Source organism: Aythya marila (assembly GCF_965140915.1).
Source record: "Aythya marila genome assembly, chromosome: 14".
Classification (NCBI taxonomy): Eukaryota; Metazoa; Chordata; class Aves; order Anseriformes; family Anatidae; genus Aythya; species Aythya marila.
In genome coordinates, this window is record NC_139055.1 from 14,671,874 (window position 1) to 14,960,231 (window position 288,358).

General features: G+C 42.1%; 3 protein-coding genes across 7 annotated transcripts; 2 read left to right on the plus strand and 1 right to left on the minus strand.

The window, feature by feature from the left end:
- The first annotated feature begins 45,354 nt into the window (after positions 1-45,354).
- On the plus strand, positions 45,355-222,881 carry ADAMTS2 (ADAM metallopeptidase with thrombospondin type 1 motif 2). Its single transcript, XM_082771292.1, has 22 exons — positions 45,355-45,836; positions 46,523-46,884; positions 108,972-109,131; positions 162,797-162,999; positions 173,551-173,634; positions 184,074-184,230; positions 185,094-185,199; positions 186,823-186,966; positions 188,860-188,992; positions 190,430-190,543; positions 197,525-197,670; positions 199,198-199,373; positions 203,006-203,139; positions 203,950-204,073; positions 204,718-204,798; positions 206,226-206,389; positions 207,552-207,711; positions 208,385-208,517; positions 211,493-211,700; positions 212,967-213,096; positions 213,228-213,317; positions 217,595-222,881. Exons 1-22 carry the CDS (start codon positions 45,746-45,748, stop codon positions 218,056-218,058), a joined length of 3,564 nt encoding a protein of 1,187 aa, XP_082627418.1. The 5' UTR covers positions 45,355-45,745; the 3' UTR covers positions 218,059-222,881.
- Positions 222,882-229,237: 6,356 nt separating this feature from the next.
- LOC309883703 (uncharacterized protein) lies at positions 229,238-233,955 on the plus strand. The gene is made up of 2 exons (XM_082771990.1): positions 229,238-229,394; positions 231,050-233,955. Exon 2 carries the CDS (start codon positions 231,052-231,054, stop codon positions 232,039-232,041), a length of 990 nt encoding a protein of 329 aa, XP_082628116.1. The 5' UTR covers positions 229,238-229,394; positions 231,050-231,051; the 3' UTR covers positions 232,042-233,955.
- A 10,695-nt stretch (positions 233,956-244,650) lies between these two features.
- CNOT6 (CCR4-NOT transcription complex subunit 6) lies at positions 244,651-275,211 on the minus strand. Of its 5 annotated transcripts, XM_082771554.1 has the most exons (13): positions 275,052-275,211; positions 273,005-273,385; positions 260,445-260,558; positions 259,006-259,192; positions 254,921-255,006; positions 253,845-253,949; positions 253,684-253,752; positions 252,051-252,208; positions 251,386-251,540; positions 250,301-250,455; positions 249,138-249,368; positions 247,607-247,809; positions 244,651-246,915 (listed from the first exon to the last, which is right to left on the minus strand). In XM_082771554.1, exons 3-13 carry the CDS (start codon positions 260,554-260,556, stop codon positions 246,703-246,705), a joined length of 1,674 nt encoding a protein of 557 aa, XP_082627680.1. In that variant the 5' UTR covers positions 260,557-260,558; positions 273,005-273,385; positions 275,052-275,211; the 3' UTR covers positions 244,651-246,702. The 5 variants fall into 5 exon arrangements, with proteins under 5 accessions (XP_082627680.1, XP_082627682.1, XP_082627679.1 ...); XM_082771556.1 differs by lacking the exon at positions 273,005-273,385 and having other exon boundaries at positions 253,860-253,949; XM_082771553.1 differs by lacking the exon at positions 273,005-273,385.
- Positions 275,212-288,358: the final 13,147 nt, after the last annotated feature.

The following is a 288,358-nucleotide window of genomic DNA, read 5'->3' on the forward strand; positions in this document are numbered from 1 at the left end:
TTATTTTCTAATTAAGTACATGTTTGTTTATTTGCAGTTTCCAGCTTTTCAAAAATTGACTTTTTGGAATGATCCTACAGGCCTTACACAGGTAAAGCTCTATGGCAATACATTCTGATTCATTAGGAATCACGCTCAGTCATTTTTCATTTGATTTCATATGCCGCATGCTAGGTGTATTGGTACGCTGTTTTTAGCTTTCTAAACACCTGAAAGATGTTAACGTGATTTGGCTCACAGTGCATGTGAGTTCTCCAGAAGTACTAGGCAGAGCTGCTTTTTGGCCTATTGGAGAGTGGGTTGTCTTCAGATGTGACTTTCCTTTGACTTTGTACAGGCAGAGGATAGCAATGCCTGAAAAGTTTAACTGTCAGACAGACCAGGTAGAAGTACAGCGTGATTTGGTGCTCCCTGAAGTCAAATACAGGGAACAATTCGTTAACTAGGTGGCGTTCAAAAGAATTTACTAATCTTGTTACTTCTCCTTACAATTTGTGTCACAACACTTCTAGTAATAAACTGTAGTCGGCCACAGCTTTGCTTCCTTCAGCCTGTTACTGAATGAACGGACATCCTTGCAGGTAGCCCTGAAGGAAATTTGTGGTACTCTGGAAGAACACACCATGTCTGCACCCTAGCTTTCCAACACTAATGTTCTGTGTGTACTTTTTCTCATCATAGAGACTCTGATAAACACAGAATGTGCCCAGAAGGTGCTTGAAAACTGTATTGGTATTGAGTAGAATCCTGATGGTCCTCAGAATCAGAACCGGGGTTCAGGAAGGAGATGTCTTGCTGTTCAGCTTGTCTTGAACAGAGGATAGGGCTTTATACATCTTACTGTTTCTCCTTCCTAAATCTGGAATGCTCAAATCAAAACCTACCCAATCAAAAAGATTAAATACAACCCACAATTCAGAGAAAATAAGATGATAGATTACTGAACACCAGACAAAGCTGGTAGTATTGAATAATTATGTATATTGTTGCAGGAAATGTTGTATGAGATTTAATTCTAAGTTTCATGCAGGTTTTAAAGCTCTGAGCAGGTTTTATTTTCAAATAGAAATGATTAAATATAATTTTTCAATACTTTTACATGATTAATGTAACAGGCTGATCTTTCTTTGAGTACATCATAAATACCATCCACATTGGTATGCTATATATGGAGAGTTTTATTGCTGTAGCACTTTATGAAATTATTCTTTGGGAAATTATAGATAGTCAATGAATAATTCAAGGGAAAGAATAAAACAAAATCTAATAAACTCTGCGTATGATTGAACTTTGACATTATTACAGTGATGTCTATATACAAACCTTACTGCTAGTCTGGAAAAAGGATTCAAGTAGAGCTTGATTTTTATAAGAAGAGATGTTTTCACTCTTAGCTTGTCTGAGAAGAAAAGTGACAATTGTTTTCTAATTGGTAACCTGAACACCAATCATACTTGCTTCTGTTTCCAAAGAAGTAAAGAGCAAAAGATAGAAAAAATAAACTATTGAGGAAATACTGGATTTTTGCCACAGGTTCTAATCATTACAACAGTTTCTGGGAGTCTGAAAATACTCCTGTAAATCAGAAAATGAAAACCCTTGAAGAAAGGCATGTCTTACAGGACTATAAAAATTGTGCCAGGCACAAAAAAAAAAATCAGAGCAACAGTCATGGTAGCAAGTGGAGAATGGCCCAGCTGGAATGAGAAAAAGGGGTGGTAGAAGTTGCTAAAAGCAACTTCTCTGCCTTTGCCACTTTGGAAGAAGTGCAAGACTGAAGCAGAGGTGGCTGACAGGTGGGTGATGGGGTAATGGGGTAATGGGAAGAATGGTTTGGCTTTGACTGAGCTGGGAGGACCTGTGTCAGGTAGTGAGAGACTGAGGAAGTACCACATTTGTGTTTTCTTTAATGTACAGCTGCATCAGGTATGTCCATGCTAAATTACTGGGCTATGAAAACTAAATAAAAACCCTCCATGGCTTTTGTTCACTTTTACAGTCTAACAGCCATAAAGGGAAAGGGAGCAGGGCAAGAGATGGCCATCTCCTCCTCCTGCGGGTTAAAGGCTAGTTAGCACCAGACTCCTGGCCAGAACTACCATCGGGATTTTGCTCTCTCTCCCTCCTGTACACCTGCACAGGTGTCCTGAAAAGACTAACCTAGCTTCGTACAAAGGAGATACGAATGCCTGCAGTATGTTCTTGTTATGCAAGCACTGACTCTGGACACAGAGCTAGGCAAAAGCCTCATCATTGCAATGATCCTTGAGCCTGGGAAAGGGCCAGTGTCAAAATCAACCCTCCCCTTTGTATTCTCACTTGCCTGGAAAAATCTTGAGTGCTTTTTTGGAATTGCCTCCTGGTTCGTTACAAAACTCGAGGTTGTTTAATTTTCGTTTATTTTCATGACTAATCACAGCTTTGCAAATCTGGAAATATGTAGGTGCCTGGAAATTTGTAAGTGTATGGGAATTGACTTCCACTAAATTCTGTTCTTTCTCTTGTTCCGTTTGAGTTTCTTTTGAATTAATGTTTATTTCACAAAGCTGAGGGAATTGTTACAATTATTATACAAGGACCTGATCTATATGGAAATGAAATGCAGCGAAATAGGAAAAAGGAACTAATTTGCTATTAGAGGCCAAGAATAAGTTACTTTGGCTAAAGCTTCTATGTAAATAGTATTTCATATATCAGACCTACTTCTCTCCTGTCGTAATGAATTCTTAGGTTGTAAATTTATGTAATGCAAGATGATTAGGAACACCATTTTTTTAAGCATGGTCACCTTGTATGTTACCAGAATGCTTCCAGTTACGAGAAGTCTAACACGAGTCTGCCTTACTTTTAAGGAATCTAGGGAAACAGTTGTTGTCCTTGTGGTCAATGGATGATGGCTGGATGTTTTGAGACTCCTCTCTGCAACAAAAAAAAAAAGGGATTATTGTCTAGTCTAGACCTTCCTTTGTCTGCAGAGAAGCACATAGTCCTTCTTAAAGAATCTTTAACAGTTTTTCTGTTGTATTGGGGTAAGTAGCAAGAAACTGAACAGAGCGTATTCAAGAGGCAACACCGCAGTTGGATTTGTGTCAATTTAAAAGAGGAAAGCTTCCTGGGATCATATCAAATTCTATCATATCTGGGATCATATCAAAACCTGCATTGCTAGCAGGCTTGAGTAAAGGTATTAAATGTATTTTTAATATAAAAATGAGGTGTGCATGGATCAAGGTCTTGACTAATTGAGAATACCATGCATAATTAATTTGTTTCCATTCTGTTTTTTCCCAGTTCATAGGAGGGAAACTTAGGCAGAGAAATGACAGGAATTAGTTTGTGGTGTATCTACCAGGAAACAATGAATATATTTTTTTTTTGTCCGATTGTTTAGTGTGTCATTTCTCAGTGTAAAAGTTACTTGTATAGTGAGAGAAAGATGCAAGTACTTGCTAGGCATCTCTCTTAAAATGTTTAAATGTGCTCTTCAAATGATGTTGGCTGTTCTCTCTAAATGCTAGTGAGCTACGATCAGTCAGATAAAAGTTACTGTCATCAGATGAAGATATGGGTTTTAAAGTGCAACTATTTTTTATTTCACTTTATTTTGCTTGCAAGGGTTTAACTTTGATAAACTGCTGATAAACTTGGTGTTATAGAGACTCGTTTGGTTGTACTACAAGGAACCTGCGGCTTTTTTGTTAAAAGAAAATCTGTTTTAATGTGACTTCCTTTGATACTTGCAGTATGTACAACACACAGTGGGATCAGTTATCAAAAAGGTGACTCTAATGCAAGCTAAAGGCTGAAATGATGAATTCCACATCTGTTAAATAGACTTAATTTCTGGTGACATTATAAACTGAAAAGGGCAACAAGCTCCTTTTTCATCACATGCAGATCTCTCCGAAACAGATTGAAATTTAGAATGTGTTCAGAATTGAAGGTAAAACATCCTTCAGTCCCTGCTGAGTGATCAGAAGAATGCAAGTTACCCTGTTAGGGTACTACTTGCTGACTTTTCAGGACACATTTCCGCTCAGAGGATTTTGCGAGATCTTGCTGGTTTGGGTTTTACAATGATAAATGAAGCACATGCTTGGTATCAGTAACTTCGTGTGGTACCATGAATTATATGTTATCTGACAAAAGTCTCATGTTTTGGTATGCTAATCCACTGCCTGTCCAAGGAATATGAACATGAAAAACAACTATTAATTGCAAGTTGTTATTAAAGGACGTAGTCAGAATCTGATTCCCCCATCTTATGACCTGCTTTGGAATTACTGCTGGTGTAAAATTTAAGGGAAACATCGGCAAGTCATAATTGACCTCATTAACTTTTTATACATCTGTGTCTAGGGTATAAGAAAAATTTGCAGAATCAAGTTTGAAATGCATTCTTTTTTTTTTTTTTTAAGGATGCTGCACAATGAAATATCTGCAAGTTTGATACGTTCTGTAATAATTGCTTTGAAACAACACTTTTTAGTTTCTGTTCATGGAAATCTGACACATCTGTTTCACAGATACTTTTTAAAATCCATTTCCCTCTCAAACCCTTTTCTATCCAAGGAAGTGACGTTGGATTTGGGGTTTCTTTATTTCTACTTTTCTGATGAATCTGTTACAGAACACGTAATCTTTTTCTGTTCTTTTTATTGTGTATGAAAAAGATATATATAATTTTTTCCAATTACATATAATGTATGTAATATATTCCACCTCTGCAGCTAAAATGAATTGGGAGAATAGCTTTTTCTAGCTGATTGTTATTATATGAATTTCTAAACTGTAACCCACGTGCTATTGGTTAAAATACTTTGCCATGGATAGACTTCCAAGCCTTCGGTTTAGTGATATATTCAAAGAGATCATGATTGCTCAAAAGCTTTCTAGCAAAAAATATAGTTATGGTATAGTCTTAGGCCCTTTGTTTATCTTGTGGTTTATATAATCTGCACCAACTCTGTTTGAAATTTTCAGAGGAGTTTTTTCTTATCCAAAAAGAAACTGTTTGTTTTTCCTAAGAGCCAGGTCTAGACGCTGAACTGCTGGAAATTAACAATAACAAGGTAGCATCTATGGAAAAAACCTCACATCTTCTTCAGTGCATTCATCTCAGCTGCTAGTGTTTCTCTGAACTTGAGGGCCACAGGTCAGGAAAACACGGTCATAAAGGCACCACACAATTATCTTTCAAGAATTACGTAACTGAGAACCATAACAAGAATCTGCAGAATAAATATTCTTTTTAACACACTTCTACCACATAAATGTACACTGCAAAGTCATGGCCAAGAAAAGGATAGAAAAAAAAGGCCTCTACTTCTAGCAAAGAGTAATATTTTCCAGCATTGTTATATTTTAGTTTCTCCCACTTCCTCTCAAAATTTTTCTTCTGAATTACAAGAGAGCTCTACGTCCTCACAATTCTTTTTGTAAATAAAATCACTGATTAGCATTCAGTGAGGTACAATTTACCCTTGATATATGTACCGAAGGGCTCAGCCATGGGCCCGGTATTGCTCTTAAATAAAGACGACCTCACACAGCCTTGAAGACTGCAGCAATCATATTCCAAAATTGAAAACAAAGATTCAGCAAAATTCTGATGTAACTTAGAGGAGTGTGTTGGGATCTTTGTGCCTCTTGAAAGTGGAAATATAGTAAAGACAAAAATGGGGAAATTTGAGGGGTCAGATCCTCACCGTGGTGCTACTTTGATTCTGCATTTTCCATAGAATGTTTTTTCTTCTGATGTTTTGTTTTTACTCTAAAGGATATTACTTCTGCCTTTTACCTTATACTTGTGCCTTACAGATTTTAATTAAAAACCCTTTTCCCAGAATGGAAGAGAAATTATGAGTATGCATTTTTAATGAAATGCTTATTTTTATGAAATATTTAAACTTTTAAACTTTTTCATTCTAGTCTACTTTTTTTTTTTTTTTTTTTTTTCCATATCATTTTGGGACAGCAGGTTCTTAAAGGGCGTTTATTTTGTATTTTCAGTGAAAGTTTGATGTTATTTGATGTAAATAGCTTCTGACAACCTAAGGATTTAAGTTTAAGGATTTGTCTCTGTGGAACCAAAGCAAAGGTAAGGCATGTGTTGTCTGAGAAACTTTCTCCTCTGAGAACATCAGGCTTCCTCCAGTTCAGGAGAAACTGCAGAGGCCTGGGTTCTTATTCAGTCCTCACGTTGGCCAATATTCATCCAACTCAGTGCCAGAACTAAAGTCCTCAGCTGGGAGATCGCTCTCAGATTCTCATAAAATGCACTGCTTTCTTTTCTCATGGTATCACATCAGGGCAGTGCAAACATCAATGCCATTTAATGAACTGTGATGCTAGCTCATTGGTTCCAGGCAATAACTTTTTACTTAGCTCTACTATACAAAGATTAATATTAGCATGATCACTTCATCTGATTATTATTTTTTAAGCTGTCCCAATTTTATGGACGCTGTATGAATAAATTGTATTTGTTCTTCTTCTTTCCCTTGCAAGCACAGTTCCCTAATATTAAATCTTCCAACATCCTGCGTCCTTTCTATCAGGGTGTGCTGTTGCTGGGCAACACCAGATTTGCTCTTTAAAATTATCCAGGTTTCTTTAGCCAGCTTTGTGAGTTGGTGCAACAGGGAAGCAGTAATGTCTTAATGCTTTAAAAATATACATCTTTTTAATTCAAATTAATTATTAATATTTCTTGTATTCAGGCCACTGTACATGGGTATGTGGCTGTATGTTTAAAAGCAATAGTTTCACATAATTTGTTTAATTCTGTTATGTGGATGTTTGTAATTATGTAACTGTCCTTGTATAACATGCATTAACTCCTTGTACATAGGTGCAACAAGAGAAAAATTATAACATGCATGTATGTAGGAAAATTTTATTAGGTTTTAAATTGGTTTTTCTTCCTGAAGTATCTACAGTGCTGCTCTGTGAATGCTATTTGAGTGCAGATTCTTTGTATTGGAGCTTCAGGAGGATTCACCCTTCTCCTTAACCTTGCTCATCCTCAACTTCCAGATATCATAAAAATTGACAAAATATTTCTTCCGACCTTAAGACTGAGTACCAGAGGAATTATTTTCCTGTAGATTAAGTGCTATTACCTATTTCAGCATGGGTTGCAATTTTAAGCCTAGGCCATAGAACTGTGTAAATCCCAAATGTTTTATTCTTCAGTGTCATTTTTTAATGACAATAGAAAAACTTTCACTTGCTGTATTTCCTTTGTTGAACGGATCCTGTGAATAATGTGGTCATACTCTGGCCAGGTAAAAAAATGTATGTATAAGATTAGCACATAAATTCAATGGGACTCCATTGACCCTTTGATTCAATAAGGTATATTTGAACTTTGACACTCTAAGCTCACAATGTGGAGGTATCTTTATCATCCCTGGACTTCAGGATTTCTATAGAATGAAACATATGCAAAAAAGGAAACTCTTCTTAACTGGATCTAAGTTTTTACAGAACTCTTCGCACTGCAGACTTGTTGCTGCACCACCGTAGCAGAGAGAGCGTTAAAGGAAGTGTTTACCTTGATTGTAGCTGGAGCAGGGTCAAAGGCATCTTAATGGTAATATTTGCTAATTTTAGTAGAACAAATGATTGTGTCACTTTGAAAATGACTTTTAGTCAGCACGAGATTATGGGTTATCCTTTGCTATTGAATCCTGCACTCTGATTCTGTTGAAAGCAGGATTCTATTGATTTTAAAGGAGCAAGCAAAGGATTCCTCTGGCTATTAGAAGGATATTTCTGTTGCTCACTGCTGTTTACAGTAGCCAGGTTTGTTGATGATGGCTCACAGCTGATTGACCACTGGCAGTTTCTCGTTTATCTGATTGGGAAAGAGGTGCATGTGTTGCAACCACAGCCCGTGGTTTCTGCCCTGTTTCTTTTCTAGGCCATCAAAATATCAAAGCACGTGCTATAATGTCATTGGAATTGAATAACCTCGTCAGTGTATTTTCTTATGGATCAGCTTTTTGTCAGTTGCTCAGGCCATGTAGTTAGCAATGGCTCCATTTTGCTGGAAAAAAAGCTAGGAATGCTCACAGGTAAGAAAATGGGAAGTTAATACAAATGTCTTTCTCAACTAGCCATCTGTTGAGACTGTGCCACACCTGTCAAGCCTCACCTGCCCTGAGCCTCGTGCACCATAAGGCCCATGGCTTGGCTCTGTCCCTGTCCCTTTGGGCAGCCAGTTTTGTACCGCCACCAACACCGGGGCCTCTCTGGTTGTGTATGGCAGGTCGGGTCTGCTTGACCTGACGCAGGGCTTGCATCTGCCTTGTGGGGTTGCAGGACAGGAGAGAGGCTGGAGTTTTGCTTGCATAGTGGAAGCTCACACTCCATAAATCCCCAGTGAAAACTGCAAACCTCAACTACTGTGTAGGGTTGGGAGTGCTCTCCTCCTCCTGTTGCAAGACTTGGGAGATGCTTTCAGAGAGATGAGTCTTGAACAGTCTGCTGTGTTTGCACTTTGGTGGAGAGCAGGAGTCGAGTCTGTTTGAAGAATGTTCTTCCCTGTCTTCTGCAAAAAGTGGTGATAGCACGAGTTCAAACTGTTAGTACAAGGAGCCAAGAGAAGGAACTAGTGGCAGTAAGCTTGTTCATGGAGCTGCAGTTTCAGGGACAGAAAGGGAAGGACTGGGCTGCAGTTTCATATTTGCTTTCAGCTGATTTCCAGCTCCTTGCTACTCAGTGGAGCGATATCTTCAGCCCCAGCACTTCATCTTCAGCTGGATATACCCGCTCTTCTCCAGTGGTAGTGTTTCTAGAGCTAGTCAGTGGGTTGGTTCAGGGCGCTAATTTGACTAAAAATGATTATTCTTTTTTTTTTCTTTCTGCTGGGTTAGTTTACAGTTGTACCAGTTCCCTTTTCAGACTCCCTGTGCAACCCTTGGAGAGCTACAGCCAGCGTTAGAGAGGCAATGAAAAGGAGCAGTTTCATAGAGAGGGGAGTTTCGAAGTACCCCATTTCACTGGCAGACTGGATTTATGCTGGATTAAAGCAGCTGTGTAACCATGGCCACAGATCTCGTAGGATAGCTAAAGGGTTTTACAGTTGCTCTCTGTGCTTCTCTGCAAAGCTTGTAAATACTTGCTTTGCAAAGGAACAGTGCCGCAAGAACCTGGTGTGTGCACTTCTGGAGGTTTATGGGACTTTTGCATTGATTGTATGATAAAAGGGGGAGTTCTGGGGAAATATCTTCCTACAAACCAACAGCATAGGCACCAGCTGAATGCGGAAGAATCTTGCCTATTCTCCATCACAGCTTCCTTCTTAGAGACTTTCTTCTTGTGTGCTCAAGTCAAACTAAAGATTAGAGATCAGTTTTAAATTAAAAGGAGAAAATATTCAACCCCCAGATGATTGAAAGAAGGAACTGGAATACACAGTGCTTGAATGCACCTGCAGAACACAGAGCACTAGAAGAAATGCCTTGGCAGTCATTGCAGAGGAGACAAGGAAGAAGAGCACAGCAAATAATGATCAGAAAATGTTGATTACCACATTTTTAGAGTTGTGAGAGCCCCTTGAAAATGTTGACCCAAGCAATGATTACACCTATGAGAAACAAAAGGTAATTACTTAGGAGTTAATAAATCCAAGCAGGAAGACAAAAAGTGTATCAGGGGAAGGTGTTAAAATGATGTGCAAAGGATGAAAGGATATTTAAAATCCAGATGTTCCTTTATGAATTTATGGAAAATGAGCCTGCTTTTGAATAGCACTTTGAAAGCTCCCCAAGGAGAAAAAAATGCATTTTTAAATTCTGTTTTTCTAATATAGTTGGGAGAAGTCTTATTAATCAGGTCTCAGAAGGATCCCCTCTCAACACATCTTTGTATTTCTCTTTAAGAATCTAATTTCCAGTGATGCTTGCAAAAAAAAAATTTGGCTGCAATTAGGTTGCTGGTGTACTTACACTACAATTTATGGTATTAACAGGTCGTATCTGTATCTGCTTGCTTGCTTCACTCCAGTCTGCTTGTGGTTACTTGTATTTACCTGTCTCCTGATCTGTTTGCACGGGTGGTAACCACTCTCTGAACAGAGATAATTTCTTGACTCTGTGTTGCTACACACATGGTGTGCCTGGGTCCTAGCCCTTGGCTGAGAATCCTGCTTAGTGTCACAACAAGGATAATGCCATTCAAATACCAGTAAACTTTGCAGTGCTTCAAAGCCTTCTGATCTCTAACCTGTGCCCATTATTGTGAATTTCTGCTGCCATTTCTGGGCTAAGCTTGTCTCCTTTGGACTCCTGACCCTCACTGACTGAACTTATTAAACTGAGTGACAGTAGTTCCAGTAAGCTGAACAGCCAGCTGGAGAGGAGAAATGGACTAAAAAGTGCCATAAAGACTAAAAAAGCAACAATCAGATGAAAAGAACTCAATGTATATTACTGAAAAAAGACAAATGATTTTTAAGTCAATCTTGTTATAAGATATTAAACATAAACAAATGTTACATGCTTTGCTAAATCATGGCAGGGTGAAAGGAAAAAATAAGGAGCCTAAGTCCATGTAGTGGACCTAAGAAGTGAGATTGGCCATCCTCTTTAAGATGAAGGACAAACTTTAGTATACCCTCTAATTTGTAGAAAAGTATTTACAAGCCAACTTGTATTTAGTTTCATTCTTACTAAAGCACTGAAGGCACTTGCATATGGCCAAAATCTCAGTGAGCACCTTTCGAAAGCTGACAGTTTTCTTGGTGTCAGTTGTTTACATTTTCACTTTATCACCCTACAGAGTCTTAAAGAAAGACCACAGCCAGTTAATTAGCCATTTTGGAAGAGTTAACTGGGAACGGAGCAAATGTTTTTTGATAAATGAGGCTGTTGTTGTTCTTTACTCAGTTGTTAAAGGGATTTGAAGCTTTGGGCATACAACCTTCAGTAGGTCAGAAGAGGAGGTCATTGGGTTCGTGTGGTGCACTTCAACTGCAATGAAATAAAATTGCATCCACTCAGCTAAGTGGACTTAAGCTTAACTTAAATCATATTGCAAAGCATTCAACAGAACATTTTGTTCAATTACATGAAACTGAAGCAAGCGAAAGTCTTAGTGATGATTTTTTTTTAAATTATGTGCTTGATATTTCAGAATCTTTAATTTCAGTTTTTGAAAGTCGCAAGTAGCTATGAATGCTGCACATCATTATCTAAAACAAACACTTCATGATTTCCCTGAGCACATCCTGAAAATAATGATCAGTTGCTGCCTACAGAAGATAACAAACAACAAATATTATACTGTAGAAAGAATGAAATTTTGCACTGAAGCACTTACCCTATGCCTCTTTTAATTTACACATTATTCAGATGGCATCTAAGAGAATATTTGTTTACACACCAAAAGTTAAACTCATTAAAAGGCGCCACCACACAGACAACTCAAGATGTATATTTGTTTTCCAAAATCTCATTAAGCTCAGGTACTTTTTCTGCGTTTCTTTTCATAATAATGAAGCACACAGAGAGATTCTTTCTGCTAACACTGAACAAGGAATATTTTAAAACAAGGCAAACATTTCTTATAGATAAGGAAAACTGTTAGGACAAATGTGTTCTGCCTCCTCTTCTGTGTTTGCTTTAGCAGGCTGCCTAGGACTCCCTTCAATACCTTGCATGCTCCCGTTCGTTGGATGTAAGTACAACTTGAACGTGTTGTCAAAGTGTACATTAATAGGACTTGGAGGGGAGCATGGGAAACAGTAACAAAGGCTTCAAAGTATAAAGTTATCCTTGTATTTGTTCCATCTTCATGTGGAATGTTTTGGGGGTTTAATTCAAAATGGCAGCAGATCACAGACGGGCAGGTTGAAATTTGTCAGCATCACCTTTTCATCACCCTGCTGGGGCTGTGTTATTTAGAGGATGCCAGTCATATTCCCATCATAAAGTGAGAGGGAATTTAACCCGTGTCAAAAGTTTAAATTTGTCTGGTTACTGCATGTTCTGTGGTCCTGGTAGAGTAGATGGTAGATAGAGTTCCTAGCACATGAGGTGCATGATTTTAAAAACACGCAGAGGATGGAAGTTGCATGGAAGAGAGAGTTTTCCTGGACCTGACTTTTTACCCCTTGTCTCAGTGGCAAAATTCCCTTAGTAGAATTGGGCCTCAGATTTCCAAGTCACTTATTCTTCTTAAATACTTTTTAAAAACAATATACAGATCTATTAGTGATTGAAAAAATGTATGATCTTTTCATATTTGACTTATCTAAATGCCTTAGCCTGTCCTCAAAAGGTTCTCATTTTTCAAAGTTGTTCCAAACTGGAATGACATTTTGAATTCCTCTTAGTATGAGTAATCAGGCTGGAGCCCGGCAAGTATTTGTCTGTTACATTGCCAAATAAATAAATAAATAAATAAAGGGTGCAACTTCCAAGTTTGTTTTCATTTCTTCCTCCTGAAAGATTCTGTAATTTAATACAAAGAACAACACCAATGAAGAAAAAAGTTAAATCTGTCCTCTCTCTTCATTCTTAGGGACTTGGTAATGTGATGGTAATATTTATTCTTTGGCTTCTTGAATTCTCTGCAGAATCACCTTCATGTTCCTTTATGATAGTCTTTTGAACAGATGGTCAGAATGGAGATGCTTAATGGAAATGTGTGATTAATACCCAGGTCCACCCAAAACGTCCTGGAAAAAAATCCATTGTCTGTAACTGTGATTAAAATCTCTCTCTAAGTTCTGTAGCAAGATTGCCAACCTCTTTCTAGCTCAGTCTCCATTACAGGGGAAGAGCAGTGAATTAAGTAATGGGAATTACACTTATTTATTTTAATTACTGTACTAACATGTAAGAGCATTATTTAATAACCACACAGGGATGAATTCAGCAGTAAGGCTTGAAGACTAATGAAAATGTTGACTCTGAAATGTAATCGTCTTCCTAGAATGGCTGTTTTCATATTCCAAGAATACTTGGTCAGGACCATTGTGGCAGTTTATTGTTCTTTTTTACCAGGGAAGGTACCTCTCGCTGACATCACTTTCTGAAAGACATGCAAAAAGCCATGTCATTATGTGACATGAATGTCCTTTATTGTGACCACCCCAGCATGTGTGCAGATGTGATGCAAGTACACTTTAGATACTGAATAGTACAAGGCATCAGCATATTTAACAGATGAGAGCGCTGATATATGCCCAGGAAAAGGCTCTTTCTCCTCTAGATTTTACTCCCTACTAGAATGAGTGGCTCTGGTTTTACAAAGAACATCAGCCTGTAATAAGGACTTAGTGCGCAGGGCTCATGACCTTTGCTTTAAGAGATGTTATTGAATTTCTTTCGAGTGATGAAGTATTCACTGCTGAGCAACAATCCTGAGCGCGATGATAAAATACTGCAAACGCCTAGCAGGAGAGGTGCGTCTCTGAAGGTGGTATTTTTTACAGCTGAAGCACGTTATGCTGAAATACTCCCAGCTGGCCTAATTAAAAGTGGGAAGCACGGTGAATGCCAACTTTGCCATCTTCGTGTTCTCCTGCTCTTAACCTATCCGATGTGCATTTCTGCATCAATAAAGTCCATTAAGGACCACATCACTTCAAGATAACTGACAGAAATGGTAATCATTGGATTACGAACCCATGGCAGTATTTCACAGTAGTTGTAATGAATTTCAGAAAACTCCTTTCAGTAACATTGAGTTTAATCCAAAGAGTGTTTTAAGCCATTAAATGGTTGTTTATGCCAACAAATACCAAGTCTCCTCCATGTTGTGTTACTTGTGAGCGATTGCACACAAACCACAGTAACTAGAGAGTCCTTTTATATCGAGGCATTAGAGTGAACTAAAGGAGGAGTTGGTGGTCATACATCTTCATCTGGGTGTTTTTCCCGATCTGATTGCTCTCTGTTGTTAAGAGAAGTCAGTTTAGAGATGTGAAAGGTAGTGTTTTTGGTGTGTTTCCAGCTTCTTATGACCTCACAGAAACGTTGTGTAGCTTTAGTTCTGTGACATCGCAGGAGCAGCACGGGGACACGGTTTTACCAGCCAGATGTAAAAGGAAGCAGAGACTGCTGTTTGCAGTGCTGCATCGTTTGACCTTGAGTCTGGAAAAAGGATGCTCATTCAATGTTTCTCAATAAATGATAAGTTGTGAAGTTAGGCGCAGTGGAACTGAGCAAACCAGCAGCATTTCCTTAGAGATGCTGAAAGGGCCAGAGGAGAGTACAGGAAGCTGTGACGGTGCCATCATCCCAGAGAGATCAAACTCTGCTCTTACCCCTTAGGAGGAAAGAGTTGCAGGAAATTCCGGACTGAGGCCTTTCCAGCAGGGAAATGCCCTGATCTCCCCGTATCAGTGCAGGTAACTATCGCTCTCCTGTTTGGTTTGAAGTTCTTTCACATTTCCAGTTTCCCAGTGGCTTTTACTGGACGGAGACACAAAATTTCAAATCACAGTTGTCATTTTTGCTGCGTCCCCTGTATTCATTTAAGGCATTGCTATTGGATTGAGATTGCTTGCTGGAAGCCCAGTAATTTCTGCTTTTCAGAGCTTCAGCGCACTCAGCAGCTCACTGGTCAGCTTTTTAATTGCTGCCTCTTACTTCTCAAGCAATGTTGTTTTAAATAATGGCATCTGTCCTTACTGTTTATTAGCCTTTAAAATGCCTGCCTGTTTGTGTACAACATGGTAAAATGAAGTGTAGCTAATGGTTATGTCATAAGCAGGACAGTGACCTCTAATGGTAAATAAGCAACTCACATGATGAATTGCCAAGACTTTTCTCATTAGAATTGCAATGAAACAGCATTTCCAGTGCCTTTCTTCAGGGCCTGCAGTAGGCACGGGCAGAGCAGTAGTCACCTAAGGCAGCAAGACAGTCAGGGGCAGCAAAAATAGTCCCGGGCCATGACCAGAGCACTGCCCAGCTGGCTCCTGCTGCTGCCTAAGGAGAGGCTGATGTGTCTATGATGGTCACTTCAGCTGTGAGGGCAGGAAACCCCTCCAAAAAAATCTGTCACCCCATGCTGCATCATCTCACCCCTCTGAAGGGTGTCAGGAGCAGCCAAGTTGTGCTTCTTTTCCAGCTCTCTGGCCAGCATTTCCCCCTTTTTTTTTTTTCCCTTTCCTGGGAAGGATGCAGCCCAATCATTCTCCCTTCAGGCAGCAATATTTTTTGCCCATATTGCTGAGAAATCCTGTGCCAGTTTTGCCTGTGCTAAAGAGAGTTTAATCAGGTGCTCTCCAGGAGCAGGTACTGGTCTCTAGAGGACGGCTGGGAAATGAGAGGCAGAAGCTGATCTTTTGATGCCCGAGGCAGAGCCAGGTCAGGAAATAGAGCTCGGATCTTCTCCTTTCTCCTTTTTTTTTTCTTGTTCTACATGGCAAAACCTTACCCTTCCATAGGCAAATATCTCTGCTTACACAAATTCAGCTCTAAGTCTACTGCACAGAAGTGGTAGCTTAGTGACAATTTTGTGCTTTCAATGCGATATTTCCATGCAGATTTCATACTACTAGGTAATATCACAAAGTTACTCACTGCTATTTGAACGGAGGTGATGTTGTTACCGTAGACCACATACAGATGCAGTAGGTAAGGATCTTCCAGCACCTACTGCAGCCTGGTGCAGAGTATTCAGCAGTGCCAGTGCTAACATCATGCCTGTTTTGGACCTGCTGGGGCATAACCATCAGGTCAAGATGAGAAACGTAACTTTTTAAGGTGGAATCAGATCAAAGTAAACTAGTACGTTGCTTCCTCAATGCAATCCTTCATTTTCTAAGCAACAGTCTGAATTCTTCACTTTTTATCTGTGAGGAGAACTGGAAACAGTTTGGGCAGGAAATTTCCCAGAACAGCCTGAACAGGGAGGCTGTGTTCTTTAACTTCTTTGCAGAAACCTGCAATGTCTTTAAGGAATTTCTTCTTTTATTTTTTGCTACAATTCACATCTTGATTATTCTTGCAGCTGGTACAGATTTAATTCTGCCTCTTGGTGTATTACATAGATACGGACTGCAGATTTTGAAGGCTCGTGGGAATTAAGGAATTAGTTTTTTTTCACACTTCAATCCAGTATTACTGTAATTTTGTCTGCGTGTGCTTTTCATAGCATTAGCATCTGTTTTACTTGTATTTAATATTAGGAAAGCAATTGCAACAGGAATGTCAGTGTTGACACCTAATTTCATCGGTGACCTTTTCAAAGTCAATCCTAAAATCCTAAAATCTTGAGTCTGTCCCTGAATCATTGATTCTGTGCTGAAGTCAGAATTTGTTATTACTCCAAATTACTTTGCAATACTTGACGATGAAGTTTTCTAGTATTCTGGGTCCAAATCTTATGAAAAAAAATCTGGGATTTGAGACTTAAATTAAAAGCAGATCTTAAAGAACAGGCTGTTTCCTGCACACATCAATCTGTAGATAGGCCATTGGGAACAAGCCATAATATTACAATAATATTTAAGGCTGATATTTTAAATATCAATAAGGAATCCAGATGTCTTAGAAACCAGTAATCAGTAGACTGGAGAATCCTTGTAGAAATAGTTGAATATCTATAATGGCTTTTCCTGTAGTAGCAGTGTTATAGGGTGATGCTGACCCTACCAATAAGAATTGACTAACCTGTGTAAAATAATCCATGGCATTTCAGGTTAGATGATTCTGTTTAGCTTTATTTAAAAGAGATGTAGAAGTATGGTGGGAGGTGTAGAAGTATGGTCTGAGGGATGGGACTGAAATGTGTTTAAGTTCCTACTTCAGCAGTCTGTTTCAGTTCTGAGGAGTCTGGACACAAAGCCAACATCCCCTATGTGTCCTGACCGTGGAGTTTCAGTATTTTCTCCTTGCTGATTTTGGATTAAAATTGTTTAATTTCTTTCAATGCATTCTACATCTCACCCTTTTTTCTCCTGATTTTTTTTTTTTTTTCATACTAAGAACACGAAGATGCTTCTACTCTAAAATAATTTCTTATCTGTTTGACCTGTTGAATGTGATTTTTGTCTCTGTTTTCCTCATTGTTCATGTTCATATGTTTTCATGGTGCCTCTACTGCCACAGGCTTTATAATTATTTGCATAGTTGTACCTTCAGGGTGTTCATGGATACAAAACTTCCTGGTGTCATAATGCTCTGCAAAAGGATGGTGATTTAAGCCTCCTGCATTTAGAATATTTCTTACAGATTAAGGGATGGATAAAACCACATTTTTAAACTGTTTCAGTAGAGTTCAAAGCCAGTGCTATTACCAGTGATAGAGATCATGAAAAATGTACTTTATTATTCTTTCCTGGTAACTGTGGTATCTCTTTTTGTCAAAATTGCAGTCATACTACATCCCACTTCAGGCTAACATTGTAAACTGAGAGCTGAGTTAAGGAAGTGTTATACCGGCCTCGCTTGTCCTTGGTGTAAGCATCTTAAACTGGAGTGATTATCTCGGAGGTTTATAATCTATGTTAACTGGAGCATTTTGGGATAGAACTAAAGTTAATGGATATAACAATTAAGTTTCACAAATGCAATTTTCCTAACAATTAGGTTTCACAAATACATTTTTCTTGAAAGCTACTGGAAGACTTAATTTAAATTTCAACAAATAAACACTTGGTGACAAATCCCCCATGTTAAAAAATCCAATTACTCTTTTATAAAAACCGAAAGAAAATAAATGTTGTCAGACAGTTAAGTGGAGTTTCAACTTTAATGTGAGCAATTACATCGAGTGCTCTTGTGCAAGCAGTAAATGAAGATAGAAATATTTGTTATTGCTCAGCTGTTACAATGCAGTTCCTTATAAACTTCCACTCCTTTTTGCATGCAGGTCTCCATCTTTCTTTAAAGTATATGTATGCATTAGATACATGCAAAATGCGATATGAATAGGTATATTTGAAAGTAATGCATGTATTTCTATCATGCTGCTTTTGTCAGTTCATATGCAGTATTTCCTGCTTTCTGGTCTAAATATAGGGAAGACTTTAAAACTGCTTGCTGGTGTGGGCTATTTACGCCTTGCCACTGAAGTACTACATGATACTTTGTGATGGATTAATTCTGAGTTTATTTTTTTAAAAAGAAATATCTAGTTTTGGTTCATAGTTTTTGTTTATTTATTTATGTTTAAATGTGGCATGTACAAATATGTACTTCTTACAGTGCTCATTGAGCCACCTGTGATCCAGCTGCTTTTTCCATATTCAGTGCCAGGATTTTGAGACCAGCGCTTCCAGAAGAATCCTTTGAATTAAACTTATATTTAGTCTTTTTTTGAAAATGAAAGCCCTGGTGAACATTTGCTGCAGAAGGTGTTATCTGATTATTTAAATTTTGCTATGAAGAAAGTTAGCAGAGGAAGCAATTTGTTCTATTGCATTTGCTCTGTTAATATTAGAACTTCTACATGTACCCTTGATTTTGTGACAGGTGATGATCTCCTATAAAAAAATTTAATAATGGGGAATTAGAATTTTCACAGGTGGTATTTCTAAGTGAAGGCTTTAAAAAGCCCAAGAAATGTTGTGACTTTAAAAGTGTATTTGTAGCCGCTGGATTATAAACACCGAAAGACACAAAGCAGTGACACGGGATTATTCAGGCAGTATGCATTCAGCTTCTAACTTCTTGAATTTGAAAGTCTCCTCTATTGCAAGCATAGATATGCTCCATTTAAAAGACAGAGAAACTTAATCCGTGATAAAACCTTTGTGTGGTTTATACCTTGAACCACAGGCTCTGACGACTGCGTATGCTTTTTCTGTGAAAGGAAACCGCATTCAAATTTAGGACACTAACCACTTGGAGGCTTAAACTGTCTGGATGCAATGAAATTCTGCAATTACCCTTAAAATCTGCCTCCGTAGAACTGAAGGTTAATCTGTTTTATAGCTCAATCAACCGTGAACAAACAATGCGGTGCGCTGAACAAAAGAGTAGGAGATTTCAACATAGCGGTGAGTTGGGTTCTCAGTGTGTCTGTCCCAGCAGTTTTAATCCTGTAATTCCGGTGCGCCACAAGCTCGAATCTGTAGGTCATAGTAAATGATCTCCAAGGAATTTTAGTCTGTCCAAAATTTATGTCAAATAAGGTGGACAGAAATGTCTTGGTTGAGAAGCCTGTATCATTTAGAAACACTTTTCACTTAACTGCAAAGATGTATGGAACGAAAACGAAATACGCTGTAACTGGTTTTCCAGAGTCACGGATGGGTTGGGAGAACTGTTACATCTGTCAAAAGCACAGTCATCCAGATTTTGTTGTTTGTTAGATCATGCTTCAGAATTTCAATTGGAACTGAAAAAGGAATTTGATTTGCTATCTTATGGAACAGCTACACGTGCTGCACTGTCCCCTCTTCAGTCATCGCTCAGGAAATAAGCACTGATCCCGAAAGGAGCCAGTAATTGTTGTGTAGTAGCAGAGCAATGTAAGGACAAGTTCTGGAATGATGGCTGAGGACGTTTGGAAAGGCCTTGCTCACTGTTCCCATTCCATGATTGAAGAGTTTGTTTGATGTAAATGTGCAGAGAATAATGAGACTAACAGAACAGTTTTTTCATTATTGGCATCTAGATGCTACATAGAATTAAGTGAGTATAAAACACAAAGGTTAAAAGTAAAGTAGGGACATTAATGTCATTAACATGGTTCTGCCTGAATAAGGTGCTGATAGAGATGTCCCAGTCTTCCTGTGCATTGCTGGCATCAAGCTGTGTAGTTCAGAGAAGGCAATCTGAAGTGTGGCGTTGCAAATAGAGTACAAATATAATGGTATCCTGGGCATGGCAAAACGTTTCCACCAGATGCTTCTGGGTTCCTCTGACTGGCTAAACTGGTGGGATTATGCCCACAGTTGGCAATTGAGGCCTTTTAATAAAAAGCATAGAGGTACAGAAAAGCACCACAGGAGCTGCAGTTTAAAATATATGCAAGCAAGAATTGCATTTTTATATGTCTTACCATTAATGTTTTAGTGAAATTGGAGGTATGTATTTAAGTGTTAATACAGTTCTGCATGTCATACCTACTGTGGCTCTGAAGTCAATCGAGTATGAATTTGTAGGTCTTATGCTGAAGGATAAGATGTGATGTGATGTGACAGTTTTTCTGCCTTTCTTTTTGAAACAACCAGATTTATTTGAAACGGGCGAGCTATTAGCTATTATACTCAGTCTGTTCACAGTAGCTCTCTTCCTACTTTCATACCTAGATGCCATTAACATTAATGGGAGTTATGCACGAGAGAGGAAATTAAATGTCTTAATTTTCTTGCATCTGGTAGACAGCTGTACTTTAAAAGCAGGTCTTACAGGAGACCGAGTAAAAAGGATAAAGAATAGCACTTCCTTTTATATGCTGGTTCCTGCTGTAATAAATACAGGCTAAGGAATAAGTATTATAATATCCAACTACAGCTGAAAATTTTACAACGAAACCCCTGGACAGCATGTTTGACAGAGATTAGCTGTATTATAGCCCCAAACCACTCTTTATTTTTGGTTCCTGTATGCAAATTGCTGTTCAAAACTCACTGTGGACAAATTCAAATGGTACATGGCAGCTTGGGAACATCACAACCATACAGTCAGGCAGAGTTAGCCTGAGAAAAGATGTTCTTACTTTAGTCTATGCATATTTATGGCTAATGCATGGTGCTTTTTTTTTTTTTTTTTCCTAAAAGTGAGACGACAGCATTGTTTTTTCTAAACCACCTCTAACCAAGAGTATAAAGTGAGTTCAGTGTTATTAAGCATTTCCTGATGCTTAATGTGACAGTATTGGATTGATGGCACCAGAGATCGAGGCTGCTGATTCAGAGAGAAGAATGGGTTAAATAATAAATTGGTGATACTGTAAACTGTGAGTGATCTGCTCATAGCTGATAGTTCAGAAATTTTCTCTGTATACATATCCATGCATACATATTTTATGACTAAAGATAACGTAAATCACAATACAACAAATGATCAGGGTGATCTAGAACCCACTAACGTTAGTGGTTAGTGCTGGTATCGGCAGATCCAACACTGCTCAGGCTCCATTTCCACGTGCAGGTTGAGGTGATCGAAGGTACGTTGCTACTGATCTGTTTTACTTTCCAGACAGCCCTTTTCGGTGACAATGCAGTTTTAGATGGCTTAAATTGATTCTGAAACCACATCCTTACACAGCAATGGCAGTGTAATAGGGATGTGGAGAGGGATTTATTGCACTTTTATATGAATGAGAAAATTCTTTTATTCAATAAAGATACCAAGTTCCAGTCTGTCCCTAGGATACAGCTTTGCATGCGCTGCAGCCTGCCATTCACTGTAGTGCAATACCATGACATTGCTAACAGCCGGGGCACTACAGGTGCAGAATAAAACCTGGCTTTCTTCCGAAAGAGCCGAATATCTGATCAGGATCAAGTAAGTTTTAACCTCAGATAATCCTTTCCTTCCAACTCCTCACTCAGGTTACTGTTCCACACAGAATTCCTAATTAGTTCTGAATTTCTCCCGGTGTGGGTACAATTTTCTTCCCTTTTTATTTGTGTTGGTGAGCTCGTTTGGTTACGTGCGTTTTCAGTACGCACAAATACTCCTTGTTGCTCACTTCCCGGATAGTTTTGAGGAATTGCCACTTTCCAAGTCGTCAGTCGGACTTTAATTTCAGACAGTATTCAGCGTGTGCTATCTAGTTGACTGTGATCTTTTCTGCAAATTACGCTAGAAGAAGATTAATCTAAAAGGGAAAGTGGGCACTGACAATTCCTTGGAGTGGTGTGTGGTTATTTTTGCTTTGGACTCAAATAGGCAGGTCCCTAGCCACAGTGGCAGATATATCATCTGCGTTACATAATAAAATTGTCACTTCTAATTCTATTGGGGAAGATTTATAGAATTTAGGGCTTTATGATTTGGGACTCGGTCCGTACATAGTGTTCTCTTTGCGCAGAGGGAGGGATAAAAGGTGTTGTTTTATGGCTTGGCTGGTTGTCCTGCCTGTGATCGTTTTCTCCATTGCGTGTGTTTTTCTCTACTAGAATTATGGCTGATAAAAGTGAAATAGAAGTAGCAAAATGTCAAAAGGCAACTTGACCCTAAAGACCAGAACTGAACATGAATGAACCGAAAACCCTTTCTATAGGCGTCAAGACTGAGCTCTTGTCTCACATAAGTGTCAGTCAGAGTAACTCCAGTAAAGCTGTAGTGATTCAGCTTAAAGAAAATGATGCTGTGTTTGATGGGGCGCTGTAAATGATATGTCAGGTTTAAGAGTTTGAGTATATCAGAGGTGAGTAATCTCAACTCAATTTGTACAGAAGCACAGCCCAAAAATATCTTGTTTCATCTGAAAGATAGCATTTGTAGGGCATTTAAGCTGGCATGGCAAAATCCAGTTACTATTAAATAAATGTTTACCATAACAATTTTGCTGGAGCTCATTCGAGCATCTCTGAAGCAGTTCTCCGTTATTTTTTCTCTCTTTTTATTGTTTGCACCATACATTTTATTGTCCCATCTTATTCTGTGCACAGTCTGAGAATCCCAGGCAGCTGGCAGAGATTCCTGCAGTACGCATAATTTTTTTCATTGAGTTTCCAGAGGGTGTAGCACCTGAGTGCAGCAAGGGAGGTCTTCCTAAAAACCAAGGCACTGTAGAGATCAGGAGTATAATTGCTTGGCAGCTGAGCACCTGACTGTTCCTACAGGGGTTTTGAATGCCATAACATAAGGTGGGGTAAAACCTAGGTCATGTTTACAGGGTGTTATTAGTCCTCTATAATGATGCCAGTACATCTCTGCTTTCCTGTGGGGATGCTCTGTTCCAGAATAATCCTTTAAATCCTTTATTCTAAAATAGAATGTCCGTGGAGGGGAGATACATGACAATCCTTAGGGTCTGATACTTGTTCTTCTGTAGTTTTCCCGGTCAATATAACCATGCAGACAAGATTTAAAACAGTGTGGAAAAGCCAGAAGAGTTTCTTTCAACTTCTCTTACACATCTGAGTCTTAGAAAGATTTTCTCCCTGCGTTGGAGTAAATGATGTAGCATGCAATGCCCTTAAAAAAAAAAACAACCTTCCTGCAATCTCTGACATCCTTAATGTTTTTTTTTTTTTGGGAAATCTTATAAAAAACAAAGCCATGCTTTTACAGCTGGCACCTTCTCTGTCTTAAATCTCTCAGAGATTCTTTTCAGCCTTAATATATCTTCTGGGCATCCAGAGCCAGGTGATGAGCTTTGACCTTGCTACTCATTCTTCTTGCTTTCGTTCTTACCTCATGCTATCACCTAATTCCCTGTGCCAGCTATTTGTACTGCATCTCTATTAAAGAATGAAAATCCAACAGAACAAGGGGCAGAGTTCTTACAAATACACTCAACTTTTCATGCTGTTCATTTGTCCACATGCTCTCTCCTTGTACCTGCTTCTCTGTTCACACCTCACTTGACACGAAAACCTTTTGAGGCAAGGCTGGTTTTTATTCTGTGTTTGCATGGCACAGGGGTAATCTTTCCTTGCGCTCCAACTACTGCTGCCGTATATATTTTCACAATAGTAGTGAAGAAAGGTTCTCATACTCCCAGGAATAAAGGAAGAGGAAAGAAATGTGGTTAAAAGGAACGATGGCAGTGATACAGGATTCATGCGGACTGAAAATAGAAAGCTGGAAGAATGCTGGGTTTCATAAAGCTCCGTGGTTGTAGAACTTCATATAAATTTCAGAGGAGTGTGAATTTATGTCCATATCATTATTGGATCATTCTACTTTATTATTCACTTTTAATTAAAAAAAAGAAAAGTTCCAGCAGGGCATGTTTATCCCTGCAGAGATCTTTCAGTAAAATAAAGGGAAAGGTAACAGCTAAATCAGTATTCTGTGTGTATCGGGTCGACACTGGTCAGAAAAAGTAAAGGAGAAAAGGGATAGAGTAAAACTCTGTCTGATCTCATCTGACACTCAGACCTGATTAAGGTTTTACATAAGATGATAAAAGTCACAGTTACTGTACAAAAATATAATAAAGTTGAAGACTTTTTATGGGCATAATAAAGAAACTTTTTAATTTACATTACAGTCAAATAGCTGGTCTTGCTAAAAGCATTTCCCTGGCTGAGATTCATTAATACCAACGTAAAATCTGAAGTAAAATGAGTGTCTGAGATACTTGGGATAGCTTTGACTTGCTCCAGCCAGGAATAAGCTTGTGGTGTTCATTTTTCACTGGCCTTCACAAAGCGCATTTGGGAGAGCATTAAAATCAGACAAATCCATCTGAAACCAGCTCTCCTTTTTATTTGAAGCTGGCAGGTGTAGAATCAGGGCCTGCTTAGTACCTTGCAGAGCCTTTTGCCTTGCTTTGCCTCAAGGCAAAAAAAACATAAACACAAAAGTAATGGACTGAAATTAAACATTTTCAAAGCATTTGCCAGTGCCATTCATGACCTCCCAAGAAGGGGAACTGCCACAGAAATAAGACAGTCCTTCTGCTGGTCCCATCACACTTCAGAGGCTGGAGGTAAAAGGGACTGGCCACAGCCAGCAGGACTCCCCAGAACTTTGTTAGGATCTTGGAAACGGAGAATTAGATCGGGTTTGAGAAGAAAAAATGAGGACAAGGCTAATTCCGTAGGAATTCTGTCACTGCTTGCTGAGCAAATAATAAGAGCCCTTCAGTTAACTTCCATTAAATTTTGGATCCAGCCTTAGAAAAACAGGGTGTTTCAGCTGGGTACCACAAAACACTTAACTAGATCTGTCTTTGGTAGGGTGTTTACACTGATTAAAATACTGGCAGAAATATAGACTCTGAATTACAACTGGCTTACATGAAAAATGTTCTGCCTCTCCTCTCTTTCCTTCTGGAACCATTTTACATTCTGAAGTGCAAAGCTGAGCTCTGTAACAGTTTCGAAACATCTTAGTAATGGGTTATATTCCTAACAAATTATAGAGAGGGAACATTTCTTCAGGTCCTGCCAAAGAGGTTCTCGGTTGTACCAGAGATACTTGAAAGCCCAGCCTTTGAGAGAAATGAGTGAATCCACATGAAGCCTTCAGTTGGGCAGAAATAATGGAAAAGGTCCATTTCTATACATTACTGTGCCTGTATTATCTGTATTTCTATATATTTCTGTGTCTGTGAATTTAAAAAAATATCATTTGTACTGCAGGGCAATACAAGAAGCAGGTGGATGTTGGGAAGAAAGGCAGCTATACCATGTTCTTCACTATGCCCTTCATTTATGCTTATATTTGCACATGGGAACTAAGGCTTTGGGTGTGCTGTGGTCCTTTTTCCTGCATTTTTGTTTTTCAAGACTGGTGCTGTATTTTGGGGTAAGCTGGCTGCTGTAACTCATTGCTGTGGTCAAATGATCTGGGGCAGTATTTGTGCCAATGTCTAACTTTGGCAGGTATGCACTGTACTACTCAATTATTGTTGGAAATCAAGGGTGTGACATTCAAAGTGATTTAGAATTGTTTCTGGATTATTACGTGCATCTCGTAACAAAAATGAGTATATTTGTAGGTATGGTATTAAGTAATAGTGGAGGTACAATTGATGATATAACAGGGAATTGTTAAAGCAAGGATAATAGCCCCGATAGATTTGGGATTAAAATAAAAATGAAAGTGAGAAGTGCACTGCCAAAATGTTGAACTTGGAAAAGAAGAAATATGGCCTGGAAACATGCTATGTTTTATACTGCAGAGCTTTATTAGAAGGAAATATTTCATTAATGAAGTCCAGGGCAGGGAAATAGCAAAATATGCCAAAGATAACTACAGTAGGCAATAATACCCAAAGAATTAAGGCAAAACCCTGCTGCATAGAAACCAGTGAACTTTTGCCATCGATTAAGCAGCATCAGCATCTTCCAGCAGGAGTCAGTGGGAAATATCCAGAAGAGTTGTCCAGATCAGATGCGCTGATGAGATTTATATTTGCTCAGAGAGGAGACAGAGCCTCTTCAAAAAAATAAAAAAATTGTCAAACATGGCCTGATGAATATAAATTAAGGAAGGAACTGCTGTCCATCTGCAGTTGCTAAGTCCCCATTCTGCCAACCTTATTCTGAACTAAAATCAATAGGACTATTCAAAGGGCAAGGTACTGCTCAACATAATGCAGTGGCTTGCTAAACTACATTAGAAACCATTTCGGAGGTCTTTTTTAACGTGTGCAATGGTTGATGATGAATAATTTTGTGAATAAAGTGTCATTTTGACACAAATTTACTAGAAATCATTCTGGATTTCCAGCTTCATTCACTGTCTGGAGTTTCTGTGATCTTCTTGGTGTGTTATAAATATGCCTATAGCTAAGCGAGGTTAGATGCTCTTATTCAAACCTTCTACTTCTATACACTAGGAACAACTGCAAAACAAACTGATACCCCAAATTTGTGAAATGTTATGAGGTCATACATACCTGGAGTGATACCCGGCATATGTACTGCTAGCTTTCAGTATGTTGGAAGTGCTAATACATGGAAAATACATTCCGTCAGATGCAGCCAAGACAAGAGCACAGAATGATGCAAAAAGAAACTTGTGCCAATTAAAGTAAGTCACTTCACTGTAGGCAACGTGCCATCTTCTTCCAGGTGAAAGCCCAGCTGAATGACATATCCACAAGTCATCTGTTTGTTAGAAAGTACAGCAAGAGGAAATCTGGTTTGTGTCATACTTCATTGGAAAAGGACTGCAGAAAGTGAATCAAAGTGGCAGAGGCAAGCATTAATGGAAACCTTCTGAGTTCCCTTTGCTTTGGCCTCTGAAACTGCGCAGCCTGAGCCACATCATGGGAAGCCCCTCAGGAATATCACGGTGCATGACATGGATGTGGTGCTGCCGTATAACCTGTCTGTGCCACCTAGCCAGAACATTTGAGGTTGCTGTTCCAATAGAAGCTGCAGTGACAGGTTCAGCGCTGTGTCCCCTTCCATGTTCTGTTCAGGACACGCACAGGGCTGGCTGTTCAGGGCTGGCAGACAAAGGATACGTGGGGTCAGAGAACGGAGAGGAGCTGCAGCACTGTTGCTTGAAGAGTTGCCCTAACTGTGGGAGAATCTTGGTGTAAGGCATACGCTCCAAGTTAGATTAGCTGGCAGATCTTTGAAACTGAATTTTAAATTTAAATAGGCAGATATTTGAATTGCAAATATTTGTACTCTATTTTGGGAATGGAAACAATAGTACATAACTTTACCTGACTGCTTTACTGAGAGCTGTTGTTCTTTCAGACGGAGACACCAAATACTGGTGAAGAAACTTCAGTTATTCAGCTATAGGGAATCTGAAGAATTGTCCCCAAAATTTACAAATAATAGGTTAGAGAGAGAATCATAATCCGTTCAGGGAATATTCTAAAGCAGTGGAATGCTTTGTCATACTGTGTATGCTCTCATCCTTACATTACTCTTTTAACAGAGAATTCCACCTAGAAGCTTTCCCAGGTAAAAGGTGAGAGGGGAAGTAACACTATTTACATTTTGCAAGTGAAAAATGATAGAGAGAGCTCAATGGCTAGATTTTCAAAATTAATTAGTTAAATCTCCTGGAGTCAGATGTCCAGATGCCCTCACAAATCTTGCCCTGAGTGACTTGCGTACGGTCACAGGGAAAGTCTGTGGCAGAACAGGAATTTGTATCGTCTCTCCTGACTCTTAAACTACCTCCTATTTCTTCTTAATTAAGGCATAGTTTTTTCAGCTAGATATTGCCAAGAATTTCCGTTTTTTATGAAAACCCCAATTCTGCAGTAAAATGCATGTCTCCAACTTCCTATATGGAAAAACCGAAGGGTTAATGTTAACTTATTCACCCTTCTAATTTAGAGGTTTAAGTGAGTTGCCTACAATAGGACATCTGAGTCTCTATATAATCAGGAAATTATACCAAGAAGAGAGTTAAGCACTGAGAGTGCTCTGAATTGCTCTCTCCAGGCTCCATTGACTATATCAGGTGCCCTTACTCCTGAAGTTGCCTAAAATGAAGAGTTATTGCAAACATGGGAGTTATCTGGGGCTCTGAAGGGAAGAGAGGAAATCCTAAAGTGAAACAGGTTTCAGTAAGGGTGTTTTGGAGGAGCTGTCTTCCCTATCACACTCACTTTTCAGAAAGAAATGTAAATCCTTAAAAAATTTTAAGAACTAAAAGAATTTTTAAAATGTCACTTCATGAAGTCAGGCTAAAAATCAATTAAAATAAGGGTCACGCTTATTAAATAGTTTTTCTTTTTGCTTATTACTGATAAGAGAACCACTTATTTCAAGCTAAACATAGTTACTATAGCGCATTATTGAACACAAATGATATGAAAAAAAAACACACACAAACCCTTTAGAATGCCACAAAAATATTTAGTTTATATACAAATTTATAAATTAATTACAGATGCATTATTTTAGGATTTGAGCTCCATTCACCATCTTTATGTATAAGTATGCCAGAGCATGTACTGTAATTAGGATAGGTAATTCAATTAAATGTTCAGACATATAATTTATTTATAAAAGCTGTTATCCAAACTGTAAAAAAGGAAAGACATGAACAATTAAAACATTTTTTAGATATTTCTTAAATGCCATATTTTTGAATGAGCACCCTGCTATTAAGGGAAAGGTACAATTTCCCCTATTTTGTCATTAAAAGGGACATTTTGCACATAGTCCTCAGTTCTTTAATAGCCTGATTCTAAGCTTATTGTTGTCAATGGATCAATGTCTTTGACTTTTTTACTCAGGCCATAATTGCAGGCAGTGTGAAGGATAAGGGTGGAGTCCTGACTGCTTATTGCGGGGCTGTGAAAGGGCAGGGTGCAGCCTTGTCCATCGTAATTACATGGTTCCAAAAAAAGCTCCTAACAGGCATTACTCACAAAAAATTCCTATGCTAAAACTTGCTTTTTATAAATCTAAGGCTTTATTATGGAGGAAATGGCAGCCAAAATTACAATCGATTAAAGCCTGATTCAGTAATTTATATTCCTGTTTGGATTAGTAAGATACAGAAGAGTGACACACAAAAAACCTGCTCCACTTCTGAATAAAATGGGCAGATGAAAAATTCTGGAAAGACGTTTGTTCAAGGTATTATCATGAATTCACTGAAAAGCCTCTTTAGAGAGAGCTAATGTGCATGTTTCAAATTGCCTGATTCTCCTCAAAGGTAAGCAAAATCTCTGTGCTGCCCAGTGGGCTGCTGCTTGATGCAGCCGGTTAGATAAAGTCCCCAGGCAGCCACATGTACAGAAACTCAGTGCTCCCTGGAGGTAGCTATCAGTATTATAATTTAATCACCCTGGGATCTGCCGTGGGAAATAATAAGACATGAGAAGAATAGTTAATTCTGTGTAAAATGCCACGGAAAAACTGAACATCAGGCTCCAGATAAGAACTGAAAATTCACAAAGTGAATTAATGTCTGTACTCAGTGTGAACGTGGTCTCCCAAACTTTTAATCCCTGTGCTGCCATTTCGGACTTAAAGAGCACTACAATTCAGAATATCAATACCAACTTGCAGGCAGTTCCAATTTTTTCAAGTCCAAGTCCTAAAATGTTTTAATGTCTTACAGATCAGTCACTTAAAAAAAAATAAATGCTTGAATTGTGGCTGCAAGGAACTGCCTCGTAGTTCAGCACTCCCCAAAGAGGAGGCAGAGGGAGGATGCAGAGGCTCACCTATAAGTGATATGCCAACACCCAGCAGGGCTCCCTAGGTAATGAAGAGCTTTCAGATCCCTCACATCCAGGTAAAAATCATATTTGGGCCACAGGAGCAACTTCAGGAAAAACAACGGCTCTGTTCCTCTGAAACAACATGGATGCCCTTCATTTACACTGTGCTTTCTGGCAAATTATTTTAAGCACCAGTTCATCTATACATGTTCTTGGTACTTTCTCTTTGCCATGGGTAAATTTCCCAAAGTCTGAGACCCGGGGCTGCTTGGAATTTCCCAAGGGCACTGTGGCATTGCCTGCCCTGCAGCTGCCCTGCTTTTTAATGGTGCAATCATACACTAAACTGACAGGTGTTGCAAACTAAGTGAGCAAGGAGAAATAATAAAAAGGGATCTAAAGAGCTCAGAAATACGTGCAGGAAGCAAAATGAGATTCAAGCTGCAGAAGTGCAAGCTAATATAACTGGAGAAAATAATAAATTCAGTTCTGGCCAGCTCAATAGCAGAAATGTGAAATGTGAAAGGAATTTGGAGACAACCAACAAAAAGGATTAAGAGGCAAGACAGAGTAGCTTCTTCACAAACATGTCCAGCACCAAGTGGGCACTTGTGAAGCCCCTACCCAGCTCCTGTTAGGTGCTCATGGTATTTTAGGATCTATTCCTATTCCCAACCCAGTAAATAACAACATGAGGGTTCAGATGAAAAGTTAATGAGGATAGTTAACCCAAAAGAAAAGAAGTTTGAAATATAGGAAGTGACCAAACTCAAGTATAACAAGCCATGGGAAACACAGTATTTCCAGCAGTACAGGTCTGTATTGGCATCAGTGCAGTCTTGAAAGCTAAACAGAGCATTTTTATCTCTTAATTTTTATTCCATAGGTGTTTAGACTTCTTGTGTGCGTATTTCTGAGATGTGACTTTATTTCTAATGGTTGGAGGAGATGAAGGATCCCAAGTGCTTGGATAAGAGTGTGAAGAAAATGTGGGGTTTTGAAACAGAAAGTAGAAGATGCTCTTGCATGTGTGATTAAAATCGCATATGTTTGATTGTGATCGTAAGGTATTGCTTGTATGGGAATTGGTGTAAAGAAATATCTTTGATTTCAGGTTAAAACTTCCATGAATTAATTCCAATCTTTCATTTTACAGCTAGACTATATTCATACAATATTTAATAAAAACAAGCACAATGAACATTTTGATAATTTTTATACCAACTAATTCCCCATATTTTAAACATTCATACGTACAGTAGAAAATTTTATCTGACTTGGTCATTGTGTAGTTCAAGTCAAACACTTGGTGAATTGAAAAACAACATTTCTAGGACACCTGAGCCTTGCAAGGTATTTCATTTTGCAAGGAAAATAATTTGTAGCTAGTACTTGGGATGTACATTTCAGTATCAATTGGATTAACATTTGTTTTTGTCCCCTGTCATTGAACACATCAGCAACATCCTGTGTGCTGTGAACTACTTGAATCTGTTCAGGATTCCGCTGTCCATACATGTTTTAAATCCAGGCAGCTAGATATAAATTATGGATTTCTGGAGGATGATTTTAGGTGACTAGGAAGCTGAACATCTGTTCTGTAGGTGAGCAGCATGGCAGCTAATCTCATCATGTCAGAAAGCAGTGTGTTTATTCCCAAACTTTTTGTTTGATGCTTGGCTGTGTCTCAGTGTGGATGATGCAAAATACATCTTTTGAGAAGCAAGTGCACACCAGTATTTGAAACACGGGCAGATCTGTTTTAAAATCTTCTATCACGAGTCGATCATGCCAGCTGCTAGGAAGTGCTCACCAGTAACCATATGTTGCAACGAAGATAAGCAATTACTCTGTGTCATACGTGCTTTAAATTGAACATGAGAAGCTTGTGCTTTTAACGTAAAACTCTTCAGGAAAAGTACTCTACTGCTTACTTTGACTGTACACCAACGATTAGAGGGCGTTACTGCAAATAAATAGCAGCAGCACTACTTTGCAGGAGTACTGCTTTGCTTGTGAGAGATCACTGAGCCAAACAACAAAAAGACATCACATCCACTTGGGTTGTAATCCACATCTCTGCAGGAATGACTTACCCCAGCAAGAACTGGATAGAGCTGTGTTTGTATTATTATGATTTCCTCTTCACAATTGTTGTTTTAATTGTGACTGAGACCTCAGCCATTTGTTAACAATTTGTTATTTTTTTTTGTCTGAGGTGTGGCAGTGAATGCGAGTTGTTTTGGAAGAAAACAGTTGGAACAAATTACTTTGATTGCTCTATAGAATTAACCAAGATGCCAATAAAAACAAGAGTCCAGATTCAGGCTGTGTTCCTGCAACAGTGGGAGGTGGGACCAGACTGTCTTTGTGGAAGTTTTCTCCATGCTATCCTGTGAGGTTGGTGAGAGCTGCGTGTCTCATGCTGTTGCTCTGCCAGCCTCCAGTAAAATGAAGTACAGGCTGGAACTGTCTTTGTTGGTTCCTGCTGTTTGTGAGCCTTCAATATCCTTTACATGAGCTTTAGGATCCCTCTCTTGCCTTCCTGAGAATAGTGCACTTCTGATGGATGAAAGGAAGCATTGTAGTGCAGAAGGAAGAAACTATACACATGTGAAATGCACCTAAAAGAAAATCAATCCCAAGGGTGTGAGCATGTTTTAATCCAGTCCTCCCCTGGCTCTCCCTTTTTTTTCTAATGCAGAAATGTAAAGCACCTTCACAATAACATTCTGAAGGTCTTGAGCAGACACCTGCAGGTGAGAAAACAAGGGGAAAGTAATATTCTATTTGCTTTTAATGAAGAACATAGACTTTGGAATTGTAATGCTGGGTGTTCTGTATTATAGAGGCTTTCTAACAACCGTCACAGTAGCATAATTTTGACAATAGTTCCCAACAAGCAGGAGAGGCCCTTTGAACAAATGTTTCTGTAAATGTTGCAGCGTGGCCAATACAGGGATTTTAACAATCACTTTTTGGTCGAATGCCATTCATTGCTCGCAGTTGCGTGGTGAGAGCGGCTGTTCTTATCCCCCAGCTGTGCGCCCATTCCCCTTGAGCTGAAGAAGAACTTCCTCTAGTTGATAGGCAAAAGCAGGCACACTGCTGAGTTGTCCCGAATCCATCCTGTGCAAGGTCAGGGGTCTGGAAGGGCATCAGCACCATACGTAAAGCTATCTGCAAGAGGCTGCCTGACCCTGTGATAAGCTTCAGCTGCTAAATTACGTGCGGAAGATGTGTAGGTGTCCATGCAAGCTGAATTCTTTTCTTCAGTGGCTACACTAATTTTATTTGTGTGTGTGCCAAAAGAGTTGTACCAAATTACCTTAAATGGAATGGTAAATACTGATGGGACCTGTGGTCCACACAAAGATTGTGAAACCTCAGGTCTGCTTATTGTCAGAAGTGTGAGTGTTCCCTCCTGCAACAACTCTTCTGCAGTTGGTGTGTGGTAAATCTGGGGCTTGTTTAATAACCAGCTCACAGAGCTGTTGAATTTTGTGTTTTGTGTTTGTAGCAGTTAATGTCCAGATAATTACCTTAGATATTTAAATAGATTAGGGAGTAAACAATTGATTTTCATACAACTGAATCCTGTGAATGAGTGTTTTTACTGAAAGGGGTTGTTTGGCGGTTCTAATCAGTCGTCGTGTCTGGGTGTGCTGTATTCTGATGAAAAGGAATTGGACCGCAAAGCAGTTTGCCATTGTCTTGGAGAAGGCTGAGAATGTCTGGGTGCTGGACTCCCCAGAAGGTTTGGCTGAGGCTCTGCACTAGGAGCTGAGCCCCACTGGAAGCTCAGCTTCATAGGTAGGTGCTGTGAACTCCTTGAAATCAGAGCCAAAATAGTCTTCAGAATGCGGAGATGTTTAATCACAATGCAATGAACCCTGGGCACGATAAAAAGAAATACACTTTTGAACTCTTATTTACAGTCCCGTGCTACTGCAGCTGATTATATTTTATTTTGAGGCTTCAGATAAGCAATTGCAGAACAATTGAAAATAAAAAGCTAAAACTGCTTGTGTGAGGGATATCTCAAAATTTCATTGCAGATAGTTACAAAAGAAATTCCTGTTCCACCCTCCTGAAATGTGATCATTACAATAACATAGATTGCAAAAAGAAAGCATCTGTATCAACACCTCCTAACATAAACTGACGGAAATACTGACTTTCCCTATTATTATTATAAAGGTTGTTAGTACCTCTAATAAAATGTTTCTTGAGCTCCTCAGCTCGATGGGTTTCCTGTGGAATTGTCTAAACCCTTCCAATGCTAACTGTTTTCAATATTAAGAAAAGTATTTGCAGAGCTGCTGTACCAGAATAAGGCCACCTTTCCCAGGAAATACAGCTCCAGTTACAGTTTTATTGAAGAAAGGCCAAAAAGGCCTTAGCAGAGTACTTATAGACACATTTCCTTGTCGTATGTGGAATGCTAAGCTATTGCTGACGTGCAGTGCTTGTGTTTAAGAATCGAAGGTGAAGCTTACTACAGCAGGACCAGGAGGATGCCAGCAAAAGTGCATAGAGGGAGACTCCTACACACTTCTCCCTCTCCAGGCCTTTCTGCCCCGCATATACAGAGCGCTGTATTTGGTCTTGGGTTCCTGTCTCTCTTCCAAAGCCCACAGGCAGCCTCGCCCTTCATCTTCCTGAATTCTTTACCATTTTCTGGCAGCCATCTGCTGTGTCTCAGTCGGAAATGTCTGCTCCTCTGTCTTAATTTAAAAAAAAAAAACACAACATTTTCTTCCAGTTCTTTTGGAGAGGAGTGCACACCATAGGCTGTTGCTCACAGTGCACTTTACCTTTGTCTCAGTAGCTGTAGCTGCGTCCAGAGGAGAAACAGGCAGATGCAGGATCAGCTGGTGGAGTAAAAAGGGGATGAGCCTCCAAACAATCCTGTATTCAAAACCAAAGCGAATGCTGAACTTTCAGCTCAATTTTGATTTCCCTTGATAGCGTATTTTAAAATAAATATGCAGAGGTTTTTTCATTAGCATTACCCAGCCTCCTGTTAGTGCTGCTGCCGTGATGTTCCGGGCGGCCACGCGGGGTGTGAGAAAGGTCTCGACAGCCTCAGATTGGCTACAATAACGATCTCTCTGCTCCCTCCGTTTAAACAATTCAAAATGTCACGTCAGGAATGAAAAAATATTAATCGCTGCTGAGCTAAAAAACGTTCCCAGGAAGAAGATTGAAGCTGTGGATTCAGGAGCCTGTTGAGTGAGACGGGGATGGTGCTGAGGAGCAGGTAACCTGTGCTCAAATTCTCAGGTCAGGTTAATGTGACGTGAGCTCTTGTAGTTTCTGAGAGCACCTCCATGCAGCTCAACTGCTGCATTGTTTTAAAGAGAATCCCACATAAAATACAGTAGCATTAGGACATAAACTGGGAAGATTTGGATATTTGGGGATAATTTAAGCATAAGACTGAAAGCAAAATAATTTCTGTTCACTATGACGTAAGTGGCAGTTTGTCTAAGCAGCATTTAATGATTGTAACAGCAGGGAGCAACTTTCTGGCGTAATTAGCCCTATTAGAGTGAAGACACGCACATGGTTGACCTTGGAACAAGAATCAATATTTTTTTTGCTTTTCTCAGTGCAGAAGTATTTAGCATATGGAACGTACACTTTCCCTTCTTCGTTTCTTGCATCATTTAAAATGCCGTCTGATCAACGTCTAACGTGAAGTCATATCTGAGGGTATTGAATGCAGATGTTAAACGTTGGATGTTCTTTCGCTGTTCTGATGGACCGAATTACCAGACCTTGTAATGGTGAACAAATGTTTATCCAACTGTAATGCACTTTTATTATGGTGATGATAGGATATGTTCTGAGGTAATGGTTACATGGTCCATTGAGACTTAGCTTTTAATCTTGTTTTTTCGGCTGACCCGCTGTATGATAGCAAGCAAGTTGTATCTACTCCCGGCATTTGCTTTTCCTCTCCTGTTTTTCACGTCTCATGTATGTAAAGGGTAAGGTCTTTACAAAAGAGCAAGTCATTTACTGTAACAGGATTTAGCACAGTATGATCTGGTCTTGTTTAAATCTGCTTGGCATTACAGTGGTTTTAATAATTACGTATAATCGTGGCTCTTAATTCACAGCACTTAGAAATGGCGCCTTTTCTTTGGGGAATCTGTACATTAATCCTCTCTTATACTGATTTTCTCATAAAGATATTAAAGTTGTAAGAGGTTGTACTGCAAAATACAGATCTAGTTATTTAATGGCCTCAGAGTTTAAGAGCAGTTTGGTTTAGCCTTAGTAAAGGTCACAGAAATGGGAATATCAGCTTGTGTAGTAACTGGTCACAAGTAGCTTAGGTTGCACTTCAGTCCTCCCTTCAGTTTAGAGCAGATTTTTTAAGAATTTGCCAGATATTGACCACTGTAGTTTCCACCAGATTTGGACTTGGTCTTGAAAACTATTTCCATTTCCCCTCCTGCTTGCAATATCCAACTACAAATAGGTGAATTTCAGCTTCGTGAGAAGCTGTGTGTTTGTACTGAATCCTCCTGATGCCTGTGATAACATTGCAGTGAACAGATGAAGCTAGGTGCAACACCATCGGTAAGCAGCTCTAATACTGGAGGAGGGGAATTTGTAAACACACTTGGAAAAGAATAAAGCAACTCTTTGTCGTAGTCGCCTTGGACAAGATAGAATTTTAGAAATGCAATTCTGTGAAATAGAATAGGGTTTGGGCTTTACCGTTATTAGAAATGGCTATAGTACTGAAAAGTAACAAGGTCCTACATAGGTTTTAGCATTGTGTATGTATATGAGAAGTCCCACAACTGCCATCACACTGAATTATTAATTCAACTACTGCCAGTTGACACAACAAATGTGATGTATCTTTAGAAGTGTGTGTTCTAAGAGAGAGAATTCGGAAGAGTATTTGGCTCTTGTTAAAATATTTTGCCAGGCTCACCCTTAGAACCATAAGGAGTTGCTGTCTGGTCCATAGTTTGTGCACCTGTATTTGTGTATTTATATCAGCATTTCTGTGTACACAACTGCAGGGAAGGCCGGTTTTACAAAAGAAAGGTACAGAGATTAAAAACTGATTAGTTTAAAAAAAAAGTCCCCAATATCATGTACATCAGTACATGCATAGTCTGCAGAACATGTACTTCTTGCAAAACCTGCCAGGCATAGAATAAAATCCCTTTTATGAGGACAGCTGGAGAGTTATGCAACTTCAGGAGGATTATGCAGATGTGTTTATGCTGTGAAGTTGCCTGATGGATTATGAGACTGTGTAGGTTTGATTTAAAAAGAAAAACAACTTAATTCTTTTTGGTAGTGAAGGGAATGCTTCCAAAGACGGCCAGAAATGTGGACTCTCCAGAACGGATAGAGTCTTACTGATGCATAAACCTGTTTTGGTGTCTTCAGTCTGACCAGCCACGAGAGACTGACCATGGTTTATTAAGCTGTAAAATATTAATTAGGCATGTTCTATCAGGAATTACGTCAGGTTTAATTAAGAGGCAGGTGTCATTTTACCTACTGTTCCATTGAAAGACCTTGAACATCTCTGTGCTCAGGTACTGCCCTAGCAGAACTGCTTGCAACTTCCCTCTTTGTTTCATAAACAGAACGCTAGAAGTAAATATGCAAAGTGAAAGGCGTAGCTATTTCTGGTGGCTGATGGCTCTTCCATTCAACCAAAACTATCTTTGAGCTGGAGGAAGCTGCAGGGAGTCCTGCAGGTCTGCTGTGATGTTTTCAGAAGGGCTCTGGGGAAGTGACCAGGCTTTGTGCTCATGAATACAAACAGGTCAGAAATTAAAGAGTTGTTCCTGCTCTTAAGAAATATATACTTGACATAGACAAGATACGTGAGCCACTTCTGAAATTGAGTACTTCATGTGTAGTACTGCCAAAAGAAGTTGGAACTCAAAGGTTATTATTATAGGTGGAAGTTTGTCCAGAAATGCAAGGCGTAGGCACTTTGATCATTAATACAGTATCTCTTACATAGGACCACATCATTGCTGTGAGCGTGAAAACAAATCAATAAAATCCTATGCTGCAGCCGGTTAACTCTGTTGAAACTCAAGCAGCCCCAGAGCCCCCAAATTACACATGATGTTTGGCAATAAGGGTAGGGTATCACATTTAGTAGACGTACTGTGTGTTTTTCACCTGCTTTGGTGTTTAGGGATCCTTTGCTCCCTGACTATGAAATGCACTTTGAATAATTGTCAAAAACCACAGGTTAGAGGCTGGGACACTATTAGCACAGCAGGCTGAAATAATTCAAAAATGCATTGCCAGTAGGTGATTCTGATTGTATTAACATCCATTTCACATGAGGGTCACAGCTCTGAGTTCAGTGAATTTGCTCTTGATTTATATGTCTATAAAGGACAGGAACAATCATAAGATACTCCCTGTGATACTCTGAGATCAATACAAAGAACCAAAGAACAAGGAAGGCTGCTAACAAGCTTTCAGGTCATGGACTGAGCGCTGCAGTCGACTTGTCAGCCATTGGTTGAAAGTGGAGCAAAAACCAGCTATAAATTTGCTAAACATTAGGTATCTGTTTGAAAGTGATTTTATTACATTTGTGAAATGAAGAAGGTCATTAGAAACATCCAGATTTTCTCTTTATTCCCCCGGGGCACCGTAATGCTTAATGCATGATTTGCATTTGCTGCAACAAGCCAGCTTTCTACAGCTTTGAATTTTCAGGTGAAAATTGTTTCTTAGGCTTTCTGGATGTGTTCCCTTAAAGTTCTGTTTCTGTAAACTTGCTTCATTATTTCTACTAAGCTGGGCTCTCTTAAGCTACAACAATTTTTTGTATAACCCAGGTTTTGTTAGCTTAGAAGGCAAACATACCAAGTGCCAGCCCAAGTTAGAGCTATTCATGCTACGGACTAGACCCGAACATGTCATTTGGAGAATGAGTTGAGGAACAGCCAGAAACATTTGGTTGTTTTACTGCATGCATTTCAATAATAGCCCTGGGCTTACTAGAGATTTTCCATGCTATTTTCCTTTGATGCTAGTTTGACACAATTTATAGTGTGCTCTAAGAGTGCCAGCTCACACTCAAGTAAGTTCTGTTCTGTTCTGGGGTTATAAAGAAGGCAGGGACAGGATTTACATTCTGTGCTACAAAGGTGAATAGGAATTATTCTAGTCCTAGTCCTTGTCTTGAGTTTTTCTTCATGACAAATGATGCAAGAGGCTTGCATTCAAATATTTCCTAGGAATCCCTGCCCTCATTCTTTCATCTGAATGAGTGAAGAATTAGGCGTAGCATCCATGTGCAATGTCACATAATCTGGCAGGTTTGGACAGCGGAGCTAAAGGAAAAACATAATTCACAAGTTCAACAAAAATCTCCTTCTGTAAGGTGGAAAAGGCTCTTTCCCAAATTTTTTGCGTCTCCTGCCTGCCTGAGAAGTGGTTTCCTTTATCATTTAAGCGCTGTGACCTTCCCCGAGTTGGCAGTTCTCGCTGAGTCAAATTCCATGAACCTTCTGAGCTTGTTTGACTTGAGGCTGCAGATATTCCGTATTGGACAGGATCCCAGTAATCTGCTGTGCTTTTCCTTCTGTGTTACTTATGTACTTAAACGGCAGCTACAAAAATGATATCATTTCTGTGACTGATGAAAAACCTCTTCAAATATAGGATCCTGGATAGTAGTAAATTTTCCTTAGCCTGATTTGTAAGGACTTCTCTGATCAAGTGTGGTGCCGGCATATGAACCCTGTATCTCTGTCACCGCTTAGAGCTTCAACTCTTCTCTGAAGATGCAATTATTTATGGTTTTCTCCCCTGCAGCTTTATGGCTCCCAGAAAGCATGATTAAAAGAAGGGAAAAAAAAGGCTAAGTTGCAAATGCACGAGATCTCTCGAGGTGGTAGTGTAGGCGGTGAGAATGGAGACGGGAAATAGCTTGAGACTTCTGTTGTTAAAGGAAATAATTATTCAGAGAAACTGTTTGTAAATGTAAAGGACAGATACTACTTGAATAGTATGCCTACAAGTAACAGATAAGGACTGCAGGGATGAGTTTTTGAAAGATTATACCACCTGGCAGGATTTTGGGATGGAAATCCTTATTTTTCTACTTGCTTTGCTGAACTGCTGCATTGAACTTTGTACTTAGGCAGGTCACTTTCTTCACTGTCTTACTAACTCAATAGACCTCAGTCTCCACTGGGCCTTCTAGGCATTACTTCGATACAAATACACAAATAATGATCCTGAGGCTGGAAAATCTCCCGTTTTAAATGGGCATTAGTTTTTTTGTGAAGATATAAATTACTGAGATGTCCAATTACCAGGGCTGCAGCTGTGAAACAGGTGACTGGAAAGTAGAATTCGTTTTATTTGAAGAGAGATTTGAATCTGAAAATCTTGATAGTGCTTAATTTAAAAAAAGAAATCTTGTGTTTCTTAACTCCTTAATTTTGGGAAAATCCTGCTTTTTGTCTTTACTCAATTAGATTTATAAATAAGTATTTTAATAAGCATTGTAATTATAAAGAATTACTTTCACTTTGTTTCTTAATACATACTCTTTGTATGTATCCTCACTCACTAAAAGATGCCTAGGCTGAGCAGCCAATTAATGCTGTCTTCAGTGGGTCAACCAGTGAAAATGAATGGTGTGGTTTTTCTGGAGGGTAAAGATAACTGCATGGCTGAAATGCTTCGGAGAAGATTTTATTCTAGCAGAATAATTTGTAAGTATGGTTGGTTGAAACTGCTCCATCAAAATTGTTTCTCAACAATAAATTAATATGTTGACTAGAAACGTTTTTTTTCCTCCCCAGAAATGTTTCTCCTGGAAGATGTTGATTCTTCTCTTTCATAAAAGTCATGGTACACAAATGCTTCAGCCAAACTTGCTAAATGCTTTTTTAGGGAAAATTATATATAGCTGGATTTTCACTGGGGAAAAAAAGAGAATCCAAACCCTCGACTGAGGCCCAGCTGCCGTGAGCTTCCTTTGCAGCTGAAGCCGATGGTGAAAGCGATACCCCAGAGGGTGCCCGAGATCCGAGGGCCATCTAACTCCTGGTATGTCTCCCTGACCTAGCATGAATCTGAGCTGGCAGACTTGCACAGATCTGCAGCATAATACGATGTTAAATAAGTTCTTCCCCAAGATCATGGTCAATACTCTGATATTAGCTGTCTGTCTTCCCCAGCTCTGGCTTTCTGTGAGGACTGAAGCACGTTGATGGGCAGGATAGGAAGGCTTTATTGTCAATGCCTATTGCACTTGGAGTTTCTGAGATGTTAGGTCTCGGAGAGTTATTTTGGCACCAGATTGACATGAACAGTATGAGGAAGGATAGAACAGTATTGAAAAAGTGCTTGCTTCCTTCAGTAACTCTATTTTCTCCCCTCAAAATAGATCTCATAAACTGGAAGGGAACTGGTTAGTAACAAATGAGAATTCTTCAAGAGGGAAATCAAATGTCCCAGTACTAATTAGTTGAAATTAAGATCATTCAAATATTTATATAGGGAAGGCAAGTATTCCGGGAACATGCTGGGATAAATCACATGGCTGGAATATTAATAGCAAGGCAGTAAATCTGCGCAGAAAGAATCAAGGTGAAAACATAGGGGAGGGATTGTACTATTTATCAAAAGACAATTGTCTTGGCAGTTAAATACAGATAGCTGGTGAAAGAAGTGTTAACAATGAAATTTTATGCTGACAGAGAAAATGTGAAAGGGAATTAAGACAGAACATTTCTATGGGCTGCGAAGTGGTGAACCAAACACAGGAGAAAGTGCAGGAAACTTGTCCCCTGGTCCTGTTCCTTTCTTCCTTGTATCTGAGAGCAACCTGTGCGCATGCAGCTCAGCTGCCAGCCCGTGCTCAAGCAGACAGGAGTTTTGGGCCACGTGCAGAATAGATCTGAATGTGCATTATCAATGAGCGTAGACCCAAGAAAACATCTGTAGCTGGTCCCTGCAGCTCTTCCCCTTACTGCAGGGCAATCTCTTGGCCTGTGCGATTTGCAGGCAGCCTGACCTTCTGCTGTGCCAGGCTGCAGGAGTCCTGCATCAGTACCGACGGGTGGTGTGAGGCTGGGCAGGATGCCTGCTGTTCTGCGCAGAGTTGGAGGATGGCAATCGTAGCTGTCTGAAGTGAGAGGTTAGTCTCTTAGCCTAACAGTGACAGGCTGCAAAACTACTGTCTAACTGCTGAAGTTGTTGCCAAAGAAGTTACTTAAGGCCCCGACGTTCTGGGGCACGTCCTGTGCTGCTCCTGTGTTGGCAGAATCACCTCGGAGTGGCAAAAGGGTTCAAACAATACAGAGCCTGGAAATGTCAAGCGTGCAGGAAATGAACTGGCGTGCTATTTTAATTTTTCTTCTTTTTTATTAAGCTTTATGGTGTTGCGGAGCCACAAAGTATGCATTCCAGTTAAGGGTGAAAGCAAAGACAGCAATCTGCATAAGAAACATAAAGCAGGCAATGTTGAGTCCTTTGCAGATGTTTGCTCACATTCCCAGTGAGGAGGTCAGAAATGAGAACTCTCCTTTTGGGGAGCTCTGCCTGAGAGCTTGGACCATTTTGGATCACAAAGGCTGTTGGCAGGCTCCAGGTTACCTGCTCAGGTTGATCACATGCCCTGTGAAGAAGGCAGAGTGCTGCAGTCCATCCTCTCCCCCCCAAGCCCAGCTAACGCGAGCATTTTCCCTTGAAAGCAGCAGGAAATCTTAGGAATCTCAGAGACAAGGTTTCTAGTTGTGATGTATAGTTAGTTACGTGTTTTTTAAACACTTTCAGAGCAGTAGCTGGTGATGTATACCCAGGATCTTTTCATTTTACCAAGCAAAATTAAATGTAGAGAGAACATCTCCACAGGCAAGGTCTGACTGCAGTTTATATGCGTGTACCCAGGCTGGAACAGGAACAGATTGCACAAACGTGGTGCGGACAAGATCCGTAAATCCAGGTGAATATTCAGGCAGGCAGTCTGTGCTGAACTCTGGACTGCTTCACTTACAGAGCTGTTTGTGTCTCGGCTAGCTTGTTTAAAGCTGCTGTGGGCATGTCAGCATGAGATGCTGGAAGCCCTCTCCTTCAGACTAGGTGTTCACTCAGGACACAGAGCATCATTTTTTCCTTTCTGTGTGCCTGTTTCCAGCCAAGGCAAACGTCTGTGTCATCACAGTCACGTTTGACAGCAGCACAGGCACACCCTCAGATCAAACTATTGGAGCAGAGCCCCCCTATCTGGTCCTCCTCCCTTCATTCCAGTAAAATAACCATGATACGGCTCCGTTCACACCAATTAATTGAGAGGTTTGTAAGTGTGAGTAATGCCGCAGTACATTTCATGATGAGCTTTTCTGGTTCATCCTAAAAAAATGTGAAGCATCCTTCTGGAGACAGCCATGGCAGGGCCCTTCCCTGGAAACCCAGGCAGCAACCTCAGTTGTCTGCATCAAGAATACCAAGTGAGGAGTTTAGGAAATGGAGAACTAGTTCTGGGGAGGGGATGTCCCTGAACTTCTCTGCTATGGTGGTGTAAGAGCAGGGTGAGGAACTTCTCTTTTCTTCTTGAATTTCACCCATTCAGGCTCTGCAGTGCCTGGCAGGCTTTGGACCACCTCCTCTGGATCAAACTTGGATCCGTAGTTTCTCTGGAAGGATAACGGGCCCGTTGCTGTGCCATGTGGCACATCCTCAGTTGGTCTAAGTTGGCGCTGTGAATCTCTCGCATAAAATCCTGGCTCTACTGAAGTCAACAGCAAAGCTCTCACCAACATCATTCAGTGGGGACCAGGATTTATTCCAGTCAGTTCAGTGGATGCACAATCTTTACCAACTGCAGATCTGGCTCTATTGTTTGACACTAGTTCTGTTTTCTTTTCCTTTTTTTTTTCCTTTTTTTTTTTTTTTTCTTCAAAAGAAAATTAAAATTTATAAAGAAGGTTGTGAAAGAGCTCCACCAGCCCATGGAACCCACGGAGTTTTTGGTTCTGGGCCACATGGGGTAAGATAGTAAGGCATGCACATAGTAAGACATGCACATAGAACTTGGTTTCTGTGTAGGAATAAACTTCTCCGCGGAGGCAGTTACTGATTCTTTTTTGTTTATATCATTACTCTGCAGTACAGCTGTTATCCATATTAAAGCATACTTTCTAACCTTCAGTTTTTTCAAGAACTAAAATCCATCTTAATTAGTAGAACTATTGGCCAGGCTGTGTTTTGTATTTCTATAATATACACTGTCTCCCTGTTTTTTTTTTTTTTTTTTTTTTTTTTTTTCCTCTGGATGCATCATATACAAATAAGAACTTTGATTTCAAATATAAGGCCGGCCCCTCTCCCTTTCAAGTTTATGAGCAGAAGTTATTTCAATTTGAGCAGGATGGGACGGATGGAACATAAAAAAGCCACATCATCAGCTTAAAATACAAGTCCAATAAAAATGAAGTTGGAACTTTCCCAGCTGTGTACTGATGAAAGTATATGAGATTTTAAGAGAAGCTGCTCAATATGGACTCACAAACAAAACAAAAAACGAGCCAACGGAAAAACAAACCAAAAGGAAGAACTGGGAGAAGCCCAGCACTGACGGCCAACCCAAGCAGAGGTCATTTAAAAAGATAAAGGGATGTTTGAATGTAATGCACAAATTGATCTACTCCATTATTCAGAATGATCTTTCCCTTTTTATCCTTAACCTAAAAACTGGGAAAATCAAACGAGAACATCAAACCACGCCAGCAGAAAGTCACGCTCTGCCATAGTTGCTCAGACCTGGGGTCCATAAAACCCAGGCACTGGCATTAAGCAGCACTGTTATTTTTCTTGTATACCCTTCAGCTGTGGCCATAATATGGGGACGAAAGGCATTAATTGGAACTGTAGTCGCATTGGAGCAAGAATAGTGAAGGATACCCAGGAAAATTCCTTGGCAGAGCACCAGCCTCCTGCAGGAGGGCACCGCGTGCCCGCTTTGAGGGGGCACGGGAAGGGCTTTGGGGATTCTGCAAGGTTACGGAGTAAAACGATGAAAGCAGCAAATGATCCCAATAATGTTGCAGCTGAGTAAATATATACATTATCCAAAAGGAATAAGCGATATGGCATTTATCCTGGCCATATGGAAACAAATATAACTTTTTTTTTTTTTTTTTTTTTTTTTCCCGCATAAAGGCCACTCTTTATTATTTAATTATTTAAAAAATCTCCTTCTATCTTGTATTTATAGCATTCCTGGATGCTTCCAGGGTCTCTCTCTCCATCTTGCAGCTACTTGACAGAAGATGGCTTTGCAGCATGGATTTTTAGGCTTGCCACCAGCCACCCCAAATCCTTTCCCCGTGCTTTGGCTACTCGGGGCAGCGCCTTCAGCCGGCGGCCACCCCCGGTCCGGCCCTGCCGGGGTCGCTGGCACTTTTATTTTTATTTTCATCTATTTTTTTTCCATTTCCCACCGGGCTTTCGACGGCCCCGGGGGCTGCGGCGAGAATCGCCCTAACTTCTCCTCAGCCAGCCCGGGGCGCGGGGCCGCCTCCTCAACCCTAACCCGCCGACCTCAGGGGCTGCGGGGGGGGGGGGGGGCCGGCCCGGCTCGGAACGGGACAAAATGGAACAAAACCGGGGCAAAAAAAAAAAAAAAAAAAAAAAAAGGAGCAAAAACGGAGCAGAAGGGAACTGGACGAGGCGGGCGGGGGCTGGGCGCGGGGCTGGGCGCGGGCAGTCCCCGCTCCCCTCGGGCCGAGCGCCGTGTGGCAGCGGCTGTGTCAATCAGGCCGCCTTCCCTCCCGCACGCCCCGCGCTCCCGGTATTATACCCCCGCCGCCTCCTGGTGTCTCTGCTTCGCTGCGAGCCGCGAGCGCGGCCGCCACCGCCGCTGCGGCTGGGCTGAAGGGGAAGGAGGCGGCGGCGGCGGCGGCGGGGCAGCGCTGAGGGGAGAAGAGGCAGCGGGGGGGGCGGCCGCCGCCGGCCCGGCCCGGCTCGGCTGAGGGCAGCCCCCGGTGCCGCTCCCCGCCTCGGGCCGGTCGAGATGGAGCCTCCCGCGGGGCTCGCCTGCGTCCTGCTCTGCTGCTGCGCTCTCTCCCTGCCCGTCGCTGCCCTGCGGCCGCCCGGGCACTCAGGTAAGGGGTGTGTGTGTGTGTGTGAGGAACCTTCCTGCAACTTCGGCCGCCGGGACTTTTGACAGGGCTCCGGGGAAAAAGGGGAAGGGAAAGGGGACGGGGCGGCCGCGCTGCCGGCGGGGAAGGGACGGGGAGCCCCGCCGCCGTGCCCCTGCCCCTCACACAAACGGGGACTTGTCCGGGCGGGATGCGGCACCCGGCTGCTCGCCTGCCTCATCCTCCTCATCCTCCTCATCCTCATCCTCATCCTCCTGCCCCGTCCCAAAGTCCCGGGGCTGCCACCGCCGCTTGCCGCCCGTCCCCGTCACCAGCTCGGGGCTCCCGCTGCCCACCCGGTCACCCCCCGAGCGCCTCAGAGCCGTCCCCTCAGCGCTGCCCGCCCGCGGAGCCCGGAGGGGACACCGGGAGGGACACGGGGGGACCGGGACCCCGCTGCATGGCCGGCATTGAGGGTCCCTGAGGGGTGACAGGCTCGGGGGGCTGCCGGCGGCTGTGGGCACCCAAAGGCGAGTTGGGATGAACTCGGAGCGCTTCACGCCGCCGAGCGAAGTGCTCAGCCCGCGCGGAGCGCCGTGTCCGTCTGCCTTATGTAAGTGGCTGCCGGGCTAATGAATTATGGAGTAACAAAATCCCGCGGCGTCAGGATGCGTTTAGTTCGAGTGTCTCTCTCCTTTCTCCCCGTAAAGATCCGATCTCGAGGAATATAGAGGAGTACAGCCTCGTCATCCCCACCAGCACCGATTCCCAGGGCAGGTTCCTGTCCCACCTGGTGTCCGGACCGCCGAAAGCACGCTTCAGGAGGGCTGCGGAGGACTTGCAACGCGAAGCAGGGAACGAGCAAATATTTTACAATGTCACCGTTTTTGGAAGAGAGTTTCACTTCAGGTTGCGGCCGAACTCCAGGCTCGTTGCCCCCGGAGCAACAGTTGAATGGCAGGAGGACTCTGACGAGACTCACATCGAACCTCTCTATGGGAATTGCCTCTATGTTGGGGATATCACTGACCTGCCAAACGCTTCGGTTGCTATCAGCAATTGCGACGGGTTGGTAAGTTACTTTTGTTATTACATCTAAGATAATTACATTAATTTCCTACAGTATTTAAATATAAAATGTGTGGACTGCCATAAACTCGCACCTCATATGGTAACTGTGAATGCAAATTAACTAATGTTCCCTAGTGTGGGAATAGCTGCGCTGCACCAGGCTCTTCTTTACAGACAGTGGCACTAGAAGTTTGAGCACATGCTCTGCGGTAGCTACTCTGTGACAGCGCAGCTGAAGCCAAGATTTGTGTTGATTTGTGGTAAAGTTACTTGAGGTATCTGACACTTTGGAAACAGGATGAAATGTCATGTTCTGGAAATCCTCTCCCGCTTTTCACTTCCAGTCCGCAAAGAGAAATTTTAGAAGACTTAATCCTGAATAATGGGCTGGGCTGCCCTGCAAACAAATCGCATAGGTAAGATATGTTTTTGCCCTGGAAGAAATTAAATTTATTCAGAGGCTTTCTTCATAGATCTTTCACTCAGTGAGTTTTATTGCCTAATCAAGTGATTGATGGGAAGTCTCAAAAGAGTTGGAGTTTACAAGTGAAACAGCTCCCTGTGATTCATTTTGCAAGGCTGGGAGTTTTAAAACTTGCTGCAGTTTTCTGTTCTGGAGTGCATGTTCAGCAGTCCAATGGTAACTGTTTGTGCCTGGCATCCTAAACCATTGTACTATCATTTGAACGATGATTACTGCCTAGCAATTTGTTTAGTGAGAAAAGACTATATTTTTGATAATGAACAGCTCATCTAGCCAATATTTTCTTGCTGTACCCTTTAGAGTTTATAATTTGGAGATTACTGAATGTTAATGCACTCTGTTCTCTGCATAAAAAAGCCAGTATGAATCAGTTGTATTTTTATTTATTTAATCATAGGAAGTTGTTCACTTGCTGTGCCAAGAAGATAACATGTATGGGAATAGTGCGTTGGCTATCTGAGAATGGAAGGGAACCAAATACTTTTGCCTTTACTCTTTCCTTTCTTGTGGTTTCTCCTCGCCATGTACATTCCTGTTTTGTGAAGCAGGTTTTAATGTTGTAACTGTTTGATGTGGACAGCTGTCTTAAGGGCAAGAGGAACACCAGTGTTGTGCAAGAAGAGCAATTTAGAAAGCAGAATACAAGCCTACAGGCCTACCTTTGGTGGGGAAGCAGAAGTACTTTGGTCTTGCTATACCTAGCATGGATAATTTTGTGTAGGGCAAAATACACTTGCTGTGGGCATTGCAGAACCAGCTCAGAGCCAAAGCTCTTCTTCCCTGTGCTGAAAGGTGGAGGAGAATCCCATGACAGCTGCAGCCTACCTTGTGCTGGCTCTTCTTTTCAGTGCTGGAGTTGACTGGGAGGGCAGTGGGGAAGCTGGTTACTTCATCTGCACGCTGTTACCCAGAGCGTGGACTCCATGCATGTTGGAAGAGCTATGGTAAAATATAGCAAGAGTCAAGGCCAAAGTATGGGTAAAAGGTCCAAAGAAAGTCCAAAAAGGTCCAAAAGGTCAAAAGTATGGATATAGGTCTAAGGTCTTGTGTTGCATGGGTAAATGACAAAGTGTCTATAAAGTGCTGGTCTTGGCACAGTTGGAAGCACCTTCTCAAATGCAAAGGAAAGAAGCGAGTCCTCAACTCAATGGCACTCATTAATGGCTAAAATCTAGAAAGCTACCACCAGAATTTCAGTTTTCAGCTTGCATCCACAACCTGTGTGCCTGATTCTTCCTGGTATTCTTGTTTTCGTTGTCCATTGGAAGAATAAGGAGAAGACATGGTCTAGTGGGGGAGTGTGGTACTGACAGCTGCCACATTCTAATCTGGAAGTCCTGCTGGTTTTCACATGGTGCTACAACTTCTGTGCTGCTGTTAATGCGTTTGTAAAGAGTTTGCTGCTCTCCTCTAGTGAGTATCTACATTGCAAATGTTGCAAGGCAGAGACCATGTTTGTTATTGCCCAAGTCCCTGAAACCATAGTGCAGGAAGCATTACCTCAATACCTTTAGGCATCTGGCCTTAGTGATTTCCCTGAGATTGTGCACTAAATCTGTTGTGGAACAACAAATTGAACCCTGATCCCCTGGGTACTATGTTCCATCTCTACCCATTCCATCCATGTTTCTTTCTTCTTGGGGAAGAGTTTAAAACAGATATCAATAGAATTACACAAACTCCAAGAAATGATTCTAGCAGTTCTCCAAAAGTCACCGGTCTATGGTCAGAAGTAATGAGAACTAACACGTTAAAACTGAGTTTAACTCTCTCTTAGTTTACCTTTTTATTTCTCATGTTTGCAAGGAGCATTGGAGAGTCTCTGGAGCAAGACATCTCTAATGAGGCATTCTTAAAGACCACTGGCCCATATGTTTCTTTTGGGTTTATTGGTATTTCAGATGGGAATGAAGAAATGGGCAAGGCTATTCCCAACTGGTTTTGTATGTCTCTTTTTTGCTTCGTATCTAGTTTACCCCAGTGGAGAAATTGGGAAGCCTCATGCGTTTTCTTTCAGCTGCTTAATGATGTACATGCCAACGTTCTTAACATATCCTGAGCATTTCCATCTCATTTTGTAGGCTACTGTGGAGATAGGGATGGTGGAGCTTTGTGACAACTGAGATGTCAACAGACAGGGGGTAGAGTTTGTCAAAACTTGCTTCATCTAATGACTAGTATTTTCTTGAAGTGCCTGCTTGTAAAGGTGGTTTGACATCTGCCCATGCTTCTGATGGGTTTCCAGCTTTTACATGCGGACATTAAGGTGGAAGTAATGTTTGAATTAAAGTTTCATACTTTGATCTTTACATTGCAAACTTTTGCTGACTGAATCTAGTTCAAGTCAGTGAATGCATCTACCACCTTGCCAACTTCTGATGTTATTTCCTCAGAACATCCCCTTTGGTTTGCACTTAACTGCCAAATGTGTCTTATTTTCCAATTATTGTCTGAGAAGAGTCTGGTGTTGCTGGTATTGCCAGAATGAGAGGCTGTTGGAATGGATTTATATGAAAATAGTAGATCTGTGAACAGATTTCTGAACTGTACTATAAATGGTGAAGGTTTTTAATCCACAGCCATTCTAAAAAATTAAAAGGTACAGTGAATGCATGTGCAGCCTTATCTGCTGCCCTGACCGAGGAGATGCACAGTTGGATCGGGGCCTCTCAGTTTTCTCTAACAGAAATCAATGACAAAACTACTAATATTGACTTAAAAATCAAATCAGAGACAGATGAAGAGGACTTCTGAAGTATGCAATCCAGGTGTGTTTCCAGAGCTCATATGGGTCTTTACAAATCATTAGAAGGTTAAAGCTAATCAATAGGTTTTTTAACAGCTCTTTGAATTACAGATGTGAGTTTTACCATATAAAGAAAAGAGTGAAAGCTTTCACAAAACTTAAGTTAAAAACATTCCAAACAACTTGGTATCACTTTGATTGGTGTGATAGAATTCGAACTAATTTTCCACAAAGTGGGCAAAACCAACATGGGCAGCTGTTGGCTGGAGGCTGATGTGGAAGATTTTGCACTTTGAGTACGTTCATGGACCTTGGCCAGGCCCTTACTTGGGGATGCAGCTGGAGGCCAAGGGAGCTGGCTGTTCTCCTCGAGGGTTAGTTGTGAAGGGGAAGGACTTGGAGGCTGTAAAAATGCCATAAGATAATAAAGAGTTAGGATTATGGCAGCCCTTCCAGATTTATTGCCTGGAAAAGGGCAGGTTTGTCAACATTTGTGAAATAGAGCTATATGCATCATGTTTCATGCATTCTGTTTGGGGGTACCAGGCCACAGTCACCTTAACATTAAGACTGGCATTAAGTATTTCTTAGGGGATGAAATAGGCAGGGTTTGCCCTACAACATTTCAGTCTCTACTGGATACTGTAATAACTCTCACAAACCGTTCGAGAGAAGCCTGTTGGCTGGCTGCTTGCCCAGATGCTATTTCTTCTAGAAATGCTTGGGAAGCCAGCGTCCTTCTCAGACTCTTGCCCAATACTAATTGTAGCTGTAGTACTGAGCTGACCTGGGTGGGTTCAGGGTGATACATTCACACCAGTCATGAATCTTCAGGAATTGGCTGGTGTTTTGGCTCTTGTTAAGTGCTTATTGTCAAGTGTTAAGTGGCAATTGTCCCAAGACTTTATGTATTAGTTGCATTATTAGTATTTTCTTTACTGTTTTAAAATCAGATAATGGAATATTTGTATTTTCTGCAGCCTTTATTTTACACAGGGGTGTTCGTATGATCTAATTCCAGGCACGTATGTAGATTGTAAATGTAGGAGTCCAGGGTCCAGAGTCAGTCCGTGGTGTTTCCTGAGAGCCATTCGGACTCCCTAGGTGAAACGTTCACCTCTCTCCTTCCTGGGATAATTCCCCCTGTCCTTCCTGCCGTGTTCGCTGCGCTCCTGAAGACGTTTAAACACATTGTGAAATCTGTCCTTGTTTAGTATAATCCTGCTTAACTTTGAGCATGTGCTTGAGGTCTTTGGAGTCAGTGAGCTTTAAGGTTATGTTCGTAAGCACCTTCCAGGTAGAGATGCCTTCCTGAAACTGGCCGCAGAGCTGAAGTTGAACCTAGCTTAGTTTAGCGAGATCCTCTGATTTACCTGGGTATGAGGGTGAAGGTTCTGCTCACAATGAATGCAACAGGAGAAGACAAATATGCTTATATAACTGTTATTTTTCCATTCAGACATCCATCTCCTGCTTTCATATGGATTTACAATTCAGTTTTGTTTCTCTTTTATCTGTTTTTTGAATTTCATTGGTTTGTGATGGAGAAAAAAAGCAGAACTCAAGGTAGCACAATATTGTCTTCAAAGTCTGCTCAAGTCCAGTGCTTGATGGTTAAAACAGATGCCTGCTACAACTAATTCCAGTAAATTTTTTTGTATTCTGAGTTCTTAGCCTTTGTATTATGACTACGAAGCATTCATTTTCAGTGGATTAAAATTTGGCGTATAGAATCTCTTCACTTTGTAGCGTTTTGCTTTAAATTAAAACAAAATCAAACCAAAGTTGCCACTTACTTTTTGTGCAATGGCAAAAAGCACTGTAGGCTTTTTGCTTTGTAGACAAGTGAAACTATAGCACAGTGGCAGGAGAAATGCAAGTAATTCCTGTGACACATGGTACAACAAAACTTAAAAGCAATTCTCTTTAAGAAACAGCAGCCCTTGCTCTGCAGGTGATTAGAGTGGGATCTCTGTTTACACACATGGTTTTTCAAATTCAGTTGGGCTCTCAACTTGTTTAAGCCAAGCACGTGTGTAAATTTCAGCAGAATCAGAGTCTGAGTGCACATCACCATTCACACACGTTTTATAAAAGACCTGCATCACCTGACAGAAAGCGATGGAGCGGTTTTGATGCCTCACACTCAAGCCCCTCCATGTATTTTCACTGGACAGAGACTTTACTTCCTAATCCATTCTCTGGGTTTCTACTGTTCATGTCCTTGGCCAACAGTAGCCTAGTTAGACAGCCTCTTCTGCTTTGTAATTGCAGAGACTTTTCCTTTTGAGTTATAGCCTGAAATACAGAGAATGTAAACACTATGATTCAGCCTCTAACTGGAGTAAATTATCCTCATTTTGCTCTCCTTAAAAGAGAATTTCTCATCAGTAAGTACTGTTTTTTTTTTTTTTTTTTTTTCCTTTGCCTCTTCTGTGCGTGGATTATCTCACCTATGTTTTAGCTGAGGGCAAAGTAACTTCTGACATCATACAGGTGGGCACCATCTGGACAGAAAATCCTCAGGCAATCAAAGCTGGTATCTTTGTGGTATGTTGTAGGCCTATGGATAACAGACAGGTCTTTCCTCTTGTTTTACCTGACCTTGTCTCATGCTGTCCTCCTTGTGGTGGTATCTCAACAGTGCTGTTCTTTTCGGTGACACAAGAACTAGTTCTCCAACCAGAATATTAAACCACGTACATCCAAGAAAATGTGCCTAATGGCTCCTTCTGCTTTCCATCTTGAAAGACCCAAATATAGTAACTAATTTTGATAAGGTCATAATTACTTTCTGGGGTAAGCAGTTTCCAGAAGTCTGTCCCTCTTCAGTTTCCAAAGACGTGTCCTTTGAAGGATGCTGTTAGCTTATTTAGCTACTAGCTCAGTGCTTCCACGGTGTGGAAAGATGTTCCAGAATCTAATAGTACACATTCCTGCAAATGGGGAGGCATTCCCACGTTTTGAGTTAATTATAGGTATACCTTTTCCTGCAGAAAGCTGCAAAATAGTTGTTTGGATCAGCCAGAGTTCCTGCTGTTGTGGGGAGCAGGACCTCTCCTCCACACATCGCGCTAGTATTTTATTTGACCCATTTCTGAACCCTTTTTATTACTGGTGACGGTTGCTCTGTAAGCAGGTCATGCCATTACTTAATTGCACATTCAGCTAGGACACTTCTCGTACTGGGCCTGATTAAAACAGAGAATCAGGGAGCAGGTCTTCAGTCTCTTGGAGGGGGTTGCATGAAATTGCATTCTGGTTTTATTTCCTGCTCTGATGTGCACACCCTCTTTTTCAGATCACCTTCTCCTTTTATTGCTTCCATTCTTCCAAAGTTTCAGCAAGTTCTTTAACACATTACATCTGCTTTCCTTAGCCCCTTTATCTGTGTGTGTTTTAAATTCATCTTTGTTTGCAGAGTCTTGACACAGCAGGTTCCCAGTTTTAATAGTCTGCGAAATGAAAGGCCTACATCTCACCCGCTATTTTCAGCACCATTCCATTAAACTGTAACATTGAAAAGAAGAGTATCCTCTTCAAGTGCTGAAGAGCATGTTGCTTCCTCATATCTAAATCACAGTCTCCACTATAGATCTTCTGAGTTATTCCCAGGTCTCGAAATGTCTGGTACTTGCCTCAAACCCGGAGTTTCTGTATCACAAATGTGAATCTCAGCATTGATTTTTTTTTTATTTAAAAAAATCTTTAAGAAACTTTCTGTTTAAGTGTTTCAAGTAAGAGTTTTCCTCAAGCAAAAGACAGAGACAGAAATTGCATCTCTTGAAGACTCGAAGCCCAGCAGAGCAGTGAAAATCAGCCCCATACATTGTTTTGAAGGTGCCATTTCCCAGTGCGGATGGGTCTCTTGACACATCATTGATGCCCAGAGGGTGATGCTGCTCCCCTGGCTGTGTTGTTCCATGGTGTGCTGCTGGTCCTGCACCAGGCTGCTTCTTACTCCACGGTAAGGCTGGGGGTGGTTGGCAGAACCAGTGAATTGGAGCCTCCCAGTTCAGCTGCCTGACCTGGTTCCTTGTGGAAAGAGACAGACGTTTGTACAGGCACAGGGATGAAAGCAGGAACATCCTCAGCTGAGCGCGAGAGGAAAAGTGAGATGGCTCCTTAGGTAGCAGGTGGACTGATGCTGCATTGTTAAACCACAGCCTTGTTCTCAGGATTTGAAAACAAGTCTGTTCAGGGGAGCGTGGCTTGTGTCTTTGAGCATCACAAGTTGGATCTGCAGTTTTGGAGGAACTTATTGTTCTGCTTTGTGGCTTTCCCCTTTGTAGCTGTGCTTGGTTTTTCTCTACCTTACAATAAAATTCCACCTCCGTTGGAGCTTTATCAGTGCTCCCTTCACAGCTATATTCTTTCTTACTCCCTTTATATTGGTTTATGTCAAATTTAATGTCTTTCCCTCTTTATTCCTGCATTTGTGACCTTTATCTTCAAAATAAATAAATACGATTAATTCTTCCCTTGCGTATCATTCCATGGAGAATTCAAAGGTTGAAATTGCCCAGGTTCAGATACTTTCTGAATCTTATACCTGCAAAGTACAACATTATCATTATTCTTCTCATAGGGTGAGGTATCGATAAAGCCACATTAAAGGGAATGACAGGAGGAAGGAAGCGAACTTCTCCTGTAGTTTCACCTCTGTGTTTGAATTTCATTGCATGGACAGACCACTTTTTTCCAGCATTTAACCTCTAGCCCGGTGAACCTCAGGGGACAGATTGCAATCCATTTTCTGCTGAAATTAAGCATGAAATTTACTAATCCTGTAATGAGAGAGAGTCAATGAATATCATTGCTATCCTTGTGGATAAGGCACCTTCACACTGCACGCCCAGGCTCCAGGTTCTGTGCTGCTCTTGAACAGTTGGAGGAGTTTCTTTTTCAAGTTGTAGGGGTGAACAGGTGCCTTCTGTCACCAGGCACTGAGTACTGTGCTCAGTATTGGAGGGAGAAAGTCAAAATAATTTGTCAAGTCTAACAGGAAAGAAAAGGCCTATTTTCTTGGGCGTCAAAATATTTCAGGAGCTAAACATAGTAATAACCCATCTAAATTTTAATATGAACATAGTAAAATGATAGAATTTAGAAGAGGGGAGAGCACAGGCTTCAGTCTAAAGACTTGCTACCCTTGCTAATATTTCCCCCATGTGCAAAACCCAGCACTAAAAGCCAGTTCCTATGGCTCCTGAGCCTGCTGCAAGGGCTGGCGTCTGTGGCTCTTGCATCAGCAGGGAGGGAGACCTCCCAGGACAGCGCCTGTTGCTCCCAAGTAGAAAAAGAGTCGACAGAAAATGCAGAGATTAACTAAGGATAGGTGGCAGCACAGGCTGTGGTTGCTGTTTTAATAGTGGTTTTATTTGTTCTAAATCATGACTTCTGGGCAAATCACGTTCATCCAATTCGTATGCAGAAGAATACACTTTTTGATTCCTCAAAGCATTAGCATTGCTGGGCTTTTTTCTTTCCCCAAGCAGAGGAACTGTGGAAGGAATGTGAAAGATGTTGTTTGGAAAGCATTCTGCAAACCAGAATGTATTTAAAAAACAGTCTTTGAGAAATAAATCACTACCTGATGATGAAGACAGCTAAGCTGGGCCAAGAGTCTTTCATGTGCCAACACTCTCTCACGTGACAGAAGTTATATTGGAAGCTGGCAGTCTGTGGAACTTGCAAGGCTGAAAATGTCTAAAAATTTTCATATACTTAAAGTAAGTAATAGGTAGATTAAAAACATGGCTTTGAAACTTTTCAAAATCTCTCTCTGTAGGGCACTGTGATCCTAACTAAAGTCACAGACTTTTACCTATGGCATACAAATACTCAAAACAAAAAACCCAAAGCCTAGAAGCCCAAATTTTACACCACCTCAGTTCAATACAAATCAAGTGCTTAGGGATGAAGAAATTGTAGGGGTGAATTTGGCTTGATTTCAGATTTATAACAAAGCTTGAAATCAGAGTTTCCCAATAGTTTTAGGCTTCGTTGTGAATATGGCGGATCCAGCATTCATTCCTAAGCCAAAGTATTGAATCACCAAATAAGTGCTGGAGGTGTCTGTCAATATTAAATATTTGCAAAGTTATGGCACATTAAGGCTGACATAGCAGTAAGTGTAAAAATGTGATTAATCAAGGGATGAATTGCCGCTCTGAAAGAGAAATATGAAACTCAGGCTGGGTAAGTAATGGACAAGCAAAGAAAGAAAAGAGAATTCATTGGCACTCCTCAGTCGGGTAGTGAATTTACTGTGAAAATAAAGTTTTTAGGCATTTCACTGCAGTCAAATTAAGCCCAACAATAATCATATGCATCTTATACAGTAAAAATGCTGGACCTATGAAAATACAGGATAATCTTGCATTTCTCCAAGCAGAGAATCGCAAAGTAAAAATAGATCCTTGTCAATTCCTGTGTCATGGTCCAGCATCATTTTGCATAAACGCCTGGAAAGTCCCAATGCGAGTAGCTGATCTTTGGGTTTGCTCCAAAGCTGCTGAAGTCAGTTTAGTTTCACTGGCTTCATTTGGCTTTGTAGGGGCAGGTTGATTAGCAAAGAATTTGGGACAAAAAGGAGGCCATCAAGTATTCCAGCTTATAACCTTGGCTGTCACCTTGTTCTCTGTCCCCTGGTGCGGTGGTGGTGAGGGAGTTGAGTGCGAGAGGCTCAAGTGCAGCTCTTCCATTGCTGTTTATATCCCGTATGCTGGATGACCAGGACAGAACTGTGTGCTCCTACAACTGAAATAGCTCTGCTAAAGCTTCTTCCCCTTCTGCCTCACACCACATCCCCACCACAGAAGAGGCGATGCATTAAGCGAGGGGGGAGGGAGCAGGAGAAACCCTCCTCGTGTCCATGCCAGGAGGATGAGGCAATTCCAGCTGCCTTGAATCTGCAGGCTCGCTCTGACAGCTCTTCTATGAAGATGGGGCCAGAAAGGAACAAGGTTTTCCTCCTGTCTGAGTCTGCCCACCCAGCTCCCCCAACCAAAAAACGCCCAAATTGTGTGAGAAAAACGCTAACTGCACATCTCTTCAACAGGCTTTTCTGATAATTCAGCTGGATCCCAAATACGTGTCCAACCAAACCGGAGTTTACTTTTCTCTGATGCAAGCTGCTTTCAACTCCCCAGTGCCCTCCGTGAGATTCTGGTGGTCAGGAGTCCAACAATCTGTCACTAGGTGGGAAAATCACAAGTTGGGGCTGCTCAATTATAACCAGGCAAACCTCTGCTAATCTGCAGCATCGTGTCTCCGTGGGCTTCTGGGAGCTCTGTCAGTTTGCATTAGCTGAGGACCTGGCCTCATGTAATTAGATGTTTTCACACTCTTCTGGTGACGTGCCCTCCTCCGACAGTCTGAATTGCAGCCTGTCGTGGTTTGTAAAGAGATCCACTTGTGCTTGGGAGGCAGCAGGACGCACAAAACCCGCGAATGCATGTGAGCTATTAACATGAGATTTGGTAAAGGAACGTATTTGGGATTTGTTTGCGTATTTGGAAATAGCAAAATGCACTGGAAGAAGAGAGCAGTGATCCGGGCATGTTGGAGGACTCGCAGAGGCGTTGCTCACCAAGGGGCAGGGGGTTCAAGGCTCAGCTGCAGGAGCTGTGGGTGCTCACACACAGGTTTGGGCTCACTGAAGGCCCCATGGCCTCCTGTCTCTGAATTACCATTCTGACCTAATTTTGGTGACATTTTCATGTTATCATGCAAGCCTGTAGAAATCAGGACACCACCGGCAATACTGTTGAATAAACATGGTGTTAATAATGTGAAATCTGGCCACGATGGATACACTTAGGTCTTTGAAGGGTTTAGCTGCTCCTGGCAATTTTGTCTTCCTTTGGAACAACAGAGAGGTGTTTGCCTTAACTTACGGGTTTAAGAAGTGTCGTGCCTAGGTAGCACTTTTAAAGTGCATTTCCAGAACGGATTCTGTGTCATCTTTAACCCAAGGATACAATTTTGGAATAATGAATCACTGCTTGCAAGTACTATGGTATGTTCTAGCTGTCCCACTGTGGGAAACTGGTTGTTTTTTTCTCTTTTTGTTTTATATTTGTTTATATTAAGATCACTTGTCACTGACGTTAGAGACCTATCAGGTCACATTTAATCCTCTTTATATCTCTTCCGCGCCACTAAGTCCATTGCTTTGACTTAATACAACGTCGACATTTGCAAGGAGTCTACCAAATCCCAAAGTTTAAATTTGTTGTTGTCGTTCTTAGGACATCACATCCTTAATTAAAAAAGGCAGAGCCCCAAACAAAACCTCATAAATTGAGGCTGCTTTGTGACCTCTAGGCTATCAGTGACAAATCATGAGATGCTTTAAAGTATCCTCGGAAAGAATGGGGAACGTCAACTGATCCCTGTCTCTTTTGAGGCTGTGCTGATCTTTCGTGGGCTGCTTCATGGAGGAGTTGTTAGCACTCAGAGAGGGCAACTGATTGTGGATTAGAAGGTGCTGGAGCATTTTATCAAGCTGGAAAGTTAGGTTTGGAAATCGTATTGAGATGCTGTAGTGGCCTTGTACTTTTGACTACTTGCAATTAGCAGAAGGTGACCTTACAGCTTCGCCGTGGTGCTGCAGTGCTGTGAGGGAGCAGCACACGGGGAGGGAATCACACATTGAGCATCCTGTCGTAAAGCTGCCCGTTTGGCTCAGTGCTACCTCGCCAGCCTTTTGTCCACCCTTTTCAAAAACAAACAAACAAACAAATAAATGGAGACTTCTGAACTTCAGGGTCTTTTGGCCAGCCACCCAGTGAATATCTCCGTGGGTGTTCTGTCATGCTGATCCGAAAGAAGTCCTTCCTCCCTGGCGTTGCCCACAGGAGCAGGGCAGGCTGCCCCAGGTTTGATGCAGAAAGTCCTGCTGCGGCTCAGCAGCTGGTTTCCATAAGCTTCGTTAGCATCCCTGCACGTTGGCTTTGTTCATGTTTCCCTGCCTTTCCAAGTGGGGGCAGAGCAGAGAGACAGAAGCGGGCAGCCTTTGGGCCAAACCCTTCAAGCACTGCCTGTGGCTCAGATCGCACCGTGAGCCTGGCCCAGTCCCTGACAAAGAGATTTCCTTTTTTTGCTCCCGTTCCTGCTGCATTTGGCCAGAGATTCAAGGGACAGCTACAGAGAGCAATATGGTTTGTTCTGGGAATAGACTTCCTCTGTCAAGGGTACTGCTTGGGTAATCCAATGTACTATTTATGATTTTTGGTGCTGCTTGAATTGTGAAAGCCCTGGGCAGCACATCACACTGACTGGTCCTCCCCGAAGGTGGCCCGAGTGACAGCTGAGCCTGTGGGTCCCCATCCCCTGCCTTCACAGAGCCAGGGACTTCCTCAGCATCGTTCCTTCGTGGAGGAATGCAGAGCAACTGGCCATCTCTGTAACCGCTGCCAGGAGGTGGTTGGCGTGCTCCACCACAGCCCAAGGGTTTGAATTCCAGAGCTACACAGATTGCCTGAAAGGCTCGCTCCCCACAGGCAGCTACCGAGCTGGTGTGTCCCACTGCTCGTCCTTCCGTGAGCTGGAAATATTCCCTTCGGTGCAGAGAAATGCCCCATGGTTCCTGCGGGGAAGCGTGGTGTTGGGAGCAGCAAGAAGGCAGTGTCCTTGTGTGTGCTCCGGTGGGAGGGAGCGCTGGGATGGAAGAAAGGCCAAAGGAAAGAGCAGCTGGAGATGTTTGATCCCTGTTAGCAGGGAAGATGCTGAGCCCTGGCACTGGAGTGCTGAGGTGATAATAGCTCATGAGTAGCCCGTGCCGCAGGCGTGGGCAGAGAGCACGGATTTCTGGGCTATTCACAACAAAATCCTTGGTCAGTGAATATTCTCCTTCACCAAGTGCATCCAGAGGGCAGAACAAAGCAAGAAGTGATGCCCCCATTTATCCCCAGTGCTAGCCTGCAGGGCAGGGCTGCAATAATTAATGTTTGAGAGCGAACCCAGCTTGGTGCATCTCACAGCCAAGTCCCTGTGATGACTCAGGGCTGCCCAGAAGCGTGGGGCAGAGGGGAGCAGAGAGCTGGAGCTCATCACCAACGTGTCCAACAGAGCTGCCGTGTCTGATTCCACCACAGGAAGGGGTCACGGCTCCAGCCACATGGGACTGAAGCACCTCTCATCCCGATCTCGGATTTTCTTCCTTCTCTACGTTCAGCCAGAGTTGGTTTCAGGAAAGTTGTCTCCCAGTCTGCTGAGCTGCCAGCCTGGGCTGGTACCGAATAAAAACCCTGCCCAAACCAGCAACACAGATCGGGCTCTTTTCCTTGGGCTTTGGGGAATTTAAAAAAGCATTCTGTGACTCTGCAGCTGAGTCAGCACTGGTTGGATATGAATGTGATTTCTGTGGTCAAACTTGGCAAAAAGCTCTAATGTTTAATGTGCCAGTCAGCTAAAACATGCTGCTGTGTGAGAGATGACGCAGTGGCATTGTGTGGCTTGGTCGGGATTGCCAGCATGGATATTCCAAAAGTATCAGAAGAAGCTTTAATATCCCTGTTTACATAACATCATGTTGCTCGTTTCATGCTTCATTAATTTCTGCAGCAAGCAGGCTACGTTCTGAGAGCAGGAAACCTCCACTCCACCCTGAATTATAAAAATAGCCGGTGATCTCTCTTGCTAATTTGATTACAGTGGCTACAGAAAACGAGCTGTGGTGTTTGCAGTGCTGCCTGCTCCACTGAACAGAGCCTTCTTCAGGTGGGCATCGTCTGTCTTAATCCCACTCGGCCAGGTTTGGATGTTGTCTGGCTAAATAGCCTCAGTGGGTAAATCAGGTTGGTGAAGTTGTCTCCAGGTGAGCCCAGCACACAGCTGCGCTGGCACAAGTACCAGCTGTGTTGAACTTGGGTGCTGGAGGAATTACAAGTGGCTGGGGGCAGGACCTTTTAAATACAGTCCTATTGCCACATCCCTCCTCTGGAGGGTGAAACCCTCCTGGGCTTGCCCCAGGAGTGGTTTCAGGAGGACATAACCTTAGAGGCAGGTTTGCTGCCCTAATCATGGGAAGGTTTTCCGGAGTTTTCAGAGAAGCGGTACCTATGTTTAGATTCGTTTTGACACTTTAATCAGACTGGGGAAAAAAAGGCCTGTCGAGCTGTTTTTATGAGTTGTTCAATAATGAAATTTTCTTCGAAGCAAGTAAAAACCCTTGGAAGGAAGGTTTTAGGATTGTACTTTAAAGTGTAAGCTCAGTGTATCTATACTTTTTCTTAAGGGTGTTTTATTTGCTTCTGGTACTAATTCAGGAATTAGTCCAAAGGCCATTTACATAAATGAAAAGAGTTTTATTGACTTTGATGGGATTTGGATCATGCTGCACTAATTAAACAGTAAAGTATCCATTAGCAGTGAAGAGAACAGAAGAGAGAAGAGCCAAATACTGTTGTGATGAACCCTGCGAAGCTGAATGAACTGCAGCCAAGGTCTCCATAACTTCACAGATGAGCTTTTCCATATTTCCCTGCCTCTCAGTCTTTTTGAAACAGATACAACTGTAGATTTTTAAAGGGAACCAAGTGTATGAAGATCCTTACCTTTGTTCTGCATATTAATGAGTTTTGGTAGACACATTTGTTCAACAAAGGTAATAATGAGGAAAAAAATGGGAAGTGAGGTGTGACAAAAGAGAAAGGTATGCTTTAAGCAGTATTGAAGACACATTAGTAATGTACTCTTGCTTTGCTTCAATGTTTTTGTCAGGTTTTTAAGGAATGCATGGAGTTCCTAGATTCCAAAGAAAAGCAAAAGTTTTTTTCAGAGCTGATGCTGAAAGTAGAAGGTAAGGGGAAAAGTTCATATACTGCATACCTGGAAGGTCCGTGTGAAAAAAGTGGTCTAGATTAAAAAGAAAAAAAAGGCTGTATTGGAACTAGCCACAGAATCAATCTCGTACAGACAGATTGAAAATACAGTAATAAACACCGAATTTATGGATGCTGCTGGATGGATGCAAACATGATCTGGCATTAAAAAATTGTGTTTCTTGGTCCTTTTGCTGTGATCCATTTTGCATGGGTGGCAGCAGTAGCTCCTGAATTCCATAGCATACAGCAGTGCTGAGACGCTGCAGTTGCCCCTCCAGCAGAAAACGTTTACAGGGTGTCGTTATGACAGTAGGATGATCGGGGTAAAAATAAGCCAGTTGGATGTGATGTAATGTGATTGTAACCACATAAGCTGAAGTTTTGAGGAAATTGGGAGCCCATCAGTGTTTTAATGTCAGTTAGCTACACCTGACTCCATAGGCATCTGTGAAAACACAGCCCTGCATTAGGATTTATCTATAACCATGGTGCTGGCGTGCTGGGGCGTTTACAGGGAGCAGAAGAGCACTCGTGCTGCTTCACAAGGTTGTTTGCTTGTCTTCAGGCCCGCCGGTGTGACCTGAACATCCTTAGCCCTCTCATAGTCAGCAAAAAAAGAGATTTCCCCTTGTGCTGCTCAGTGGTAGTTACGGTCAGTATTGATGAAGAAATATGGGCTGCAATTTGTTTTAGGTTTTATTAAAGTTATCAAGCAAAAACATTGATCGCGACACCATGATACAGAGCACAGCTCTCTGTGTTTGTAAGTGCGACTTGGCCTCCTTTGCAAAAATCAGGAAGGTCTCATCACAGCTGCGGACTGGAAATATTTCAGTTGAACTGAAGGTTTGTACATCTATCATGCTTGTGATAGCCAAAAATCCCAAACAAGTAAATGCCCCAGTAATGTAAAGCTTCCTAGAACACTCAAAATAGAAAAGAATTGGGCTCAGGCTGAACAATTCAAACTGTCTTCTGTGCTTCCAAAAATAAAGTGCTTGAAGTCGAGCCCCACCTCCCTCTCTTTAAAAAAAAAAAAATAAAAAATCTTGTCTTTCAAATCCAGCGGTTACTTAATAGAAAGTTTCCAGAAAAATCATTCCAGCTATACATTTATGGGAGAAAGATTAATTGGAAGGAATTCTTTTCTTTTGAGGAAACGTGGGTGTGTGGGAATTGGGTCCTAAAATCAGGCCAGCAGTGAGTTAGAGAAGGGGCTGGGCAGAGTGAGTGTAACAGCAAAGACCTTGCCTCTTTGTGGATACAAATTTGCACATTTCTGGCCAATTTTATTCCTGTATTAGTTCTGTTAGCCAGTGTAGGTACCTGGATAAGGAACGTTGCAGGAGTAACTTTTCAAAGAACACAACTGTTCATTATTGTTTTAATTATAGAAGGACAATCAGACGGAGACACCAGCATACGGTAATACAGAGGTGGATTTGCTGCTGATGGACTGCAAAATAAAGTCTTTCCTCAGAGCAAAAAGTCATTTTCTATGGACGGGGAAGCCATGTGAAATAAATTCTAAATGCTTTCATTACTTTTGGCTTCATTGTTTCTAAATTAAAGTGTTTGTCTGAGAACAAATGACAAACTAATTTTTTTCCCCACCCAAAACCTGATTTGGCAACTGTTGGTCCAAGTTTTTCTTTTCCCTGTGTGAATGTAAAACGTTGCCTTATGTTCCAGGCAATACGGTGTGTGTTTCCATGGCAACCTCTTCTTGTGTCTTGAACTTGTCAGCATCAAAATATGACATTTTAAACTCTGAAGTGTCTACACGTATCGCTCCTTCTTTCGCCACGAGCCAGACTTGCCAAAACCTGGGCTCCTGCAGCTAGCTGAAGCTAGGGCGAGGTGCTGGAGTCAGCTATCCTTCATACAGCCTGCCTGCTGACAAAGGAGGTAGGAAGTTTTTCCCTCAACTCAAAATAAATCAAGCAACAGGGCACAGATCCCCGCTCCCAGCTCAAAGGCTGCTTCACCCAATGCCCAACTCAGTCTTTTTTTCTTAGGGCTGTACGAAAACAGCCTGTTTCTCTGTCTGATGTTCTGCACTCTGTGTTTTTGGGCTGTCTCCTTGACTTTTCTCATGTGCACCTGCTTCTCAATCCATACCATTGTCAGCAGCCTTGTTGCTGACCAGGGATGCTCAGAGCCCTGTTCAGGACCGTGGTGGACACCAGATCTCCCTGTGCTGCTGCCTTGTTTCTTACCTTAAAACCCGTGACTGATGAACCCCTTTCAGGTTAAGTACAGTCTAATCCAACAGACAATGCTTTTGCCAAGCATTTATGAAATAAAAGAATGAGGAAGGGGAATGGAAAAGACCTAGTCAGCGTGGAGGGAATTCAAGGGACGGTATTACAGTAAAGTGGAATTAATTTGCTTGGCCAGAATTAATTGTAAAACTTTCTCTTGTAGGTAGGAGGGAGCACTAATACAATTCCACGAGATGTGCTTTTACTGTCTTTCTTTTTCTGTAACGTGGTTTGGCTGCTGAATTGAACTTCTAAAATATATATTTGCAGTTATAGGCAAGCTGCCAAAAATGTGACTAATAAAAAAATGCCTATTGATCGCTTTTATAAATCCATCTTAACATTGCTCTTTGGAAAATACTAATCAATTCTCACTTATTGTAGCATTTATACAGACACCTTCCTGAAGGATAGCTCTATTTGTTCCAAACAGAAGAGGCATTAATTCTGCTCTTGGATTTTGGCTCTCAGTGTGTATTTGGATTTACCTTTCATGAGACAGGAGATACCTGACTTACCCAGCAGTACTTGTCATGGCCTTAAACCCTTACTCTAATGGTGTAACTAAACATAAAACTATAACTTTAACATAAAACCAGGTTAACTGCTAATTTTGTCTTGCTCTGTGACTTTATGGCTTGGAGCAGGAAAAGCCTTACAGGAATGACCCTGTGCACTGCGACCGTGTGGGTATGGATTCTTTTCTCCGTATTTATTGAAAACAGATACTGCAGTGACATTTAGCTGCTAGGAATTGTACTCAAGCACTCGACCCACACGTTGCTCCTTGCTAGCCTGCTGACCCACGTGCGTGCACGACTCTGGTAATGTTTGGTGAATCCTGTGTTGGCTGTAGCCCTCTGGCCCTCATTAGGGGTGAGAGCGTTTCTGGAATGGAACAAACCTTTCTGCATAAGACCTGGGAAGAGAAACAACAGAGGTATGAACCTCGGTGATTTGTCAGCTAGGGCTGGACTTGGACTCTCCTCCAAAAGCAGAACAGGTGCTGTTTGTGCTGTGGGGGTAACAATGCAACAAAAACCAGGTATAAAACTCTCCAGGCAAGCATCTGCCTGTATATTACATGCCCAGCCCTATGTTTACATTCCTGGGTTAATATCTTTATCAGGAGAGATGAGAAGTAGATGCTTGAATTTCTCCTGGACTTTCTCAACAGCTAAATGGGTACAGTATGTTCTCGGGCCAGTGCTGGGATCCAGCTGGGATGTAGCCAGGGTGAAAATAATTTCATAGTTTTATTTTGCTAATCAGGAAATGAGATAGTTCATATAAAAAGCCTCCTTTAGGAAAAATAAAAGCTTTCTAGTCACTTTGCAGACATTAATTTTCAGATAATTAATTTGTGTTCTGCTACTGAACCAGCCAAACATTTAATACAAGTAATGCAAAGCTTTGTGCTTCCTGTATTCCTTAAATCCAGTTTCAGACAAGAGAATGGGCTTTTCTTCCTTTCAAAATACAGTTGTTTCTCTTGAAATTTTAGGTGTGTTAAAATGCACGTTGCTCTGTTTTGTTAGGTTTCTGCATCTTTTGCTCACTGTGGTATAATCCAATAACACCACCTCCAAATCCTCTTTGCAGGACTGGGGAAGTTCTGTTCTACTGCTGCTGGGGGAATTACGGCGACTCAGTATTCCCCTTTCTTTGCCCCGATTTGTAGCAGAAGTTGCCTGGGCTATGGCGTTGTCCTTACATGAACTCTTCCAAAGCATTTGCCCCTGCTTTGATCCATCTCAGCTCACTTCTGCCTCTTCTGCATATGGAGTCTCAAGCTAAGCAGAGCATTACCCACTACATTCACCACTTGGGAGCACAGGCGATCAGACTGCTCTCCGACCATGGGAATCAGCTGCTTGGGGAAGAAGTGGATGAAACCCGTCTCCGTTCCCCATTTGTAGGAGCTCAGTTAACGTGGCGGTGCTGTGCTGTCTCAGGAGAGGTTTGCCCAGCCGAGTTCAACAATAAGATGCAGTTGCATTATTTTACTTGCATGAATGGCATTTCCATCAATTTTAAAATTGCTCAATTGGGCTGGTACAATTGAAAAATAACAGATGAAAGTAAATCTAAAGTAATAGTCTTTTTATCAAGCATCAGGTTCACATTTTTCCTTTTTTATTTGTGGTTTCCTTGGCTCAATGCTACATTTTTTTTTTTTTTTGAGCATGCTATTAGAATAATTGCACATTAAGAGAGACCGAGAAGGTCCTAAGAGAGCCCAAAAGCTACAATTCAGCAATGTTGGGTATTCCAAAATTGCTGTATTTCCTACTTTTAATCTTCTGCATAGTTACCTTACCCAGTGTGCATTGCTTTTTTCTTTGGAAAAGAAGTCAAAGATTAAAAAAAATCTTCTTAGTTGTTGGATTAAGATTTATGGAAACTACTGGAAGACAGGTTTCCTGGAGTAGTCTGTGTATATGATAGTTTCCCTATACTTGTAACATTATATTGTATATTCAAGCTATTCCAAGTACCACCTTTTGCAAAAGACAGTTGATCTTTTATGAAACTCACAGAAACTGAAGATAAGTATTGATTAAATGAAGTTTGGACTGAATCGTTTAAATTATTGTACATTTAAAATCCCTCAACTGCTTTAAAAATGGAATAAGTTGGCAAATGGTGCTAATGCATCTCCAGAGCATATGGGAGAAACGGGTAAAAAAAAAAAAAAAAGTAAATCTTCCTTACTTTCAGTACTTACAGGGAGCTTAATATCATTAAGGAAGGAAAATGTAAAACATGTGATAGCAGATGCCAGACTAACCACAACACTCGAGCTCTCACGAGAAGCCCCCTTTTCAAGCTCTACGTAGCCTTGGCCAAGACATTCTTTTTGGACCGTCAGTTCCTCATTCCTGGTCTTAAGCCAGAGGTAAATTCTCATGTATGTGGAAACTTTCAGCAAAACCCATTCAATCATTTCTTGAATTTTCTCTCTCGTCGGTGCTTCTGCCACTCTACCAGGGCTGTGTGTGTGATACACCAGCTGGCAGAGGCCTGCAGGTTGTTGGCTTGTTCTCCAGCAGTCACGGTGATCGGCTGAAGTTAGTTTAGTTTAAATTGTGAGCAGTGAATATTCTTGCACGTGTTCACAAAAGCATTGCTGTGGTCCTTTGCCCTTTATTTTTAATATCACCGAGAGCAGTTATGACCCTGACGTTTGATCTCTTGTATGACACAAACCACAAAACCTCCTGTAGTCGTGCCTGTCTCCAGCCTAATAAAGTGCCTGAGACTCAAAACAACCTTGTCAGAAAAACAAGGTTTTGAAACTTCCAGTGATACTAAAGGCTGCAGTGGATTTTCTGAACTACTCTGTGTCTGTTTGCCCTCTCTGCAGTCCATTCCAGAGTACAAACTTTAATAGGGTTACGTGGGGAACTAAAAAAGGTACGTGGCACCTGGTGGAAAGTAAAACTTCCACACGTGTAACCTGCCTGACCTGCGGTGAGTTTAAAGCATTCAGCTCTCCTGAGGGGTGGTTTGCACATCCTACTGACGGCCTCTTTTGATGTGTAAATACTTTGAATATGTAGCCCTGGACAGCTGGCCTGCGTTTCTGCGCTGTGAGCTGTTGGCTCTCGTTGGAGCCTCAGGGACGTGGAGGGGTGCTGGATGGCGCTGGCCATTCCTGGATAGTCTTCCAACCCCTTTCAGAAGGCTTTGGAGTTGTTTTAATGCTAGTCTGTTTATTTATTTATATCTCTCCTGTGCAATAGCAGCAATGAGCATCAATATTCTAGCAAACAAGGAGATGTGGAGGAAAAACTTTGAAGTGGCTGGAACTCTGGCATCAGGCAACGTGAACTGATCAGGCAACTGAAGAGCAGCTAGATTACATTTCTAGTGCTGTTAAAAGGTAATTTTCAGTTTCATTAAGACTGACTGGTTTGAGACACATTCACTTGTGTTAGTCTTCCTTGAGGTTAGGCAGGCTGGAGATTCCCGAGATGTTTTCAGTTGCCTTTTGGGGAGGGGGGAGAAGGACTTTGCTGTTATTTTTCTATTATATGGGTGTTTGCTTGCTTGCTTCTCTGAGATCTTCCCTAGAGGTTCAAAATGATCCTGTATTAGCAAAAGACATTGCTCCTGCTATCGTGCCTTTTGGTCTTTTCCTTCCTTTGGTCTTCTCTTGGCCAGCTGCTGGCTTTATGTACCTGGGCAAGGTAACAGAATGGGTCAGTTTGGGATCCCTAACAGACTTAATTGTGCATGAAGCTGAATGTAATTGGTCAATTACTTGCTGCGGCTTATTTAATTTAACTCATTTGCCCCCGCTCTTAACGTTTTGTAAGGTATTCACACACTGTGTTTTGCCTAATTGACTTAAGTTACCACTTCCTATTTCCAAAAGGAAAAATGTCAAACTATGGAATTTCAAATTAGGACTATAGGCACATTGACATTTTCGCCTCATATTGATTACAACCTGTAGTAGTGGAAACACTGATGATAAAACTACACAATAAAATGCTATCGGTATTTTATGGAAGATCAAAAGCTAAATGGAGTTGGCGGGAGAAAAATCTGGCCCCTAAAGCAGTTCTATCTCATGGCAAGTCTCTGCTGTAATCTAGGTTTCCATTCAATGAATTTAGAGTTTCAGATAGAGAATGATCTCTTCCTTAATGTAATAATTTAGGCATTCATGTTTTAGAGTCACAGAGCCAGACTTCTCAAGTGCTGAAGAAACAAAGGCTTTATTTCGGTTTGGTTGGATATTTTAGGGGTTTTCATTAAAAAAAAGGAAAAAAAAGGAGAGCCTTTTAATCTAAAGAAATAAATGCTGTGTTTCTGCTTGTTGAATGCAGAGAGACAAATTTACTGTTACTTTTTCTTTGTTTGTTTAGTTTGGGGGATTTTTTTTTCCTTTGAAGCGCTTGTCTGCTAAAGGCTGTAATTGGCTCTGGAGAAGGCCTTTTTCTTGTGTTTCCCAGTCATGGATGTCTGCACTTATCTCATTCTTGGCATCCTCCCATTTCAAAGTAAGACGTGGCAGTAAAGTATTCTGAGGCTGTGCCAAAGAGCAGATTGTTGCAGGAAAAAAAAGTGTTTCTTATATGTTATGCTGAACTCGTAAGCTTCTCAGGAATTGGACTAACTCGTTTTCCCTATACCACTGCAGGAGAAGGTAGCTACCACCCAAATAACAAGTTGCTTAGCAGTACCTCCGAGTGCAGCAGATACATTTGGTTGAAGAATAACTCAGGTCTGAGCCTCTTTACCTGTCCCATTCCCAGAAGGAAGCTCTCTGAACACAGCCAGGCCAGCCACAGGTCTGACATTCCCTGGCTGTGGCCTGCTGCTGAGACTCGGAGACTGCTGCTGGTGTGAGGAAAGCAGTCACCCTGCAAGGAGCCTTGGGCCAGCGAGGTGGCTTCTTTTTTCCTTGATTTTCCTTTGGTGAAGGTATATTTATGAGGTGGAAGTGAAAGCGAATGAGGGTAAAAGAGGTGGAAAAGCTGCCGATTTTAAACATGTGGTAAGTGTAGGGCGGTCGTCCTTAGCGGCAGGATTTTGCAGGAAAAGAATCCTCTGCTAGCGTCCTGTGGGATGGATTAGGGTGTTGATTAATGAAGTTAGGAGTAACTATTCTAGTAACGTGCCTGGAGTTGAGAATATGGAGTGCAGTCACAAGGAGAGGGCAGAGGGAGGAACTTCTCAAGTTAAACGTCCTGTGTGTTGATTCATAAACCCACATGCATTAATCTGTGGGAATTGACTTTGGAAATGGAAAGGACTGAAGCATATTTTCTTAAAGTGTTAAAGCTGGGTTGGAACAGGAGAAAGTGGTGGAAAGTCTGTAGCTGGCAAAGGGAGATTGCTTTTGTTCGGTGTCACGTGGACTGACAGCAGAGCTGGGTGTAATGTTGGAAGAGGGGAAAGTGGGACCATCTCCTCAGAATTAAACCGCGAGATGAAGGAGGAACAGTATTTTTAATCGTATTTCATCTGAGGCGTATGTTCATTGTCTCAAGAGAGATTTTGAGATTTTGTCCATATTTGAACTGGAACAAGAAAACAGTTTTTCTGAAGCTTTGGATCTGACTTGCATCCAGAGCAGATTTGGATGGGCGCCCCACCTGAATTGTTAAGGACTTGGAAGCCGTGTTCTAGTCTTGGCCTCTTTCTGGTTAAAATACATTCTTCTGCAGTGGAGCAAAAGTGTTTTTAAAAAACTCCTGGAACAGATAGGAGGAGGTTATAATCTCCAGAGATGAGATTAAGAGATGACTTTGAACGTCCTTTAAGCTGATCTACCTCAGTAGGAAGATTAGTAAGGCTTGATTGTGGGGCAGGTTTATTTAAGCTCACGGTAGTGTGGGGTAGCGAGAAAACCCAACAGCAGTGCAGGGACACATTTGGGGATGAACACAGCCTTTGAACACAGCTTGGTTGATGTGACAAGTCCAACAGTGCACCCACTAGACAAAATGGTTCTCCCTGTGATTATGTGCTTCCTGTTCTGTTAATTAGGACGTTGCTGCTCTTCCATATTTCGTTTCTAGAAGTAATTTCTTAATGAGTCAGCTGAAGTTTTTGCAGACATGGGAAGAAATTTGGTGAACTGGCTAACGCTTTCCTCTGATATCTGTTTTGGTATCAGTTATGATTCAGCTTCCGATTAAGTGGGTCAGGGTGTGCTAGCGAGTCTGCACTTCATGGCTAAATACTACATAGAGAGATGGCATAAGGCTAAATTCAAGTTTACCCAAAGTAATTAGGACATAAAATTATTTAGTTTGCCTTTCAGGAAGTAGACTGACTTGCTGCTGAAATGATGCCAGCCGTAGTTCGGTTCTCTCTGTAGTTCCAGGCAGAAGAAAGCCTTCTACAGCAGATTGTACTCTTTAATAAGGTTGCATTATGCAACAGTGTGTAAACCATGATGAGGAAAGAGTGGAGCAGAACTCCTTGAAATAATATAGACTTCAAATGCAAAAGAGAGACAAGCCTGCAATTAAATGGGCAAGTTACAAATATCTCATGGACAACAGGCTCTGATGTTAAAGAACAGTGTCTAAGAAGTTGTTTTCATGGAAGAAAAGCAGACAAGTCCTATGCTATTGAGTTTACTTACACTGAGTTATTCATGTCCATGTTTTGTAGCATAATTTGTAAGTATTTAGTATTTCTAATGGTATCACAAGTAACACTCGTTCTTGTCTTATTGACTTTCCTGGACAAGTGGAAATAGTCTCTTTTAAGCTTTATGAGACTGCGTTAAGTTTGACCAGGCTGTGTAGGATGTGCTTGGAATGTAGCAATTTGTAGACTAAGGAAAGATCATTTTTTCAAATTAAGTTATGAAATTTGGCAGCATTTCTTAATGCAAAATGTATGCTGAGTTGGATCTAGAACAAAAAATTTACTTTTAATTTGAAAAAAAAACATACTTCGCATTTATCAGAGGGGTTTCATACATCTGGTCACCATCAGAAGTGATCAGAAAATTGTATCTAAAAAGCAAAAGTTACGCTAAGTTCAGAGACTGCATTGTCATCTTCCTTTTTGTCTTTTTGTGCTGAATGGAATTTTGCAGGATCAACTGTATGCATTATTCTTGCTCTTAATAATAGTATTTATCTTTGGCTCTAGTTCTTCCAGAGTGATAGAGCTCTTCCCTCCCTCTTCCAGGATGAAAAATGGAATTTAAATCTATGTATCTGTAAGATTGCTCAGCGCCGAGTTCCTGCCCTTCTCTCTTTTACTGTGGCTCTTCAGGCCTTGCTCTCTGATGGCAAGTGAGGATGCCCACTGCTGCCTCCGGCTCTGGATAAGGTCCAAAACCAAGACAGTGAATGACTTAGGTACCGAGATAGAGGTTTCCTGTATATGAAGAGGTTTCATCTGTACGATACCTCTATTTTATGCATCTTGGAAGCTGCCTTTTAAAACCATGGCCATTCATGCCCAATTATATTTTGCCTTAAAAGCTAAGGAGCCATTATGCCTGTAGTAAATTACTGGATGCTGTTCTACCAGATGTGCATACACCAATTTCTCCTCTTTTGGAGTCTGTCTTCCTGCACATCTGACGAAAAGCTCTGGACCACAGCTGTCACTTGGCACTCTGAAATACAACCATCTTTCATTACAGATGGTATTTCTGACCTCAGGACCCAAATTCTCAGTGCACCCCCTTGTCAGCGCTGGGTTTTATGCTGTGCTCTAGCTAGTAATTTGCTAAACCACTCCTGTGCCTTCTAAAAGCCCTTTTCCTTTTGTAATTAAAAACAAAAAAACAAGTCTTCAAAAGAGTTAGCTGCAAGGAAAGTATAGTATACCACAGACTCCTAAGGCTTTTTTTTTTCTTTTCTGAAAATCTTTGATTTCTCAGGCTTGTGACAACAATTAAAAGTAAGATGAAGTTTTATGAAAAATTTATAACTCACGAGAACCATGTGCTTAAACTAGACTTTATCCTTAGTAAGAGAAACAGTTCCTATAGATAATGCAACGTGCTGCTCTGTGTCCGTGTTGTACGCATCACCGCAGTGTTTAATTTTCTTGTTTTTAAATGATGGTGGGGTGGACTTTCTGAGATGTTCTGGAGGTCCAGATAACTCTTTTGCTTGCTACGTGCTTTGCTAAGTGAGATAGGATGGCATTACTTTACTGAGGGATGAAGTATGGAATGTATTATTAATCTCTTCTTTAATTGTCTTTTAATTCAAAGTGCTTCTTCAAATGTGACATCAGATCTGTGGTCCCCTTGGGCTGATCCTGGTAGCTACAGTAAATCTAACGGCTAATCCTGTCCCGCCATTTCAATGAAATGAAAGCAAGTTGTGTATTCAAACAGCACTTAAAAATGACCTGATTTTAAAAGCTCAAATAGGGATTTGAAGAGCCTTCTTGCACAATCGAGTGTTTCAGGTTTATTTTAATTAGGGTTGGACAGTGTTTGCTCTGTTTTCCCCACAAGATGTGAGAGGATTTCGTACCATTGCTGCTTTCATGGAAAGTTCAGGAGCGCCCAGGACCCCTGCACAGGGGCAGAACCGAGGTGAGCAGAGGTGTGGGCATGGGAATCCAGCATGCAGGGTATGGGGCTGTGCTTTTCTCTGAGGATGAGCCCTTCTGGACTTAAAAGACTCCTGTTCCTTTATTATGACAAAGCTTTGCTCAGATAGAAAGTTGTATTTTTTGCGTTAATCTAAATCTTCTAAGTCTTCCCCTGTGCAGTGTCTTTGCTGTTGAATTTTTATGGCTCCCTAAGTAAAAGGGGAAATTAAAAAGCATCTATTTGTTTACTCTACTCTTGTCATCTGGAATAAATGTCCCAATTTATCCCCAGCCCTGCTTACACTAAGAAAGTTCACTTAGCTGAGGGTAAACCAACCTGTGCCATCATTCATTAATCCCTGTAGCTGGACAAAGCTTTCTGCTCTACCTTTTTTTTCCCTCTCTTACTTTGATATTTAAATGCTCTTTACTTTGGTCATGATGGGTGTTTTTACTCTGTCCCCCGAGGCCCCTCATGAAAATGAGATGTTGCATCTCAGAATATCCTGTTAAGCAAAACTGCCTGAAGAAAATCCAGGTCCGTGTTTTATGACAATAGCTGACTGTGCAGCGGTGGGGAACGTGGGTCCCTAAGGACTCGCACGCTCCTTTACCTTCTCCTTTGATCGTGCTGAAACAGATGAAAACTTCCTTTTATTTTTAATTACCCTTCTCCCGCTCTGCTGTCGTTTGAAAGGAGATTTCAGAAAGGCTTTAAATAAACGATATTAAAAAGACCACAACGAGGCACTGCCAAATCCACGTCCCTCCCGTTGCCTGGGGCCTCCCGGAGCATCTGTGCTATTAGCGTGAGGAGCGGAGCGGTCCCGGCTCGGCGACTCGCACGGGAGGCACCAGCAGCACAGCATCGCTGCAGGTCACTGCTGGAATTTTTTCTCTCCTCTCTCCTCTTGGTGGATTTTGCCTTTTGGCTTCTGGAAGCAAGGTTTACCTCTTCGGTGGTGGTGGTGGTGCCTCCTGCTGTCAAAGCCATGAGAAGATGAGAGAGCGAATATTTTGCTCCCTAAATGTATCTGCATACCCTGCAGATGTGTTTGGAAAAAAAAGAGAGGCCCAGGAGCATCGGAGGAGCCTGGGAACTGAAAAACCGTTTTGTTAAGAGGCTGATTTATGGCTAGGGCAGACAGTTGTGGTTGTAGGCTTAGGCAATGGGCTTGCTGTCCCAGCCAGTGCGTTTGTGCCTACAGCTGTTTTGATATATTCTGATGCTTCCATCGTGACTCCAAACGTACCATCTCTTTCTTCACTGCTCTCTCAGTTTACAACCGGAGAGAAAGTCTGCCTCAAATTTAGAAGAGCCTGATGAAAGAGGCTTCTTCTCTCTCCAGTTATCCATTTGTTTCTTGGCTTTGTGTGTGGTTTCTCCCCCCGCACGGCACTGAGATTTGCAAGCAGTTTCTCCTCGTTCTTCCTCCTTTGATCCTTCTCCAAAATCTAAAAAAAAGGGGGGTGGGTGGAGGGGAAGCCACGCTTTTTCTTTCTAATCCAGTTGTAATAATAACTTAATCTGTCCGTAAGAATCTCAAACCGAGGCATCACCACCTCCAGCGTTACCTGCTCAGGCTTTCTTAGGATATTTTTCCTGGCTGCTAGGGCCAAACGCTGCATCCCAGCAGGCTGACATCCCGTCGGTGCGGATGACTTGCAGTGCACAGAATGTGCTCTCATCTGGTGACGTCCTCCGGCGTGACGCAGAGAGCTGGGCTTTGCTGCGCACAAAGGAAGTTCACTTGTAAACTGCACGAACTTCTCAAACTGGATAAGCCAAAACTGAACTTGGCCCTGGATCTTATAGGAAAGCCACTAAAGGACAGTGTTTACCACTATTTCTAGATTTAAATTCTCTGCATAGCTCAGCTTACCGAGGTGGAACTTAACGGAAAACTTCTGATGCTAGGACAGGCTCTGAATGGTTTGGAAGCGGTGCCTGTAGTAACGATAGGCTGCAGATGTATCTCTGCCTTTTTTCTTTTTTTTAAACCAAACCAAACCTTAGATGAAGCTACAGTTTTTGTACACCTACCTGTTTCCACTGCAGTAAAATACATATTTTATTGGTCTGCTTTGAAGAAGGTGAATCTATACAAAGTTAAAATAGCAAGACCATTAGTCAGATCAGTATATTCTTATTAAAGTCTCCAGAAATTATTTCCTTCCCCTTTGTGCCCCATAGTGAACCGATGCAAAATGCTCTATAAAAAGAGCCTTGGTTAAATAATGTTTTTCATTTAAGAGCCTCAAAGAACATTGCATGGATTCATTACTCTTAGGAACAAGGAATGGAAGAAGGCTCCCGTGCTGCTGCGTGCCTTCTGCTGCTGGTGCAGGTGGTTAAATTCCATCACCCCTTTTTTTGCAGTACCCAGGTGAGGCTGCCCCTTTTTCCATATCCATTTTAAAATGAAGCAGCGTGTGGTACTTGCGTAGATGTGTCAGTGGCTGGCTAGCACAAAGCCAGAGGTCTGCGCTGCAGTCGCGCTGCTTGGAAGGAAGCATCGTTTATTCACCGAGTGTAGAAATCTCTGCAGCAGTTCTCAAGCAATTTTAATCTGGAAACATTCCTCAAGATTTTAGGGCAAAGACATTAGAAAGTACATCTCGCTGCCATGCACTAACAAAAGTAGGCAGTAACTGCTGTGGTCAGTGAAATTGTTACATGAACGTAAAGAGCCTGAGGGCCCGCTTTATGATCTCGCGTCTGTTCAGAAAGGCTGGCGTTTTGGAGGATTGGGTTCTGTCTCAGAGACACGAAGCCACAAGTCATTATGAGCTTCCTGCTCGTTCAGTAACTGCAGTAACTGAAACCTGCTACTTCCAGCACTGTGTTTCGCAGACATTTTGCATTGCGAGAGTCTAGAAGAAAGATTAAATAAAAGGGGCTTCCATTCTCCTTGCAGGTAAATCAGCATCAAGAAAACAGGAAAGAATAAATATCCAAAGGCAAAGGAGGTGTTGACAAACATCATGGAAAGCTGCAGAGAATGGAAATGAACATGCAGTAGTAATTACTGGCTGGTGTCCTTTCAAGCCAAGAGATTTACTTCCTAATTAGGAGGCTGATTCTTGGGCTGGGGATAATTAGCAAATTTTAGTGCAAAAGAAAGGGGGGATGAGAGTAATTGTCTTTTGTAGCTGATTTGCTCGCTTACTAGAGGTTTTTTGGAAAACAGCTGTAAGTTATAGTAAATTTTTGCAGATCATTTAGTAAGTCGTTTCTCTGATCAACTTTCTTTTTGCAGCTAGTTTACCAGTGTGCATGTGTGCTTTTAACAGCAAGCTGTCAAAGCTGTTGGTAGTGCTTCTGAAGGGTTGTCGCCTTGATTTGTGACTTCAAGTGTGTTGCTAACCCCTTAGCACAACACTTGAGTAGCATGGAACAGGCCAGAGGCATTTCCTCAGTCTCCAAATGTATGAATGTTGATACTGGACCTGATTTTAGGAAGCGTGAAGCACTCTGAGATCCCATGGATGTTAATGGAAAAAATATGGAACAAAATTTCTTCTCTCCCTGAAGATGGTCCTGAGTTTTGTGGAGCTGGTGGGAAAGGGGGCTGGGAGGCAGCATGGTTAGCTCACCAATATTCTTGTATTAGCAGTAAGATGCCCTTTCAGGTGGCACTGAGACATGGTCCTCTGGTTCTCCTAGGATCAAAGGTAAAGTTGTGATGAAAACCTTGATGAAATCTTGAAATCCACTTAAATATGTTGGAACTGGTACTGAGGAATGAGAGCATTTTGCGTGGTCAACAGATAGAAGGTGTAACAAGAATTAAAATCTCTGAAAGATGTTTGCCCTTCTCCTTGGGGAAGGGCTGCACAGCCCAGTTCACAGAGAGGTTTGAAACCATTGTGGTTGCATTCATCAGTGCTAGATGGGAGAAAGTTTACTGGCTCTTAATAAACCAGAAAAAGGTGTCTTCTCTAAGGCTGATTTAACCCTGTTCAGAGCAGTGGGGATGTCACTGGTTAGGATGTCACTAACTGATAGGATTTGACTTCAGTCAGCGGGTTAATGGCAGGGTGTGATTTTGACTCAAGCCTGCAGTTTTAAGAAGTGCAGCAGAGCCTATGGTCGGTGCTCTTGGCTTATGTAGTCAGCACAGCTTTAAAGACAGCTTTTAGATAAGTTTACAATAGGCTTGTTTGGTTTGAGGAGTGAGGATGATGCTGTCGGCTGTGCCACCACGGAGAGACGGCTCCTTGGTGATACGGGAACTGCAGAGCCAGGCCGTGCGTATCCCGCTTGGTGTGTGCATCCATGCTTCATCTGCTGCAAGAAAGAGTGCAATGTGCCACGGAAGCTTCTTTTGACTCTTTTCCATGATCTGATTTCACTTGCCAGCTTTTTTTATGTGTCCCTTTGGGGCAGTAAGTCCTTTGAAAATCTTCGTTGTGTGTTGCGAATTTTGGAGTTTGAATGGTTTGCTGGTGTTTTAGTCTTACAACACTACAAAGAACTGTCTGATAGGGCTCGGAAGCGTGTTGAGATCTGCTCAGGCCTTGGCCCACTGTCCATCTTAATCAGGCATTGCCAGGCGTGCCCCAGTTTTGCAAAATAACATGTTCTTAAAATTAGTGCGACATCGTCATGTGGTTCTCTCACTGCTGTCTAACAGTGGCCCAGGCTTGTGCTTCTCAGTGTATCTAAATGGTTTATAAAATAGTATATAGGCTTTCCATTTTCTTTTAAATCCTCTTGAGAAACTCTGAAGGGCTAACAAAACAGCATAAAAAATGGTTAGAGGCTGGCTATATAACACACGCAACTGTTCCAGCATAAGGCAGTGCAGTAAAAGCAATACATAAACTGCAGGCTGTTATAATTTATTTCAGATATAAAGAGGGAGTTAAGGACAGCCTTTCTGGGAAGCATTCACATTGAGAGGCTAAAATGAAAATGTGGTTGTATCAGTATAAAGGTGTTTAAATATAAAAGTGTCCGTGAAGTACATGTATCAGAATTATGAGGTAAGGTTAGAATATATACGTTATTGTTTATGTGTAATATAGTGAGTAGCATTGTAAATACTAGGGCATATACAATGAATTATCCCAATGACCCAAATCATTTTTGTTATAATGCTTTTTCTTATTTATTCAGATAGTTTGTTGTAAATCTTCCGTGTGTTTCACTGAGATTTATTCTTAAATCCTCACGCTGACTATTTACCCCTTAAGGTTGAAAGCTTGAATTTAAGGTAAGCTGCCATAACAAAATGTGTGCTCCACTTCTAGACAAATGTGCTGCTCGTAACACTTACCTAGCTTTATAGGGAAGGAAGTCAGAGAAATGAGACTTTGCCGTTTGGGTTCCATAAAACTTATATACTTCATGCTATAAACAGGATGTTTGATATTGTTCTCTTCTTACTGCTTGCAGTTTGCTGTGCTTTTGCAGGTATATCTAATAGTTCTTTGTCATAACACTGTCACCAAGCTAGAATGAAAAAAAAAAAGGATCAAAATTGCAACAGAAATGGATGTTGTGAATTAAACTCATGGGGGTATGCTGGTATTATTTCACCTCTAATTAAATATTCTTTTAAAGTATGTGATTTACACAGGGTAGCAGGGATCATAGGCAGGAGCTAATTTCAAGTGCATTAAGATATTCCAGTACTTTGAGCAATGCATAAAGGAAAAACATACTCCTAAACAGTCATTATTGGGTTGCAAAACAAATGGAAAGATTAAAATTTCTCTGCTTTTCTGGCACAGTGTGCAAGTCACTAATCCTTTTGAAGAACTGGAAAAATCTGCCATATCATTGCATTAAGAACACAATTTATCATTTTGTTCTTTTTATCATTTATATAACTGCTGTTACGATATTTTGCGGTGAATTTGGACAGAACCTGGTGTAGGAGAGTTTCTGCATGTCAAAGTAGAAATAGTCATGTGGCCTTGTGATATCTTTTGTAACCTTTGATCCAGACAGCTCTTGAGCTGAACGCCAAGGCTTTCTGCTCAGTTTGGCTTTGTTTAAATCCTTCTGGAAGATATGTTGCAGTAAAGCCAATTTAAAGCTTTCTGAGTCAGTAACACCCCCCAACTAAAGGATCATGTGAATAAAAAAAAAAAGTAGGAATCATTTTTGTTATTCACATTGACTTCTTGTTTCTTGACTCTGAATATACTATTTTTTTTTTCTATTTTCAAGTTTCTGTTTACTTACTGTGAGGGCTAAAACTTTGCTTTTTAGCTATTTTTTAAAAAAGGCCACTATATGAAGATGATCACGTATGTTTAATCCCAGGGACTGAAACTTGACCTTGTGAGGCTTCTGATAAAACAAGGAGAATTAAGAAGACAATAGGTTTCGAATACTTCAATGAAGAATTAGGGATCGATTTCAGGTCTGAGTCTGTTTGGTTCCTTCTGTATTGTACCCTGGGAACAGGAGGAGCAAGAACGCTGGTACTTGGTTCCTCAAAGCACTGCTGCAATTTGAATAATCCGTAACAATTATAGAAGAGGTCCTTCCACGTGAGCTACAGGGTATGTTCCTGCCACAGTCTGCCAGCCACGTCTTGGGCTTGCTGCTGGACCCTGTGGGCACAGCTCTTGCAGCAGGAGTTCCTCCCTGACATAGGAATCCACCAGCAGTCCCCTTGTGCTTGGTTCTACCACAGAAATGAGACCTAGAAAGCATTTTTTTTTTCCATACTAATAAGTATTGCTATTATAAAAAACCTGCAGAGTAGATAGAGGGGAGCTGCAGGGTAATGAAGAGTTAGGTTTTGTGTCTAGAAGAGTTGTGTGGTTCTGTGAATGTATCAGACAAGGCTTTTTCTCTGTGCAGTCCATCATCCATTGTGATTTTGAACTGCTCTGCAGAGGTTGGTAATGGTACTACAACCAGTAAGCCTAGGAGCAGGAAGCTTATTTCCATGTCATCTGACCACCTGTCCTGGAAATTTTAGGTGCATACATCAGACAGGTACTGACAATAAGAGGAAAACAAAAGTTAATAACCAGCTCAGCCTTCACCAAACACTTCAGAAAGCATTCTGTGCTTTCCGCAGCCCTTGGCTCGCTGGAATTGATTTTTTGCTGGTGCGTGCTTGCTGTGTAGCGTTGGAATGAATCGCTGATGAATTGCTGTAGTTTTACAAATTGGCTGGATTAGAAGGTCCGGCTTCACGTGTCAGGAGTTGTTGTCAACATCTCCAGATAAATGGGGTTCTGCCTGTCTTGTTTTTTTAGCTGTTTCATAAGGCATGTGTAAGTTGTTGTTGTGTTTTTTTTTTTTTTTTTTTTTTTTTTTTAAAACTCTTCATGTAAATGAAGAAACTGTTGGGGATCACAAGTCATACCTGACTACTCTGGACAGATGTCCAGGCTGCTTAGGCTGCAGCTCATGTAACTGGGAGCGTTTAGGTGATGATGTGCTGACACTTAAACCAAAACACTGATAGGAGTGCCAGAGCTTACATCTGGGGAAGGTGGATGAGGGAACCCCTCTTCCTCCTGGTGGGTTCAACAAGTTACACCAGGTCTTCAGAAAAACCTAAGTAGTATTTGATCATCCTCTCCTACCCAGCAACTCTATGAACATGACACTCCCCTTCAGAAGGGCTGAGAAGACTTTCAAGCAGCAGAACTGGAGACAAGACTTCCCTTTCCAAACAGTATTTTCCCTTTTTTTCGGTGTCTTTTCCTGCTGGCCTGGCCTGCAGGCCACACGCCACTTTTCTGCAGATCGTGAGGAGCTGGCTGGGTGTAGCCCACTGTATTTCCACCATCGTCGTCTTGAATCTAGGCTGTCTGGTCAGTGGGGGGCACTGAATTAAAACAAGGAGAAAGAGATCCTTGGTTTCAGTGGCAAATGCGGAAGGTGAAGGCCTAGAGTGAGAACAGGAGCTGGACAGCCGTCTTCTGCCAAGCCGCAGTGTATCTAGAGAAGGGAGGCAAATAAAATAAACAACGTGGGAGTGATGTAACGTGATCTAAAAAGCCATCTCATGGCTGGAGTATTTCCTCAGGCAGCTACCTTGAAACATCTGAGGGAATTTCACAGTAGTGTTTGTTCATGTGTTCAGATGTGGCTGCAAGCTGCTGAGGCCTGAGCCCAGCGCTGAGGGAAGCGTGTCAGTGTTTGTGGAAGTAAGCGACAGGCCAAGTTTGCCAAGCCGTAAGCCGAAAACAAATGAGGAGAGATGGGGAAGGTCAGCTCCCAGAGTTGGGTGCGAAACGGAGCTGGTAAATGTGTGGCTGGTTCTGCCTAGAACAATCGTAGAGCGGTTTTAGAGCAATGAGTGTTTGAAGCTTTTTGCGTTTAAGCTTGTGTAGACTCCCTGAGCTAGCTTTAAGCTGAGATTAGTACTGGTCACAGTCTTGCTGAGGAGGCAAGAGATTGATGGGGAGGCCGCAACCCCCCAAAACACAGAGCAAATGTGCTGAGCTTCATGGCGAAATGAATATCCAAGGAACCTCTTTTAAACTTACTCTTATCCTGCATCAGCTGTAGGCACAACTTTGGGAAGCAGAGGGAGGTTCATGCACTAAATCCAATTGCTCAGAAAATGAGGTTTGGTTAAAAGTCCTCAGATTTGTTGCTTAATTTCTCATCATGTTTGGGTTTGTATCTGCCGCCTTCTCTGAGCTCCTAAGATTGCACTGAAGTTCAAACATTTCTTTGCAACCACACCAGCTAGAGCTGCTTTGTTTTAAATGCAGGGGGAGAATCCTAGGGAGTCATGTTCTTGCCAGAGCAGGCTTTAAAAGAAACCCCTGCTGGTATCATAACAACAGTGATAAAGTCGTGAAATGAGTTCTTTCCTCTCAGTATGAATTGCTCGAGCTTCACAGTGCTGGAAAAAAGGCTTCACTGGGATAGAAGAGGCTGTGGTTGTGTAGGATAAACCACTAATTTTGCAGTCTGTCACTTTTCATCAACCGTAGTGTTATGTCACCTTGAGTTGTAACTTGCAAATCTTGCATTCAGATCTGAGCTTAACCTTGAATTGAGACTAAACGAGGAGAGGGAATCTTTGCAGTCAGTTTGGAGGAGGTGTGACTCGTGATTCCAAATAACAGAGAGCAAGGCAATGAAATGCAGCCCTGCTAAAGGAGTTAGCATTTAGGGAGGAACAGCTGGTGAGTCGTAGTGATGTGCAGCATTTCCCCAAAACTTTTTCTCATCCGAGCTTCTGGAAGATAGGACCATTGGTAGAGCAGTACAGGAACTAAATGGAATCATGGTCTTGGACTGCCTGAGTGGGATGGGGACTGCCACGAGCCTGTCTCCTTTTAGGACAGTTGATGGAAGAACTGTTGATAGAGGACTGGTAAGTTCCCAGTCATCACCTCTGCTTCGGGAAATCCCTGACTCGCACTTCGCTAGAAGTAGGAATTGTATTCTGGAAAACACCACTACTTGTTTGGTTTACTCTTACACAGTTTCTCGAGAAGCAGCTACAGGACATCTTTCAACAGATGTTGAGTGGTTTTCTTCCCCCGAGTCTCACTTTACTGAAAGTATTTGTTATGTTATTGCTTGTGAAGCTCCAAGGGTGCCCACTTGCAATCAGCAGGCTAACGTACGCTGCTGTTCTGTCTCTGTAGCATCCTTCCCGAGGAACATCCCTGCAAGCTCTGCATCTGGCTGCCCCAGTGAGCACAGACTTCATTTTACTCATCCCGTAGTGTGGAAAACAGAGTGTATTTCTCCACAGTCCCATCATCACCCCCCATTACTGCTGTTAAGACTGGATCAGATCTTTGCTATTAATGCAGTTCTCAGTAGCTTTCCTCTATTATATCGTCCAAATATCCTGTTACCCTCCATGTATTAACCTTACTCGGTTTCTTATTATTCTGCTTCTCCCATATTCTGCTAGTTGGCACCGAAACTTTTCAGACACTGGAGAAAATGTTTTATTTTTCTAACTCACCATTTGCTTTAGCAGAATGGGTTTTGTGTTCGCTGTGATATTTTTAAGATATTTTCCTGGCATATTGACTGATTCGCAAGAAATGGAGAAGACACAAAAAAGCCCAAGATGGGGAATTAAATTTGGTTTAATTTCTTGGCAATATGCGGAATCATTTCCCAGGTCCCTCTAGTTAACAGTGCAAAATTTGAGCTTTTTCCCAAGCTATCAACATTCTTGGGTCTTTCTGTGGCTGAAAATCAGGTTCTCACGATCCGTGTCATTGGGACAGGGCAAGAGTGACCATGTGGGCTGCTCCGTTCCACGCTTTTACTGCTGCTCTGGGTAATGGATGTTCATAGACCCCTTGCTAATGGGATGTTTTGCTTACTCATAAAATTTCATCAATGCCAATTTCTGGAGAAATTTCTTGGTCTACGTGCAGTGTTGTACCCGGAGACTTGAATTTGGCAGGCCTGATAATAAGTCTGAGTATTGAGGATTGTTATGTCTTCCTCACCAATATGTCTAAATAATGGTTCATAATTAACTCTGGCAATCTCTCTTGTCCAAGCAAAATTCATCATTTTGTAATTCTCTGGGGCTTTTGCCAGCTTTCCTGCAAGGAGTGTTTGGACTGTGTGCGAAGAGGTTGCAAGGCCAGCGAAAGCAGCCAGCAGAGGATTCCTCCAATTAGTGTTTAGCGAGTGTGATGCCCGTCCTTGCTGGGAGCATGCCTTTTCCACTCTGGTAGCGGGGCAATCATCAAAGAGTTCCTGTTTATAGTAAATAGTGCTTGGCCTCAGTGGCAGATGAAGCTATGAGGCTTTTCTAATCTATTTTTTTTTTTTTGGTGGCATGCATGAGGCTTAAAATTTCAGTGGAGGTGGATGCGAATATTTTCCTTGAGTACAGACCCTAGACGGAATTCCCATGGTGGTAAGAGTTTGCTTCCCACCTTTCTTATTTCTCAGTTGGAACATGAATGGACTATTTGCCATTGGTAGAGGAGTCCTCCCGCTTTTATTCAGCCCCTACATTGGGAATGGAGCAGGTAAGACCATTCACCATTCTGCAGGAGAAATAAGAGCTCTATGGCAGGGGCATTGCCCTGGGACTGATAAGATACCTCATGTTTCTTAGGATGCTCCATAAGAACTGCGTATTTCCATCTGGTCTGCATTTTCCCAGGCTTGCTCCTGCAAAATGGAGTTGCCAAGGCAGACCAGTCTCACATGTCTTTAGAAGGGTGGATTGGAGAAAAGATTGCAGTGTCTAAGAGTTTCTATCCCCCTTCCCAGAAATCACCATTACACAAAAATGCTGGACCCAAGTTCTGATCTGGGATGGAAAATCCTGTGTTCCTTGGTCATTTGCAATGGATTTGTGAGTCACATGGAATTTACACGTCACGTACTGAACCCAAACCTTGGAAAAGACCAATCTATTAATTTCTGTAAACAGGAAACTGTGTTCAGCCATTCAGATGTTCTCAAGCCACACGCTCTGCCCTCTGATAGTGTTAGTTTTCCCTAGAGAAAAGTCCTGTCAGCATGTCGTTCCTGCTTTATATTTCATACCTGTACGCAGACTGGGTCTGTGTGCCTAATTCTCCTGCCTAGGTTTGCACTGTTTTATCTTTGAATCTGAAAACTATGCACATCTGTAAAAACAGAGGGTAATATACGGTAGTGGTATGCTACTGTATTCATTTGAATTAATGTCCCTTAAAGTGCAAAGGCTGCAGATTCCATGTATTGCAAGATGGTAGAGCTCTGTGCATTTAAAGGAAACAGATCCTGCTTTTAGGAAGGCCACTTTATAACTGTGTTCGGGTTCATTTGATTTTGGTGGTGCAAAGAGAGGAAAAATGGTTGTGGAAACCTGAAGTTATCAGTCTGAATTCACAGACTGTGCAATCTTGTTTTTGTTGCCTCTCTACCAACAGGAATTCTGCGTGCTCACATTCTTGATCCTTCTCCTCTTCCTTGAAGAAACACAGCTGTGGAGCTCGAGCCGTCAGTGCGCCGCGTTTCTGCGGATCACAGGGGGAGCTGGGTTGCACTGTATGTAAATGAGCGGTAGTTACTGCGTGTTGGGAATAAGGGCTTGATCATATCAGCTAACATCTGTTTTCCCATCAGGCATTTATTCTGTCCTGAAAATGGCCAAGGCCAAAAACCCACTTGTAGGTACATGGAGGCTCATAACAGACATAAAGTAGTTCCATTTTGAAGCCCCGAACAGATTCTCTTTGCCCTGGAATACGTTGATTTATTTACATGTTAAAGAAATCTGAAGGCTACAATAGCAGTGCTTGAGGGTTGTTTATTTGAAGAACCAAAAAACTGATAAAAATTTACTGAAATTATGAAGTTGCTGGGACTTAGCTAGAGCATATGAAATCTTTGTTGGAGTGGTCTTGTCTGGCAGTGAAGTGGGCAGAGTTGCTCCGTGTCATCTTCGGGGTTGGGATTAAGTTATGGCAAGTAAATGCCCACTCCAGATAATCATATTCCCCAGAGCTTAATGAGCTTTAATTTATGTGCATTAACTTTGTGGCATTAGCTAATGCATTTACCTCTGCTTTCTCTGCTCGCACTTCTAGCACTGGATTGTGGAGCCCCCAGGTCTGCTAGGTAGCCTGCTAAGCTGCTGCTTTGTTCCAAACCACTCCAAGCACCTGAAACATCTCACAAATTTTTCCCCCTTATACATATTTGAGATCTCCTTTCACTTCTGATGCCCACAGCCCTGGTTTTGAGCCAGCTGCAGCAATGCCTGAACTCTGCAAGCAGGGTGGTCCACCCCGTGCACCCTTGGCAGTTGGGTTGCTGCTGGCTCCAGGAGGCAGCCGTAGAGCCAAAAGCATTGCACCTGAGGTCAGCAGTCCTTGGTCTAGAGGTTCCCAGATGTACTGGTGGTGCTGGTAGAGAAGTCCTCTGTTAAATGCCACCTCACATAACATCTCTGAGAGGGAAACATGACAGTGGAGAGCGTTGACCTGAAGCTGTGAGTTACAGGGCAGATCTGTACCATGAGCTGGAATGCATGCTATACATATGGGATCCTGTATGTGGTTTCAATTTATATGCTAATTTTCTTCTTTTTATATTTTTTCTCCTCTCCTTTTCTTTCCATTTCTATCTTTTATAGTTCCTGGCGGAGCCAGCAGCAATACCACTTTTTTTCTTTTGGCAGTCTGCTGGTGCTTTGGATTTCGATTTCCTTTACCTACTAGATATATTTTTATATGTAGATATTCAAATAACACAAAATGCGTTTTGTCTGTTTCTGTTCATCTTGAAAACAAGGTGCAGCTGTTGAACTGCAGATGAGTTTTCGCTTGCTGCAGGCCATTCTTACCGCATGTGTTGTACCGCTGCAGCCAGGCAGCGATAAATATCTCGGAGAACAGCGCGATGGGCTTGGTCCTCTCTCCCTTGCCTTCAAATTACAGGCATGTACGTGGTAAAGAAGAAACTTGGAACAACATTTGTGGCTTCACTCATAATTTTTCATCACTTTACATTTCTTGTGGTATACGTTTCCCTTTCCATTGGTGGGAGCTGGGTGTCAAAGAATTTGTGACGTGAGTTGAAATTCTTTTCTCCTCTGGGCCCCTCTGGTCCTTGCTGTGGGATCTTCTTGCTCCCTGCTGTAGGTTGTGCTCACCCTTTCTGATTTCCTATCTCCTCATTCCTTCCCTCCCCATGTTGTGTTGAGCCATGGGCATTCCCATCCTACGTTCATTCTTGCCAACAGCAATTAGAGGAATTATCTTAAGCAATTTTCAGCTGCAGGTCCATGGAGATGCCATGGAAAATGTTTTCTGAGGTGTTAGGCCAGCACTGAGCAGCTAGAGAGGGCAGGGACCAGGTCAGCAACTTATGGGGCCCATTTCCTCTTGCCTCTGCAGTCCCTCCTGGTTCACGAGGTCCATAAATCAGCACAGCTCTGAGGACGTGCTGTATTTATGATATACCATGCTGCCCTGAGAGGTTGGTGTCCAGGATTTTGAGTCATGGGATTACTTCCCAGCACGTTAGTCATGTTTCTTGGCTGCAGGACGGTGATCGGGGTTGTGTAGGGTCAGAGGTGGTGACGTAGCAGAGGGAGCACAGCTGTAGATCTGTTAGGGTTAGCTGGAAGTTCTCGGTCAATTTTCTCTCTGAAAAGAATACTTTTTCTTACAGAAACCCTTATTTTGTTCAGAAATATCTATGTAAATGTTCAATTTTCCTTAAAAAAAAAAAGAAACAGCAACTTTTCTGAGATTCATGGAGAAGTCAGATCTGGAAGGTGTGCTTGTTTAATTGACAGCAGGGATAACTTATTTATGCTGACACATCTCCCAGGACATGGATGGGGCCACCTTCTGGCCTTTGGGGGCCACCCCTCATCCCCTGGTGCCGTTGCTGTGTCCCATACGTGGCAAGGCACCAAGCGTCGCTTCATTCCTCCTCATCCCTCTGTGAACACACACTTTTCTCTCTCCTTCCTGATGGCCCCGAGGGACAGAAGTGGCTCTGAGGTACTTCCCAAACCAGCTGCCTACCTGTGCCCCTCTCGTTTATTCAGGTGACGTGAAGAGGCTCCACGTGAGTGCTGCCTCGTGTTTCTTTTCCTGCTGTTGTGTGCTTCCCCAGCTTCATTTGAAGTGCCAGCAAAGCCTCAACAACCTTGCTAAGACTCTGGGAAGGAATCAAAGTGCTGGAGGTTTGCATGTTGGGTCTCCTCCCATCCATCCCACCAGGCCATGCCTGGGGCAGCGTGTGCTCGGCTTCCCAGCAGCGCGCGCCACTCTGTCCTCCGGTGACATACTGTGTGTTGTTCTCAGGGCTGGGACAGCAGCGCTGCTCTGTAACGGGCTGATTTGCAATTCCCTGACATATGCTAGTTACAATGATACATTAGGTTTCGGGAAAACAGCCCTCCTAATATACATGGGAGAGAACACACCAGATGACTGTTATGAGAGAGATCTGAGATATCTTATTTAACTTAATATCAAACCAAATGGAGAAACTTTGCAGGAACGACTGCCAGATTATCCTCTGAGGACTACAGCCTGGCTATTTGGCTGCCAATAAAACTGCATATTTTCGTATTTACTAATGGGGGAGAAATGAACTCTCCATGGTGAGTAATTCAGATAGCAACAGCTCCAGGCCCTCTTCATTCATCACTATACAGCTTTCCCCAGGCAAAGGTCAGCGAATATGTTTGGTTTGCTTGCCTCTGTTGTAGGATTTGCATTCATGAATCACTGGAGGGGCTGCGATCGCCTCCTGGCAGCGTGGCCCAAGTGAGTTGCTGTTTCAGGAGCCTGTACACCTCCTCCCTGCTCTTGTCAGAGGAAAGACCATGGCAGTGTTGTAGGGCAGGGCAAGGATCAGGACACAGAGAGTTTACTCCCTCGTAGCTTCTCACTTGCTTTACCTTAGGCCTTTTCTTTCACATGGCAAGGGAAAAGGGTTATTATGATCAAAGCTTCCTCCTGAGATTTATGTCACCTAGCCACTGCTAGAGGAGGGGCGATGTCTTTTAAGGTTAATCTGTGCTGGTCTTGAAGCAGGTCAGTAGGTCACACTCAGATATCCTTAGCTTCTTTTGAAGGGTACCACTTGTAATCCAGGTGTTGGTACATCTTTTGAACTGCAGATAAGGCACCGTGTTCTGTAAAACTGATCCATGTATACATTCTTTCAGGATTCGGTTACATTAAGTTTATTTTAATGAGTATGGTCTTGAACTTTTCACAGTAGGGTTTAGTGAACAGATTGGAAATCGTGAAAAAGACATTAGAATAGGGTGAATAATTCATAAAGAGTAATTTATTTTATGAATGTCACCTTCTTCTATTTATGAATTGCTTGGCAATAGGGCATAACTTGTCCGAATTTGGTTGTTGATTAAAATTATGCACCAAATAATTTCTGTCAGCAATCCTTACTTTGTAGCTCAGCCCAAAGCAATTTGTTGTGAACAGTTGACATTCAGAAGCTCAGCTGTTACATTGGACACAGAAATTCCAGGACTTATTTGTCCATTTTGTGATTAGATTATCAAAACTTGTCAATTTTTTTCGTTTGTTGAAAGGATTCCCCAAGATTTGAGAGTATTCTAATTCATCAGCATGCAAGAATATTGCAATATTTGCCAGAATTTCCTGTTCTGGCCAGCTGTTCTGCCAAATTTTATTTCATTAGAGGTAAGATGAAGCAATTTCATTAACAAATGTAAACAGTGGATTTTTTTTCCCTGTATTGTACCTAACCTTAAACTTAAACTCTGGTTTTCATCATGACCAAGATATGAAGCCCATTTCCATCATGAGGATGTAACCGGGCTTGCTATTTACTTCTTTTAGGCCTAAAGTTTTTGGAATGAACAAAGAGGAGCTGACTTCTTTTTGTCCACTTCTTTCCTAATAATGAGTCAGAAAAAGTCCATGCCAGGCCTGTAGATTATCAAATGTTGTCTAAGTAGATTTCTGTTTTGATTTTGTCTTTTTTTTTTCAGACAACGTGGATTCAGTCACCCAGTAGCAAGAATTAGCTGCCTGCAAATACGTTTCATAATTTTCACAAAACTGCTCAGCTAATGAGAACTGTGAATCTTTGCACTTCCTCAAAACTTGAAGCTCATGTCATAGTTTCCAAGCACGCTAATGTGTAGAAATTGCTTCAATCTTTCTTTTACCCATTATAATGGGCTTTATTAACGCACCAGATTGCAATATGGAAAATTAAAGGCATTAGACATGTATAATACTTCTGTTTATTTGACAATCTGCATGTTGCTTACGTGAGTCTCACTGGCTGTAATAGCTTTGGATGCCAACTTTTTATTTCATTGTGCTGAGACTGGTGGCTCTGGTAAGCTGGGAAGTGATGCTGAACTTAGGAAACATCCTGTGCTATGTTGCCTCTCTGTCTCGGTGATCAAATGTTCATTATAAATTTAAAATCCAGGAAGAACTTGAAGACATCTCTGTAATGTGCCTCAACTACATTTTAAGCCGTTGGATGAGCAGCCAAAGGGCAGCTGGAGGAAGGCACAAACGAGCAGCACGTGCTCCCGAGCTCAGCTGCTCCCCTGCCAGGTAGACTTCTCGAAATAGCACTGCCCACAGGGATCTTCTGTTGCGTTCGAAATGATAACCGGCAATCTGCTGGAACCTATGATGCTTTTTCATCATTTTGTGCATGGTTGTGCCCTCAGCTTGCCATGTGCCTCCCATATGGAGCGAGCCCCAGGGCTCGGTGCCCTGGCTGCGCACACGCAGAGCGAGGCAGGTGCCTGGGCTCTGGCAGCACCCAGCAGCGCAGGCTCTGCTCTGCACACATGTGGAACTAGATGACTTACGTGTGCTCAGACGCCCCAGCTGCTGCTTTTTGGCAGGTAATCAGAAAGAATTAGCATCTGATGTTTACCCCACTCATGTTTTTTGTATCTAGTCCTTGTGCGCAGGGTTGCAGTTTGATTGTAAGTTCTTTGTGGGCTGAGTGGTTATGTAATGCCTAACTCTTTAGTCCTGAACTACTTCATCAAAAACTAAGTGATAGTGCTGTGTGTTCAATATTTATTCTCCCTTTTGCACTGCAACAGTCAGAGCAATATAATAGCATCTATTTAGCATTTGCTCATTTGCTTTGCAGAACCCTCTTCCTGCTTTTTCTCCACTTACGTAGGTGTAGTATTGCTCTTAAGTGTAGATTGCAGTTTGTAGGTTTTGACAGAGTAAACACATACTCAAATCTGTTCAGAAGATCCTTGGTTAATAATAGATGAGATGAACATAACCTCTTTTAATTTGACATTATACCTACTTATGTGGGGTGTGTAGGGGAGGCACACTGTGATGTCTGACATGCATGAAAAGACAAAAATACGAATGTCCATATATTTTTTCTGTGCACAGTTCCTTACGTTTGGATCAAAGGAAAGGAAGATCAAATTCCAATAAACCTGGATGTATTATTATGAACAGTAGCTCACTCAAAAGACCCTATGTCTTATCTGTATCGCTCAACTAAAAAGATGCAGAACAGATCAGTGGAAACAGGGAAAAACTCAGCCAAGTAACTCACTGATCTTCTTCTATGTAGTAGTAGTAAAATGCAATTTGACACACACAGGTGTGTACTGCATGCAGGGTGTGCTTTTTGAGCACAATGTGGTGTACAAGATCATTGTTATAGGCCTGTGTCTTGATATAAAGAATAGCCAACATCCTGGTTTAGGCATTTCCAGCAGGAATTAAGAATGTGGTTGATCCCTTCCTTGGTAGGAAGAGCTGCAGGTGTAGCATGACCAGTGAGTGATACTGGAGGAGAAGGTGGCAGATGGGTGAGTCTGTATCTAAGCTGCTCTATCCACACATTTTCCATATGAATCAACTGCTTTTAAAAAATATTGTAATGACATAAAGCTGTGTGATCCCACAGTCTGAACTGATCAGTGTATGTATTTGCACTGAGAAGATGGTTTGTGGTACTGATATTCTAATTTAATGTTTGTTTTGTTTCTTTGTTTACGTTCTCTCTCCCCATTATATCCAAAGGGGCCTCCTAATATCAGACCCCAACTATCATTTTTAGAAGTATCTGGCTGTACTTTGCATGCATACTTCACCGAGGAAAGATTAGTTCCAGGTTTGAAAAGCAAGTCTTCATACTTTTTATGCATACAAATATTTAATTATAATTCAGGTCTTTTTTATGAGGTATAGCTAAGAGTCCCTTTTGTTAATTTTAGCCATATATTAAATTTGTACAAGTACTGAACAAAAATTTACAAATGCCTAAGTTTACCTTGGTGGAGTACAAAAAGGGATTTAAAAGTAAATGTCTTTCAGCAATTTTTCCCCTATGAATCACTTGTGAATTAGGAAAGCCCTCTGTTTGCACACATCTTTCACTTGTGCTGAGTGCCGTGATTGTTGGAGGGTCACATACAAGAGGCAGAGAACAATCCCAGAAGAGTGCCAAAGACCAATTGCTGCTACCTGAACTTTGTAGTTCTTGAGTTTTTGCTTTGATAACCCCCTAATTGTTTGGGCACAGAGGAGCTGAGTCAGCACTGAGAGCTCTGGCCATACCGGGTGACTTTGCTTTCTGAAATGAAACGTTGGGAGAGTTTTTGAGGTGTGATTTAGTTCCCTCCACAAGACAGCAGCAATGAAAAGGATGATGCAGGAGCTGAAGAAATGTTTGTTTCTTAATTGATTCCTTTCCAAGGAAATTAAAAAGGACGGAAATTTGAGTAGCTGCTGAGAGTTCTGTTATCTCCTTGTGTAACCTTTATTTTCCAAGGTTTAGCCAGTATTTATACATCTCTCTGCAGAGCTGTATTTTGGCACCAAAATATTGGTTGTGGTTTGCATAATCATATGATTCACTTCAGTAATTGCTTGCAAGAAAGCTGAAGTTCTGCCTATTTTTCAAATACAATTAATTGTAAAATGTGCTATTTTTTAAAAATATCTTTAAAGTGTGGAAAAAAGAAAAGTTTTCACTCTTGAGAGAAGTAAGAAGGGGTTTGTAGAGAGTGAAATTGAAATATAAGTTCTCAATTTCTAAGAGATGGAACTAGAATTATTTTTTCTTTTCCTCTGGAAAGGCTATAAAATTAATAGAAAAAACTGTAGGAAAACCCTTTTAAAATATTTGAATGAAAAATGTTGGTTTCCACTTTCCTGCCCTCTTTTTTCTTCTCCTCTTTGCCCAAGGTAGGAGATTACTGCAGCTCAGAAAGGAGCAATCTTGGGTAGCTGGGTCTCATTTCTGAAGCACTGGTTTTACAACAACAACACACTTGTAAACTTAGAGGTTAGTGAGTGGGTGAACAAGTTGGTTCATGCTAAAAGCATTTAGTGCCTGTGAACATACTGATGGATTTATAACCAAGGATATGTTATAGTATATTTAAAAGTTTGTCTGTATTCACGTTGGCCATTACAGCAAAGACATCCCAGACACGTAGTGTGCTGAGGATCGCAAGCCCAGTGTCAGCCCAGTGGGAATCTGAGCTCTGGAGCACACCAGATTTTCAGGGAGCAGACTGATTGTTTCATCTGCCACCTGATAAAACTTTCAGAGAACACTTGCTGTGTTTGTCTGCCACCACAGGAGAAGCAGTTGGCAGGCCAGGGGTTAATCCTTGCTGCTCTGTGCAAGAAGCTGGGTCTGATCACAGTCTGCTGTCATGAAGCTAAGTGGCCTCTGGCTTTCCAAGATGGAACAGGTTTCTTCTACATATTATAATTCTGACTGATTGAAGGCTGCTTAAGTGGTTGAAATATGGCAAAAAATTACAGCACTTGTCCTCAGGCTCTTGCAGGAGAGCCAGCGTTTTGTGCTCCTCATTCTCCCTACCTCCCCTCGTGCTCTCATGCTTTCCCAAGGTTTATTATTCCTCTAGATCTGCAGGGAAGCTGGGCACTTGCTGACGGCAAGATGCTATTTTTGTGGCCACCTGAGCACCCGTGTTTGGGTTCTGCTTTGGGAGCGAGGTGAGTGCTCGATCCCACACCGCTGTGGGCTGCCCTGGCCTCTGCGTCGCCACTGCCTGGCTTGTGGGGACAGGATGGATCCTCTGCTGAGCGCAGAGGCGAGGGGAGGAACAAAGCAGTTGCGTTTGTCCATTTGGTAAAGAAAATGTAAGCGTTGTGCCATCTGTTCTGCAGCGACGTGAAACCCAATGTGAGCTCTTTGGAAAAGGCAGAAAATATGTTCAGAATCCGGGGAAAAGATGGATGTGAAAATAAGATGCTGAAAATTGTGAGGAGCCTGGGTAACTCCAGAACAGACCAAAAATAACAAAACAAAAAGTAAAAAACACCAGAAAGAAAACTGCCTTAAACGGGGAGGTCCGATGCAACGCTCATCAGGCTTTCTCCCGTTTCTCCCCCATCTCCTTTCACGCGTTTGTTCACTTTTTCACCTTGATCCTACTCAGGGAGAGCAAAACAGCTATTTGATGGGTTCAGAAGTGCTGTGATGTGGCAGGAGCCTGTGGTGCTGTACCAGGTTGTGTGGTGAGGTGGCCTCGTCCCTCTTGTCCGGAGAGCAAAGCCGGGGGGCTCGGGGTGAGGCCTCGGCCCCGGCCTCAGGCCTGGCCTCCTCCGTCGGCTGCCAGGAGGCCCCGCTGAGATCCAGGGCACAGCTGTGTGTCATTTTTCAAAAAGCCAGGAAGGAGAATTGCAGACTCTGTGAAAAATGATAAAATCTGGAAAACTTTTTAAAACAACTTTTATAGCTTGGTGAAATTCCTGCTTCCCCAGAGTTCAGAGGAGTCCCACAAAACTCTTAATTGCGTTAAGCTCCAAGGCGCAACGCGGCGACCGGTCTGGGCTGGTGGCAGCGCTGGCAGCGAGCAGAGGAGGCTCCGAGGCAGCTCTGGGAGAGAGGATTCTTCCGAGGGACACTCATCACAGCAAAGTAGCAAAGGGGCAGAGCACCGAATGGCATATCCCTCGTATCCCTCGAGGCTCCTGCTTTGTAAGCTGAGAACCGCGGCGAGGTCAGAAGCGATTCCAATGCTGAGAGCTGCTGGGAGCGCGAGGCTTTGCTGGTAGGAGAGGAAGGGTGTCTCGTGGTTCACGCTCTGATCTTGGCTTTCAGGAGATCTGGGGACAGCTTCTCATCTCTGCCACAGGGTTCCCGGGCAAGTCACCCAGTTTGCCTGCCTCCAGTTTCCTCGCTGAGGGAATGGGATTGTTTTCTTCCAGCACGGTGCCGTGAGGCTCCGTAGGGTTCGCGGTTTCCATAGAGATGAGGAACCTAAATAGAATTTCAGACCTGTTGAAGGAGAGCTATGAAACCTGATGGTGCTACCAAAAGAACAGCTTGGCTTTGGCTGTGTTGCGTGGGGCAGCTACAACAGGTTGTAAAACTGTCACAGTAGGTGTAAGTACTGTGAAAGCAGGGTCAGTTGGAACACGGGCTTGTAAAAACAAAAACCGTACCAATATAAACTCAACCTGTAAATATGAAGTAATATCACTAGTTTTAAAAAAATAAACTACGGGAGATTTTCTCTTTAGGATCATCTGGGCATTTTAATTTGACAAAATCTTTTGGTCTGGCAGGAGTCCAAGACCAAGAAGACCAGACCTGCTTCTGTTCTTTCTAGGGCACCCTGGAGTTTCTGAGGCTTCTCACTGTTTGTATTAAAGACCTTTAATTTGCTATAAGATGTCAGCTGGGGGATGAAAAATACGGACTTATTCTGTGTTTTGTTTAGGCAGAGGGAGGCAGGGGAAATCATGTTTTAATTGAATTGATAGGCTCTTACTCTTCATGAAGAAATGAAGAGACAACTTTTGGGTATTCCTTAATGCACCATTAATATTTTTCCTCTCTTTCTCATTCATATTAGGAAAATATATTTCACGTCTTCAGTCTCTCTGCTAAAATAAGAGTGATTTTTGAGGTTCTGATCATTCCCATTTAACTTCTATAGGAACATTTTGGTTTGGTTGCATTTGCGGGCATCCTGAATCCAGTGTTTTCAATGCAGCCATGCCACTGACTTGTATAACAGAATAACAATGCCATCTGTCTTGTCTTTTTTTATCCCATCTTCAAACATCCTTTAAAAAAAAAGAAAAGTGCTGGTTTACTTTGACTGTAGAGGGAGAGGAAATGTTCATTGAACTTGTAGCAATAGTCATCCATCTCTCACGTGAGTTGGCAGGAGCTAATTTAGGACTTTGTAAGATGTGTGGGTTAGTTAAATGCTCCTGCCAAAGCATTTTAGTTTTTTATTTATTTATTTTTCTGCTAGTGTTAGCTTCCATTTGACAGTTTCCTATGCATTCATTCCCTGATCTTCCTGAATTGTGTCTCTTGGGCTCTTGATGCTGCTCTCTCTAACCCAGATATGTAGTTAGCGGCTAATTAAGTGGAAAAGTCAGGGTGTTGTGGACCTCCTTTGTAGTCTTTCAGAAATGTTGGAAGTTGTCATCCATGAACCTCAGTGGCTCTCTGATCACACGCCACATCTTGACTTGCCTCCGGTGTCTTCATCCATCTGCCTGCACTGCCGATGAGCTGGCTGGAGCCTCTGCACCCTGCACTTGGGCTGTGTCACTGTCCTGGGTGGATGCGTGTCACCAGTGGGATCCTCAGCAGCGTTCTGCGTGTCCTCAGGAGACACAGGGCAGCGATGTTGTGCCCCTGCTGGGTACTTGTTGTTCCTCTAGGCAGGACTTAGAGGGATGATTGCAGCAACCAACAGGTTTGAGTGGTGGAGCTCATACAGATCTGGTAGTTTCGTTTGAAAACTGTCTTTTTTTGCATTTGTAAGAGGAGATAACTGGCTTTCTTACCACCGTATTTCCTTTGTTCCACGTTCCTAGCTCATGATCCTGGTAACTTCATTTGGACAATCGACTTTGAGAAGTTTGTTAGCATTGTTGGCTCAGGAGCTACAGATGTTCTTTCTCTCTGCCTAGTAGCCTAAATTAATAGTCTGTTTAATTATAAAGTAATCTTATGAGATTTACGGGCAACTTTAAATAACAAAGCCACATTGTTTTATAGATGATGGGCAAAATATGGAAACCACCTCTTCAAGAACTCCCCTAGTATCTATCTTGTGTTGTAATAGGATTGTCCAAATAAACACAGGCCATGTGTAAACTCACCAGAATGTGGTGGCCCTAAGCCAGCTCTACTGGTGTGAATACGCTAGTCTACTGACACGTGGTAAATAACCCCATTTCTAGTAGTACTGAAAGGTGTACTGACTGATTTATGCTTTTTTCTTTACATTTGTTTTCCATACCCTGTTTTTTTTCAGCGAGTGCATCCTCTATAGGCTCCATTTGACTTTGTGTGTGTTGTGTTCAGCTCCTGATTATCCGGTTGCTGGTTGCTGCAAAGAGGTTGGAGCTTCATTTCTGTTTTTTGAGGAAATCAGCCACTCTTAACTTTATTCCAAAGAATATAGGTGATTTTTATTTTCTAAAATAAAATAATATTTACAGCCTCCCTTCTGTGTCAACACCTACTGATTTCTCATGTTTCTGCAGTTTTCTAGCTGGGCTTGGATCCTGTAGAGTTTTGTCTGTACAGGTGAATATTTTAAGTTCTGCTGTGGAGCATGAAGTTTGATGAAAAGGTTATGGTTACTGGAAACATAGTTTAAGGACTAGGCAAAGGGAATATTCTTCTTCAATTCAGATAGTAATGAAATGTTATATTAGGTGCTGGAGCCTTGGAGGGAGTGGTGGAGAAAAGTATCATGAAAAGCACAGCAAATAATGTGAAAAATGGAGGTGATCAAGAATGGATCATGGGAATGGCTGTAGCACACTAGACCAGATGTCAAAGTCCTTAACTTGTCTCCAGAGCTGGTCAGCAGTGACCGAATATCTCTGGTGTCTTGGCATCAGTACCCTTCTGGGCTTCAGTTATTGGCAGGTGTGCCCTGCATCCAGGGCTCCCACAGCTGAGATGCGTGTTGTACTGGGCAGGGCCCCCAGTGCCCGTCAGGCTTACTGGTTTTTGGACCCAAGATCTCTTGTGCAGCCCTTCTTAAAAGCTGGCTTTGCATTTTTATTTGCGCTCGGTCCCCTGGCTCTGAAGTAGTTTTGAGGCAGTAGCTAGACTGTTTCATCTCCAAGTGTTGTCAGTATGGAGTCCTGTAACCTCTTATTGTAGATTTTATTCTATAACCTCTTCATTTGATCTTTCAGCTCGAGACAGATCTCTCAGTGCAACTTTAGACGGGAAAGTTCCCACATAGGGGCCTCCTCCAGGTTCTCAAGGTGAGCCTGTTTTGAAGAAGCTCACTTAATTTTGCTGTTACGGTACTGCCTCTGAGTGCTCCTTTACACCTTGATAATCTGTTGGACTTAGATTCCCTGACGAGTTTTCAGCTCCTGATCTATTTCAAAAAGGGTTTTTTGATTAGTTTTTATGCTTTTTGCAAGTTATTCCTTGGACTCTTTTTTATTTTTTTTTGCTTGCCTGTATTGTGTTTTTACATTTAATCTGTTAGTCTGAGCCTTTCAATTTTCCTAATTTGGACTCTGCTTCATTTTTTTTTTATTACTATTATTACTATTATTTTATTGTATTATTTTGGAAAGATGCCTGTATTCTTCGAATAACCCTCCCTTGCCTTGCTGTTTAGCAGTGCTGACTTCCATTTGCTCTTTCTGAACTCTTTTGATGGCTGGTGTATATTTGCTCTGGGCCTTCACTGTCGTTAAATAGTTCAGTGCTACCTGCAACGAGGTTTTCTTTTAGGTGCCCATTCAGTTCTTTAACAAGCTTCTTTATCCTTGCATAGTTATCCTTTTCGAAAGCAAGCACCGCAGTAGAAATATTACAGCTTTTGCTGCTCTTGCCAGGCCGTTGAACACAAGCGCGTTGTGCTCAGCGCTACAGGGTATTTTTCAGCCCCAACAGTAACAGTTCCACCACTCTGCTCACATGGTCGAAGGATGCCTTCTCTTCACAGCCTGGGTCTTAGAGTTTCATGAAGCAATCGTTAACGATGCCCAATATCCATGGGAGTAGTGGACATCTCCCCTTGCTGTGTGCTTCGTGCCCTTGTAGCCCTTCTGTTCTCCCTCAGTGTAGCTCAGCTGATGTTGCTGTCCCTGTCAAGCAGTTGGTAGTATTACCCTATACAGTTGTTTTCCTATTTACATCTAGAATACTTCTGGATTAAATTATTGTATTCTTTTTTGATCTGGTTAATGTGAGTTAATCCTAGACTCTCCTCTTCACTGTTCCTGTGTGCTTCCTATCCTGCTGTTAGTGTCCCTAGACTTTTCATTGTGTCTGATACATTCTTATATCAGCACACATCAACATTTAGCCTTCTGCACCTTCCTCTCCTTTTATTTAAAATACTCTTTACAGCATTTTCAGTATGCAATACAGTGATGATATGGGAGGAGCTGTTCTCTCTTGTACAGATTTCATCAATTCCAGAGTTTCTCCCCAATACTTTGTGAATCCAAACTTTGTTTCCATACCCCCTAAATCCATACCTTATTTTCTCAGCTGTGCACTGCCTTTCTGACTCATCCTTTCACAAGGGTTGGACATTGTTAGAACAGTGCCACAACAAAACCCCTGCTTTCAGCTTGCAACGTGGCACCCAGAACATCAGTGACCATGAGCACCAGCTCCTCCCAGTGCTTCTTCAGACACCCTCTGGATGCTGCAGGATCTGCCACTTCTGCTCTAGGCGTATGGATCACCATATGGATTAATTGCAGTAAGGAATGGTGATTGTTTATGTGAGAGTGCAAATAAGCCCTGCCCCTCCAGGGGACTTCTACCTGCACTTATTCCACTTGCAGCAGCAAGGAGGCAGCTTCAGGCTGTCTCTGGGTGGTCTGTCTGGCATCCGTTGTTGTGGCTGGCCCATGAAGTCAGGGATGGAGAGCCTCCAGCTTTCTTCCCCTACAGCCAAGTTCCCACTGGCCTGTATTTATTATCATTCAGCACCTAAATCTTCCTTAATCTCTAGGTACCAATGCAATGTAAAGAATCAAAAATATTAATGTAAAGATTCTTAAGGATAGGCTTTTGAGGTGATTTTTTTTCTTAGGCTGCGTGAGGTTGTCTGTAACATTTCAGCCCCAAATTTCTGTTGTGGCTGCTTTTTTTGTTTCTTTCCTAATACATCCAAGTTTTTCTCTATCAGCAATTCTTATTCTTCTGTGCTTTCAAATGCCAGAGAGTTATCATATGCCTCCTTTCCTCTGTCATATAGACAAATAGTGCACATTAGTTTTTTGATTTAATCCTTCGTAATAAGCCTGTTCCTCCAGGGATTAATTATTTTAGTTTCTGTACTGATTCTTGCACTTTGTTGACATCTTGTACTGGAAGCCTAGAACTGAGCACAGGATAAAATTGAAAGCTCATCTCTCATTAGGTTTCAAGCTCTCATTTGGATAACTGCTTTTCAGGTTTGTCCCTCCCATCCAGGGGAAGAGCAGGAAGGTTAAAATAAGCCTGGCTGTGGGATGTGGGAAGGAAAACAAGTGCCAGATTTAGTAAGCTTCTGGAGCTTTTGTTTCCCCTCGGCCTTACAGGCATTAAATTTAAGTAAAACTTGTGTTTAGCAGAGCATGGCTCTGATTTCTAAGCTGTGGGTAACTGCACAGACCACCCCTGGACCTTTCTATGGCCTGGTTTGGGTTCGGAGCAGGGTGGAATGGGGCCGGGGGGTGTGCACCCCCTCGCCCGGGTGAGGTTTTGCACCTGGGGGTCTGGCTTCCACTGGAGGTGCTGGTGCCAGAATCTGGGGACCAGGAAACCCAGATTCTGTCCCAGTGCCCGTCTTCATAGGACTGCCTTTTGGGGTGAGGATCCTGAACCCGCTTGCACGGTCATGGGGCTGCTGAGGGACACGGGGAGAGCTCGGCGAAGGAGCAGGCCGTGGTGGCCCAGGCCCTGACCGGCTGGCACTGCTGTGCTGGAGTTTGCTCTGCAGCACCAGTACTCCTTTGGAATATGAAATGTTGCTGCAGTGCCATCTTCTCGAGGGAAGATTCAGGATTTCTATTATTTATAAACAATATAGTAGCTTTGAATTATTTTAAATGCTAAGTTTCTACAGTTTCTACTCAGATTTAGTATATTAAAAAAAGAGAAAAGTTGAATATAGTAACCCCTTTTCCTCCAGTGTTTGGTCTGCATCCTTTTATCTTGTTTACCGTAGCAAAGCCCCAGCCTCTGTTTCGTACCCATTGATGGATCTGATCCAGCCCTGCTGCATTCGAGATGAAGGCTGCTTTGGGGAGGCTGCAGTGAGGCTCTGGTGAAAGTCTTTGGCCTGTCTTACACAGAAGGTCAGACTCAACTGCTTTAATATTTATGAATTCATTTATGAATCCTGGCCTTGAGATTTATGAATGTGACACCCGTTGACTTCAGTGGGTGGTGATTTGTGCCTTAAGCAAATATATTTTTGAAAGAAAACTTGTGTAGCAACCACCCCAGTTTGTGAGAATTTGAGTTGAAGAGCTCTCCAGTCGGGCTGGTTTTGTTTTCTTGCAGAATGTCAATTCATTTTTATTGCTGAGGGTAGAACTCAGCTATGCATTTTGTCAAAGTGACCTCAGAAATGCTTTATTTCAAATGGTTCCTTGTGTTAAAATGGGAAAGTTAATCCTTTTGGATCTCGCTGTTAGCAAATTCATGGACTTGATATTCATGCTTTTCCTCCCTGAAAGATTAAAATTGAGAAACTCTGTTGCAGAGAACTGCAATTACCATTCCCTGCTTGCAACAACAGCAATCAAGTTTACAGTCCCCTGAGTCGGTGCGATCTGCTGCATTTATCATTTTCGTTCTTAACGGCCATTTAATAACTCACCTCTTTCCCGTTTGGAATTACACAGACCTGCAGACCTCAGACCTAGAGACTTCCCAAAACATTCTTGCTTGTGCATTCTTTTAGTTAAAATACCATGCTGGGCTCTGTTTAAACAGCTAGGGAGTTGTAAGAGGTCTGGCAGCTTCACTCTGGAGATGAGGCTCCTGCTGGTGGTCCTGGAGGCACCTGAAAGGTGGGAGCAGACCTGCCAAAGGAGCGATGCTGCACCACGTCAGGGACATCTGCTGTGAATCTGCCTCCTCCAAGTCTCTGCCACACTTCTGCAGGCTGCATTCTGTGTCTGCTACAGATAACTCTGCAGAAAGCCGTGGTTGTGTGTGTGTAATGTAACCTTTTGAAAACGCAGCTTCCCTCTCTTGAACTCCCAGGATTTTGGGGTAAGCAAATGCCAGCGCAGTGGGAGCAAGTGGTGGGGGGCAGAGGCAGGAGGCTCACTGAAGGGAGCCGTGCTTGGGGCACCTGCTGCTGCCTAGAGGTAGGCACTGAGTGGCCCAAGTGAGATCTTGGTGCTGTTCTCGTAGAGACAGGGAGTAGGGAGGCAATGGGTTCAGTGTCGGCCAGCGGTTAAAGCGAGACATCGTGGCTGGAACACTTGTGTCTGTCCTGAAATGTGCTGCTATTGCTTTAGTCGTGTCTGTTTTCTTCACAGTTCAGTGAGAATGAGAGGCGCAGTCTGTCTCGCTGTTTTGTCTCTTCGAAAACCACAAAAACCGCTCTCAAAAACACAAAATGAGTTATTCCATATAAATGCACGGCTTGGGCCCAGATCCTCATCTGCTGTAAACTAACAGGGCTCTGTTAACTCGGGTTGTATGGGCTGCAGATCTGTCCCACTGCTGCTGTTAATCACACCTGCAGCTGTGTCGTGGCTCGCCTGGGCTCTGTGGACAAAACTTTATTTTCGGTAGCAGTGGAAGCGGACACGTGGATGGATGGGTTTTCTTTCTCCCTTGTGCTGCAAGGACCGTAAGAAAGCAGACTGTCATGAAAGCACTCGTAGTATGAATAGCTCTTGTGTGCTGCTTTTCATTAGGAGATCCCAAAGTGCATTAAAAACGTGCCCTTAACCCTGCTCTGCAGAGGATAAATAGGGTCACTAAGAAACATCCAGCTTTCCTATGGCTGCCCAGCAGGCTCTGCCTGTCTGTCTATCAATCTATGTAATTCCTATTTGTATACATAATTATTCCCCTACCTTCTCAATTATTTTGAAAAAGTGTGGAAAATAAAGGAACTTAATGGGAAAAATGAAAAAAAAAAAGCTGTAAAATACTAATTTTAGGCTGACAGTAATAAAAAATACACGTTAAAAAAAGAATCTTTTTCCCTTTCCCCACCCAGCCTGGGCCTGAATAAATAGGACAGCAACAGGATATAGCACAATAAGTGGCTACATCTTCCAAATATTTGATGCAATTCCTTCAGTGCCTCCATTCAGTTCAGAGAAAGGTGGATTTGCCGTGCAATGCTTCAAGAGTTCAAGACGTACTCAAAGCATGAAATGCAAATATGATATAAGAAGGTCTTTTTTCATTGTTACCTATATGAATGAAGATAAATGGAAATAAAATGCCAAGCATGTCTGTTCCCGAATCAATGTACTTTATGATTGAAAATAAATACATTGCAGGACTGAAAGCGTTGAGGAATCCCCCGTGGGCTGGAAGGAGCTTGCAAGGTCTGTGTTGTGTCCTTCGTCACACCCCAGACTTCCTGGGTGATCTCGCTCCAGTCATCTGGGCTCTTTATGCACAAGGTCTGTTGTAATGTAATTGAACTTAATAATATTTCCATACCTGACTTCAGTGCTGGGAGGACATGCCCGTTGCTGTTTGGAAAAAGCATGTTCTTGTGGCTCTAAGGCCTAGAGAAGGATATAAATAAAAACAGCATATGCAGTTTGCTTTCTCGTTCTCTGCTGGAAGTGTCGTATCAGTGCACATTTAGTCAAATGTGCAGCAATCAAGTTTATGTGGGGTACAAGCACATTGATACAGAATAGAAGTAGAATAAGACCTTGTCTGATCTGCTGTCCTGCAGGTGTAAATATTTTTCTCTTTCGAGTCATCTACAAAATATTTTTTGGCAAATGTACAGTGAAGTACGAATCTCCTGTCTCTGCTTCTCTGAGAACTGATTGCTGGGAGGGTCCTGTACTGCAAATTCCCCTCTGGGGGCTTCGCTGACATCAGAGTGCAGGCTCCTAAACCAACTTCTGAGCTTAAATATCAGGTAGTCCGAACTTAATATATATATATAAGGGGAATAAGTTCAGGACTGTATTTAGGGTATGGTCATGCACAGGTACATTGTGTGGCCAGTTACCTTTTTCAGAATCAAATACTCAAAAAAAAAGCAACAGAACGTTCTCTATTTACAGAAATACTGTTTCCAAGAGTCTGTGCAACACTCTGTTATAGATTTAACCAAGCAGACACTTCAAAATTTTAAAATTTATTTATTATTAATTTCAGTTTTGCTAACATTTAATTTTAGCTTTCTGTCTGTGTCGTGTGCTTGGAGATTGGGAAGTAAATCTGCCTTTATATGGCAATGAGAAACTTTGTAAAGCAGTACTAATGAGGAAGAAAATGAACATTAATTAAACTTGCGGTTGCAGGATGGGCTGAAGCTCTGGAGCTGTGCAGCAGCAGCTAGATGGGTTGCTTCGTTACAGCCTAGAACAGGGAGCAGCGATGGGAATGGGAACGAGGAGACAATTAAGTCGCTCACCGAGTGCAGAACCAGTGAGACATTTAATTAGCCACGGGAGCTAATGCTCGAAAACTTGGAGTTTTCTGCCGAGTCTAAATATGCCAGGCGGTTTTTCTGTCAAGTTAGACTAAAAGAATGCCTTTAGAAACACGAGAGGGGCCGAGGAGGCTGGAGAAGAGACCTGCTTCACTGCTGAGCTCTGCAGTGCGGGGTGAGCTGGCGAGGAAATCCCGGTGGTCCCATCCCAGCGGTGGGGTCTGGCATCGGCAGCAGGTCCCAGGGGGAGGTGGTCACCCGATCACAGCGTCCTGTAAAGCTGAGTGGTACAGAAGGGTCTGTGCAGTCACTGCATTTACACATATCTGTAGGTCAAGGGGTCCTCGTGAGCCTGGCAGGTCTTTGGGGTGGCTCAGGAGCTCTGTTGCCCCACAAGAGATTTGTGGAGCCCTAAACCCTCGCCCTCTGTATTGGGACGGACTCATTTGTGCCTTATCAATATAACTCTTGTCGTAATTAGGCAGGACAGGCACTCTCTGCATTCCTTATGAGTTTTTTCCTGTGGCTTTCACTTCTAAATAACTGCCTTGCTAACCTTAGCCGAGGTTTTGATTCTCCGATCTGCAGTTTCCTTTTGATTAAGTGTCTTCTGCTCTAGTCTTTAATGCATATTAATGAGTGCTAAGCAGTGCTTGACTCGAGTAATTTGCAGCTGGGATCTGAAAACTCTTGGAAGGAAGGCCTGGGGATGTTCTGCTTTGGGAAATAATGGGATATTCTAGGTTTTTTGCTGCAGTTTGGTGCATTCCAAAGGCAAACCATTTGCAATTAATTTGTATAAGTCACAGGATGCAGTCACAGCTGCTGTCATTATTTAGCAATATTCCCGTACTCACTTCAGTTTCTATTTGGAAGTCCCAGAAGAGGAGGGGAGGAGGTACCAGTTCACTCTGCATCTTTGCCAGACCTGCAGGTACTTCCCAGGGAGGATGCTGGGTTCCCACCCAGTTCCGAGTGGCTGCCAGAGGGGGGTGAGGGGAGGTGCTGCTCCGTATCCAGAGCTCCTGGGGTGGGTGGTGAGCACGGCAGCAGAGAGCTCTGCCCCTAGCACTTTCTTTTAACCTCTTAGTTCATGAAGCAGCCGCAGAAGAAGAGCCACAGCTCTTTGTTCAGAGCTGGAGGGGACTGATAATCAAGAGCCTGAATCCTGCTTTCGCATCGCCTGGACTAAATGTCCAGAGAGAACCCCAGAATTTTCTCAGGTCTTTCTGGTGTAACCTGTGTCAAAAGAAAGGCACCAATTTGCTCAGATGATATGGCATTTCTAATTTGGTCATCCAGAGGTGTTCTCCAGCAAATTGCAGCAACTCTAATGCTCTCTGATGTCATCACAAAGTTGGGACAGGTTGGGTAAAGGGCACGGGCAAACTCATGCTGCTGGAGCTGTGCCCCTCCGCTGCCCGCCTGGCTGCCAAAAGCTCTGGTGTTGAGTTCATGCCTAAAAGCAATCTCCTCTTCCTGATGGCTTTTTTGGGGGTGTTCTGAGAAATATCAGAAAAAAAAAAAAAGCATTAGGCAATCATCTCAAGCTTTTCAAAAAAGCACTTGGAAAAAAAACAACACAACAAAAACCAACAAATCAACCCTTGTAATTATCCTGTAAGACTGTTGTTGTGAGGGTTCAGAGGTGGAGAAATGGAAGTAAAGAAGTTAAATGTCCTGCTCGAAGCAGCAAGGAAGTGTGTGGCAGAGACATTCAGGAGCCCCACATATTTCTTAATGAATCATTTATAGCTGTGGGTATATTATTAGGCGGATGGCTTGAGCTGTGGACTGCTGTAGGAACTCTAAGTGAATTTTCTTCTCAAAATCTTAAACAAAGCCATGTTTTCTTTATTTCAATTTAGGAGATGAAAATACGCTGGTTAAACGAAAGACTGTGTGGAATATATGTATATCTATATAAATAAATAATTCTTTTATAATTCAAACACACGCTAACTCTTTCCTAATACTTCTGACCAAAAATAATGGATGTGTTTCACAGGGCTAAAGGAAAAGAGAAATTTGTCATATAAGTTACGAAGTCCAAGAGGAAAATGAGGGGTGTGAGAGAAGTATTCAGCCATGTTTAACGGTTACATTTCTTCCTATCTACGCTACAACAGGATTAAGGAGGCTGCTGGCATGGGGATGTATGGGGTGGTGTTGGGTCTACCCAAGAAGCAGAGTATGTAATAAGAGCACCTGATGGATGGGCAGCATTCAGTGCCACGGGAATCCCCTGCATGCACAAGGCCAGCACCAGGCACAGCCTTCTGCAAGGAGTGTCAGCGTTTGGCCACTGGTTTTATGTCTTGGGCAGCAGCCTTCAAATGCCTCCTTTGTTGAGGCTTGTAGCCTGTCCCAGGGTGCTGCCTTCATCTCCTCGGGGGGCAGTCTTCAGTCTCAACAGATTTTAATTTGTTTTTTTCCAAAAGACCGCCATGGGCTGGAAGCTAGATTTCAGTTATAAGAATTGATCATCTGCGATCCGTAACAGAACCGATCAGACAGAAGTTGCCTCTCTCTTGATTTTCTTGGAAGGTTTCAATTTCTCCAAACTCATCGGTGCACCCTGCTGTGTAGGCAGTGGTAGCAATGTTTCCCCCAGTGCGGTCTGTATTTTTAACAACGCGTGAACAATTAAGAGCCAGCATTAGCTGCTAAGTTAATAGAAGGTTTAAGAAGTCCAGGAATACTTCCGTATGCAATGATACAGCTCACTTGCCAAAAGCCAAATCATGTATTTTTTCATTGCCAGTCAGGCTGCCTGTGTGTTTCTCCTGGGCGTCTGTATGGCATGTGCATCGTATTGCGTGCAGCTGAGTATGCAAACGCTCCTTTCTTCTCCATCTTTAGTTATGCATTTCTCATAAAATGACTTTAAAATTGCCGAATGTTATATCCAATATCCAGAAGAAACGTGTGCGCGTATACAATTAAAATATATATTAAAAGGAGAGTAATTCTGGAATAAAACATCAATTCTGAATTTTTCATGTACTTCTTCTTACAGTAAAATGTCAGTCGCTGTCTCTCTGGGTTCAGCACTTACTCGCTTGGTTGTCTTAGCTTCCTTGAGCTGCTGAGCCTGTCTCACCTTTTTTGTGGCTGATGTAGAATCTAAATTAGATAAGAAGAAACAGGACAGGATTTCAAATTCAGTTTCCTCTCTATACAGGCAGGATGGCATCAGTTTAAATTGCTTCGATATAATTTTGCTTCTTTAATCCTTCCTCTTCAATCTGTTTTTGTATACATTATATATATGAAATCTGGGACTGGAAATCTTGCCTAATGTAAGTTAAGACATGACAAATGAACCTGACATTTTTCCAAGGAGGGAACCAAAGAACATACTGTATTTATAGCAGTCGAAATGTAGTTTGCTGCTTGTAGAAGAAAAATACGGTTTGTATGAGAACTTTAATGCTGGGGTATGATAAGAGTGTTTAGATGGTACGTGCTTCAAGTGAGGCTGCTGGGTTCGAGGCAGACAAACTGGACGCTTGAAGTTGGGCTTCTCCCAGCAGAGGATGTGGGCTCCAGGAAGAAATGTGTTGCTGGTGAGAGCACAGCCCCTAAGTCCAGTGTCTTCACTTGACTTGGGTGTCAGTGGACAGAGTGGAAAAGAGCGCGATGAAGAAGGATCTGAAGGTTGGATTTCAGGCGTCTCTCCTTAATACTCTAAACAGTTTTTCCACTATTAAGATTCCAGTCTTCATAGTAAGACTTTCTGTTTACAGGATAAGTGTTCGTCAGTGTAAGTTCTCAAACACAGATGTGTAAACACACGCAGGAAAATTGATTGAAGCCAACCATTTCTGCCAGCTGCCTGCTGGCTCTGGTCACCTTCTCCACTGGGGCAAGACAGCCAGCAGGAGACAACTGCAGGGCATCCAGGTTGTTTCACCTGCGTGAAAATGGTAAAAAGACTTTTAAAAAATGTTCAGTCTTTATGCTGGTTTCCCTGCTGTGTTAAGCAGCAGTGAAAACTGTGAGAATTGTTCAGATGATGTCCCTTTGAGGTGTTCTGTAGCAGTGCAAATTTCTCAGTTTTTCATACCTGGGTGTCTGTTCCAGTCTGGATAAGTTTTTCTTTCTTGGCAGTGCACAGCTGACACCTTTTTTAAACCTAGTTCGTAGCTAATTCTTGCAAGAAGTTTTTTTTTTTTTTGTGTGTCAAGGGGAAGATAATCACAAGGCTTATTTGCCTGCACGTAAGCTGTAGTTCTTTTCTGCTTTGCTTCTGAACAGAAAGGCTGACTCTGTGCTTCTTGGCTGTAGAACTGCCCATAAGGACCAGCTCTGAACCGATCCTTTATTTAGCAGAGATAGTAAGCACTGGAGCGTTCTGTGGCTGACAGATAGCCAAGGTCATATTAACTTTCATTGTAGCTGGTTCCTAATTGAGATGGTATTTCCTAGATAGATTCTTAGACCTGTGCTCTGCTCATTTGGTTCGAGGAGAAATCCCTTTGGTTCAGGGTTTTACCTTTTGTCCTTTCTTGTCAAGTTGGGGAAACGATGCGTCATTTTGCTCTAATAAAGAATTCACCTGATTTCCTCTCTGCATCCTAATTGCTCTCTAGAGAGCATTAATGTGTGCTTAAGCATATTGTAACTGTTTACTCACAGTGTCTGCTGTATGTGCAGTAACCCAAAATGTTCGATCTCTGCCTTGTTGCTCCAGGCTGGCATGATTCGCACGGACAAGGATGAGTTCTTCATCGAACCTCTGGAGAAGGGGGCCCATGAGGAGGAGGAGGGAGGAGGCAGAACACACGTGGTCTATCGCAGAGCAGCTGCCAAGAAGCAACTTGCTGTTGAGAATGCAGATACCCTGTATAAAGGTAAGGGAAAGGTGTTAATACCAGCTGATGGATAAAGATGCTAAGGCAGGTAGGCAATGTGATCTGCTGTCTGTTTTTTCTGTCCTTGAACATGGAAATGTGTTCTTCTGCCTCTGTGGATGAAAAGGTAGGGAAGGAGTTGAACACTTCACCTGACATAAACGAGTGTTGCAGCAGTCAGAACCATCTCCAGGATGATGGAGCTGTGTATGCTCTAGGGACAGCGTGAAGTCACGAGTCCCTGTGTCAGGGCAGAGGAAGAGGATGGTGGCTGGGGCAGCAGGGCACAGGTGCCCCTGTGTGCTGGGGACAGGTGGCAGCGCTGGCTTTGCGAAGGCCGTGCTGAAAGGCTGCAGCAGGGACAGCAAGGCTGATACAGTTCACATTGTCACTGTTTTCACTGCGCTGAATTTAATCCTAACAGGGAAATAATGGTATCTTCAGATATGAACATAAACTTTCTTGATTTATTTGTGCTTCCATGTGTGGAATTTAACATAACATGTATGAGGATAGGGATGGAATAACAAGAGCTAAACATAATCACCCTTGCTTTGTAGTATTTTCTATTTCTACTCGGATGTGGTTCCTTTTTTGCTGAATAAATAAGGGATGCAAACTTGGTAAGTGGATGTTTTGACAGCTGACTTTAACACTGAGATTAATTGGGTCATTTGACTGGAAGCAAAAAATCCAACTTGGCTCCAAATTTGTGTATGAAACTGCAGTTATTTGCCACTCATACCCTAGCATTATCTTATTACAGTATGTTTTCAAGTATTCTGCAGTGCGTTAGATTTCCCTTTGTAGAAACACGCCCATGATCCCTCTTTCTCTAGTATGCCACCTTACATTTTGAAAAGATAAATGGGGTAACCTGCTCTAAAAATTCTACCGTCACTTCTACATGCAGTAATCCCCTGAAACCACTTGGAGGAACAGGCAGCCACAGATTAGGCAGTAATTAGCACCAAGTTAGCACACTAAATTTCTCAATGTCCAAGTTGGAATGGGGATGAAAAAGGAAGCAAGCCATGGTATTCATTTGACTTTTTTCCAGTTTGGTCACCAAAATGACTTTTGAATGTTGTGACTGATGCAGTGCTGTGTTGGGCTCTTCTGGTGGCCTTTGTGCTCGTTCTGGACCAGAGCTGGGGGAAGGCAGAGATCTGAGCGCCGCCATCCCAGAATCACACGGTGGAAGTTGCTCTCTTAGTATATGTTTATAAAATTACCGCAATGTTGGAAAATATCATCCAGTCACCGTGTTTCCTTTTAAACAAAAGACTTGATTTTGTTCACACCTTATGGCAGTATTTTTGTTTTTGGATGATAAATATTCCTCGGGAGTAGGAGTCTGGTACACAGCAAAGCATAAATTGTAGATCAGCTCCAGTTATTGGCATGCGGTACCTGCTGGAGGAAGGCTCTGACAGCAGCATCTGAAAACCCCTGTGAAGTGCAGCACCGTGCTGTGTAGCTGCTCGTGGACGGCCAGGTGTGACCGACGGCGACGCGGCGTACGCTGCGGTGCGGTGTGCGATGCCAGCAGCCTTCTGCCCTCCGTCTCCTCAGGGCCTGCAAGCTGTGCACTTGCATAAGGACGCAGGTTTGCAGGCTCTGGTGCAGAGGTACAAAATAGTAATAGCTATCAGCCCGCACTGTGGAATTACAAAGCAAAAATGAGGCTGATCTGTAGGCCAGGCTGAGACGTAGCACTGACCTTGTCTGGAACAGCAAGTGTCTGTGCCAGGTAGGAATTGTAGTAATTTTTCATATTTCAAATCTTAAAACAAGGGAAAAAATGTAAAGAGAGTAATCCTTCCTTCCATCTGTCCTCTCTTGATTTGTAAAATTGATTAAAGATTAGCTTTTATTTTGGAAAAACAAAACAAAACCACAATATATGTATATATATATATTTTTTTTTTTTTTCCCATGGAATTTTCTTTGCCTTTAAGAAACGAGTGAACAACCACGCTGAAACTGGGCTGTTCTTCTATGCTTTTTATTAAACCTGGCTTCTCACTCCTGATTTGCTCTGGGCAATAGTCTTGGAAAGGGCATGTTTGCAAAAAAAAATTGTAATTTTATTTTCTGCGTTGTCTTTTTCCAGAATGCATCTCGTTTTGCTTAACAAGAGTCAAAATACTTAGTGATGGGGTGTTGATAAGCATGATGTGCTGCGTGTTTCCATAACACTCCAAATTGATCAATGGGCTTTTTTAGGATATACTTAAGGCACTTTCAGCACGCTGTATCTATTTAATAAAATAGAAAGGGAGAGAGAGGCAGAGAGCATTTAACCAAGAGCACTCCCCCTCTTCCACCATCCCTGGAGACATTGGCATTGTTGCCAAGTCCCATAAATTTACATATGATGAATTGTAACATTTGGACTATTTTTAAAGTCCAGCCTCCAGGAATCATACAAATATGTGATTACTTCTTTTTTTTTTTTTTCTCCTGCTAGGTGAGCTTCTGGATCTTTTAACGGTTGATAAAAACTTTGTGGTTTCTGACTGTAAATATTTTAAAGCAATGAATAATACAGACTGCATGGTGTTCCATAATTTTGAAGATAACATCCTCCGAAATCCCATGATAAATTAATTTAATCCAGTGATTTGGGAAGGGGGGTCATGACTCATGATTTGTGAATGTTTGGGTTTGGAAAGATAGATAGGAATTCCTTGTAAATATTCCTATCTCTGCATTTTTCCCCCAGAAAAGGGACAAGCTGTTCTCATCCCAGCGAGACAGGAGGTGAAGGAACCAAAAACCCCTTGGACTGGGAGTTGGGTGGGTCAGTCATCGTGCCAAGGATGTGGGGTTTGTCCCTGCCACCGTGGTCGTGGCAGTGGTCACGCCAGGCCTCGTGTTTGGCAGGGGCTTTGCAATTTACACCCCAAATGTGCAGGCCCGTGAGGTGTACCTGACAGCAGGGTTATTCTACCATTTTCCATGCACTGTTACCCGTCTGTTATAGGGAGGGAAATTGAGATTTTGTTCTTTCTTCAAACAAACAACGAAACAACAACAAAACACAGAAGAACAAAACTCACCAGAAGAACAAAACTCACCACCTCCTAACCCCTGCAGAGATCGGGGTGTGCATCTTTTATGGCAGCTTGGCCGGCGTGCTGGGAAAGCATGGGTGTGAAACAAGCGGCAGAGGCTGATTCTGGACAACATCAGGATTGCTTTTGCATTTATGTAAAATGCTATTAGGATATTGGGAAAGGTAAATATTTGTTTTGGCAGCCTGAGTCATCACGTTCTGACTGGTGTAGGATTAACTGGTTTTGGTGAGAATCACAGAGTAAAGGGAGCAGCACTTCTACCTCTTTTTCCCCTTAAACACAAGTTGTTAACGTGCTGGAGAACTGAAGGAACCATATTTTAGGGAAGTAATGTGGAGAGGAGTAGTACTATAAAAGTCAACATGAGCTCATTACAGTTCACTCAGTTGGGCTAATTGTTTTGGAAAGAAATATTTTCATAGGTTCACTGATGTATGGCAGGTACGGTGGGAATAAACCCTGTTTTTTTCTGACAACTGTGTTTTTACTACTTGCATGCATACAATAATTTATCTTCCTCTAGATAAAAATAAGCAGTAAGTTGAAAATATTTTAGTATTTCCAGCTGAATTCCTTCTTACATAGATGAGAAATGTTTCTTGACAGCAGTAAAACTTCCTACACAATAGAATTAAAATTAAATAGGCAAGCTTGAGGAGTGTTTTTTTTTTTTCTTGAAACTGCTATTTTTATTTTTTATTTTTCTCAAATGTTCTTTAGACATTAAGTGAAGAGAAGGTAAGTGTTTAATTAATGGTTATGATGAGGTCTAGAAAAACAACTTGATTGTTTTTCTCTCTAAAGGCAGTCTGAGTGTCAGGCTTGTAAACTCTGTATCGCATATCCCAAGCTAAATTACTGTGTCTGTTTTGTTGATCAGCTGGGAGGAAAAGATTATACTAAAACTTCCTCAAGGTTTGCATTCTCTCTCCAAATCATTGTCTAAATACGCTCCTCTGAGTTTTATTGTATTGCTTGACTGATGAGAAGCAGAACTCAGCTGTAGTTGACAGTTGTATTTACTGTGCAGCTGAAAGATGACCTTAGCAAAGAACAGTTTATTACTGAAGAAGGCAGCAAGGTACCTCTCCAAATACACTTGAACCAGGCAGATTGGTCTGTCTTTGGCCGCTAACTGAATCCTTTGGAAGGGCCGAGCCCAACCTGCCACCAGTCCCACCAGGAACATACTGGGGCTGACAGGCTGGGCGGGCTCCCGGCCTCTTCTGGAGGGTGGCAGCCCCTTCCCACAGCAGTCCTTGGGTTTGTGGCAGGTCTTCACAGGGGTGGTGGCCTGGTGCTGAAAGATGTGATTGTTTTTGTGTGACCCTGGGATGTACTTCTTGTGACATTTTTGTTTAATATCTACTATTGTTTCCTCCTTTAAGTCACAGGTGGCTAACGTCCCCCCGGCCATAAACTTGCACCAGTCAGGTAAAAGGAAGGAAATAAGGAGTTTCTGCTTCTACCCAGTGGGGGCAACCAGCTCCTTTCTGAACAGGTAGCTGAACCTTGTCAGAGCAAAGCTTCTCCTCAGTCCACTTAGTGCCACCTCCTGCCTCTCCATGGCCTAAAAGAGCTAAAGCCTTTCTCTTCCTCGTGCTGGTGGGACCTTACAGAGTCCTGAGGGGTCAGGGCCCCGCTCAGCAGGAGCGAAACCCATGGCCATTTAAGCTGAAGTAACCAAACACTGAAAGTTGTTGGGAAAGTAATAAAGTAAAGTAAAGTGATAAAGTAAAAATTTGATGAAGTTGTAACAACTCAGCTGCCAGAGCTTTACAGGTTTTAAAGATGATGTTTCAGAGGAAGACTCCTCCATCATAGTCCATCAAGCTGTCAGTGCCATTGATTTACTAATGTATTTAAATTACTTTTTAGAAACCAATGTGAATCTGTTGCACATTTTTTTCTGGATTGCCTGAAACGACATTCAGATTGGCTGCAGGCTGGCTGGGTGCCATTCTAATTTACAGAAACTTTTCTGGTTACCTCTGCAGAGGAACAGTTCCTTCAGAAGACCAAAGTTTCTCCAAATCCGATCAATATTTCGTCTCAGTTTGTATTCCTGCTGATTAATTACTGTTCCCTTATTTTGCAGTCAGTAAGGCACTGAGGACAGTATTTTTTTGTCTCCTTCCTACATCATCTGTGCATGATAAATACATCTGTCTTTCTCCTGTCTTGGATTTTCTCTGAATTTCACATTGCAGATTCACAGGGCTTTTCTGGGAAGGGAAAGATTGGAAATTCAGTTGTGATTCAACTCTTGAATAAGATGCAAGGTTATGCACTTACGAAAAGCAAGTTTCCAGAGAGTTACTAGGCCCTTGGATGTCACCCTTCCTAACCAGAGATGGAGCTGATGAAGCAGTTCTTTGCCAGCACGGGCAAATAAGACTTCTGTAGTAATTTTTATGTGAAACTTCTGAGCAAATCTAAAGATTCCTATTTTCATAAGAGTGCAATAAATGATCTGGGATGATTAGTTGAATGCTAATGAACAAGACGCTTATATACGGTCTGTGTGAAATATAAGGAATGTGGTGTACAGGAACATAACGGCATTGTGTTAAAACCCTTGGTTTCTGCATTTTTCCCCCCTGTTGCCATTAGGCAGTTTGAGATCCACATGGTCAAACTGACTTCAGTAGTGTTAATACATGTACCTTAGGCTCAATTTTTATTTTTTATTTTTCTGAATGGACCTGGGTTCCTGTTTCGCTTATGAGGCGCGATGAGGCAAGTTACCGAGGGCTTTCCACTTCTATTCAGTTATGCGTGAGTTAAAGGTGATCAACTCAATTATTTGTGCTTATTTAAATATCAGCAGTTTGCTCGTATTGTTAGCTAATTAAAAAATACTATTCACGTTGTTCTTAACTGACAGATTCATTTCAGCTTCTCTACTAAATTGAAACAATGTGATAGGGCTCTCTACGTGATGGTTGTAAACAGCTTACAGCTGGAGTTGAATATTACCAAATGTACTGAATGTTGCTAAATATAACAAAATGATAATAAGGCCGATCCTGGTCCGTAAAACAACAGTTCTTATACAAATAATCCTACAAAATATTTGTGAGAAGCTCTGTTGAAAGCATGGGGAAAGCGCTCATTTTATTTTTCACATTTTTCTATTAATTAATTCAGCACTAAGGGTGTGTGAAGCTGAGCCTGGCTAATCACTTGTTTATATTTATTCAAGTCAAAACTTGTTTGTTTATAGATACACTTTATAACAGATTTCATTAATGTTTGTTTTTATTCTTCATTATAACATCCATTGATCTCACAAGACTTAATGACTTGAGCCTCACAACCTCATGGGAGGAAAGAGAGAACAAAATATTTGCCTTTTGGACAAGAGTAATGTAAACCTTGTTTTTACTGAAAGCTGATATTGTTTTTTGCTGGTAATAGGCCACTGCAAGACCCGAGTTCATAGGAGCAGCAGTTCAGAAGTCAAAGCTTGCCTGCAGAGCCCGTGCAAGTGCTTGCATGTGTGAGTGTGTGCAGCCGCCCACAGGCATGTGTGGAGTTGTTGCTTATGAAAATGTATGTGCACACCCACATGCTTTTTGCAATTCCTCATCTATTGGTGAGCTCTTCCATGAAGTGGCATCCTTTGGGGGCTTGTTTATTTACAAGCTGTGTGCATGTTGTCCAACCTGCTGAGAAAGACGGAGGATGGCAATAGTCCAGCAGGTTCTGATGTGTCTGCCAGGCACAAAGGGGGAGAAACTTGTTCACAGGAAGACCTTAATATTCTGTCCCGACAACTGAAAACGTTCTGCAACCCGTATCTCTGTTTGGGAAATGGATTCTGAAACTGAGAATTTGAAAATATGGATGGCATGTACTGTTTGGTGTTTTGTGTGATGGGTTTCAAACTCTGTTTAATAACAATACGCAAAATAGCATCTGGTATGCGTCACTGAAGTAAGCTTTAGTCGAAAATGCTGATAAACATTTGCTGTAGACTGAAAGCAGCATAAATCTCGTCTGCTGTCCATGATAATGATGATAAAGTGGTTTGATCAGGCAAAAAGCTTCAGGCATCATCAAATGAAAGCGATGGGCAAGCCCAGAGTTGTGGGGAAGATGGATAGCCTTCAAACATTGACATTTCTGTCATTTCTTGACACAGAAGAGCCCCATGTGAGGCCCTGTGAAGTGGTCCAAGGATGAAACAGGTATTCCACCTGGTCCTGACTGTTCCCAGTGCTGTTAAATCTGCTCCTCGGTGGCCAGCCCCTGAAGAAATGCAGTGTGCTGCTGGTACCTCGCTGCTTAAAGGAGGGCACTGGATGGGTCACTGCATTAATAACAGAACAAGATGCAGCAGGAGGAGGAGGAAGAACCATTTGGGTTTTCCTCTGCAGTCACTTAACTCATGGTGGCTACTGTACACCAGCATGGCCCTATAACCAAATGCTTTCTTGCTCCTAAGCTCAGTTCCAGTTAAAAGATTTCAGTGTCTCAAAACTGGTGCTGCACAGGCAGTGCCTGGTCTATGGAGCCGTGTTCGTAGCTAGAGCCTGAGCTGGGTAATAACTTTCTGTAGCTGGTGTTACTCTCACTTATTTGTTTGTGTTCTCTTTGTTTTAAATTCCATAAGCAATGCCTGGGGCTGCCTGGACTTTTTAGGGAAAAATAACTTTCACTTGACAAGTCAGCAGCAGCAGCGCTAACTTTCATTGCGGCTACTGCAAGTCTCCTTTCCCCAGTGCTCTCCTGAAGTTATAAGAGGCAGGAGATCTCAGCCCAGGAAAAAGCCAGTAAGACTTCTGATTTCAGAAGCTTTGAGTCTGAACTCCGGCACAGTAGTAAATTTATTTCCTCTTCAAAATATGTGCTTTTCTATAAAGCAGAAATGCTGTTTTGAAACAGTGGAAGAAGTTTATGGCAGTAGCGGAAACTGTAGTACTGCTAACAGAGCTCAGACTGATCCCTCTAAATGATAGTGTTACACATGATTTATAGGTTTTCCAAGTATTTGCTCCCAAATGGAGAGTGTGGCACGAAGTCCCATGCACAAATTTGCTGGTAATAATTTGAATTTAGTTGTCTTGGTTCATTTGACTACAAACCTTCGGAGTCATGTTACCCATCACTTGCATTTTAAGACGATTTAAAATGTTCTCTCCGCAGGACTGACTCAAACCGCGATGTACTCTTAGCCAAACGACGATTATTTTGTTAACGTGGATTTGAAGGGTTTCTGTTAAAGGCCCCCAGGTGAGCAGTACCCAGTGCCTGTGTCTGTGACCTGCTGGCACATCGCGGTGCCCTGCTCCTGCGGGGCTGAGCGCTGCACCGCTTCCTGCACAGATCTGCATCTATTGCTGAGCCTCTGCTGCTGAAAAAAGAACAGGGACATGGTTTCGTAAGTAGGTTAAACAAGTCTAACTGTGCTAATGATTAGTCCTTTTCTGTCCCAGCCGCCCCCCTGTCCCTTTGCTGGCTGCTGCTGTCTGAGCCCCAGCCCTGGGCTGCTGGAGATGCTGCAGGAGTCCTGCAGCTCCCGTCCGGCCCTCTCTTTCTGCTGCATTTGAGCCTTTGGCCGTGTTGCTAAAAGGGATGCAGTGACCTGCTGGAGGCTACTGGGGGGTCTGACAACCCCAGGGCAAGCGACTGAAACATTTCATTGCCTTTTTCAGTGCCTGTGGAGCCCCTGCCCTCCACTGGCAGTGTGCCTCCAAAGAGACCCTGATGCAGGGTGGCACCTGGCCTCTTGTCCCAGCCCCTGGCACAGGGTAAAGTCTCTGCTCTCCAAACCGCAGTGCTTGTTAATGGGTTAAATATTTTGTGCTCTATTTTGCAGCAGGTTCTTTGATTAAAAGCCTGGTTTGCATCTTTGCTTTTCCTTTTATCTGTGAGTTTTTGTGCAGTCACTCACTTGTTCCAGCTCTCTGTGTGTGCACAGACCATCTGGCACGGCTCGCCTGCCCGGCAACGCGCAGTGCTTTCAAGGGGAAAAATTATTAATCACAATCTGGATGGCGAGGGGGTTAGGGATCGGTTTGATTTCAGCTCCAGAGCTGACAGTTCCACAGGTAGTTCTTCCGAAAAGGTTTCTCAGCAGCCCCTGCGTGCTGCGGAGTGGACGTGCGAGGGGAATGAGGCCAGAAACCTGGACCTGGAGCCGGTGGCAGGGAGGAGGCAGGAGCAGAGCTTCTCGGAGGCTCATCCTCTGCAGTCCCTCCCTGCTGGCCTGCCCGGCGGCTGTGGTGCTGCAAAGAGCCTTGCTGTGCTCCGGAGCGCTTTCTTTAGCGCTTCTGGGCTTCAGACGGTTGTCCTTGGAACAGAACTCACTTCCCTGGGCTCCGCTCCATTTTGCAGGGTTTGGCCACTGTAGGTTGTCAAGTCAAAAAAAAATAGTCCTGGTCACTGCAATATTTTAACATTCCTTCAGCAATCGTAGCTTTAAAAAAAATAATGGTGTGATTAATTAAAGAATATTTTATGAAGGATTCATTTATCTGAAGAAGGAATCATGTGAGATGTGCTCAGCCCTAAAAGTAACCCGAAAATAAAAGGCTAAAATAGTGGTTGCTCTTTACTGCCATTTTAAAACTTGTAATTTTGTCAGCCATCTGTGCACTTTGTGTCCACCTCTCTTTTCCTGTCAAGAGATTTTTTTCCTGTTACACATGTGGAGACATATCAGTTGTTGAAGGTGCTTGCTTCCTGAATGGCGAGGCACAGAAATGTTTTATGCCTGAAGCAGCTGCCTCAAAAATGCACATCCCGGTGCAGAAAGTCAGGAGAGAAAGTTTATGTTGAAGGTGTAGGGAGTTTTTTTTAATTTTTTTAAAATTTATAAAGAAATACAACCAGTATTGTGTTTCCTCTTTCTGATCTTTCTCGTTTTTTTCTCTCTTTATCTTTTTTTTTGTGTCTCCTGAAGTATCTCTCATTCTTTGGTATAACCTGGCAGCGTGCTGTAAAGTGATCTCCGCCTTTGGCTGTGGGCAGCGGTGACATTTTGAAGCAGCATCCTGTCAGAGGGCAGCAAGTCCAGGTCGCTTCACGTGAAAGCATCTGGTGGGGCTGGTAGCTGCAGGAACTAAACAGTGACATGAGAAGTTGCCCTTGCCTGGCTATTAATATGTATGAAATTACCAGGCACTGAGAATTTTATCTCGTGAGCTGCATTTTGTGGTGCTGAGCAGGCAGCAATCCAGTTTGTCTCACTGAACTTTACTATACCATCGTTTCAGAATTCATTCATCCTCTTGGGTTCCTTTCTAGGGCTTTCCTTTTAGGAGAGACGCCACTATTTATAGTAATGAACACATCACAATCATTTCTTCTTCTGGCTGTGGAGTGGAGCAGAGGTTTGATCCCCATCCTACGGAGATCTCGGGGTCTCAGCACCCTCACAGCCCTTTATTCACAGGTGTGAGCCTCCTGCTCGTCTCTGCTACTTGCCCTCATGTTGAAACTGGCTATGCCAAGCCCCAGATATCCGTGGCTATATTGAATATATTTGTTAGGTGGCTTTTAGAACAGATTTTTTTTTTTTAATACATCATAAAATGAATTACTTGAAAATTGGGGAATCGGTTCTTTCAAGGATCTGGGCTTAAAATGCCATGTTGTTGTTAAAGGCCATAGATTAAATCAGGGCTCACAGGCTCACGGAGCTGAAATCCTGGCTCACAGGCTCGCTGGCCGTTCTGCCTGCCACTCCGCCGTAGCCTTTACCAAGCCCTGTTAAGAAAGTGCTGACTAAAGAGCAGGCTGAAAAATCACTCATTTTACCTTTATATTCTACTTGCGAGCTGAAGTATTTTTTGCTTTGTTTTTCTTCAAGCAGAGTCTCTGGAGACTTGTTAGGCTGTGAGATAGTTAGGAAAGGCAGCCCAAAGGCTCAAGCTGGGGGCATTAAATGGCCCAGGCAGCCCCACAGCACTGCGGAATCTCCAGTATAAAACCTAACAAGAGGCAAAAATGTTATTTTCAATCACCCTAAGATGACTGGGCTATAATTTCTAAATTTCCAGGTATTTTTCTTGGATATAACAATTACATGTGTGCAGAGAAGCTGATCGTATCGACATTTCCATGGCAACCCATTGTAGCATTTCAGATATTGACCTGGAGGTCATAAATTACTGAAGCAGAATATTTTTGGAAGACTGCTGAAATCTATCAGTCTGCTGCAAGGGACAAGAGTGTAGCGACAAAATGCAGATGAGAAAACACAGGCTTTGGAATAAAGTTAAGTGGAAATTTTGTTCAAGGCTCACCAGACTCAAGCCCAGAGGAGTTGGTTTCTGCCCTTTTGGGTTTGTTTTTGGTTGTGGAGCTATGGCTGGATGCATGATACAGGTAGGATAGCTGTAAAAATGTTGTAGCAACTCCTATTCCACTTTTCTCAGTGGTGCTGCTGGGCTTCAAGAGAGCCTCACCTGGCTGCCTTCCTGCGAGCTGTGTTACGCTGGCTGCTGGTGATGGTGGTGGGACGTGGGTGGAAGTGTGTACTGCCTGAATTAGTAAAGCCTTTGTTTTATATGAAGGTACTTACTGGTTTACAGCAACTGATTGACACCGTTCCATCTGGGACCCTCTTATCAGACCGCCTGAAGAGAATTAAATGGTCTGCGGTGCTGCTGAAACCCCGCTGGGAAGGCCTGGCAAAGGGCAGAGTGTTCCTTGCATGAAAACCGGTGCGTCTAAGCTCTGAAGATTTGCAGCAGATAAGATTGATTGCACTGGTAGGATTTACAGTCCTTCCAGGTCTCGGGTCAGACAACTGGAAAGTCTGATTGTCTCTGAAGCGATGGTAGGGGCATTTCCAAGATTCTTTGGGAGGAAGGATCCGCTAGCTAAAAGGCCACATTTCTTCCGTCAGATTATTTCTTCTTGATTTTTTGAAGTTTTTAAAGGAGAACTCAGACACTTTGAAGTGTGAGGTGGAACTGTACTCCCACCAAATAAATGACAGTGTCTCTTTCAAACTCCCCATAGGCAACGCATGTTATCTGATAGCTAATTCTCACAGACCTTACATGAATGCATCTTCTGGGAACTGCCTGTGTAATAATAAATACTTGGTTGGTAAATGTATAGCTTTCAGCCAAACCATGCACTTGATCCCATTGACACAGGTTTTAATGGAGAAGTTCCCAGTGAGTTTAGTGGGGGCAGACCCGGCGCAGTGCTGTGGGAAACTGGGAGGCTGAATTTGCTGGGCTTGCAAAATATTCGTGTCTGTTTTCTGTTCTGCTTCCATCTTGTACCTTCTGGGTTTCGTGATTTACTTTGTGATTCATTCGAACAAAATAAAGCTAATATGTGACTTGAATTTGCATCAGGAATGGAGCATTGAGAAGCTGACCGACTGAACGTATTCCTAGCAAGACCACCGCGTGCAGGTCCTCACTCTGACACCCCTCTTATGTCTGCTGAGACACCAACATCTTTCATTGCTCACGAAAATTACTGGAGGCCCTTGGAAAACGCTCATATTTTCCGTAGAGTTTTACCACTGTGTTCCATACAAAAATCTTCTGCTTTCACATATTTTACAGGGATTACTGTTGCAACAGATGTGCTTTCATCACATAGCACACAGGTTTGTGACAGCAGCGTACACGTTTGTGGAATTTGCTCAGGCATTTCAGGCAGTGTCTTTTTCTGCCTTCTGGCAGCTTGGCCACCGTGAGCTGATTTTTTTCCCCTTTTATGCTTTGTCGATACCCTTCCCCATCTCAAACACATCATTAGTTTTAAGAAGTTCAACCAATTTGTCATTAATGAATGTGATAAGGAGCTTTCAGATCATAAGCGGCAAAGTTAGAGGTCTTGGGCTTTCTGCACAAGCTGCTGCTTTTTCCTTTTAATGAGCCCAACCTTTCTTCCCATCGCCTGGTCAGGTGTGCCTTCCTCCAGTATTTGTTACAGAGGCATTCAGAGCTGGGATGTAATTTTGTTAAGCTCTGCCAGTAATAATCATGCCTCCATTCCTTCCTGGTGCTTTCTAATTAAATAATTTTCTAAATTTTCTTTGTACAGCCCTGTTTTGAGATATGCACTTCACTGTCCTTGATCTCATTATTCCATTCTTATTTTGTTTTTAATCAAATTTGCAGGACATACGCAGTGCCTTCCTTTCCCACAGTACTTTCCAAAACTCACTGCTTTGTGTTCAAGTAGCCGTACCTTCTTCTCATCCCTCTGCTCCAGTTCTCTAAAAACTACTCATCTGATTTCAATACTTGAATGAATGTTGGGCTGTTCTTCTCTGTGATTCTTTACTTCACCAAAACTACTTCAACTTCCACAGTATAACTTCAAGTAGTCCCAAATTTCTACTTCTGTTGTTACTGGTTTGTGCTTCCAATTTGTCTTTTTTTTTTTTTTTTTTAATTTTATTTTTATTTTTTTGTCTCATCTAGCTGATCTATTTTTATATTTATTTATTTATTTATTTTAACAACTGAGACTAATGTAGGTCTCCAAGTGATGCCTGGGCGATTTCCATCCTTCCAAGAGATCCTGGTACCGTTGAGGTTTCTCATCCACATTTTTCAAAGAACCTCCTCATGCATCCTCAATATTTTGACCGCATATACCAAGAGGTCATGTTGCATAAGGCTTCTGCTGTTCTCATTTAATTTTCTTTCAATTTATAATCATCTTACAGAGAAATCTCTGTAAGAATTTTAATATTTTGTTAGCACTTAGGAGAATTTCTCATCCATGGGCCAATTTGGCTTGAAACACAAAAACAAAAGGCAATCTTTGCCCCCAAATCCTAAAATATGCATTAAACCCTAGCAAAACGAGTGTCAGTTCTGTTCTAGCTGAACAGAAGCACATTTCCATGGGTACTAACACCAAAAGCATCTTGCAGTATTGATCTTTTCCCCCGTTCTTCCAGAAATCGTTGTCACATGCAAATACCTTTCTCACTTCCTTTATAATAAATGCAAAACGTTCAGGTTTTTCCAAACAAGCTTCAAGCTTTAGGCATCCAGGAGACAGTACTGCCTTCAGTCTCTGTGGAAAGGATCTCAGGAAAGTAATTTTATTGGTTTCATGGATCTGAGGGAAGAATCAATAAGGCACCTACACACTTTGAAGCTCCCGGTCTGACCTCTGCATACCCATTAGCTGCTCTCCTCTCTTGTTTCTCCCCCTCACCGTTGCCTTAATGACAAAGTCAAGGTAAGCCCTTGGGCTTCTTTTCATTTCACTTTTTACTCTTAAAAACCGCAAAATGATTAACAGGATGTTTCAGCAATGCTGCCAAGAGCTCGGGGTGAATTCACTCCCCTTGGAGTGCCAGGCTCAGGTTGGAAGAGGGGCTGCTGTGTAAAGCCACGTCGGGATCTGCTCAGCTTTGCAGAGGTGGATAAGGACACGCGGCTGCTGCAGGTGCTTTCATTGCTCAGAGAAGTCTTTGCCAAGAGATGCTGCTCCTGCTTGGCTCGGAGGTACGTGGTGCCCTGTCCTCGAGGGCTCCCTTGGCTTGTGGGCAGAGCACAAGTCACTGTGCTCCTGGGGAAGAGCAGCTCCGGGCGTGCTGGTCGCCTGCCAGGGAGGTTGGTAGGCAAGGTGGGACGGCGCACAGCAGAGGGAGGAAGCGAGGAAGGAGTGCCATTTAGTGTCTGCTTGTAGATGGAACTGTATGCGTGCAATATGTTTTGCCTTCTGCTGGCAGTCCTGGTGTGAAAAGCAGCATAGCTTAATTAAGCAGTGTCAAAAAACTCGAATCTTCCAATCTGTCTTCCAATCTGAAGTGTTGTTCTTTGCTGATTTAGCTATATCTTGCAAGAGATCCATGTCTTTATGGTTAAATGATCAAGTCTGGTGAAGAATTTCAGCGTCACCTGATTCCTCCTGCATTTTAATGGGGCTTGGACAAATTTGTTGGGCTCTGGATGTCATCATTCCAGCCAGGACTTTACAAGCAAGGATTCGTGCGTGCTTTGACCAGAGTGAATCTGCAGTGCCCAAGCTATGTGGGACTTCACGTGTGTGCTGCACTGATCGTCTGCCCATGCACCATAAACCCAGCATGTACCACGTGTGTCCTGCTTACTGTGTGCGCGCAGGGAAGTCTTCAACATGCTCTGCACATGTGAGGCAGCCCTGGAGGATGTCTCGGATTTACTGGGTACGTGCATGGCATCTGCAGGCTCACTTGTTCCAGTCCATTGCAGCTGCAGTGGATTTGTTACACCCATTGAGCTGGTTGCCTCGTGACCAGTGCTCTCCCATGATGGAGTGGTCCAAAGCAGCAGGAGGTTGGTCAGGCATCTGGACATCTAGGAAAGTAAGACAAACAGCCATTGTTCTCGTGTTCCACATGGATAAAACATCTGGAAAGATAAAGAGTAGAAGTAGGAGGAAACCTGGGTGAACTGTCAGAACCTGAGGCTCAAGGATGTGCTGTTCTCAAGAGCTTTGTTAGGATTGCAGTTGATAAGAATCAAGTTTCAGCGGTTTTTGGATTGTGTTGGTGAACAAGATGAAACTTTCTTTCTGAACTAAAAATGGAGAATACAATAGCAACTTGTTATTGGGTAAAGAATTTTTCCTTACTAGAACCATCTTCCCCTGAAATATGAAAGATCCTTTCCAAATGCAAAAGTTATGCAAACATGACTGAATATAGAAATGTAACTGGAAAACAGTGCTTTTTTTTTTTTTTTTTTTTTTGGCTAGTTTCACCAGAGACCACCCACAAAGGTGCATCTTCTTTGCTTTTTTTTTTTTTTTTTTTAATCCCCTTTGGCAGAATACAATACATTTTGGCCAAAATTAGAGCCTGTTCTAATTTTATAACTATCCTTATCAAAGCAGGAGTGAAATGTAGGCTGAGTATTCCAAATAAAATAATACATAATTAAGGAAAAAAAGAAAAAGAAAAACGGATGTTGAAAATTTGATGCAAATGACTAATCACAAAGGCTCTAAGTTCTTGGTCAGACAGACTCGTCCATGCTGGCCTTTCCCTCTGTGAGCATGGGGAAGCATTCAGTCAGACCACTTGGTTGAAGGCATTTTCCTAGCTTTAGTCAGTTTTGGCTGTACTTTTTTCTCGCTTTGACTGTTTGATAGTGGTTTGCTGAATTAAAGCTGAAGTCCAATTTTGACTTGGTATTTCCAATCTGTTTCATGACTGTTGGTATTCTCAAATTTAACTTGTCTTGAGAAGCTGTTTCTTTCCGTTCTGCAAATTCACTCCTTCTGACCAAATGGGCAGGAAATGTATTCAATAATTCCTGTGTAACCAAGAGAAACCCAGGGTTCCCTGCGGAGGTACACTTTGCAAGGGCTACAGATGATTCCTCTCTCCTTGCATCTGTCTCTGCCTCGCACCGCTCCGTGTGCCATCTGATGTATGATTTCGCAGTGTAAGCAAAACCGTACAAATGTGGTTAGAATATGAGATGTTTATTGTCTCGTATGATTTCGAAGCCAAATACTCGGATCTCTGAGGTCACTTGTACAGCAGGATTAGTGTCATTTGCCCACTATGGAAATAATCTCTCGTGTCCTTCAGTGCACCCCGCGTACCACCAGCCCCTGTCGTACCTCGTTCAGACTTCCATAAAACTTTCGCAGAAAGAAATTCAGTGGTTTGCACTTGAAGCCTACATTGTAGCCTAAATGATCTCACTGCTTAAAAATGTTTTCTTGGGTCTAGGTTTAATAATTTTTCACAACCTATCCTTTGTAGCTAGCCCTCCTCCACTTTCTTTAAAAAAATTCCTTCCCTTCCATGTGCCAGTGTTTTCTAGACACATACGCTGTTATCAGATTGTCTTAGCCATCCTTCAATCAAGATGTACTTTTTTGTTCCTGGAGATGATTATTTTTTCCTTCGTCTTCATCTTTATGTAAATACAAAAATTGTACTAATGTAACCTCCTGCAGTTAAAATGATGCAACCTCACTCGTGTGGTTGTGTAACTCAGTTCTATGGGAAGACAAATCCCGGTTAGGAGAAGGTGCCTTTATCCCAGTACCCACGCTGCTGCCTGCACCGAGCGTGGCCATGCAGAAGGTAAGTGATCCAGGTCAATGCACCAGAAGCATGCCTTGAAGTGAACAAACAAGAAGATTTCCACACCCGTAAAAAAGAAAAACAAAACAAATGGGTAGGCAGCTTAGCAACATAGTGATCAGCTGAGTAAATGTGTGTCCTTGAGCAGAGTTCATGTTCTGCTGTGGTTTGGTGGTGTTTGGAAGGAGGAATGACTCTTATTCATACATTCATATTCCCAAATAAGACTCGGTGATTAAAACATCCTGGCTGAGCAAGGCTTTTTTATTTTTTTATTTTTTAATATAGATTCAGTATTGAAGAACAAAGCAATATTCAAATGTGGATTACACAGGTAATCCTGCAGTGCTGTCCTGACGTTGGGTACAGTTATTTTATATAAGTATCTACTTCTGGATACTCTTCCAGAAGTATTGTGCCTGTATGCTGTTGGAGTGACATCACGTCCTCATTCTGAATTAGACAAGGTTTCAAATGCATAATCACAACATAATCACAAGGAAAACTTTAATAATTCAGGTGTCGAATCCCCAGTTCTGTGTCATGCAGAGGATTTTAAAGAGTTCCCGGGTCAGTAACTTCTCTCAACTACACTGGTAATGGTCCAAAACTCTGCAAAGCCATTGGCTTTGCTGGGATTGTGCTAAACATCAACCAGCACCATTGACTCTGGTCCCACCTCCATTTAACATGTGCTAGATACGTTCCAAAAATGGGGAGAATGTTGTTCTCTGCAAAGAGGAAAATAGATCACTGAATGTCTGTGCTGTGGTATATACTAACCAAAACATAGCAACTGGTGCCAGCGAATTCCTAGCTAATATATCCAACCTATTTCTTTAAATGGATTGCTCAGCAGTTCGCTGCAGCCCTTGCCAGTTAAATCATGAATGTCAGCAGGAGCTGGTGGGAATTTAACTCAATAAAAATGGAACTCCACTGCTCAAGGTAATGAAAAATCCAGAAGTGAGTGGCACTTGCTAACATCCACACGTGTTCTCCCTCATCCAGCGTTGCAGCAGTTTGGCAAGGGGTTAAGACTTAATATATGGGAAGTTAAAGCACAAACATTATTCACTCAAGGGCTTTGGAAATCACTATTTTGCTTAATAAAATCATTTGAAAGTCCAAAATTGACGATCAGAAGTGCTGCTGTGCTGAGCACAAGTTTCTGCCCAATGGATATTAGACAGTTTGGGACAAACAAACCTGAGTGAAGTTATGGTTTTACTGGGAATTTTCCAAGGGACTCCCATTTGGTAGAGGGTTGTTATGCATTGCTTTTAGCATGTGAAGAATGTCTTTCATGAATTTTTTTAACCTTTTGCCTAATTTCCTGCTCTTTGCTGGTACCAAAATGGCACTGGCTCACAAGAAAGGGGGCTCTCAAGGACCGGGGAATTGCCCAGCAAAATTGGGGAAGCAAACAGGAGGCACTCAGGGGGTTGGTGCTTGCTCCTGGGGCTAAGGGAGCAGGGGCAGGCAGTAACAAAGAAGTGGAAGATGTTGGGTACCTCACATTGCCAAAATTCATAAGTCATTTTTGTCTCTGTCTCCTCTTTTTTTTTTTTTTTTTTTTTCCATGGCTTGTCATTAGCAATGGCAAAAGCGTTCTTGAGGTTGGCATGGAATAACTATGCCCAAGATACCAAGGTCAGCTTCTCAGCAATAATTTTACTATTCTCAGCCTCTCCCAGAACATACTATTGGGGGCTCCAAAGAGAGAGGAAATAGGGATATGCTTCTAAGGACAGGGAATATCTAAAAATGATCCAGAGTAACAAATCCTTTCTTGTTTCCAAAAATGGCCCAGTAGAAGTCTCAGGAGATTTTTAATGAACCTTCCATCCATTTGCTTGGTATCTAGGACCTCAGCTTGATTGACCTGAGGGTACTTTGCATTATATACATTTCTTCTTATTATCTGTCAGAAAAACAGAAATATGAGTGTGCAATAATGCTGTTACACAGTGCTACACCTGCATTGTGTCCCTGTTAAGCCTTTGCACTAAGGCGTTTTTGCTGGAGGGCAGCGCTGGCTGGCCAGGATGGTCTCCGGGGTGCTGCCTTGGGCAGCTGTCAGCAGCCTAATCCTGGCGCAATCTACCTAAATCCCCAAAACCAGAATTCTCTGCTCCCTGCTCGAGGCTGAGTGTGAAATTTTAATTTGCACTTGTCAGTCTGAAGTAAAGGGAAAAGGAAGAGCAAAAAAAAAAATAAAAGGCGGCATATGATAAATTTCACACGTTGCACCAAACAACACAACACTGAGCTTTCCTCCTGGCTTCTCAATGAACCGCCGTGTGGGCAGTCGGCAGCTGGCACTTCTCCTTCCGAGATGGCTGAACTGTGAGCGGAGTGGGTAGTATCACCTACGGCTGAGTTTACATGGCGTTTCCTCTGATTAAACTCTTGTTTTTATTTTGCTAAAAAATTTGCCAAACTCGACTGCTTCAGGCTGAGGATTTTGTGTCGGGTGTGTGCCGGGGCCAAGTTACAGCGGAAACTTCAACGAGACGGGTTCACCAGGCAGAGCACGTCAGTGGTGCTCAGCTCTTCCTTGATGGCTACAGTAAAGAAGCTCTCCAGGGGAGCCTCTGCCCAGCATTTTGTTTTCTTTTTGCCATCCAGGGTATCCCTTCATGCCTTTGTTCCTGATTCCTGCTCTGATGACTGAATTTCCTCTTGCATTTGTCCTCCCTGCCACTAACCACTGCTCTGGCTGCAGTCTCACAGCTGCTAATGCATCTCTTTTCTGAGCCCTCTGAGAAGAAGAGAACATTTCTTCCACATCCAAGAGGAGAGAACCGGGTAACCAGTGGTAGGAGCTTGAAATGCCCTTGTGTTCTGGCTGGCCCACGTGAGGCCCCTTTTGTTTCTTTTCAGCGATGTAAATTTGCAGAACACATCTGTAATGCCACATTGCAGACAGAAGTGGTTAAGGTTTCTGAAAATCAAAGGCCCATTGAAGAGCACGCACTTCGTGGTACCTGCAAGGAAACATCTTCATGGTGCCTGTGATGGGAGTCCTCAGTCCGCCAGTGTATAACCATATTTTCCTTCCCCAGACACCTCAACACACTTCTGATCTTTTACAACATGCACTGATGGAAGTTCCACACAAAATTAGTCACCACATTCTTCTGTTGCTTCTCTACACGTGCTCGTAGTTCATCCAGTCAGGGATTCAGCGCAAAAAAGCAGTAAGTGAGCGTCTCATTCAAATCCATGAGATAACACGTGCACTGGGGAGCGGGGTTAAGGTCACACAGACATCAATTGTGGTGGATCCTAGTAAGCAGCCTTTGTAGCTGGGACAGCCATCAACAGTTTAGAAATGCAGGGGTTCTTATTTTTCTCTACCAGCTAAAGGACAACCTGTGCTTATTCCTGTTACCTGCTGGACTTGATATGATCCAGAGTGTTTTCTAATGGGTAATCGGGCAGTGATTGACTCCTGAAATACTTCCAGTTGGAGTTAATCCAAAGTTCAGTGAAATCATTGGTATTCCTTAGTGTCAGACTGCTGGAGAAGGCCTAAAAATCTATAGCTGTGCTACAGATAAGTGGTATTTAAAAAATGCCAGTCTAAGGCTCTCAGTTTGTTGTTTTTCAAGAAACGTAGTTATTAAAAAGGTAATATCAAGAGACTATGCAGAAAAATATTCAGTCATTGAGGTTTTCCTTTGCTCTGATAAGTTTCTAGAAATATTGATGACAGTCACTGCAGTGCTGGAGTGGTGCAGATACATTCTGAGGTTTGAGTTAACTAATTTATATAACATTGCCATGAGTCTAACGGCAACTAGAAATGCCCTAAGACAGAACTCACTCTTCATGGGCTGTATTTTGGGCGCTGTCATGAGAATGTGCTGAAAAAATAAATCATTGGACAGGGTAGGGCATGCTAGCATCTTTTACATGTAGCTAATGACTGCATGCTACCAGCTAACCGGTTGCTACAATCAGCTGGGTTTTGCAGCAGCGGCTGTAAAATTTTGCTGGAGTTGAGATTATGGAACCAGTACTGAGCAGAAGTCCAGGTCCTGGTTGAAAAGAAGTGCTAGCTGAATCTTACTGAGTATTCTGGATTTTGAAAATGTTTTCAAATGTCTTGGCTTGTTGAAAAGGGCAAATTTTGCTTTCACAATGCATCACGCTGCAACCAAACAAATGAGTTAAGGCATTGCATCAGAGTGGGGCCTCACATTATACAAATTTTTGTTCTTTCTAGGCAAATTCTGCAGTATTTAATTGGATAACAGCTCTGTGGACATTGCTGGAAGGTTTACTAACCTCCTACTAACATCTATCCAGTGAGTCTATCCCACTACATCTATCCAGTGAAAGCAAACAAGGGCTGGACAGAGATCAGCTGTTTGTGTTTAGTTCCTCTTCCCTCCTGGTTTGCTGCTTATAAAAACTGGGTGACCTCTAGCTCTTCTAGCTAAAATGGGCTTAATCCTTGTTCATGGAGAAAGTAACGCCATTAAGTGAAGCCCTGAGGCTGTGAGAGGGCCTTTGAGGAACATCCCTGGGGTAGGGGAGGTGGTGGGGCTGTAGCATGGGCAGCAGGATGCGCTTTGCACCAAGCGGTGCCCAGCAGTGTTGTTATGTAGAGACTCTTTGAATTGTGTTTTACAGGAAAAGAGTCCTTCCATTTCTATCAACAGAAGAGTTTAAGGGCCGTTAGTACCAGGTTTTGATATCGCTGTGGTAAGAAAGCTGCCAGCTCTGACACACAGCCACCCGCCCCGTGCTGCTCGCGCAGTCAGCAGACGCAGGGAATTTCCCCTGGAAAAGGTCGCAGAGCAATTTAGGTTGCTGTCTTTTTCTGAATCACTGTCTGGCGATGCCTTTTTCTCTTTGCTCACTATTTATAGGGTCTAAGGTGAGCAGATTCCTAAACAGCTCGCTGCATCGGATGCCAAAGTTGGAGAGGGTGACTCATTCCCGTGGATAGTGACCTAGTTCGAGCTGTCTGCAGGGAAGGTGTGTGAGATGTAGGCCGTGTTGGAAGAATAACTGCAGCAGTGGAGCTGGGCACATCAGCCAACTTCTACTATATCCACGTAGTAGTTTTCTAGGACAAACCTTTCCTACTACAGATCCCAGGGTGGAAACTAGTTTATAAAAGCTAAGGTTTCACAAATTGTATATGACAAACTTTACGTTCCAAGCGGAGGGACTGCGTTGATCCCTAAACAGGGGACCTGCATCAAATATATGAGTACAGAGATATTTAAAGTGTTTCCCCTTGGGGTGGATGCATGAAGTTTCTGCAGGGTTTCAAACCGAAAGCCAGTTTACTGGAGCTGGAGAGCAAAGACTGTCGCTGGAGCGTTACTGACTGAAAAGGCAGAGCAGCCGAGCAGAAATTACTCGTCTCCAGAAAGGAATAAAGGCAAACCGCCCCATCTCATTTTCCAAGTTAAAAAAAATGCAGCTTCTCTTTCTTATTCCACGTGGCTAATCTTGCTGAATTATTAAAGCTTACATAGCCAAGAAGGTAGCTTCCTAAGTGCCTGCCATATTTACCTGTGAAGAGCTATTAAAATGCTAACTGCTGAGTCTTTTGTGTATCTGGTTACGCGGTGTGCAGTGTGCTGGAGATGAATGAAAGTGAAGAGGCTCCTTAGCCTGGCACCAGGTTGCTTTTAAAGGCCTGCTCAAAGCACAGCTCACCTGCAATGCTGTCCAATTAATTCTACAGGTCTGTTCTCCTGCGTGCCTCCTGGTGAAACAGCCAGTCGACAAACGGCAGGAGCCAGCTAAGCCCTTACCTTCGATTCCATTTTGCAAAGAAATCGTTTCATTGGCTTTGTTCTTCTCTCCACTTAGCTTCTGCTTAGGAAGCTGCAGTGAATTTCTCAGGCCATCAGACCACCAGTTTGGAAAATGGAGTGCATGATTACTGCTTCCCCCAAATCCTTCCCTGTGTGCATGAACTCGATAATAGTGTGAATCCATTTAGGGCTCCAAATAAGCAGGTAGTGTTCTGCTTACTTGTTTTGCTCTGCAGTAAAGTAGTTTGAGTGGCTGTGATCCATGTGGCAGGAGGATGTTTGCAAGGAGGGGAGGGCAGTAGAGTTACACTTCCTGTGGATATGTGAAAAAAAAAAGTTAATACTAAACAATTCTGGGTTCATCGCTAGAAATGCCATTTTTAGTAAAGGTCTTGTCTGTATTCCATCATGTAAATTTGCCCATCTGTTTTCATGGTCTTTTTCCTAAAGTTAATCCAGTTTTTCCAAATGGAGCTTTTTTTCTTCAAGTAAAGCAACATGGGTCTGGGAGGTGAAAAGACAGTTAAAATGTCTCTTATTTGTCCAGAGTTTAATTAGTGAAAATAGTGTATGTTGTATGCAGGGAAAAGAGAGAGGTTGGTTTTCATGAATATTAGTAAGCTGCAAGATTTGACAGCTTGAATGTAGGTTACAGACTTTCAGTTCATTAGTGATACCAAGAAAGCAATTACAGCTTCTGGGAGACAGGTGAAGTCTCCAGTGGCAGATTTTTAGGTTGTTGGCATTTGTTGCTCCAGATGGGTGAAAGACACTTTCCTGGATGCATACGTGGAAAAAAGTGAGCCTTCTCAGAGCGAGGTAAATGAGCAAATTGACTACCAGGAGAAGAAGTAAATGACTACTTTGGCTCCCTTCGTTATGGCTATTTCTGGCTGCTAACTTTTTGGTGTGATAGTTGCCATTCAAGGACAAAATCTGACTTCTTCTAACCTTTCCCTACCTTCGTTACATCAGAGTATAACAAGTAAGAATTTTTTCCTGTCCTGCATTAGAATCTCTTTGAAATGTGTCTGATGGGAATGGAAACTTTCTTGTGCCTCGTTAGAAGAGGTTTCCTAATTCATGCATCGATGAGAACTCTTTGGCTGCATGCACCACTCTTTGTCTTGACATCCTACATCTCCTGTACATAAAACATGAGCCAAGCTGCAAGCACAGCTTCAAGCACGAGAGCCAGCGTTCCTCCTGTGCTCCTATGGGAGAGCTGAGAGCACAGTGCCCCTGAAGCCTAAAAGCTCAGACTGCAAACTGGGCTAGAAAACCATGATTTGGACTTACGTGATCAGGATTTCATTAAGGTATCTCAAAGCTTTATCAGTGTATATACTGATTCTATTTCATCTGCTGCCACAAATGGCAAGCTGCATCACTTAACAAACATTTTTCCCCATCTTGCTCCCTTCAACCCTTGAAATAATGCTGAATGCCTCTTCAGATCTGCATTTAGGCAAAGCAACTGGACAGTGCACCTTGCTGTCTTGCAAGGGCGAGCTGTCCTGGGATGTTCCTGTGGTTGAGTCCCTTTAAGCTGATCTTAGCATACAGCCTTTCCCTGCAGGAACTGCTTCAAAACTGAAGGTCTCTTACACCAGACAGTTGACTTTGGCAATAGGTGGAAGCTAAATTGTATTTCATGGCCAGTTTGGCTGCCTTGAAGAGTTGAGAACAAGCATCCTGATTATTTTTCCACTCAGTGCAAACAGGTGGCCTAAATTTTTGAAGGTAGTTCCTAAGTTACAACATTTCATACATCCATAACAGTTTTGTTTTCAAAATCTGCTGAGCTGTGCTTGCTGTAGAAGTGAGGTTCTTGAAGGCATTTCAGTCAGGCACCAAAAAGCAGTTGTTGTGTGAAGATCCTAGCCACTGAGGCTTTGTTTGGATGTTGATAGATACAACTATTTTACCAGGCAGGGCATAAGACACCAGGAAGGCTATAAATATAATTGGTTTAAGACTAAATTATAACATCACAGTGCTGAAGCTGACTGTCCTTCATCATGAGAAAATGAGTTTTTATTTCTGCTACTAATCACACTTGAATCTGTCTTGGATCACTGGAAGGTCATTAGGTTTTCCATTTAGATGTTTACTAAATGAGTTTTAAAATACTGTAACTTTATGCTATTCATAACTCTTTGATTTAAAAGGAGGCATAAATCAAGCCTGAATGGGCCCTAAATATGCACTAAAAATACTCTGGGATGTGTCTGACCTTTTCACAGTGGATGAAAATCTGCCTGGTGCAAACTATTTATTTCTACCAGTGATGCTGGGTTTCTAGCAAAAGATATCCTGGTGGCAGCAGGGAGTCCTGGCAGGATGCATCAGTAAGCCGCTGAACTGGTACGTGGCAGGACATTGCAAAATAAATAGTGGCACCTTTTAATAATTAAATTTTTGATCCTTGAAGAAAATTACAAGATTTTCACTTGTGCACGTATTAAATCCAGGCTGTGCTACAGAAGAGGCTGAGCCCTTCCCCTTGCACTGAAGTTGGGTGATCCTGAACCAGCCAGGACAGAAACCACACAGTATTTGCAGGAGAGCTGGCACCTGAAGGCTTTAGGCCTTTCGATGTTATATGTATTCTACATTTGGAGAAAACCTTACTTTTTTGGCACGTATTTAAAGGCCTGACCTTTTTCCCAGTGGAATCAATGAAGTTTTCTGCTGGCTTTAGGAGGAACCAGATTGATTTTTAAAACGTAACCCTGTTTTATTAACTGGGTGTTCCATTTTAAAAATGAGTGATATTTTTTTTCCCGTTTAACAAACAATAACATTAAATGATGTTGATGAAATGATGATGATAAAAACTTATGTGAAAATGAGATGAACTGCCTTTGACATTTTCCATAATGCCTTGCAGTTCAGAAATTTTATTTGCTCATGAATAATGACATCCAAGTCTCTGACCATATAAACCTTTAAATATAAAAGCATCATGGCGAGTTCTGTGGAACTCCATATGTGCCTACAGATAAAGAAGTTAGTGAGTGCTGTGAGTGCTGTGTAGCTATAGACCATAATGTGGCAAGAAATCCACTTTAGGATTAATTTTTTCCTCTGTGCAGCAAATTCTGTGCTCCACAGAGCCTCTTTTTAGCCTTTCTGAGGTCTGTGATGGGGCTCAGTGCAGTGAGTTCCCATCACAAATGTACAGTGCATCTTTGTGCACTGGAGAAACCAGCGGGTGGGTACTCAGGATATCGGCCTCATTGTAACCAGGAGAGCACTCTAAAACTATCTTATAGAAAAAAAAAACTTAGAAATTCATAAAAATGTGCTCATTTAATGGAATTGATGTTACTAGAATATCTTCTTTTGCAGTTCAGATTCATATGAGCAAGTTGAAATTTGTGAAAGGAAGAAGTAAGAATAAAGCTGGGCTCAGTCTGCTGGAAATGTGGCTGATCGGTGGCTCTGTGTGCTGAAGCTGGGTAAATATCTCGTGTCTTCGAATTGACTTCAGAGTAAACAAAATGTTTGTTCCTTCTGGAAAACTTTATTGGCGTAAGGTATGGTTCACCTTACTTCAACTCATGCTCAAAATAATCTTGTGGGCCTGTTGTTGTTCTTGGAAGCTAATAGGGAAGAACATATGCTAAGCATTGGTAATGTCAGTTAAGCCCTTAATTAGTGATGAATGAGCCTTAGTTTTTTCCTGTGGTTCAGTTCGGATACTGCTCAAAAGCTCAGCTATTCTCTAGGTTTTAGCCAAGTTTTCTGAAGCATCTCAAGTTTTGCAAAACAGGGCTTGTAACAGTAGTAAAGATAAACTTTTGTGGGATTTCTAGGTTGGGGTCAAGCTGTAAATTCCTCACTGATACCCTGGTAGAGTTTTGACATGGTGGGATGGGGACAACGAAGGTAGAAACCAGGGATAGAAACGTGCTTGGATCCAAGGTTATATTCTGTGTCATCTCCATACTCACCTTTGAATTGGATCTGGAATAATTAGCAGATTTCAAATTAAAAGGCAATCTAGTTGTTACTTTTCTCAGTAAAGGAGCAGCTGTCAGGGCTGTGCACAGCTTCACAGTTATGGTGGGTATTTGGTGTCTGATGAGGGACTGGATTCTGAGTGCCTTGCCTGGAGAGGAGGAGCAGGACGCTGAAAAGCAGGATTTGGCCATTTGTCCCTCTGCTGTGCGTCATGATTAAAGGTGGTGCCATAAACTGCATTCCTTATGGACCACCAGCCTGCCTCCATGTCTGCACGAGGAGCAAAAGTGCATGTTTACAGAGCCAGCTATGTTTGAGGAATTAAAAACTTCAATTAAAGCCTCGATTTACTTAAAAAAATAGCAAACCCCAAAGTCTACCAGCTTTGTTTCAGAGCTTTTCTGTGCTGTGTTTTTAGCAGAACGCCTCTTAAAGTAGGACAAAACCCTTAGGTTTGGATGGACATCAGCACAGCCCCCAGCACATGACTAGGCCCCTGTCCATGTTACCTTGGCTGGCCTCTGTTGCAATACTTTTTTTCATGTCCTCTTATAAGCACAGAATTAAAGGTTATTTCCATTCCTGCCTCTTATCACTTTGATCTTTTGCCAGCTCTTAACATCTCCAGCAGATTTGCTCTGGATCTGTTATTCCCATACCTACCCTCTGCCTGCGACATTCTCTGACATTTCCATTTCTGCACCACCCCTGAGTTTCTCTCTCTCTCTCCACTTACTCTTTATGGTTTATTATTATTAGTTATATATTTTTCTCCTCATTGGAACACCTGTATGAAATTACTAATTTTCACCTACAATTTCTACCAAGTTCATATGTCGCATGTTGTGAATCCCAAGGCTGTTGGACGGCTCCAAATGTTTTCGCATTTTCTTGCTGCTTGGCCAGAAGAAAAAGCCCAGCAACCTGTCTTTAATTCCTTCTGCAATGCATCTTCCAGGTGGCTTTCCTCTGTGGTTTAATTGTTTATTAGTTCTGGGATCTTTTCTGAAATTAGAGGTACTCAGACTAAGGGCTGGCAAAGGCTAAGGCTCAGTAATGATGGCACGACTTCTCTCCATCTTCATCCTGGAAAAAAAAAAAGATGTTTGGGTGGGAGGAGGCAGGGTAAAACTGAGTTACTGCATGTCTGTTTCTTTGCTATATTTATTTTTTCATGGATTAAACAGAAGAATGGAGCGCATCTAAACCTGGTGTAGCATAAAGCAATATCTTTGTTTAATGATCTAAAGCCATGGCTAGGAGTTAGGAGTCCCACAGCATTCATTCTGCTGCTGTTCCTTCCCTGTGTGTTCTCAGGCCAGTCATTAATGGCATTTCTCTCTCTCCTTCCCCTGCATCGCAGTCCTCACGGTGAGCTGGGCCTGATAAATCACGTTTGAAGAACACAGCACCCAAAGTGGTACAAAATGCAGCTCTTACCCTATTCCAGATACAGCGCAGCGTTGTATCCAAGCCTCTGAATGAGGGCTGTGGAGCCAGTGGAATTAGAAGTCGGTGAAGTGAGTTTTATATTCTTTTCTGTGAGAAAAACAGACACGAAACTTTCGATGATGTTGAGTTTTCCTATGCCTGCTTTCAGAGCACAGCTGAAGTGAACGGCAGCTGGAGGAGCTGCAGTTATTAAAGGTGGAGAATTGCTCGTGGGCACGTTCAGGGAACTGGCAGTGGTGGCGATGGGGATGCCGTGGCACTGGGCTGGGAAGCCTGTTCTCAGTTCGGTCACCTCCCCTCCCTGTGCCTCGCTTTCCCTCTCTGGACGTGGTGTAATGACCCAAGTCGCTTCTGGAGGTATTTTGAGATCTGTTGTTTGAAAGCACAGAGCTTGGCTGCTGCTTTTGCTTTCACTGCTGCTGCAGATGTTCTTGTTAAATCCACCTGGAAGCTCAGGCAGAACGTTACTGACTCCTTAAAAAAATAAAATAAAAAAAAAAGGTACAGCTTCTGCAGCGCATCTCTGCTGCAGGGGGGCTGCTGTCAGACAGCCTGTCCTTGGGGCAGCGCCCCAGGTGCTCGGATTTAATCTTGGTGGTGGTGTTTGGGGACTCCTCCAGCCGAGCCTTGTCTCTCACCCGGCATGACGACATCGCAGGGACAGCTGAGCTGCAGCTCCGTTGATTTAGGAGTGAGATTTAAGACTTGCTGTCTAGACGTTCTCTGCGGTGGATTTTCAGCTTCAGACTTAACATGTTCCCCTCTCCCAAAGTCATTCAAATCCACTGACCTTCGGGGCCTGTCGAAAAAAAATCTATCATACCTAGGAGCTGTGGCGATATTTCTTTTGTGTATCTGTAACGAATGGCTGTAGCCTTCTCTTGTATCTTGTTTATTCCTTAACTTAATTCAATCTCTTAAATTTATACTGTCTCCTGCTGTAACGCCAACGTTAAGGATCTTGTTGAATATTATGACAGATACAAAAATAGGTTGCTTTGGAGTGCTCTCAGTGATACACGGGCATCCTGGTCCCAGAGGAACGGGATTCACAGTGACTGAAAGTAGCCTCTGCTGTATGCCCTGGCAAAATAAAAGGTCTGGTATGGTCACATACATTCACATGTATGGTTTCAGACACAGGTATGGGTTGGGAAGCTGGATAGGCTGTGATTTACTATGGGCCGTTGGGTAAATGCAGGTTTTGTTGGCGTGGTTGCTGAACAGACTGAGGTCTCGCGCAGCTCCGCTTGCTGACGGGTCCGTCTGGCTGCATGGCTTTGGCAGAACGGAGCTGTGGCTTTCTGCAACGTGGTTTAATGGAAACGTCCAAGAGAGGAGATTAACAAACTTCAGCGCAGACAGTTCTGCTTTATGGTGATGAGTGTGAGTACACCTCTCCCAGGGCTCATCACTCTGTAGAGTACGACCTCTGTTCCTGCACTTAACTGGGTGCCATTTCTACACTAAACACAACAAAATGCTTGTGCTGTTACTGAGCCAGCTTCTGGTTAATGTTTGGGGTTGGCATAGCATAGGATGTAATCCTGTTTATAAATAGTGCCTCATTAACCATGCAGACAGCATCCTTCTGTGTTTCAGGTTAGATAAGTTTAACCTTGGTCTTCCCCAGCACTAATTCAGCTGCCTCCAGTTACTCCCAACTCTGGTATAAATGAATCAGAGTAATTTTTAAATGTTGATATATTGCCAAAAATAACTATATATATTGAAGTTACAACTGGCAGTAATCTAAAAAGATTATACATTTTAGGGGAGACACAATTATTCCTAAATTAAAATTAACAAAAATGAGATCAATGCAATAGTGAGATACCACTCGAAGAAATCCAAGCAAATGAAGACACTGAAATGTAAAGGAGGCATGCAACATTTTGCTGGAATAGCACTTGGAACAGGTAGCAGAGGTTTCATGGGAGATGCTGTAGTGAGGGAGTTAGCATCTTGTTGCAGGGACACCCTCACATGGACTCACAGGGACCATGGCTGGGGTGAAACACAGTGCCAGGGGCTGTGGAGGGCCAGTTTTGAGATGAATGTAGAATTTTAAGTTAAAAAATGTACTTGCTTCTACATTCTCAGGGCGGGATGCTGTTGTTAGAGTTCAGGTTCTCTAACTTTGGGATTGGCATACCCTTCATGGCTGGAGCTTTGCTCTGAGTGCAAGACGTGGCTCAGCCTAAGCTGTGGAGTCACAGCTCTGCCTTCTGTAATGTCCCCCAGCCTGCGCAGGTACGCGCTGCAGGCACAGAGCAAACCCAGACACCAGTAATTCGTTTGCCCTTTGCCAAGCCTGGGAAGGTTTGTTACCATTTCTTTGAATACGGGAATAAAGCATCCGTATTGCCTGGCTTTCAGGATTTTGCTGAAAATTCCTTTTAACAGTTAAAGAAGAGAGAAGCTTCACTTGTTTAATTTACTGACTTGCGTTCCAGGATTCTGAATATTCCTCCAGCTTCCAGCAATTAAATGGCAGTGCTGGTGTCTGGACAGACCTGCGGGGCTCGGCTGCGCTTTTATGGGCACAAAGTTCTTTCCTACAATGTGCTCTGATAAATAACCATTATGTTGCTCACTCTTTTCCCATTACCAGAAGTTCCACAAGAGCATCGCCCTGCAGTGAGCTGGAATCAGGCTTTCAAATAATCTGCTCACAGAGAGATTTGAAATGATATTTAAAAAATAGTGGGACATTGATCATGAGCTCTCTGCTTCTTCCGAGCAAGTTAGAAGTAAAGATCAGTTAGAGTTTGTGAGCTGACTTGTCTTTTGAGTTTGAGACCAATAAAATAGCGTGTCAGCCCAGCTATCGGTATCTCCAACACAATATTATGTTGGTGGTCTTGGAAAGCCACAACGCAGGATAAATACCTCACAGTCCTCTCAGCGACAGGATTATCTCTGGCACAGATGATGTCTGCTTAGTAATGCTTATGTTCTTAGTTCCGTTTTGGTATTTTGCAAAGATTAGGCTGGAACTGTGGCTAAGTTAATGGGCAAGTCTCCTGTTGGTGTTAGGAGTTGAAAAGGAGCTTGCAAAGTTTGGAGCTGAGGTTTTGTTCAAGGCACTAGCACTAAACCAGGTGCAAGACGGGACCTTGACAAGGGGAAGGAAGCGAAACATAAAATGCTTTTTGGACCCAGAAAAGCTGAGCATCCCATGAACATCTCTGTGATGTTGTCCTGATACACTTTTCCACTCCTGTAAGTGTGTGTAGTGGTGCTTGCACACAGTCAGGTATCGTGCCTTTCTTTGTCTCTCTTGTGCAAGTTTATCCTGCCTGTCAAACATTGCTCCCGAATCTCAGCCTGCTTAATGTTTGTGATGCTGGCTGATGGCTTGGATCTCTGCGTGAAGAATACTCAGCTGCATCTGCCTGCAAATAATCAGGTTATATCTTTATTAGCAAGTAAAAGAAAAGGATAGATAATAGAATTGTGGATATTTTCCTCTGACATATAGTTTCACGATGTGACTGCAAATCACATTTGATGATGTTTGAAAAGACTTTGCTGTGTTTTTCTGTGTTCTGTGCTCCACTGAGCACATACCCACTGCTCAGAATTATTGACAAGGTTACTTCAACTCACCCACATATTTTGATTTCGTTTTTCACTGGTCTCCATGGTAAATAACAGAAGTGAGGGCCTTGGACGAAGGGAAGCTGGAAGAACAATGCACGAACATCTGTGCTCCTTGCACAAGTTATTTGAAAATCTCTTCTGTCTAGGTATCAAAAATCTGTGACAGCTGTGGAGTTCCTACAATTCCTTCAGTGCAACTGTGAGATGAAAATCCCAAATAGCCTGGAATTGTATTTAGAGCAATCGCATCCAAGAGAATTTCTGAAGGCAGCTGCTGTGGAAACATTTAAATACTTTTTATGATATTTTGTGGAACAGAACTTGAAGGAAGTTAGGCAAAATTAGACTGGGACTTTGAGCAGCTAAATCTCTCATTTGGCATGGGTTGCCATCCCCAAACCTACCTGTCCCTGTAAAGATGCTGCTGTGGGAAGTGTAGCTGGCACGTAAGGTATTGTAATCCTCCGGACAGTTTGGTGGCTTTCATCTTTATCCCAAAGAGTAAGTGTCACGGAGAAGAGCTGCTGAACCTGGTGCTTGTTGCACCAGCTCTTGTTGGACCCAGGTCTCTCATCCAGGTAAGGTGCATCCGACCTCTCCATGGTGTTGGGTCCATGCAGGAGCACAAAGCCAGGTTTGCTCCATGCCACCTGCTGGGGCAGACCCGCAGGTGGATAGCTGGGGTGGTTTTGTGAGGTGTCAGGTCCAATGGACACCAGCTGATTGGAGCTGATCACCTGAATTGTGCCTTGTACAGCTTCTGTTGCTTGTCTCTAACGTGGAAACCAGGTGAGAAAAACATGTATTGAATGTGATTGCGTCGGTATGACACCGCATTGTACCCATTTGCAATAAATGGTGTGTGAATATGCAGTGGATAAAAGTATACAATAGAGCCCACTTGATTTATCTGCTTTGCTTTCTTGATACAGCCAATAAACCCACTGAAAAATGTAGTTTTGATTACCCTGAATATCCATTAATGCAGAGAGCAGGATGAGGAGGGCAACTCCGGAGCCTGTGCAAAGGCTGATTGGGGCGGTGATGCTCGTGGGGTGCCTGTGATGACCCCAGGTCTGTCCGGGTGCCCTGAGCTTGTCCCGAGCATCACGGAGCAGGAACAGCAGAACCTCCCTCCCTGCTGCCTGCCCAAAGCCGTGCATCCCACGGGGATTCAGCGCCATGCTCTGCTCCCAGCTCCCCGGAGCAAGGCAGGTGCTTGGTGGCCTACCTAATTTACAGCTGCCCCAAAACTGGGCGAGGGCAAGGCTGGGACACAACCACAGGACCGTGGGAGGCCCGGGAAGGCTGTTTTCTCTTTCTTGGGTGCCCTGCCTTGCTCTCAAGGCAGGAGGTTCCTCTGACCCGCGCTCGGCAGCACGGAGGCTCTAGGTGCGATCGTCGCCTTGTGGCAGCAGCCTGTTCCTCTGAAAGGCCAGCTGATTAATGGGAAATTTGCTGTTATTTGATATATGGCGTCTTCTAACAAAGTCAAAAGATGTGATGAAAGGTTTATATGTAAGTAATTATAATCCTGCAGTATGCAGTGCAGGCAGAAATTAATATATGAGGTGAAAATGTCAAAATAAAAGGTCAAGAAAGTGAATTACAAAGAAAGTTGAACATAGCTAAGAGGCAGTGTTTGTTGGCTGAAGCTCCCTGCAGTATAAAAAAGGTTAGGAAAGGGGCTTATAAAGACTGAATATTTCACACACAATTAAAATTCTGTATCAGCTGAAGAGTCATGTTGCACAGTCAAACTAGGACAATTAATATAATGAAAAATTCATGTTTATAGCTTCTGGCTTTTGCCCACGGATACTTCATAAGCCAAAAGTGACCTTTCCCTTAGGGTTGATTCCAAGAGCTTGACACGACAGAGGTGGGGCAAGGGAAATCTGCTCAAAGAAAACAGAATTATTAAAGTAATAGCCACCAACTATAAACATAACCGAGAAATGTTTGATAATAATGTTCTGCATAAGAAACCAAGCTACCCCTTTATATAAGGAAGCCAGGCACGAAACGTTAAATAATGATTTAGTAGGGCTGAGAATGGTGGAATCACCGTTTCTATTTCAGCAGTAAGCAATAATAATAAATTCTATAGGAGGATGCTGCAAATAAAGTGTCGGAGGAAATGCACCATGATCGATTTTTCAGAATTAAACTGTACAGACATATTGAATCAATGAGCTCTTTGTGCTTAGAGCTTCACCTACTCTGACTGGTGAAATTGGAAATTTATGCTGTCAAAAGAAATTGTAATGGCTATAAATTGCCACGCTGGTGTCTTTTAAAGTTAATCCATTTGCCTCCAGTATGAAACTGATTGTTTTCTGTTTGTTCTTTTTTTAAAGTTGCTTCATAGATGGGGTGAGCAGCCTGAATCCCTGGTTTTCCTTTCAGCAAGGACTTACTATTAAGGCTGTTGTCCTACTGTATGGAGATTTCAAGGATTATTCATTCATTTACTTGATGTATTGTCACAAATTACTTATGCAAAGTAATGCAATTTAATGGTGGAATTATTGATTGTTTTTGATTTTGTAAATGTGCTTTAAGAAGGCAGATTAAATGAATCTTAAAATCTCAAGTTAAGTACTAAAAGGATTTCTGTTTTGGTAAGTTTCTGTAGGAAGTGTGCTCTAGACCTTGCATAACCTTGCATCGATTGATGGCAGCTGATGGAGCACTGACTTTTTGGGATGCTGCTCTAACAAAATAACTGCGTGCGATATTCAGCTTTGAAGTCTGAAAGTGACTCTTTTCCTCAGGTGCACAGAAACCTCTTGCACATAGCATTCATTTTTGTCTGATTTTATTGATAGCAGTCCCCGAATCTTCATTAATTTTTAATACAGATGCAGTGTGTGCAATGTAAGAAAATGATGTCTTCTAGCGAGACGATCTCAATAGGTCTGCTGGCTACAGGGCGTCTGTATCCTGCTTGTGCAATGGAAGTGCTGCCCACAAACCACGGGCGTCAATACCAAGTCTTGTTGGTGGTTTCACACCAGTTGCACAGACAAGGTCCAAATCCAAACTGGATGTACCCGTGCATTTTCTGTGGTGTAATTTATCTCACATAGAGTTTCCTGTTCTCCGGCCCACCGCAAATGACTGTGACTACCCTTTTAGTAGATGCATCGCTCTGTAAAAAAAGTATCTCCTGATTTTTTCATCTATTTTAAGGAGGCAAACTTTGGCCATGTAGAAGGCCCTTCCTCTGATTTTCCCATCGTTTGTCTCTCCTCTCCTCCCCCAGCACCCTATCCCTCTACTCCACGCTGGTGCCCTCTGCCAACTAACCATCAGCTGCAGACATACGAGCAGGTATGGAAGTAGCATGGAAGTAGTTTCTTGAATTACTAAGACATTATTCATTAAAAGGGTATTTACATTATTTCCTTTTCAGCTACTCCATGAATGGCATAGCTGTGGTGTGAGCTGCTGGGTTTTTATTTGCCTGACATTCCCTAGGTTAGGTGGCAGGGAAGGAATTTTTTCAATGCGTGGTTGAGGTGTAGGTGTACATCTCCTGTGAAAAATGACTTTGCAGAGATGACACTGCGGCCTTCCATTTGCATGGCTGTGGCATTGCTGACAGATTTAATTGTGCTGTTACAAATACAGCATTTCCTTGAGTGCTGAGCTGTATGAAGTTGTGCTTGGATCAATTTTGGCTCATAACTCGGATCACAAAATCAAGCTGTTTTTTCTCATGCTCACTTATATTCACTAGGAGGGTGGCGAGGCACTGAGCAGGCTGCCCAGAGAAGCTGTGGATGCCCCATCCCTGGAGGTGCTCAAGGGCAGGCTGGATGGGGCTTGGAGCAACCTGGGCTGGTGGGAGGTGTCCCTGCCCATGGCAGGGGGTTGGAACTGGATAGGTTTAAGGTCCCTTCTAACCCAAACTGTTCTGATATACAATGGTCTTATACTCAGAATTTAGGTAACAATCTCGTTGCATCAGTCCAAATACAACCCAGGTCGACCCTGGTGTTAATTACGAACCGAAATGGGTCAGCTACAAAATACGATGAGAAACAAAGGCAGGACTTCAAATATCTTCTTAAATCAGGCACGGGATAAATGTAAATCCTAAATCTCCTTAAATTGTTTTTTGACAGGATTAATAAACCCATGCCTTCCGTTACCTTGCTCACCTTGCCTGGATGTTATGAGCTACGTGGCAGGCTCCTGCTGCTGGCGTGTGCCATCAGTAGGTGTAGCACTGATTTAAGAGAAAGGGACCAGTGTGGGAAGGGGGTGGGCTCACTGAGGGTTGGGATTTTTCAGCTTTTTATGGAGCCTGGAACTTCTGAACATACAACTGTGACATCAAATTTAATTACCAAATGATGATGCCTTTGGTATGAGACCCTTTGCTAATAAAATTAGCAAATGATTCCATCCGTGTACATGCTCCTGTTAAATCATAAGCAGAATCAGTATTTCTGGGCCTTCTCTTTTAGCAACTTAGATAATCCTCCCTGTGATAACACCTGTTCTGAACACATCTTCTTTGGATTTTACTCGGGTGGTGGTAGGGGAGCGCTCAGCATCTCAGGGGCTCGGTGTGGGGAGAGGCAGGGTGGCCAGTCTGATAACCAATTTCTAGTTATTTATTTTCTGTGTGCTATCTTTATGTAGATACAAGACTATTCTTGTCTTTTCCATTTTGCTTATCATTATTGCTGTTTAATGATAAACGATCCAAGGGAATACACAAAATGAGGAAATCTTGGAAACCTCTCCTCAGGGTGTTGTGGAGCGCGTATATGGGAATGCACAGTTTAATTAAGACTACCTGGCAGACATTCAGGCAAGGGAGGTCATGCTTAAGTAATTTGCTGGAGTTGTTCGAGGATATAACTGCCACAAGAGATAAGGGGAAGGCGGTGAATGTGGTATATTTAAATTCTGAAGGAGGTTTCTGCAACCAGAATGAGCGTCCATGCTGCGGTCTGGCACGAGAAGCGCGGGGCAGCGACAGGGACAGCACGCAGGACTGGGTCCGCTGGGAGACAGCGTATGAATAGGTCTTGCTAATCTCATGTGGTGTTTTGAAGTCCCACCTCTATTGCTGTGTGCACTGGGGAAGGCACTGTGTTGGAAATAATGCACCACGAAGTGGGACAGCTGAGGAAGCAGAGAGCATCTGCAGGTTTGAGTGGAGAAGGAGGCGCCTGGTGGAAGGCACATTGGAGAGAAGAGGGCTGCTCACCCCTGGCATGCTGCCTGCTGCCCATCTGGCATCTGGAGCCTGCCCCACATGAGAAGCTGGGTGTTTCTGTCTGATCCTCGTGTCCCTGGCCCTGTTCAGCTGCCACCAGTGCCCCTTGTGGAAGGGAGCTGGGCAATCCCACCCCACCTGGGCTGTATGCACCTGGATGGGGAATGAAGGATGGGATATATACTGGGAATTATCCATCCCGTGGCTGGGCATCCTGCCTTGTATCGATGCTGTGTGCTGGTGGCCCTGCTCTGACCTGCTGTGTCTGGGTGGCTGTAGAGGACCATGCCAGGATTCCCATGCCGAGAGCCAGCAGTCACTCCAGGTCAGAGCTGGAGCACTTCACACACGTGTACGCAATGCAGGCAGCCAGGGGAATCTCCTCCCACTGCAAAACAAGGGATGAACCAAGCAGACAGTTTGGTCACACCGTGGTATATATTTACCCAGGTGCTCATGCTACATAAGTATAGAGAAGGTTTAATCACACATAACAGTGAATTGTATAAGAACCAAGCAGCAGGATTAACTGTGATTTAATGGGAACAGTTTATTTTATTGCTTTTAAACAAATTGACAGGTTAGCACTGGCTCCTTATACATGGCAGCACCCCATGCTAAGCCTGAGTGACAGAAGATTTGAGTGGTTTCAGTATTAAAACATCGAGAGAGGCATTTTGCAGCCCTGGACCCAGTTGATATGATGCTAAGAGGCCCCCAACTTCCCAAATCTCAGAAGAACTGCAAAGTTAAGCACAGTGTTCCTCAGCTTCGAGTTTAAACTTTTAAATCCCAACCTGCCAGGCAGTCGTAGTGGGATTCTTCTGAATCTGAGTTACTTTACACGCATAGTTTTATTAGATGAGACTTTCCTTAGCCATGTCAAGCACGAAAGGCTGAGTATAAATAATGTGTTTAAAAGTTGCATAGAACTACTGCCTCTAAAACAATGTGTTGCTCTGAAATTGCCAATTAGAGCTCCTATTCGTTTTGTTGTGGAAGACGTGCTCTGACAGCTTACCTTTTTTCATATTAGGAAATAGAAAATCCTGGTTGTTTCTCACATTTCTAATTGACATTCTAAAGAGGCACATTCAGTGCAGAGATGTGCATGAGCTAGTGAGTTTTATTGGGTTTTAGTTATGGCTAATAAAACCCATTTTCTGCACAGTTATTTAATTTGCATCTGTAATTGCTGCAGTTGTACATAAATTAGACATGCGATTGGAAGCTTAATTCGGCTTGTCTGCTCCTTATGCTACATCCATAATTATACATCTTTGCTAACTTCATGTTAGGAAGCAGACATTTACAGAAGTTTGAGAAAACAGTTGGCTCCAGGAAAAAATGGCTTGTTGCTATCAGCTGCTATTGCTAAAGCCCAGCCAGGAAGCAGGGAAGGGGAGGATGCAAACTGCGATCTTGGAGCCCAGGAGCAGCTCCCGACTCTTTCAGGGAGCAGGGAATCTGGGGAGGCTCAATTAACTGCTAATTTACAGGCTGCTTAGATTTCCTAGAGGACATTTACATCCCTAGGAGACCACGGATGGTTCCTAGGTAGACCTAGAGAGATTCAGCACAGAACCACCAGCGGCCTGCAGCCCAGGCTCCCTGCAAGGGGCTTTATTCTTTGTCACTTGGCTCTTTCTCTCTGATCTGTCCACTTTGCCTCACAAATACCTTTTTTTTTTTCTGACCCCACACTTCTGTTCTGTCAACACCCTTTTTTTTGGCCTCTTCCCTTGCAGATATTTGCTGGCATTTCCCTTCCTGGTGTAGCCCTTGGAAGTGGAACTCCTCTCCCCAGGCCCAAACAACCCAGCTCCCCCCTCACACACAATCTGGCTCGAGCTGTTTCCCTGCCCAGATGGTTACCTAAAGAACCTGCTGGGGTTCTGCCACGACTTGCCTTTGGGGAAGGGTGGTTGTTTTCTGGAAATTAGTCTGAGTCACAAGGAGAAGGTGGAAACGTGGCTCCGCTGAAGTGAAGCAGCTGGTGTCAGTGGGGCTGCACGTTGATCACCAGCTGCTGGGCATGTGTTTGGTTTTGTTGAGATAGCTCCAGGTAATAGCTGGCTTGAGCTAGATCCAAGCCTGGAAGACTAGAAAACGCCGGCTGAGGAGCTGCATATGCAGCTGGATGACAAAGTACATTTTTACCCTCTCTCTGCCTTGACTGATGCAACCAGAGGGTTTCTGCAGCAGGCCTCATTCTCCCTGGGTGATTTCAGGACATTTCTGCAAGACCCCATGCTGTACTCTATAGGAATGTTTTTCATCTTTTCACATGGAAGTTCAATCGGTTGCCTTAGTTTCTCTGTTGTGAGGCTTCAAATGGACCTGAAATTTGTGGTGTTAAGAAATAATTCTGGCAGGTTCATGCTTCAGACATTTTGTTCCGTACTGACTTTCCTCGTACTTTAGATGATCCAAATACTAGTGTGCTCTTTTGTCTCCCAGAACATTGCTTGGATTTCCAGATAAGTTTTTAAAACATAATATTAATGTGATTGTCTGAAATTATTCAGCTCCATGAGCATAAAACCCTAATTCTTCAGCTAAGGTCTTCATTTTGGGGAAAAAAGGGCAGTATTTATTTGAATATCAAGTGCTGTCTGCAACCCTCTGTCTGAAATTCAGATCTTCCCTGTAGAGCAGATGCTACCCACATCTCCCTCTTTATCTTTTCATTCTCTTAACACTGTAAGGATGACCCAGCTGAGCCTGCCCCGGTGGCTGCTGCCATGGCTCTGCCTCCCTGCCACCTCCCTGGCCCCGGCGCTGAGCCCCTCAGCTACGGCTTGGTGAAAAGAGGTGACTGAAACTCCTGCCATGTGTAATGGCTGCTGCACTAATTTCACACTGCTGCTTGACACTCCTGCTTTATGGTTCCAGTTTTAAAAGGTTTTTCTCTGTGCCAACTGCTTTGCTTCCCTTCTTTTCACATTGTGATTTTTTTTTCCATTGTGTCCCCCCCCCACTGCCCCTCATCCCCAGTGCAGCTGGATGCTCAGAATTGGTATTTCCTTACTTTTAGCAAGGCTAGAGTATTGGGATAATGCTGTCCCATTCAAATTGCCTTTTTGGGTCAAAAAGTAATAACTTAAATAGTCTGTGCAAAAGGCAAGCTCTGGGGCTGGAGATCTCCCTCATGTTGCCTGGTTGCATCAAACGCCCACAGATAACAATCCTTTGGCAAGGTTCATCCCTCCTTTGCACTCTGCCCTTTGGCTCTTTCTATGAATCAACCTCTTTAATGCACATTATACTTCAGAGAGCTAAGGCACAGACTAACTCTGCAACACTTGCAAGTTTGCAAGCTAGAGCTGCCTTCTGCCATTTGAAGATAAACACCCCCAGGCTCTTGCACACTTGCATGCCCTCTGCTGTAGCCTGAGCTGGTTGGGCACTTCTGTTTTGTGGAGTCTACATTCACTGGAATGAAACAGGAGCCCCTGCTCCATTCTCTTTATTTATTTATTGATTGATTGCCCCTCTAAAAATTTAATTTGAAAATCATTTCAAAACAATCCAAACTTCATTTGGGGGAGCCAGTTATTCAGCAAGAGTTGCCCAGCTGCACTGCGGTATTTCAGAGTAAGACATCTTGGACTGAAACCAGAATGCAAGAAAGCTTTCTGAAAGCTTCTGAAATTTTAGAGATTAGCCAGAAATAGATTGGAAAGAGTGAAAAAGTAATAAATTCAAATTCTCTGAAGTTGAGAGAAGGATAGGAAAGGTCAGATGTAAAACTTTGCACCGAAAACAGCCTGGAGCTCAGATGAAAATAAGCTGGAGAACCAGGCAATGAGAGCACCTAGATACCAGCACCCTTTGCTTTCTTTTGAAGCTCCATGGGACAGTAGCAGCTGTTGATATGATTTTTCTAATCAAGTTGAAGCCTGTGAGAAAATGATGGGTATTGATTAGTGTCAGTCTCAATAAATACATTTCCGGCTCCCACACTGCAGAAGATAAAGCAGAGTCCTGCAAGTCCAAAATAATTGTTTGGGATTGTGGGGGCTTTGAGGGCACCAAAGCCAAGCAGAGCCTTTATTGACTGTGGTACTTTAATGTCTTTTTCGTGTTGCATAATTCAATAGAACTATTGTTGGCCAAATAAATGCAGTTTTGTCTGACTTTCAAAAACATTGCTTTTCGGCACTGTTCATGGTCTCAGATCTGTGTGAACAAATTCTATAGGTGGACTGAAGGAAACACTATTTGTGGTACTAATTTTGCCGAAGAGATACGTAGGAAACTATGCTTCTGGAGTACAATAATCTGTTGAAGAGACCCTGACACACAGAACGTGCATTTTTCAGTTACCAAAAGATGTTAGTTGTCCCTCCAGCCTTGCTTCCCCCATGCTGCCAGATGTCTCTTTATTTCTTTAAAGTAAATTCAGTTATTGCTTAACTTTGTTTAGCTGCATAAATTTCTCTTCTTTTTTGAGGTAATGGGAAAATGTAAAGAATTTATCTCTTGGACAACTGAAGTAATGTTTTTTTTTGCTCTGCCAGAATTGAGGATACATTCTGTTCTGACTTCAAGTAAGGGGACAACATTACTGTTTCTGTTAGCACAGCATGCGTTAATAATTAATATTTCCAGTGTTTGTATGATAAGTATTTTTATCTACAGATTTAGTTTTTTTGAAAGAATACAGAATATGGTTATACTTGTGCACAGCCTTTTACCTTTTGGTTCCTAAAATTAAACATAAGCTATGGTGTTAGAGCCGATGATTTGTGGGAAACTTTTGTATTTGTTCCCTTCGTTTTATTGTTTGTTGTTTAATTGATAACAGACTGTTTTGCATCAAGTAAACCATGAGCAGCTTGGTCGGCAAATCTTTTAACTAGGTAGAAACAGATGATGGAGTACAACTAACCACAACTGAGCGTTTGGATAAAACCATAACTCATTGCAAAAGCACAGGATCTTGAGTTTTTACCAGTTTTAGATAGAAAGTGTTAATTACTGGGAACTTTTTCTACTTAAATCAGCAGAGCTCTCTGTTAACTTGATTACTCTAGTTTTGTAAGGCAAAGGGAGAGGCTTTTCCAGTGTTGGCTTTGACATTTCCAGTTTACTCTGTAGAAGTAACAAGTTAGAGGCTAAGTGGTCTTTATAGGCTGCTACAGTTCAACAGGCAGAAACTATCTGAAGGTTTGGAGCGACTGTTTTTATCCTTAACAGCTTCTGCTGTTTCCCTAACAGCCATTGACTTATTTAGACTTCTCAGCATCAGTTTGGGTTTGTATCTCTTAAAGAGAAATTAATGAATTTGTTTAAATTGAATATCTCAGTTTGCTGTTGTTTCTGATAGTTTTCCAGTATGTCTAACTCCTATTAAAAACGGTTCTAACAGAAACATTAGCTAACATGAATTGTCCACCAACCCTCCAACCTCCATTATACCTTGTGAAAATACAGAATTCTTTCATGTTAGCTCCTGTTATATTCATATGTGTGCATGTATGTAAAAGGCTTCCCAGCCCTTCTTACTGGACATTCTGCATTCACTTCCCAAGGTCTGATTTCATTTTCTGTGGTAAGAGTTGCCATTAATACTAAAGAAATTTTATAACACTCTGCAAAGTGAATACAAATGCAGTTTCTGACCACTGTAGGCCTTATTTGCATTGGCAAAGATGATACTGTCTTTAATGTATGAGATAAATTCCTTGTTACATATTTCTTGAAAGGCTTTTATTTTGAGATTCAATGGGTCTGATTTGTCCCTGTTGGAGAAGTGCTCTAAAGCCTGCCAAGGAATATTACATCCTACCAGCTACATCTTATTTAATAGACAAATATCCTCAGTTTGATTAGGCTGCAAGCCAAACTGAAGGACAAATCAGATAACATTGAACACAACTTGCTTATCAATAAAACTTAAACATCCCAGGGAAGATACGGAGGTCCTGAAATGTTGAGCGTCCCTTTGGAAGAAGAGAACAGAAGGTGGAAAGAGGCAAATGGAAACTCTTAGTAGGCCTTGCACTTGCAATTGAGCTGGATGATTTTTTATTGGTGTTAAAAGATGTTGAAGTTTCACTGACCTTCATACAGATAAAGAATGAAAAACTCTGAAATTGGGTTTCATGGCTGTGGGTTTGAAACAAACCATTTTCCTTCTTTCCTTTGCAATATCTTATATTTTTAAATGAGACTTTGAATTGAGACTTGAGGTGCTTGGTTTCATATCAAATGAGGAAAACGTGATTTCAGGTCAGCTGAAATGATTTGTTTCTTCGGTTTTAAAAATTTTCAGTATTTGAGGCCATTTGACCCCAAATGAATTAAAAATAACTTGGAACTGCCAGGAAACTAAACAACTGAAAGTTGACCTGGCTCTAATCCCTCCAAAGCCCATAGATATTAATGCTAAATTTATCTCAAAAAGAAACATTCAAGCCCTGCCCACACACATGGGGCAGCTGGGCGGCCTCGCAGAGCCAGGCTCCCATATCCACCTGCTCTCCTGGAGGCAATGGGGAACCACAGCACGAAGACTGGCCTTGACTTCTTCTCACCTGCCTCTTTTTCAGTGCTATTTGGTATTCCAGCTTTTGTCTCTCGATTTGCTTTCACTTCTTGCATCCATCCAGCTGCTTTCCTTCCTCCCGTTTCCTCTTCTCTACTTCCTTCCCTCCATCCCTCTCCATTCTTGATCCATCCTCCAAAAAAGTGCTGCAGTTTGAAAGCCTCTATTCTCAGCTGTTGTCCTTGGGACCCATCTCACACCCACACGCCTCAATAGGAACAGGCAGTGTTTAGCAGTTTGCCTTTTGTAGGACCTGACAGAGCCAGAGCTCTGTCTACGAACGACAAAAGAAGCCCTTGCCCTTGATTTTGAAATGCCTTGAGAATAAACCTCTTGTGCTTCCACTGGAGCAGAGACTGGCTCTGTCTCAGGGTTTTCTGCTGTCATTTTTAAGTTCAAGAAATGCATGCTTCCTCCAAGTTAGCTGTGTCTTTCTTACAGTCTTTAATCAATTGCAGCTGGTTTTGTTATTACAGAAAGTCCAGGCAGATTTAGCAGCATGGGTATTTTCAAAACATAGGTAAAATTATAACTCCTTCTTGCTCTGATTCAAGTCCTGCCAGTGTAAGTAGCCAAGGCGCCATATATTGCTTTGCCATTGCTCACGCTGCCTGGATGATGTTTTCTTCTCGTTAAATTAGCATTTTTTTTCCTGAGTGACTGATGGTTTCTGGTATAATATTCTGAGATGCTCAAGAACTTGGTTGAATTTATAGGTAGTTCAAACCGCGCACATTTTTCACCCTAGGATTTGGAAAACTTTCTTCCTATGCTTTCCTTCACAATGTGAACACAGCAGACTGTTTACTTTGTCTAATTAAAAGATCATTATGATTATACAGAAGACCAAGAGCTGTTTGCATTGTCGTTTGTGTGATTCATTAGTTACATTGATGAGATTTGTGCTGCTTGTTACTTGACATTGGATCCTTTACTACTTTGTGAGACTTCACGTCTCCCTCAAGAGCTCCCCTGTTCAAAGGGTGGTAGAGTCCTACTCCAAAACTTTGCCAAAAGACAAGGTTTGTTGGTCAGTGGCTCTGGCTAAAAAGCACTGGAAAGATGTATATTTGCTTCAGATGCTATTTTTCAGTAATATTTCCAATGAGGTATGGTTATTGTATGTATTTTTTTTGCATCTTCTCTCTCTTTCCTCTCTCCTCCCCTAGCTTTGTGTAGGAGCTCAACTTTTTTTAAACCTGTTTTTTAATGTTTGTTTGTTAAACTGTAATTAAAATTAATTTCCCCTTCATGCAGAATAGTTGGCTTATGGAAAGACAACTGCCATTCCCCGTAACCTGTTGTTATTCAAGTCCTGTACCGTGGTTTGGCATTTAATTCTGTTAAAAATGCAAGTGAGATTGTTAGACGTGTCACCTACAAAGCTGGGGGGTCGGCTGGGCAGCTGATTTAATGTGCTAATTTGCTGTAATTTAATCATGCTTGGAATATGGATCATGCATTGAGTATCTCAGTGGCGGCCTCGGGCTCGAGTGGCCCATAAACACTTCGTTAAAGCTTGGCAGGGGGATGGAAGTTGTGGGTGAGATGCTCATCCCTTGTTCTGAGAGAAGCAGAAGGGTTTGGGGCTTGGGGTTTGGGGTGTCAGAGGGCAATAAGTGGCATCAGGTGGCATCAGAGGGCCTGTATGGCCTCCTGGCCTAGGCCTCTCCACTCCTCCAGCCCTGCTTCACCACAGGCTGTGGAGCCGCCATGATGCATCTCATGCCGTGCATGGGGGCTTGGAGGCTCGGTGCTGTGTGTCCGAGCTCCACACCTTAATTTATTGTTCATTAGCTGCTGATGAGCTTGAGAGAACAGAGTTCCCTTTTGTAGCTCCGTGGGACGCATTGAGAGGAAAGCCCCCCTGGCACGCCTGCAACGCCTGCGCTTGGATGCTCGTGAGCTGCGTTCCTGGGCCGGGTGAGGGCTGTGTGAGCGGGTGGGATGTGGTGAAGTGGGCAACATGTGCGAGTCACAGGCTCTGCAACACAGGCCAGTTTACAATGACTTGCCAAAATATTTGCAAGATAAGCATTTCCCAGATGCAATCAATTAAGTCAGTGAAACTTCGAGGTTGGCCCATAAATTAATTTTCTACAGGGTAGCTTTTTTGCCCTTTTTGAGCTTAGTTTTAAGCGCCGAGTTATAAACATCTTGCTTATTCATTGTTTGGTGCTGAATCGTGCAACCTGCATTTGCTTTAGTAAGGATGACAGCTGAAAATGTTCTGAAGGATGAGTTTTGCTGTTGGAAAAACTTTATGTTCAGTTCTCAGAACGCTCCATTTCAGCAAGGTCACACTGAATGGTTTGCCTGGTTGGTTTGCCTTTCTTTTCAATGCACCTTTTTGACTATTATGTTGCAATATGAAAGTTGAAATTGTAACACAAGATGTTTCACCATTTTGAAAAAAAAAAAAAAAAAAAAAAAGTATGTTTTAGTCCAGGATATTATATTACCTTGCTATCACTTAATCTTTTAGCAGTGCAATTACCTCTCATCTTTGTGTTGCTCATTGTGTGACTGTGGCCCTGATGAGATCAATTTAGTTTTCAACTTTTCTTTTTAGTATTGTAATACCTTTCCTCTCTGTTGTGCCGTGCCAGAAAAGTCTCCTTGGCAACAACCCGCTGGGGTTATTCTTCGTGTCTCTCGCCTGGCTGTTTGCCACAGCGTCCACCTGGCCATTGTCACTGCACTAATTGGTTTATCCTTTGGAAACAACATTTCTTCTTCAGTTTTCAAAGTTCTCCCAGATTTTGCCACTTCGGTAGGTTTCAACTTTGTTATCCTTTGTGACTCTGGTTCAGGCAGACTCTTGAGCATGTCTCCAGATTTGAAGCCACCATAACATTGTGTAGGTGACAAGAAAAGAAGAGCCTAGCAAGCAGCCCGCCTGCACTCAGTATGCTGGTGTGCTGCTAATGTGCATTCATTTTGCAAATATGGGACAATTTTCCTAACCCAGGAAGTTTGCAGGAATGCTCTGTAAGGCCCAAACATGCAGTATTTGAAGTACTTTGATCTTGTAGTGGTTTCACATGCTAGGACCTGGTCATTCCAGGAGGATTTCAGCTGCCATGCCTGCTGGCCTTCCTGCAGCTGGAGGCCGGGAGGCTGGAGGTTTTGGAGCCCAGGCTCCCCAGTACCTGTGGCAGACTGCCCACCGATGGGTGGAAGGTGGAGCAGGCTCTGTGTTAACATGCGATCCAACCAGCCACGGCAGTAATGTAAATTAAGAGGCAGGGAGCTCATAATGAGATCATATGGTTAGCAAGGCATGCGGCCCAAAAGTTTCCGTCTGAATTACTCGTCTTTGCAGATAAGGGCAGGACTGGGATTTGTAACCTCTGTGAGGATGCCTGCTGCATGCCTGGTCTTTAGACTACTGGTGTGGTTTTGCTTTTGGTTTATGTAAAAAAGTGGACGAGAAGGAATTTGAACACACACCCAAAGAGAGTTCTGCTGTGATAATTGCTCTTGGGTAAGGGTTTACCAGGTAGCAGCCACTGTGTTAACCTGAGATGCGAGAAATCAGATGAAATCCTCTGAAAATTGAGTTCCAAGTTAAAATTGTGCTGAGGCAACGTCCTCTTGGGGATGCCCTTCTAAACAGGGCCAGCTTTGTATCATGTGCCGAGCGTACTGTGTGTGATTCACTTCTCTTGTTTAGCCCTTTTTCAATTAGTTTTCACCTCACAGGAGCTCTTTTCCATTTTAATTCACGTTGTTGGATTTACCCAGTTCTCATATGAATGATATATAGCAGAAATGTCCAAATGCAGACTGTAGTATGAAAAAGGGATTTATAAATTATGAAAGTCCTGTGTAGCTGAGCAGGTTAGCAAGGGGGAGAAGAAAGGCAAATAGAGGACATTTGGAAAACAAGCAAAGAAGAAGGTGAGCAGGGCTGCATAAACAGCAGAAATAAGTAAAAAGAAAATAAGTCAGAGAAACTATTGATTAGCAAATGAACAAGACACATCATGAGTGCATGCAACAGGATGGAATAACAAAAACCCAAACAGACGAACTTAAAACAGGAGAAAAAATTGCCAGGAAATAAAGAGTAAGATTTGTTGACTGTTGTTTGTTGCCTCAGACCTCCATGGTGTGGAGGACAAACAGGGATTTTGGCAGAATACACGAATGGGCTACTGGGGGGCTGACTGGGGAGTCAGTCAACACAGAGGACAGGCACAACAGAAGCCTACAGCGTGGGGTTGCAGGGAGCGTTGCAGAAAGATGACTTGTGATTTAAAGTGCTATTCCCCAAAGAGCAGTTCTTTGTCAAGCTGTCGAGGGTGTTTGGTACTTTTCCAGAGGTGCAGATGTACTCGAGCAGTGGGAAGCTGAGAGCTGCAGCAAGTCCATCCCGCCTGCTTGTGCTTCCCTGCTACGGAGCCTGGTTCTCTGCATTTGCAGCACCGAGTGATGGATGGCCTCACACCTCCGCTGTGACTGCAAGTCTCAGCCTTGGGGTTGCGTTGTCACCTCCTGCATTGCAGCTGAGCGGTGTGGAGCCCAGGGTGGCCACAACGGTGCTGCACACACAGATCTGATGCCACCGCAACACGATGGGCTCCAGCTGGGCTTCCCCAGTGTTCAGTCTGAGTCACCGGGGTTAATGAGAAGAAACAAAAAAAAGCCAGTGTTCTGCAGCAACTGACATGAAAAAATGGGAAGCTGGGAGTCCCTGCAGAAGCGTGTCCTGGGAATGGAGATGAGCAGCACATCAGCAAGTTAGAAATGCTCAGCCTCGTGAGGCTGCAGAAGAGGAGCTCAGCATTCGGCTCAGGTGTCTGCCTGCTCCCACCGTGACAGATGAAGTGGCCGCAAAAGCAAACAAGCTGCATATGAAATGGTGGTTGGCCGGTCTGAATGCTGCACACTCATGTTTGAGATGAAATTCCAGTGGGCTGCTCTGCTGACAAGCCACAGCTGATATCTGTGAACAAGTCACGCAGTTTAGTCTCCCAGCTGCCTGTCCTGGTCTCTCTGCTGGGCTTTTCATAAAGTTGCCTTTCCCCTACCAGAAGGAGAAGGTAAAAAAAAAAAAGGAGGAAATGCTTTATTAGGACAATATCGCTGCTGTGAGACTGGGGAACCCTACAGCTGATACTATTTTTAAAGTGCAATAGCTTCATAAGGGACTTGTAAGAACTGTAGGTGCAGCTGTATTTCCCTGAGCCTTTTTGAAAGCGGTCATGAAAAAAAACAAAACAAGATCACAAGCCAGCAACTGTACTTTTGGTGCATGTCCTAAAGGGAGTGACAGAAAACACAGGGAGAGGCGGTTTTCATGGCAGGCAGCGTTCATGCTTCAGTAACTCCCAGCATCTGTTGGAGTTTTGACTGCTGCGATGGGTAAGGCAGAATCTCCGAAGATGTCACATAATTCGGTTTCTGTAAAGCACGTGATATCAAAGATTAATGAGTGAGGCGAAATTTCCTGGAAAATAAAGTGTTGTCAGAAATCCTGAACAGTCACAGATGGAAAATTCTTGCATGGGACAAGCAGGGTAGCTTGGGGGTGTCCAGTTTTAAGGCTGCGATGCTGTGGCCAGCAGATGCAGGACCTGAAGTCCTGCAAAGGCAAACCCGATGTTTGTGTGAATTTTCCTTGTCTTAGAGATGGGGATTAGACCAGAAAGCTGTGTGATTCTGGGTGCTCAGACCTCAAATTCAGGGAATCTTGGGCTCTTTTGGTAGAGCCCAAATACCAAGAAGGAAAACATCAGATCGAAAACTGGAACAGTTTAGATGAAAGATGGGGATATTGCACATTGCTGAGGGAAAGGGAGCCCTGCAGAGGGATCCTGTATGATGTGTAAAGCTGTGTGCAGTTTGCACCTGCACAGTATAAAGACCTTTAGGTCCTCTTTAGGTTCCAGTGTGCTCTTCATATATTAACAAATCATTGGGACTGGCACAGCTGGGGACACTGTCTGAGTCAGCAAACGAGTAGCACTTCACTGCTTAGGATAAGTTTGCAACTACAAATACTAGGATAAGTTAGGATGCCTGCATTAACTGCAAGCAGAAGTGAAGGATACCCAAAAATCTCAGGCTGCAGAATTGAGCTGGGTCGTACACATGCTTTTCCCTCGGCAGGCTCTGCCTCCCAGCTCTCAGCTGCCTGCTGCATCCTCCAGCATCGCAGGGAAGTCTGTGTCAGAGGCAGGAACACAGCCCAGGTTGCCTGGCTCCCATTTTTATGCTTAAGCCAGACGCCCAGGTTTTCCTTCTATCAACAACTTGGCCACTTATACTGAGCTGGAAGAAGGTCCGCAGCATTAGGAGAAAGTCACTGAATGATCAGTTATTTTTTAAGCTGGCTTTAAAAAAGACTTTTTGAGGGATTTGTGGGTGAACTGTTACAGCGGTGCTGTCCTGTGATTTATTCTGGATGATTAGCAAAAGAGAAAAATACAACCCTGTCTCTCAGTGTTTAATTTTCAGAAATGTGTTTTTTTTTCCTAGTGGGAACACAGAGGAGGTTTCAACAGAGGCTATTGTTAGCCCCTGAGAATGCCAAGTGTCTGCTCTGGGGAGATGGAGAGCAAAGTTGGCACCAATAATTAGTGGCTGATGCACTGATTTGGCAAAAGTTGCTGAAAATGGACATGTGATGGAGAGGTCTTGGGGTGATTTAGTAAAATGCAGTGCAGTTTGAGATGACTTGTAGCATTATTGTGCAAAATGTAGGGGTGGTCAGAAGCAAGGTAATGTGGAAAATATGAAGGAGGAGTTTAGTGTCTTATTTATTTCATTGAGTTCTTATCTTTTCTGGCATATTATTAAGAGTACAACAATACAACAACAAAATTAACAGTATAAATAAAAAAAGTTGAGATGCCAAAACCTGGCAAACTTCTAATTTACTATAAATGCAACTTTGTTTTTCTCCCACCGCAGGAAAATAGAGGTTTTAATTAGATTTGGGTGCAGCTGTCAGTTGAGTAAACTTCTTGTGGCTGTAACGTAGCGTGGGCCAGCAAATCCAACCCTTTGCCATCCAGGAGGCTGGGCGGCAGAGCAGAGCCCGAGCAAGCTGCGTGATGTCGGGCTGTGTGTGGAGCAGCCCCCGCTGTCCCGGGAGAGCTGCCCGGGGAAGGACAGCCAGCGGGAAGTCGGGATGTGAATCAAACCCCTCACAGCTGCTGTCGTAAATATCCAGAGCTCTGCTGCTGGTCTGAGGCAGACTCCAGCCGGCTGGGAAGCACGGCAGGGCCGTGCCTCTGAAGTACCAGTGCCTGCCGGCCGAGCTGTCTTGGAGGGGCAGCGATAAGTGTGAGTGTGGTGAGTTTTTATGCTCTGAGCAGAATGTAAAGTGGTTGGTTGGCACCCACTGGCAGCGAGATGAATCCCAGGGAGCCTCCTGATCACTATTTCCAGGAGCCAGCAGGACTGTCAGGGTGCCAGTGGGACAGCGGTGAAAGGAGCAGAGGGAGAGCAGGCAGTTTCACTGCAGGTTGGTAAGTGCAGGATGCTAGGATCGCGTTTTGCCTCCAGCTGATTTACTCACAGCAGGAATAAAGAAACCACACTAGGAGTTAGCTTGACTTTGACACATCAGGGAAAGAAATGAAAGCACAAAAGCTTTAGATACCTTGACAGCCACCCATCCACCAAAACAAAGGCATGGCAGCTGAGGCTGGCAGGCCCCCAGCCATCAGAGCTGCCCATCTGCAGCCTGCACCAGCCCCGTCTGCAGCCGCACCACAGGGCTCAGGCTCTCCCCCGCCTGCTGGTTTGCAATATCACGTCTGATAGCTTTGGCCTTGCTGCTTATTGCTGTGGTTTTTTGTGTGAGAGGCAGAGAGAGGACACGACCTGCAGCCCCTGCCAGCCCGCTCTTACTTTTCTAGAGGGCTTATAAGAGTTATTGTCAAATTTTACAGTAACTGTGATTTGCCTTGTGGATCATGAATGTATGATTGCCCCGTGATCCCATAGCGAATCTCCTGAGCCCACTGTGATAGCTAAGTAATTACTTCTGGGAGCTAGCAAGAATTAAAACTGAGGCTTTCCCAGTGGAGTAAACCATGAGATAGGGCTGGTGCTGGCTGCTGGCTGGCTTAGAGCCCTGCCAAAGGGCTCTCTTCATCGCTGCCAGGCCAGATGCGTTCCCCTCCATGGCAAAGCTGGGCTCTGTGAGAAGAGCAAATTTTCATGCTGAATCACGGATTCTGACAGCCTAATCTTAAAATCTTGCAGCCCCAGGAGCAGAAGCTTCTGGGAGCTTTGGGGCTGGCAGAACATGGTGGTTGTGCTTGCTAGCTGCGTCAGGCACTGACCTCCCAGGAGAAGGACATGGGGCCCTGTGGGGACATAGGGGCACCACATGGGGCCTTCTCTGTCTGTCTGGTGAGTGAGGAAGGAGCAGTGAGTGCAACACAATTGCCTGAGGCTGTGGATTTCATGCCAGGCCTGTCCTTTCTACACAGGCACAGGTGCCCTTCAGGGGCTGTGCCTAGAGGTCTCTTGCAGGGGGCACAGAGATGAGCATTTCTGCAGCTCAGGCCTTGCACAGCAGACACAGGCTGAAGCCCAGGAGGAGGCACAGCAACGGACATGGGCGGTGTGGCTGAGGTGGGAGCCTGCCTGTGCCTCCCCTCCTGGTGCCTGAAGGCCGCACGGTGCCGCACGTTGGCACCGCGGCATCACTTAGGGCCTGCTGAGGCAGCAACCTGAGGCCGCGGCCTTAAGGCAAGAGCCCAGATACTCTTAATAAGCCCCGTGGCCTGGTGACTCATTCCTCTCTACCCAAGCAGCCAGTTTTGATGTGAAGACTTCAATAAACGAAGATGGAGAATCCACTTTCTTTTGTAACATTTCCAAGAGTTGTTTCTTATTTCTCCTTTGAAGGTGATGGCTTTAGCTTCCTCCCTTTGCTTCCTATTATGTTGCTCTGAAGTGAGCGCTGGAAGCCTTTAATCAATCCACAGCGCTCTCGCTGCCTTTCTGAGCAAGTCTTTCTTGTGACATCCTCTGAAATGAAGAGATTCTTGTTGGGGCTCCCAGGACTCTTGTAATGCAAATGAAAATAATAATATTAACACTCATCATTGTTATTTTATGGGGTGAGATGTCAAGATTCCGTATTTTCACATTCATTTTTAGTGCCTAGGTGCCACATCAGGTGTACTCCGTCCTGTCAAAGTATAAGCTTTTCATATCGCAGGCACTATTAAAACCATTAGCAGTAATGTTGGCCGCTCTTGTGCCTGATGGATTGGTCTTTGACATGCAGTAATGCAAAGTGACATGACAAACAGGGAATGAAGAATGAAAAGCTGTTAAACAATTCCTGAACGTAGCTTGAAATGAATTCATTTTGTATCTAAAGTGTGTTCCTGATTTGTAACAATAAAGAGGATTTATGTCAGTGCTGTCGAATTACATCTGTGTACCTAGGAAAGAAGCTAATGTGATGAGGGGTGTGGGGTTGGTTTGTTACTACCTGCCTGAATATTAAAAAGTTATGTTGGCAACTTACCTTGAAATATGATTGTGGGCAGTAAAATCAGATTTAAAGTGTGTTATCTGCCTTTAATTGTGGTTCTGAAATCATGGATATCCTTGGTAGCATGGGACCCCTGAATGGTGTATTTCTGTTACTTTGAAGTACTTTGAAGCAATCATTATTTTACCACAAACAGCTCCATCAGTCTCATCAAGACATTGGTGTCTGTCCTTTTGGCTTTATATTTCTTTCACAATATTACTTTACAGAAAGTATTTCTTTTTCTTTGCAAAGTAACTTTTGAGGTCAGATTTCTCTCTCTTGTTTAGGTAATTTTTAATTGTCATTAAGTGCAACTAAAGCTGTTGTGTAACATATGGAACATAACTAAGGCTGCTGCTTCAAAATCATACCGGCTTAGCTGAGACCTGAGCCTGAACCGTGGCTGGTTGCTAACTTGTTTGTCTGTCTGATTTCAGCGGCTAACCTCACTAATTTGGATCGTCTCGACAGCGCATTGAGCCTCATTGAAGACCGGGTGCATAGATCAAGGCAGCGCTATCGAAGGCATGCGACGGATGATGATTACAACATTGAAGTCCTTCTGGGGGTTGACGACTCGGTTGTTCAGTTCCATGGGAAAGAACACGTTCAGAAGTACCTGCTGACCCTGATGAACATTGTGAGTACAGCCCTGCTAACTGCGCTGCGGGAAGACAGCGAGGGGAGGGGGGATGTAGGTTGGCTGAGCCATTTGATTAAGACATCATAGATTTTTCTCATGGCAGGAGATAAAATAATTCTAGGAGCAAAATCCAGGCCGCTTCTAGAAAAGCCAAAATGGGAGAAGGAAAAGAAGAAAAAGGGGCCAAGGAAGAAGCTGGCAGTGGGACTATTAAAACGTTCAAAGTCCTGCTTATGTATTTTGATGGATGGTGGCATAGGGTCAGGGCCTCAGGTCCCTGGAAGTCCTTGCGTTTTAGATGTGTATTCCCTTATCCTAAGCTCCCTGCTGAAAAACATGGTTTGGAGAACTGTCTTCAAATATGGTTGTATTAGAAGCTTCGATTGGCTTATACATTTTTAAAACTGCTCAGTTAAATTCTTTGATTCCTCAAGAATCACTTCAGGTCCCAGGCCACCTACCTACTCCTTGTTCACACTGCAGTAAAATGTTATGCAGTCTTGCACTGAACTTTCTTAAATTGATTTAGTATTTAGTCTATGGCGGACACCTTTGGATTTCCTTCATTAAATATTTAATCTTGAGAACCACTGTCAGTGGTACTATATAATGCAGTAGTGATAAAAGCAGATAGTAGAGAATATTTGAAGGAACCATCTTCTCTTTGTAAATATCAGAGCAATAGGCTCACCCATAATAAGCAGCCCTCTAGTACCCCAGTCAGTAAGCAAGGCCTCTGTTTTGTGGGATAAGAATCAAGTTTTGAAAAATCATCTCTTTTATAGATCAAAATCAAAATGTGTTTATTCCTTTGGCCAAAAAATGGGAGTAAGTGGTAGCCCCCTTCATAGGCAACTCATTCTGGGATGACTTTATTCCTTCTCATGCTCACCTGGAACAGAAGTCTGTTTTCGATAATATACGCTTCTGTAAAAACTTTAAGTTCAGCAAATTTGTGTTCTTTGTGAAATGTTGTTGAATAAAAATTGTAGGTCTGCTCTGTTTTTGACAGGTAGACTAGGATTGCTGAAATGTACGTTAGGAGGATGGGGTGTCTGTAGGTGACTTCCTGGCATTGCAAACCGCAGAGGCAGATATATGGACAAAAATCTGTGCTGTTAGGTACATTTGCCTGGGATGTATTTCTTCTAAGATACATAGTTTAATTGTGAGGCTTATTTTTTGATTTCTTTACTGCATTCTTTTAACAATGTGTGGAATGTCAGTGTTTTTCATTTTAAATGAGAGGTGGAATACAGTTTAGGAAAATCCCTTGTGTGATATAAATTCAATTGACTGCCTTTTTATAACAGTGTTGTAAATAGTTAAAAATCTGCACTAACATTAGAGTTATAGGGTACTTGGTGTATACTCTGATGGCTGTAAATACATACATTCTAAACAGAAATGACATAGTGAATTTCATTTATTTGTGTGGTTTGTTTCCTCTGAGGCTTAAGACAGTCTACAGTGAAACAGATGGTTTTATATATCTCTAAATTAACAAGCCAAAGGGGCCAAACCAGGAATGTGGCAAAGAGGCTGAAATAGATTAACCAGGACTCTTTACTTATCATGTCACTTAAAACTATTTTTAAGAATTAAAATATACGGTAATGGTAAAGAAGCCATAAAAGTTCCAGCTCTGGAATATACTTGATCCTAACTTTAGCAAACCATCCAACACACAAATTGTAAGAAATAACAACTCTGAAGCATGCTGTCTCTGCAAGTGGTTTAGAAAGTGCAGCCTGTGTAACCGTATCCGCAGGGCTGTAACAGCTCTTGGCACAGGCAGCAGTTGTTCTGTTGGGAGATGTGAGGTAGAAACGTGTCCTTTGGGGGCTGAGGATGAGGATGTGCTCCTTCCCTTCGTGTCCACGATGCGAGCAGCCTCTAGAGGAGGCGCTGGGAAGTCTTTGGCAGTCAGCAGAGTTGTCCTGATCTTTCCTTCATCAAAACTCAGCCAGTTTCTAGAGCCTATACTTTAAAAGAGTGAGGTAGCGGTGACCAGTCCTCTGTTTCCAGCTTTCTAAACTTTGTTCCAGTATGAAGAGGTAAGAGGGCTTTGTCACTGCAGGTACTACCTGTTACTGCGTGTATAAGGTAGGTTTCTGGTGAGGTACATAGATCCAAGGATAGCTGAAAGAGAAGAGATGGTTGCAAAAAATTCCATCTGTCTTTTAAATTCTGGTGAAAGATCCTACCATAGTCATCAGATTGTGTTTTCCCTGCTGGTTTTGTGGGTGTAATCAATTCGCTTTGTACAGTAACAAGGCATTAAGCATAAAATCAATTAGTTTCGTACGGCAACAAGGTATTAAGCATAAAATCAAAGTGTACGTAGCAAGTAAATAAACTAAATAGTGGAAGTATTTACTGGAGATAAGAGGGCAATTGAAAGGGTTGAATTTCTGTGGTTCCCAAAATAAAATAAATTCCAGGTAAACGCTCCCTCGTGCCCAGAGTCCCAGAGGCGTGATCGCTTTCCCAGAAGAAGCTCCCAGCAGGGCTGCCCTCCCCACTTCGCTTGATTTCACTGTGCGTGATGGTGTGAGCAGTTGTCCTTAATTAACTTTTCCCAGGGATCTTGGGTGGAACCCCACCACCGACCCAATCAAAACAATATATTTTTTTCAAGGCCAGCGCAACGACTTACTCAGTAAATCTGTTTTGTGCTGCTTAAGTGATGTGTTACAGTCCACACCTAAAAGCCATAAAGTGAGAAAAAACAGGGGCTGGGTGTCCTGGCTATCTTGAATAACTGTGCTAATATTTATCCCAATGTTTGGAAGTGAAGTCAGTCCCTAACAAATGGTGAGAGACGCCAGAGGATTTTGAACACTGGGCTGCAGCCACGTATCGCCTGTCTGTCCGCCAGCCGTGTCACCGCAGCGAGCTAGGCCTCCTGCCACCTCGGTTTTATCCTCCAGTCATTTCCTCATACAAAAACTTTGCTCGCTCTTGACATCCCCTCTTCTCTGCTCAGCACCATTGGGGCAGTCAGTCCAGCTCTGGAAAAAAAAAAAAGTCTTTGTTTTGTACTTCAGAGACCCTCGGCTGCCTCTTGCTTGCACCATTTTCTTTTGTGCATCATGCTGGGTTTCTTCCTGGGAAGGATATTAGCTTGCACAGTGCTCTGTGTTTCCAAGTGCGAGCCCACACATTGCACAAATTAACTTTGTATTTATAGCATGCAGGAGCGTTGCAACAGAGGAGAGATACTTGGGAGGTATCTCGCAGCCCTGTCGTTTACTCAAGAACATGGAAGGTAATTTAATTTCTGCAAGAAAGCGGCTAAAGAAGTCAGGGATTTTATCTGCTCCTACAAGTGTATGGGAAATATTAAAAAGCACTTGGCTAGAAGCGGCACTGGAGAATTATCTTGTTCATCGGAAACAAAGGGATTTCACTGCAGGAGGCTTTGGGAGGAGGAGCAGGGTGCTGAATGGGCACGGCTGAGCTGAAGCGGGTGTTGATGGTAGCGAGCCCGGGGCTGAAATCCTCAGATTGTTTCTTAACCCTCTTAGAAACAGTTTGCAGCATTAAGCAGGCCTTCTGTGGCCTGCTGTGGAAGAGCAGCAGAGCTGGGGCTGGACACTACGTTACCCGACTGGGCTGTGGCATTGGGTAGGGTGAATATTTCCATGGGGTAGGGTGAATCTTTTCATGGGGTAGGGTGAATCTTTCAGCCTCTTTGCCCCTGTGTTCAGGGTCTCATCCAGGGTGAAGACTTCAGGTCTTCACCTTTCATGCTCCTTTTCATTTTGTGTTTTTTAATTTGTTAGTTTTCCCAGTAAGACCCCTGCCTTACCCTTCTCTTGCTTATTTTGTCATTCTTCCTGGATTCCCATAGCAGTATTTGTGAGCCTCATTTCAAGTTGCTCATTTGCTAATGCTGGCAATTGTATATATATTCAGGGAGAATTTGTCTAAAAACTGTGTGTGTTCTTTGATTTTTGGACTATTTTGGAGGGCAAAATAAAAGAATCCTTAAGTTTGTGCTTTCCATTCCTTTACTGTAAAAGCTATGGTGGTGCCACATTTAGTGTCCAGCCTGTGTTACATCCATGTAATGGGTATGGTCAGAATGTTTGCAATGTTAAAATTTGGCTTCTCAAAGCAGACAGGGACCTACCTGTCATTATTTCATTGGGAGATAGGGCCTAAATAGGATTTATGCCTCACTTGGGGCTGGATTTATCTGAATATTTAGACATTTACCTGCCTTTGAAATCAGTGAGAGTCAGTTTTAAAAATTAGCCCATAGGATTATGTCTCTCCCAGACTTCAAGTGAAACTTCAGCTCCAGAACAAATAGATTTAACAAATTTTCATTTGAATAACTGAAATCGATGGGAGTTATGCAGCTGGGAGCTTTGGAAAGTCCCAGGAGTCTTTCACCTGCATCTTTCAGCACTACACATATCTTTGAAATTGTGGCCCTGAGGCACTCTTGAATATGTTATCCATCCTCTTTAATAGGATGTACATGATACTACTATTATATATGAGATTTTTGCTTTCGTGCCTTTGGCTGATGAGGGATGAAGATTTCCAGGTACAGAACAGCAAGTCCCTAATGAGAGGAAAGGGCAGAAATGCCACTGGTTTCTAACTGGCAGTTGGATGAAAACCTGAAAGCATGTCTAATTCAAGCTGTTAAAAAGAAAGTGATGATTGAATACTTTGAAATAATGGTGCACCCTGTATTCAGAATCATGCTTTTTAAACTAAAAAGCGTTTTTCTAGACAGGAAGGGTATCTCAGTAATATAGATTGGACTGGATTTTTAAAAGTAAATAATTTATAAGCTCCAATACTCATTATTTCAAATCAGTTTATTTCAACGTATAGACTTCAGATCTGGACTAACTCCAAGAAATTGCTCAAATAACAAATGCAAGTCCAGATCTATTCATCTGAGGGACTGTAGCTGTCAAAAGTAGAATTACAGCTCGTTTGAAAATTTAACATGTATGAGAGCTAGCTCTGCTTTTAGGCTGTTCGTTACGAACCAGTAGCTGTGACTTCTGAGGAGGAAAGTTTCTGATGAGACCTCAGAAGATTATTTTTGTTCGTTATCTTGATTGCCTCACTACAGTAGAAGTTGCACATGTGACTGGGCATTCGGGAGGTCCTGTAGGAAATATTCTCTCTGAACCCATACAGGTTTTATTTATTTCCACCTCGAGTTTATTCCCAGTGCCAATTAGGTGAGCATTTCTCATGATTAACAGGACTGTGCCTTGCTGTCCTGGTGTACCTAGCCCAGACTATCACACAGGTTTCGGTACCACCCTTTCGGCAGAGGGTAATTACTGTTAGAAGATAGATTTTCCTTTTCTCCAAATACCGACATGAACTTTAGCCATAAAGGTTGCAGTCAGGAACTTCTGTGATGTGACAGTGTGGTTTGTGTGATGGAGTATGGATAATTAGGATCAGCTTTTGAATTTTGGATACTTTCCTTAACCAAACCACTTAAACTTAAAGAGTTTACCACATTTTTTGCATTGACTCCGTGTCTTGTGTTAAAATGAGTTAATCTGCTTAATTATTTTATGATACTTCAGTAGATTTTATTAAAGTGTCCTTGGGACAGTAATTCAAACAAATACTACTTTTTTTGGTGCAAATGTAATTTACGGTGTTTGGAGAAACTTCCCAGAGCAGTGGTTTGTGGGCAAAAAACGAGGAGTTCCAAGAGCCCGAGGGAGGAACTGAGAAAAATAAATTAGTCGTGAAGTCAGGAAACAAAGTCTATGACCTTTCTAAAACCCATGTAACAGTCAAAGATGAGATAGAGACCTGTAACACGACGCTACCAAGTGTCTTGCCAACACATCTGCTCAGGGGAATGTTTTTCATTTTGATCAGAAGCAGCTAGCTTGGACTTGGTAACATCTACTGTCTGTCACCCCCGTGAAGGTAAATCAGCCCTCGGACATGGATTCACATTCAAAATGCCAGATTCTTATCTCTGTTTCATAATGCACATTGCCAAGCACTGCTAAAGCTGCCCGTTGCCTATGGTTTTGAGCGGAATAGTAGTTTTCCAAATCTGAGATCACAGTTTGACCTTTAAGTTTCATGTGTGTTGTGTGCTTTCATTATTCTTTTTTCCTTGTGATGCTCAACGAGGATTTGCAGAAGAAAAAAAGAAAAAGAGTTCCTCTCTGAGGAAATGAGGAAATGCCTTGTGGGGACTAAAAAGGGAGACTGGGAGCCCTGGATTTGCCTGATGACTTTTTGTGGGACCGTAGTTTATCCACCAAAGGAATTGATGTAATGTTATTCCTGTGGGATTAAGACGAAGCTTTGGGAATGTTAGAAATGTCAGTTTGGGATCTTCAAAAGCATAACGGAGGTGATGAAAATAGAAGAGGATAGTGGTGTTTGAAGTGGGAACGCAGAAAAATAAAGTGAGAGGGGGAACGCTTTTGGGAGGGGTCAGATTACAAAATTTTGCACTCAGTATCCACCATGACATTTCTGGTTCCTCGTCCATAATTCGAAACAGCCATTCCTTACAGAAATAGACAATCCCTGTATGCCCACCAGGCACCGAGGCTTTGCTGCAGATAATTAAGATCCGATGAATGAACTGCAGCTCGGGCTGGGCTCAAACAATGGCTTGCCAGGAGCACTGCTGTCCCACGGGGCAGGCGTTGATGCTCTCCGGCTCCTCCGCTATCGCACGTGGTCCCCGCAATGCCCGAGGGCGAGTAGCCACAGGTGATGTCTTCAGCAGTGGTTGTGCAAGGATGTTTGGGTGGCCAAAGGGCCATCTAACTGGGCTGGATGGATCAGCAATTTGCAGTGGCTGAAAAGCCAGATGCATAAAGTGTAGCTCGTGTCATGCTCTCCCCAGATGGTCAGACCCGGCCTCTGATGGCCGCTGTAGCTGGGTCAGATCCATTTGAGGCTGAGGATCACCAGCAGTTGTAGCTATCAGCACATATCCTCAGTTACAACTGCTGGCAACCCTGCTGGCATACTGCTAGAGCTGGAGGCTCTTTATTGCTATTTGCATTACAACAATTTTCAACATTCCCCGACAGGATCAGACCCCGTTTTGCTGACTAATAAAAGCTTTGCAGTGCTTCTTTAACAAAGCATGGTGCATCTCATGAATGCTTATCTTCACTTTAGTTGTTTGGGGTTATTTTGATGTATTCTGCTTGCTTACTCTGTTGGCTTCAAACTTGCTTAGGGCAGAAGAATGATAAAATAAGCAGAGAGGGACACAAGAAGAAAAAATAAATCAAGTCCTTGTTTTCCTAAGTAGAACCAATCTGTGCCAGCCTGGTTTCTAAACAGAAATAGAAATGCATGTTTTGCTTTGACTGAAATATCCCACAAAAATAAACCACGATACTTAGTTGCCCCCAAATAGTTTGTGAACTACAATAGTTTTATGAAAAGTCTCTGCGGTATTTCGCCGTGCTTGGAATTCCTTGAGATTTACCCAGCCTTCTTCATCACCCTGTATAAATGCTGAATCACTGTGGAGATCTAACAAGATTTAATGCAAAATCTTCACTGCCTTCGGTTCAGGAGCTGGCATTTTGAGATGGTCTCTGTGCACTCTTTTTTCCTATGCAGCAAAACAACTTCAACCCGTGGTCCTTGCTGATCTAAGAGCAGATCGATTCTGATTCTTCTTTTGTTGCTAGAAATCAGGATGTGCTACAGAAGTACATGGTATGGAGTGCTGCAAAAGTACTATGTAATCATTTTCACACCTGAGTGTGTTTATTATACGGCCATCTGAACATACACGCCTGTAGTTTGATTATCCGTGCTCGGAAACAAACACTTCAGCATCTAAAGCAGCAGTTGTGTTGGATAGGAGCCTGGAGCTTTCCGATTCCATGGGGTGGTCGGTCATTTTAGGCCCTGTGCAGCAGGCTGCGTTAGCTAAACTCTGCTTTCCTGTTAAATGGGCAGGTGGAAATGCGGGGAGCCTGAGCTAGGGTTGGTGGAGGCCCTTCCAGTGTGTGTGCTTTTCATGAATGTTTGCGAGCACAACATTGGGTCACTCAGATCTCATTCCTTTAATAACTTCCTGAAACAAATAGGTGCAATTTAGGTCATGCTGAAAAAAAAAAAAAAAAAAAGCAAAGCATCTGTTTCAGCATATTATCTATGTGCAGTGAGACGCTGCTGGGAAAGCCACAGTTCAGCTTAGAGAAAGGAGCAGAGGGTTCAATTCAGCCGCTGTGTGAAGAGGGCTTGGATGCATCCTTTTTAATGAAACCAAGACCCAGAGTTTTGAATTGACCCACTGTCTCGCAGAAAACCCAGGATCCCAAGAGAACCAAGCAGCTTTTTACAGTGCTTGTGCTTTTCTGTTCATTCACAGTTTGTTTGTTAGATGTCATTTGCATGAACAGTCAAACAGTGTTTCGATTCTGTTCCGTCAACGTTTTCGTGCCAAGTTTCCTTTTGGCACGCAACAGCGATACGGTTGTTCTGTTACTCAACTATTGTTAAAAGAGGCTTAGGTTAAATTCGGGAAGTTAATGAGAGAATGGTGTGCAGCAACTTGGATTATGCGTTATGAACTAATTAAATACTTATTTACATGCCGTTCCTACTGTCTTCTATAGAGGAGTTTTTGTGCAGGACTCATTTCACGTATAGATAATTTACAGCGTATTTAAGCCTCGCAGCACTGATGTGTGTGCTCTGTTCCCAGTCCACAAAGAGCGAGGCAAATTAATATCCCTCCCTCCCTGGACAACAGGCAAGGGGCTTTTTCCCAGTCTTGTAAAGCAAAACACGTGTTCACATCTTACCTCTGTATAATCTGTATTCAGCAATGGTCCTCAAAAAATCTTTTAGATACAGAAACATAAAGTGAGTCCTGTAAAATCTTATTTACACATGCAAATACACGATCTAATTTCCAGAGCTGTTGTTTACAAAGCAGATCAGCTGCTGCATACCACAATGAAAATAGCAGTCCTGAAGCCGCTCATAACCCTGGGCTCTTCTTCCACCCATCTTCCAGCCAAGGATCTGCTCATCCACCCGTAAGGAGCCCGGGTGCTCAGACATCCCGCAGCCATTCCCCGGGTGCCCGGGCAGATGTCCTGCAGGGTCTGAGTCTGCTCCAGGAGCCACCAGCCAGCCGTGCTGCCTCGTAACCAGCCGTGCGGGATGCTCAGGACTTGAAAACCCAGACTCCTACCAGACATAAGATTAGGCTCTTGTATCCAAAAATACTGATAGAATGAATTAAAATTCTTTTTAAAATGTCAGTGAAGATTGCTGAGTGAAACCTACACTGATGTACTTAGTTTTAATTATTTTTACAGAGATAAAAGATGGGTCGTTAGAGCTAGGGCTGGTTGAGGAAACAGAACGTTTTTTATTACTATGTTTCTAATAAAAAGTATTCTGAATGTTACTTATTAGCTTGTAGTGAGGAATCTGTTTTGTAGGAATAAATGAAATTTGTGTCCGGCCAGTAAAGCGGTCCAGTTTGGTGCAGTCATTACCAAGGGAAAGATGTTTGTGGAAAGACACTTGCCCTGCAGGGAATTTCATCTGCCTCTTCGAATTTGTGAAGCTAAACTCCTGCCATTTGGCTGAGCACCTTGGTGCAAATGAGCAGTCTGGTCTCATGCATCCATTCATCACCGAATATCTAAATCAGCCTTTTTAGCAGTTAATATTTGCCTAGCTTGCTTGTAGCGCTGTTTCCTAAGTCATCTTTATACATCCACATTTCATTCTCCACTGTAAATATTTACCATTCTCTTTTCAGTGTTTGTAGGCTGATTTGCTTGTGTGCATGTTCAGTTATGTAGCTCTAGCATAAAACAGGAGACAGTTTTTTGTTTTTTTTTATTTGCTGGCATTTTTTAGCTTTGGTTCTGCTTGCAAAGTTTAACATTGATTAGCTGTGACAACCAACAAAGCCAGCCCATGTGGCCGACCATGCTTTTGGGAGGAGGAAGATCCCCTTGTCAGAATGGAATTTGATGAGTCCCAGATGGAAGAGTTACGGGGGGCAGCTGAGCAGATCCAGCAGATCGCTCTCAGGAGAGAGGCAGCCCCAGGGCCTGGCCCTCTGCTCACTCGCCTCTTTCCCATGTGTGGTGTCACCCAGCAGAGAACTCCTCTAGATTTCTGTGCCCTGGGCTCAGGTGCATCCATGTGGGATGGGGCAGGGAGAAGGAAGGAGCTGGGACTCTTCGTTCAGCACCAGGAGCTGGTAGACACAGGTACAGAGGTACACCAGGCTTTGCAGATGTGGAAATCTGCTTAGGTTGGCACTTAAATAGCTGTTAGTATGAAGTCTCTGATAATGTTGTGCTGATTTTAAATAATTTCCTGAATTATGGCCTGTTCAGAAGCTGCAGTGGAGTCTAGAAAAAAAAAATCCCTCTCACATCAGTGGAATTTGCCATTTTTATACGTGATCACAGGTGATCTTTGTCTCAATGACAGCACATAAAAGGTTCTGTTCTGTCATTGCTTTCAGAGCTACTTGCTGCCAGCACCATGGTTGAAGCTCTGACTGCTTTCTTGCAGGTTAACGAAATTTACCACGACGAATCCCTGGGTGCTCACATTAACGTTGTCCTGGTGAGGATAATCCTACTGAGCTACGGCAAGGTAAGTAAGGGTTGTGTTAGATGGAGGAGATCAAGGTCTCTGAACTTCATTCTTTTATGAGTGGTGTAGTTACTCAGGACGTGTATCAGATTTGTATTTTAGTTTATACATTGCCTTTACAGTCTATGAATATAAAGAACATTTATGTTTATACCTATTTGTCTATCATTTGAACTTCACACTGGGAAAATGATTATGATTTCTTCTGTGTTTTCCCTGTGTCATTTTAAGTTGCTGCTTAGCTCGGCAAGTCTGTCTTCTCAGACTTGTTTGGAATAAACCATGAAACCTAGTGAGCATTCTCCTTCCTAAGAAAAATGCGAAGTTTTGTGGTAGAACAGTACATAACTAACAGCGAACACATGCAAGATCAGTTCTGCAGGATGCTGAGGGCTATGACCTCATTCCAAGAACTCATTTCAACTTGTGCTTAACATTAGTGGGACTACACATGCTTAAAGTTAAGTGCAAGCTCAGTGGGATAGGGGCCAGAAGGCAAGAGCTTTGCAGATCAAATCTGTAATTAAGAGCTCCAAGTGTTCTCTTGTCTCTTCTAAGGGAGGAGTTACTCCATGGGCAAAATTTGCATAAAGAGGAAAGAAATGCTACATGGTTTTCAAAAATATTAAACTGCTCTGTTCGTATAGCCTATTTTGGCTAAATCAACATCAAATTCCACAGAAACTGGACAATGGAGTTTCAAGTATGTCAATAAACGTTTTATTTAAGGACAGGCAGTTTTAGTGCTCTTTAGTAGAGCAGCATGTCCAGCTGCTCAAAGGAGAGCTTTATAATCTAATGTCCCTTTCTGTGACTGGGGTTGCTGGTATTTATTGCATGCTCGTGCAATAAACTTGAGGTCTGGAAGACTCCTTGTACGTTCATGCAAGTTGCTGAAATGTTGTTTGGGAAGAGCCAACTCAGTGTCAGTGATGAGGCTCCTCTGACAGTCACCAGTTTGTCGTACTCATCACCAGCTAAATTTTTTTCTCCATGGTGTGAATGCAGGAGCTCCAAGTTCCAGCCTGGGCTGGGCACCTGCTGTTGGGATAAGTTGTTCTGTCTGAGCTTCCTCATCTGAGAACTAAACACAACAATCCGTCTCTGCTCTTCCTGCAGAGATACAATGATGTGGCTAAGTCTTTTGGCTAAGCTCAATCAGCTGCATGTCCAAAACTAAAAGGTAGAAGAGGTCACATTTTCTGTTTTGTCATCAAAAGTTTATGGTCTGCCTAGTGACATTAAATAATGAAATAAATTAAATAGTCTTGTGATTGCTGTAATGAAAGCAATTTGAGGGATTGCAGATTGACTAATAATTCTCAAAAATATCTCATGTTGCAATAGTGGAAGGACTACACGGGCTAGTCATTCCTTTGCTGTCCTTATTTCATAAATGTTTCATAATTGTTGTGCATGTCCATCTTTAGCTCAGCAAATCTGCACTGTGAACTCACTGAGTGTGAACTCAGACAAGTTCTGCTACTTTTTCTGATGGAACACAATAGGTACAGTAGACCTCATTTCACCTTGAGAAACTTGCAGAGTAAAGCATTGTCAACTGGTAATTTGAAAGTTGTCAATCTCACATTAATCTTCTTCAGAGAGGAGAGCAGGGTGGAGCACAGACAACTTCTTGGAGGGTCTTTGGCCACATTACTAACTAGCAGTTGCAGGTTGCTCTGTCTAATCTGCTTGTGAATGGTTTACTTATGGATTCTAGATCCATAATCCACAGCAGACGATGTTTTAGTTCCAGAGTTATCCTGTGGGACACAGTATCAAGTATTCTAGTGTCAGAAGCTAGCACTAAATAACCACGAAGAGAATTTCTCTTGTATTTCCTTATCTGATTCGTATTTACTCTAAAGGCAATTTATGGCTTTCTGAAAAAGTAAAATGAATGTAATAGGTATCATTTCAGAGCTCGTTTGCCTGATGGGCCTGCATGTCCAAGCTGTATAAGAATAAAGCTTTTTTTATGTTCATATTTCAAAGTTCTCGTTAGAGGACTAGTAACCAAGAGTAGAATACAAGGACGTTTCTCTGTGGAGGTCTGAGATTATTTAGCAGTGGAAAGGCAGAGGGAAAAGATGTATAGTTCTTATCTTCTGAGCCTTTTCTGAAGAATTAGAATAAAACCTTCAATATTTTATTGTCCTGCTAAAACACACCAGCACTATCATTTTTCAGGATCGTATATTCTATGTACATAGTAAAAGGAATGGTGAATGTACAAGTTAAGGCAATGCATGCATAAAGCAGCCTCTTTGGCTTCACAATATGGAAATATTATCCCAGTCCTGTTAGACTTAGCATTTATTTTCAAAGCTTGTCGCTGGTATCTTCAGATTCACTTGCTTTATTGTAGGTAATTTATATATATTATCAAGGGTGCCATTTAAATAATCATAATAATTACATTATGGTTCTGTAACTGATGAAGTATGTACCCTCACCGTCAGGTTTCTGACAGCACTCTGAGCTATTGCCAATTCTCAGCCCCTAAGCAGCCTTTTACTATATTGTGTGTGCTTTTTTTTTTTTTTTTTAAGAGGATTATATTATTTTATACAATATGTCATCTTTTGATAAGAATAATATGGACAATACTTGAGTTGCATAGCAACCAGCTTTTCAGTGATTCTTGCTTGAAGGTACTCCATTCCTTGAAACATACTTTTTAGTATCTTCAAGCAAACAGCCGTACATTCAAAAATTCACTAATTTCATTAATTGTATTAATTGCCTTGAGAGGTTGAAAAAATGTTCATCACCAGGATGTTCCCTAGTGGTGACGTTGAAGTTACTCCATGGGCAGGTTCACAAGATCTGACGCTGTTTTACTGAAGTCATGCTTGGTGCAAGTTATCACCTCTGGATTTAGGCTGAGGCTGTGGCAGGTTGAGACCATTAGCACAGAGCAACATCCAAAAGCTTTGGGGCAGGCTTCACATCCTGTCCCATCCTTTGCACGATGCAAAGCCTGCCCCATATCCATGAAATATTTGGGAGTTACTGTGCATTTTTCTATGTTTTCTTTACATTGACTTATTGATGTGATGCAATGCTGCAAATAAGTAAAATGCAGTTCATTTTTCTTCAAATGGGAAAAGAAGAGCTTGCTTGTTTCTGCCTTCTTGACTTCAGGAGTTCCAAATTTTGGAAAATGCAGAATCATTTGAAAAGGCTATTATTCAGTGATTAAGCAAATTATTCCATTTAGATGTATTTTTATTTTAAGAGCTCTGTAATCCAGCAAACTCTAGAACACTCAGGGAAATAGGCAAAGCAGCCACTATCACCAAGTGCAGAGGAGGTGGCAAGAGATGAGCTGAAAATGGATTTCAAAACCCTGACTGGATATCATAAAATTTGTTTGGAAACATTTAAACCCTAAGCACTGCATAAAATCCTCTCATCGCCTCTTTGAGGTGGATGAATAAAGATTATTATTCCCATTTTACAGCTAAAAAAACAAAGACACTAAGTGTTATTTTCCAAGGCCACACGGAAGGTCACTGGCAGGCTGGGGATAAGACCTCATAAATTCCTGGCTCCGGCCCCACGCTCTGTCCATCGACAATGGTGACTCTGTGTGCAGATGAAGTGCCTTTACACAGCAGCAGAGGAAAGCACACATTAGCTGTGATGGGTGTAATTAGGACAGTTATTAGTGAAAAAAAAGTCATGAAGACTTTCAGAGGAACTGCATGGATTTCACTAAATGAGCCACCTGAGGATTTATGAGAGATATTTCTTGGGAAATGTGAGCGTGGCCATGCAGGACACCTCTGAGCTGTCCTCTGGAGCAACATGCACAGCTCCAGGCACTCATGTTCAGACATGGGGTGGGATAGGCTGTGGGATGCTGTGTCTGCTCTGTGCTCAGCTGGGTTGGAAACCAGTTAGCTATAGACCAGTGTTGGCCCCAGAACAAATGGTTGGCCTCTGGCCGTGTATCAACTTGGTCAAACTGAAAGAGGAACTGGACCACCAGGGCAGAGAACCTTTCAAAAAGGTGAGGGGAGAGAAAGAAAAAGAAACAAGTTTTAGTATGGCAATTTGGAAAAAGGTAAAATGAGATGGTTGTCTGCAATCTCACAGGACAGGTCTGTTCAACTGAGAAGGGTTTCAGTTATTCACACAGCTCCCACTGCCCTCATTTGAGACAAGGTTTTACCTTTGATCTTTTTACAATGTGGTGTTCTCCGTCTCTGCCATCTGACCTTTTCATGTCTAAGCTTGATGCAAGTGGGCAAGATGTTCTTGGCTCAGCCAGTCTGGAAAGCAGCAGTTCAATCTGAGTCAGGTTTTTCTCTCTGTTTCCCAGAAGGTGGCACAGGTGACACAGCTGAGATGGAAGGACAAACCAGGTCTCTCCCTTAAATCAGGTGTTTGACCTCCCCATTTTTCGTTTGATCAAGGCTGGAGGGAAAGGCTTAGTGTTCCCCTCATCTCTACTTCTCCTGGGAAGAGGTGAGGGCTCAGTCTGAGAGCACTTGTGCCTGGCAAGGCAAGGGGGTTGCTAGCTGGAGTCACAAAATAGCTGAGCCTGGAAGGGCTCAGGGCTTAGTTAGTCCAACCCCACTGCTCAAAGCATGTGGCTCATGACATTGTCCAGTTAGGTTTTGAATATCACCAAAACCAGACTCTAGAACCTCTGCCAATGTTTGGCCACTCTTACAGTAATTTTTTTTTTTTTCTTGCATTTATATGGAATTTGTTGTATTTAAATTTGTGCCTCTTGTCTTTTTTTCTGGATACAACCAAGAAGAGCCTCGCTAAGTCTTCTTTATTCCCCTCCCATCAGCTATTTATATACATTGATGAGGTCCCCCTGAGCCTTCTCTTTTCTATCCTGTGCTTGTGTTAGCTCACTAATGAGAAATGTTGAGTATCGTAGTTTTCCATGGACATTAGAAAGTGCAGAAGATCCTTAGAAAGAGCCTTCAAAACTGATGCCCATTTCCTGGTTGAGAATGGTAACTCATTTGTGTGTGTCTTCTTGATTATGAGCACTAACTGATTTTGCACAGGCTTAGCTGCAAGGCCAGAACCTACACATTATTTACCATTAAGGCTGCTGTTCATATTTTTGTGCTGTTATTGTGTGGCTAGATTAATATGGGGATAAAGATGAGAGAAGATACTGCCCTTCTTATTTTTATCTGTGTGAACTGATGAATTGCCTTACTTAGATACTATACTCACCATTTGTAATTTCCCAGTGTGTTTTGTTGGGACCTTGAAGAATGTAGAGCTGGCTGATAGCATAAACAGTACTTTGTATTCCTGATCTGCTTACATTTATAAGGAATTAGAGACTGAAAAATGTTTACAAACTGCTGCCATAAGAAAGCTTTACAGATCCTTTGAATGCAAAATGACAGTTTGCTGAATGAGCTATATTTGTTAGTTTGGTTACCATGGACACTAGATAATTCTTTTTATTTATTTTTTTGCTTGTCTTGTTCAGTGTTAGAGAAGAATATAAAAGATCTAATCCAATATACAGTGAACAACAGAAGTGCCATGTTTCACAGAGATGTTACACGTTCAAGAAGGGAAAGTCATATGTTAAATTGTCTCCCAAGAATGCTCCAACTTTTGCTACCATAGTTTGGAGTCTAGCACGTTCAGCATATTTCTGCTCCTTCTGGAGCTACTGAAGAGCAGCAGAGCCTTCTCTGTTGGCACTCTTGGAGCACCACCTAATGGATGAGTTAGGGAAGGTGCTTTTCCAGCAAGCTCCTGACCTACCTAAAGTCCTTGTGTTAGTATTATCAAGTACCTGCTCATCACCACCATTGCTGAGTTGTACCCAGTTATGTCAGATAGCAGATGAATCAAACGCTTGGTTAATGAAAGCTGCCACTGTATGCGTAATACCAGTGTATCTTTTACTGGCAAATTGAACGTTCTTGAAAAGTTTGAGTAGAATATAGACTAAATTTGCAGTTTTCTCCAATGAAAATCTTATATTAGAAATTCTTAAAGAAAAATTATTTGACGTATTTCGTAGTTTCCAAACTATTTCCAAAAGTATTTGAAGGACCTCCCAGTACAGATTCATAAATGATGTGGTTTTCGGTCTCTATAACGGAGAACTGAACATAATGCTGATAACTCCCTGAAAAGCAAGACAGGTATCAAAGAAGGCTCAAAGGCATCTGAATCTGTGTAGCAACGACCTCAGAATCATCTCTTATTGCCCTGCTTTGCCTCTTTGTACTCATGGTGGTTGCAACTTAGTCCTCTTCCATTTTTGTTTATTTTTTTCTGCTTCTTCACTCTAAAAAGGAAGGGGAGTAGAAGAGATGCAAAGGCAGAATCAGAAAAGAAGGAAAATGAAGGGCATGAGTAGATGTTGGGTTTGTGAGAGGATCTCAGGTGAAGGATCTCAGCTGGATCTCTGGGCCACACTGTCCTCGTAGGCCTCTGGGGTGCTTCCCCATGTGGGGGCCGTTCCCCCAGCCGAGGCCTTTCCACTTCTCGGCAAACATTTCCATCTGTTTCCATCAGCAGCTCTCTGAAATGCCCGCAGATTTTTTTTGCTTTTCTTGCTGTGAGAAGGAAAATTTCTCTTTCCACTGGCAGTTTTCCTGCTGATCAGCTGAGTAATGCTCTCCACAGGCCTGCTGTCCTGTTTGGAAAGCCGGCCTTCCCAGCCAGCTGCAGGCCTTGCGTGTTCCTGGCAGCGGGGGCCCATTGCTGGCCAACACTAACACCTACACCTCTTCTCCACAGCCAGCCTGCTAGCCCCCAGCCTTTCGCTGTGTGACAGAGAGGGATTTTTGCTTTACTTTCAGTCCTTATTACTGCACACAGTTCATCTCTTTTCCTCTTTATCCCTTCACTGTGTCCGTTTCATAAGGGGCTGAGGTTTTCTGAGTCTGATGAAAGCTCCCCATTGACTTCCAAGAGAAAATGTTATCAAGTGTTATCTGATACCTCTACAAGAGTAAATTCTTGGACAACATCCTTCCAAAATGTATTATATCTGCCCTGTCTAGTAACAAGCTGTGCCTGGTCCCATGATTTCCTAAGCACCTTTCTTGCAGGACAGCAGCATTTATCTTTTAAGGCAGGGCAGCTGAAAAAGTGAATGAAAATTCAGTATGAAGGCATATCTGGCTCAGGAAATCTCTGATCCAAAGACCACTGGAGCACTGCAGGTTATGTGAGGAAAATATCACAGTATACATAGGTCCCATAAGTATTGACCTTAGGCATCCTGGTGCCTGCTGTCAGGAGAGGACACCGACTTACATGGATTTTTGGCTGAGCTGGTGCAGTTACGTAGCACAGTGGGGATGAATCAGATCCCAGATTGGTGGTTCCCTGGCCATGCAATATTCACTGCTCCGGGATCACACCGATTCCAAATGAAACATGACTCAGGACAGAGCTGGGAGGTTCAACGGCAAATGGTGACGCTCTGCCTAGCCACTGCCATCAGTTTCTAGTGTTGGATAAAGGGATAATGAACCCTTGTGTTAGTTGAGACTTCCAGAGCATGGGAAGATCCCAGCAATGTGCCAAGGTCACTATTAATACTGCTGGAGCCATTCTGATTTAGAACTCCTTGACAAATTGCAGAGCATGAGAATTTAGGTGAAAATTTGCTAGGAACCAAGTGTGTTTCTCTTTTCAGGCTACCACATTACAGTGAGGAAAGACGGATGTTATTAGTACTCAGTGGGCTCAAGTACCTTTTGTACAGCAGGTAGGATGTGAGGAAGCCCTCCTCACTGTTGTAGGACCTAGGCTTCCTTTCCATATCTGTAGCACATGGGCACCTAAATGAATTGATTTCCTAATGGATGCCTCATTTCCTAGCTTACGGTGAGCAAGGCTCAATTTTATTTATGCAACATTTCTGATTTAAAAATTGTGTCATTGCCAAAGAAGTTGGGCATCAACTGAAACAAGTTTTAAAGAATTGCATATTTTGTTTCCCCTCTTAAGCCATTTTTTTTTTCACTTTCCCCAGTGTGTTGGTTGGAAAAGAAAAACTCAATGCTCCACATTAGCCAGTTGGTTCTCCTTTTGTTCACTTGAAGACAAACTCTAAAATTGCAATTATGATAAATAGGCATTGAGATGCTCTTGGCCTGAACCAGTGGTTTTGCATTCCAGAGTGGACTTCAGGATACAAAGAAAACAGTTGTCGACTCATTCCAAATGCCAACACCGTGCCCAGCCTGTGGGAGCTGCTGCATGCACTGCAGCAGACTGGTCTCTGGCAGGCTCAGCCTTCATTAGAAGAGTGTTGCAAGCTGCTGTGTCAGTTCATGCTAGTCTTCTGCTTTTGTACTGGGGTCCATCAGCAAAGGTTGCTGCTTAGAGGCTAGGGTGGAGATGACTCATGACCAAGGAAAACTATAAACTGGTGGTTATTTGGAAATGACTGCCTTTTTCATATTCCATGCTTGTTTGCTATCATGCAGAGATTTATTTGTAAATACTGAGATACCCTTAAACAAAGCACATGTTGATAATTTGTATTTTTTGTTTGCATTCTGATCAGTCATAAAATGGAATTGCTTTCATTTGGTAGAAGGTGTAGAAGGAGGTCATTATGAGACAAAGATTTACCATTCACAAAGTAAATGATTTTTGTGTTATGCACATGACTTAAAAATTTTCAACTTCATAATACAAATGTTCTTTGCTTTTTGAATCTCACGGTGAGATTTCTCACCAGGCTTCTTGGTGGGACTGGTTTCTCTTCTGAAGCTTTGGAGAAGAGATCAAGGTGGAGATGATGTAGATAGCTACTTTTTTTTTTTTTTTTTTAAACTAATGATGGATTTTACTAAAGACCTAAACAGTGGTCACACGTTGTTTAGCTGAATAGAATATATGCTTGAAGAGCCAGGATTTTACTTTGTATTAGTCACTCAAAGTTTGCTCCTGTCGGTTCTTATAAATATATGAAGATGCAATAAAGGCACCACAACTGTCCCACCATTTTAGCATGGTTATTAGTTCTATTTCTAAGGGAATTATGGCTGGAAGCAGCATGATCCAGCATGGGATTATATTACCACTTTTTCATTCCAAAGTGGTATCAGAATCCAAACTGTGCCTCTATTTCGTTTATTAATTTGTTTTTCTGAACATTTGCAGAATTATAATATCCCATTTTTGCCAAAATCAGACCTCAGTTTGGCAGGCTTTTCTTTTATCAGTTCCAGTTGTTCTTCCACAACCCTTTGAGGATTTTCTTTTTCGTGTAGTCAATACTCTGTGTACTCCATCATGCACTCAATTAGAGGAGATGTCAAATACATCTGTATTTAAACACGAACTATATTACTTCTCTCTTATTTTTGGCCCAGGCTAGGTTTTGCTCTGAATTAAGTATCTGGGAATTATAAATGCTTACAGTACAGTATAGCATCTAAATTGTAGTGGTTTGTGTTATGATCACAGTGTTGTCATGGTGATATAATTTTTGTAAATGAAAAGTCAGGGTTCACATATGTAGTTCTTAAAAATCCTGGAAGGCTTGGGGTGGGTCAATTAGTCATACATTTTATAGCATCCTGCATACAATAAGCTTTTAAAAGTCTTAACAAAGCACAATATTAAGTAGAGTTAGCTGGGAATTCTTAAGAAAGTACTATTGAACAATAACAACAACAACAAAAAACAAATATACTAGCTGAATTTTAAAAAATACCTTTCTCTTTTTCATTCAAGAGAATTGTCCTTTGCACCCACCTAATGCATGTTAGCTGATTCAAGTCAGCAAAGTCATGCCAGCACTGATGTAACACGCAGCTTGTACGTAGAAGAAAGGTGTACCAGATGGGGAAGATGGGCTACGTCCTGAATGATCTTCAAATACAGAAAGAGTTAAAGAAAACTCATGTTAAAAGGCAGTCTTTGGGCAAGTCGATTTCTCAAAGTAATGCTTCAAGTACTGCTGAAAAAACATCCTGGCTGCATGGCAAAAGTGGCTGATAAACCAGGGCCAGGAGTTTGACAGGCATTGCCTTCCCCAGGCTTGGTCAGTCCCTGCTGGCCAAGAGCTGGTGCACTTCCCGCAGGGTATGTGCTTGGTTGGAAACTTATATCCAGACTGGAGGTGATGGTGCAAGCTGGTGCCAAGGTGGCATAGAAATAATAATGCACAGTACAAAATACAATATTGATTTTGTCATTAAAATACTTTTTTTTTTCTTTCCCTCTTGTTATATCTTAAAGCTTATGGATATGTCACAGAAATCGTTTTCAATCTAGCTGTGAACTTTAGCTATTTTCTTTCTTACTCTCTTGATCCAATTTGTTTGTGAAGCATAATTGTTTATTAAGAACAGATATTTAATGGAAATGGAATATTTGGTCAAATGCTGGAACAAGTTGGAAAAAAAATCACCCAAGCTTAATAAATAACTATTGCTGTCTTTTCTCCTTGGCTTGTCCAGTCCATGAGCCTGATAGAGATTGGGAACCCTTCTCAAAGCCTGGAGAATGTGTGTCGCTGGGCCTACTTACAGCAGAAACCGGACACTGGGCATGCAGAATATCATGACCACGCTATCTTTCTCACCAGGCAGGATTTTGGTCCATCTGGCATGCAAGGTAAGATCTGCATCAGGTTTTGTGTTGTAAATGGCAAGACTTCTGAACAGCATTTGTTTTTATCACTTTACAAAGTTTTATCGTGTACCTTTTGCTTAGTTTAGGCCAATGCTTTCTTTCCCCAACTGCTCTACATAGGCTCATTTTCAACTGTAACCGTTTCACTTATTCTGTCCTTTCTAGCTGATGAGATTATTTATTGGATCATTTCTTTACTCTCAGTGAAGCCAAACAAATGGGATCCCTATGTAAATATCTGAAAATGCCCAAAGATTAAAGAATAGTTTGTGTTTAAAAAGTTGTTGCAGCACGGACTGCCAAGAAATGCTGTTACCAAGAGGCCTGGAACAGCAGGGCCCAGTATTGTCCACTATTTCCTTTCTTCCTGCCTCTTCTGGGATCAGGTTTGTTCACTGGAGGGGATAAATCTCAGTGCTTTCCCATTCCTTTTGGGTTGGCCAGATCTGCTGTCAGCACAGTGCTGGGGCTTTGCTCATGCATTCCCTGAGGGCTGGAACTGCACCGAGCTCAAGAGCTGTAACACAGCAGTATGTGGTATCCTTTTCCTCTGCTGCCTTGTGTACTTGGAGAAGGCAATTGCAGAATGGTCCTAGATGTGATAACAATCTTCTCAGTGAGCCAGGAATATCGTTTTAATTTGTTCAGCAGGCTGGGTTCATCTGTTTCATACAGAGGGTATGACAATATTAGTTGTCTGTGAGCAGAGGTCTCATGTTACCTTTGAAAAGACCACCTCATATTTGTGTCACAAGGGGGAAGACAGAGATTTTTCCTACAGCTTCTCACCACACGTTGCCTTTCAATACTTGTTCATTTTCTGGAACATGTGATATATCTCACAGGCTATGCTCCAGTCACTGGAATGTGTCATCCTGTCCGAAGTTGCACTCTCAACCATGAAGATGGTTTTTCATCTGCGTTTGTGGTGGCTCATGAAACTGGACATGTGTGAGTAAAACTGTGGACATCCTGTGTCATACCTTATTACGTCTTTGGCACTGACAGATATCTATGACATTAGAAAGGCGCACTTTATATTAAGATATAATATTCAGGGTTAGCCCTGGCTTCAGATTTCAGCTCTCTCAAGACTTTATTTATGATCTTTAGTAAGTTTTATATTTTGGTAATTTCAAATGGAAAAAAGAACTAATACCCAAATACCTCCCAGAGCTGCTGTGAAACCAAATTGAATGATGTATTATGGTCTCCTGGTGGAAATGTAAAGTATCTGTTATGATGAAATATGAATTCTTTGAGTTAGTGGAATACATGATTCTCAAAAACAATCCATGTTAAGTAAGCACATGAGATATGTTACTGTTGGTAAAGGATACAGTACTGTATAGAAACAAGTTGCTAAGCACTGAGGTTACAACTATTCTTTATGCTTCGTATTTTTAAAATGCAATATTTTTTTAATTGATGTGATTGGAACCAATCGTCGGGCAGCAGTTGTCAGAGCTTTGTTTTCTCTCAGAGCATTTTTAGTTTCTCTCTCTGCAGAGGACACCCACTGATTTCTGATTTTCTATTTGGTAGAACACCAGTTCCCAGAACGCTTTTTCTGAGCAGTTTCAATCTATTATATTTTCCCTAAGAAAGCCTGCAGGTCCTTTTCTGTCTGTTTTATCAGAAATTATTGAGGACTTTAAATGAAAAAATTGCCAAAGTTTATTGAATCTCACTATAAATGTATCTTAATTAGACAGGGACATAGAATTGATACCCAGATGGTATTTGATACCAGAATTTTTGAATTAGGATTATAAAGAGTACACAGTGAGCTTTAGAAGAGAGACCTCTGAAGATTGTTTGTCATCTCTGAAATCACATTCAACCCCAATCTGTTAATGCAGTTTCAGTTTCGGACAGATAGTGCCCATATTAGTCAAACAGTGAACATGGGAAAAAAAAACACAATATAAGGTCCTAGCAAAGGGAAGAAGAAAATACATTCATTAGAAAGCTGCTTTTTTTGTAATATTTGTAACTTGGGGTAATTTTCTTGAAGGCACCCAACACTTTCCAGGCTATTTCACATATAAACAATGTGGAGTTGCTAGTGGGCAGTAACAGCAGCTAGTCTAAACTAGCTTGCAGTGTGGCTTATTTCCCCACTTGGCTACAATTGCAAATTACTTCAAATTAAGCAAATAAGCTTGTTTGTTTGTTAAGTTGGAGAAACTTCTGAATAGCTCCAGATAGGGAGTATAAATAAATTTATTTTAATACTCCTGGAGAGTAGACTAGCTTCTTAATCCAGAAATTGATTCACTTACCCATAGTTGGTCACAAATGTTGATGTACAACAGAAGTCTAAAAAAGGCATTTTAGTCTATTTTGAAAGTGGTTGAAGGGGGTCAGTACTTCTGTGTGGGCTACAGACTAGCTCTTTCACTTCAGTGTCACCCTGTCTTATATCTAATGACTTCACTCTCATGGGCAAGGGTTGTGGGATGTAAGAACCTGGCTGCATCAACCACAGGTGACATTTGGGACATGAAACCATATGGTCACTGAGAGTTTGTCTGCAACGTAACTGTGCTTGCTCTCTCCTGTGCGGGACAGTTTAGGCATGGAGCACGATGGCCAAGGAAACAGATGCGGGGATGAAGTCCGCCTGGGGAGCATCATGGCCCCCCTTGTGCAAGCCGCGTTTCATCGCTTCCACTGGTCTCGCTGCAGCCAGCAAGAGCTGAACCGATACCTCCAGTGAGTAGCTGTTAAACCGTCTCTCTCCTTTGATTAAGAAACATCTAAGAACAATTCTACACTTAGCATTTATGCTTTATTCTTTTATTAGTTACTCAAATGGGGTTGAATAAAACAAAGAAATTCACCCCTACCCTACCGGGAAAGAGATGCTTTCCCATGAAGTGCAAATAATAATAATGCAAGTTCTCAGTTTCATTTTCTGAATGTTGATAGTACGTACGCTGTCCTCTCAGTGGGAGACGCTGACACTAATATCCTAACTTTCCTTCCCCCTTCACGTAACCCCTAGCTGGTTTGTATCTTACAGATACCAAGTATGACTCCAGGAACCATGGGTTGCTTATGGTATCTGTCAGTGATAAGATGGTGCTAATTACAGATGAAATTCTGCCCTTTTTAATTGCTTAGAGGTTTCCTTGACTTTAATAGATACCTAAAAAAAGAACATTACCCTAGAATTAATTTTTCAGGGTGTTATTTTCCTTTAAATATCCTAAAAGAAAAAGCTATTTTATTCTCCAGTCCTTTTAACAGCTTCATCCTCTTCCCTTGCCTTCTCTTTGGAACTGATCCTTCAGTCCCTAAAATTGCACCCAAGTTCTCCGATAAACTCTGATGTTTATGATCCTGTTTTTTTTTTTTTTTTCTTATGGGAACTTCCCCTTTTTGTTGTGTGCAAGATGTATGGAAAACTTATGGGGAAACTACCAGGACACACAGCAAAAACTGAAAACAAGTAGGAAAGGATGCAGCAAAATGCACATAATTCAGTCTTTATGTCAATATTTCTATTATCTTAGATAATTTAGGTATGGCAATAAAGCAAAGAAGTATTGTGAGAGATGTGTGATTGTTTCAATTAGCAAGATCCTTTAGAGCATTATCCATTAAATAAAAATCATCTGGCTTAGACGGCTGCTTTATATTCTTTTAAGTACAGTTATTTTTAAGTGTCTTATAACAAAGCAGAATGATGGCTTGCTTTGAAGTAAATCTAACCTCAAAATTCGCTTCCAGCTATTGGTATCTGCAAGGCAGCCTGAATGATTGCCAGAATAGACTTGGGTATGGTGTCCTCGTGTCTGTTAAGTAAATTGGAGACATTTCAGAGATCCTGCCTACCACGTTGGTCTTGTGAATTAACCAGTGATTATACCATGTTAACTATTCAATGATATTCTCATCAGTCCTCTGTTCTCCATGCACCTTAGTCAAATATGATTCCAGTACGTTACAAGCTATCCTCACCATTTAGGAAAATCTCCCACATTCACCCATTTTCCAAATCTCTCATCTCATTCCATGGAAAGGAAACCTTGTACAGATTATGGGTGACAGATTATTTCTCCTGACAACTATCAGGAGAAACAGAGGGAGGGAGAAATCCTGAGCGTTAAATACAAGCTGGAAAGTGCACATGCTTACAATGAGTTACTGCTTCTCAGCAAGGGACAGGAGTATTGCAAGCTTAGGAGTATTCTTGGGTAGTTACCCTGGCTTCTGCTTCTAAAATTTCACTTCAAAAGCAGTTGCAGGTAGTAAGGAATTCCACAAATGGAAAATTAATTAAGCATTCTTTTCTTCTTGGTCTCATGTGGATTGTTCCTTTGATTCCTTTCTCATAGGGAACCTGGAAACTGATGGAAATTTACCTGCAAGCTAAATGGAAATTAAAATGGAAAGGCTTAAGAAAAAATATATCGAATCAGTTAAAGGTGGATATAACATGATAAAGTTTATGTGAGCATAATTGCAATATTAACCGCTCTTCACAACCAATGTCTGAGAAATCGTAGGCTCTGTTATGTTTGGAACAAGGAGCCACTGAAACCACAAATTCTGTGCAAGTCTCACAGCCCCATCTGTTACTGTAATTTTTGCCTGTTGCAGTTCCTACGATTGTCTGCGCGATGATCCCTTCGAACATGACTGGCCTTCCCTTCCACAGCTGCCAGGAATTCACTACTCCATGAATGAGCAGTGCCGTTTTGATTTTGGTTTGGGCTACATGATGTGCACAGCTGTGAGTACTTAAGTTTAGCTTCTGCTATTTCTCATCCAGGAGTGTTGTAAGTGTCTCTGAAATGCTCTTAATAGGGTCAGTGTAGTGAAGCCCACAAGGAAAGATGTGGTGCCCACTTAGCTGTGAGCAAGAAATAACAACTTGATGTTGACAAATATATTATTTTAAGAATCTCTGTTGTTATTTGTTTGTTTGTTTAAACTGAATTTACATAAATGATTATGCTGTAGTTTCATAAATAGCTTTAGACTTCAAGCAAACAAGCTTGCTGTATTACTGAGCCTCCTATTGCTGGCAGCTACTTATTTTGTTACAAAACTCCCACCCAGATGAGAAGGAGATGGATTTGGTGTCACATCTTGTAGTGCTTACATGGGGCAGTAAGCTTTTATGTTCCAGTTTTGTGGAAGGCATGATGTATTTTGATGCCTAGCATGTGCAGGGAAGTGTGACAGCCAGTAGAACAACTTGCAAGGACTTCTGATGACATGGTTGGCTCTGTTGTACTGGGAACACAAGGGAATAAGTCTAAATGTAAAGCAAAGCAAAAACTGGTGCAATTTGCAGTGTCTTGACCTCAGAAAGGACAGTCCTCTGTACTGGGGCTATGCCTCCCACCTCCATCTCCTCAAGCGGGACAAAAATATGAAATGCAAAGAGGTGTTTTCAGCTGGTGTGGCAGCTGCTAACACATAATATTTATGCTTTGATTCCCATCAGCAGGACTGTGTGTGCTGCGTAGTGTCTCCAGATAATGGATAAAAACCTTTTAAGCATCAGCTGTAAAACTGTGTCTTGACATAATTCCCACTGATGCTGTCTTGGAAGTATATCCCTGCCAAAGAGGGTCTTAGAGCTGTTCTCTGGAGCCTGGGAGCCTGGGAGGCCAGATAAATAGCTTATTGCATTGTGTGGTGGGTGGTTCTCACTCTTTCCAGTACAAGCACTTGTACTTGTACTGTAGGTAACATGATGAACTGCTCACTGCATCAGGGTCCTGAGGTCAGATTTCCACCCTCCTAAGAGGAGCAGCTTGCTTCCCTCTCTCATGAGTACTCTTTTTGTGTAAAAAAAAAAAAAAAAGAGTGTTCTTTTTGTTTGTCAAATGAAGTGGTACCATTTGGAGAAACTGTAAGAAAAGGCAGTGTAAGAAAAACCAGTTTCCCACTTGCCCAGTCTGTCTTTGGTCACTTGCATAATGCTATTTTTGCCAGCATAATTCCCTCAAATTCAGACAGGATGTCACTTCAGAGTCACTGATGAGTTTGCAAGAAAGTTCAGACATATTCAATCCACAAAGTTCCTCAAGAATCAGTGAGAACAGCTGGGACTTCAGAGCTAGAAAAGGAAAAACCCCACTGTGCTGCAGCTTCTATTGCAGTTTCAAGTCAGAGCTCTGTCAAAGCATCATCTGCTCTGGTTTTTCTTGTGTTTCAGTTCCGTACGTTTGATCCCTGCAAGCAGCTGTGGTGTAGCCACCCCGAGAACCCCTACTTCTGCAAAACAAAGAAAGGGCCTCCGCTGGACGGGACCATGTGTGCACCAGGAAAGGTGGGAGCGGGTGCTGTGTGCCAGCACGATTGTGCATGTTCAAGTCCGTGTGCAGCCTGGGATGTTCTTCATAATATCAAGGGCAAAAATGGCAGGATTTCTCTTCATGATTCATATCTAGAAATACGTGAAACAGATGACTGGAGAATATAACGGAGAAGGCCTTAAAGAAAACCTCATGGCTTTTCTTTGTCCCCCCAATAAAGCTTCAGGGAGGGTCTGGCTGTGAGCTGCATTGTAACTCACAAGGTCCTGAGTCCCATTTAGGCCAAAGATACAATACAGTCAGTTTAACAACAGAAAAACCTGTCTGAGGATTTGAAACCAGCTGAGGTGTGAAGCAAGCTCCTGGATGCAAATAAGGAAGCAGGGCTGGTGTGTCCTGCATGGCACCTGGCCATCAAACCCTGTCCTCAGTCAAGTCATGGCACTATCTGCACATCTCTAGGTTGCCCTTGGCTTCTTGCCAAGCCACCGTGGAGCTAAAAATGGGGAATTTTCACTTGCCCATGACAAGTATGTGGTTGGGGACGGGAAGGAAGGTTGTGTTTGTATCAGTGTAGTGATGCCAACTGGCCTGCATGGTGCTGAGGGGGCTGAGAGCAGTAAGGTTTTGCAGATCACAGCCAAACTAAGGCTGCATGCAGTGCCTGCCCCAAGGGAAAGGATGGATGTGGGAGTTGAGTGCCAGCTGGAGAGAGCTGACATGACAGCAGAGAAGGACTAGGAGGAAATGCAGATTTGCGGAGGTGGATTTGCTAGCTTGATGAGAGTCAAGGAGAGATGAAAAACTGTGAAGGGAAGGACCAAAGTGGCAAGGGCTCAGACAGCTCGGACCCTTCAGCCATCACACTGGACCTGCTCCACGTCTTAGTTACCCTCTAAGAAGGTCACACTGCGCTCACAGCGGGTCTGAACTCCAAGACCTTTGAAGTCTGCGGAAAAGTCTGACTTCAGTGGGCTTTGGATGTGGTGTTTGAGGGGGAGAGGAAGATGTCGCTACGTGGAAGGATATTTTGTAAAACTCAATGGATGACATCATTTATGTGATAAATGAACCGTATTAGCAGCTGCTGTTGTGGTTTGAAATGCCTTTTTTATGAAAACATAATTTAATGCTAGATTCCTTCCGTAGTAAGCCATGCTCTGTATAAGCCACTCCCTTTTGGTTTTCTCTTCTTTAGATTATTTATGTCATAACAGCTTTGTTGCTTGTTTGAAAAAATATATATTTTCAAATTACAATACACAATCTTAGGCAATTTCCTTGGATTCACATCAGACATTTTTCTGTATCTTGACTCTATTAAATATGCACATGAAACCCCCAGAAAAATACAAGTGTATTCCACTTTGTTACTTCACTTACTTCCCCAAGCCATTCATTCATTTTAGCATTTGCACAGAAGTGAGAATAAAAAAAGAACTTGTAACCACACAGTTAACAATCAGTCCAGTGCTTCCATTATAAACAGTTTGTCAGGATATTATGCAACTCAGCTGTAAAAATTTTCTCTGGACTGGAACTTAGGATCCAAGGCTTCAGCTAACTGCACAGACAGCCAGGTTTCTAGTTCAGTGGCGATGCAGGAGAGTATGTGCACATCCTGAAGTTTCAGTAGATGATAGGACTGTAACTGTTTTATTCCCAGAGGAGCTGTCCCAGTTTTTTTGATAAATAAACTTATTGCAGCCTTCCAGCAGAACCTGAGAAAATGATATAAAATGAAAACCGTTTTGTTAGATAAGGCTCAATAGACTGAGTGATTATGTAAGCGTTGCAACTGACTTCGTGTTTCTGGGCTCAGCGTTTGACCGGCGTATTTATTAGGGGTTGCTGGTGTTTTAATACAAGCACATCAGATCAGTCCTTTTTCACCTTTTCATTTCCTTTTCATCCCCGCCTTTGATTTGGCCTTTCTCTCTTCTCTATCTTCACCAATTGGGATAATACCAGAGACTTTTAGCTGAAAGAACTGTGACTGTAAAATGCGTACATTGCCTGAAGTTGGGACTTAATGTGGCAATTTCCACTAAGATACATCTCCCATGATATCTCAGCATGCGGAAGAGGAAGATAACTTCAAACTCCATCCACTTTTTTTTTTTTTTTTTCTTGGAGTAATGCCAGAAAAGAAGGGAACAGGAACATAAGCATTTAAAGATGTTGATTCAAAAAGATCCATTTGTTTCCCACTTCAGAGACGTGCAGTTTTCATGATTTCATACCACTAATTCCCAGCGCCTATTTTAAGCTCAGACCAATCAAAACAGTGCTGATGTGTCAAAGAAACATCCTGGCTTTGCAGCAGCTGAGGGGGCCAAATGCCAGAAATGAAAGCGATGGTCAGGAGACTACAAGGGCACATGGTGTTATTTTCCCCTAAGCCTGGTGTTTTGAGTCTTGAGATTTGTATTTGTAACTCATTTTCAGCAGCCACATTGATAAGTGCCATGTTTCTGCATGCCCAGCCTGTGTCATGGACCAAGGCACTGCAACTTAGAAATGGAAGGGATATCAGACTTTGTAGTGCTTTATGTATGTGTGCATCTGTGCGTGTATGCCTACATACAGATGTGAATGTAAAGAAATGTAGGTAAATATTTGTAAGCTGTCCTGTGCATGTGTTTATTTGAAATAAGTTGTTAAAAGAATGAGGCTCCACCATTTGAAAAATCTTTCTAATGTCTCCTTGTGCAAATGGAGACAGTGAACAACCAGATACATTATGTTAATTGGCAACAAACTAGTACTTTGCTGGGTTTAGTGACAGAAAAATAAAATATTTTCTTGGGGCTTCCCAGCTAGTGAAGAAAACTACTATTTTTATAGAATCTCAGAGGAAATAAAATATTTCATGTTGCTCCCAACCCAATTTTTAAAACTAGATTGAGTTTTCAGTAGCAAGAGGAAAGTCTGTATTGATTTTCTGAAGCTTCAATGAGGCAGCAACTTGCACTCTCTTCTGTGTCTGAATGGTCACATCAGCTTCCACAAAATAGCTCCAGTGTGTAAAGTTAAGCACACGGAGGGCTGGAGTCTTCATGTGAAGTCAAAGATGCTCCATAAATCGCCATTGTAAAACATGCAGACAAGAGATAATTATGCAAAGCTTAACTGCACAACATTCTGCAGATTAAAAAAAAAACAAAACAAACACATATGCTTTCAGCTAATGATTTATTTACTCGTATACAATTCTGACAGCTCCACCATTAGGCTCAGGCTTTGGAAGTCAGGCAACCTTTAGAAATACATCATCAGTTTTTTGTTCTTCCTTTTTTTTAAAGCTATTACTCTTCTGGGGAGACATTTGTATTGGCTGAAGCAGCTAACTGCTTTCCACAGACAGAAGTAAAAAAGGAAGTCATTCATGCAAGGAGAGTGCATGCTAGAGTCCATCTGCTTGCTATAGTGACAAACACAAAGGTTTGCACTGCCTGACATTCTTTTATTTCTTTTCTCGGAGAGATGTAAGAACCTGCTACTTTCCTGTGCCAACCAAGCTGATGTTGCTCTTGAATTTGGCACACGTGCCAAGGATCCAAGATGAACCTAGCAGGTACTCTCTGCACTTGCCCCATGTTGCAGAGATTAGGAGAGTAGAACTTGGAAGTATTTTTGGCCTGTCAGGAAAGGAAGAGAATGATTAAATATTGACATAAAAAGATATTATTGAGAAGAAAAATGGAGGTAGAAAAAAGGGTTTCTGAAAACACTAATGTGTACTCAAAGCAATCCAGATAATTTCCCACTGAGAAAGCTGACCTCAGCTCCTCTTGGAGACAGGAGACAGATGGGTAAGTGTATGCTGTGTTAGTCACCACAGAAACAGTAAGAATATTTGATTCTCCACTGAAGAAACTTTTACTGGCTCAGGGTACATTGCAGTGTTACAGCTTTCAGTTTATCCCTTGCAACTAATTATTCTCAAACAGATGGAGCGGAGAGGGCCAGCCTGCGTGTGATGGGAAATACAAATAAATAAATAGCCCTCTCCTGAAACGCTCTCAGCAGAGCAGGGATAGCTGACAGCCCCCAGCCATGGTGAGGACACAGGGCTGCCTGGCAGATAGCTGGGCTACGAGGCAGACAGAAGGGTTGCCAGTTGCAGCCTGGTATAAAATAAGGAGAGATACTGAAGGAAAATCTGCAAGTCTTTTCTTGAAAAATTATCTTGCAGATGTGTTAAGCCCACAGGAACACACAGGCTCTTTTTTTGGCCCCCACAGCAGTTGTTTCAAAGAACTGCTGAAAACAGCAGTGGAATGTTTTACTGAAAGAGATTTAAGCTTCCTCTCCTGGAAATTGCACTTGTTTTGGACAGTCCTGCATGCCAGAAAAACAGGCGAGACTACAAGAAGTCATCTTCTCTTCCACTAAGAAAACAATTTGCATTTACTCAATTTTTTTCATATTACAAAAAAAAAATTGCTTTAGTATGCTTCACTGTTTAAATGAAACCCCTGTTTATGAAGGGAATGGTGGTTGAAACTGGCTCATTTCCAGCTCATTATGTAGTTAATGGAGTAGCAATAGGAAGGGGCAGCTGTAGCTTCCTTTATTACACTGGAGATTGCTTCTTTTTTTTTGCATTTTACCTCCTTATGCTTTTTCTTGCATAGGTCTGCAAAGTTTAAGACTTGTGAATCATTTTCCTTTCTTACAATCCACAAGCAAAAAGGCAGAGCAGGTGATGACTCATTGTACACAAATGTGTGTCTCCTCGTAGCTCTGCCTCAGCTTCCCGACAATCGGCGTGGGACCAGCTTCTCCAGTAAAACTCCGTGCTGCTCTTTTCTTTGCTCAGCAAAGTCAATAACACTTTTCCTTGTTTGCCTTCCAGTTCAGGAACGAGTCACAGTGTCAAAAAGGTGGTTTATTAGAGGCTGGTGCAAACCCACATCCCCCATTCCTGGCTAAAACAGGGGAAAGAGATTGGAAAACACAACATCACATGTCTCTCCTTTCCTCTGCCGAGGAGATCCAAGTGCTGGATCCTGGAGCATCACACAGTGAGCATATGCTACGTGGCTCTTGAAACAGATTCATTGATTCTTGTGGAACTTACACCTGAAGGATTCAGCACCCCGATAAAAAGATGTTTAAACGAGCAGGGCTCAGAAGCCATCACATCTCATCTTCCCAGCTCAGCTGAGATCCGTGCTGCCAGGCTGCTGCATTGCCAGCTTCCCCTGCATCCCTCCGAGTGGTCTCATTCCTACACAGGGCCAGACGACTCAAAGTATTTGCTCAAACAAACCTGTATAAAGCCATAAGTAAACAGTCCCTGAAGGGTACAGCGCTGAACTTCAAAACTCAAAAAAGCAAAGGACGTGTTAGCATTTTGCATTTCCTTCATGCTTTGCTGCATTATCTCTTGTTCTGTCAAACAGCTAAAAAAAATCTGCCCATTACGTCTCTGGAGCAGGATTGTTATAATTGGCTTTGTGGTAACTCGTCTACTTCATAGGTTTTGACTTTGAGTATTTGAAGTCATGAGAAATAACAAATAGTTGAAACCAAATTTCTACCCTGTTTTCTACTCCTTGTCCAACCAAATCAGTAACAAAATAAATTACGTGAATAAAGAGCGAGTCATGGAGCAGATTAGCAAATCTGTAAGCTGTGTCTTGTCACCATTTTACTAATGAGTCTCTTTTTAAATTCAGCATTATTAATGATTATCCATCCCTTTTAAATTTGTCTTCCAGATCACTAATCGCTCTATGCTTAAGAACGCTCTCCTGTTATATATCTTCTGATTTTGTTTTTGCTGGCAGCATGTATTTAACCATATGCTCAGCTTGTGCTGCCTGCCAAATTCCTGAATTCCAGGGCTTGTTAAGCTGTGTAAAATGTTGTTGTTGACTTGAATGTTAAGGAAAGTAAGTGACTGATTGCACTTGTTGTTGTAGCCATCTGTGCGCGTGAGCCAGAGCCCTTATCCCGACAGTAACCGTTAACGCAGACAGACTGCGACAGTCTCAGGCAAAGTCGTTTGTTGTGCTGGAAATATTTTCTAGCACCCGCACTTCATCAGTAGATTTTTATGTAAGCAGAAATAATACCAGAAAGGGCCAGAAGCTGTGATCTTTGAGAAGAATTCATCCTGACTCGAGCTAAGAAAAACTTCCTTGATTAGGGACTGGAGAAATTGGTCGAAAGGCAATGGCAGGTTTCTTTAATGAGAGGAGGCAGTGGAGAGGATATCGGTATTGAAGCTACAAAAGCCTTTAAAGAACTGTGTAAACACCTTACGGGTTTGGGGAATTTAGCAAATTTCATGTTTTAGCCTCTGTAGAATGACTGTATTAAAAATCAGGTAAGAGAAAAGAAAAAGCCTCATAGGTTGGGAGTAATTGCTCCAAAATGGGACTGTCCAGGGCTGTTTTCTGACAAAGGCTTCCTGGTATTTCAGTCAGTTTTACTGGGATCCCCAGAGAAACTGCAATAGTTTTTTATTAAATATCATTAATGTCTAAAATGAGAGTTGGCTTTAATTTCATGCCACTTTACAAACCACATTTATTACAGTCACATGTATGCAGAGTTACAGGAGCTACTGGGAAAGGCTGTGCTGCAGGATGAGCTCTTGCCATCGCTGCGTGCAATAGCAGTGGTAGAATTTTACCTTTAGCCTCCAAGATTTGGGACTCAGTTAAATGAGTATCAGTTATGTTGAAATCACTGCTGCAGACATGTGATAAAGGCATGTAATGCTGAGAGCAGTTTAACAAACTTGCTAGGCTTTAATCCTGTTAGCATATACGAGCATACTTAACATACATAAGTTTGTAAAATTTGAGGGAATTTGGGATCATGAGCACAATATGGCAATGGGTTTCATTGCTTTCTCCTGGAGAGGTGAAAAAAATCCATTATTTTTGCCTAAAATGAAGTTTATTGTACCACAGCTTCTCCTATGACATGCTTTAATCACCTAATCGTTCCATTCCCTGTCCAATTTTCTCTTTTAGCATTGCTTTAAAGGTCACTGCATCTGGCTGACACCAGACATCTTGAAACAGGATGGACACTGGGGGGCATGGAGTAAGTTTGGCTCTTGTTCTCGCACCTGTGGCACAGGGGTGAAGTACAGGACACGGCAATGTGACAACCCACAGTAAGTTCACCTACACCCACATGTTTTTCTAACATGGCATGAATGAATGGTGAGAATCCTTGCTAAATTGCTAGTACAACCATACAGTAAAACACATTGAGTGGTACTTGTTAGAATTTCTACTTCTGGCCCTTTAGCAAGTCATGAATCATCTTTGTTTCTCAGTTTATCCATCTATTAAGCTGTTTATACCAGTACAAGGATCTTGAAAGTGCTATTACATTATTGCATAAAGCATAAGTAAAACTTCAGAGCCCTATGTATGTCTTATTCTAACATCAGTGTGAAATAATGGCAATGATTTGCTGGATTATTTTTTTTTTAATTATTTTGTTTAATCCACCTTTTTGGATATTTCAACAAGAAAGTCTTACAAGATGGAATATGCTGACATTTTCAAACTGCTTTCATTTCAAGTTGGAACAAAGCTCTAGAGATCAGAACCTTCCCCAAAGTTAATCTTAATAATATTGAATTGGTTTGCTTTGATAACATACATATGGATCATCTAGATGATGTAGAATGACTTAATTTCAGTAACACTGGAACTATGACATATTTAATATAGATCCATATATATAAATGATATTAAACATAATTATTGCTATATCATAAAATATCAAGGTCAAGACAGCAGAAAGTGAAACAATATTCAGAATTACATGATTTTACTGGAGAATTTTTGAACATTTTTGTACAGGATAAAGCAATTGAAATTGACTTTAGTGTTGAAAATAATCTTGATTAAAAAACAAGCAAAGACAACAGCTCAGTTTTGACAATGAAGCCGCATTTTATGATGGAAATTGTTCTGTTAAGAAAAAAATGTACCAGTTCTAATTTAAGCCTTTATTGCATTGGCAACATGAAAGTGACCTTTATAATTGCAGACTCAGTTTTAGTTGTAGAATCTCTTTTTGTGTAGGAAAGGCTAGTGTACTATTTAAAGTGTTTTCTGTGTTTCCTGGAAGAGGGTGCAAATCCAGATAGAACTTGAGCTCTGTGTTGCTAGATAACAGAGTACCAGCGTGGGCTGTGTGGCTGTCTGGTGGATACAGCACTCATCTGGGCTCCATTTCTGGATTTGCTGCTGGCTTAGGGGTGAATGTGAATGAGTCGCTTCGGCTGCTTGTGCTTTCCTTTCCTGGGCCACAGCAAGAAAAATGGGTTTTCTTGCTTATTTCAAGTGCTTGGAGGCTCTACTTGCAGAAATTGCTCTGTGAGAGCTAAAGAGCAACAGCGGGTTTTTAAATGATTGCTTCTTTTATCCCAGATGTGATGATGTATACAGACAGAAATCTTTCCAATGGTCTCCCAGACTGTTTCAACAGAAACAAATACCAGAGCAATTATTAAACTAGATCGTGTACTGATAAAAACAGTGGAAGGAAGTACCCCAAATATACCACTGGCTTCATCAACTTCTTGTTGACATGACTAGGAATTAAATTGTGTCTCAGAGGATTTGATAGATGCTCTGTTCAGGCATTAATGGCAAAACTAACCATCGCTTTCCTTCCTCTGCAGTCCTGCCAACGGAGGCCGTACGTGCGTGGGGCCAAGCTACGAGTTCCAGCTCTGCAACACTCAGGATTGCCCTAAGGACTTCGAAGACTTCAGAGAGGAGCAGTGCAGGCAGTGGGATCCTTACTTTGAGTATCAGAACACAAAGCACCACTGGCTCCCCTATGAACATGTCGATGGTGAGCAGTCCTTCTTGTTTTAAATGTGACTCAGTGAGGGCAGTGCCAGGCCTGGAGCTGGGTGTTAATAAAGCCATTGGCACTGGCATTGCCATTGGCATGGAAAGCCAAGTTTCATAGAATGATAGAATCATTTAGGTTGTAAAAGACCTTCAAGACCATCAAGTCCAAATATTAACCTGACCTACCAAGTGTCATCACTAAACCATGTCCTTTGGTGACACATCTGCACTTCTCTTAAATAACCTCTAGGGATGAGGACTCCACTGCTTCCCTGGGCAGCCTGTTTCGATGCTTGACCACCCTCTCCATGAAGAAATTCTTCCCAATATCCAATCTGAGGGTTGGGGGTAGCTTTAGCAGAACCTAAGCTTGGTGCTCAGTGACTGTTACAAGGGGGAGATAGAGAGCACTGATCTGGCTCCGTATGACTCCACACGGGGCATGCATTTTAAATACTCTGCTGATTTAGCTCAGGCTGTCCCCGTCTCACTGCTGCCCACTGCTAAAAAGCAGCAGTTGAAGTAGAAGAGGCCCAAACAAAGCAAGCACAAGCTGTAACTTCTGAATAGGGAAAGTTTAGATAAACTATGACTTTTCACCCTGAAAAGAAAGTCATGGCTTAGATTAAGAAGATAAAGTTACAGAATTGTAAGTGGCACGAAGAAGCTGCACACAGAGTAATTACACTCTGTTTCTCATAACACAAGCCTGGGAACATCAAATAAAATTATCAGGTGGCAGATTTTAAACAAATAAGAGGAAGTACTTTTCCACAAAGCATATAATTAAAGTGGAATTCATCGCCATGGGATGTTGCAGATGCCAGGAGTTTTAAAACTGATTTAGGGAAATTTCTGAGAGGTCTTTAATCCATCAAGAACTATTAAACACCAAGATCCAGCCATGACTTAGGAATCCCTGAGCTGCAGTGTACAACAACCTTGGAGAATACACTGAGGAAAGTATCAGTTTTGGTTTTGCCTTATATCTTCCTGCAAACGCTGTTGGGCACTGTAGGAGGCCAGGTACTGGGTTGGATGGGAGCTGGGTGAGAACCAACGCAATCGCTCTGGTGTTCCAGGATCGTGGCAGACATGGCCTCTTAGAACAAAAATGTTCATTTCACTGTTAATTCTTCTGCTTTAACTGACAACAGAAGTGCAGCTAATTGGTTTTGGGGCATGAAGACTGTTGCCACGCTGTTGCTGTGTTGTGTTGAAAAATGTACTTTTAAAAACTGAAAAGGCAGATGGCAATGATTCTCCACTTGTTTGACAAGCAGTGCAGGCTGCTCGTTGTTTTTAAACCTGGTCACCATGTGTGAATGACAGGTCTTCCAGGCCAGGACTGGCATGGCAGGAGACGGGTGGCAGGTACCTGGGTGCCCGAGCTGTGCTCAGCCAGGAGCAGGTCTCCGGGAGGGAAAGGGTCACTTTGGGTGAATCCTTTTGCATTCCAGAGAGAGGACACTGCCAGAAGTTAACAGCAAATTGTTTGTAATTAATTTGTCTGGCTTTTTTTCCTAAACAGTCCTCAAGGTTCCCTCATTCTTTTCATGCCATCTTGTGCAATCTGGGATTTTCAGAGCTCAGATGCAGCCTCATGGCTCAGTTTCATGAAATTGCTTTGCTGGCACAGGGAGAGGGGAGGAACGCTGTGGCCCAGAGACCTTTGCTTCTGCTTAGACCTTTACTTAGCCTTTGGAGCCGTCTGCTGCAAAGACCACTGAAACTAATCAGACATTTTCTATTGAATTCAATGGCTTCTGGGTCAGAAACCAGCTCAGTGATGTCTGAGGATTGATCACTGGCCACTGCTGGTTTTCCACATAGCTGTGGTACAAATTGCAGCCCCCCTTTGTGAGAATTACATTTACCTCTGTGGTGTTATTAAAGGGAACAGCTTTTTTTTTTTTTTTTTTTTTTTTTTCTTTTTCTTTTTTTTTGTGAAGAAAGGCCAGAGGATGGTTTATGCGTGAACTTTAATATATTTAAAACCGCCTTTTGTAGAGGTAAGGCATACCAGTGACGTACTTTGTGCAGATAACACAGCCACGACTCAGAAGTGACATAAATCCATGTACTTGACATGCAGCTCAGCTGGACACTTCTGACACGTGTCTGTGATGGGGACAGGGAGGTACGTTTCATCCCGTGCCCAGAGAAAAGCCACCGAGCTGGGGTACAGCAATGGACAGGCAGATGCTGGATTTTGTGCTCCCGCACCTCTACTATGCCAGACACCAGTGAATAGAAAGAGAATAGAAAGAGAACAATTCACTGCAATTACCAGGGTCCTATTTAATTGCAGTTGCAAATTTACCATCCTTAGGGAGCAATGGGAAAGTTCTTTCTAAAATAAAGCCATTGGACAGGGCCAGTGGCAGCCACTCCGACCTTCTGATGTTTGCATTTCATCGCACGCAGTGAATGAATGGTATGTGGGGTGTGTGTGTGTGCACATCTGTGTCGTGTGCATAGCTTAATGTTCCTAATACATGCAGATCCACGGGTCTGTGGTTATTGTGAACTTAACCTTAATATCTCCTCCGTTAAGATTCTGCACAAGTAAAGTACCTGCTTTAATAGTCTAGACACTACATTTTTTGCAAGATGTATCTGCATTGGTCAGGAGCAGTAACAAAGGTCTCTGATGTACCAATACCCAGTGGCCATGAGGACACCAGCAGCAATAACAAGAACTTTATTAAAAGAGGGCAGAGGCCATGAAACTGTACAAGGGAAGAACGCAAAGGGCCTGTGAAGATTTATGTTAATTGAACTACTGTAATTGAAGGTTCATTGTTCTTCTAAATGGTGGGAAAAGTGTTCTAAGATTTAATCATGTTAAAACCGCCGAATCTTTATTTGTTTCATCTAATAGGAAGGCCATCTACTCTTCACTGCCAAAAAAAAGCATGGTGAATCCGATGATAGGGCAGGGGAAAGTAAGAGAAATGGGTAAAATGAAATAAACTGGTGGAAGACACTTTTATTCAGCCACTGACTAGTCATTTCAGATTTATTCATTGTTCTTGGTTCTTTGGAGCAGTTTAGGAGAAAGAGGTACACTTGTCTGGAGGCTTGTGCATCTCTTCGACATCTCATTTGCTTAATGGTTTAAACTATCAGAAATACAAGTTCAACAAAGAAAGAGAATCAGCTTCCTATTTAGTGTGACCCAGCTGTCTCTGAAGACATTTTAGAATCCATATTCACTTAGCATCAAACGACTGTTTTTAATGGCAAAATTGCTTTTGCTTTTTCAGATTTAGGTGCACTGTAGGAGAAATTGATGCAGAAACCTTCATCTCTCACAGGTTGCAGGCTGCCAAAGCCTCTGCTAGATTGCATTATCTGGCATGGAATTAAATGGAGGCCCCAGTGAACGTAAATGATCTGTTATTTTCTAAGACTGTCTCCTAATAGTGACACTTGGGTGCTTTATGGCTCATCAGTTACCAAATGGTCACACAGCCTTTGAAAGGAGATAAGCATCGATGATTTATGGGGCACTGTATTTTCCTGTGATGTGTGCAAGGAGTAAGAGGGAGTAATGAAAACACTGTCATGTTCACAAAATCAGCAAATAAACTGTTGTAGCTGAACATGTGCAATTCTGTTTTCCAGCTAAGGAAAGGTGCCACCTGTACTGTGAATCAAAGGAAACGGGCGATGTCCTGTATATGAAGAGGATGGTACATGATGGGACTCGCTGCTCCTACAAAGATGCTTACAGCATCTGTGTGAGGGGAGACTGCTTGGTAAGCTTGTGGTTACTTGTTCCAGAGCTTAATATTGTGAAAACAATTTAAATGGTAGCTTGAATGTTTCTCTCCGAGAATGAGTATTTAAGTAGGTATAATAACACTTTGGGCAATAAGGAGATTTCATTAGAATTATTGTCACAATATTATGTGTGATATTCACAGTTACCATCACACTGCATGTGACTCAATTCCAACAGTGCCTACCTACACAAGTACTATTTAATGTGGTATTTTAAGATGAACTATTACAATTAGCTTTCAACGAAAGCTTTTCCTGCTAAGGTTTAGTGGGGGTGGAATGTACAATGAAATACTAACATGCAGCAGCTTTCAAGGAAAGCGCTGGTAATATGTGACTGATGTGCATTCTCTCTGTACTTGATCAAGCTATTTTTAAAAAATCAATACAAGTTCCTCTAAATTGGGATCTGACACAGGTCATCTTTCAACAGAATTAGAGGCTCTGACTCAGCAAAGCACTGGTGGAGGTTCTCACAGTTGCTTTGATTCCCCTGGAATTTAAGCATCTGCTTTAAGATAAGCTGAGGTTTAAGAGCTTTTCCTTAGCAGCGCTGCTTTGCTTAGGTAGGAAGACTACTTTGAAGAATATTAAAATCTCATTACCTAATTGACAGAACTAGAAGTACAAATATTAAAAATCCAGTTAGATGCTGATTTTCCAGGAAAATACTACAATTTGTACTTTGCTGAAGGAGAAGTTTTGGTTTTGGTATATGAAGTAAAGGCTCATTTGAACTGAAGCTTGGATAAGTAAAAATGACTGATTTTCTCTTTTGTGCACAGAAAGTTGGGTGTGACAGGGTCATAGGTTCCACAAAGCAGGAAGATAAGTGTGGTGTTTGTGGAGGAGATAATTCCCACTGCAAAGTGGTGAAAGGAACGTTTTCAAGAGTACCAAAGAAACAAGGTCAGTGCGTTCAGTGTTTTGTCTTAGGGAATTCAGGGTATTTTTGTTTGATCTCTTCTAGTATTTAAAGTCTCATGGAAAATACCAGAGCAATCACAAATAATTTGCAGCATCCCTAATTCCAGTAAACTCTCTGGACTTTCAGACATGCCTAGAATTAAAAAATGAGACTTTTTTCCAGTGATCATTTAAGTCTGCTGATATCAGGGCCTGCACATGCATAGAGAAGGAGGGCTTCAGTGTTCCTTGTTGACGAACTGTGGATTGATTTGTGCTGCTGATGTCACTCGGCTGCTCGGTTTGAGTCACGCAGCACTGCAGTAATATGTTGTCATCACTCACTGTCAGGCACGAGCTTCCATGTTCTCTGTGGATGTGTATGGCACTCGAAGCACTTTTTATTCTGAAGCAAATTTGGTTTGTTGATGACACACAAGGCATTTTTCTTTTGACCCAAAGCCCTTTGTTCCTGTTACATTTCATCACCTGGCACAGAAATAGGGATGGGAATGATGCTGGATGAGGTTCAGCTTCTGTAATATGCCCTGGTATTAGACAATAATGTTTGTTTGAATTCCTTAGACAGGCTCTTCCTGTTTGATGCATACTAACCAGTTACTATCTTTTTAAATATTGCAATAAAGGTCACATTAAGATGTTTGAAATTCCTGTTGGTGCAAGACATTTACTTATACAGGAAACAGACGCCACTAGTCATAATCTTGGTAAGTATGTAACAAGGAGGAAAAAAATCAGTCAGAATATTTTTTTCTGCTGTTTATTTTTGTCTCTGGAGCCTCACAATGTGTTTATGCATTTGTTTACCCATTATCCTCCCACATCACATACCTCCTTCAAGTATGTTATATTAGGAAACTTGTTTGGCAATGTGATTTCCCTGTGCTGTATTCTCTGGAGTCGTAGCAAGAACATCCCTGCATGTGTGAAAGCTGCTGGAAGAGGAGCTGAATTGCTTTATGGGTTGCAGTGCATTATCTTCATGTACGTCTCTCACAACATGCGCCCCTTCCTCAGCCATTTCCCAGCTTCATCCCAAGAGCAGTGGGTGCATTCCCTGCATTTTGGATTCTGCCCCACTGCTAGCAGTATTGACACAAGGCTGCCCAATCAATCACACAGCTTAGGAAGTAATTGAAATCCTCTCCTAGCAGTGCCATGTAATCGATGAGACGCAGTATCTACTAGGCTGTTATTAATTGGAAGTAGATTCACGGTGAATGGCCTACTAATTGTATCATGAGTCAGTCAAACTTCTTGCTAGTAAATGCTTCCCATCCTGCCCCGTGGAGCAGGAGCCATCACTCACAGGTTCAGACGAGGCTCTTCTGTCAGTGTGGGGCAAGCGGTGCATGGGGGAACAAAGAGCTGGCCAGTGCTGAGGCGGGGAGGGCTCAGTTAGCTGCTGGAGAGAGAAGAGAGTTAAAACTTGGCAGTAAATAACAAACAGTCCCTGCTGCTTCTAATGGGGAGAGCAAATTTTCCATCTCAGGGAAAAACAAAGAGTCCTGATACAAAGGTGGCTGAAGTTTCTCCAGTTGAACGATGGGACGCTCATTACAGTTGATCAAGGAGTCACGCGTTGTGCGTAAGAGCACGCTCCTGCAGAGCACCAGGAGCTTCATCTGGGCTGTATTGTTAGCAGGGCTGTATCTGAGCGGAAGGAATATAATTTCCAGCCTCCCTCTCTCTTGTAGCGGGGACTGCTGTGGGTTAGCCCACAAGCCTTTCTCTCATGGAGCAATAATACAAGATGTGAAGGAGTTGAGGAGCCACGGGACCCCCAGGTGGTGGTCAAATTAGCTCAGATTTAGCCAGTGGGCTGAGAAGTCATTAGCTGGGAGCAGACAGAGACAGGCGCACACACTGCGGTTGTGCTGGCCTCATTTCTCTGGCAGGGCAGGCTATGAAAAACCCAAAAAAAGAGAGCGATTGATGTTTCTGGAGCTGAGCAGGAAAGCGTTGGCAGTTCAGTGAAACACCTGAAAAAGTCTTTCCAAACCTGTGAGGGAACAGAAGGAAATTGCACACTGCTGTGCCTGGCCTTTTCTGCTTCTTCCACTGGGACACGAGCAGACAAGAACAGAGATGAGAAGCGAACCTTTACTATTCACATTTCTTATGTTGTTTCTAGCAATTAAAAATCGTGAAACGGGAAGATTCATTCTAAGTGAAGACAACTACGTGCCAGACTCTAAAGTATTTATTGACATGGGTGTGGAGTGGGAATATCGGAATGACGATGATAGAGAAACCGTGCAGACCATGGGGCCTCTGCGTAATGGAATAGTTATTCTGGTAAGTCAAATGAAAACCATCTTCCATGGAACACAGTGTCAGGATTACAGAGTCATAATGTGCTATAATATATTTTAGATTCCTCTTGTGAGTTACAAGAAGACATCTGTTTCGATTGTAAGACAATAGAAGATGTATTTCAATTCCTTTCTCCTAGTTCACTGCTCTGTACATGAATTGTTATAACCCAGGATTACGTGTTGAGCAACCTCTTGATTATTTTCTGAGAATAGCCGAGAAAATGGTCACTGAATAAAGACTCTTCAGCCCACTTACCATATCTGTTATGTGATCATTAGTTTAAAAAAAAAGTGATTCATATCAGATAGGTCTAAGGACTCCTCCTGTCCATGTTTTGAAAATGTATCATGCAAAGTCCAATGCAGGATTCCTGGGCTTCCAGGCTCAGTTTGCTAGAGCATTACCAGTTCTGTACTTCAAAACCCTCATAACTATCTTCTTTTTTCATTGCGAAATAGCAAATGATAGACTACAATAAGTAGGAGTAGATTCAGAATCCCTCTGAAAGCAGCCATAATGTGTTGGTCTTCACCAGTTGAACATCAAAGGAAGAATAAATGTTATGTTTTCAAAGGACCAATACTTTACACTGTATTCACATTGAGTTATGTTTTATTGCATTTGTCTTGGTGCAGTGTGATAGCAAAAACTCTTTCTAAATAGTTTATGCTTCTAACAGGATAAAGTAACAAGCCTCACAGAATTCCCAAGATTATCATAGGAGTAGTTGTATTTTATCAGAAATTTAGGCATTTTCTTCACCTCTTTCAGTTATTGGTGTATTTGAATTTGCCTTTTCTTTTAGTGGAACTATCCATTATCATTTTAGTAGAACATTTCCTTCCTTTATGATGGGATATGGAAAAAATTTAGTATTGTGAAGTCAGTCCAATGCTGGCAAGAAACATCAGTCTAAATCAACAACAGTCTTTAATACGCAGTTTAGAAACTCTGTGTCACAAGGAGAGAGATACTTTTTCATCAGGAAAAAAAAATGTGTTGAGTGCAGCTAAAAGGTTTAAATCCCTCAGGGGATGTTTTTGTATCTGAACCATGATGATTTCTATTTCATGTCATCTCGCATAGCTTCTGATACCAGTCTTTAAATCTTTTTTTTCTCTACATCTGTTTTGTTTACTAGGTGATTCCTCACGGTAGTGCCAAGATATCTCTGACTTACAAGTACATGATCCATGAAGATTCTTTGAATGTAGATAACAATAATGTTTTGGAAGAGGACTCGGTATCATATGAATGGGCTCTGAAGAAATGGTCGCAATGTTCAAGACCTTGTGGGGGAGGTAAAAACAAAAAAAACAAAGCAGAAAACTGAACACCATGTATGGAATTCATTGCTACAAGATGTTAGTGAGAGCAGAGGTATAGGAGGGATTCATTTAGGTTACAAAAAAAAAGATAAATAAATAACAAATGGTGTTAAAAATCTGACTAAAAAGGCTCTTGGGGCAGATCTGGGATGACTCATTTCCAACTTGACCTTATTAAGCTGAAAAATTGTACAAGTGTGCAGGATTGGGTGAGAGTCTCTTGACACGAGGGTGCCAAACATCGTGGTGCAGCAGGGACAGGCCTACAATAGGTCCTGCACTCTGTGATGTGGACGTTGCGATGTGAAGATTCCTCCTTTGGGAGTCAGATGGAGGCCCTGATCCATGTCCACCAGAGTGATGGGCAGGTTTTAGCCGCACAGCGTGGCTGTGCAGGATTGAAACACTAGGTGGTGGTGTTTTTTGCATTATAGCCCGTAGTGAACAGCAAAGGGGATGAACAAGTCTGGGTGCTTGGTCTACAAGAATTCAAGTGTTTATTCAGTGCAAATGACAGTTCCTTTTGTAGCATGTTCACCTGTAGTTCAAACTGCAGCCTCTGACAGTGTGTGTGCAGTTTTGTTTGAAACCTGAGTCCCGTGTAACAACTGCTAGTCCTGAAATTAAGAGGAGTGTCTTTCTTCAGGCTACCAATTCACAAAATATGGCTGCCGGAGGAAGACAGACCACAAGATGGTTCATCGGAGTTACTGCGAGTTGATCCAGAAGCCGAAACCCATTCGCAGGGTGTGCAATCTGCAGGAGTGCTCCCAGCCCATGTAAGTATTTCTTGGAGCCAACCAGCACTGATCAGTGGCACCTGTGATTGCATCACACCCAGTTAGCTGTTATCAGCTGGAAGAAGGCAGTTTAAGCTTGATAGCTGCTTTTCCAACATGATGCATGGCTGCTTGAACTTAAGAGCCTTCAAGGACATCTGTACATCATTACAGAGACGCAGGGCTGTGAGGGTGTGATGCTGTATTCTGCTTGTAGAAATACCATTCCTGGGACTACTGGCTCCTATGACTTCTGAAATAAGTTGGATTAGAAAAGCGATGCTGTCTGAGTCCAAACATTTGTGTCTGGGCCATCTTGAGGTAATAAAAAACAGATATAAATTCAGTTTATACTAGTTGATTTTACACAGTGTGAGATAATCATGTAAGAACAAATTTACTGAGTGCTACATAAGAAAACCAATGTCATACATGCGCTCAAACCCAAATCTTCCTAGAGTTCACAGCATATTTTTGGACATGTAAATACAGGGAAAAATATCTGGCATGCTTGGTTTCTCTGGCTGTCCTCATGTGGCATGGTACACCTGGTATATGTTCATCTTTGCTGTATATAGTCAGTTGTTATGAATATTTTTATTTACATTTTTCAGGTGCTTTTTTGACTGGCAGCAGGTTACCCTGCCACATGTAGTGCCCTTATAATCCTTATTCTTTATTTTTTATTCTTTATATTGCTACTGCAACAAAGAAGGAGTATGTTGATTTCAGATTTTACCTCTGGAGACTCAGTCTGGATTCCAGGGAGCACAACAAATAAGTAGAACATATCACACAATATTTCCTAACTTCCTTTCAAAAGAGATTTGAAAAAGAAAAATCAAGAAACTATGCCCCATAAACTCAGCACAGGTCAGGATTTAACATTTATTTATTGGAACTGAAGTAACAACCTAATGATCATATCTCAGACTCTCTGGAAAGGACTGTATTCTTCTTTCAGACACAAATATAATTGGACCCAGGTACCACAAAGTCTCAATAGGATCTTAAATTGAACTTAGATTCCTGAATGTTTCTCTTGCCTGTTTCTACAGAATAGCATTGGAGCATTTTGCACTTATATATAGGAGAGGCTATTATATAAGAGATTTTATGAAGCTCTGCAACACCCAGAACCACACTGATAGCTGCTTCTTCGTGGTTAATGGGAAAAATATCAACTTTGACTCAGAAATCACCTTAGAACTCATGGCTCTGAGTTCCACAGCTTGTGTAATTTCAATAGGTTACAAAGAGAAAGTGGGATGATTACCACTGTACTTTTTGCTTAACTTGGGAGCTTGATGCATTTCTTTGTGCCTGTGATATTTCTTAACTATTTCTAAAAACAGGATTTTATGAATACTTTAGGACAATCAGCTCATATTCTGGATGTTTCTTTAGTAAAGTGTTCATCTATGCTACATTACAAACCATATGTGACATTTTCCGGTGTCCAAACTGATTTACACGTTTTAAACTCAGACCTTCTGATTTTGTATGAAGCTTTGCCTTCCCCTAGACCAAACATTTATGATGTTGGGATTCACGGCCTTTAGGAACCCAGCTGTGGGGACGGCTGGTGCACAGCTCATACATGCACCAGGACCTGGAAGCTCAGCAACACCCTGGGGTTGGCTGCTTTTGACTTTAAAAATTACAGACCATAACTTCTATGCAGTCTTGGAAGAGCCAGCTTAAAATCAAAACAAATGAAGCAAAGCAAGAGTAATGCTTATCTGAGAGATAAATGAGCAGAAGCTTTGTCTGCACCGTGGTACTTCAGCAGAGCTTTGATTGTACAAGTACTTACAGGGACCATCTGACATAATTATACTAGTGGCAATGTCAGACTGCCACAGCTGGAAAACACCTCACAGTAATGCATAAACCTGTATGCAAGAAAAAGACGAACAGGGAGAACGATAAAGAGTTATTGCTAGAGCACGGTATATAGTCATGCCCCCAAAACCCAGCCTTACCTACAGAATATCAATGTGGAAGAAATATTCGACCAGGTGCCCTTAAGGCAAAAGAGCTCTTGTCAAGTTGGATCTAGTGTTGGCGTTAATATGATATTTCAAAATGGTGACTCAGTCCCTGGACCAAAATGTTAGTCCTTCAAAGCTGAAATTTTGTACTGGGGCTATTCAAAGCACTGGCTCCTTGGGTTGTTTTTAATGCTTCCTTACTTTTCCTTTCCAAAAATACACAATTCCATTCTCTGTTATGAATTAAACATGATTAAATTTGTGTTTTGGAAAATGCATTTTGAATGACTGAAAGAAAGGCAAGAATAATGGGAAGTCAAGGGTTATGTAAGTGTTCAGCAACACACATTCCTTGTAGTTCAAACCAGTGGAATTAGTGTATTTTCAAGCTTAGTAAGGGAGGCCATTTATATTTGATCTGAGACCATTTAGGCTTCCTTTGCATTTAAAAAAAAAAAAGGCAAATTATATTTTATAAGAGTTTTTTCAAGGTTATTAATGGCTAAATCTGCCTTAACATTCAATAAAGGTGATGGATTTCAATTAGTAAATGGATCTAATACAGTTTTATGGTAAACAGCTTTGACTGCAGTATAAAAAAATGGTAAATCAATTTTAATTACAGTGGTCAGATCTGCTAACAGGACAGCTCAGAACCACATGGTATTGTCCTACCAGTGTGGAAAGTAATCTTTGGATGCATGCGTGTTCCAACTTAGGAGAAAAAAAAACAGAGAGACGAATTGAAAGACGTGAATCTGAAGATCTAGTTCTTATTACTGATTTTTCAGGGACACGATCAAATAACACCCCCCAGAACTCTTTATTGGTTTGCTTATCGTCTTCTTTTTCCATATCAAAACCTGTACTAACATCCTGTTAACCCCCTGATTAAGAGTTACACTTCACCAGACAGTTTCAATACATCCAGTTGAGGAGACAGAGCATTTTACTTAACTTGCTTTCTCTTTACTGACGCAGATGGGTTACAGGAGAATGGGAGCCTTGCAGCAAAAGTTGTGGGAAAACAGGATACCAAGTGCGATCTGTCCGATGCATCCAGCCCCTGCACGACAACACAAATCGGTCTGTTCACACCAAGTACTGCAACAATGATCGTCCAGAAGGCAGGAGGCCTTGCAACCGGGAGCTTTGTCCAGCACAGTGGAGAATAGGGTCCTGGTCACAGGTCAGTTTCTTTCTGGGGGCCTCAAGCAACTGATTTCTTATGAGAAAATCATGGAGAGTTTGTTCTGTGCTTTCTATTCCAGTGCTTTTTAAGGTGATAAACTAACACCCACACAGAGGGTCTTACACTGTTACTAATGTGATGGAAGGTGAGTTGGATGGAGAGATGGTGGCAGTAAACTGCCCAGTGAAGCCATCCTGCCATGATGATGGATGATTCAGACCCTATGAAGCCACCTCTCGCCATAGATGATGTCAGGGTCGGGAAAGCTGACTTCTGCCAGTTCTTTATTCTGCTCACAGTTGTTTACCTGCTGACTTAGCTGCAAGAAGGACAATTAATTCTTTTGTCATTGTTTTATTGTCTTTCAAGTAACGAAGACATCAAAGTTTTCAGTTACTGTGGTTAAGGGCAGCTAAGAAAGTTAGGCACCAAGTTCATGGAGTTCAAAAGGTGCAAGCATCTTTGATGAAAAGGCCTTCGGAAGATTTAACTGCTCAGTCTTGTAAAGTTCTTTCCATAAGCCAAAGGACAGAGTTTTTTTAATGTAGTTTCCTAAGGAAACACAGGACAACTATTCACAGAGTAACGTCTCCTCTACCTTTTTTTTGTTTGCCACTACTATGGGCAAAACAGGATCCTGTCATTCCTGTAACAAGTGTCAGGAGCTGGGCATTTTGTGCTTTTCATTGCTGGCTCTTCGACACACTCCTCGTGTAAGCAAGGAAAGTAATACCACTGTGCACAGACTCTTTCTTGCTGCAGTGTTTAGTAGAGTAATAAGAAGCTTCATTTATTCATATGCACAAACCTTTGCAGTTATCTAATGGCAGGAAATGTGAGTACAATATTATAACATTAAATTATTCTTATAATTCTGACACATTGGATCTTTGCATTTCATCTCAGTATTTCCCCATTAAATTGTTCTAAAAATATGGCTCTATATGTAGACACAACATTTCATTTTGGAACCATGCCATTTTTGCAATTTTTGTCCTCCCTAGGTTTAATAGGTGTCACAAGGAATGCTATCCCTGGTGCACATTATGAATAGATGCTTCACATTTGCAGTTGTTTCTATACTTGTATGCCCCAAAAAGCAGTGGCACCGCCTCTTGTTTAGCTACTGAAGGTACTGCTCTGGTTCAAATACTGTACCATGTCAGCTCAAAGCAAGTGCACTGGTTTAAAATTTAAAAAATAATTTCTAACCTATTGTTTTCAAAGGGTGACTCAGAGTCTAACTGGTGCATATCCTTTCAGTGTTCTGTCAGCTGTGGAAATGGCACACAGGATCGCCCCGTCCTGTGCCGGACCAGGGACAATGCTATCGGCCTTTGCAAAGAAGCCAAACCAGAGACCGTAAGGATTTGCAGACTACCTCCGTGTCCAAGTAAGTGTTTGACTTTTCTAGCATATATTACTCACTGAAAATAAATAAAGTTGACTGCATTTATTTGGATGCACTTCTGACAGGCAAACTACTTAATGCTAATATTGATCTTTCTTTTTCCTCCATTCAAGGAAATGTTTCCGATCCTTCCAAGAAAACCTACATGATACAATGGCTGTCGAGACCTGATCCAGACTATCCCATCCAGAAAATATCTTCAAGTAAAAGACCCATTTATAACTCTGCCTTTGCCCTTAAATGCATGCCACATCGAATGTGGACTTTGCCTTTTGCTCTTTTCTTCTCTCTATGCGGAAAATTCCCTTGACTTTGCCAAGTTTAAATCTTGGGCTGAATCTTTTTTTCACACCAGGCACTTGGTGCTCGGTGTCTTTCTTCTCTGGAGCTTGTGTAGCACTGGTGGTGGAGGTCTTGAAGTGTTGGATGTGTGAAGTTGGATCTCCACAGTATGTTGCAGTCCTCTGAAGGGAAGCTGGGATCAGTTTGCTTGTTGCTTGGTGATGGTGAAAAAAGGCTCTTACTGGTTCATGATGTTCAGTTTGATAGCAAAACTGAGAACTTATTGTGAATGTGATCACATCACAATAATGACACCTTGTAGTGCTAAAGTTCTCCTTTATCTGAAGACCCTAAATCTCATAACTCTAGTTTCAGTTTTCTGACAGGGTAGGGTATTGAATGAAGGAACTTATCCATTCCATTTTCCTTTGTGGTGCTGTTGCTTTACTCACCCTTGCTGCTCATTTTTTATTCCTGACCCTACCATTTGTGTTTGTGGCCTGTGGGAGGGCTCACTGACACCAGACGCTCAGTTTCTGTCGGTACCTGAAGTGCTGCTATGACACTGTCTGCTCTCGCCAAACTCCTGTTGGTGGTTCGAAATATTTTTCCTTGTGAAAAGCTGCATCCATTTTCCCATCACACAATTTTTGCCAGTTTTGTTTACTTTCGCTTTAGAAACAAAAACAAAGGCAAAACGGGCATGGTCCATGTTGAAGGTTGTGTGGTGGTTCTGTTTACTTGGTTGAGGCAATATGACATTTCATTGACTACGATGTCTCCAGCTGCTCGGCGAGGAGCTGTTTATACTCATTACATCTTTGGTCTTTTTTCACCATGTGCATGTCTGACTTGACTGGTATGGTTTGTGCGTGTGTGTGTGTGCGTGTGTGTGTGTGCTCTATAGAAGTGTCAACTGGCAAACATAACAGTGTGAACTACTACAGAATTACCTCAATTTTTATTGCTTTTTTTTGCTTAGAAGAAGAATTTTAGAAAAATGCCTTAATGTTGAAATGTAAATGGCATTAATTTACCAGATCCAGCTTTAAATATAAACAGTACACTGGTACCTTGAGTTAATCTTCATATGGAGTGTTTTTACTTGAACGATAACTATTACAAGGCAGTAAATTTAATCCGAGGTTAATTTGCACAGTGCATATCCATACCTTCATAAAGACAGGGTTGTTACCTGACTTACTGAAATCTAACTGGCATTGTTGCTTCACCGTACGTGTTTGTGTTGAGGATTTGGATTCACAACTCATAAAACCGTTTGTGACAGTCAGTAACAATAGTAGAAACGTATCGGTTTTAAACCTGCAGTCTTGGAGCAAATTACTACCTTATTGCATTGATCATGTTCTTTACAAAAGTGGCATTTTTGAATCTTTGGATCTTCAACAGTGTAGCACTTCAAACTTGTCATTATCATGTGATCACATATTTAAATTTTGCTGTTAATATGATAATTTCTTGAAACATGTTAACAATCTACATGACAAGGTGAAAAAGCAAAGACACGTATCTGGCACTGAATACTGTTATGTAAAATAATTGATGTTTAACTGTATAAATATATTCATGACTGTTACCTTTAAATAGACAATGTTTAGTGATGTTTCAAGAGATGGGTGGCTATAGAGAATGGTGCAATAAGGTATCTGGGCATTGTGCACTATGTCTATATGCACTTTGGTTTATCAGGGATATTTTATTAGTGTTTTGTATGTATTTAACATAATATTAAAGATGTGCCAATTCAGTTTGCTTTTCAATATTTTTTATGAGACTAATGTGTACCAAAGTGACTGTGAAACTGATTTATTTTTTTCTTACTGATGTTTTGAAGATATACTTCCAGTCTGTCATGCATACTGCAAGTAAAAATAAATAAAAGTTCAGCAAATCTGGATATTTTGGTTTGGATACAAGATTAAATTTTCATTCTGACATTCACAAGATACAAAGTTTATTTACATAACTTATCAGATGTCATTAAGCGTATTATTTCATGCAGATTTATTTTCATGCATTTTTAAGATGACATTACAGACTTTGACAGAAAAAAGGCATTTTTCTAAAGGTGTTTTTAGTGATTCTAGCAAAGCCAGGAACAGATCTGCCTTGTTGAAGCTACATTTAAGTGTTACGCTTGTTGACTTTTATTTTGCAAGCCATTTAGAGAAGCTTGCATTAAAGTGATGCAACACAAGGCAAAATGTTCAAAGGGGATTCTACATGGTATGTAAAAAATATGTAAAGCTGTATAGGCACATGCAGTCCTTTGTATAGCATTACGCCTGCGGATACTAACAGTTCCAGTTCTTAAAGGCTGGTCTGAAAACATGTCCAAAACCAAAATACTATTCTTAGGTTCCTAAGGAAGGAGTTGTTTTCCTTTTCCAGCAGCCTCAGTTTAGCATTTGAAAACTGTGAAAATGAATTGATGCATTTGAAAACAATAATAAGAACTGTTTTTCTGCAACAAATGCAACAATTAGGGCATAAATACAATGCAAGAAAGGTGTTTCACCTTTGTCAGTCATTGGTAGAATTTTAAAGCAGCAGCAATAATTCTTAGTTTATTTTAGACTGATATGTTTGCCAATTAAACACCTATAATGCCCTATTTTGTTAACTGAGGATGAGTGAAGAGGCGACACCTACACTTTCTGAGCTCACTTGGTATCTCTGAATCTGCTCTGGTTTTCTACTTTGCTGTAAGGTTGCTGACAGGGTAAGTCAGTATTCCTAGCAGGATGGCAAAAAGCGAGCTCCAGGAACGCGCTGTGTGATCACATGTGCTCTGAGTACAGGCGGGTAATTGGAGTTACTCATCTTTTACTGTAAGAGTAGGTGGAGATGTAGGAAGAGTAAGGAGAGAGGCAGAAGTGATTTCATCTGCCTCAGCACTGTGGTCACAGAGAAAATATTTTGTTACCGATTTTGCCAAGTGTTGGTCCGTCTGCCTTTCTCCTTGGCACTCTCCTCTCCTGCAAGCCCTCTGATTCCTCTTGCTTCCAGCCTGGGCTGCATGTTGGGAATTTTACTTCCCTGCAGCTCCCGGTACTTCCTGGCTCCATCACTTCACCCTTGAGACACAGGAGGCATGGGGCTTGTCTGTGGGACGGAGGACAGGGAGCTTCTCTCAAAGGAGCCCACTAAGCCTTTGCCATCCATCCACCACCAGTTCAGACAGTCTTCACATCCTCTGAGCAGAAATCACATGGGCTTGAGTCAGCTCTGAGTAGACTTCAGTCAGTGCCTCTTAGACAATCCAATGGTGTGATCTGTTCCACTTCAGCACCCTAGCCTACATCACGCCACCTACGGTTCAGCAAGATCAGGATCTGGCATGATACCTGTAATGTAATGCGCGTTGACATATCAGGTGTTGACAGCTCAGAACCCATACGTTGTCATTCTTTCCCTTTTGTATGTTTATTTTTTATTTTTTACTCAGGGAAACAAAAAATGACTTTTTTTTTTTTTTTTTTATGAGTCTCCCAGTCATTAATGGACTGGCTTGGCTCCATCTCACTGGAGGTTGTTGGCCTAAAAATACCAGCGCTGTTCGAGGAGGAGGAGAAAAGCCTTATGCTAAATGTGCCACTTCTTTTTCAAGCAAGGGACATGCTCAGGCAATGCTGCCTCTTTCAGAACCGGGCTACCTGGAAGAAAAATTGCTCCAGTGGGAAATGTATTAATTCTGAGAGTTACGTGGTTCACATAGAAATAGGACTTAACTTTCTCAAAGCAGTTGAGATAGACATTAATTCCCCCTGACTTTGGTTAGTCGCTGCTAGATTGCATAAAAACATTACACAGTGCAAAGGAAAAATAAAAAAATAAAAAAATAAAAAAATAAAAATAAAAAATTCTTAATAAAAACCTTGGTGACAGTCTCCAGGGTAGCACTTGCAGAATGCAAAGCCAAAACTTAGTGTTCAGGTCAGTCAGCATGGATGGGGCCAGTCCACAGAGTTTAGATCAGGTTTTGCTTTCCTACAAGCGAGTCAAGTTTTAGCTTTAGCTTTAAGTCTGCTTCTGCTGCTAGAAGGTTCAGTTGCCAGTTTCCCATCCCACGTTAAAATAGCAAATCCTCAGCCCACTGCCAAAGCCTCAGCTGTGTTTCTTTTTCTGATTAACGTGAAGATGCTCTTTATTTATCTGTTCCCTTTTTCTCTTTCAGAAGATCATTGTCAAGGAGACAAGTCAATGTTTTGTCGCATGGAAGTTCTCTCTCGGTACTGTTCAATTCCCGGTTACAATAAGCTCTGTTGCAAGTCCTGTAATATGTACAACAACCTAACCGAGGAAGGCAATGCAACCAAATCTAACATAAATAAGAATAATGTCATTGAGGAGGAGTTCCTGACAACCCTCAGCCCTCTCACGGGAGTTTCCACCACACAGCCTGCCACCAGCCCTCCTCGTGTTTCTAAACCACACGTGCCTCCTTCCAATGCAACCGAGGAGCACCCAGAAATTAATGCGGTGGACGTTCCCTATAAAATCGATGGGCTGGACAACGAAGTGTCACAGCACAACATCATTACACGGAGGAGGATACCTTATGAAAGGACAAGGAATCAAAGAATCCAGGAGCTGATCGCTGAGAAAAGGAAAAAAGAGACTCTTAGAAAGACAAACTAAAATGGAAATATGGCACAAACAGCATTTTTCTCTTATAGAGATGTTACCAACATCATAGGATTGCCCATGTCGTAGAGACTACAAATGGGGAAAAGTCAAAGTGGTGCTATGGCAGAGATGCCAAATTCTAAAGCCTACTATACATGGAAACGACAGATTGTTTTGTAAGTGCTAATCTGAACACTTTGACAGCTAGGTTTTCAGGGTACAGCAGAGTATTAGTGCAATATCATTACAGCGTTTCACTGAATCCAAACAAACCTTAAGACGTAAGCCAGGTTAGCAGTTGTTTTTTTTTTTTGTTTATGGGCTCGTTTAAGTCTACTAAGCCCATGTAAAACTGCTTGGGAATAGCAATGGAAGTTAACACTTATGATGGAGGAAAATTGTCCCAAGACACTAAAGATCCCATTAATACCGACAAGCAGGTGGTCAGCAATCCTGTGATGCTTCTGTGCATTGCATAAAGCCAGGCACTAACTCAGCCCCCGGTTCAGGAAGGTACCTGAGGACGTGCCAGCCCCAGGTTAGCTGCCTTTAGGTGAGCTGCTCCCGTGGCTACAGCCAGGCATGTGCTCACGTAGCTTTCTTAACCGGGACTGCGTAAGAAAATATATAGAAAATTCTGTAGCCGTATATTTATGTGTAAATTAAAAACTGACAACCAGTAGTTTACATATTTCCATAAGCAATTTTAAAGGATTCTCCCAAACGTTCGAACATGTGCAAGACATTTAGCATTAGGGTAGGTCCGGCCAACTTGGACTGACGACAGCCTAGTCTTTCTGTTTACAAGTATCCATTCATGTAACGCAACAGCCTCAGTGATCTTCCTTGGTTGGTGCTTTTTTCGTGGTCTGATATTTTTTTCTACCCACATGCTGGTTAAGTTAAAGATGACTGGATTCTTGTTGCCTTTTCTTTGGTGCTTTGTTAGGAAAACTTTTTTTTTTTTCTCCCATAGGACAAGGTTATTTTGGAGGAAATCATAATTTTCTTCCTTTCCATAGGACAGCTTTATTGGCACAGAAGTGAACAACTGTTCCCTGTGCCCCTACAGCGACACGTACACCCCTCCACACACACGGTACCAGGTCTGCTAGAAATGTGTAACCTGACAACCCTTTGAGTACTTCCTTTCCCCTCAGGGTCATCATGGTTTTCATCGGTCATTTCAAATTCCTGGTTGGAGATCAGAAGACAAATTCAGATCAGCTGTTTGGTTTGGGGATTGTTCTGTGCTCGAGGCCTTGGGCAATGGGGAGGTCAGTAAGACCCAGCCTGCAGCACCCAATGTCAGAATTATTTCTGCCATCCCAACAAAATGGCAAGTGAGTAAATCAGGCACTAAAGGCTTTATCCAGAGCCTGTGGAGAGCAGTAGAAAAGCTGCTGCCGGTTGAGGTGTGGGTTTAGCAGGGCTGTGCTTGTACAGGGACTCTGGACGTAGGTGAGGAAATTGTCCCTTCTCCCCGCCAAGCCCTGGAAACTCTCCCAGGAGCGTGGCACAGGCTGGCAGCATGCTCTGGTTGCCTTCCTTCTGCAGGTGGCATCTGAGCTGTTTTTCTCCTGTCTCCTGGCTTGTACTCTTTCATTTCTTTCCTCTTTGCTGGTCAGCTTTCTGCAGAGCCCAGGACTTCCCTGAAATCCTCCTGTTACCACTCAGTAGGTCTGCTTCAGATTTTCCAGTCCGAGAGGAAGATCTCATCCCCCGGCTATCGCATTAGCTGGAGCTGTTTGGAGTTTGAAGCAGAGCCAACTAGAAGCCTGTACACAGTCACACGGACATTGGGCATGTGCCAAATTTCCAGCAACGGGTAAGCTCTCCCGTGGCCTGGATGCTGTCAAAAAAGCTTCAGAAATACTGCAAGGTGAAAACCACACGTGGCTTCCTGCGACCCCGCCGGGGCAGCCCTCCTGCCCTGCGCACCCCAGCTGAGCAGGATGCCCGATTTCCTCTTCAAAATGTGACAAAACAACAAAACTCGTGCAGCTGCTCCTGCTGGAAAGGGCCGAGAGCTTGCAGGAAAAGCAGTCCTTGCAGCACTGAAATGGCCTGAACTGTCGCCAGAAGCGTTTGAAGGACAAGAGTCTGGTTTAAGAAAAGGGCCTGACGGAGGTAGTAGCCGAGGCAGAGAAGGAAGGTCTTCAGCTGGCGTGACGGCATCAAGAGTCCCTTCTTGAGAGGACTGTGGTGGTACGTTCGGGTGAGTGAGTGGGAGCCGCTCAGATGGCGTAGGGATGGGAGTGAAGGCCGAGAAGCACAACGGGACGGATAAAAGCCCAGAGCACCAGCAAACATCTCCTGGGCCAAGCAGACGTGGCTGCAGCTGTGATGGCAGCAGCCGGCCAAGCCGCAGGGGGGAGCAGCCGCCCCCGGCCTCTCCGAGCTGGCTTGGTTTCCATGCCAGTGCTGCAGCAAGCTGCTCCAGCGGCCCCCAGGAAGATGCTGCCAACAGAGAGAGCAAGTTTCTGTAACAGCGTAGGGTCAGGTCACATCGGTGTAAAACAGCAATGTAGTAACAATGTGCACTGAAGGGTAAAAAAAAACCACCGTGCTATTTATAAGCAAGGAAGACGTGTCTAAAACAACATCGTTCCAGCGGCTGTGCCACAGGAGGAGCAGGCTGTAGTTGGGCTCACAGCCCGTAGTCATAGTGAGCAGTTCTTGCTTTTCATACTTCGTTTACACAGACGTGGTCAGTGTAGAACTCATCTCTTCCCCTTTGAGTTGTTATCCTGTTTTTAGATCTGTGAACAATAAGAACAACACCAAAAAAAGCCAAGCTTTGTCATAGCCTAGAAGTATTTCCAAGCATATGATAAATTTAGGAAAAAGCCCTGCCAAACCCAAGGACAGAGAGGGGCTGGGGCTTGGAGTTATGCAGGTGGTGAGGTAGAAGTTTGCTCCCTGGTTGGTTCCTGTTTTACTCTCTGGGCCTTTGTGGAGACCCATATCTCTGGCCTGCAGAAGCCTGAGGTAACACATCTAATGGCTTCTGGTCTTCCTTAGCATCAGGGACAGGCTTAGTCAGCCAGGCAATGTGAAGAAATACCACGTGAGGAGGTGCCCACAGCTCAAACGCCATCTCACAAATGCCTCTTCTCTCCAAAAAGCTTTTAAGTTGCATCCCAATAGCAAGTGGGGCAGGATTTTGTTTTTGGTGTGGCTTCAAGTGACCTTTCTGCACACAGCATGAGCAAAGGCCCGTTCCGGTGCAGTGACCCAACCTTCAAAAGGGATTCAGTGGTTCTGTGCTGAGCATTTCCAGCTGTGTCCCCCTGTGAGCAGGGCTGGGCAAGGTCAGCACCACCACGCGAGGGCTGATGCTCAGGGATTTGTTCTCGTGCGGCACAGACACCCTGGCTGGACTTGCAAAGCTGGTTCAAAGTTCAGGAACTTGACTGCTTTGCTTTTTCTCCAGAGTGAGTCAGTTCTCAATCAAACAGACCAAAAGCATTTTTCCAGATAAGGTGGAAACTTCTGCTGCGTTTTGGATCTGGTGTGGTGCTACGCTCCATCTGGTGCTCATTAGGGACCTGATGCAATGCTTGGTGAGATCTGCATTTGGGAAGGGCTTGCTCCTTCTTCAGTCTCACCTTTTTAGGGGTTTAGTTTGATTTATTTCTTCCTATTTTTAATTCTACTGAATATTTTTCTTGCTGCTTTTTGGGGAACACTGAAATGACATTTGAAGGAGCAGTTTCGGTCTAGATTGCCCAGACACAGACTGGCCCATCTCCTTCTGGAGCAGAGGCACCAGCTGCCTTCTCTTTACAGTCTAGCTGTATGAGGAAAAAAAGTCTCCATACCTGGAAAGGTGCCTTCTTTTCAAGCTCACCTGCATATCTCAGAAGATGTGTTTTCAGCAAGTGCCTTTGATGGTGGTTTCCTAAGAACATACATCACACTTGTACTGGAAAACAGAGAGCAGAGCTCTGTCCATAAAGAAAAAGCAGCACAGGGAAATAGGTTGGGTGAGCAGATGCTTGTTTCTTGTTACCTGGTGGGAATTTTGGTTATTTATTGGTTGGTTGAACTTTGACAGCTGTATCCTTTTTTTGACAGGGCTGTAATTGGGCAAGAGCATCATCAGCGCATGTCTCCTTTAACCGTTTTGCTGTTGCCCAAGTACCGCATTTTGAGACATAATGAGCAGAATAGTAATTTAATTTAACGTAATCCCCAGAAACTAAAGAGAGCAGATTTAGAAGTAAGCTGGTTTATGTTCCTGCAGAGGCTGTCTCAGAGCTCTGAGAGCTAAAACAAATGTACTCCCATTAAGCAATGCATTTTGTGATGTCTGTTCATCTAACCTTACAAATACACAGCTCTCTTATTTTTTTCTGTTTGTCTAAGCGTAAAACACAAGTGTCAGCCCCTCACCAAAAAAAAAAAAAAAAAAAAAAAAAAAGATCTCAAACCAATTCATGTTCCTTTGGTTCCAATTGACTGCCATTTTTCCACCAACATGCCTTAAAGATTACTGTAATCTATTATGAATGCATCACTTTTTATATTCATATATCCATTCAGTATTTAGAACCTCACAACATCTCCATAGAATGCTTTCAGATATTTTGAGAATTTTATAAATGGTGCTTTACCAGTACTCAAAGGGTTTTATGTTTTATTTTAGTACGTAATGCATTTAATGTCTTATTTACTCACCTACAATGCACAGTATTAGCTATGTTCATCTGAATATCTATATGCAACTTCCATTCACTTACATATGCCTTAACAGCAATTGCAATAAATAGCCATTTCTTGTATATTAAAAATGTATATACAAATTAGAATCTTTAATTTTATAATTTATTAAATTCAAATGTCCGTGTCCTTTTGCAAAGTGTTTGACTTTTCCCTGTGCTTTTTTTTTGACTGAAGTTACACTGGGCAGAGATGCTGGGGAAGGAGGAGCTGGCATCTTTAAACTCAAAACCAATTCAATTTTTAAAACTTTATCTTAATGAATTGGCATTGGGATTGGGATTGGGATTGGGATATACTTGCTGCCGAAGTTCTATTTCCTTGTTACAATGTCCATTATCCAGGACCAAATATTATGAATTTACTGGACTGAAACCTCAGCTGATCACTGCATGGGAATTAACCAAACTTACTTAAGCCTGCTTGAGGCTCTCATGTTTTACATCCTGCTGAAATCCATCCTGGTCCATGTATCATCATCTTAAATGCTCAGCTACTTGGGCTTCCACTTGGCACTGATGACCAAATTTTGCTTTGCAAGTCCTATTGATAAAATAATTGCTCCTTTCCACAAAATTTTTTTGCCTACATTTTCCTGCCATACCCTGCAAGCTCATAGCCAGCTTTCCTTTAAAGCATAATTGAATTTCTTCCACCTAATTGAATTTTGTTGCTTGAGGATTTGAAAGTTCCCTGCTTGCCTTGATTATTCAGTTAGCACCATGCCGTGCATTGAAGTCCAACATGTTCTTTAATCAGGTAACGGGCCACCTCAGCATTTTCAATTCAGAAAAAAGGCATTAATTTATTGAAATGCCATGGTAAAACGGACCAGACAAAACACGGGTTTCATTTCATGTGACAATTCACATAGTATCTAATTTACAGCTGTGACAAGGGCTATATTTAATTGGCTCTTGGTTTCCCTCAAAGTCTTTATGCAGCTGGGGTTATTGAGTCACCAACACAGCTGCCAGAGGAAAAGCAACCTCTGGACCCAGGGGAAAAGCAGCCTCTGGTCCCAGAGGGCAGGGAGCAGGGCTCGCCGTGCCTGCAGCCGGCTGGCAGAGGAGGAGAGGGGCTGTTCTGGTACAAGAAGCTGCCTTAAATCCATGCCCCAGACACAAAAAGCACCCAGTGGGTTTCAGACACATCCAACAGCCCTCCCTCCCCCTGTGTTTGTGTCTGAAATGCCCGAAGAAGGCAGCCACAGGAAGGCAGGTCTTCCTCTCCTGGCCTGCGTTAACTTTTGAGCCCCTTCGTGTCAGTCCCTCAGGCACAGACCCACCAGCGTTTTCCAGCTGCAGCCTGGGGGCTGCTCCGACCTTTCTCTAGCCCAGGGCATGGGGACGATGCCAAAGGCCTCCTTATCTTGCAGTATTGTTTGCTTTTGCTCCCCTTTCTGTCACATTTGCTGCTGCAGCCAGGCACGGTACCCAGAGCCCGGCTGGGGCCTCTAGGCCTGAACCCATCCTGGGCTATCAAAATGTTTTCAGAAGCAGCTCAGGGAGCAGCAATGTGAGCATTTGCCCCAGGTGAAGGCATTATGATCACGTTCCTAAAATCAAGAGGCCCAGTTCTGGTCTTGTTGCAGATAACATAGCCTAGCACTGCAAGGATTCAGAAGCACAAGGGGTTAAACAGCAGCGAATAAATCACGAGCTGGGATTTAGTCACCCAGCTCAGAGCAGAGTGTGCATTAAAGCAGAAAGCTCGCTGGCAGTGGAAGGAGAAGAAACATTACCCTAAGAGAGAGATGCTGAGGGGAGAATTCTCTGTCTTGTTTGCATGGGTGATGTCCATACAAAATCCTACTCCCGCAGCATGCACAAATACCAAATGCCGGTGCGTTGCTTGTTCCTGAACACGAAGCCATGTCTGGCTCCACAAATTCACACAAAAGCAAACCCACCACGTGTGATGAATTACTTCATGGTGTGTGCATACGCTCGTCTTCCTCACAGGCAAGGGGCTCGCTGGCTCATGCCCAGCAGACAGAGATGCTGCAGCAGGGGGAGGAAGGACAGAAGGGGTGGGCTATGGATGGTGTTGCCCAGCAGAGACCCCCCAAATCTGCTTGCAGTCCCACTAACACCAGGCCGTGGGCAGAGCAAGGAGTCTGTGCAGATAAACCAGAGCCTGCCTGAGTAAATATTTGTGTTTTGGACGGACGCGCCACTTGGTGGTGCAGAAGTGAGCAGGGACCTGGGGAGTCCCACAGCTGGCTCCTCTGAGAGCTCTCAGGGAAAAAGAAAAGAAAAAAAAAAAAGAGGCAAAACCAAAAAGCAAAGCAGGAAAGCAGATATTCAGGTTGTTTGCAATTACACCAGGTAGAAAAGAGCTCCTTCAAAGTGCCGTGGCAATCTGACTGCTGTCACACAGCGCCCAGGGTCAGCTCAGGTTTTGCTCTGCTCTTAGGGGTCAAAGCACGGTGCAGAGCCCTTCTGGGGGCTGAATGTCCTCGCTCCCCACCACCACCCTGCCACAATCTCTCTTCATGAGCAGCTTTTCAAACCGAGCAGGGGACTGAAGTGACAGAGGCACTGAACCACATCAATGCACACGCACTCTTAAAAACTCATTTCATCAAGCAGCAAACCAGGGAGGTTTTCAGAGCAGAGGGACCCAAACCCTGCTTGCTTGGAGCTGAGGGCTCACCCCCTCTGGCACAGCATGTATCTACGCTGACCTTCATCCATTTGGGTTCCTTTTCAGAAAGAGGAGAGGTGGGTCAGTAGCTTGGCAAGTTCAGACCCTTTTCCCCCACCAGCAAAGCCAAACGGGCTTTAGAAAGGAGCTAGGCAGGTAAAGTTCAATTCTTTAAAAGCTTGGCCAGCAGGAACCAACTCATTTGCTGCGAGAGGTGACACGATTTGCACGGCTCGCTGCTTTGCTTGGTCCAGCTCTCACAGCACTGCCGGGGAGTTAGGTCAGCCACTAACTTGGGGCTGGCTTCTTTCAGCCGTGTAAAGACAGGACAGGGTGAGTGGTGAAACGGAAAAAATCCCACCCCAGTCTGTAACAACAGGGGTGAAAAACAGGGGCGAGGAATCTCTGCTCCTGCGCAGAGCCCCCCGGGCAGGTACCATGACCTGCGGGCAGCCTCGGCCCCGCCGTCATCCCTGGCCACCCTGCTGGGTTCAGCTGGAGGCTGGGCGTGTGTTTCTAAAATCTGAAATGAGGTATGGCAAATTATCCTCCTACAAAGACACAATGCGACCTTCCGCAGAACAGTAATGCCATTAATAAAAATTATTTGTAGTTTATCAACTGAATACGCTGGGCTGGATTTCCAGAGGAAGTGGCCAGCGAGAAACCCCCCATGGTTTTGCACATTTGGAGATGTCAAATAGTTAAAGTCAGTCACTGTATCCAGGTGTCCTCACCGGCACCAAGCTCCAGCACCACGGGCAGCTGGTGCCTGAGGAGAGCTGGGCTGGCAAACCCTTGAAACTGGAACCTCCTCGAAACGTGCTGCAAAGGCTCCCTGGGGTCATTTTCCAAGTTGAACTGAAATCCCAGGGGAACACCTACATTGCTCCGAGACTTTCCTAAGCCTCCCGAAAGGACCGAGCCCGTGTTTCCAGGTGGGTGGAGAGCTCAGTCCCTGCAAACAAGTCTTGTGCTAAATGGCAAGGGGCTGCGATCCCAAGTCTGTGCTGCAACCAGTTCCTTGCTTGCAGAAAAGAAAGAAATAATTTCCAGAAAACCTATGTGCATCAATTACAGTGTTTGCACAAACAGCTGCCTCTGGTTACTGTGTGAGCTGCCGTCAAGGCAACAACCGTGGGTGCGACATTTCTAACCTGGCTCCGGCGAGTTAATACGAAAGCAGCCCATTAATGTTTCACGGGAACGTCTTTGCTGCATACCATAGCTTGCTGCACTGCATGGGAGGTCAACGGGCTGTGGGATATAATTAGAGAACAGAAATCGTCTGGAATCTGGCACAAATCAGGTCAAACTCCTTTCCTTTCTCGAAATTTCAGTGACAAAGATGCAAGAAAGCAGCAGTTCTCTGCGCCACGGTGTTCAAGTACTCAGGATTGCTCCTTTGCTGATAATCTGACAAGGTTTCAGCGAAGAGCAGGGGCCGAGGGGTGCCCAGCAGCATCACTGAGCACCACGAGCCTCCTGGCCACACACGGACACCAGTTTGCCACACCAGGCCAGAGAGGCTTCTACTCTTTTACCTCTTCTATATGGATTCATAGCCTTGGAAAACACAGGGTTAACTTTTTCCCACCCAAATAAATATTCCTTGCCATCGTCCGAAGTCAAAGTTATTTCTGAAGGAGCTTTGGCAACACTGGAGACCCACAGGTAGAGGCTGGGTTAGCAGGCAGCGCCGTGGTGGCTGCAGAGCTGCGCTTTGGCATTGCAAATGCTCTTCCTGAGCACACCCAAGATGGGAACTGATATTTTCTATCCATTCAGGGCTCCCAAAGATGAACTGTTTTGTTTAACCAAACACCAACAAGCTTCAAAAACACTTGAAGGAGACTTACCTGTTCCACCTGTGCAGCTCCCATGGCTGAACTGCTTTAAGACAGGTTTCTCCCAAACTGGAAGTGTTTGAAAAGAGCTCACAAGCAGAGCACCAGACAAGAAGTAACACCCCGGCATTTAGATCTCAGACACTCAACCAACCCTTGCAGAACTCACAGCTCCTGTTTTCCCTGGCAGCTTTGGCACCGCTGAAGTTGCTGTTTTCTTTGTTTTCTTTTGCCATTAATCCCATTTGGTTACGGTTTTTGTGCACTCAGGAATGCTGATTCACTGCGCTCACTCGGGGGAGGCTGCAGGAGGTGGGGATGGTTTAACCAGAGACACCCCAGAAATGTTGAGAAAAAACCTACAACAGTTTGGGGAGGAGACAAACAAGTGTTCAAAGGTGCATTTTTTTTTTTCTTAATTAAAAATTTGAGCAACCATTTGGATAAAGAGAAAACAGAACGCCTGTGGTTGAGGTAACAGAAGTAAGGCATTGCTGTAACTTATGCGTGGATGGTAGTAGCTACTCTTTAATCTGTATTTTTGGTATCACCAAGAAAATACAAAAGATGATGGAGAACAAATCATTTATATGGGGGTTATCTGAGTTATTCCAACAGCAGGGATTTGTATAAATGTGATTTTCCCACAGTAACATCAGTCAGCTGAAGAATCTCTTTACAATAGATGAAAGGGATTTTTATTCCAAAACTGTATTTTTAGCCTGGTTTCATAAGGAAAGATGCCTTACCTAACCCCATTGTTTGAGGATCCTGATCTCTTCCAAGGCTCTCGGGCAGCTCCTTGGAGAAATCTAAGGAAAAAGAGAACTCTAAGCTGTGGTTGTTGCTAAAGCATAACCCCTGCTGACCATTGCTGTTAGCATATTTAGTGCATGAGGGCTGAGGGTCATTCCATCTAACTTCAGCTGTGTGGCATCAGGCATCCCAACAAAACTTCAGCTTGCACACCTTTTATAGTTAAACACTGGGCAGTGAATAGCTCCAGAGAGCAGGTAATCTCCAGTTTGAGCCACACCTGAATGGATTTGAGTCCTTTGAGCTGCTTATTTCTCTCCACCAGAGTGAAAGAAAGCACCTGGATGATGAGTGTAAACTTCAGCAATCAAATCAGCTGCCAAAGCTGATCCAGCCTGAGTGACAGTAACACTGAGAATATTTGCACTAAAAACTAAAACTAAAGCTGGGATTTTCAGTCTAGGATGTCTGCTTTTCTCTCCACCCCTCCCAGCAGCTCAGTGGTGTGGGGAGGACATCGTGCAGCATGGCTGTTCCCTGGTCCTTGACAGCAGGAACCGAGGGCAGCATTTGGAAATAGCAGAAGGAAGATTCTGCTGCAAAACTGCAGTTCACCTCCCCACCCACTGTGCAGGAGAGGCTACAAGCAGGATGCTGGGGTTATATAGAGAACCGCAATCAATTCACAGCGTGCTAATAAGCCTGAAAACAAAGAAAACCCCTTGCTGCCTGGAGACCGCTGGCCCTGGAGGTCAGACTTTGCCTGCCCTCCTTGCAAAGCGATTTTCTGCACTGCGTTTGTGTGGTCTCCCTCGGCACGGGGCTGGTGGCTGCTGCAGGGCGAGGGGGTTGGGGAAGGCATGGGGATGGAGGGGAGCAGCAGCAGCACTGGTGAAAGCCACCCCCAGACCTGAGCTGAGAGGCACGAAGCCACCCAGGAGAGAAATCAGACATCCTAAGGGCCGCACCCTGCACGCAGCAGCGAAATGCACCCGAACCACCGCACCGCTGCTCGCACACCCAGCTCGGGGCACGGAGCCTCCCCTGGCCGACCACCCAGGCTGGCACCGCAGAGCAGCCCTGCAGCAGCGGGGCTGTGACCCTGGCTGGGCTCATCCTGCCCTGCCGGGGCTGGTTTGCAGCTCGGCTGCGTTTATCACACCGGGGCTCCAGCGGGGAAGGGCTCCGTCAGTCTATATTTAGCACCAACAACAAAACAGGCAGCCGAGTCAGCTGACTGGGCGCAGCGAGCACGGTTTAGTTGTAGACAGCACGTATCCTGCACGGAAAACAGGGCGAGAAAGAGCAGGGGACGGAGCCGGGGCCCGGGGAGCTGGAAGGTGCCGAACACCCGCAGAGGCTGCGGCTCAGGTAAGGGCAAGGCGCTGCTGGCGCACGGAGCTTCGTCCTCGGCATGGCTGGAGGGGAACCCGGGTGGTCACGGGCACTGAGACGCTGGGGAGCAGCAGGGAGGGGAGGGCTGGGGGTGCCAGGGCTGCCGGGGCCAGCAGGATGGTGGGTGGCTGCAGGTGACAAGGTGACCTCCTCGTGGCGTGGCTGTGGTGGCAGCAGCGGGGATGCGGCTGGGCTGGAACCCGTCCGTCCCATCGGAAGAGCGATGTAAGTAGGTAACAGTTTCCTTCGGGAGGAAGGAGGTGTTGGCAGGGCTCAGTTAATGATTTGTGTGGTGCTGAGCCCCCGGTGAGACCCTGCCTGTCCCCAGAGCCCCCCGCTGCCCTGGGCTGCAGGCCTGGTGCTGCGGCTGCTCGGTGCCGGGCTAGGAGGGAGGGGAGAAACCTTTCCCTTGGAGCTTACAGAGCTAAGAAAGGAGCAGGTAAAGAATAAAGAAAGGGAAATATAAAGGCCGTGAGATTTAAAACAAGCCCCTAAATTCAGCAAAGCCCACCTTGGCTGACATTACAGTAGCACCAGCAGCAGGATGGGCAGGGGTGGGCACGGGGCGCTGCGTGCGCCGCTCGCTTGCGTGCCCTACGGGAGCCGCAGCCTCGCGGAGGCTCAGCAAAGCCAGGCTTATTTCCAGCAATGACAAGCAAGGCACTAAAATAGCGAGCAGAGCACTTTTGTGCTTAATCACACAGCAAAGCTGGATTGTGTTGACAGGTTGTTCATATACAAATTCCACCGGGGATGGGGGGGAATAGGGAAAAAAAAAAAGAAAAAAGAAAAAAGGATCCAGGCAATGTTGTCATTTCTGCCAGAATGTGAGATAAACAAAGCACATGAAAGAGTATTTTGATATAAAAAAATAATCCCTATAGTAAGCAAACACTGCAACGTGAAATATTTGTTAAAAAGGGTGTACCTGACCAGTGGGAGCAGTCTGATGGAAATCCAGCCTAAAAAGAGATGAGGATAACTATTTGCACATAAAGACCTTGAATCTATATAAGCATTCAAGTAAGGCTCTACCAATCCATACCTAAATTTATAAAACTGGTAGAGACGAAAGTGAATGTTTGTACATCATCACCACCACCTCACTGTAGTCTTACAGCAGAGATCAGCTTTAGTGTCACGACCTTCACGTGATGCTCCCCATGGCAGGAGGTCAGCTCCTCGCCTTTTGAGATCAGCTCCTGCCAGGCCAGACCGAATGCGGAATCCGAGCCCTGCTACAGTGAGCAGGCAGTGGAGGATGAGGGAGAGGAGTTTGTCCCTTGCTGGTACAGCCTGGATGGTGCACAAGCACTGCGCTGTTTTAGCTGCTAACTGCATGCACGAGAAGGGAACACAGTTACTGACCTCCATGAGCCTCTTTAATGAACCTTTTATCTTCTACTGCACTTAACCATTTGGCTTCTTTTGTGTATATGAGCTCCCCTGGAAGCCATAGGTATAGAAATCCTGACACCAGATTTTTAGAATGAAGTGTCTGTAAACACCACTCTTGGCCAGAAGAAAATATTGGGTGGATCCAGTAGCACAGATTTCACAGAAACAGCCCTGGGATTTCTTTACTGCAGCTGGCTGTCCTGTGCTGATTGTGTCTCATCTGTTCCTTGCAGCCATGGCACCCCGGATAAGGCTCAGTGTTGCAAAACCTCTCCCAACCATATGTGAAACCCATGAGGAAGCAATGGAAGACTTGACCAGCAACCCAAAACACACTGGAAGCACTTCAACCAACCCAGATTCATACTCCAGTGATGATTACATCCAGTCTATCTGCCACCTTGCCAGACCCACCTTCCCGGGCCTTCCTGTAAGCAGCCATAAAGTTCCTAACAGAAGGATTCTGCAGAGCCTTGAAGCCACGTCATGGTCCCCATCCCTGCCAGAAACATCAACATGTAAATTGACCAATTTCATCTCAAATGTGGTACCACTGGGAAAAGTCACGCCTGCTCCTGATGATGCAGAAACCGATTTCTGGTCCAGAGAGGACCCCCTGGCACAGATCTACACGGGTGCAGGAAAGCTCTGTTCCTCCAAGGGTTCTTGGAGTAAAAGCTCCTCACAGTGCAACTCTCCCAGCTGCACGGACACCCCACATGGTGACCTTCAACCCCCAGCCACGAAAGGAAAAGCTGAAGGGAACCCAAGTTTCCCACGGGTGTTCAGTTTTCCAAGGCTTCCTTCTCCAAGGCCAGTGCAGAAAGAAACACTCTGCTCGGAGATGAGGTATCTCAGAAGGGATGAGGGAGCAGTTTTAAGCAGTAATCACAGTCAGAAAGAAGGTGGTACCATGTTCATTAATGGTGAAAAGCTATTGCCATGCTCAGCCGGAGGGAAGCTGCTAGGAAACCGAGTTTTGCGGTGCTCTGTAAGGAAGCAGAGCAGTTCATTCAATACAGCAGGTGCCGATGAAAAAGAAGAGAGAGAAATTTATTCCAGTGACAAAAATGCAATGGGTGATGTTCCCAGTAAACAGAGATATTCCGAGTGCTTCCAGGCAGCTAAAAAAGCCGTGATCCATAACTGGATTTCAGAGCACAGATGCATCTGGAAAGAAGCAAAGATAAAGGCTTGTTTGCTTCCAGCCATCGCTGAAGTGTGAAAAAGTATCTGTTCCGAATAATGTTGTTTGCAAGAAATAACCACCCCGTGCTCTAGAAGCTCTCCCTGGAGTCCTTACGTGGAAATTACGTGGCTTGAATGTGCATGCAAGTCAGGCAGCCTTTTGTGATCCATCATATCCCTCATCGGTGGGCAAATGGACAATTCAGAGTCTTGTCTGCTGAGGAAACAGCAATTAATTCTCATTCTGAAAAGGCAACAGTTCACAAAGTATTGTCCCACACCTATTGCCTAGAATGGCCCTAAGCAAGGAGAAAAGCTGAAGACAATACAAAAACCCATCTGTTTTGGAGAAGTAATCTGCGGGGACAACAAACTAGCGGTGTTTTACAGCAAATGCCAAGCAGCCAGATGTTTCTCACTCTAGGGTACAGTTATTCCAAAAGGAACTTTGGGAACAATGCTTGGACAGTACTAAATATGCCCTCACTGACATAAACATTTACCAAGAGACCCATCATAGATCACAGTGTCGACACCAGAACACCACTGGATAGGTCATCAGTTAGTGCATTCACATAAATAAATACTTTTAAAAGTTATAGGAAGTTATAGGAAGTCTTTGATAAGGATCTGTTAGAGAGCAACATGGAAAATCCTGAAACAGCTTAGGGTGGGGATTTTCCTCTTCGTTAGCCTTGCAAAAATATACTACCTTCACTCCGTGATCTGCCCTCGGTGGGGACAAGCTACGAGCCCTGGGTGAGCGTTATCTGGACAGCTCTTGTCTGATGCTGCTGCTGTCCTGGACCTGGAGGGAATTGAGGTCCCAGCGCTCTACATTGTGGTGGCCACAGCACTGTGTCTGCACAGAGCCGGGACATGTACAGAGCTGAGTGCCGAGAGAGAAATCTGCACGCATGAATCATTTCTGGGTTTCCTTACGTGTGTGCTTCTGTAGTTTCCCCTGCCTGGCCACGCTAACCATGCTGACTTTTCCTTGCCTGGTGCTGTGAGAGTGAAACATGAAGAACCAGCTAAAGTGCACAGGACAATCCGTTTGCTGATGATACCACTGCTACATGGGATGCCAGGAGAAAAAGCAGCACTGCCGTGTTGCTGTGGGGTGCCAGCATGGTGAGCACATGGCTGAGTCATCCCCTCACTACCACACTGAGACTTTCGTGTACAAAAAATGTCACTTGTCACCGCACTTATCACCGCACTTATCACCTGCAGCCAGAGCACCCACACTTTCCGGGCAGCACCCTGTGTAGCCGGGTGAGAGACGTAGATGAGAAAACTGCAGAGCAATGCTAGGGTAATTATTACTGCTACTACCACGAATAAATCTTGGCACAGAGGCGAGCACAGGGACCAGGCTGTTTGTTAAACTGCAGCTAGGATGGGAAATACCACCACAAAGCTGCAATTATAAAAGTGCTCACAAGCGATTTCTAAAACACCCTGCAGTAGATTAAATCAGACGGCAACTTCTGCTCAGTACCAATGTGAGCGTAAATATGCTCGAAGATCAAAAGGTGAGCATATTTGAACTTCTCATTCTCACATCTCTTACCTCAAATATTTTTATTCCTGTTGAAACTCATTAGCACTACGGAGCTGAACTGCTTCTCATCTAAGTTTTTGAACTAACCACACAGCAAGAACAAAAGCGAAGGCGGCTCCAGCATTTATGCAGGCTGATGGAGAGCTCGAGCTGACCGAGGCGTAGCACCAGCCCCAGCTTTACTCGCCCACTCTGCCTCCTCCTCCTCTCAGGCCCAGGTCGGGAAGAGGTGACGTTTGTCCTCATTGCCCTGTGGATATTTCAGTTTCTCTCCACGTGAATGTTTCTGACACTAATGCCTAGCAAGTCTTGTGCCAACTGCATGTATCACTACATTTTACTGAGAAAAACAAATAAAACCGTTACGTCGAGCTGCTGTCTCCATTCTTGCAGACTCACTGTGTGATCATTCTCCTCACAGGGCCTCTCTGTGAGGTGCGGCCTTGTGGCTCCATACATGACTCACGGTGTGTCCAGCCCCCGGGCCTTTTCCCTACACAGGCAATGCCTTACAAAGCCTTTCTGCATGGTCAGAGTCAGGCCCAGGTGTTTGATTTGTACAAAACCAGCCATGCTGTGCATCAGCAGGGCTCCCCCAGGACAAGGCCGTGGCTACGATATCGGCCCTCACGGCAGAGCCACAGCAGATCACCACAAGCAGCCCCTTCAGGAGCTCTTGCCCAGCTCCATGATTCTTCCTCAGCTGCTACGTATTCCTGCAAATGCCCCAAATCCTCAAACCCATCACTTTTCCCAACAGAGCCCCACAGAAATCTAAAACTCACCTACATTTTCTGGAGCAGGAACCGGAGCGCTGATGTGGTGCGTCCCAGTGGCAGCCCAGCCACGTGCACACAACCCGGCTGCTCCCACCACTGCTGGCTCCATGTATAAGTTAATATACAGAGCACAGGGATGCAGCTGCAGCACAGGACACACAGGAGAAGCATCCAGCCCCTCACAGAGCCATGGTCTCTCAGTCCAAGCTCCCAGTATGAGTGTGGCCGTGGCTGCAGGCTTGCTGAGCTGTGGGCTGCCTTGGGCATGGTGAGCTGCAAGGCTTGCAGGGATGAAGCTTCAGAGTGCATTGGCTTTTTCTGGATCATCCTTTTGCTCTAGTGAAAATTGTTTCTCCTCAAAGGGGCTGGGTTTTGCAGTTGTTGGGTTGGCAAAGAAATTAGAAAGAAAAATCACCCCAAATCCAGGTTCTTTAAACCACATTGAGAGAGGAGCCAAAGCAGCAGCTTTCAGTCTCAGCCTTCACAACCAGTTCACAGGCAAGCAACAGGCCAACATGCAACGTGTTTAGAAGCAGGGAAGGGTCAGGAACGGGCCTGCCCAAAAGGGCGAACACAATGGCAAGAGGGGAGATGGAGAAGATTTGAACACAACAGACAGGTCCATGCAGGAGGCACGTGGGTGAGGTCAGCAAAAGTAGTTTCTGAAAAGTTCTTTAAATGTCAGTACTGAAGTTAGGGTAAAAGCATCTGTCTTTAAGAAAAAATCCTTAAATTAAAGCTCCAAGAGAAAAGGGCCTAATTCAAGGATATGAGGCCTGCCTAGGTTGGAGACTGTGTGGCTAGTAGTACATCAGTACTTCCCCTTACCCTAAAGTGCCTGCAATTGGGCTTAATTGAGGGCATATTTAATTAACTTTGAGCCTCCCCAAATGGAGAGTAATAATAAATGGCGTACAATTAAGTTAAACTGCATTTAGTGACTGAGCAGGGATCCTTTAGCTTTGAATGAAAAGCCTTGTATGTTCCATCAGCAACATGATTGATGGCCAAGAGTTTTGCATTTGCAGCAGCAACCACAGGCAGAAAAGAGATCCAAAATGATTGCCAAATGCATGCACAGAGAGGGGGAGCAGGGCTGGCAGCTGGAGGCAGCGTGGGGTGCAGTGCTGTGTCAGTCACTGCACAGGCAGCAGCACTGTCAGTGACAGCCTTGCGAAATCTAGGCAGAGTCCTGCTTCCACCTCAGATAATTCTGCAGTACCAGCTCAGAAAGCACAAGCTTGCAGTCTTGCATTTGAGTATCATTTAGGCACAGCTCTTTGCCTCGACCACCAGAGCCCACATTTATTTATGTGGCTGGCACCGCTTATATGGGCCACAGTTGACAGCAGTGATGAACCCTGAAATACCGCATCTCGGTCTTGTGGCCTTTTCCCATGATCCTGGATTCTGCAGTATAACTTTTCTGGCACAAGATAAAGCTGATGCAAAATGCACATTGTGTAAATACACATATAATGTCCCTGGCAATCATAGCCTTCCTGGAATTAATGCTCCTGGAGGCAGCACTTCCGAGGACTGTTGCAAAAATCTGGGCATTTTCGGAATATCATCTAGTTGCTACATAACATTTGACCAAATCTCATCTAAAATCAAAGGGAGCCCGTAAGTGCTTTGGAATGGACTCATTATGGGAACAATTTTCTGCTGTATGTAAAACAGCAGCTGATGAGGGAAACAGAATTATTAGTTTATTTACTTGTGTGCATTAGCACTTTGTCAACCATTTCTTGTCTTTGTTTTTAAACAAATCAAGCTGAAAGCCCATCAGCTTGCTGTGAGCTTAGCAAGAGCTGTGTTACCCTCATCGCTCTACCTGCCTGTACCTCCCACCACGTGCACTGGCTTTTCCCCCTGCGATGAGCCAGCCTGTGCTGGCCAAAGCTCGGTGGTCATGCAAGGTGAAAGCAGTACCAGCCAGCTGGGAGACTGCCATGTCATGTCATGTTTGGTGGCGGAATATGACACATACAAGTCATCTGAATTCAGCTGAATCCTTTATTTCCCTTGATCACAAGCATCGGGGAGAGTACCTCTGGTTTATATGAGAGGTGCTGGGCTACAACTTCTGCTCACAGGAGAGTAACTGCACAAGAGACAGCAGTTTTGCTCAAGCTGCTCTTTGTATTCCCCATCAGCTCGTGCTTGGGTTGAAGAATTATACTTACAAATTCATATAAAAGACTATTTCTAAACAAAAACAACCCATGGAAAAACAGACTGCAACAGCTTCTGCAGCATTTTCAACCAAGGTGCCTTAGGCTCTCCTCAAGCCCAGAGGCTTCCCCTCCTTTCCCCATGCAGGTGTAAATGCAGTAGAGAGGTTTCCACCACCAAAGCTCACCTCATCTCCTTAGTTGTGTGAGCATGGCCATAGCTATTCAATAGCTGCAACCACTCAGACTACGCAGGGATTTCCATCCAGGAGAGGAACCAGGCACGATCCAACCCGAAGGTCAGCAGCAAGGTGCTGGGTTAGGACCGCCACCTGCAGCAGCTCTGCTGTGGTTTGGGCAAGCTTCATTCTCAGGTCTGGGCTCCAGCTCTGGGAAGATGTTTGCTGTTCTCGGAACAGTCTCGTGCCAGTCCATAAAGTACTGCATGCAAAATATTTTCCTTGAGGCCATGAGGACACTGAGTACATTCTCATTATGTAACCAATGATTACTGTGTAACTGGAGAAATGAGCCAGTGATGCAGAATTTAGTTTCCTTTCCTGGATAAAGCCTGTTTTCTTGCTCCAGGTGAAACTTCCATTTTACCATTGACCCTTCATGCCCTGCTTGCAAACCTTCCTGTTCTCCTTTTATATAAACCACACCACTCTACATGGACCCCATCAGTCTCCAGGGGAGCAGACTCCACTGCCAACCACATTTCAAAATGTCACGTTTGAGTGCTGAGGTAACAACATGGTGTTTCATAAATACCATCTAATTTTCCTCTGTGCTTTTCATCAGCAGAACACAGTTGTTTGTACACCAACCTGAGTTGCAACAAGAGGGGGCTGAAAGATTTAGGGAATGCTTCCATCCAGGACAGAAATCATGTAAGTCACTCTTGGCTTCCGCTTCAAATGAACTGTGATAAAATTACAACCCTTTTGTAAGCATAATTAACTAAGTTGATAATTTAACAATGTGACATCATGAACCAGAGCACCAGGCTGGGCAATATCCAAACCCTGAAGCCAACTCTAGCAGCACTGCAGGGATGTGTGCAGTGGGAGTGAAATGGGCACGGCTTTTGTTCCTGCTGCCTGTTCACAGGTTCACCAAACCCTCCTGTGCTGCATTAGGAGCCTTCTCCTTCCAGAGGCCAATGTTAAAGTAAGCCTGCAGTACAAAAATGTGCTGGAGACTAAAATAGCTGCGTGTGATTTTTCATTCTTTTCTTTTAAAACCTTTGAACTGCTGAAATTTGAACAAAGAAGACACATTACAGGTGAAATTCTGTATTATAATCATTTCCATTTTTTTTCTTTCTCATTTTAAATATCCAGTTAAAGATCCATAGTCTTTGCACATCTTTCTGATGGATAAAAAGTGCTCCTGGCCCAATTTGCCAGCAGGCATGGTGCAGTGTGTGACAGCAGCTGTGGAACAGTGTGGCCAAAGTTAATCAATTTATTAAATTTCACTGTCTTCAAAAAATAGATTCTGAGAGAAATGCCTCTCTAAGCCTAATGCTAGCAACAGAAAAGTTACCTGATAATCTTGGACTAGAAATAGAAATCTTCGGATTTTGTGCCCAAAGACAAAAATTGTCTTCCTACAGCCCAATGCCAATGGTATGGGGTGGAAAGGAAAACACAACATTTAAGTACGTTAATGTTTAGGGATGCCCATCGCCTTAACAGTTTGTCATCTGAAAATAAGGATGAAAACAACTCCTGCCACAATTAAGGGAGCAAAGCCTCCCCACCAAGGCCTGTCATATGAAAGTGCCGTGAGTGCCTTCCAGCATTTCATTTCAAAATGAGGTTCTCATTTTGCAAAATTTTGTTGTGTTTTTCTTTTTCCACCTGCCCAGTATTTCAGGAAGAGCAGCCTGAACATGGCCTGCCACAACTTTGTCATCCTCTGAGACACAGTGGGGCTACACAGACTAAGCTACCAGAGAGAATGCCCTAACTAGGATTTATTAGAATTCTTTTCTTTCTCATTAACAGTATTAAGCACTACAGTTACACAGCAGTTTGTCACGTGTAGGTTTTTTTTTCCTAGAGAAGTGTTTCTTGCTATGTCATAATAAAACAGTGGGCCTGCAAGATCTCACTGCTTCTGCTGCAAAAGCCCTCACACCCTGCTCCCCGGCAGCTCCAAGTGACTTATTTAATCTCCCTCACATTTCAACAAAAATGCAGACCTATCTATCTTTATGGATCAGGGCATTGCAGACATACTTAAGGAGCCACTGTTTCAGTAAGCCGTACAGACTGTTCGGCTTTTCCAGCTCTGAAATATTTTTAAAACCGTTATGAAAACAAAGCACTCCTCCCATGGGGGACGGAGGAGAACAAACGCCACATGACGGAGTGAGGACGCTGCTTAACGCACAGTGGAGCCGTCCTCAGGGTAGGACACGGCCACTTTTCTGTGCTCTGCTCACACCGTTTGGTCTACACGAATGCACCCTCCTTAAGCTCTCTCCAGATGCTTTGGTTCATAGGATAGGAGTTTCTGATACTCACCTGCAAAATGGAGCAGAAAGTGACAGAGCTGGGGAGTGCGGGCACAACCTGCTCTGCAGCCCTGACACGTGTGACCTTCAGCAACTTATTACCTTTTTGAGTGAGTTTTGTGCTCTATAGAATGAGAATAACTCTTGTGGGAAAAAGGAGGATTTTTAAAATGAGCCAGACATATAAGAAATAACATTTAGATAGAACCAGATTACAGGCACTCTCTGTAATTGCTCAGCCAGCAGAGAATTGCGCTGGAGAAGGGAGAGCACGTGCTGCAGCCCTGGGTGGGTTCCTTCTCTTTATTCGTTTCTGTGGTTCTGTAATACATGAGCAACACAAAGACAAATGTAACGGCACAGTTGGCTGTCTCCTGAAGATTATGTAACTGGATGAGACCAAAGTTTGACATTGTCAAATGTGAAAGCTTAATTAAATTGTACAGACATACCGAAGACTCAGGACTGGATCCAACTAGAAATGTAAACACCCAAAGCAACAATTCGTGGACTCTGAATTCCTGTATTTGGTGCCACAATCCCAACACACACCCTCCCCCTGCCTGTTGGGTTAGGAAAGGGAAGAGAGTATGGCCTACACTCACACACTGCAAACGGAATGAAAATACATAAATTAATGAGCTGAGAAACTGAAGAACAAACCTCAGCTTGAAAGCTAAGCATGTCTGGCTTGCTCTTTCACTGGGCAGAGCACTGAGACTTTTTTGCTGAATGTAGCTGCTATTATCTACTGGAAAACTCAGGACCATGCCGAGACAAGGTTAAGACATATTAGAATGATGGTGGCTGTCTCCACTAAAAATGAAACCTTCATAAAAAAACTCCATTCATTGCCAGAATATCTCCATTTGCTTCCTTTACATAGTAACCTGCAATTCAGATTTCTGAGCTTCTGGCAGAAGATGTTCCCTGAATGACATCCCGTGCTCCCAGTGACCTGGGTGAGAGCAGACGTCTGGCTAACAAGGTCTTGGTTCACAGAACCCAAACACCACAACCACGCTGAAGGGAAATGCTCTCTTGTACCAGCTGGAGTCTGGTTCACGTCACCAGAGCCTGGAAAATCACAGAGAAAAATAAACAAGAAAGGTCTAGCCTCATCCAGTGTCTGAGGTGTTTGAAGCAACAGCCCCATCATGGGCTACCACACTGAGATAGGATGTAAAGCGGGGTCCTTCCCTTCACCACATGTACCCTATGACCCAGGTCAGTTCTTAGAATATGTATATTTTTTTCTTGTAAGTTATGTCCCCCATTTCACTGGCTTAAAGTCAGCGGTCTAAGGTCAGAAATTCCAGCACAGACCCACCTCGTGTCTCATGCCCACACTGCACTGGTAGCATAATTTCGGGGTGAGCCAGCTGGCTTGTGGCATGCTCAGGGTTGGGCTGGGACCCTCATTCAGCAGGGCTGTCTTCTCTGCTTGGGGAATCTGACAGGACTGAGGTAACTTTTAATGCAGTTCCTCACTCACACTGCAGTGTCTGTGAGAGGTGGGAGGGGAAGAGATCATTAAAAGAAATCCTTGTGCATCTCCAGGCTATTCCCCAGCTCATCTGCATCTTATTTTTTGCTGCCAGGGTGGATTGGTTCAGGTCTTTAGATACAACAGGCCATAGACTCCTTGGCCAAAAGGCAGACTAATAATTGGTCTATTTTTTTTTTTTAAAGGAAGAAGAAAAATAAAATCAATAAGTGCAGCCTCTGAAGAGCTATCAATACCATTAGCCACTGTGGAGAAAGTGCCATTAATCCACTACTGTGCCCCAAGGGGAGCAGTCTGTACCTTGAATGTTCTTTGTCTGAAACTAGAAAAACAAACAAAAAAAAGGGTGTGATGAACAATTAGCTGAAGCTGACATCTTTGTGGTCATTAAAACCCAACAGTTGTTTTTATTTCATGCAATGTATGTTTATTATTGTAAAACCACTCCATGTTTGTTGAGAATTAATGCTGTCCACTGACACACTGGGAAGATTTAACCAGAGCATATCTTCCTATCTTTTAAAAACTTAAAATATGTAAGAATACTGGGCTTATTTTGGAAAAAAAGAAAATATTCAAATGCAGCAAAGGTCCCCATAGCTTAATTAACTTTACTGCTTTCCATGCAAACAGCGTAAGCGAACATTTAGAGAGTGAACAATTAGTGCCTCTGGGTTAGGAGGGTAAGATGAAAAGCAAGGAAGTAACCAGAACACTCACACTTTAACGACGTAAGGCTTTTTTTCCCCTGAAGGTCACCCTTCGTACCTTGCATATTCTCATCCTCCCCCCTTACCTTTTCCTCAGAATTTTTGCCTTCCCTCTCCCAGCTCAGTTCCAAATGTTTAAAATATTTTTCTCTACCCGTGTCAGTAGAAAAGAAATGCCATGGAGTCACCAGTACCATTTGGGGAAGTTCCCACCCTAAAATAACCTTGTGCTCTGCCTGAAGGGTCAGTAGATAAGGAAACGGTAACCAGGAGTCTGGCCAGAGTGACTTTGCACTGGGTTATATTAGACTAGCTGCAAAGCAGGTCTTTTTCATTCCCATCATGGCAGCTGAATTTATAAAGCCAATATTAAACTAACATGGACATTACCAAATCAACTGCTGCCAATGGGCAAGGTTAGATCCTAGGCCTGAATTTCTGCAAATATCCTAAGACTAATGGCACAAGCCGCGCTTTCTGGATGCCGCTCAAAGCACAGCGCCTGCACCTCCCCGTGCACACGAAGCCTGTGATGCACGCACCATCTAGTGGCAACACAGCAAATGCGCTGGCGAGAATTAAAATCTCACACTTGGAACCAAATAGAAATCGTCGCTGAAGTCTCTAACAGGCTCGTAACTCTGTCAGGGACTTAGAGCTGCTTCAAGACAGCACATTTTAAAAATACAAAGAGGTGAGGACTCTGAGGCATGGGGTATTCGGGGAACACTGAACAAGGTCATTTACTTCCAAACAAATGAGCATCAAAATAAAGAACATGAGTTCTGGAATGACACAGGAGGGCCAGGGAGAGGTCTTCAGGGGCTTCAATGATTTACACAGCAAGCATGCTCAGATACTTTTATGTTTTCTGCTGTTAGTGATGGGGACATCATATGAAACAAAAATCTGCACTTCTATGCATACATGCTGATGCAGAAGAGTACACTGCATGAAGACAGTGACATTAAAATTAAGGACAAGAGTTGGCTTGAACCTCATTCCTGAAGGAAAAAAAAAAAATAAGGCAAGAAATCTTCACTTTGGTCCCCTCCTGTGGTAAATTAATGGAAAGAGGAACCTTTGAATCTCTTCTTGCTGCCAGATGCCAAGGGGCAGATCTACTTGGGGCTTTCTAGGGACTTGTGGTGGGGGCACGCAGCAGGTTACTGCACACAGACCAAGGCCATGGCTCCTGCGCTGCACAAAGGATGTTGCTGACTGACTTATGAAAGAGGGCCAGCTATGAAGACATGGAGGTGCAGTTTACATTAGGGAGAAAGCTTCACATTTTAGTTTTGGACAGGTGTTTTCCACCAATTCTGGAGGCATTACTAACCACTCCTTGATTTTGCAATCCAAAGCCAGTTGATTCAGACTGTTTTCTTTTTTGTTCTGGGGACCTATATAGTACAGGAAAAGCTTTTGGGGATGATCGAGTCTCTTATTTGCTTCCATTTTACCCTTAGCATTCTTCATTCACTTTAGCCATATGTGCAACTTGAGGAAAAGTTTCACGAATTAAGTTAAAATATGAATTAGACTTCAAGAAGGTTTGAAACAGATATTGGATTTATTGGTCAGCTATGAGTAGGAAAATACATTGGTAAAGAAAAAGAAGACCCTGTATATAAATATAATACTAACTAGTTAAAATTTGACCAAGAAGAAAGTTCCACTGAAGAGAACAGTAAAAGCCCTTGTTTACCATCAGACCATATTCAGTTTCCCATTTATCTTATTGAAGAGCTGCCTATAGACAAATGCAACATTCTTTGAGCTTAGTGCAGATAATGTGCTGGTTTTTGTTACATGAATGGTAAACAAGAGTTAGTCCAGTGCATTACACATTATACAGAAGTACTGTGAATAAAGACTAAGATATTCTATTTTAGACACTACTTGAACATACCAAGACACTTAAGTGTTACAAATTTATGCAACCAAAAGGAAAGAATAGCAGTTAACATACTAAAAAATACTGTGTCCGGCTGGATGAAGAAGGCTTGCTACTTATGCGGTTAACTGATTATTATTATTTTTAAAGTTTTACAGTGTAATTAGTTTTCTTTTCCAATGATGTTGTAATTATTTTGTCTTTAGTACAGGTTATACTGTGTGGCTGAAAAAGCAAACCATAAACTATCTTTTGAGTCTGCTCAAAAACAAACAAACAAAATCATCCCCCCTCCCACCAAAACTTGAGAGATTTGCTAAGGTTACACCAAAAATGCATACATACAATGTTCTAACCAAAGTCAGTTTTGTCAGTGTTAGCCAAATTTACTTTTTTGTTTTTGAAGCTGCTAGAAGGACAAAATAATTACAAAATTCACCAACTTATATGCTCTTCCCCTTCCACCCCCCAACTTGTGTTATTTTAAAGCAGTAACTCATGGTATTAGTCTCGTACTCTAATCAATTTGTTTAGTTGAGTATGCTTCAATTTACATTTGGATACTCAGAATTCTTTGCAAGTGTAGCTAAAACTTGACAAGATATGGCTGACCATACTTTAAGTGGAAAAAAAAGCCTGGTCAAACCTAATAAATCCTTTTAACCCTCGGATGTTTTGTGACTTTTGCTCTATGTGCTTTTACAACAAGAACACTGAAGGTACATTATGGCAACACCCAAAACAACCTCAAATAAAAACATCGCAAATAACCATTTTATGTTAAAGACTATGAAGCAAACATTTTGATTTTGTGAAGACATGGTTTATTGCCTTATTCTATGTTATAGCTGGAAATTGAGACTTTTGAGTTAGATTTGACACAGGAATATATTTTCTTTGAAAGATTGTTTGACAAAGTGTATCTCAGCTCTGTTTTGGTGCCATCTGGTCTTTCCCTGTATTCACAAGATTACTCATTCCCTCACCCCCCAAGTCACCACTGCAGTCCAGTTAAAACCCAGTGAAGTCAAAGGAGTGTCTTCAATGTACTCATCGGGTTTTCGGTTGGGACCCGATGGACTAGTATAAAAGCTGGAGGAAACGGTTATTTACATGGACCCTTCGACTGTAAGGTGACTGAACAGGAATAGTTGTGTCTCCAAAAGCACAGCGGGCCATATTTTAATAGGATGTCAAAGTCAAATGCTTTTAAATCTAAGAGATATAGGAGAACACATATTGGATAAAGCTCAAACCTTTTGAATCTAACAAGTGCACTCAAGCTCCAGCATCTATTAAAGTAAATTATCCCCCTCTAAGAAATACAAAATGAGTAAGTGCTTCCCTTCCCCTTCTGTAAAGCTTTCTGGACTCATTACACAATCCAGATAATCAGAAAAGAAAAATAGTTTGCTCAGTTTGACAAGCAAAATTGGCTCATCATCACTGGAAATTGTCATGATGTACGTTACCAAGACATCATTAAGGAAACATGAGTAAAACACCTTTTATTCACACTTTACAAAAAAACCCAAAAAAACAAACAGAAAAAAAATAACACTACGCATTAAGTCTACTACAGCAATACTACCAGCATTTCAATGTACTGATTATAAACTGGACATGTTTGGTGTTTTCACAACTAAAACCAAAACAAAATAACCCCAAGAGATCAGGTCCCAGACAAGGATTCAAGATCAAAATTTCTCCTATTGAAATTTTAAAATGTACACTTTACATATCCAAACTGTTAGTAACGTTTACTTTCAGCTTAAAACTGAATTGTTTGAGCACTTATGTGCTTACCAATTTCTAATAAAATTTTGAATCATTATTACCAATCCACTCATATATATAAAAATTCACAATATTTAGAAAGTTATAATGCTCAGTGTCCTTTTGCTTCCCTGCCCGCAGCTGAAACAAAAGCTGTTTAAGACCAAGCTCTCTATCTCCACTTTTTTTTTTTTTTTACATTGATTATTTAAGTTGTATTAGTTTAAGGAGATAACTTCTCTCTTTTAGGATACAAATACACAAGTTAAATTTGTAAGCTTTTATATACTTGGCTTCATGACACAAATGGCACTGAGGGTATACTACAACTTTAGTCTTGACACTTTAAAGTAAGACTTGGTCACTTTAAAAAATGATCTGAAGAATTGTCTTTGGGACCTGTTTTGAAAACGCATTTATTTTTACACTGCTTCATCAATAGAAAATGTAAGGTTGTTAAGTATTTTTTCTTTAAGGAATTACACTTTCTGAAACTGAGGAACACACTTAAACTAAGGAGAATTCACATGATAATTCTTAGTGGGAAAAAGAGCACTGTGCAATGACACTGAAAGAAGCAGTGCATGGGTATTAGAAGCTAGAAACTGTGTACCCATAACCTGAACATGTTCAAAGAGTGTGATATCCAATGCTTCACAAAGGAAAAAAAAGATGCCACAGCTTATACAAAAGTATTTTCATAAAATTTTCACAAGTGTTAACATTATTTAAAAAAATAAAAGAGGATGCACAGGCTCTCTCTGCATGCACAGGCAGTGCTAGTTGAGAACAAATTTAAGCAGGCACAGTGGAGATAGAACAAGTATTTAAAACAGAAACAAGCTGTACACAGTTATCCCTAAATTTTACTTCAAAAGTTAGAGATGAGAAAAATATCTGAGTGTATACGCATCAGCAATAACTTTGAATGCATACAGGTTTACTTATATTCACTGCTTAGCTTATCTGTTCTGCGAGAACACTATGCTTTTCTCTTTTTTAAATCAGAAATCAACAGAAAGTATTTAGTTATCTCTGTAAGATATTAAGATTTTATAGATTTGGATTTTAAAAGCAATGTTCTCAATTGAACATAAAAAGTAGTACAAAAGGGCTAACAAAACCCTAACAGTGCAAATCGTTAGCAGAGAAAACCTGTGACAACCTCTTTTACAAGCTGGCCTTTATAACACATGAAAACAGATAAAAATTTAGCCTTAGTTTACAATACAATCATTTTCCAAATCTGATTTTTTTTTTTTAAAGTACAAAATCTCATAAATCAGGTTTTCTGTTGTTCATATACAATCAATAAAGGCTAAATTCAAATTCTATATTTTACAAACAAGTCTGAAAAAGCAGGGAGTGAAGTACGGAAGAATGTTCTGTGGATGTTCCTACTGGCCTCAAAAAAGTAGTGCTACAGATAACTGTGCAAAGAGAATATACTGTATAACAATTCCCTATTTCAAGGCATGAAAATGTCACGTTGGATAAAAGAAACAGGAAGGTTAATTGTAACGTATTAAAGAAAGGTGCAAATGCACCAATCACTGTTGAACAGTATACAAAGTATATTGGGCTCAGAATTGTGTCTGTTGATAGCACCTGGCTTTTACTATGTCTTTAGCAAATAATTAGATTTAAGATTAAGATTATTAAGAAAAAAAAATCCCTGTTGGCCATACCTCACTCCTCTATATTCAGATTTTACAATTGTACAAGTTAGATTGAGGTTGCCCTCTAAAATGTACTTAACTACCTCCTGCCAGGGAGATGGATTCCATTTACAGGAGGCAGGAAAGGCAGCAAAAGCTCCAGTTGTGCAAAAAGTGAGAAGTGGTCAGAAGGGATGAGCGGATGCGGACAACCACTTATATTGTTCTCTATTAACCAATGATGATCCAAAGGTCCAAGAATGCCAAGTATGTTTAGCTGAGGTTTAGAATAGAAGATGTAGTCAATAATACCCTAAAACGAGAATAGAAATAACATTATTAGTGTGTAACCTTTATCCAAGTTATTATTATTATTATTTATTTATTTATTTATTTTAAAACAAATGTGAGTTTAGGATTAGGAGTAACTGAAATGCTACCATTCCTTCTCCACAGTATACCATCAGTTTAGGAGGCTTATATTTCCTGTCCTGTCCCAATACAGATTAGGGAAACAAAGAACAAGTCCACTTCATGTCATTCATGCTCTGCTTTTGCAGGTTGTCACTTCCAACCTCCCACAAAGCTTCAAATCACACTTCTGATTTTGAAGAAGGAAGCAGCCCTCTGTTTCCTCATGCCAAGGGTACACTGACAGCTTTCCAGTAACGGTGTAGATTGCTTCCTTGGAATTGGCAGCTTAACTGCCTGTGTTCTACTACTTCATTTAGCATGGAGTATTAAAATACATCACATATATATATGAAAAGAAAACAACTCCATCTCTTGCAAATCTACTACAAGATCCTAACACAAAAAAAGGATGACTTAGCTACTGGAGTGCTCAACATTTCGATGTCCAAGAAACCATGTTTTAAATATAAGTTCAGCAAATCTGCTGTTAGCTATCTAAACATTAACTTCTTTGCTAAACAATTAACATGAATTGCTCTAATAAAACTTCAGATAGGAAACTTTTTCAAAACAGCAGCAAAGTTTTTTACCTTGAAATCAAATGTGTAATTTGTATAAGGCATTAGACCATTCTCATAGGCACTCTTCAACTTGAAACCATGTGTAATTCTTCCGTTTGTTGTTCCATTTTTTCCATTACAGCTGAAGTTGGTAAGACTTTCATTGTATCTCAGTTCCTTGAAATCTTTGTGGTTTGTTTCCACTCCACCAGTACTCAAATACTCAACAACACCTGACAGGAGAGACAAACACACAGGAAGGTATTAACAAGCATTCAGCATGTAAATGTGTGTGGATTACTCTGAGTTCTATATGCAATTTTCTGCTTTATATAAGGAAACCCTTAACAAGTACACAATACAGTCAGCAGTTCTTATAAAATACTGTGAGACAATGTATACACATAGCTAGAGCAACTGTCACCTAGAACAAAGAAACATTCATTGATTAGAAAAACTTGAACATTAGTAAGAATGGTTTGACTCGAGAAATGAAGATGAAAGAGGTAGAAGTAAAATTCCAGGTAGGTGCTAGGTAGGCAACTTCTTCTTGTCTCCATGCACAAATCTTAGCTTTCAACATTCCAAGACTAAAATGCTGCCAAAAAGACCAGTTCCATAACACTACTTCAGCTAAAGTTCACTTGAAAAGAGGGCACAAAGCAAATTAGACAGATATCTGTCTTGGAAAACTACAGTTGTGCTCCTTTTCAGGAGAGGTGTGTTAGAGTTCTGGAAGGTAAAGGAGATGACTAACTGTTCTGAAGAGACACATGAACTGGCCATTGCAATAAGCACCAGCTTGCTTTCTTGCGATCATATTTAAAAAGAACAAACTAAACAAAAATCCCACACACTTCCAGCACTCTGAGCAGTAACCACTCATATCAACCCTAGCAGATGTTAACAGTTGACAGAGGCCAGAAGGAAGGCAGACCAAGAATGAAGATTACTATATTTAATAATTAGCAGCAAGAAAGAAGGATGGCTCTTGAGTTCAGTACTTGAATTGGGTACCTGAGAAAGAGTAAAGAAGCGGTTCACTGAATCTGTTATTTCCTTGCACTTTATAAAGTTGCCACAAAATCATAAAAATTAGCACAATAGTAAAGAGCTATGAAGAATTCCTTTCTGGTAGGAGATATATTGAATTTTAGGAGTCCTAAAACATCTGAGCTGCAGAAAATGACTATAAGGATGCAACTTTAAAGAGAAGAACATGTATTTTCACACTTAAAGTAATAAGAATAAATAAAAAACCAACAACCCCCAATTATCGGTAACATACTAACATTTCCAGTTATGTTGGAAGACATTTTCTTCCTTTCCATTCCTGTTTAAGATAACAATCAAAATGATCCTGAAAGACAAGACAGAACTACACTACTGCATAGACAATAAAAGTCACTCACAAAAGAAGCAGTTCTTATCTTTTTTCCTTCCTTAGTACCTTTAGAGCTTGTAATATGAAACAATGTGTTAGCTGGGTTGAAATTTCCTCTAAAAATTGAGACCTTAGAATTTAAATTGTTACAGAAAAATAATAAAACAGTGCTCTTACCAGAGTCTGGCAGAGAATTCAGATCGGCACACAGTACAAGTGGAATGGTTCCATGTTCTCCCGAAACACCAGGCTTGAGAGTACGGGAAGCTTTATCAATAATGTTCTTTACCTCAGACAGGAACATCATAGTCTGAACTAGCTTCACGTCAGAATAATCTGGGTCCCAATGCATATGTGCATTAGCAACAAGAACTAGCTGCTTTTCCATCCCAAGATGTGGTTTTCCAGCTAAAATTTAAAATTGATTATTTACTTTATGTGGTCAGCAACAGAAATGTTATCATCTTTAACTGTGTTGAATTTTATACAAGACATTTTAGTGGAAGAAAAATACCAGTTGCTTGAAGACAATTCATACCATTTAGTTTAAGATGGCTATACAACTCCTCTTAGATCTAGTAAGTGTTTTAGTTGATCCTAAGCATTAGGAATAATTTTATTTCACACTGAAGACCATTAACAGACTATCACTCTAATGTTTATGTATTTAGGAATGCCACTATCACCATAAATAATAGATAACCACACTAACAGAAAACTACTGTAGTTTTAAGAATTAAAACAGTTTTCCTCAGGTTATCTGTGAGTGCAAACAAGCTCTGCCCATATCTTACTAGGCAATGAGCTCTGCGTTTTAAAGTTACTCATATTGTTAAGCTACCTACTTAGAATTACTTCTTAAAAAGCTTGTTAGAATGTGAACTAAAATCATACTTGGATAAACATAAACGTTGAATAGGTACCCACTGAGGTACTTATAAAGCCAACTTACATCTCATAAATTAAGGAATGGCAGGGCAGAACAAGTTGGGTTTAAGCATAACATTGAAGAAAACAAACTAAAACGATGCAGATACATGAACCTGGAAAACCCAACTACTATCAACTGATTCTCTGATACCTGTACATCTCTCCAAGCAAAGTCCATCAAAGCAAAATAGTACAAGTGAAGCTACAAACAAAAAAAAAAAAAACAACTATCTCATCCTTTGAATAATACATCTTTTCTCCTATTTCTCTTTGGAAATAAGTTTGTCTGGGCATACAGTGTATGAACAAACTCATCTGTAGAATCTGGTTTCTGTTTTACTGTAACAAAAGTCCATTTTTTTAATTTATAAAATACAATCATTTCAAAAATTAAGCTAGATAGGACTTACATGACATTTCTATCAATTCTTTTCGCAGTTCTAATAATACAGCAACTCCAATGTTATCTTTTGTCATAACTCTGTTCAACATAGCTTCTGAACCTTCTGAGTTAGCCATAGCTAGTTGATTGAACTCAACGGTATGTTTTTGAACCAAAGTAAATCTGAAAGAAGAACATTATATGTGATTTCTTCAGTAAACAGATATCAAAGGAAATGTTATAGGTAATTCGCCTTTTAATTAAAGCTCAAACATTTGTGATGAGAAAGTCTCAGCCTATAACATAATTTCATAAAAATCCTAAACTGAAATTAAAGGATAAAAAAAATGCTAGGAAAACTGTAAGATATTAAGCTGATTTTAAATTTAAGTATTTATTTTATTTTTAAAAAGAGAAAAATATAGAATAGGAGCTCTTGTTTTTGATTCTCCATGAGATTCTAGTTCAAACTTGCAGATTTAATAGAGTGACTGAGTAATTGTTTTTTGGCACCTACATTTACTTGTGAACACAAAGGAATGGAAGCAGAAGGAAGGAAAACTATTACTGTCATATCCAAACAGTTGTACAAGTATAATACAACGAGTAACTATTGCAGCTCTTATATGATGTCTTAATATCATTGCTCACTCCTAAGAATAGGTTCATTCTTTTCCCCTCCTTTCTCAGAAGATAAATGCATCAAAAAAGTCAGTCATCTGAGCCCTTACTTCAGCAATTTTGATTACCTATCCATTTAATTAAAACAAAACAAAAAAAAAAAGGAAAAAACATTTGCTTCCTTCTAATTATTAACACCTAATGGTAGCATATGAAGTGTAACTTAGTGAAGTCCTAACCTGTTTTGTTCCAATAGAAGAAAATTTCAACTTCAGCAAAAATTCAGGATAAAATTCTCCATTGCTAGTTATGCACAAAAAGATTTCTCCTGTACAAACTACTCCTTCTAGAGATTGGAATGCTCCATAACAAACATTGAACAGCTACAGAAAGGGTGACTAATGCCAAGTTGTTTTGACTGTAGAATGACACAAGAAATTGTGTGAAAAAGAGCAAGACACAATAGAAGGCTTTACAAAACCTATCACTTACTTTTCTGTTTTGAAAAATATTGCACAACCATCAACATGTTTTCTTTCCTGTTCTGACATTGTCCTAGCTCTGGATTTTGGACTGAAGAATCCATTATAGCCACGTTCTTTCAATTCTACCAGGAAAAAACTGTAGTACTGTTCTGTTTCAACCTCCTATAGAGTCAGAATAGAGCACAGCATGAATGTACGATAGCAAAATACACAGGACTGTTATTATTTAGACTTGAAGTTTAAATCATTTTCAAATTAGATTAGAAAAAAACAAACACACATTAGAATCAAGTATATCGCAGAATGTAAATTTGAGAGCAATACTCCTATTTTAAGAAGAAAATAGAATGAATTTCTGTAATCCACAGAGTTATGATTATCTTAAGCCTTTTATTTGAAAATGTGTCAATTATACCCCCACATACACATGTACACACAAAGACACCCCCACATACATTTCTTTGATCAGCAGCTGCTGGTTCACATTCCAACTGTGTGGGCTGAAAAGCATTCTTTTGATGTCAAGCAACAAATACTGCTCTAAACACCCTTTCTTTTTTCTTTTGTTTTCAGACGGTTTTGAAAACAGACCATTTACTGTAAACATAGTTAACATAGAGAAACCAGTAGATGAGAATACAAAAGGAAAAGAAATAGCAGCATATCTTTTACCTGAAGACTTATGATGTCGGCATTACAGCTCAGGATTTCCTGCATAATGGCTTTTTTTCTGTATTCCCAGTTCAGTGCCCAAGATGGACAATAGCCATACAACTGCCGGGTAGCATATTTATCACAAAGTACGTTGTAACACATGACAGAGAACAAGGCTGTGGATAAATAATGTTACTTACACACTGATGTGTTAAGAACAAAAAAAACACAGTTATATTCTTCACTTTTGTCTTCTGCAGATTTATAAATGCAAGCTTCATTTGCTTCAACCAAAAATTAACACCTGTACTTATACTAAAAAAGCATTTATTAGTCCTTCTGGAAAGATGTTACCTTCAAGTTTGGGCTTCTGGAAGCCATCTACTAACATTTACTTAGTAAACAAAACCAAAACCACCCTTTATATGGATAATGAAATAGACAGCAGACAAATGTACTCCATGCTAAGTGATGCATTACTGTGAAAAGCCTAGAACAAGGTGTTTTGAACATTTAAATTTGCTAGCTATCCTGAAGTTTGTAAGCTCTTGAAATAGACTATTTAAAAATCTATCTTAATATCAGCATGAAATGTAACAGATCCTCATAATTTTGCAGATATACATCAGGGTTAGGAATTTTTCACACAAATAAGTAGTATAGGCAAAACAGTAAGTAAAAAACATCCACCTCTAATTTTCCTCACAAAGCTTACAATTTGCATGTAACGTTAAACATTTGCTTCTCTGTATTTATTTTGAACAGAAGTATTTATTTTTGCTTCTCTGTATTTATTTTTGAACAATTTATTTTTAAGACAGTTCAGGGCAGCATGACAGGTAATCCAGTAGGATGGATATTTGGTTTTGTTTTTAAAAAAGCACTAAGGAATTTGCAGTATGATAATGAGATACTTTACTTGGAAGATTACTGGTAGCTCCTCTCAACAAGGAGGACAACACAGGAGAAGAAAAAAATACAGCTGTTTGAAGATTTAGAAAATGAGGCAACAATCCAAGGCTGACTGGGGGTCAAAGCTCAATCCTTTGAAAACAAATAGGTGAGAGCAAGAGACATATTGCATAACATCATGGTCTTTGAAGTAACCTCCTTGATAAAATCAATAGGGGAAAGTAACGTATGTCAGTCCTGAAACAGAGGACACTGCAATAATTGCAGAATATTTTCAGTCTGCAAATGAATAAAAAGGGCTGTATTTTAGATAATTCATGCAGAAGAAATTAGTAAGCAGATAAATGCATCCTGATTCCCAAGAGCAAGAAACTTGTGGAAGCAGGTGATACATAGGGAACTTGAAAGGAAAAAAAAGTATCTACCCTTTTGAGAAATTATGACCATGGTCTTCCATTTTTTATTCTTCAACAAATGTTCAATTGAGCCTGTTATAATACAACTATATAACTCATTGTGGACAACAATTTCACTTCCTGGGAAGAGTATGCTCATTAAGAAGAAACTACATCCTAATAGGATCTGAACCAGGTGTTCCAGTTGAGGTAGAACTGCTTCAACTAGCTGCCAGCAATGGTCAGATGATTAATTAATTTAAGTATCAAAAACTTTTCAGCAGATAATAAAGATCAACAGTTTTCATAAAAAGAAATGAAAAGTCCTTGAAGTGTTACAGTACCTGTTGGTCTTGTACGGTCTGGTTCTTGCAACATAATCCAAGATCTTGGAGGCGGTTGTTCTGTTGAAACTATGGAAGTATTTTAAAAATAGAAATACAAGAAGTGATAATCACATTTAATTTATACAGCAGAAATTAATGTTTTAAGAATGATCACTTACTTCTTTTTGCAGTACCTGCCAAATTATCAAGCAAATAGTTCAGTAGCCTTCGTGTCCCATCTGGTTCCTGATAAAGGTTCAGAATATCCTGTGTAAGTGGATTTCCTGCAAACACATTTACAGAAATACTGAAATATGCAGAATCAGTATGAATTTACACATGCACATTTAAAGCCAGCATCTCTGAGAAAAATACTAAGTTTACTATGAACAAACTTCAAATCTCAAGTCTTCAATCCCACAAACCACAACACGTGCAGCTATTTCTGCTGAATTTAATTGCATTCTCTCTTCTTCTGAAAGCCTGCTCCAAGTGCAGGTGTTGGATCTAACAGCAGGGAGAAATTGGCATGGTACAATGTGCTGCATCACTTGCAGGCACAAAGCTGATGAGGCAAAAACCACAAGAGCAACCTGTTTGCTTTGCTTGATGTGAGTGAAGTGTCCACTGTCAGTTTGCCTGTCCTACCCCAATGGAGTCTACCAACTGCTAAACTCATAAAGCTGATCATAAAGGTTTTCATGGACAATGCACGTGGTAATCATCCAGTTTTAAAGGAGGAAGACTTGAGACTTAACAGCATTTGGAGATATTGCTATCGCTCAGTACTCCTGATCTTGCAGGCCCTCATGTGACAATTTCCAATGAAATCAGCAATTTTATAGCAACAATAATTCATACAATTCAGAGAAAAAAGGGAAAAAATATAGCTGCTTGTGTAAACAGCACAATAACCTTTGTACAGCAGTACAAAGCATATACCCCTTTTGGTTAGAGTTCACTATCAATAGCTCACTGCAGACTTAAAGCACTCTTATCTGATTCCTGTGCAAGCAACAGAAAGCTTCCTCTCTGCAGAAAGGAGGAAGACTCTTTACATTTGGAGTGTTTGGACCCAAGGAGCTCTTCTCTTAATCACTAAATAACAACATTTATAAGAGTGAAGTAGCTAAGTAGTAAGTAGCATCTGGGATTGCTATTCAGTAACATTTTATGAATCAGCAGTCTACAGCCATTACATCTCAGGAGTGATATCATTAAATAAAGCACGGATACCAAGAAAAAGTAGTAATACCTTTCAGACCCAAAGTCTGTAACTGGAACAGTTTTCCCAGCTCAAAAGGTAAAACTCGTAACAGGTTGTTATTTAAATGTAGTTCCCTGTAGACAGAGTAAGAATCATATAGGGCTGAAAACAGACCAAAGTTTGTCTTCAGCAACCTATAGTACAGGAGATTTAACTAAAAGAAACAACATACTAGCAAACCACAATACTCAAAAAAAATTGAAGACGAAACAGCAATAGTTAGGGAAATCCTGCTGTACTCACACACACACAGACAGAATATGTATTGCATTGAAGTAAAGAGGAAAGCAGCTGTTTGGCAAGTTCATCTTAAAAAGTCAGGAATTTTGTAAACATTAACAATTATGAAAGCATTTAATACTACAAGTGATCAAGTAGTAACAGCTCTGACAAACCACACCATAAAACAGTTCATCTATGATTAAAAGCCAAATAAAGGAAAATTAAATCCCAGAAAACAAATAAGCAAAAAATAAATGAAGTACCATGACAGCACTACTAGAGCTATGACATTATCATGTTAGTACACAGTTAAAATTCTTTTTGGTTAAGGTCTCTCATGAATACTGGTTTGCACTTTACATGGAGTAGGGAAAAGCGGAGTGCATGCCTCAGGTAATTTAATTCTTTCCGCTAAGCTTCTTTCCTTTGACACATAAGGAAAGGTAAGTGCATACTGATCTACTGTGTACAAGTTTCCAGACACAAAGAAAGAGTTGATCTGTCTCTGGCCAACAAATAGTAATTTTCTGTTGTTTCCATAACTTCAGTATTAGGATGAAATACGTGCTTTTTACTTTCCAAAAAGCAAAATAAATACAGGAACAGGTCTGGATTCTGATATCCCAATCAACTGGGCAGAGAGAATGGACTTGTGAGCAAGCTTTTCAATTTCTTAAAAGCATTCCAAGCTAAGTAGTAAAGACTTTCCTTAAAATTTTCAATATAAAGTTGCTACTTCAAAAGGGTTTCTACCTTGGTGTCTAGAGACTCGAAAATTATTCAAGGAGGGAATGACACCAAACTTGGATGCCAAGAATTATGTTACTGCCTTTAGATTTCTACAACACAGCACTCAAAGCAAAGAGAAATATTTCTTCTCCTACCCTTGTATTTCAAAAGTAAATTCTATACAGTTCTTTCCTAGCAGTGAATTCCCAAAGAAATTCTCAGTTTAACTGCATATTTAGAAACCTTGGTAAAAATGAAGTCGCTTGTTTCACAGATACTCTGGTGTGTGGAATAGCAGAAGATAAGGGAGGGGACTTTCTTTTTGATTGACTGGGTTATCTAGAAATGTTGAATCATTACTCATCTGATTGCCAGACTATATAATACAACTGGTCACCTGTTTTGTAGTTACTTTTTTGTTTGTTTTGAATATAAAATCTCACAGATGAAAGCACATATTTTAGACAGAAACTCAGAAGCCCACTGTGTCATTATACAGTTTCTAAGTATGAACAATAAACATGGCAGGTAAATAAGGAGACAATATATTATTTAAAACAAAATATTCCCAATGGTCCTCAGCACTTCCATGGACGTTTGAGACTTAAATGGATATAATTTTTTAGAGATAATATTCAATAAGACATTAAAAGGCTACTAATTTATTCTTTAGGAAGGTACCTTGTCCATTAAGAGCTTTTCAAAGCACTGCCGAAGTCTAAAAAAAGTTAGATTATTTATGAAGTGTAAAAAATACAGCTAAATTCCTTTAGTGAAAAAATAGCAGGATGGAAGAATGGCATAAAAGTATCATTACATTTTCTGTCTTGGATGAAAGGATTATTTTCTCTAATAAGCTTTGCCTCCTGGAACCCCTCCTTTACACAGCAAAGATGATAACAGCAAATTCCACTAGTTCTTTCAAGCATATCAAGAGAATCTGTTTTAGATCTGAGCTTTTCGAGGTAATATGTTAGAATGTTTTTTTCTCCTCTTTCCCCAAAGATCAGAAATCTTACTGCTCTCTCTGACACCTCTTTCTTGAGTACCTGCAGCAAAAACAGAGATGCAATGAGTCTTGGGTGAGCTTTGCCATACAGACCAAAAACAGAGCTCCAGATGTGAGAGTTTAAAGACCTGTTATCAATTCTAATGCGTGAGAGCACAAATTATTTCTGTGGCTCAGGGTATTAGCAATGCCCAGTGTTGAATTACCGTTAGTTTGAACAACTTCCCAGAACTTATGGGAAGCGTCAGCAGTAAGAGCTAGCCTGAAACATAAAACTACAGCACAACTGAGACCTGCAGAGCGCTATCACACAGGATGCACTTACGGATTTTTCTTCATTTTCACCACAGTGAAAAGAAATCATGGATCAGCTGCAATTACTGAGGACAGAGAGAGTGCAGTGGATTAATGCACTAGCTTTTCACGTCTAGAGGTCTGGATTCAATTTCTATGTTTATATCACAATCAGAAAACTGGATTGATCCTAGGCCTTGGCTACACATTTCACATTCACAAGATTTAGCATTCTCTACTTGGAAGAGGTTTAGGACTTGGAAGAGAGCTGAAACTTCATAAAGTTAGAATAAATTGGGAAAAATGTTGTGAAGATAGCATAGTATCTTTGGACTCTGCTGATGACTCTATGGGGCTATTCTAACTTAATGTCATGAATATTAATTTTACAGCAACATTTCAGAAAGAAAGAAAAAGATTGATGAAAATAAAATAATGCTGATGAAATGAAAAGATTAATTTGAAAGTATTCCAGGATTTAGGATTACTAGCTCATGTTATCTGAAGAATGGATAAAGGAGAGAAGAAAATTACTAATAACTGCTTTTAATTGGAGTAGTAATGCAAAACATTAAAAATAAAATACAAAAGAACAAGCTATTTCAATTCTGATAACAACTACACAACACACTACAAAAGAGAGCTGCCAATTATATTCTAAAAAGTACGGTTCCTTTACTCAACCACCAAGACTGAGACTTAAAGTACTTTGGAATTTGAGCTTTTAGTACCAATTTAATTGGCTAGTTTAATCCTCTCCAACAGAGTGGACTTCTCTAAAGTAGAATAAAATGCAGTGACATATTTATGTACAAACTTGCTTTGCTTCCAGTTTTATTAAAGCTGTCCTGGCAGTCCATTTCTCTATTTTCTTTCTTTACTTCCACTAAAATTTGAATTACTTGTAGACTCAGTGTTTTCTGGTTTTGAGAAAGTTGGCCATAAACATCTTCAAAATTAAAAGTAGTTACGTCAATTACTTGTAACTATCTAATAAAACTAAAGATAAGGCTCTTCTTTTGGGTCAAGGGTAAAAGAGTGTTGCCTGTAAATATTTACCTTTATATGTCATTTACATATTTACATAACAATGTATTGTAAAGTGAAATGCTGCAGCCTTAATTATAATGTAAATATTCATCGCTATTCATGTTTGAGGTATCATTCCATGCAAACTTTGTGCATTTTCACATTGTAAAATTGAGTGGAAAAAGTTGCATATAGTACTTTTTTCCCCCTCTTCGATTTGCATAGGAATGCAGCTACTTGAGAGTAAATGTAGGAAGGAGATGATGTTAGAAAAACTGCAGTAGTTACAAAACCAAGAGAATAAGAACTATTATTATTAGAAATAATTACTAAAGATGAATAAATAGGAAGAATAGTAGTTAGCATGACTGTGAATGTTTAATCGGACCTTCTTCCTTCTTCCTACTTTCCTGTGAGACAAAGGCAATTGTTTGTGCATCAGCATTTCTTAGAGAAGAATTCCACATAAAGATTTTTAAGAGTTTGAAAAGAGATGCATAAGAGAGGAAACCTTACTTGGAAAGATATAAAATGGTTGACTATTATCAAACTGAGCGCTTCCGGAGCTCATAATGAACTGTTATACATTGGAACAGAATATCACAGAAAATCCAGCACTGCTATAAACTGCAAAGACTATAGCAAGTGTTCAGGGGGACAGGTAAAGAGTCAGGAAGGGGATATTTATTTATCCTTTCTGTTGACTAGAACATCAATATTATGCCAAAACCCGAGCTGTTTCTATAAGATAACAGGAGTTAAAATTGTTCAACTGCTAAAACTTATGTACCTGAGTGACACCATGTTTCCGAGCTCTGCTGGTAAACTGCGGATTTTGTTAGAGGACAGGTCCAGATACACCAGATTGTGAAGCTTGGCAATGTCTGAAGGAATACGGGATAAGGAATTGTCACTGAGATGCAAAGCTGTCAAATGGGTCAGTGTCCACAACGATGAACTTAAGCTTCTCACTTTCCCTGGGGAAGGAAGGTGAAGGAAAAAAATAAAAATCCATTAATCATTGATTATATAAATCCAAAGAAATTCAGCACTGTACATGAGAATTTAAAGTGTTGCCAGGGACACTTAGATTGTTTTTCTCCCAATCCATACTTAAATTTTGAGCATCTGTCCTTCTTAAGTCCCATACAAAACAGACATTTACTAACTGACCATGTATTCAATAATTAATAGATGTTTAAGAAATATTATTTGTCTTACAGGTTATATTTGGGGTGAAAGATTCTTCAGTTTGCCCCTTATTTCTGTGTAACATCTTTCAAACCCAAAGTCTTTATTCTGTGGCATTAATCCAGCCAAGAACAGACAGAAGTACTATATTTGGGGTGACTAAAATGCTTCGTTAAGAACATGGATTTCCATCTGGTATTCAACCAAAAGCTGCATAAATTATTGCCAGAGATTTAAAAAAAAAGGTATAATTTTCGTATAAACTGAATGGTGGAAACATGGATTTGTGTTATAGAATCAAGATTCTTACACTGCTGCATGTGAGCAATGTGAGATATAATCAGAAGAAGGTCTCAAAATATTTTCTCTCTCCAAGACTTTTTTTTTGGAAGAGCTCTTTTCATTTACAAGTCATCTAACTGTGCCAATGGCATTAGAAGAAGGGTACCAACGTCAATTTCTCCAAGGTGGAAAAAGTTTTGAAAGCCTTTTAAAAGACCACCATTTAACTAGGTTTCTGCATCTGCAACCTTCAGGTAAGAAATGCCCATGTAAAGGCATGTAGCACTTGAATCAAGACACGGATTCAGTGATCTGGACAGAAAGAATGACTCTTCTCAGTTCGAACTACTTGTATTCTACAAATTTCTGTATTAGACAGTCAGTCATTTAGAAATACCACATCAGTTTTTACAGTCTCATGAAGAAATTCCATATTTAATCAAAATTTCAGCCTAAATTTGCATCACTAGAAAATCTGCTGGATGTGATAACCTACAACACTGCTGTGCAACGTGCGAAGACCTTTAATGAGTCAAAAGGTCAAGCCTTGGTTTTTTATTCCTTCTTCCAGTGGAAGCTGGGTATCAGTTTACCACAGGTGAATGTACCACACTGAGCATACAACTTCTCTCCTATCATTCTTTCACGTTCCCTAGATTTCTTGTTCAAGCCTGTACTACGACACAGGCTATTCATAAATAGCAATGAGATTGTAACTCAGTTACAATCAGTTACTCAGATTCCTCAGTTTCTTACCACTTATTTCCAACTCCGCCCAGTGTGATTTCTTTCCGTTGGCTGCTTCCTCTGAGGACATAATTGTGTACATCCTCCGTGGATCAGGTGGATCGTACTTTTCCTTGGGCATTCCTGCCAAGATAAAGAGACGAAGAATGAATTATGATGCTTTACATGGTGAATTATTTGAAAGGTAGTTTCCATTTCTCAGTTAAATATCTTTTCAGACGTTCACTCCAAACACGTCTCAAAACTTAAAGACAACTTGTGACCATTTATAAATTTTACTGAATGGGAAAGCCTGCTCTAAAAATAGATGAGCTCAGATTCCCGATGCTCCCAGAATGACAGATGACAATCCCCCTCTACCCTCTGACAACAATTTAACAAAATCTGTAAACCAATATAAAGATTCTGTCCTGACACCTTTCACAAGTATTATGTATTTCACTGTATCCTTCTAAAAACAACCCAACGCATTGCAGTCTCCTTTGCCACCAAATTCTTCCTTGTATAAACTGTGAAGAAAACAGTTGTCTCTAACCTTGTTTATCTACCAGTTCCAAGCTTATTGCAATTCTCAACTCATCGCACAATTCAGAGCATCCAAGAAAAGAACATTTCAAAAGGATCCTCAATTCTTCAAGTCTGCTAAGCAACAGCCTTTTAATCCAAACCTTATCCTACTCCTTTGAATCTGAAAATATTGCATCTAAGGTAGAGATTCCTGCCAGTTTCTTCAGTTAGGCATTTAATGATTACGCTTATCTCCAGTGCAAGAAGGATGTGGACTTGAGAGGGTCCAGAGGAGGCCACAAGGATGATCAGAGGCTGGAGCACCTCTCCTAAGAAGAAAGGCCAGGAGACCTGGGGATGTTCAGCCTGGAAAAGGGAAGGCTCAAGGGACACCTTATTGCTTTAAGGTCCCTACCAACCCAAGCTGTTCTAAGATATCACGATTTTTCTCATTCTCTTCCAGATCACTCCTGATAATTTTACCAGAAACATTTCTGAATTTCTTCTTTTTTTTTTTCATATCCAATTGCAGACCATGAAAAAGAAGGAGCAAAAATTCCTCTACAAAAAGCCTCCCTCTGGCATTCCTGTACATCAACATACTTGTACTACCCCACTGCAGAGAAGGAAGGAAAATAAGGCATTCCTGGATTGATACTAAAAGCCTGTTCTATAACCCTCTCTTTTGTATTTTAGGATTAAGAATCACATTTGGGTTTTAGTCAGTTAAAAAGGGAAAACAGCTTAAATATATTTTGATTTAAGTAACTACTGTATTAACGTACACATTAGTTACATATTTTAAGGTTACAGAAGGCTTCCAATATAAATAGCTTTTATCACAGATTAGAAAACTACTTTTGCATAGCTCTATGTAGATGTAAGAGCTTCTACGGCAAAGAGTTCACCAGCTTAAAGTGATGCATCCAAACATACAGAAAAGCACAAGTAGTGAGCTATAAAGTTATTTATATGCAATAAAGAAGTTAAACAATACTGACTCAAACAGTATTTACAAGCAAGTTACAAGAAACATTACACAATTGTTAAGCAAAATGTATCAATATTTTAATATTATCCCAAAAACAGTAAACAGAGAAAAACCTCCATTGGTTGAAGCCCTAAGGAACGCCTACCTACCAAATTTTTCAAGGCTTTCTATCAAGTCAATTTTTTTCCTGTCGCTGGACTAATTGACTATATCAGAAAGTGTTGTACTTATCCAGAGCATAAACCAGTAAGAACCTTTACAAGATTAGGTTATCAACCAGACTTGTTTCTTATGGATTGAATGTACAGGGAATGGTTTATTCTATATGTTAAAAACAAACAAAAATAATAATTAATTGCGTGTCTTAATTAAAAGTTTTTAGACCCCCCAAATGCTTAGTTTAATACAACAGCTCTTCTACTAATTCACACTCTTTCTTTCCTCTTTCTCCTTTCCCACTCCCAGTCAACTCCCAGTAAACCCTGGGCAGGTTTACTATGCCCATGGAAATTCCTCTTTAAGAAATGAATGGTGGGCAAAACGATGAGATTATAAATAGCAGCTGGGGTGAGTTCCTTAAAGGATGACAGTACCTGAGTACCCAGAATGCTAACGTTGTGAAGTGTAATAATTTCTTCTTCCAAGCCAATTAAAGGAGGTAAAAGTTGATTGAAAGCCACAAGGAAGGTAAAATCAGAACGTCTCCCTGCAGTAACTAATCAGTGCAATAATATGTGGCAAAGTACTATATACAGCTTCTCTTCTGAAATTCCTACAAATTAGTAAGTTTTTCACAAATGCTATCACCCTGTAAGAGCACTGCTTTTTCAGGAAAGATTTACCTTCTTTGGTCATTTGATATTTTCTCTTCCTGTGGTTCCCCAACTTAACAACCGTGTTCCAATTTTTCAAAACTAAAGCAGGTAATACTAGAGAGAAATCTCATTCAGCACAGCAATACGGATACTCCCTAGAGCACGGTCAATCACATGCACTAATTAACAGACTTGCTGGTACCAGCAGTACATGGCTTCTTCCCACTAAAAGAGGATGACACACTTTTCCAAGGGGTTTTGTTAACGCGCACTAAAACAGCTGAAGAGTTGTAAGGATTAAAGGTTTTAATGCAAGATCCTGGTGCCCCCGTGCTCCCAGCCCACCCCTGTCACTGCTCTACCCCTCGTTAGCACTCCTGCTCTTGACAGTTTTCCCTTTCTCACTGCAATTCAAAGTGGGCAATTCTGCGTTGCTGAGGATTGCCAAGAGCAGAAAAAGCAGCAAATGCACACGAGGCCTCCTTGCTAAAGGAGTGCTCCTGGCTGTGAGGCAGGGCAGCTTCGCGGGCAGGCATCCAGCTGCTGATCGGCACCGCTGATCCCAGCCACACCAGAATGCCAGGGGAATCATCCTGCCACATTTTAGAGCATCTTTATTCATCGCAGAGTTCGAGATCTCTCAGGCCCTGACACCAAGGCTAAATGTGGGTCACGTTTCACAGGTCATCATAAAATATGAACGTGATACCTTGAACTAAATGTCAAAACTTGGAGTATGCATGGAGCATGGAGTAGTTGAAGGAAATCACTCTGTTTTACAGATCACTTTTTTCTTTCTCCAGCTCCCCTTTTAGGACCTGCTGAGGTACTCTGGTTCACTGTTGAGGTAGATGTTACGTGAAGTGATGCAGTTTTGTCAGACTAAACCAATTTTAAGAAGCACAACATGGTACTGAGCAACCTTAAAGCTTTTGGTAACTGCAGCTTTAATAACATAACTAACGTGATAATTCACATCTCATTTTCAAAACAGCTTTCACCATCTGCAATTTTCAGTTGCACCAAGACAGCCTGGGGGAAGCACCACTGGATATTCCCCTGTTGTTATATGCAGTAAGTTAGTTGGTAAGGGAGAAAAGGTTTATAGAGAAATTATGACACAGATGCCCAGCACACATTCCAGACTACAAAAATTGAGTGAAGAGGACACTGAAGTACGTTTAAGTGCAAATAAAATTGTTTACTATCTTGTACTAGGTTATCGCAATTGCATTTAAGAGTTGTAAACACAGAAGAGCTTTAGAGTTTAAGAGGAGGACAGCTGCCCATTCCTACCCCAGGTCACTCAATCCTAACGTGGAATTAACACTCCTTACCCAAAGAAGCTGAGCTGAAACAGGTTGGTGGTGTCAACAGCACAAAAGATCTAGCACAAGAAATTAGATCTGGAGTCTTTGATGCAGACACAATTTTAAGCCTTTATTTCAGGGATGGTACCCAAAGACAGGAGAATGGGGAAATGGCAAACCGAGACAGACCAGGCTGTTCGTGGAGAGGTGCAAGAGTGGTGAGGATCAGAAAGGGAGAAGAAAAATACTGAAGATTGCAAAGTCAAGGGAGGGCAAGCTGTCAGAAGAGCTGACAAAAGTGGCTGATATGACAAAAGGAGGATGTAGCACTGGCTTTGGCTTCGCTCAGGAACAGATCACGAGAGACAAAGCTAAATTTCCCCCAAGATTGAGTTGCACCTGCACCAATTGCTGCCTGTCTCTCCAGATTAAAGTAATGAGTGCAGTCAGGTGATTAACAGCCAAGCTAGGTGCTGGTTTAGAAAACTGTCCTGGAAAAGAGAAGGTGTGATTACCAGCAACTATGTGAGTGGGTGTGCTGCTCTATTAAGCAGGTGCTGCTTTGCTGCTGAAGAGGAATTATTATCAAAGCACTGGTGCAATTAAGAGTGCAGTCTCAGGAAAAGTTAGTGGCCTAGAAAAGGAAGATTTGGAGGAGGTGCCTGAAGGCCAAGTCATTTTAGCTCCTCTGCTATCTAAAGAAGAATGCAAAAAGACTCAGAGTGATGCTTGAGAAGGTCCATGTAATGGTAAGTCCTTCTGTTATAGCAACATGAAAGGTAAAAGCTAGAATACAAGGTAGTTAATGATCCAAACAACTCTGTAAAGTGCCAATAAATTATGTCTCTAAAATAAAGATGATGGCCTAGGAGAACTGTCTTGAGTGGTAGGGCAGAAAAGATTTTGTTTTATTCCCATTCTTTTCTTTTGAAGGTTTTATGAAGTTGGAAGGCTGTGGTAAGATACATTTAATCAAAATAGGTAGGTGAGCAGTATTCCAAGAGTAAGCAGAAAGCTTTTTTTCCCCTTAAAACAACAACAAAAGCTTATAGCATTTCTTCACATCCTGAAATGATTTCTCTGAGACCACAGATGAATTAACTCTATTTCAAAACTAAATGCATTAGACCACTCCTGTAGCTCAAGTTTACTATTGAGCCTCCATAATATTGATGTCACTATAAATAGAGGTATTATGTTATCTACAGACAATTTCCTATAAATATGAGCTTCTTCCGTACCACACTTTAAACTAGGCAAAAAAAACTCTTCTGAAAATCATGAAACGCTGAAAACAGCGTAAGTTAATGTTCGGATATGAGCTTAACTTCATCTGATCCAATCGGTTATTCTGAAAGAACTATTTTGATATTTATGAAGTGAATATGAAGTTGATATTTATCTAATTTTTGCCCCACACCCCTCAACTCTAATACTGGATGATTATGTCTGAACACTCTTTTGAAGCCTTGCGCCTCTGACCTTTAAGCTCTTTCATTTAATCCAAAGCATCATTTGAGAATGGACTTCAAGGGCTTTCCCCACAAATATATCTGATTCTAAAACTGAATAGTACATCTTGATTTCAAAGTTAATTTGGGATCTTCTTTGCTTCCCCAGCCACTTGCCTTGTGGTTTCACACCACGCTAAGCAGAACTAAGCTGGTCCTGCTGCAGTTCCTTCCTCCCCAGGACTTTGCATTTCCACTTCACACTTGCATCAGAAAATAAGGTTAAGAGACTTAAACTTGCCAAAATCAAAGGTGGGAGGAAAAAGCAGGAATGTATTTAAGGGTGCCCAGCTTTCTGTATTATAGTAGTAACCTCAGTGTGGACTCACAACAGAGCTGTTCATTTGACTGAAACAAAACAACAACATAATTGGTTTTGGCCACACCTACCTGAAAGCTGTTCTTGCAAAGCAGGAAGCAAAATCTTACTTCCAACTACCATCATCCATTCATTAGTTAAATAGTAACACTGAACAAAGTCTAAAATCCTAAGTGAAGTCAAAGTACAATGATTCTTAGATAACAAAACTGTAGTAGTTCTAGAAATGTATAGGCTAATAAAGATGTTAACCTGCATTTGAAGGGTTAATCTGCAGTTCAGCTTTATTCAGAACAAAAATCATTGCTTTAAACCCCAAATAATGACCCTTTTAAAAAGGAATGCAGAACAGAAATGTATCTAAAAGATACCTATAACACCTTGGAAAGAAGTCCGTAAGCTAATTTCAGTGTTGTGTTTATGAAAAAATTTAAGATTTGCTAAATAACCTGTTCTTTCAAGTATGCTTATTTTGCTCGTTCCCACTCAAAGTTACACTACCTGTTCTTTAAACAAGTATTTTCTCAAGATGAATTAAGCTTATTACTTTCATGTTCCCTTCACTGTTGACATTTTATTTAGCAAGTTATGAATTTCTATGGGAATTTAATTACATTTCAGCTTGAAGCAGAGGCAACAACACTATGTAAATGGACACTGCCCCTGGCTGGGATGACAAGGTGCAACATCTGTCTCCTCACTGAAAAACAACAGAAATTTGAACAGGTTTATGTAAAGGTCAGGCCCTACAGAATTTCACACTTTTGAAGGGATGAGTTGGGTCAATGACTGGATTTATACTCAGGACAACAAATTAGTTAATGATGTTAATCCTGAAAAATAAGGGAAAAAAGGATTCATAGGCAAGACAGGATAGTGGAGCAAGGAAGCAAACAAACATCCAATATATCCTGGCTGAACCTCAAGTGTCACGTGAAGTAAACTCAGTGTAATTCAGCTAAAGTTATTTGGGGCACAGCCATGGCCACCTGTCTGCCTGCACAGCCCCATAAAACTTGGAGAACTGCATGTTGTCTTCGGTGTACCTGATACAGTTCCAACAAAGTCTTTGAAATTTTGTGTGTCTTATTTTATCTGTTTTATTCAACATGTACTAAACTTTTTAAAAACAAGTTTGATTTATTTAAAAATATTAACATATGCTATGACTCCGGTCTTCTCAACCAGTAGCAGGTATAAGCAATAATACTGAAGACTTGCATCTTACTCTTAAATACTGCTTCTGGTAATATTTGGCTACAATACCGAACTGTGCAAATAAATTAAAGTTCAGAAATGCAGGGGTAAGTCAACACCTTTTAAAAAAAAAAAAAAAAAAAACAAACAAAAAAACACTCCTGAGAATTAAAGCTTCTTCAAAGGAGAGGTAATCCATGCTAAAGTAGATCAGAACTAACACTACAAATATTTTGATGCTGAATAAACAGAATTTTAAGGACTGGCCTATCTATTGAAATGCAACCTTATATTTAACACTGTACTAGAGAACATGATTACTCTATTGAAACATACAAAGAAAAGTGCTAGAAGAAAACAGGAATCCCTACCACCAGTATGCTACTCTTAGGTAAATATCATCGGTTGTATAAACACCTATTTATTTGCTGAGTAGTGTAAACACTCTTGGCATTAATAGAAAAAAGTCTATTCATTTTTTTAATAATAGTACATAGCACTGAAAACATAAAACTGGGGAGGGGGGGGAAGGAAAATTAGCTCAAGGGTAAGACCAGAGGTTTTTCAGAATATGTATTGTGAGTTCAGAATTTACCTCCCTTGCATGCACATTGCAGCTGCTTGCACAGGCAGAAGTGGAGTACCACAGGGGAGCAGCACAACTGTGATTCCTTAATACACCCCTGTGAGATCTGGGGAAAACATCAAGATTCCTTTAACCCAACATATAGCTTAATGTTGGACTCATCTAAACTTAAAAGAAACAAACAAAGCCTGAGTACCCAACACAAAGTCAGTTGCTCCATTCCAAGTGCTCTTTCACTCGGTATGACTGCATACATGTCGGGCTGTTAGTGTAGTAAGACTTCATGGCTTCATCAGGGAAGCAATGCTGCTTCATCATATTTTAGGGACTTCTAAAAGTAGAGTTTTACCTGATTGCCAATACAGAACCACAAGTTACCCTTCCTCTTTTGCAGACGTAGATAATGCAGCGGTATGTGAGCGTGCATTTCAACCATATAATAATGTAAGATACTCAATAAGTCAATACACGTTAGCTCATGTGAATATATCTGAAATATGGCTAATTGGATCAAGTTTAGTTTTGCATAAATAGGTGGTACTACAGAAAACTTGTAAGCTGACAAAGTTTTTATAGGTTTTTGTGAAAGTATATTAAGAGTTAAAAGTTCTGCAAAGCCCTTAATCAAACTGAAGCTGACTAAAATGAGACACAACCCTCCTGCAACCTTTAAAAAAAAAGAGGAGGGGTGGAAAAAAGGCAAAGTATCCCAGTTCATATCAACCAAGCCATAAAGTCAAAGGATATGTTTGCTGTTTTCAAATTAGGAAGGCCTGATCACACTGTGTAGAGCTACAGAGCACCTAACTGGATCAGGCTTTAAGTTTCATCAAGTCTAAAAATCGGCCAATTCACATTTTTAAAATGAGCACGTTATTAAATTTTAACCTTCAGGTATTTCAAGTGTAATAAAGGTTTCTTTGTCCTTCTTAACTGTGTGTTTATGGAAATACAAGGTGCTTGCCAGGGCCAGGGAGGTTGCCATTTTCCAGTCTTCTCCTCCCCAGCCCTGCCTCCCCGCCACTCCACTCCCATCATGATTTCCCATCAGCTGAGCAACCTGCAGCCCAGTATTTTACTGGAGTACGTGCAACCCCCTGAACCTTGGAAGGAGTGAGAAATTTATTTACTATCTTTGCTAGTGCAAAGCAGCTATTTTCACTTCCATGTTCAGTTGCTATGTAGATCAGTTTGGGCTCAAAAGAGAACTCTAACATGGTCAGAGCACAAAAGGGATGTTTCAGCACAAAGGTCCTTGACTGCTCCATCTTTTAGACAGATCTACACGATAACACTTAATCTGAATCATGATAATTCAAATTCCCACCCCTTACCCTGCGCAACATCTAAGGATTAGAAATACCATTTCTAAATGTTCTCTGTGTAACACAGAGTCCAGATGATTAGAATAGTTCTTAATTATCAGCAATTATACATAATTATGCCTATAGTAAAAGGCTGCTGTATACAAAACAAGCATTACTGCAAAACCAAATTGCAAAGCAAAGACTGACCTTTAACTGGTATCCCTAGAAACACTTTGGCTAGCTAATGAGTACTACACCACACTCAATCCTGTATTTTCTATTTTAATGTATTCTGAAATGCCAATACACTAAAAGACCAGTCAGGTTCACTAATTGCTTTAAGAATTTTCTTTCATTACATTATTCTATACTGTACAAATAAGATGGAACCTAACAGATCAACGCCAAATGGAAAAATTCCATCTTAAAACATTCAGCTTCAAGTTTTAAAAATGTAAACAGATTCGAAGACCAAGGCTCAAAAGCGTTGCCTACAAACACCTCCAGAAAGATAGTAAGAATGGTCTTGTGGCCAAAAACATTAATAAACGCCAATTCTTATTCAATATCTTATGTCCAGACAATCATATTTGACAACTTAGTTATTATTTCATCATGGAAAACTATTTTGTTTGAAGTACTGCATAATTCCTTATCTTTTCCAACTGAAACCATTCTATACGCTGGCCTATATACCATGAGGATCCTTACCACACTTCCCTTTTTTCCACCTGCAGAATAATTTCCATGTTTCTGTTGCTTAGTGGGCGAAAACATGAGGTCACCATGCATACCAGTACTCTGTTATCTTTGCCTTGCAATAGAATTTAACACTAAGAGACAACCTAATTATTTTATTTGGACATAGCTCGTTTTTAGTGTTCCTGCTATAGATCTGAATGACTATGACAAAATACTTCAGTATCTAGTTCCAAAGTACTTTGCCTTCCTAAAAATACTTAAAAGATATTTAAATACACTTGTAAATATTAGTTGCTAAACTAACTGAAGTTCAGCACGTTGCAGAATTCATTTATGCACGCTCTACCCACCTGACAGAAGCAACCAGACCACTCAGAGATCCTTTACTTCAAATGAGACCAACAAGCCCGAAATGTTGTTTCATAACCACTCTCCTGGACATTAAAGACCACTCAAGATTCCTCTGCCGACCCCATGTCCTGCTTCATCACCCTGCTCAGTTGTGTTGACAATGCTGTTAGCCAGCAGTGATACCCAGCTAGGAAAGCAGGTTTTGGTGGTGGCGGTTTCAAAAATTAATGCTTTAATCACGTCACTGGTTGGTTTTCAGTACTCTTCCAAAGATAGTTGCGCTATCTTTGGTTGTACTGACAGCTTATGTGAGGTAATGAACAACCCGTGTAGTAGTTCCCAGCTCTGCCACTGGAAAGAAAAGCCTTCACATGCTGCTATTCTGACTTCCTACATGAATCGTGATCATACCAGAAGACACCATGGGGTTACCAAATCTATTGCTCCCAGGAAACACCTGTGCCAGCACAGGCAGCTATTGTAAAAGCAGTTCTCACATCTCCAGTATTAGATCTTTCATGATGTTCCTCAGCGAGGATTACTTTCTAGTTTTAATTATTTTTCCAAAGATGGCTTGTTCCTAAAAACTCTTGTCCCTGAAAGTACTCGTCTATTTACAGACAGACTGCGATTAAGGCAGCGCGGAAATTCCTGTTTGAGTCCACAGGACCTTTGCTTTGCCAGGCAACCCTCTTCTGTCGGGTGGACAACTGTTAAAACTTGAAAACAAGAATGAACAAGAATTCCTGGTGAAAGCTTGACGTAAAACATCTCAGTGCTTTTTATTATTCAGCCATTTATGATGCAGGCTCATTGTTCTGACGGGAGATACAGATCAGACTGCATACATGCAAATCTTGCTTTGCTTTATTTTAGTTTTGAGTCTTCCTGTCTTTGCAGGTGGTGTTTCAGTGAGTTCCAAAAAGCATGTGAAAGGATCTGTCTGTGAAGTGCAGCCAGGTTTTTTTTTTTTTCTGATCTCTGACCTGGAAACTGATCTAAACAGAAACTTTTGTGGGGCTCCATTTAAGCCAGATCAACTTGCAGGATCCATGCTTCACTCATTAATACACTCCAAAACATCCCGAGTAGTAAAGCTACACGGATCATCTGAAATACGAAGTACCCTAAGTTATGGTACCCTTCATGGTCTCTAACCATGCCAAGGGGCTGTACCCTAACACCGTGATCTATCAGTTTTATTGTTTTAGTGTGTTCTACAAAGCCCCAGCCATCAAACTGGCACTGAGCTCCCCTTTCCTCAACAGGGCTGCAAAGACCTACAGGAGGCTTGGGAGGTACTGCTATGAGAAAATGGTACAAAGCCTTTAGGACAGCCTTCAGTAAGAAGCGGCTCAATTTGCATATCAGGAACAGATAAGACATAAGAAAATCATCAAAGTATCAGGCTCCGATCACAGTATCTAAATGGCAGCCTCCATAAAATGCCTAACATGTTTACCAGTTTAAAAAAAATACACACACACAAAAAACCTTCTTCCTTCAGAGCTCCATTACAGTACAAACCGGAATACTAACAGCAAGTATTCTATTTCTCAAGTAAACAACTATGTATACATTTTCTGCTCCTAGCCCCTCCTTGATCCCTTTGCTAAAAAAAGCCCTCTGAGGCATTAAAAAAAGGATTCATGTTGCAGTCCTACAAAAGAGAAAATGGAGTAGTTGCCAACTTTTTTTTTTTTTTTTTTTTTTAAATAAATAAGCACCATCTTGGAAGCGTAATTAGTAGCTCAAAAGGATATGTTAAGCATTTAAACTGCTTTTTCTATGGAGCCTGCCTAAGCATTTGTACTCTTTTAAGACTTCACCTGCAGAAATCACTCAATTAGAAATTGTGAGTGCAAGTCCCCAAGCCCATGCCAAGCTTCCTTGTTGAGTGGACTTCTACAACCTAATCTCAATGCCGGAACGATTCATGTGACTTAATACAACGCTAATAATCTGGCATGATATTGTACAATAAACACACCTCCAAGTGTGAAGCACCAACGCTGAAGGGGAATACAAAGCAGATGAAACCCTGCGGTGACTCAGTCTGAGCACTTTATGTATAAAGCCTTCAAAATTACACCATGAAGAAGTCTAAATTTAAACTGGGTGGAAAATAGTGTAAGCTCTTAGTACATTGAAAAAAAAAATAACCTTGATACATTGTATGCAATAGGGCAAAGGCCAACCTCTGTATTATGCAACTAGGACTGAAATCTAGAGGTAGGGTCTGTTGAGATTATTGTAATGGGGTTTTAAGGCAAATTGCTCATCATATGTTGTTATTACCTTTGACTACTACGTATTTCATCTAAGGAAAAAAAAATAAAACCTGTATGTGACATTTATGTTCTTTCAATTACGAAGGCATTTTCATTCATAAAGGTACAGTCTGCACATAATCTTCGCTGGACATGGCCCCAGTTAGGCCAGGGATGTAACGTTACAGGCTGCACTCATGCACTCGTACAGCCAAAATTACATGACAAAACAACGGGATAATTTTAGACCTCAGTAGTCTGATAGCAAACAGAACCAGGAGGCCTGCAGCCTCTGCAGCAGGGGCTGCACAACTGGAATGAGGGATTCACCACCCAGCCTCCTAGGCATGGTAGCAGTGTAAACAATAACACACACTGCACTACGAGCAAAAATACTGCACTTTTTGGTGATTGTTTAGCAAGACCATTTTTATTTATGCTGCCATGTTTTTAAAAATAGTTATTTTTTGTTGGTCAGTTGGGAAAGTGTTTTCAGTTTGCTCAATCCTGGCAGAATTGTACCCCATTTTAAAGAATGTTTTCCATTATGCATATTGCACTTGCATAGAAAATAAGTCTTCCTAATATCTAGTACTGACTGATCTTAATGATTTTTACCTTGATGGGTACCATGCTCTTTCAATTTGTGGCCCTTTGTGACATGTTTTCAAGTCTTCATATATAAAACATCAGAAGTATTTACCTGCCCATGCAGTATTACAGTTTCATCTATCTTTATATTTCAGATCTTCCTCTAAAATTCAAGCAAAGTAAACAGCCTGAACACATCAAGACTGTATTCAGAGTTCAACTTCAAAATGCAAACAGGAAAAGGGTGCATGGTAGTATCCTTTTTATAAATGGACTGATCCAAGTGATTCAGGTGAAAAGCGAATAAAGAGTTAATCCAAATGCGAAGGGCTCCATTTCAGTAATAGCATGAATAAAACCCCCACAGAAGGCTTCATTGCTAGCAGCAAACTCCACAGAGTCCAGATGAACCAGCAGGAAGAACAGAGGGTGGATAATCCTGTAAAATTACCCCAGTGGAAATGTTGATAAATTCCCAATTACGAGACCTGCTCTAGAATGAAAGAAAAATGCAAGATACAACACAATTACCAGTCAACACTTGCACATCTTCGCATTTAAGCCAGACAAATACCACAGGTATTTCTAAATCCCTTGAATTTTGAATTAGTTACCCACTGTGGTGAAATCTAGATTAAGAAAATAAGCCCCAGAAATAAAACAAAAAAAAAAATGGAGATCTGCAACTCTGCTTATAAAGCAAACACCTGCCTGTGGAGTTGTATTTTCACTAGTACAGTTTTCTATGTGTTTACAGAGACAGATAGCTGTACCAAAAAAAAAAAAAAAAAAAAAAAAGAAGAAGCAACAACACCAAAACCCAGCCCCGTTTTACAGTATTTGTTCTGGCTGTATTTTCATATGACTAAATGCAAATAAAGCTGCATGTGAATTTTTACCATTCATGGAAAAACTACCGATAAGAACGCGTTCGCGATATACGTGCAGATCAAGATGGAGAGGCGGATGTACAGATACGCACTTTTTCTAGAGCTTTTTATCTGATCCCAGGCTTAAAGTTCGCCACGAATTGTGACCCAGAAGCCGTGCGGTGCAGGACCCAGCCCCACTGACCCACTTCTGCGCTTCGTGGGGCGCCCACCTCGGGAATTCAGCCCCTGCAGACCCTCCCTAACCCCCCCCCCTCCAGCTCAGTGAACGAATAATCCCCTGCAGGGAACTTCTGCGAGCCCACAGCCCCCACCTCGATGCGCACCGCGGCCCCGCGGGAGGCCCTGTCCCAAATCCCCTCTGTTTATCCCCGCATGTGTGCGCCCCCCCCCATCACCCCCCCGCCCCACATGTCAGCGCAAGCCCAGCCTCCCGCTCGCCTGCATTGGCCAACGGGGCTGGCAATCAGGCCCCAAAGCCTTCCCCCCCCCACCCCCCCGGTTTATTTCCCTTCTCCCCAAGGCGAGCAGGGCCGCTCCGGCCTCCCGGTGGCCGCCAGGCCTCAGCGCCCCCCCCCCCCTTTCCCCTCCGCCCGCCTCGCCCGGCTGGGAAACGGGGGGAGGTTGGGGGGGGGGGGGCTCCGGGCAACCATCAGGCGGGTGTCATTCCCCCTCCGCCTTTGTTTAATTATTTTTAAACTCGGTTGCCCGGTTGGGGAGAGAAAGAAAAAAAAATAATAATAAAAATAAAGAAAGAAAGAACTTCAGGCTGGCAGATGCCACGATCCTGATTTCTCCTGATTGCCTCCCCGATGCCAATACCGCCGCCCGGCCCCTGCCCCACGGCCCCTGCGGCCGCGGAGCCCCCCTCGGGGGGCGGCGGCGTTGTCGTTGCCGTCGTCGTCCCCCTTCTCTTCCTCCTTTCCCTTCCTCCTCCTCCTCCTCCATCACCATCATCATCATCATCACCTCCGCCACGGCCGCCGAGCGCTGCCCCTCGGGCTGCCCCCCCCCCCCCCCACCCCGCGTTGGGGCAACCCCTCCCCGCTCCGTGCCACCCCCAACAACCCCCCCCCCAAACTCTAAGGGACCCCCTAATTCTCGCCATAACAACGCCGCTCCCCTCCCCCATCACCCACCCACCCCCCTCCTTAATTAATTAACCCCCGCTCCCCACCCCCTCCCACCCCCCGTCCCCCTTGAGCGCGAGCCCCCCCTCCAGGCGAGGCGCCGCGGCCGCAGCTCCCCCCCGGCCGCCCCCTTCCCTACCTGTGGCTGCAGCATCCCCGTCCCCCCGCCGCCCTCGCTCCGCCGCCTGCCTGGCTCTTTGTTTCCTGCCGCGGGCCGGACGGGAGAGCGGCTCCCCCCCGCCTCCTCCTCACACTCATTGAAAGCAAACAAGCATCATGGCGGCGGTGGCGGCGGCGGCGGCTGCGGGCGGGCCGGCCCTCCTCCTCCTCCTCCTCCCTCCTCTCCTTCTCCTCCTCCTCCTCCTCCTCCTCCTCCTGCTCCTGCTCCTGCTGCCGCCCCGCCTGCCGAGGCCGCCCCCACTCCGCGGCTGCGCAGCCTCCAGCCGCTGAGGGGACCGGGGGGGGGATTTTGGGGTGGGGGCGCAAGGAGGGGGGGCGGGGGGTCCGGAGAGGGCTGTGGGGTGTTGGGGGGAGGGACAGTGTGTCACGAAACGTTGAGGGGTTGGTTTTGTTGTGGGGTTGTTTTTTGGGGGAGTTGGTTTTTGGGGGGGTTGTTTTAGGAGGGCTTGTTTTTGGGGTAGTTCTTTTTGGGGTACTTCTTTTTTTTTTTTGGGGGGGGTTGGTTCGGGGGAATTGTTTTGGGGGGATTCCGTAGGAAGTCGGGGGGGGGGGTTGGGGGGAAGGTATGTGGGTGCAGAGCGAAGGAGGAGACGGAAAAGTAGATAAAAGTAGCACGTCAGGCATATTTTTAAACGCTGAACTGGTGTAAATGATGTACAGCAGCGAAACAGTTCCCAGTGTGAGTCCAGGAAGCCTAATTAAAGTGATCACTTGATTTAACTTTAAATTCTGCGTAAGTATGAATCAAGAACGCAGGCTTGCAGCATATGACCTCGGGCAAGATGTGGATAGCGTGTTGAGTGCCCCTTAGTGTAGGATACCCTACAATCAGGCAATATATCCCTACAATATATCCCTTCTGTACATGTATGTACCAAATCCGCACCCCAGATCCTTTGCTGTGAGGTTTTCACAAAGTGTTCGCCGTGAAATGGCCACCGACTTCCCATCGGCACCCCTGCTGGAGCTCACGTCGCACATCGTTTTCTTATTCAATTAATGGATGTGTACCCAGATACATGGAAAAATAAAAGACATTGTTTTTAAGTGTAGTTGTTGCTGCCACTGTGTGACAAGATTTTACTGTAAGATGCAAGAATCTGTGCTAAAAGGTGGTGGGAAGGTACCATCAGTGGTGTGGTACTGGCCAAAACTATAAATAACAATTGCAAAATGAAGTGAATTTCCCTTGATTATCACACCGTTATAATGTTCAAGCATTGGTGATGTGCTGGCAGATGTGCGCTTGGTATGCACCACCTCATCAAAAGGAACAGTAAAGAGAAAAATCCCAGATATCCAACCATATTTCTGAAATCAGAAAGCTGAAAAAGAATCGAAGCCTCACCTGTTCTGGTATAACTGGATACATAGTTGGGAGTAAATGGTACTCTCACTGTGCAGCAAGGCCTTTTAACAGTTTAAAGGCAGAACTGAACCTGGTTCTGCTGAGGAACACCAGCAGTAACCCACGAGAGCAGCGCTTTGAACAGAAAGGCCTCTGGCATGCTGCGTACCGAGCCTGCTCCTAAAACCTCCTCCTCAGAAAGGCTTAGCCCTTTGGCACTCAGTTTGGGAAATAATCGTGCTGTACTTCAGATTTCTGTTCAGCTTTATCGTATCACATATCTGAAGGGTTCTCAGATGATGAACCGTCTCCCCGCTGCACGGCGCAGTGCTGCGTTAGAGATACCTGAGCTGGCTCAGTTACTGGATGCGGCACGGGCTCTGGCAGCAGCGCTGTATCTGCTTCCAGAGGCTCTGGAGAGCTGACAGTCATTCAGAACTAGGTGAAGTAGCTCTACTGTCATTCTCCTGCACTGTATGTGTTTTCCTTCCGATAACCAGCTGTCCCACACATTCTTCAGTTAATACTTTCTAGGTCAGATATGGCCTCAGTAGACAGTATCGTTTTGCCTGGAGCTAATTCTCCAAAAGCAGTAGTAAAGTCTTTGAGTGTGTTGCAGGATTTTCCAGGAACTGCTTCTCAGCAAAGAAAACTCAGCTGATCACAAGTCTCTTGAAAATGCTTGCAGGGAAATTTCATTCCTTGGGGGTGGATGCTGGGGTAATATTACAGTAGATTTGGAAAGGTCTACTGGCAAGGACCTTCACTAATGCAAATGGAAAGCAAATGGCAGAAAATACTAGCAATTCTCAAATAATTGACATAAGCAAAAAAGAGCATTAAAAGAATTAAATCAATCACAAAATAATTCTCTATTGCCCATTATAAAAAGCTAATAGTAGATCACAGCCATTTGGCAAATTTCAAGTTAATAACTTTCTGATATTTTTACTTTTTTAATTTCTAAAAAAAAAAAAAACAAATACCAAAAAAACAACAAAACAAAACAAAAACAAAAAACAAAAAACAAAAAACAACACAGTGATATTTGAAGAGTCTAAAGTTATGGCCTTTTATGTTAACAGCTTTTGTTTGAATTGAATATTTGCTTGTGTGGTTTGAAGCAACAAAATGAGGTAAAAACATATATGTGGTTTTTTTAGAAACTGTTGTGCTGCACTGAGTTTCCTGTGCAGAAGTGCTGCTGCTCCTCTGTACATATGATTAACTTTTGCTCCGCATGTTATCAGACCTGTAAGCATGCAAACTCTGGAGCAGATGGCCAGTGCCGGTATCGGTATTTCTGGTCTGGGTGCCTAATGAGATCTAAGAGCGTAACGTGAGCCTCTTTCATTTTGTCTGTCTCACATGGTGGATAGGCTTCATGCAAGTGCTCTTGTTGCTCAAGGTCACAGATTCATCAATCAAAAGAGACCCCTTCCCATTAATCTTTTACCTGCCCCTGAGAGTTTCCATACATCGGAGCTGCCATGTCTCGTGGAGTACAGTTGCCCTGAGCTCAGGATGGTGCTGTTGTTAGAGAATCCAATTAGAGCAGAAATTAATCGCTTCTTTTTAACACTATGAAATTTACCGAGCTTTTCATTCATTACCCATGCACAAAAATACCTTTTTGCACTGTGGAGCAAGGCTTTGGGTGGCTGCCTTTGGGCCAAATCCAGCTTGTGACACACACCCAAACAAAGGTGAGCCTCCTCCAACCTTGCTGACCTTACACGTGGAGCTAGGAGGATTTGCTGTGAGTAGCTTAAAAACTCTTAACACCCCCCTCTCCCTGTCATCTTCCCTCTTTGTGTACAAGGCATGGGCTGGGGACTGTGTCTGGGAGGACTTGGGGAGGGTTGCTTTGTCCACACTGCTGGCACTCGCAGCTGTTTTGAAGACCTGCTGCCTCCATGCCCTGACAGAGGGATGTGAAACTTGTGGTAGAGAGTTGTCTCTGTGGCAGGGTTATGGTACTTTTTTCTTTGCTTTAATGGCCATATTTAGTGAAACTGTTATCTTTGAAGTACCTATATACAGCTGCGCAGCAAAGTCTTGTTTGACTTCTAAATTCTTTGGGCTAGAAGACACATCCTTCATCCTCCATGGCTCATACACAAGGAGTGAACTGACAAGACGTCACCCTGTCATGACAGAACAAGTGCAGAGCCATCACAACTTATGAAGCCTCTGGTGTCTGTGGTTACAGAAGAGGTGAACAAGGAAATTTGCAGTGCTTTCAGCTCTCCCACTTTCTGTGCCCAAGAAATGTGAAGGAACAATATAACTGGAATATAAGGAAGCGAAAAATGAACCAAAGAAGAGTTGAATTACAGCAAAGCAGGGGAGATAATCAGGAAGAAAGAAAGGAGAGGAGGTGAGGGATCTCAAATAAGAAAGCAGAACTTAGCTAAGCTCTGTATTTTCAATATATCCAGGTAGAGAGACAGGGATCAGAATTGCAAGATAACTTCCATCACTATTGAGATCAGTGGGATCGCTGCTCTGAACATGGAGCACTCCTAAAATGACAGGTAGTCTGAAATATGACATCTTAGCGCTCTCAGTTTGGACATCTAAAATCATTACATATTTGATGATTTCAGCCTTCAGTTTTATGGCCTGTTCTCCATCTATCAAATGAATGTAAGGGTGTCTTCTGTCGCAGCTGGATAATGAAGATAAATCTTTAATGTTTATTGAGCATTAAAACTTCAGTTAAAGTCCCATACAAAAAGCATCGAGGCATTTAATATTCCTGCTTTCCTCTGCATGGACTGTAGCATCCAGAAGACTTGCACGTAAGAAGATAATTGAAAACTCACCTTATGCATATCCACAACAGTCCTGAATTAAGGAATTTGAATCCTGGCATGGCACAATTTGTAGGTACTTGGCTGCAAAGCCAAGTAATGCTAATGTACATAGTTATAAATAGTTACAGATATAAATACATAAAAAGAAGGTAAACATGATGAAAACTTTTTGGATATTTCTGTCTAGAAATACCTATGTCTAATATGAATATTTCCGTAGTGAGACAAGAATTTCTAACTCCTTGTCAGTTATGGATGCTAACGCTGAATTCTGCCATCACCTGAGATGCTTGCATGCCATGTTTACAAGACTGCTTTAATTATATAGATACTCAAACCATTATCAGGTCTGTAACAGAGTAAAAAGTGTATTAAATTTTGTTCTCTACTGTACTCTTGCAGGTCTATGAAACATTCAGTCACTAATCTTTTTCTAGTATGTACATTTGTGCTGTACTGTAGTATTAAAGTAACAGATCAAAGAATACTATGATTCTTACTTGTCCTAATCAAATAATAAAATTTGAACATCATTAAGAGGCTGAACTGGAATTATGAACCATGATGTTGTTTTCCAGACTGTAATTTTTAGGTACTTTTAAGGAAAAAAATAAGGTAATTTTTTAATTCTTACAAATTTTTATCTCTAGGATCACCTCCTCATCTGTTTCTCCAAGAAAATGGCCATCTTCTCATATTAAAACTAAGATATTGATACAAAAGAAAAATTAAAAGATATGACCGGCACACATTCATTATGCAGGCAGAGCTCCTAGTTGCATTCAAAGCTCAGCAAAAGGAGCAAAGGCTTTGTCTTACATGGCAAGGGCTTTTACATATGTGAGTTCAGTGAGCAAATAGTGAAAATTGCTATGAAATATTTCAATTCCCAGTTATGGAGTCACAACTGAGAGGTTTAATGCCAAATAATGGCATTACTGATGTAAGATGGAGGGATTCTCATTAGTGGAAAGCCAGATGCTCATACTGCCAATTCAGCTTTTTCATCCTTTTTACCATATCCTCTTCTCTTTGTACCCATTTTGGTGTTTCTTTTCCTTCTTCTGTCAGTGTCTTATATTTCATCTTTATTCATTGTTGCTTTCTATGCTTTTCTCTAGCAACAGAAACATATTTACTTGCAAGCTGATCCCATCTGTGCTCCTGTGTTGTAAAGCTTCCCCCTGCAGTGGCACTGCGTGTCTGGTTTAGTTTCATATGACTGAGAGGAAGTTCCAATGTACAGAAGTGCCAAGATTTCAAACTGCTTATCAGACAGGCAGGGTACTTGCACTTGGGCATGGTTTAAAAATAAAAAATAAAAAAATGAGGGTATGCAATTTTTTCTTGTGTAAAGAAATGCAATACCACAATATTTTGATGCTTGATAGTTCACTGAAAAGGGAGACTTTTGAAATTTTAATTCATTTGGGCATCTCATACTTGCACTGTTTCCTGCTCATGAAGCAGAATATACGGGGGACTGTAACTCGAATATGCACTAAGCTGTCCTTGCTGCAATCTCTACCTTGCAAATTAAGTAGGATCAGGACTCAAAGGAGATAACTAAGGAAACCTTTGTCCTGGAGGAAATTACTGTGAATTAAAAAGTGATGGTTTTTCTCTTAATAAAAATTGAACTAATGCTCCAGTGTGGCACGAGGAAACTCTTCAGCTTTACAAAGCTACTATCTTTGAGGAAATATATATGTTAATCCAGCTGTCATGCATAAATTCTCATTTGGAGTCTGATCTAATTCCCATTGAAGTAGGGATGGACTCAATCTACTTAAATTTCTCCATGCTGTTTCATGGCTTTCCACTATCTTCATCTGTTGTATCACATTACTGTGTGTGGGTAGAGTTGCCACATTCCACCCATGACACAACTGTTTCAGTGGCAAGTGAAGTGATCCGTGCATATGGTATATGCAGTCCTTACACAAGCCATATGCTTGTAGACAGCTATCTATGCAATTAGGGGAAGTTATGGAGGCTTCTTGAATATAAAGTCCATTCGCTGTTTTATTAGAAGACTTTGCAAACTTTGTTTATCTTCACCATGACCTTACTTTTGATATTTGATAGACAGAATGAGTGATATAGTTTACCTTTTGTAAATTAGTAACTTGTTTTAATTACTTTGAATAACAATAAAATGGTTGCATGAAGCTTTGATGATCAATCTCTATCATTTCCTTGCATCAAACCTTAGGCACAAATTACATAACAGAAAATGACTTCATACATTTTCCATATTCTAGATACACATAATCTTTCTTTTGCTACCTGTTTCACATTTCCAACATGTTTTCTTCACTGCTGCATGTTTTGCATGGGAGATCATTATTTATCTGAAGAGTTTTGTCTAAGGACAGTCTCTGAATTTGAAAAACACACTTTAATCATGAGGATATGATAGGTAGCAATATTTTTTTCCCATTGGTAGTTACAAAAACTATGACTGAATAAATTTAGCTAGCAGTTAAATGTGGATATTTGTATATTTTTCTTTCATCTGAATTGACAAAATACCTTCCTTAAGCACCATATTTGTGGAGAGGAGGAACAATATAGTATTGGCTGTAGCACATTTAAGATCACAGGGAGTATAATTAAATATTAAAAGTCAGAATCTGTTTTTTGTCATGGAGCTACACATTAGATTGCTTCCTAGATTGTTTTGTGCAGAGCTGGGTCCATTGCTCTGGGACACCCAAGTCACCTAAATGGGTGTGGGCATATATTGAATATGTGTGTGAGCTGGTAACTACAGGCTGCTTTTATAGTCAGTGGAGTCTACGGCACACATCCTTGGTGCTGTAATTTCTTTCCAAAGGATTTAAAATCACATATTGGAGCTGAAAGTAAGAAACTTGCAAGGGAGTTGTTTCAAAGGGCTGGGAGGCCTCAGTAAGCTGAACAAATGCTAAATACTCTTGCAAATAGGAGATGGTTGGCTAAGTTCTTATGGACATGCTTTCCAAAATGCTGCACAACTGAACTGCATTTGCTCAGAAAAAGATCAAAATAATTACTTGCTTCTCAGGTGATCATTGCATGTGATAGGAAGAAAAATTGTCCAATGTTTACAGCTTGTGATTGGCTTGGTGCATTAAGTTTTTTCAACTCTTTCGAAAATATTAGGCATTTTGAATAAATGCCTTCAGTAAGGGCAAAAAGCCAAGCTGAATGAGCCACCACTCTAATCTGTTCTTGTTTCCTTTGTGTCCAGAATTGTTGGATTGCAAGATTGAAAAATGGACAAAAAGTTGTGTGACAAAATTCAAAACATTTCAGCCTAATGCAACAACCTGAGACAACAGCCACCTTTTCAAAAGCAATGTCTCTCAATACAAAGCCTGCTCCCAAAGAACTGGCAAATGCTCAACAAGCACAACATGGAGACAACTGGCAGTGTGAGTCATTTTTGCATGTGATTGTTGAATGTGACAGATTGAGAATTGCAAGGAGTACGAGTTCATGCTATGAGAGTGAAGAAAACCAGCATCCGCCCGCTGGCTTAAACCTACGAATAGATGTGGAGTGCTGCAGAAGCGAAATATCATCAAGGTTTTGAAAAAAAAATGGTTTTAGAACACGTTATTTTCTTCTTTTGCTCATTTTTATTTCAGCACAGATTGTCTCTCTCTTTTCTTTGTTGTAAATGGAAAGTAAGAGCCCTTGAAACATATTTGTAAAGCCTGAATTGCTAATAGCTTATTCCCCTTTTAGCTTTTTCTCTGAGTACCTTTTGTCTTTGTTCTTCATGCTGATGCTGGATCAGCCTTTTTATTCCTTGGTAGATACTGCTCCAGCACATTGGCTAGACAGAAACAATTTCAAATAAAACTGGGGCAAATGTGGTTATAGAAATGGTCGCTTCCAATCCAAGATGATTTGCTTTTAGAGCAAACTGTAACAGGCTTGGGAAGACCAAAGAAGTTAGCAGTGTAATTTGGTAACTGCAACCAAACCTTCTGTCACAGTTTGATCACAATATTACATCTAAGTAATTTATTAATTAAATTTAGCCACACTTTATTTTCATATACCTTATTTGAAAAGATAATATCTTTCCCAATTACTTGTTAATTAATCTTCAATGTGGTAGTACAGATGAGCACCGAGGCTGTTCAAGACAAACCTGTAATGTGTTCTGCACTGAATTAGTGTTTGAAGTTTGCTGCTCAGATATATGATGTTGTTATAAAATAGCTTTTTTAAAATAAGTGTGCTTGAACAAGTAGTTGTAGAGCTGTTTTGCCGGTGTTGGATGAGAGATACCAAAGGACCCTTGCAAACATAAATACACAGCATACACACTGTGAAGCACACAGGTGGAGTTTTGATGTATCCAGATTTTTTCCCCCTTCTTTTTCTCCTGTAATATCTTACCCATAAGCAATGGTTTCTGGACATACATGACTCTGGTTACAATAGTTGCAACAAGATCATTTTTCTCCTTTAATTACCTATTTGTCAGGACTTCAGGAGGATGATTCCTGGGAGTCCTTTTGCTGCACTGAACAGTAAGTACCTAGACAAATCCACAGGCCTCCATTTTACTTTGCAAATAATTATGGGTATTTTGCTAACACAAGAAGGGCCCAGACCTTTCTTCCCTAATGTGCCAGGCATACTCTGTTTGCTCACCACAGCAACAGAAAAAGGTTAAGTACATTCTTTGTATTTGTGAGCGCTGGGCCAAGTTACTCCCGTCAGCCCTACGTGATTTATTTCTTCAGATTCACGCTGCTGGTTTGACATCAGTGACCTGGCGGGGATGTGTAGAAGCTAAGTGACCTGTACAGTGATTTATTTATTTAAACCTGTATTTATTCTGAAAGTCTTTTGCCATTGGTTGCCGTAACAGCTGTTGGTTTGTAACAGCAGCTGCCCTTTGGTAATGTGCTGGCAGATGATGATGGGCCACAGGGAAGTGAGTGTGTGGAGCTGTTGGTGTTGTTTTCTCCATCGCAGTAGCTCCGTGTGCATTCAGGACTCTGACATATGCATGAAATTGCTCCAGCCTGGGCACCATTCAGAGCTGCCTTCTAACCTCATCTCTGAATTCTTATGTTGTTCTTTCTTGAACATATTCACAAATTAAAAAAAAATCTCCAACTCTTTCTCCTTAGAATGACTATTCCTTGTCCCTTGATGATGTTACTGCACTGACTCAAGCTGCTGTGATGTGTTGGGGCAGGAATGTGAAATCTTTAGTGAATGCCATAATTTTGCTTTGATGCAGCCTAAGCTATGGAGAGACTTTCTGGTGCCAGAGTTTGCAGGTCCCAGTGACTCGCCAGGATCCACGCTGTGGAGGCTGCTCTTTCAAACAATGGACAGCAGATGGTAGCACACGTTCATTTCAATACTTATTTTTTTAAAGAATTGGGCTTTCCAAAGTTTCATTTTATTTTATAAATAGGTGTCTGGGAGAGAAAGATTGCTTCCAGAGAGGATGAGTAGCTAGCCTGCTTCCATTTTTTTTTTTTCTAAGAAAGCTAAAGCCACTCCCTTCACCTCTGACATTTCTAGTCACTTTTCCCCGCTGAGCTCCTCTGTTGTATTACTGAAGGAACGAGTCTTGGCTTGAATCTGTAATATCATGCATGATAATTTTGCTGTGGAAGCATGCAGGTAGTGCTGAATAAGCAGAAGAAACAGGCTGGGAAAAGCAGTGAGCTTATATACACTGTGTGTACCTGCATGGGAAAGCTGAAATAAATTGGTTGCATCAGCTAGCACTTCTTCTGAAATGAAATAAACTCTGCTAGCACAGATGGACCATGAGTAGAAGGCTCCTGAGAGGTGGGACAATAACCAGGACAGAGTTTCAAACAGAAGGGGTCTGGCCACTTGGTTCAGTCTGCTCTCTGGCTGGCAGGTAAAACATACAGGTCTCTCTTCCCTGCAAGCTGGAAATCAGCAGGAACAAAGTAAATAATTTTGAACAAGTATTCCTGTAAGTTTTATCATAAGATGGTGCTTTGTATAGGACTGGTGAAAACATCTGCACAAACACAGGCAAATATGCACACGCAGTTTGGGAGCATTCAGCCTAGTTAATTGATTTGTTGATGATATATTCATTCTATAATTTATTTAGTACAGACACTGTTTACTGCTTGCATTGCAAATATTTCATTTCCAGTAAAGGTGCAAATTTTTCAATAACTAGACTTACATAGTTGTTATGACAATCTGCTATAGCCTGAGAAGAATTGCTCCAATTAGATATTCTTAAATGAAATTTAGGCAGTCTAACTTCAGATTTCTCCTTCAACTGGGTTTATAATTGCTTTCAGACTACCCTTAAAAGTGCCCACATCTGGACAACAACATCTGCAGTTTGATCACTGAGATAAAGACTGAATTCTTTCCTGGTCAGACAGGGGCCAGTGCACAGCTGGGTTGTGCCAGAAGGCTTAGCCCTCCTACATGGGATGTATTTTCAGGGGTAGCTGGTTGTATAATATATATACATATATATAATCTATTATATCTTTATATATTTATAGTTATGAGAGCAGAAATGCCAGAATTTTATGCCACAGAAAATGGATGCTGTCACAAGAATATATGATCCAGCTTGGCTCCGCGTAATCTGAACTGTCTAGGTTTCTACAGGACTGAACCATAAGCCTGGTGTAATTTAATTGTTTTTGAGGTTTTATGTCTTCATCTGAACAAGCCAGAACTTTTCTTCTTCAGCAGCAGGCTGAGATCCTGTTCCTAACTTAAATGTAGGAAAAGTAATAATTCTGCAAAGAACTGGCCAAACTTCCAAGTCATCTAGCTGCTTTGTTTTATGTAGTTTAAATTAGTTCTCAATACGCTGAGGTCACTGTGTCATCTCTTTTTCAATGCAAACCTGTCTCAGACAGGTGCTTAATTCAATATGTGGCAATATTAACTTTTATTTCATTAAACTTTTACCAGTAAAAAGTCATTAATTCTCATCTGGGTAATCTAGAAGATGAATTATCTCTGCAGTCCTCTGGTTTTCCAGAGTTGAGCCAGCCCCCAACTATTCCAAAAGAGCGGATATTAATTTTGCGTCCCAGTCACGTGGCAAATCTCACTCAGCCAAATGTTAATAGCAGGAATCGTTTCTCAGTGAGGTTGCACATTTCTGAGTTATTTCTATAAAGTTTGCAGAAAAATTTGCTACCTACTAAACTGTACTGTGGGAGACATTTTGAGTGGAGGAGAAGAGGGCTTGCCAGGATGAGTGATGTATAAGTGAATGTCCAAGTAGCTGATAAGGAGTTACCGGTCAAGCTTAGCCAGACTCTGGCTTGTAATTACAGCATGCTGCTTCTGAAGGGTGTTGCTTGCAGAAATATCAGTCCTAGCAAGTAAAATTCCCTTCAGGACAGGATGATAGGAAAGCTCTTGTAACAAGTTGTAGCACAGACTGGGTGTCCTGCCAGTAACCTTCTCTGCGATGACGTGGGGGGAACCACCCGCTGTAGGAGTGCAGATGGCTCATGCTATGAAAGACGTCTCCCTGAGACAGATCCATGCTTTCTTGCTTAATTTCAGTACAGAAGGGAACATGCAATTAATTGTAGGTGGAACGTGGATGTGCACGATGGAGTCCAGCTCTGAAAACATAAACAGGACCTAAAGCCATTATTCTCCCTTCCTTCTTGTCATACCTGGGGGTAATGGCTGGCTGGACCAGCTTCTACGACACAAATTCCTTCCTTTTTAGGGGGTCTTTTAAGGTTTGCAACAGAAGGACCTGAGTTGTGAATAACCAGTAATGTGAAGGTAGGACTGAGACAGCTTTCTGGTTTTGCTTAGTGGTGTAAATGAGTTCAGCTTTGTTTCTAAGCTGTGTCTTTAAGAAAAAAAATGTTGAGTTGCTCAGAGTCAAGTTACAGAACTTCATTCAGGAACAGAGGCACTTCTGTCTGAAAGTCCAGCTGAGCTCGTGTGTGTTTTCCTCTGACCTGTGTGGCTCTGCCATTTGAACGCCTTTGCTGGTGTTTCACATGGTGCCACGCTTCACTGTGTCCCTTGATGGTCATCCAATATTGTTTTCTAGCCAGAGTGACGAAGTGTGCATATGTAGGGACTAAAGGGGCACTTCAGTGAATTTTGGCAGAGAACACGGTGCTCATGTTACCGACAGGTGAGCACATTTGAGGCTGTAGATCTCAGCTCTGGCTCCCGTGGCTCCGGCTCTTGGCTGGGGATGTCACAGGTTCAGTTGTCAGGCTGCCAGCCAAGACAACAGATATCTCACCTACAGTGTCCTGCTATTATATATAGATGGTGGCTAAGGAGAACATTAATAATTAGGACAACTCCACCCTATATGGTAGAGACATGGTACCTGACTGTGAGATCCCCATGAAAAACTCCCGTAAACCTGACAAGAATCCACCAACTGTCCCCTGATGTCTGTAGGTTTCAGCTGCAAAGCATTTAACTTAAGGAAACAGTAGATGTGCTGTGTTCCCAAAAGGATCTGAATGAGGGCAAGCTGAAAATATATTTGGAGTTTTTACTATAGATTTGCTGGGTTAGTATGGTCCAGCCAGAAGGAAAGGGATTTCCTTTCCCTGAGACGATTCTGCTACCAGTTGCCCCACAGATGTCAGATCCCGTAAGTCTTGTTTTATTAGGAAAAAGCTTCTCAGATGGGGCTTTGCCTGAAGAGATCCAGGGCATGTCTGTTTTTCTCATATTAACAGGCTTTCATTTAAGTGCTTATGGTGTTTTGGTGATGCATGTGGAGGTCAGAATGGTTCAGGGGATTTTATTCTGTAGGCTTTTCAAGTATGCATCCACGGAGGTTTGCACAGCCACTAAGGAAAACTGTCTCTGCTGCAAACTATCTTACCAGCATTGAAATGAATGAAGAAAATAATAATGTAATGCAGCAGGTGAAGTAACAGTCTGGCTCAACACCACGAAGGAGTTGGAAGCAAAGGAGGAGCAGCCCAGGCTGCAGACATCAAGGAGGAGTAGAGGCAATCAGCACGCAGGAATGCAGAAGGGAGATCTGCTCCAGACCCCAGCAATAATAAAGCCAAGACGGAAAAATGCCCTTTTCCATGGGAGATTTCAGGAATTCTG

Excerpts from the sequence above, each read along its gene's own strand:
- CNOT6 (XM_082771553.1), bottom strand. The coding sequence starts at position 260,556 with ATGCCCAAGGAAAAGTACGATCCACCTGATCCACGGAGGATGTACACA. Across the intron at positions 253,950-254,920 it reads ACAGACTTTGGGTCTGAAAG|GAAATCCACTTACACAGGAT; the intron begins GTATTACTACTT and ends ATGTGTTTGCAG. Across the intron at positions 247,810-249,137 it reads GAATTCTCTGCCAGACTCTG|GTGTTGTTGAGTATTTGAGT; the intron begins GTAAGAGCACTG and ends CTCTCCTGTCAG.
- LOC309883703 (XM_082771990.1), top strand. The coding sequence starts at position 231,052 with ATGGCACCCCGGATAAGGCTCAGTGTTGCAAAACCTCTCCCAACCATA.
- ADAMTS2 (XM_082771292.1), top strand. The coding sequence starts at position 45,746 with ATGGAGCCTCCCGCGGGGCTCGCCTGCGTCCTGCTCTGCTGCTGCGCT. Across the intron at positions 188,993-190,429 it reads GCTACATGATGTGCACAGCT|TTCCGTACGTTTGATCCCTG; the intron begins GTGAGTACTTAA and ends CTTGTGTTTCAG. Across the intron at positions 206,390-207,551 it reads GTAATGGAATAGTTATTCTG|GTGATTCCTCACGGTAGTGC; the intron begins GTAAGTCAAATG and ends TTTGTTTACTAG.